Source organism: Anser cygnoides, chromosome 3 (genome assembly GCF_040182565.1).
Source record: "Anser cygnoides isolate HZ-2024a breed goose chromosome 3, Taihu_goose_T2T_genome, whole genome shotgun sequence".
Taxonomy (NCBI): Eukaryota; Metazoa; Chordata; class Aves; order Anseriformes; family Anatidae; genus Anser; species Anser cygnoides.
The window spans coordinates 44,193,586-44,470,632 of NC_089875.1; the positions used below are offsets into that span (position 1 = coordinate 44,193,586).

The following is a 277,047-nucleotide window of genomic DNA, read 5'->3' on the forward strand; positions in this document are numbered from 1 at the left end:
CCTATAAGGAACTGCTTTCTCCTCTGCCCAGCTTGCACATAGAGGGATGTTCCTGCGTGTTCGTCTCAGTCAGGTACAAAAGTGCACCGGCTCAATGTTCTGGTGTGAGCAGGAGGCAGAAATACTGCCACAGGGCTTGTGTGACCACAATTAACACAACTTGCTACTTAATAAAGGGATAACAGACATCCTGCGAAGGAACACAGGTATGTAAAGTCAAGTGGCAGAGAGGAACTGATGCAGGCAGCGCTCAGTTCTGCATCAGGTGGGAGCTCCTTCCAGGCTGTCACTGCAAAGAGCCGAGTGCCTTGGAAGTGAGTGCCTTCAGGATGTGGACATGTGAGCATCCTTCTGCAAGTGGGCTGTCTGGGGGCAGCAGGCCGACCAGTGCATCCAGCTGAAAGTACCTCACCGTGCTGCTGCCACCTGCTTTTTGTCACCTGCCTCCTGTCCCCAGCACGGCACAGCAGTGGGATTTTTTGTCACTGGCCTGAGCACAACTGAGCTCAGGCCCCGAGCAACTTGTGTTATTGCGAGTGCTGGCTGGGTTTATTTATGCCTGTGGCATAAATAGTCCTTCCCTCCACGGGACACGTAACGCCTCTGGAATCCAGCGCGAGGAAGCGCAGGCACAGGCAGCCTCTGGCAGAGCCGCATGCAGGTACACAGGGAAGAATGGGGGTCAGGGATGCACCGTGGTTCCAAAAAAGGTAAATATCCTTTAAGTAGAGGGATGAGAGGAAGGCTGTGTTGCTGCTAGAGCAGCCGGAGCTGGGACAGGGTTTCCTCGCACTCCCCCTGCTCAGCACATCCCATCCTGCTGAGAGCTCAGGGTCTGCTCAGCACCTAACACCACAGGGCCACAGCCCTTCCTTTGGAGAGGTGTCCCAGCACAACTAAGTGCTCACAGGCCTGTCGGTACCTATAGTTAACTGAGGTTGCAAAACCACAGGTGCATTTTTTAAAAAATACAAAGCAATTTTAACTATCAGGACCAAAGTTGCTGAAGGAAAGGCAGCTTTTCGCAGGCAGCTCTCCACCCAGGCCAGCCCATCACCCATGGGGAGGAGGACAAACTGGAGGACCAGCGGGAGGAGAAGCAAGGTGCTGCATGCCGTGCCAGGGTGTCAGTGCCGAGCTGTGCCGTGCCAGGACCCAGTCCTGCTCCCCGGGAAGGCAACGGCTCGGAGTGCTGCCTCCAGCCCATCTCACGCCCGGCGGGAAAGCTGAGCCTTCTTGGCAAGCCACCTTGTTCTCTTAGCTGAAAATAGCACTGTTTTTGCCAAAATATACACTCAGGGCTTGGATTCAACAATGCTGCATCAGCAGCTCGTAATCAAGTCAACACGGGGCTGATTGTTTATTGAAAAGAAAGAGGAGAGGGAAATTGTGATTTGACCGGATTCAATAAAAAGCAAAATAAACCAGGGGAGAGGGGCTGGGCTTCGCACATGACAGGAAATCTTTTTGGGGGACTCGTGACAGCTCAGACCTTGACCTGCCACCTCCTCCCAGTGCAGCTGGGGTGGTGGGGTGGGGTGTGAGCCCGGGGAAGGATGGGCCCGGGGTCCGGGCAGGATGCGAGGGAGGAGCGGGGCGCTTATTTGTGCAGGGCGAGGCGTGTGTGCGAGCTGTCAGCAGAGAAATGGGGAGAGAGAAAATACGGAGGGAGGAGAAGAGGAAAGCTATAAAATGTAATATGTAAACTGCCAATCACGTCCGTGACGGTTTGTGCTTGGGATACGCAGCTTTCATCTTTGCTCTTTGTTTTATATGCATTTCTTCCCTTTTTGGCTCAGGCAAAGCTGATTCCCCAAGGGCAGAATATATTGGCTTTCCAGCCTCCTCTGTTTACTGTCCTGGGTTCCTAGCTGAAGCTGAAGCAATGCCTTTTTATTTGCTTGTTTTCTTTTGGTTTGATTCCCGGGATTTTGGATGGCTGCCTCCTGGAGTGCCTGAGACACTGCTGCCCTTCCGCTGCCGAGCCCAAGCCAGACACCTCCACAGGGCTGCAGAGTCCCTTCCTCACCCGGGGGGGCCACCTGAAGAACCCATGCATGTTGGTTTTTTTTTTCAGCACAGACATTGTGTTTCAGCATTCAGCCCTCCTTGGTCCTCTGAAGATCGCACGGCCTGGGGCATGTGAAGGTGGCGCAGGGAAGGGCTGCGGGGAGAGGTGTCGCGGTACCCTGAGGCATCCAGCAGAGGATGGGACCCCCCCCCAAGCCTGGAAGGGCACCTGTGCTGATGGGCAGCAGAAAGAGGGATCTGGAAACCATCAGGGGAGGGGTGGAAGTGGGCAGTCACGTCCAGAGCATGGCCCAAACCAGGGGCTTCAGGGCAGGAGCAGGGCATTGACACCCTTCCCATGGTTTGGCCTGGAGCTATCACTACCTCTGCGTGGTCCTGGGTTTTTATGTGCTGTTTCTATTGCTGTTTGCTGGCAGCACAAACACCAGATTCCTTCAGGGTAGAGAGACTGCAGCCCCCAGTCCAGGCTCTGACGGAGCCCTTGGGGTGGCTGTAGTTTATCTCACTGTGCCCCCTGAAGCACGAAGCTCCACGACACCGAGCTGAAGGTGGCCGAGGGCTTTCCATTTATCATGGTGAATGCATTCTTCACATTATCAGCTCAGCCACGGGGGCTCCTCTGCTGCTCCGTAATCAGCTTAATCCCACGCTGCTGGCAGAGTGCACCTCCAAGTGCCTCCTGCATGATGTAACCTCACCCTTCATGGGGCCAGATGCAAGCCAGGTTGGACAACACCTCCTGCCAGCATGACAGAGGCAAACCCCATGCACCCCATGAGCCATGCTACCATGCTGGTATAATTAAACCAATGGGTGTTCCTATTCCCAGGATCCATGTGGATCAAAGATTATTCCTCTCACTGTCAGGACAGTTCAATTTAAGGCATATGGGGCTGGCTAAGACAACTGAGAGACCCACTTGACAGAGAGCACCGAGCTGCAGCAACCAGATCACAGTCAGGCGTGCACCAAACTCTTAGTGGCAGTGGATGGCATGGCCCACTCTGCCAACGATGCAAGGAGCCGTGGCTAACTGCCCTCAGCCTGAGCTGCTAAGGGATGTTCCTTACATATAGATATCCAAGACCCTGAGCAGTCACCCCAGGGAGGTGATAAACCATTCCAAAAAGGCAAATTTCAGGCTTGCTGGTCTAAAGTTCACCTTTGTTTTTCTCAGCTTGGTTAAAAAAAAAATCAGGAAAGCTGAAAAAAGAATTCCTTGCAAGCTTTGGGAGTAGCATGGTTCTTGTGCTGAGCTCTTGAAAGACTTCTTTTTTTTTAGTTTGCTTTTAATACAGTCCCTCCTCATAAAAGTGATGGAAAATCTCATTGAAAATGAAACAGCTTCATTTTCACCATGTAATTTTGTGGCAGAAAATAACTTCTTTGTTGCTGATGACACTCAATACAATTTGTTCTACATCGCCACGAAAACACAGCAAAACAAACTTCACCAGTGATACCAGCTGGCACTTGGGGCCTTGGTGTCTTTATCTCAGTTCTGCAATTGGATTCCCCCATGTTTCTGGTCATCTTCTGCCACGCTCTTCCAAATTCCAGCTAAAGCCGACAGACTACGAAGGTGGAGATGAAGCCTCGTGTTAAACCCTCTGGGACCTCTGGGTTGTTTTCTCCAAGTCTGTCTGGCATCGTAGTCACTGCTGGATCTACCGTCGTCTGCCAGCAAGAGCCATGCCTGCCCCAGGTAGGACCAACCCAAGCCCAAGGAAGCAGGCTGGCAGCACAAATAAATCCCATAAAAGAACACTTTGCATCGGTAAAAGAGAGTCAGATGTTTTAAGGTGTGATACCTACCTGAAGAGCCAACTTTTGGAGGAATTAGTCATTCCAAGGCCAAGTTACGCAGGACAAATTAAAGCTGCCCTGGCTGCCTGGGGACAGGGTTTATGAATGACACCGGAGGTGGGGCCTTGCTGAGTCACCAGCTGGTCTTGTTTAACTTGGCCACAGCTATGGATAACCCCTTGTAACTTGGCCCTCTTTGGCAATTTCACACCTTTAAACAACTGCCTTTCTTTTGCTAACTTGTCCTCTCAGCTTCACTTCAGATTGAATGGTTTGGGTCTGCTACATTTACTTTTCCTTCAATTTTAAGCAAACGTATAAAGGGACAAGACTTTAATCACCTGCTTTCCACCTAGTGATGATTAAAGCTAAAAAGGACTCCTGGCACGATGCAAGTAGGAAAAATGTTTGCATTAGAGGCAGACACCTCATCCACTATTGTACTTTTGGTTTATAGCACACATACCAGAACTTGCAGACATCTGGAAATGTGCATTTTCCCAAATCAATTGCCAATAGCCCTGAACACACCACAGGCATGTCTACACTCTCCATTTTTGTCAGCGCTGCTTGTGAGTAAGCGAAATCTCACAGATCCCTTGGCATGACAGAGCACACAACTCTCAGTCCCTTTCACGTCTCCCAGTTAACACAGGGACAGCATGGGCAACAGGGCATCACCACCACAACCCTGGGGCAGGAGGACAGGGCTTAGGACCCCAACTTGGACCCATAAATGCTGTTGTGGCTCCATTATTTGTGCCCAAGCCGGTATAATTTAATTTCCACTGGGAAATCTGTAGTGCCAGATCCCAAGGCAGAATGGCTGTTGGCTGTTCAAGCCTTAGCATTTCAGATGGGCTGCTTCCAGATTTCTTTGTGCAATTGTTTTCTGTGCTTTGCAACATTTACAGGGGAAAAAAAAAAAGCAGCTTTTCATTAGCAATGTGATATCAACCTTAGCCAGCAATTTTCCACTTTGATCATACCGCAGTAATGTACTATGCTGTATTTGGATCTCTTTTGGGTGTTTACATATATTTATGCCATACTACACATAGCAGCTACAGTCAAATCTGAGGGGTTTGGTCCCTAAAGTGTTTCCTTTGGTGGTACTGCACTGAATTTGAAAACGGGCCTAATCAAGATCAGATTTCAGTTAAAAGCATAAGGGGCAGGGTTATGGCCTCAAGTCTTTTCTGGGATACCAGATCCACAACAGCACCCAGAAAGTATGCTCTTTTTGTCTGCCAGTCCTGCCTATATCGTCACACCAGGTTCAGCCAGAGCACCCCTAAGCACAGGTGCCTAGCCAAAATATGTGCTTTAGATAGCTGCTGCACATTGTGCCCACATCCCAGCCCAGCTGTTTGAGGGACTAGACACCCGGAGCACTCTGTAGGATGCTTCTACTACAGGGTTTGGAAGTAGCCCTCTAAAGCCTTTGGATGAAACACGCTTCATGAAAATGAACAGAAATGGCTAAGAATATTTATTTAGTTGATAGCCTTTGAGACACTGTAAGTGAGGACCAAGATCCTGCTGTGCTAGCTGATGCACATGAATAGGGAAGCAGCAATTTGCATTTCACTCTTTCACAGGAATGAGAATTAAGGCAGCCCTTCCACAGTAATTTCCCTGACATGCTTGAAATGCAGATCTACTGACTTCTCTTTGCAGATTAGGAAATACCACTTGTGTCTCTATTTCAGTATGATTTTGTCCATTTATTTATTAGTAAAAATAGAAAGGATATTAAAAAAAACATGGAATCCATTATTCTTTATATCTATCTGTCTGACTGCGTTAAGGTAAAAGGTTGTGCAAATAAAGATATTAAAAAACATTTATGGAAATCCTACAGGAAACCTTTTTTTTTTTTTTTTTTACAAAATTCAACAGAGATTAATAATAATAACAATAAAGTTGTGTTTCTTTTGCATTTTATAAGAAAAGCAACTTAGTATTTATGATATATGTGCCATGAGACCTTAATCTCAATGATCCTTTTTTTCATGTATGAAGTCCTTGTTATTTTTATGTAAGTGGTATGTTGGTTGGTACACTTAGCAGCCAAAAATACCTCCTCAGACATGCTTTGGAGAGAGAAAAGGATGGGATGGACTTTTTGTACAGCTTGATGGATGTCTTTGGCATTTCATACTGAACAGCAAACACTATAAATCATGTCAGCAGTACAGCCAGCATCCAAACCCCAAATGCACCGGAGCCCTAGGCCCAAATATCAGCCACCAGTCAAGAGCTCTTCTCTAAGCATATTTTGCTGGTAAGGGTGGTGGATGTGAAGAAGTAATGGATGGTGGGCTCGGCCTAAACATCACAAGGAGCAAAATACCCTGATACTTACTGGCAAATACTGAGAAACCAAGTTGTTGCATGCAAACTGTTATTGCAATTAATGGCAAATTTCATCATTTTCTGTCTGTCTAGCTGTCTTTAAACTTTGAACACATTGGATCACTTGAGTCCAGCTTGACCTAGGTCTCAGACAGTTAAAGTTCCTGTGGGTTTTGTGGAAACAGGTTAGCTGGATGGAAAGGAGTCCAAGTGCTCCTCAAGATAGAGGGGGAGGTTGCAGCATAAGGTGAACAGCTATTTGCTGTTTGCTATTTGCAGCTGAAAGATTCAAAGGGTCACACCCTACCCTCAGGAAGAGGAATTTGGATAGAGACAGTGGAATCAGTTAAATCACTGAATTTTTTAAAAGTTCATAACATACAGAAGGTGCAGATGGACCATGTGCTTTCTTGCCGCACAACCAGTGGAGACTCTAGTATTAAGATAACCTAATATTCTTGATATAAACTACTCCTGTCAGGTGCAGTAACCCAGCATCCATGTGCTGGGCACTGATTTGCTCAGCAGTGACTACAGTGACTTTGCAGAAGCTGCTGCTATGCTGCATCAAGGACATACACCAAAATATTCCTCAAATGCCTTCTAGTCCCACTCTCAACATGTGCACTTGGTCTTCAGATCACAGGGGCCATCCCTGAAGGTTTTTAGACTCACAATTTGCATTTTCTTTTGCTGAACTCCGGAAACAATATTGAAAAAGCAATGAGTAGCCTAATGAAGCAGAGACCTGAGTTTTCAGGAAGACGCTACAGTTATCACAACCTTGACTATAATTGCACTAATAGCAATTACAGTTTAACATGCCGTATTTCACTAATTGCAAAACTTGTTTCCTCTATGAAAAAATTTTGGAGGATTTTAAGACTTCCTAAAGGGCTGTCAGTACAGCTTAACATCTGTTTTTCTTTCCTTAATTCCAAAAAGGCAAGTTGGCTTTATTCATACCTCAGCTAGGGGAGCAGGGTGTTCATTCTCTGTGCCTTGAGTTACCCTGAATCCCAGGAGAGACAGAAGGTGTTGTGACGTTGTCTTTTCCGTCACTTTCTTCCTTCTTTTTTTGTACTTGCTTAGTCCCTCATGAAGCTACATGGCTCTTACAGCCTGGCTGGGACTCCCGCTGCATGCATTCACAAATATTTTTATATATATGTTTGTGTATATGTGTGTGCACACCTCTTTTTGTGATGGCCCCACCGCCGTGGTAGCTGTGCACCCCACTCCAGGTCACCACAGTCCCCTGCAGTGCTGGAAACTCCCCGTTATCCTGAAGTGACAAAAGTTCACTGTCAGCAATCGAAATTGCACCAGAAATTTTTGCTTGCACATTAAAAACCAGATTTACGCCCGCAGTGTTGTATTCCCCAACCACCCCTCACCCATGATATGTCAATACCACTTCATCCTTTCTATTGCCCCCAAAATCCACCTGCAATTGCATGTAGGAGAGTGGTGGTGAGGTCCTTCTCAGCTTGGGTCATATCAGCCTAGGTACTGCCTCTCTGAGGGTCCCCAGCCACGCATTTCTGAAGCAACTGGTTTTGGTGGAATTATCCTATAATACAGCAAGGCAGATAAGTGGAAAAAAAAAAAAAAAAGGTGGTATGATACAGATCTCCTGTACTGAGGATAGATCCGGTCTCCAGATTCCTTAATGCATTTCAGCATTATTTACTCTGACATGACACAGCCTGCCAAGATAAGGTATTTTCAGTGAGGTGAGATATGTATTACCTCCAGAGGACTTTGCACCTCCCTGGAATTTATGTTCCAAACACCAGTAAAACAGAGCCATGTCTGAGATTTTAAACATTCGGTTAACATTATTTTTCATGTTCTTGGCTTTTTGAGTTCGGGCTGGGGCTAGAAACTCAAGCACTGAAACACATCAAGAAAAGTTGGTCTCATTGTTTATATGAGATTTGCCGTCCAAATTTTCAGACCAAAGGGGTGCAGGCGTTTGTTACCTTACTTTCATAAACAAAATTAAACACCTACAGGGAATCAGAATTAGTTCTGAGAGAAAAAGAGAACAACAAAATATTGAAAAGTAGACAATAAGTCTCGGTGGGAGCTCAGGAGACACTTCTGTGTAAAGGCTTCTGTACCGGCCTCACAAAATGGCGGCTGTCCTGCAGCCAAGCCACTCACCTTGAAAGTTTCTGGGTTCAGTGCATCAGGGTTGAACAGTTACATTCGCTGTCAGCTCTCATCAACAACTGATGGCTTTCAGAAGGCCTCCTACCAAAGGGCCAGAGCCTCATCTGATTAGAATTAAGTTCTGGACAGTGAAACCTAGCCTGTTTATAACATCTGAGGGCCTTGTTCACAGCAGTCATGCCAGTTATTGCATAAATGTGCCTTCAGTAAAGTAGAAGTTTTGTTAAAAGTGTAACTGCAGAGATTAAAGTAGGCAAAATATTTCAAAATGTTTAATATTTTATTAAATATTTCCCAGAAAATATTATTAGATGAAGTCAGGCTGGTTTTGGTAAGGTTTCGGTCTTTGTACAAGACCTTGCTATACTGCACTGGTAACCCTAAAGGTTTCTTTGTAATCAGGGAATCAAAGAGTTTGATTTATAGGGAATTAATTGTTTCACTCAAAGGTATGAGCTGAACGTGGGTCTTGCCAGAGCAATACTGCTCACCAGTTATTCTCAGCTCAGCCTGTACTGGAGAACCAATCCTACTGGCTAAGTTACCTCCTCTCTTTTGTCCAGCTACGGAGGCTAAAGTTTATTTCATAATCACACTGAGTCAGAGCCTCGGAAGAACCCAGCCTCATCTGTGTCACACCACCTCTTCCCCCTTCAGCACAGGGGGTACCAGCTCTCGGGTGCCCACGCAGGCAGCCAGGCTGCCTGTTGGCACCAGGCAGCAGCTCTCTGTCCCCATACAGCCACCCCACTGTGTTGGTTGAGGACACACGTGCAGGCTCTCAGTTTATAGATGTCTGTCCTAGAGGCAGAAAGTGCCGCCTGGTGAGCCTCTCCAACCACCAGAAAGAGATTGATTTTTTTTTTAATTTCTTTTTTTAAAAAGACACGCATTACATTTCTGCTTACTTGCAATCTGATCCCACACTGTGCAGCCTTTGAATTAAGCACCTCTCTGAGAAGCAACCGTCCTATTAGCATAATGTATAACATTAAAACATGGGGCTCTTCCCATGGAATGCTTTATTGTGTGCATTGTTCATCTTTAATATTCATGGCCAGCTCTTTTTAGAACATCCTTTTGACAGAGCAGAGACGCCGAGATAAGCCGTTGGGATGGTGGTTGTCCTGGAAACAGCAAGATCCACTTATTTTTAGCACAGAAGTCATCCAGTTAAACAAACTACATTAAAGGAGCATCATGATTATGGTACAACAATAAAAAGGCGTGTGGCATATTTGGTCGCTGTGAGGGTGTGACGCTTCTTGCCCGGCTGTTGGCCCTCGCTGCCAGCAGCCTTGCCCCCACGCTGGCAGGACAAAGCGTGTGTGCCCTCTTCTTCTGGGTGAGGGTAGAAACCCAGGCGGGGTTGTAGGAGAAGCATAGCGTGTGCTTCCCCTCTGCCAGGCTGCAGCCGCCATCAGAGGAAGGCAGTTGCTCTCGGAGGGTAAGGAGGATCCTCTTCTGTTCAACAGTGCAGCACAAAACAAAGGTGTACTTTTTCAGCAAGGTATGCTACCAGGAATGTATAGATGAGAAGGAGATAGGCCATGAAATATGGGCAACCAGAGCAGAAAGGGGTGTGTAGGGTGGGGGTTGGATGATCCCTTTATCCTCACTTCCTAGTGCTGACGGCCTCCATCCCTGCTGTGAAGGTCCCTGGTGGTCCCAGAGTGCCTGGGAGCTCCACCCAGAGGAGTGCCCCACACCCCAGAGCCGAACCGCAGGCACAAGAACTGCACCACAAAAGTGTCTCAATAGGAAGGTTTCCTCCCCATCTGCGCTGGGGCAGGCCCGAACCACAACAAGCAGCGCCCTGCTGCTGATATTTTGATCCTTATCCTTCAGGATGCACAGCAAAGCCACAGGTGTATGAAACCAGAAAAAAGCAATGAAAGTTAACAGCAGCTTCTCCAAAGCTAATTGGAAAAAATCTTCGGGCCAGAATAAAGCTACAGTAACAGTTTAAAAGTGGTTCTTCCTTTGTCTAAGCCAGTTTGCCTGTTCTCATTCCTTCAAGTGTGTGGCAAGAAGGCCTGATGTGAAAAGAGACCTGCTAGCTTCAGCGAAAGCCGTGCAATCCTTACTACCATAAAGGTCCACCTGTCACAGTTTGCAAAACGTTGCACTCAGTCAGTGATGTTTGGATAGAAAAATGTCGGGTGCACCTTGGGAAGACTTTGGTATGGAGAAAAGGATAACTTTTAACTGAAGGAAGCATATAGGGAAAGGCATAGACAGGGGGAGAAATGGAGCTATGGAGAGAGTCCATATACATGTGTATGGGGGAAATTATAGGTAGAAAGAATGGCTGCAAGAAGGCTTCGGTATATGCAGCAAGCTTGGCTATTAGCTCAGTAGTACGCACAGTCTTCCATCCAGTGCATCTTGTCCATAGCAGGGCTTTTCCTTGTAATGGTATTGAATTTGGGTATGGAGATGTGCAGAGAGAGAAAACCAAAAGCCATTACTCTTGCAGATAACATATCTTAGCTTTTCCTGTGCAGAATAACGAATAAATATGAAGGAAATCTCTGAGAAAGATGGACATAGTCCCTCCCTGTGGGTAGAACAGGAGGGACTCAAGGCTTCGCTATGTTCGTTATATAAAAAAAAAAAAAGTGCATATCTGAAGTGCATCCTAACTTATTCTCAGATATGGAAAAATGACTCATTAGAAGTTCAGTGCCTTCCTGGCACCGGTTAAAGTGACAATTATAAATCCACTGGAGCAGAGTGACTGTTCTGGGATCAGCCATTCTAGCACAAGCCTCTCTCTCTGCTTTCAAGTAACAGCTCGCTCCCAAATAATTCTAAAGAAAAACCTTTGTTGCTTCTTCAGCATACACCTGCCATAGCTCTTCTGGTCTCTCACCTCAGGGAAGCGAGGTGACCTCCTGCAAGCAGAGACAGCCAGACAGGAGGAGGAAGGAGGACCAAGTTGTCTGGCCACTGCACACTACACCCAAGGGGCTCTGACAACACCCTCTTAACACATAGGGTTGTCTTCTCCAGTCCTGGCAATGCCAGGAGAGATTAGATTTCACATTCGTCGTACCATTAATGTTGTAGAAAATAACACTGTAATGCTTTAATTTATTTTGTTCTAGCTCTTGGAGGAGGTTTGAAATACAGTAGTGGACTGGCCATTGCACACTTCTGCTATCAGCAGGATGGCAAGCCGAGGGCTTGGTTGCAGGCTGGGGCAGCTAGACGTAGCCGTAGCTCTCCCCTGCCTGAAGGAGATTATCTGTCATTCCACCCGGAGGAGGTCACCAAATCCTCTCTGTCCTCCGTGTGAATGCAGGCACAGAGCACCACATGTGCTCCCTCCCAGGAGAGGGCTCACAGACCTGCCCCACCACTCACCTGCAAACACCGCCTGAAAATCAAGGCTTGCCTTGCAGCACTGCAAGCAGCATGGCAAGAACAGCACCCCATCAGCTCCCGCAGTCCTGCTGGGCGTATGCCCAAAGCTCCCCGTGCAAATATGAAAGCCCTGAGTGTTGCTGGCTGCCTGTCGATCCAGCGACGCTCCACTCGCCAGCTCTGGCTTCACAAGGTAGGCTCGGATATCTCCGGGCTGGGTGTCCCTCCTTTCCTCCTGCAGGAATGTGCTTCTGGGTGCAAAAGGCGTCAGGCAAAGCCAAACCACCACAGCTCCGCTATCTCGTTTTGTGGCTACAACTATTTGTTAAAAAAGTTTCCTTTTTTCTTTTACTCATAATAAATGGTGTTCATTTGCAAGCAAGAATTTCTAGGTAATTCCCGTCTCTCCAGCTTTTAGGTACTTTCTCCTCTTAAAAAGTCTTGGTTTTGCATTCTTTGTGCTTTCTTTTTTCTCCATGTGTCTTTCTTCTATTTTTCCACTTTGTCAGATGGGGCTGGGGGAAGAAAAAGAGGGAAAAAACAAGCACAAAAGTGAGGGAAAAAAGGAAAGCACCTTCCCCAGTATTTTTATTACTTTGAACTCACCCAGTATATTCACTGATTTTTCTTAATTAAAACCCCAGTAAAGTGCATTATTCTTGTTTTTTAAACAATTCCTTACAGCTTTCTCCCTCCCTCCCTTCATGGCTTTAGCACAAGCAAGCCCCATGCACGGATGTTTGGCTTTGCTGGGCTCTGACCATGGCTCAGCAGCCTGGGGGCAAGCGCCGGCCCCGTGGTCAGCATCACAACCAGCTGCCGCCCTGGCCCCAGGTGCTGCTGTGCCCTTTTTGGCTGCCAGAAGCCGTGTCAGATGGTGGTAGCTGTCAGCCACGAGTAACCACAGCTGGAGTCCAGCCCCTGACCCGTAAGTCACTGGTCAATCCATTAAGCCGCGCTTTCCTCCTGCAATCAACTTTTTAATATCTCAGCTTTTGAGTGAAGATAACCGCGCTAGCACTAACACACACAGCAGGACGTGTGAGGAGCTATATTTGCCCTTTCTCTGCATTTGGGCAAGAGAAGGTGGAGAAACAATGGAACACAGTGGGTCGAAGCCCTCTGCTATCTGGCCCACTAACCTGACCCCGATTGCATAGAAACAAACAAGCAAGCAAAGCATGGAAAGAGGGAAGGATTCTTTCCTATGGTATCTTGCATTTTCGTTCCGTGAGTCAGAGATAAAAGCAGCTGGAAGGGAGCGCACAAGTTCTTTCAAATCTTCCTTTTGAGGAACTGTCTCCAGAAGCCTTGATTTCACTCTGGTATCTCCAACAGGAGTGCAGGGTACTGTCACATCGTGTTTTCTTTGATAATTGGAACGGGGGAGTGAAAGGTAAACCAGGCCTGCGCGTGAACACCTTGCTGGCTGGGATATCCCCACTTCACCTTGGGCGGGCAGACTCCTCACCGGTGTAAAGCAGCCCTGCTTCAAAGGACCTCTGCTGTTTTCCATTATCTGCATCTCCAGCTGATAGCAGCGGCTAACCAGATTAGGGTGGGGAAAAAAAAACAGCACCCACAACAGAGGGGGCACCCACCCCAGGCATGCACGCATTGCAGACACGGGCCACAGGTGTTGTGTGAGACAAGAGGGCGCTACCTTGCATGCTCCGCGCAGCAGCTCCTACGAGGCAGCAGCACCCGGGACGCCCTTCAGATCTGCTGCTCAGGTGGCAACAGGACAGCTACCGGCGACAGCCACACGCTCCAGCCCCCAGGTTGCGGTGCTGTGGTGAGCTGCCTTCAGGAACTGGGCAATTTGCCGCCCCACGAGAAAACAAACCCAAGGAATGCGAGCTGTCACTTTGGGAACCCCGGCACAATGGAGCTGCCCGAACCATATGGGAGAAATTACTTTTTCATGCCAGTAGCAGTCCAAAATGCATGGACCTTTCAGTGGATCATAAAGCAAACTTTTGTCTGATTTTTTCTGTTTTATTTTAATAACAGACTTCAAAAAATGCAAGGCACTTCCCTCCTTGAGAACATATTTCCTTTACATTTAAGTACAACTAAAGACTGCTGACACTAAGTATGTGTAGGAACCAAACCACGTCCTCCCTTTCCGCCCCCCCAAAAAAACCCTCCTACTCATTTTTGTAACCCAAAATCTCTTGTCTGAAAAACTCAGGTTAACTTTCCTTAATCCTCACATTCCAGGGTGTATTTACAATTGGGGTAGTATTGGAGCAAAATGACTGAAAGATCAAGCAAAGAGCCATTATATATACACACATATGTATGTGAGAGTGTGCTTATAGCTATATAATTCTCTGTAAAAGATACCGCTTTTCAGATTACCCAGAAATTGGTTAAATGCCTGGAAAATATTCTTTCCAAGTTTTCAGGCTGGCCTCTGAAACTGCACAAACAAATCTTGTCCCATTGGAGCTAGTGGAATAATTCATGTTTGGCTTGGACTCTGTCTGCGGCATGCATACGAACTCGTACGTGCAGATACTTGTCTGAGACTGTGAGCCAGGTAGATAACTGTGCAAATTTCTTATTTGCATGTGATCTTGTCCAGCTGGCCCACAGCATTTGCGTAGGCTGTACAGGCAGACATAATCGCTGTATGCACTCTTGCTTTTGCTGCCCCGTTTGGACAGAGGTTCACTCCGCAGGCACACAGGGCTGTGGAGCTCTCAGGGACCAGCGCATGCAGTCGTGGCACCTGGGCGCATCACAGAGAGGGCCCTTCAGGCTCTTTTGGTGGTGCTGCCATGACACGAGCATGGGGCCCTGCCAAATGTCCCTCTGATCGTATCCTGACTGCAGCCTGGGGCAAGACCCGGGCATGTGCACTCTCTCTGTATCCCTCTCCCACCTCCTTCCCCAGTGCCCCATAGAAGGGCTTCCTGGCACATCCCCACCGACCAGCAGGGAATTACCACTGGATCACAGAAGGTCTGAGGTTGGCAGGAGCCTCTGGAACCCACCTGGTCCAACCCCTGCTCCAGCAGGGACACCCACAGCAGGTTGTCCATCTCCAGGTAGCTTGTGAAAATCTCCCAGGAGGAGACCCCACAACTTCTCTGGGCAACCTGTGCCAGGGCTCAGCCAGCTGCACAGTAAAGAAGTGCTTCCTGGTGTCCAGAGGGAGCCTCCTGTATTCCAGTTCGTTTCCTCTTCCCCAGGCTGAACAGTTCCATCTCTCTCAGCCCCTCCTAGGGGAAGTGCTCCAATCATCTTTGTGGCCCTAAGCTGGACTCTGCAGTATGCCCACATCTCTCGTGCTGGGGAGCCCAGAACTGGACACGGCACCCCAGGGGTGGCCTCACCAGTGCTGAGTAGAGGGGGAGGATCACCTCCCTTGACCTGCTGGCAACACTTTGCCTCATGCAGCCCAAGATACCATTAGCCTTCTTAGCAGCAAGGGTACGTTGCTGCTTCATCTTCATCTTGGTGTCCACCAGGACCACCTGGTATTTTCTGCAGACTGCTTTCCAGCTGGGTTCCCCCAGCATGTCCTGGTGCCGGACTTTGCACTTCTTGTCAAACTTCGTGAGTTTCACCTGCTTGAACCCAAACTCTGGGCTTACCCCACAGCACCCCAGAGCTAAGCTCAGAATTGTGCCTAGGACTGGTTTCAAGGATGAACGATCAGGGCAATTGCACTGGGCCGTGGGCCTTGGTGGGTTTCATTAGAATAGGATAAGGAACAGGCCAAAAGAGCCAAAATGAGGGCTAATACTGGACTAGCCCTTGACTAAAACCCTGCCCAGGGTCACCTGAGGCACTGCTTGTACCTTGTTACCCCCAGAAACTGCCCTGAAGTCAAATACCCTGAACTGTCAGGCAGTGATGTGGGAAAGAACTTGCTCCACAAGTGGGGCTTGGGCTTTGCTAATCCACTGAAGCCCAGACATGCACTGATGCATCTCAGGAGGCTTGCATCATGATCCAGAGCATCTCTGAGGGCACTGGCATGCTACAGCTAATTCAGGAGCACTGATATCCTGACTTCATGTAAAACAGACTGAAAATGGGAGGTGCAGCAGGGATGAGGGAAAGAATAAAATCTGTGTGCAAGGAAAAGTCCTTTGGGGACTTTTGTCCTGAGAGTCACTGCTGCCAGTGGAGTGAAAAAAGAGGGGGATAGTAGGCAAAGATTATCATATACTAAGCATGAGAGGGCATAAAGCAAGCAAAACGTGTAAAACTGTAACACTCAAAATAGAATTTGTTTGACTTTCATTTTAAGTGACTAGATTTTACCCATTGTCTCCTTCTGGCTTCTCATAAACTCCCATGACATCGATTGATGGAGACACAGAGGATTAACTTTCAGACAATGAGTTGCAAACTTCAGTCACTTTGTAACCACTTAAGCAGATAACTGTTTTTATGTAGGGCAACTGGTGGGGAAAATGTGTCACCGTCTCCTTCCCTGCTTCCTTTGAGTGGTAAGATGAGACACAAGCACACTCCGAACCCTGGGAGCTCAGCCTCCCATCCCCATGCACCAGGGCAGCCTGGGTCACCCCCACAAAAGCCAAAAGCTCTTGGAAGCTGGAGGCACGTCCCAAAGTCGCAAAAACATGCTTTTCTTAAATGATCTAAATCCCCACTCAGCAACCTAGAAAGATTTTTCCAGGCTCACCTTGAGTAATCTCACTTGCTCTTTCATCTCTTGGGGAAAGCGGCAGGTCAGCTCAGCACAGGTTTTGGCTCCTCTCTGGCAGGAGCCTGGCTGTACCACCGTGGCATGGCAGCTAGCAGAGGCTGGTGCTCTGCCTGCCCATGGAGTGGGATGGCAAGTAAATCATGAGACTGTAAATCATGAGAATGGAGCAGTTTCGTACTCTGTGTCCAGCCTGCTGCCCCCAGTTGGCTCACAGTAGAGCGAGTCTGGTGATTCAGTAATCTGTTTGCCATGCATTTTTTGAAGCAGGAACACAACTTAATTCCCTTCAAGGAGATCAAAACCAGGAAACATTTAAGTAGGACTTCCTGCCCAGTGTGAAATACAAATTCTTTTCATCATGGAAAGCTAACTGAGCTTAAACAATAGCATAATGAAAGTGGTTATGCAATGAAGTTGCAGGAGATCAAAGCTGATTTTGGTTTTTAATTAAGATAACAAGGTACCTGGATTAAGGACACTAGTGGTAACCCACTGCCTAACTGCCTAAAGAAACACAAACACTTCCCCATTAATTTGCTGCATGCACAGAAGAGAATTTGCCCATTCTTACAGTCAGGATTTGAAACCGGGAAATGGACTGCTTGAATTCATCTAGATCAGAAGCCTTTTATTCAAGAAGGGAGAGGATATCACAAATCTTGCTGAACATTGCCTCCTCTCCCCTCTGTCTCTTTTGGTCACTTCTGCTGCCAATTCCTTTAAATACGTGCGTGTGTGTGTACCGAGAGGTTGTCTGTCCGCCCAAAAAGTCCTGCGTTTCCTCTTCCACCCACGTGGCTATCTAAAATTCACAGTCTTGTAGGTTGTTCCAGTTAGGAAGAAAAGTCAGTTCAGGACTCAAGTAGCTTTTGGAAGCAACTTCGTCTATTTGCAAAGGAGAGACAAACCCCTGTGTGACACAGCAGGAGTCAGGCCATGGGAGCAGGCTTCTCTCTTCCCGGCTCCCTGCTGTTTTGGCCGAGCCCCCCACCCCAAAGCCCCCACTCTCCGGGCTTTCCCCAGGGCCACACACCATGCTACCTCCAGCGTTTGCCTTCGCTGGTTCTGCTCCTGCTCCCTGCTTCCCCGCCTTCACACCCACGCTCACCTCTTCTCAAAACAGTTCTGCCCCAAAACTCCCCTTCCCAGAGCCCAGGCGCTCCTGGGGAGAACAACGAGCCCGTGGTTTGGGCAGAGGCTTCTGCACAGGGTGGAGGTTTAGAGCAAGTCATTATTGCGCTGTCTGCTTTCCCAAGCTGATCGTAGGGGCTTTTTGAAGGAAAAAAATGAGAATGGGTGTTAATCTGGGGTCTACTTTATTAGAAAAGTTATAAAACCTTTCAGGAAAGCCCTACAGAGCAGGATAGGGCTGAGGCCAGTGGTTTCTGTAGAGGCTCGGAACATTTACAGGACCATGTTAGGAGTGAATATGGTTGTTGGAGATGAAAGAGTTCGGCCAGACTACCACCACACGACTGTCAGAGAGCTTTATCTCTTCTGCAAGGTTGCGTGCACCACCCGTACGTTTCAGCAGTGGGTGTACCGCTCCTAAGAACTTTGGAACGGTTCATTAAGCTCGCAGGAATGTTATCATTTTCCATAAAGTTTGATAGGATTTTCCAGGACCTGTGATGCTTCAGCGTAATGCATTCTTGGCTATCAACAGCCATCTTGGGCCCCAGGAGAGTGCTCTGCAGGAACTACAAAAAGGTTTTAAACATACATTTTGATTTATGGCAATAGTGAGTTCCCCCCACCATGTGATTGGGGTGGGGATCCAGAACATATTTCTGCGCTTCACTCAATTTCCACTTTCCCTTTCCCAATCACTTTTGAAATCATGTTGTTCGCTCAGCCTTAACTTTAGGTTAACCTGTGCTCATACCAGGCTGTTGTCTCCTGCCCTGTCCTGCGAAGAGCTGCTATCTCCGATCTTTTTAGTTTCACCCTGTCTTTTTTTGAGTGAGTATAGCACTTACTTGCAGCCTGATCTGTAGTGTGCTGAAGGTAGTGGGAGCCTCTCAGTGGCCTTGGGATCTGGTGGTTACAGACCCAGCTGTAGCAATCAGTGCCTGAAGTCTCACGTTTAATCACAGACGGTTGGCAAGGGCAGGCTAACCTTCACTACACCTCACTGCTGGTCTGTGAATGCCTTCTTTGATCTTGAGAGGACAGATCAATCTATAAACTTTTGGGGACTTACACCCTCGTGCTTCCACCCTCCAGTGAAACGTGGGTGCAGTGCTGGCAGTAGGGACAATTATTGTCTCGGGTGAGTATGGAGACCTCCTGCAATACCACTCTCAACCCTGGGTATCGCAGGGCACAGACCCTCATCCCCATGTCCTGGAAGCACTCTTTGGGATTTTATTCTGTGCCATAGCTTAGAAACAGTCTGCAGAACAGGTACCTTGATGCCCTTTAACCTAGGACAACATTTTCCCCTCTCCCTTTCTTGAGCCACAGCCTGGCAATTTATCCATTTCCAGCCCTGTACCAACAGACAGGTCTGCTCCAGCTTCTGCTCTGGGTCATAAATCCAACCACCTGCACCTAAAAATGGGATGTGTCCCTTATCTTATAACCTGCAGGGACTAGCTCTGAACCACTGGCCCAAGGGTCTGTATCTTACTATCATTTCTTTGAATCTTCTAGGCATGTTTCTTCTGCCCATTACTAACAAAGTTTTACATTTTATTGCTGCAAAGCATTCACCCTGGAAATAAATAAAGAAATAGAAAGCTGAAAACATCGCGGTCAAGCAAGAGAGATGTTTTTAACCATCCCCAAAGCGACATCTTTGTGTTTGTGAGTAAGGAGGCTTCCAGCAATCCGGGAGTCTTTGTGCAGAGCCCTGTGAATAAGCAAACTGCAGATCAATACCGGCCACAGTGTGCATTACTCATTAGCATGCGGGGAGCTGGGAGAACAGCGATGATATCAAACATCAGCCCCCCCATCCCGTTCCACTGAACAGAGCCTACTGATAGGGCAGTATGTGCTGCCAACAGTGAGTCATTCATCGCTCTGTCCTGCTTTCACAACAGCGTGATTCAGTGTTTGCAAAGGAAAGTCCTGACTGCAAACATTGCCCTCTTTCAGGCACCGCTCGCCCCGTTGCAACATACAGCAGAGCTTGTGCTCCGCATGACATTTGCCAGGATGGTAAACCAGTGGAGGCAGAGCATCCCCCTGTGATCTGGAGGTCTGTGCAAAGCAGGGGCAATCTGGAGGGGGAGCATGCTGTGGAACCAGTGCCCTTCCATGCTGGACCTTCACCCCCTCCCTGCTGCCCCAGCACCAGCCCCAGCAGAGAAGCCCAGCTGAGCATGGAGCCTGCCAAAACCGCGCTGAAGCTCAAGCAAGTTTCAAGCCAGAAGGTGAATTTTCTAGTTGCCAGACCTACAGATCTAGCCTGGGGAGAGGGAAGGAATTAAGCAATGCTGTGTCCTTCCTGCCTCTTCAGTTTCCAGAAGTTGCAGCTCCATGACTGCACACTGACAGTTTTGCTGATAAGGCAGAAAAGAGTGGGACTCACCTTGCTTTTCCCTGACCACAGTGGCTTCCTCTTGCCAGCAAGAGTGAAAACCAGCAGTCAGAGTCTCTCAGGGTGCAGGTATGCTGATCGAAGAGATGCCTCTATAGCAGGGAAGGTCAGCTCCATAGGATCAGCAGAACTGGTGTGTGGCTGTGCTTAAAATGACAAGAGCTGTAGTAAGCCAGAAAGGGCTTGGGAGGTGGATGCTCTGACTGGAACAGGGTTCTTTAGGCTGAGGAAAGATTCAGCTCTTAATCAATTTCCTGATCCTTCTTAAGGCCTTCTATACTCTACTTGCTGTTTCTGTAATTCTTCCATTGGCTTTCCTACAGCCAGCAGTGTCAGGCAGCAATGCAGCTACAGTAAGTGTGGCCTCTTCCCATCCGGGACATGCACAAATCCTAGATTTTATTTGTAAGGTAATTTAAAAGTCAAATAAAATGTTTTCTAATAAGTAAACGACCAGTAAAAATATATTCTATTTTTCTTTTCTTTTCTTTCCTCTTTTTTTTTTCTTTTTTCAAGTGGGAGTAATGAATGCTTTTCCGATTTAGAGATACAGCCAGAGCAGGTATAAATCAGCAGAGTCCCACTGACATCTATGGTGCTTTGTCAATCTGCACAAGTTGCAGATAAAGCCTTTAATGTTTCCACAGGGCAGATTTATCAGGCTCCTTGTGGGCTTGTGTGAGTTAACAAAACGAGCTTTCTAGCAAAGTCATCTATCACTTGGCTATCTACAGTCACCAGCGTGCAGGTAAATCACCAGGGCTCTGCTACCAGATGTTAAAAAGGCAGATGACCTCCTTGTATATTCCACACATGAAAAGAGCTCAGTAAATTATTTGACTTTTAAACAATAATATTCAACAATTTACTACAGAGCCCATTAACTGGATGAGGTGTTAACCTGGACATCCTGACCAAATTCCAGCTGGGTTAATTATATGTTGCCTTAGCGTTCCCCTCTCTTTCAGTTGTGACAGTGTTCAATGTTATTTTTTGCTCTCCCCCCTAAAGATTGTGTTTGAATCCTGCTGTTGCTGTGTTGCACACCAAAGGTGTATTTGCTACATCTGCAGATGGAAGATCTCTGTATATAGAGTTTTAAAGGCACTCAAATGCATTCCTTAGGAGAATGGGAGCTCTAATGCATGAAAATGATTATTTTTATTGGTTTTATTGATGCTATTATTGTTCCTGCTGTTTCAGATACTATTTACTACTACATTTTTTTGTCTTGTCAAGTCCTGAAATACAGATTCGGATTAGCATTAAAATTAGAACCTGAATTTACCCAGAGTGATGTGATGTTCAGATTTTGGGTCCCAAATCAGATCAATTTTAAGGCAAAACCTTGATTGGCAAATCCATATTGAGATTACAGTGTGAATTCCCCAAATTTTGTGGGCACCACCTGCTGCTAGAGTTGTGAGTAAGGCTTACTTCACTTCACTTCACTTACTTCACTTACTTAGACCAGAAAAAAAATCAAAACAAAAACAAAAACAAAAACAAAAAAAGAGAGAGAAAGGGAGAAAGAAACGCTAAGAACTACTGCACTGGAAAATCTTACTGATGTTACTTAGGGCTTGTCATAGAAGGCATAATCAATAAATACTCTGTTTGCAATTGTTCTGTGAAGGCTGTAGACCAGTAATTCTACACGATTCTCTTTAAGTTTTACATAGAGTTTTCCCTGAGTACCTCCCTCATTCCTGTGTGTACCAAATAGTTCATATTCTTGGCTTACAATAAGAAACATCAAAAGACAGAAGCAAGATGAGGAGCAAAGTTCTCTTTGCTAAGGGCACATGCTGTGGCCGTGAGGCTGGGCTGTGGGTGAGACCTGGAAGGGAAGGACTCACCTGAATTATCAAGTAAGTAAACTGTCTTGATAAGAAGAAATGCCTGTGATCTCTCAATCATACTGCTAGGTTGATTCAAGGGCCTAAAACTGCTGAAGACTTTTCACCCAGCTTAAGGTACACTCTGTACAGTTTAATACAAAGACAGTGTATTTGAAAGAAGAAGAACAGCTGAATTTTTTGTCAAAAAAAAATAAAAATCTGTGGCCTATGGTAAATTTACGAGAAGGAGCAGTAAGTAGCAGAGGACAAAATTCTGCCTAGCAGGAGTATGGAGCTCTTGTGAATGTGCTGCATACAGACACCATGCAAACCATTTGCTCATATTCACCAGGAATATCCTGCACATCAGTACAACCTTGGCAAGGTCAATTTCAACTTTAGAGCATCCACCCAACAAATGGATTTCATGTTACTTGGCTAATCATACACAGCTACCCAAATGCAACCTGTCGACTTAATTAGCAAAATGGAGCTAGCTGACTCTGTTCAGTTCTTTCCCCCCTTGCTGAGCCTATGACCGTCAGCAAAGTGCAGTCCAGGTAGGAGAGGAGCCAGCAGGACAGTCTGCACCAGCCTTTTTATCCGAGAGGACACAATGGGCTTTGACTCCTCACAATACATTTAATATGCCACATATTAACTTCTGTCTTGGGCTTTTCTATAATTTAGTGCTAATTCAGAGCAGGAGAGCTGACTGCTAGGTACCCGTCCCTCTCCAAGGGGATGCAGGTCCTCATTTATTCCACAGGGACCAACAGCCAGCCACCACCCTGAAGTATTCTTGAAGGCGTGCAGGATTAAACTGGAACATCTGCTAGCACAGAGCCCATGGTTTCTTTTGCCTGCACAACACCTCGTACCAGAAAGCCCTGTTTCCGTAACCCCCCAAATAATTCTGACCACTGAAGACTCATATTACCAACGTGGCCAGCACCATATAACCATATAACCCACCAAGCGCTATTCTTTCTCCTTTCTTTTTCTCAGTTTCAACAGAGTTCATAAATTCTAATAAAAAGCCAGCTGTTCCAAAGTGTGCATAGCACATACCTGGCAGGCAAAGGTTCACATTCTGCTCCTTGCATGCCCATAGATAGTGCAGGAAAAGAAAGTGCCCCAGCACCATACACAAGCCTGTAGCTGTGAAATTTTCAGCTACTGTTCATCCATGATGTGGTTTTCCTCACCATGACATTGAACGTGTTCTTTGCTACAGTAGAGACAGTTTACTTTCAGATGGTAGTGCTGCTGTACCTTCAGTCTTCTCTAATTATATTCTATAAACTGAGTTATTTGCAAGAAATTTCCATAACCTCCCCTTCTTCCCCCTCTCTTCCTACGTTTACTTCAGCCTCTCAACTGCTATATCATTTGGCCACAAAGGCACCAGTTTGTTAATCTAGTTTCATGGTCTGATAGACCTGGATAGTGATCAGTTTGCTTCCAAGGCCTTTCTGCAAGAGGGAAAAGAGCTTTGATCCTTATTGACAACTCAAGCTAATAGGATTGTTCTTCTTATGCCTCAACCAGATTGTCACAGTATCCTCATGTGATAGTCTGCAGTAAATCCCATTCCCAGAAATTTAAGCTGCTGGCCTCTGGATCCAAAGCCATTAACTTTGTGATGATTAATGGGCTGACAATACAGTCCCCTTCCACATAAAATTCAAAACAAAAACAGGTTGGCAGACATAGCCTCTCTCCAGGGCTAGCGGACCCTTTGTGTAAATACCACGCACCTCTTAGCCTGAGCTATGAGGTAATGGAATATTTGAAAGACCTGCTGCAAAGAGATGAATTTGGGACATCTTATCTAAATGTCAGGAAGAGGATTTAGTGATATCCCTTAATCCACAAGGCATGAGATGAGAGGGTACCAAGAGAACAGTGCGTGGGGGAAGACCATGATTTGGAACCATTCCATTGCAAACTTATGTGCAGACCTCCCCATCTCCTCTCATTTGTGCTTCTTTCACTCCATGCTCTACTCACAAGGAAGGCAGCTGCACACCGAATTGCAAGGTGCTCCAGAGCCCATGTGAAGGACAGAACATCTCATTGCTTGGCATGAAGAACATCTCATTGCTTGGCAGGACTGCGATGCTCAAAGTCACTAAGCTGTCCAAAACAAATACTATTGGATGGGGCTTGATGGAGATGGGCTGGGAGGGAACATACTATGCAAGAGACCATCAATGTTCATTTTATTTTATAATCGGGATATATAAAAAGGCATCTGCCCTTAGCCCTAGACATCTTTGGTACAAATTACACAACACCAACATAAATGTGAAGAAAATGACCCAGCAGCTGTTCTGCACCCCAAAGCCAGAAAATAATAGGCAAGGACAGAGCCAAAACTTCGCCATGCATTTTGGGCATCCCTCAGTGTCTGGCATCCACCTTGCTAAAACTGTTTCTGTACTCAAGAAAGCAGGTCCTGAGTGACCCAGGGATTCTGGGGAGAGCTAGCAGCCTTGCAAGCACCACCTCAAACTAATAGAAAGCAGAAGATGAGCACTGAGACACAGCCCCACTTGTCTATTTGGTAACTGGTGTGCTGCATTGTCTCTGCCTTTGTAAGTCTTCCGGTTTGTTAAAGGCTCAGTCTTGCATAAGGCATGCCATTGTTAACACAGAGGGGATGAAACCCTTCAGGCAGGTAGCAGGGTTGCTACCAGAAAGACATGGTTGCATGTGTCCAATTTTAAAAGGACTGCAAAATTAGTAGCTGACACAAGAGAAGCCTAACTGATCCTGGGTAGGATGTCAGGGTCTTCCAAAAAGCTTGTGGTTTATTAAAGTAGGGTCTACACTGGAACAAAACCACCTTGATCTCAAAACGCCTTCAGGTAAAGCCATGAAACCGGCCTCGCCCTCAGCAGCCTCACCTTTGTACTGAGGCCTGCCACGAGAACAGGCCTGGGGTGACACACAATGACGGAGGGGCTGGGGAGTGCTGTGAGGACATCTCAGCCCCTCAGGAAGAGGTGGCACCCCAAACCCAAACAAGAGCTTTGGCTACAGCACGTCCCTATTCCGCTGTCTTCAAAGGTTGGCCTTCCTGAGCCACACAAAGGAAAATGTATTTTCATGTCAGCCTGTTCTTCTAAACATTCAATTACCCTGTCAAATACCAAACACCTCTTCTTTATGGGAAATTCCTCTGGCAGGCTCCACCTCTTCCTCCTGCCAACTGCTCCTTGCTTTGTCCTTTTAAAGTGGGGCTAGAGGCAACAGTTTATGCCCTTACTTGTTAGCAAAGGCAATTATGACCACCTTCTGTGAGCAATTACCCATTCCTATCTGTTTCCTACAAAAACCTAAATTTTATACAATTACAGGCTATCCAGCAACCCTGACGCTGCTGGGATGCACAGCAGAGCACTCAGCACAGGCCCCATTTCAGGCAGTTAAATGCTGTATATATTACTTCGTGTTGTCTGTCAGACCAGAAGTGCCATTGGCAACAGCCCGGGGGCTGGGAGAGCTGCCCCCTTCCTCTCCTCCCTCCTCACACGATCTCCCAAAAGCCACACCAGGCTCCTGAGCAGACCGTGTGCCTACCTGTGACGAGTGGGCCGTGGCTTCCCACGTACCTACAGAGGACCTGCCTGCCAAGACCTCCAGGCTGGTCAGGCATCTCTCTCGGTTTTTCACATTTCCCTGTGAGTTTAGCGACCCTGAAGCACTTCTGGAAATGCCTAGCTAGGCCTTGCCCAAGACTGAATTTGGGGACCAAGTTCCAGCAGGTGGCTGATCTGAGGTGCGGGAGACGTAACAGGTTTCTTGGTCTTGGTATAACACTGAGCAATGCCTCCCATAAAATGGCAATCGTTATTTATTAGAGATACCAGATCCGATTCTGATCTCAGCCTACTTGACTTATTACTTATATCTGCCTGTAGTGAACACAAAATGCTCCCTCCTCTGAAAATCAATGCCCCCTGCCTGCTCTTGTTTAGGCTGCAACCACCAACCCAAGGACACAGCCCATGGGCTCAGTTGAATTTGTACATGGTTTTTACTGAGGAGAGTTTAAAGCGAAAGGTCTGAACGCTGAGCCCGAGCCCCTGGTGTAACACAGGGATAATTTCACTGAAATCAAGGCATGACATAGATGGGAAGCAAATTTAAAATCATAATTAAACTGTACATCAAAATGGCACTCACCCGTGAAGAAGCAACAGCAAGTCAAATTCCTAGTGAGCTGCAGTGGTGCCCCATTCGTTCTTCACATCTGCCATCTGCATCAGGTCTTTGTGAATAAATAAATCCTGCAAAGGACAAAAATTGTGGCACTCATACAAACGTCCCTTTGGTGTCAAGGGTTGTGTACATGTCAGAAAACAAACTAATGGTTCTGTGGAGGGAACATTTTCTGTGGGCTGACAAAGCAAGCTGCTCTGTGAGCAGCAGCGCTGACAAAATCCAGTCTCCCACAGACTGATGCCTTGTGGCCATACTTTTTCACTGCAGTAACCTCTGGGCCACTCAGCAGGCAGAGCTGAACAGATAACGCCGAAATCATGCTGCAGCTTTGCACCAATTTTGAGCATACCATGTAACTAGTGCCTGCTGAATAACCATCAGTTTCCACGAAATGTGCAGGAATGTAACGCCTTATTGTTATCTACCCCCTACATCAAATTTCGACTACATTAGTTAACCGGCTCAAAGATTTGGGGGGTGAGAGGGGTGAATTCAAGAGATAAATGCACAGAGAGAAATGCAGTCACATAAGCCTTTCTTTGTTAGGAAAAGAGGAGAAAAAACAACAAAACAAGAAAAACAAAGCTGTGTATTTAGCTGTTATAGCCCAAAGTCTGAGGACATACATTGTCAGAGGGTGTGACCCCATAGGATTAGTTGTGTGCATGATGGAAATCTCTGTCAGAACATTAAAAGGATTAGAAATTGGCCCATATTTTCTTTTTGGCTCTGGATATCTAAACTCTCCAAGTTTTGACCAGATATGTAAACACAAAGCTATAAATTTACAGTTATGCATCGCCTCCCATTGCCAGAAGATTCCCTAATACTGTAGAAAAAGACAGCCTCCCAAGTGACCCAGCCAGCCGCTCAGAGCCACTCTGGGGCCGTGATTCCTCCCCATGCCCTGCTGGCCCTCACTTTCGTCTCCAAGCTTTTGTTAGTGACCACCGCATTTGTTGCACTGCTGTCCTTGGAAGAGCATCAAGCTGCAGGAGCCCCCCGCAGCCCCGAATTCCAAGGGTTACAATGACAGCGCGCTGCCCGAGCGCTGCTTCCCTTTCCACGATCTGTGTTTGCCAGCTGTTAATTTCATCAAGATCCTGCATTGTGAGGGAGTCTGAAAAAAAAACAACAGGGCAGATCTGTTTTCTCCATAGCCTCTGCGGGAAGGCTGTCAGGCCAAATCCGACCCTGAAAACACGAGAATTCAGGCAGGGCAGAAAATAATTCAGACATAATTTTGTAAGAGTGCTCCCAGCTCAGGAGCAATTCCCAGCAAGCTCTGCTTCTTCAATATCACCCTGCCTGATACATGCAGGGAACAGAAATCACATCCTCTTTTCTGAAATAACCATGGCTCGGCCTAAATATCAGCTGCCTTGGGAAAGCTGTGTCAGGCACGAGGCTGCGGGGCTGCCGAGATGATCACGGTTGGACATCCCCGCACCCTGCTGGTGGGGTGACTCAGCCCACAGCTGTCCCTCCCACCCTGGCGCACGAGTGATAGCTTTGACCTTTTGCTCATGGAAGAAATGACAAGGAAGAAAGGTTCTCCACAGCTTTGGGACAAAGTGCAGTGTCACTTTACCGGGGGATGGCAGAGCTCTGGAACAATTCGAGAGAGGATGTGAGGAAGGACTTGTGCTGTGACTGGGTTGGCAGGTGGCATTTCAAAAAGGCAGGGTAGGATTAAGCAAGCTGGAAGAGGGACAGGAGGTGAGCATGGTGAGAGCTTTCATGTCCCCAGCACCCTGGCACACTTTCCACGCGGCACATCTGAAAGCTGGAGCATCCTTCCCATGCTCCCTTCCCAGAGCACTGCCTCCCTGGGGAGCAGCCCACCTAGGGAAATCCCCAGCCCTCTGCACCCCACTTATGTTTCTTGGGGCTCTCCTGCCTCGCTGTGCCCTGACGCTGACTGTGCTTTGTTCAGGGGGAGCTGAACAGCTGAACAGCTGCAAATATCCCGTTAGTGGCATTGAGTATCTTGCCTGTCCCACCACGGCAGCCAAAGGGCTTCAGGCTGGAGGCAAGTTCTCAGAAGGTCTGTGCTCTCCTTGGAGGTGCTGGTACAACTCCTGACTACTGTCTGCAAGAGCAGTTAGGGCAAGGCTAGGCACTTATGAAAACCCTTCCCCAAAGCAGTGAAAGGATCATTTGAACAGAGCCATTTAATTAATAAAGCCAGCATCATTTAATTATAGCTAATCCTCTTACTGAGAAGGCAGCCATCACACAACAATTCCTCAAAGCTGCCAGGGTCCCTGAGCTACCACTATTATGCACCTTTCCAGTGCGGGGGATCCACAATTATTAATCCCAGATCTGTGCCCCACCAGCTGTCCAGGATTTGATGTGGATCACATGTGAGCCCACAATAGTCTTTTTGTTAAATTAACCCAAGGACACATCCTGTGCTTGTGTCTAGGTGCACCACAGGGTGGTATCAAGGGTTGATTACACAGCATCCTGCCTCCCACTCCACTTCCCAAGGGTTTCTGTGTGGGATGTCTGTAGGCAGTTCCCCAAGGAGAGCATCCTTTTGTTTTCCAGCATCTGCAACCACTCCAGAAAGAGAATCAGCAAAAGTACTGTGTGCCACCAGGCTGCCATCTGCACCTTGGCAAAGCAAGTATGCATGCCTCTGTTTTGGCATCTCCACTTTCTGGAGGGCTTTTGCCAGGCAATAGTCCTATAAGAGGCAATGGAGATGCCTGCAAAGGGAATGAGCACCATGGTTTCTTGATCATCAGTGGCCACACACAGAGACGAGTCCAAGTGGAATGAGGGGAAGCAGGTATGTCGGGTTATGTGGCTCGCTGCCCTTTTTTCTGGCGTAGGAGTAGAGGTGTAAGGTCCATGGAGCATCCATGTGCCTGTGAGAGCAACAGGGTTGTGGCAGGGGGCCAAGCTCTCATCTCTAAAGTATCTTGTCTCACCCTTTCTCACCGTCTGGTCTAGCAAGGCCCAGTTTTCCACAAATCATGCCTGACCAAAGCTGTGCAAATAAGACAGTATGTCCTTGGTTCTCAGTCCGTGACAGTGGCACTGGTATCTCCAGCTCCAACGGAGATGGCAGGGACCTCCAAGAGGGAGAGGAGACCTGATGCACAGCTCCAGCACCTTCTTTGAAAGGACAGATAGTGAAACTACCTGTTCTCACCAAAGCAGATTTGTGGAGTAAACACAGTGACGCCCAAATACCTTTGGGCTATGTGGGAACAGAACTCATCTCTGCAGAATAAGGCCTCATCCTCTGTATAAGTACATATCTATCCCCAAGGGGCTGGGCTTTTTATTATTTACCTGGACAATAATTATATATCATGGGTTTGGAGCCTGGCTGCTGGTGCAACTGCAACAAGTCAGTGGCTGCCGCTAGCTAAAGGTAAGATTCATGGCTGCTCCGGGAACGACTCCTGATTTTCAGCAGCAGCCCAGCCTGCGGTCACACCTCTCAGTGTCAGTGCTAGGCAGAAACTCAAACAACACAGGAAATGAAAAAGCAGCTCTAAAAATAGCAGGTTGCAGAGACACCTGCTAGGGAGAGTTAAGATCAGAGCTGCGGCCCCCCAGCTCTGGATTCCCATGGGTTTTGTCATTCCCACTTCCTGCCCAAATGCTTCTGCATGCTTCTCCCCTGCTTTTCTGCTGCCCTGGAAGGGCAGGGGTTGGATCCTGGCAGCACAAGCGAGAGGGATGCAGTAAGATCTGTGTGGGATGGGCAGCCTGCACAGCCTCCGCCTCCTCACAGGGAGCAGAAACCGAAGGGCTGAGGAGGAAAGGAAGGCTAGGAGGAAATAGCGAGGCATCAAATAGCACCCACTGGATCTCTGCTTGGTAGGGATTACCCTGCCCCTGCTCCTAAGCCCTCAGTTCCTGGGGAAGGGTAGAAATGAGGGGGCTAGAGGAAGTAGAGCTGAACTGGTGGGAGCAAAATTTACACCACCTACCACAGGCTCCTGTGCCCCACGCAGAAATCTGTGGCTCTGCAGAGCTCCCAGCAGGTGGGAAATCTGGGCCTCAGCACCTGGCCTGACACATTCCCCAAAGACGTGCATGCAGTGGTGGTGTAAATAACCTGCTCAGGATCCCACATGCAACATTCAGGGTGAGCTGGACTGAAAAGCCCTGGCAGTGCCCCCTTGGTGCAGCCCATCCCTCTCCCCCTGACCAGGAGGGCTGGGGTTTCCTGCTCCATCCTCCAGCCAGTGGGAAGGAGGCAGATCTCCATTACCCTGTGCTTCTTCACCTCTTAATGAATAAGGGAAGGAGCAAAAATACGTAGTGCAAGGTTGGTGTTGTGTGTGATCATTGCTAAAGCCGGGAGTAGTTCCTTCTGCTGGAAATTACTGGGTGAGACACCGTGGTTTTGCATCACACCAGGGGTCATGCCAGACAACAAAGCTGGAGTTAGGAGGGGACAGGGACAAGCTCAGTCCTCCACAACCACAGGCAGCAGTTCAGACAAGTCTCCAGAGCATCCACCCTCCCATCCATGGCCACAAAATGCTCCCCAGGGCCCAGTAATGAGCTCAAGACCAATAGCAAAGAACAAAACCCACAGCACTTGTGTGCCACAGGAAGAGATCGGTGGCAATCACAGACATCCCCAGTGTCCTCAGTCCCTGCTGTAAAACTCCCAGATAATCCTTGGAAATTGGCCAGGCCTCACATTACAAAGGGAACAGGAAAAAATCCAGCGTCCAGGGGAACCTCCCCATCTGACATAAAGGGGCAATTGCAGAGGTCAGCATGACCCCGGGAGCATGAACAATATACAGTGAACAGGACAACGCAGAGGCTGACCCACCACTGAGACAGCCTTCTCCTTAGCTTCAGCCGCTTCTCAGAGTTTCTGTTGGTAGGGAAAAGAGATCTGGAAGCCCAAGTGTGCGACAAATTGGGGAGAAAAGTCTTTCCTGTATTTCTCATTGCCTCCTGTTCTGGCCTTAGGATGAATAAGTCTCCAAGGGAGGCCTGTTTGTTTTGCCAGGGAACTGGGGGCTTTGCAACTCCCTTTATTCTTACGAAAAGATAACGACCTTTTGGTGGGAAGATCCAAGCCTTGCCAAGAAATATGTTTTGGCAGCTTTCCAGGGGCAATGACAGTCAGAGGCAAAGAGGCTTCCCTGGAGAATAAAAGGGGCAGTGGAGCTATGTAACCCTGCCTTCAGCTTAGGCTTGGCAAATTCTTTGGATCCACGAGGCTGTGTCGTAAGCAAGGCTGCTCACCACCCGCTTGACCCCAGAGGAGAAATTAGCAGCACGGGCACCGCAGCCCCCAGGCATGCAGTGGGCATGTCCGAATTGCCATGCAAAGGCCTCACTGCGTTTCATACGCACATTCCCAGCTGGACTGAAAGTAGGTGGCTCAGGCACTCCCATCCCTGGCAGCACAGGCTCCAAGCCAGCTGCAAAACCCAAGCAGAAACCCGTCAGTATCACTGAGATCCATATTGGTGGGAATAATGGGTAGTCCGTGCATAACCTCCACGTGTCTGCAGGACCTGTGGTGGCATCTTTGTGCTGTAGCACAGGCAAGCCTCAGCACATCCCACTGACCCCACACATGGCCCCACGGTCATCCTGGCCTGGTGGAGCTCACAGGGAGCTGCTGCTCACCGCCATCTTCAGGAGGTCCTGCTCAGAGCTCTGCTTGGCCAGGGTCTGTCTCTGGATGCGTGTGTTGCTCAGAGGGAGCAACATATATGGGTATCGCAAAGGGACCGTGAACTCATATATAAATGGGGAGAGGCATCTGTTTCCCCATCAGCCCTTGGGTCTGACGGTTTCCGAAGTGCAGCTGAGAGCACAGGTCATTGCAGCGGACAATGCTTCTCTCAAAGACCGTGACCTGGGCCATTTCCTGAAGGAGCACATGGCTCGGCATGCTTTTGCTTCCGGGGATCCCCAGAGATCCCGGAGAGCTGCTGGAAGTGTCAGTCATTCCCCGAAATCCAGCCTCCAGCCTTCGCTGCAGGAAGTGAAGTTACTTTGCTCAGCACTGTAGCTCCTCAAGCATCTTTGCCCAGCAATTTCACACAGAGGGATGGGTCAGTTCCTGCCCTGCTTACCCCCCGTCTTTGGCTGAAGAACAAAGGTCAAGCAAATAATACCGGGTTACTGCCGTGAGTGACACACAGGCAACGGGATAGGTGTAAGGACGATATCCTGAGAGGTCTGGGTAGCCTCTGCTCCTCACCAATCGCCTTCACTCACAGCCTGTTTTGAAAGCTTTACGAGCCCTCAGCAGCCACAGATCAGTTACCTAAACCCTGTTTTCTGAACTTTTCTTGTTATCGTTGGACAGCTGGGTCTGTGAAATTGCCTATCAGCAGTTTGCAGGGAGACTTGGCTAATCTCAGAAGAGCGTGTGTGAATCTAGCAGCCAGATATAATGGCCTGACAGATCAATACAGCACATTCCAGCTCTGTGGAGTCTAGACTGCCCGGGGAGGGATGGCGGGGTTTTTATAGCAAAGTCACCAAAAAGTTATGCACGTGTTTGTGCAGGAAGGAAGGGAGAAAAACAGAGAGGGCGACGTATTCAGCCAGAAAATGTTTTGAAGAACCCAGGGAGGTTTTATTTTTGATCAGAACATCCTTGCCAGCCTGTTCTGAACACTTCTGCTCTCTAATTTCAGTGGAGCTGTACTTCCATGGAGCTTTGAGGCTTTGCACATCCAGGCAGGGTGGGTATATGAGGCTAGATGCGTGTACACATAGGCCAGTGTTGCAAGCACACGTGGCTGTGGGGGGCTTGTTGCACACATAGACAGTAGTATCTGGGCTTGGTGACATCCCTGGGCCAAGTGGCTCTTGCAGGCGCGTGTTTCTGGCAGCAGCACATGCAGCACCAGGCTACCCTGAGGAGACTGGTGGGTGCCTGTACCCCTTCAGGTGGAGAAGAGAGCCCCTACGCCATCTCCCGTCACACCCTCTGTCCCTCCACGGCCTGTCCCCGCAGCGGGGCTCCTGCAGGGCTCAGGCCCATCTCTGCAGACAAGCTGGGCTCAGGGCCCGGGCCCAGCTGTCGTCAGGGCAGGCCGTGCAGCGGTGCTAACGTGCAGCAGCTGAGAATGCGTGCCATGAACACCGCGCTATAAAAAGACGGCTCCTCAGGCTCAGCTGTGCTGAGGCCTCCTAACCAGAGGTGTTCCTCAGCATGCTGCAGGAGATGCTGCTGCGGCCTCTCCGCTGGGTTTGGTCTCCCTGTGCCGTGCCCCTGACCCAGCATGAATCGCGGGCTCTCTCTGCTGCCGCAGAGCCCCGCAGCCTCTTTCTTCCCCCCGCCAGTCACTCAGCACGCACTGAGCAGCGGGGATGAAAGAGGCTTCAGGAAACAGCCTGCTGAGATGTGAGGCCTCACAGGCCTCCAATCAACCCCCCTGAAGGGGAAAAGCCTAGGGCGAAAGACCAAATTCTAATTATAACAACAGATCTGCAGTCGTTCCCGATTACGTCAAGCTCTTCAACAAGGAATTAAACAAGTTATAAAACGGGTGCGCTGTCTTGCTCTCCCCTATAGCAGTAACAGTGTGATGTTGTATAAACATGGCCAAATCTAAACAAGATGTGAAGGGAACTTTAAAGTGGCATGTGAATGACAGAGGAAAACAACATCTGTGTGGTAGATGCAGCCTTTCTTGCTCCGCAGGCATGATTTACTGCTGGATTACATTAGTTTTAGGCTACAGTAACACCTCTGATTGCAGCGGGGACAATTCTTAAATGAAGCCAACAAAAAGCTAACAAAATCTGACTGCTGGAAGCTGGGAAGCTGTGACGATTGCAACATAAAGTAAAAGGAAATTTTCCACTTGAGAACAAGGAAAACTAACCACTGAACACCTCACCAGCAAGCATTGTGGTTCAGCCACTCTGCACCTTTGGGACAAGGCTGAGCAACTCTCCAAGGCACAGAACCTGTGACTGTGCCTCAGACATGACTTCCATACTCTGAATCAAAATTGCTGGGAAAATATTAATATCACAGCTAAATAATAATAAAATCACAGTAGCCCCTTCCAGGCTGAGGATTTATAAATCTTGTTAATAACTGGTAGCATAGAGGTGAGATGGGGCAAGTCATAATGGCATAAGCACAGTCTGAGCCCTGCTGTCTCAATAGCTGCTCCTCCAGAAGCCTTCACTGGCACTTCCACATCTGCGCATCCTGGTGTGCAGCTCTGCTGTGTAACTGCACAGAGGTGATGCTTCCCTCCCTGCAGCCTGATTCCTACCTTCACTGCCTTTTCCATCTCTGCAAAGTGGGTGGCATTTTACACTTACTGTGCCTTCCCCTCAGTCAGGTGGAGATGACTGTAAGAGGTGTAAAACAGAGAGGGACTGGGGGCAAGGATAAGAAAAACAGCCTGTGAGAAAGTTATTTCTCTTCACAAAATCTGCTTCTTGCCTCTAGTGTTGTAGCTGGAGTATGACCGAGAAGATGTCAGAAGAATATTCCTACTTGTACAATAATATGTGTTTGTACAGTGCCTAGCACGGTAGAACGGTAATAAATAATTTTTCTTACATGGTACCCAAGAGGAGCCATGAACGTGATTTGTAAAGTGATTTTACAGAGATTCAGAAAGGCAGAGAACTCAGGCTGAGGAAAATATCTTATGCATGAGCAAACAGCAGAGCACAGGATCCGAATGAAAAAAAATAGCAGTGCTTTAGCTGTGGTAGCAACAGCACGCTGCAAAGCACAGAGCACTTCGCTTTACATACATCAAACCATTTTGCGTTTAAGCTCTCCTATCAAGTGGCAATTGGAAGGATTAGCCACCGCTGCTCTCATACTCGTCTCACATCCTCTTCCCTCACAGGCCATTTTTACAACACAAAGCATTTCACAGGGCCGGGCAACAGACAGCATGTGAGTTCTCACTGAAACTTTTCTCATTTTGGCAGTGCAAATTGTCTGCAAAGGCCTTTAAAGCATTTCTTTTTGTTTTCTTACCTGGGAGCAGTTAAACAGCACACTATCTACTGTAATACCAGTTATCTACTGTTTTAGCTTCTGTAACGTCTACCTGCACATGTGTGTAGATCAGCCTGAGCAAAGGTGACCTCCAGGGAGCCACATTTGCACTTTGTGCATCCACTCAGACCAGCAGGGCTGTTCATACCACAAAATGCCCGAGTTAGAGTCCAGTCCACCGGGGCTGTGCTGTCCTCCGACATTATCTGCCCTCCCTCCACCTGCTGCAGGGTGTGTGGATTCATCCTTCTGCATCTGTCTTTGTACTGCCAAAATAAATGCCCGATGGATCTCCGGAGTTTGCTTCGGGGTCTCTTGAGATGGTGTCGGCTTGATACAGGGGGAGATCCCTACACTGCCGTGCAATATCTAGGTTGCATCTAAAATGTTGCTCATCCAGACAAGATGTTGTAATGGATCCGGATTTACTTGGGGGCTGAGGGGCCTGCTATGACAGCTTAATCACAGAGAAACCTGTCCACAGCTGCCCTGCTTCCCCTGGAGACCCACAGGGATTATGGGGCAGGTTTTGTCAAGGAATTGCTCCCTGGAGGCAGCTTAGGGAAGGGGCTTCTCTGTGCATATGAGCACTGCAGAGTCAGACCTGCAGTGCCTGCAGAGATGGACTCTCCTGCAGGTGTGTTGGGTCACCCTGCAAGGGAGGTGCCACACACTTTCCTGCCCCTGGGTGACCCACCTGGATGAATCACAACACACTGGGCTTCCCTGCAATCATTAATCTTAAGGGAAATAAAAATAGAAAAAAGGAATTAGTGTTTATCTATAACACCAATACAGGACTGGATCTGTCCTTCAGTTTTGCAATGTGTACAATTTAAGGGCAGAATGGACTATCAGACACACTGTTTGGTCTGCCATCTTGCATGTATGTCACAGGTCATTTAATTTTAACTGCTTTTTCCTGCACTGAACCCAAGAGCTTGTATATTCAGAAGGCCATTCAGTCTTGATTTGGGCCATCAAGACATGGAGAACCCATCACATTCATTAAACATCTCCATTAGAAATGGGAGCCTTCTGTCACGTGAGTTGATTTGGCTTTGATTCACCATTGTTTCTCATTCCATCTTGCTTTGCCAGGTTGGGTAACCCTTTGGGGTCCACCATTTTTTGGGGTCCACCATTTTACCCCTGTGAAGTTACACACAAATCTTAATTCAGGTGTCGTTCTGGCTCCCTTCTGCCAAGCTAACCTCTCTGAGTCCCTCCCTGGAAGGCATTTCTTCTGGCCCACGAATCATTTTGTGACTGCTTTCTGCATGCTCCAGTTTTTCAATGTGCGTTTGAAAGCATGGACACTAGAACTATATGCTTGTCCAGTTTGGATTTCTCATATGCTCAGTGGTATGAATTACACTCCTGTCCCTCCCCTGCTCTTATCAGCTGAATCATGTGTCAGCATTTCCAGTATTCCATTCAAGACTGATGTCAGGCTAGCTGGCATGGAGGAAACCAAGTCATCTGCTTGCCTTTTTGGAATACTGGCACAAAAGTAGCCTTTGCCCAGCTTCCTGGAGGACTCCCAGCAGCCAAGAACCACTCAGTGTTGATACCGATGAGCTAATGGTCTCTGCAGCCAGGTTTTTTGGAGTCCTGACCCACCAGTTCTCTGGACATATGGACATAAATATTTCTCTCTCTCAAAGGTTATTCAACAGTCACTCTGCTTACTAATGGAAAGTATGTACTGTCCTCATTGAAAACAAGGATATAAGTTATTTGTTTCCAATTGCGAAGCAGAAATATTTACCCAACACATCCGCCTTTCTCCATCCCTGACAATTTCATCATCTCCCCATAATCACGCTTCCCATCATGAGCTCTTTTCTTTCATTAAAAGCAAACATTTTGGTTCTTAATCTGCTTTTTTTTTTTTCTTTTTCTTTTCTTTTTTTTTTTTCTGATATCTTTAGCTTCCCTTAGCTCTTCCCTGCATTTTGTGCTTCTTGGTTACAACTTCTTGCTGTCTCTCTCCTGTTTTTCCATTTGTCCTACACCAGAAAGAGAAGAATACTTTTCCATATTGCTTTCACTGTGCCTCTGATCCAGCATTTGAGTGCATTTGCATCTCTGGATTTCAAAATGTGAGCATGTTCAGACATAGGGAGTCTAGAATGAGAATAAGAATTATTCTGCTTAGAGAACTGTAGAGGATAAAAACCACATCAGTGACTGACTACTAATATTCAATTATTTTTGTTATTTAGCTACAATATTGTTAACTATTATATAATGGCTTTAACATTGAATAATTTTACACTGCAGCTCTGCATTTTCTTGTTTCACAGTTGAACCTCAGCTTTCCAAAAAAGCTAAGCCTAGCTCAAAGGGCAGATCTGCAAGGTTTTGTCACACCCCCTGCTAATTCCCAATTACCCATGGGCGGGAACAAAGCTGCCACCCTTGACAAAGGGAACAAAACTTGCTTACTCACCAAAATAAGCCAGTTAATGGCACACCTGTGTGACATGGGTTATTTTCCCTCTCAGGGAGTCAGGGCTCTGTGGGGGATCCCCATGGCGCTTATTGCAGGTCCCCATGGGGCTTATTGGAGGTGCCCATGGGGGTCATCACCACCAGCAGCAGGCCTAAGGGCAGCATCCCTGCTGCTCTGCTCCTCCACACCTCTGCTGCAGAAATCGTCCCCAGCCAAGGGCTGCCCTGCCCTTTGGGTGCTGCTGGCTGCCTAATGGCAGGCATCTTAAAATTTCCAGTAGCAGAAATGTAGAGCTGGGCTTGGAGTGCACCATTGATGCTTCCTTGACAACATAGAGACACACACCAGTGTTTTCTAATTCCCACTTGAGCTAGTTAAAATGGTTCTGTAGATCTCCAATAGATGAGCGTGCTTATTTTTAGCTTGGATTACCAAGCCTCAATGGTCAAGATTCCTTAGCCAAGCTTTCAAAAAACTCAGGGAATTTCAAGGTTGAGGATTTTGTTGAGAATCGACTCTGATGCTTGTAGTTTTAAAAGATTTCTGTCTGACAACTATGCGCTATTTCAGTAATAAACCAATTATCATAACATGGGATGGGCAAACCCTGTGGCCAAAGGCATTGTTAGGAAAGCAGAAATGAGGTAGTCAAATCTTAGATTAAATAAATAAATAAATAAATAATATCCATACACAAAACCCCAATTCCACAGCAGTAAAAGCTACATTCATTATTTATAAAAGCAGCATTTCTGAAGACTCAGAGGGATGATTCTGCTGCAGCATAGTTTTTTTTAATCAGGCTTTGAATTAATTAATGTAATTAGTCACTTTGGGGGGGATAAGTTGGACTGATTTTATGGAGTCTTTTGTTGTGCTGGTTCAGGTCTTACAGCTTGATTTAAACGTGTCTGGAGGGGCTTGTTTACAGGAGTGATTAATGCTGCATAAAATTGATTACAACCTAATTTTAGCTGCAAAACAACGCCGCCATTCGCTTTCACCATGAGGAGCTGCGACGGCTTCGGAAGGAGAGCGGCTGGGTCCGTGCCCACAGCTGAGGAGCAGCGATGGACAGACTGACAGCCAGCTGCTGGGAGCACCCTTACAGCAGCAATCGGCTGGAATCACCTCATTTAAAAAGGAGCCTAAGTACGGCCAGGAATTGTGCTAGGAGGATCGAATTCAAAGGTGAGACAAGAAGAATCATAAAGCAAACCACAGTGGGGCTGTTTCCACTTCTGCTGCTGTATGGGGACAGCTCTTTACCTGAAGGTGGAGATAGAAAAATCCAGCAAATCCTCTCCAACAACTGAGAAGTCAACATGGGATTTTTATTTGGCCAAATTCTCTGCCTAAGCATCTGCCTGCTGCTTGCATCCTTTTTTTTCCAGAAGAATAAAGGCATGAAGGTCCTAACCACAGCAACTCCCACTCTTAACTTTCCTTATAAATAATCTCAGAGTCAAAAGAATTTCATATATTGGTGGGCTGCTGAGCTTCCACCTGCATATCAGCATATACAAAATGCACACAGACACACATGCAATAATTAGAAAGAATGGGACAGATCCTGACATGTGAAGCTGTGATGTGTGATATCTGTAGAGGGCCCTAGTGAAGTCCCGGTGGACTTGTTTCAGAAATAAGCTACTATGCAAAGTGTCTGGCACTCAGTGTTGATCTTCTGGATGACATATTTTCCTATTAATGATGGTACCATCAAAATTCAGAAGAAATCTAATTTGAATTGTATGTCCCTGGATGTTGTTAAATAAAGCAGACGTGAAGTTTCTAAACAAGATATCCTCGAGGTTTGGCTTTGAAAAAGAAAGAAGACGTTTCACACAGCCAATGACATCTCATTTTTTCAAAGGCTTAGCTCGACATTTCCAAGAAAAACAGTTCTTTTCTGATGAAAGACTGCACGGAAAGAAATGTCATGTGGAAAGGAGGAGCTTGGACTTGTTAGGGTTTTTTTCCGTAACAAGGAAGAAGTGAAGATTGTGAAAGGAAAGAAAACAAAAAAACCTTACAATTTAACAAAGATGTAGCACGTCTCCATAATGTCTAGCATAAAATTACCACAAAAATGTATTAATTCATGTCCCTTAAATCAGCTCCTGCCGCAAATAAGATTCTCTTCCTTTTCCAATAAATTGCTTGCTTGCCTGCAAATTTTCCAGTCTCATCAATGTGGTTTATTTTTTTTCCTCCTTTTCTTCCTTTTATGCTAGTTCAAGACAATCAGCCTTGCCATGTGGGTGCCATTACCCCATGCAATGTAAGGAGAAAGCAGTGGGGAAGGTGCCTGGGCTGTCTGGGACATCCCACCCCATCACGCACAGCAATGCCGGGGGGAGCTGGGTGTTTATTTGTATGGGGGGAGAGGAAGGAAGAGCAGAAATGATCAGCTCCGAGTTCACCAAGCCGTCCACGAGTGCTATGTGCTGTGTCTGCATTTCTTGTTGGATCGCTTAGAACTAGGCCTGGGTGAATATTATTTGCCAATACATTATTTAGCTAATGTTGATCTTCTCTACTGAATATCCTATTTGACTAATCATCTCTGCAGTACCCTTCCCGTCCTACCACCATTCAAACACTATTAGATGAATAATTTATGAGATGAGCAAAGACAAAATGCATTGAATAATTTATTCAAAGAAAAATTGTTCCCACTATTTGGTTATCTCTAATTAGAACCTCTTTTTAGCTAAATTACACACATACGTGCATGTGCTCAGGCATACGGACACATGGGCACATGCACATGCACGCAGCAAGCCAGGTTCAGGGCTCACAGCAGATAAGCACCGCTTTATTTCAGTGATTTTATGCAAAAGGCACATGGACACAGCCAGGGTCAGAGCAAAGCCTCATGGACAGAGTGAAAGAGACCAAGTCAGAAATTTCAGATCTGGGCCTGACGTCCTCCTGCAAAGTGCAGGGCGATGTGCAGTGGATGAGGAGAAGGGGAGCTGACAATGCCACAGCAGGCATCTTGTGGCAAGAGAACAACAGATGCATGCAATGTGATTTTGGGGCTGCTGGAGCAGATCGCTGTCCCCGGCTGTCAGAGGCCAAGATCATGTCCACACGCTGTAGGACAGCTTTTTCCCCAGCCCTCCTGGTGTTTCCAGTTATCCCCTTTCAACTATGGATCTTCTCATCTTCGGGACAGGCTACACGTGAGCTCCTGGGGCAAGGAGAAGCTTCACTGACCACGGTGAGCTGCTGGACAAAGGCATACTGGCATCTTCCATCAGTTACCTGATTTTTCACAGCTAATTTGGGGGCAGGTATTTCAGGCAGAGTGTCAGCTTTAATCCACAGCCCCTTCAAAGCTGCCTTCATACGGAGCTACATAACCTCACAGGGTCTGGTACCTCCAGGTCAGGGCTGAGGGCAGCAGAAAGATTTTCCTGACAGTGCAGCTGTTTGCACCATACCTAACCACGTGGATAAACAAAGGGCTATTATTTAGCCAAGATAACCTTTGCGATAACCTTACAAATGCTGACATAAACCATGAGCACTGTCCAATCCCAGAAAAGTAAAGACAAACCTTACATAAACTCACAAACTTCACAAAACTTACATGGTGGCATACCCAGGGATATGCACAATAGAGTGGGATCCCAAATTCAGGCCTACACTTTAAACCCCCTGCTGCACAGGGAGTAGAAGGTCAGCTCCAGTAACATAAATGTGTATCAAATGAGAAAAGTACCCAAATTAGGCTAGACGGCATTGTGTACCTGAGAGAAAAAAGGTCTTCCTTGACTGTTTGTGTCTGCATCTTTTATTTAGATAGCTGGCAAGATAAGTGGGACAGATATGCAGAGCAACTCAAAATGTAATGATGAAAATAAAACAGAAACCTCTAATTGCTCATCTTGAAGGACAAAGCTGCATCTTCTGTGGTTAATTTGCTCCCAAGTATTTTTTTGTCTGGTTCTATTTTTGTTAGAGCTCCCAGAGCTGCCCTAATGGTAGAGAAAAAGAGTAATGGAGGTAATTGGTAGCATCCTGAATAACCTAATTCCAGCGTCCCTACGGTATGACTAGACACCTACAGGATGTCTCCAGGACAATGTCAGCCGGCATGAAAGGCTGCAGCAAAGGCAGCAGAGTGAGCTCTGTTTAAAAGCTTCATGACATTTCCAGTTGAAAAAAAAAATCGCTTGGGAAGCATCTTCTTTTATGTCTGACGGGTTTCTCTTCTTGCTCTTTATATATGACGTGTTACTGTGAATGCGGTTTATCCTCTGATTAATCACCCTCTCTGCTGGTGGTGCACAGATAGCGCTTTGTTTCATATGTAGGATTTAAGGACCTAAATTTCAGAGAAAGTTATCACTCGGAGGCAGGACTCGAGAGTGGAAGCTGGAGCGTCTCACATCAGAGAGCATGCACAGCGGTGTGGGCAGCCACAGGGACAGGGGAGGTGAGCTGCAAGCAGCCCATCACTGTCAGCTGCTGTGTGGCCACAACCACGTTGTCCCAGTGCCCCCTTGGAAAATGAACAGGATTTCATTTCTCTGGGTGTTTTCAGGAAGAACACACGGACAACTGTGAAGCGCCTGGACCCACAGCAACAGGGGATGCATCGGTAAATGAGAGTAACTTGAGGAGGCAAATGGTTGGCCCGGGCTGTCCTCAAAACACAGTCCTGGCTGATTCATGAGGGTCCTCAGTTCTGAAAACTGGCACCAGTTAAATACAGGGAATAGGGCTGATTTTAAATTCCCCACCTGGAAAGCAAATGCCAAAGTCACAAGCCGCTGTCATCTTTGGTACCTGCAGGGGCTGGCCATGACAAACACGACTGGCAAATGCAGGGGCAGGGAGGACTTTTTCTCCCAGTATTTACTGCATCTTCTGGCCAGTGTCCTTTTGCAGCACTGAGCAGAAACAATGATGTGTCAGCTCCAGGGGAGACATTGCCATGGTCCAGCATACTGCCTGGACACTAATCAGTGTTTTTAATTCTACATGTGAGCACAGGTATTTTAGTATGTGACTATGTGGAGTGCCAAGATGGGTCAGAGCTTGATGTTTGATTATTTCTCCATAAAGCGAGAGCTCCAAAAAATTCAGGCTTGCATAAATGATTACTGCCTTTTTCCTGAGGATTTTATTTACAAGAGCATTGTAACGAAAGTGACAGCAGTGGCAGAAAGAAAATTACCGCTGCCTAATTGGGCCCAAAGAGAGTTTAGGGCCTGAAACGTCCCTTCATGTAGATTGACAATGAAAAGAAAAGCACACTAGACACATGCACATTGGCTTTACCAGTCCTTAAATTTCTTATTTTTCTGCTAGTCCCTGAAGTGCAAAAAAGTGCTATATTCTTCCCTGCTCCTTATTCTGTATCCAGAGGCTTGTAAGATTTGCAGTTGGTGGCATTTATTCACCACTAGACTCAGAGACAAAGCTGCCAGGCACTGTTTGTTGAGTTTCTTAAGTCCCGTTTCCCTCCCCGGTACAGAAGCAAGGAGCCAGCCCATGAACTCCACTGCTCTGTGTGTCCCAGGCAGTCCTGCTTGGTGCTGGCTGGCTTCAGAGCTGCAAAAATGCCAGGCACTCGCTGCTACGTTCATGAATACGCTTTGTCCCTTGACAGTGAGAGCCCAAAATGTCACAGGGGTGCTTGTGCATCCTTGCAGAACTGTCCCTCAAAAGTGGCCAGCACAGGCACAGCCCTTTGTCACCATGGCATTGGTTACAGAACGAAAATGAGGCACCTTTAATTATTGCACTAGAAACAAAACTATTTACATCTGGGAAATGGGGAGGGGTTCACCAGCAATCTGTTTGGTGTAGGCTTCTAACCAAACAGAAATTTCTGTGGCTTCAAGGTTGTGTGCCATACCAGGTTAGATCACCAGGACTGAATAACTGCCTGAGAATAAACTTTTCCTAAGTTAAGGGTTGGTGCTCTGCGTGTCTCAGAGGATTTGGTTCTAACTTCAGCTCTTTTTTAAAAAGATATAAATGGAGATAATTCCTCAAACTACTGTCAGCCTGGTAGGGCTTTGCATTGCCAGGCTGGCGAAGAACACAAGAGCACTTGTGTGGCTGTCCTCCACCCTTTTTATCCACTTTTACCTCAGAAACTGTGCCTAATTTTCACAACAAAAACTTCATAATATAAGATGTACATTACATATATGGAGATGGAAAAATACAGCCCCAGCTTCTACATGGCATGGGAATATGACTCCAAAAAGCATGAGGCAGTACAATTTAGCCTACAGGGTACAAGACAAAGTAAGAACACGCCAGGCCTTAATGTTTAAAAAAGTCCATGACTGAATTACATGAAAAAGGCTCAAACACAAGAAAAGATAGAGTTAAGTTAACAGAGAAGCTGTCGCTTTTAAAGATGTAGAGAGTTGCTAGATCATATTTGTCATCAAAAGTCAACTTGGTGAAATTTACCTTGCTCACTAGACTAGCAAAAAATGAACATCAAGCACCATTTCAAAAGGAAAGCTTTAAAGAAATGCATAATCCTCATTTTATGGAGTTTTATTACAGAAAGGGGCAATTCTGCACACATTTTATCTATTTCTATGATTAAATGTGTTAAGCTTGAGAAGCTGGAGTCCATTATATGGTCCCATAGTTAGTGTAAGTCCCTATCGCCTATGCAGCTATGAAATGTGTTATTATGCAGTAGAGATATAGCACAATTGCAATGAGTCTTCTCAGAAGGGTTGCAAATCCAACAAGAAAGGCAAATTTTAATCTTTTGTTAACCTCACTTCTGTTATTGATTTCTCCAGCATTTTTAAAAGAAGGGAAGAGAAGAACCAAAAGCAACGTGTGATAGAAAGCTCATTATTTCAAAACAGAATTCAACCCCACAATGCTATTGAACCTGGTAAGTTTAGAGTGCACCTTTAATGTAGGAAGCTTCCTGAACCTGCAAAATCTGACCGCTCAGGCTGTGGGGTGAACAAAGTAGAGCTGACAGAGAAACAAGATAATACACGTACGTACCTGCTGGAACCTCTGATCTGGAATGACAGCCGCGATATTTTGGCTCTTTCTCACCACCAATTTTGCAGGGTACAGGGGCTCCTGGACGTGTTTAAACAGAAATTCATGACCTGTACCTGACCTACCCTCAGATTACCCCCAGTTTGTGCAGAGAGTGAGTGACCTTCTCTGCTGCCTCAGTGCAAATTGTTAAAGATTACTGTTTTCTCTCGGGAAGGTCTTCAGGCGTGCTCTGCTGTTCCTGTCAAAACACTGTGGATTTCCCATTGATCACCAAAGGGCAAAAATGAGAATTTCATCCTGCTGGAAGGAAATGCTCCAGCAAATTTTTTCCTTCTGCTTTTTTGTTTGTTTGTTTTTGTTGTTGTTATATTTGTGTGTCCTTCCATCTAATTTATTGAAATCCTTCAATTTTACTCTGCAGAATGCTTTTATTCAACAAAGTTTTATCCCCTTCCAGTCCGTGTTCTGCTTGCTGCCCTTTGTTTTATTCCTCTGCTGGCTGGCAATGAGGCCTGATCTCTGCCAAATACCCCAGCACATTCGGCAAGGTATTTAGCAGTCCCTCCCTGTGCAGTGAAGCACTCGCACATACACCTCATGGCGAGGTATTGAGTCTCACCAAGGCTTAACGCTGCCTGGGCTTGGCACAGACACACCGTGCCAAGCTGGAGGGCTGGGCCAGGAATCTGAGGGATTTTGCAAGGTTACTGCACCGAAAACAAAGCAGGCATCTCCTAGCTGAACAAAGACCAGAGAATAAAGGCTTCTCAGCAGACTGTGGCAATGGTTTAACTAAATCAGTACAGCTCCCTCATGCAGCCAGGCTGCGCTTATTTCTGCTGTACTCATAGCCAGAAGGACTCCTTCATTTGCTCTGTGCTTCAGCAATGCCATGCTTCAGTCCTCATTGCCTGGAGGGAGAGGTCCTTCCCACAGGGAGACATCACTTGGTGGCTGCAGGAGAAGCCAGCTGCCCTCTCAGAAGCATCTCAAGGGAGAACACCCTGGTTATGCCATACCAGCTCACGTCCCAAAGGCCAGGGAAGCCTTGGGCTATGGGGACAGCACCCTGCGGAGACATGAAGGATACAGGCAACATCTCCCCACTCCAGGCAACAGCCACAGTGGCTGCAGGACTTACTGAGCTGTAGCCACGTCCAGATTATGGTATTCAATAAGCGCAGCCTGGCATTAATCACATTGTCATGCTGCAGTCCGGACGGGTGCTGCACGTGGCCTTTGCATAGTTAATCTCCTTGTGCTGTTGCAGGAAGGGGAACATGTGCTTGACACCAAGGGTGCAACCCTTGTGCACAGTCAAACATCAGGAACTACTCAAACGTATGTATGGTTTCCTTTTTATGCACATCTGTGTGCTGACCTTTGGGGGAGAGACCCTTTCGTGGCCAGTTCACGCTGTCGCACAGCACCACTGCCACAGCTGGGGCAATGGCAAAGCCAGAGCCAGGAGGTTGAATTTGTCCCTGTCCTCGTGGGGCAAGGCAGGCAGGCTTGCTCTGCTGCCCCCCTCATTTTATCTGTTCAGCAGGTAAATAAAGGACTTCAATCTTAGCAGCTGCAGGCTCAGCAGCTTTCTCCACCACATCATTCACTTGCAGATAAAACGATTGTGGAGAGTCCCAGTTCTCCAGCGCAAGCTGTTATTTGATTTATTTATTGGCACGGGGCTGTGAAACCTGGTAGGTGCTTTCCTGCAGATAGGAGGAGACGTGGTTCCCTGGCTTTGAAGGGCTGAGAGCAAAGATCCAGGGTACACAAAAAACACCAATGCAGAAAGAGAGACAGAAATAAGACTCGCAACATGAGGTTAAGTGCTTGCTTATGGCTGCTATACAAGTCTTGTTCGTTTGAACAGATGCACGTATGCACGTATGTATTTATTATGCATGCAAGTGTGTATTAAAGATGTCATACGTACAAACAGCAAAATGGAAGCTTGAATTTATATATACCACCCACCTCTAAGCATGGTTTATAATACGGTGCATTGGTTGCCCTCTTTATAACCCCCAGTGCCTTCCTGCCTCTTGCCCTTGAAGGGGCTGCCATGGTGGATGTGAACCTTTCCTAACACTGGGGCATCTCAGCAAGTGATTTTTCTGGCCTTTACTCCGTCTCGCTGCCTCTTTAAGAACCCAGCTGTGACTTGTGCATGCTCTCTGATTTAAGAAAATGCAAGAAATAATATAATATGCATAGATGCAAAAAACAAACAGGTGCCCTGTTTCACATCCAAGTGGACAGGTGTTGTATCAGAGGTGTTTGAGGGGATTTCTAGAGGGCATAACACAAGTAAGAAACTGCTGTGGGCTATTATTTCAGACTTTGGACCATGTAATTGTTTCATTTGTTCCTGAGATTAAAGATAGAAAAAGCAATACTGTGTCTCCAAACAAGAGTGCTGGACATTCAAACCCTTTTCTGCCACTTGGGCAGAAAAGCCAAGTGTTCACTGACAAGATCCTGCGAGTGGGTGAGAAGAGATGCTGCGCTGCCTTGTCTAAACGCCACAGCCATAGCACAGCCATGACACCCTCTGCCTGCCCCGTGGTCAGCAGTGAGTAGGATGCTGCTGGCCTTTTGCAACAGGTGGACTAAGCACCTGAATGGAATTAACAACTGCAGATACTCCAGTTAAAATTGCAGCTATGCAAATTTGTTTCTTTTTTGCAGTTCGCTCAAGTGAAAGCCTTGGAGAGGGAGTGATCCCCAGCGCCTGACACCAGCCAGCACCTCGTGTCCCAGCCACAGGGAGCAGCTCCAGCACACCCAGAGTGCTGGTTTCAGCAGATGGGTGAGATGTGGAGGCAAGGGGAGAGCCAGGGTCACTCTTCCAGCACCACCCTTTTCTTTCCACACCCTCACTCTGCTCCCTCACCTTTTCAAACAAAGCTCTAATTTCCAGTGACTTCAGGGCGAGCAGTGCCTTGGCCTCAGCCAGCAGTTGGGCTAGGGCTCGCCTGAACTTTCTGCTTGCATCCCTGGAGCTGTAAAGCTGCCACCTCAGGTTTTACCCAAAGGTACAGCTGCTGAGAAACTGAGCTTAGTTCCTCATTGACACCTGGCATCTCCTTGCTGATACCAGCTCACACCTCTGGGTTCCTGAACCTCCTCCTCCTCCTCACACCTGCATCCCCACCTTTCTGCAACCCCCTGACAAGCAGCAGAGCCTGTTTTCCAGACCATTTTAAGGATTTAAGGACTTAACCTTTCCTCTCTGCTCTTGTTCCCAGATTTTTCTCCAGGCATTTCTCACCTCGAGCCTGGATTACGGCTGCGTGCCCGGCCCCACCAGCTGTAGCCTTGCCTCCTCCACATTCCCATGGAAGAGTCCTCCTCCTGGCCCACCGATGGGGCCTGTTGTCATCCTGCCTCACCCCCCTTTTGATCTCACAGTACCATGTCACCAAAGGCCAGTAACTTCCTGGCCGTGTGTTGGTGCTCTGATAACGCAGACCTCAATCTTCATTGTGCCAAAGGGACAAGCTTCCTTGCCAACCAAGCAGCTGCCTTCACTACCACCATTTTATTTCCTCTCTAGCAACTCGTTCAGGGAAGGAGAGATGAAGGTGGAGAAGGAGAGCCCGTGACAAGGTGGCCTTGTCCTGCCGCACAGCTCCCTCCCTGGAGGTCCTCCCTGATGCGTTCGGGAAGGCCTGGGGTGAGCTGCATTTCCCTGCTCATGGTGCAAAGTTCAGCAGTGTCCTGCTCCATCAGCTTAATGGATACAAGCATCTGCGCGATGCTCTCCTTACAGAATGTCCTGGTATGGTTTTGCAGAAATTTTATTTACCCCCCTTTATTTAAGGACAGGGAAAAGTAAAAGGATTGAATGCAGTAGATATAGACTGCAATTCTTTTATAGTTTCTTAGTACAGAATTTTTAATTAAAAAAAAAATATATATATATATATATATGTTTCTCCAAAGAAAATAACCCTTCATTTTGGCACAAAATAAAATTCTGGACAACAATCAAAACTGCACATATAAACTTTCCATTGCACAATGTCTTATGGTACCTTCCTCCCTTCTGTAGAAAATATACACCGAAATACAAGAGAACGTATATACTTTATTTTTGTTCTGAAACAGTTCTTCTCACAGAAGAAAGGAAGCCTCAAGAGTATTTCAGACTGTCTTTTATAGTTCCTGAAGCTACAAGTGAAACGTGTTTTCAACGTACATCAGAGGGACATAACTATTTACATATTTTGTACAGTGCTTCATTGTTTCCCTTAAAGTCTGATAGGATCCAGTAAAAGGTAACACCTCTTTCACATCCAGCTTCAGCAGCTGCCTTGTCGTTTACACACAGGGTCTATGAATGCATCAGGTCCGACAGACGTGCCACTTGGTTTGTGTTTGTTTGAAAGAGCTTTTGGGGAGCAGACAGGCAGCCTGCGCTCACAAGAGATGCCCATGGTCCTGGCGCTGTGTCCGTGCTCAGATACAGAGCTAACGTCCTGGCAGTAAGTCTAGAGACCACTTGCAGCTCTGAGAGACATTCTTAGACAGCACGGATCTTACACGTTGCTTGCAGTTGGAGGATTTTCCATGCAGCTACAAATACAAGGCTGTATGTGTGCATGAAGAGCTGAGAAGATGTTGTATGACTGCCGTGATGAAAGGCGCCGGGCCAGCCTGCTGTGAAGTTTGCTGGGCAAATAAAGACAGGGCTTCTTCTCCCTTTATTTGTGCTCCCCACATACCATGCACTGCATGATTTATTTATTATGAATATTGTGTTTCATTAAACTTAGTGCTGAAAAAGGGGGATGCAATGCATTTACGCTGTAACTTCTGGCTGCTGTCGTCTGCTGGGTCTGCAGCTTGCTGTTAAGACAAGCGCGTATAGCCAGAAAAGCTGTGTGAGCAAAGAGGGATACAATAAACTTCTATTAAAGAAAAAGCATGACTATTGTGTACTGGACGGTGTGTTGAAGTCAATGCTAATAGCTTCCTTGGAAAGAGTGTGCAAGGTAAATGTTTCTGAGAAGTGCCTAGCAGATAGATGCCCTGACTCACAGCAGAAGGCTGTAGTGTACATGACTCCCAGCTATTTGCTGATACCACTCAAATGAGACAAGCAGAGGTTTCTTATTTATTGAGTGCAAGGAAGATGTCAGCCCCAATGTTTTCACTGCTTGTAATGAAATTCTGAACCTTGTGCTATTGTTTTTTCCCCTTAAAGCACTTTTACTTGCAGCCCTGTGAGCTTATCAGAATCGGGGCTTCCATTTTTTTGCTAGGAAGAATTTTACAGTTCTCATGTTTAATGGAGGAAATCTTTAAAATACGGTGCAAAAGCTCAAAAAGGGGGGGGGGGGGGGGGGGGGAAGAAAGCACAACAAATCAACATTACTGTTTTTTATAATTTCATGATTTCCAAATACCTTCACGTGGCAAGGCTGACACTATGTACATGCACATTTTTGAGAAGCAACTGAAAAAGCTCTAGCCCGCAGGTCACAGTCACTCTTGTTCGGAGTAGCAAAACCACTTGCTATATTTTTTGCAAAAAATGACACCAGTGAATTGCTCGGTTAGTGTTAATGAGCCTGAAATAGCCTAAATCTTCAGGATAATAAGGCTGTGCCCATCTTTGGGTGCATAGCACAGCATCCTGCCTTTCCAGCACTAAAATATATTATTATCTTGTGATATCTCAGAGCTGCCCAGTTTATTCTGCAAAGGCGCAGCAGTGTGGCACCAGAAGAAACTCTGTGACTCACCGTTATATAGCACTATTTCCCCTAGTTATGGTGACCGGAGATGTGTCCAGGTTGGTTATCAAATAGATCAGGGACTATTCTGTGGCACTGAGGGCAGGTGGCCCGACACAAACCACACCTACCTCTCTTTGCCAGGAAAAGGGGATGGCTGCCTCCAAACTGCCTGTTGGGAACGAGCTGGGACATCCAGATCCTAACTCGTATCTTGGGTACATCCACTGCTCTAAGCAAACTATTTACATGAGCACTTAGATTATGCCTCTTTTTTATTCTAACAGACCTCTGGGATCCAAATCTCTTTTGGCAATGGTATAAACCCATATTATAAAGTATCATCATGAGAAACAATCAATAAAGCACTGCTTTAATGTAGGATAGGATGTTTTTCCTTTTTAGACATCTAGGGAAAAAGAATCCTCTGTCCATTTTATTTTTCCTTTTTAGACATCTAGGCAAAAAGAATCTTTTGTCCATTTTTTCTTCTCCATTTTTTTTGTTTTTGCAATTAGTGAAATCATTAGTATTATTCAAATGCACTCCAGAGAAAATTGTCAGATGAGTGGCTGATTGGACGTCTGTGCACCCTAACATCTTGGTCGTGCTTTTGCACATGCTAGTGTAAACTGGTGAAATTACTATACAAAATCAGTGCGAAATCGGAATCAAGTGTATGTGCAGTGACCATTATTAAAGGAAAAAACAAAGTGCTTCCTTCCCATTATATCACACGGCATCGTTTGCCAAAGAGCATGCCAAGCCGCCTTCAGGCGTGTGATTAATGCCAACGCAGTTCCAATAAAGCTTGCACAGCGCACGGCCCCGGTCTCCCTGGAGAGTCAGCAACAAGAACGAGCAAAGTCTAAACGACGCTTTTCTTCATCTCCCAGTCACAAGGGACTTCCCGCCTTTTCCTCATTTCTGGGTATTAATCTTCATTTCTTTTCCAGAATGATGACATTTCTCAGCAGTGAATATTTTTATCAGCGGCTACATACGCAAGATACGGGACGCTCATTTCAAGGATCCTACTAAAAGGATTTTGCTTTGTATCGCCACTTCCATTTCCTTTTTTCCAATCTGTTTATTCTCTTATTTACACATTGTTTTCCAATTTACTGTGGTCTGTTTTTGTTTGTTTGCTTGTTTGGTTTATGCTGTAAATAACAACCCCAAGCTCTTTTGCTGAGGCAAAAGGATTTCTTTCAAAGCTAGATAAGCTATTCCACATGTCTTTAAAGCACAGCACTAGGTATCAGTCCCTTTGTGACTTGGGTAGTGACTAGCTAGGGCTAAAACCATCCGGAACATGAGTTTGCAATCAGGGGAGAGAACGGTAAGTGTGGATTTATACTAACACATGGCCAAATCCAAATGCTTTTACCCAGGCAGAACTCCCAAGGACCAAATTCTCATCTACAAAAAAAACAAAACAAAACAAAAAAAAAAAAACACCTCTTTATACCAATCCAGCAGTTGGAAGAGCCCTTGCAGTGTCAGCAGATATCTAAAGGGCACTTCCAGTGAAGGCTGTGAAGGGGCTTTGGTACACATCTTTTCCCTGTAATCCTCCAGGGGTGATTTTTGGTATGCAGAAAAGCATCGCCGGCATCTAGCTGGACCCTGGGATTTCAGAAACCACAGTTTCCCCAGCGGTCAAAAATCACCCTTCTCAGCAGGGGGGGAAGATAGTGGAGGTGCAGGGCTCTTGCTGCTGGCACACAGCACAGCCAGATGGGTAAACTGTATGGGAGTGCTTGTGTGTGCACACATTAATAGCGTGCCTTCTTCGAGTGAAGGAAATATCCTTTCATTAACCACTGACCAAATCAAGCGTGACTATTCTCTCTTTTCCCTACTCTTGAACATGCTTATGAGAAAACCTTTGCTGGAATTGAATTTTGTAAAGGCTACTAATAACTTCTAACTGCAGTTTCCTGGGAAGCCCTGAATATGCACTGGAGAACAGCAGGGACTCAGGCACTTAAACCTTCAGTGACACAGCTCTGGGGGAATAAATAAATCCAATATGGTTTGTACTGTCAACAAGGTCTGACATGACATAAGATACTTAAAGTCTAGTCAAGTCTAATGCATTAGGACATTAATTGGTCATGTGCAGGTGATGAGGCACACAGGTAGCATTGTTTCATTGGAAACACAACTTTTAAGGGAGCGTAAATGAGTGAAGAGGACTGCTGTTTATTTTACAGCACCATCCACTGTCCATTCCTGGAGGCAGAAAATGAGAGGTGATGAGCCAGGAATCTGATCTGGGGTGGCAGATCCATCTTTGCCGTGGGAAAAACAGATACTTCTCTATGAAATTACATCATCTTTAATAGCGTGGGACCTGTCACAGGCTTTTCTGAGCACAGACTGATTTACAAGCCAAGCAGCCTTCTCAGCCAGCAATATTCGTTCAAACTTGTGATCCCAGACCTTTGTAGAAGAGATCTTCAAGTACCCTGACTCTAATGTAAGTTGTCCTTTAGAGTTACATGGCAAAGAATTTCTCCAGACTCAGCTCATCTGACCCTCTCACCTGTTAACTTCTATTTTTACAAGTTACTTGAAAAAGTCTTCCTGATGCTGGGATGTTTAAACCGAAGGACTAGTTTTGCAGCACCATTTCATGTCCTGCCATATGCAGGACTCTAGCATGCCCGTGTAAGACACTGTGACTAATTCTGGACCCTGAGCACAGGCCTGAGTTTCAACATGCCATGGGCTGCCCCCATGCCATGGGCTCCATCCTCACACCTCCGTGGGGCTGGGGCATGGCTCATGCACTCACAGCCCTGCAACACAGTTGGTCTCCCACTGAAGGGCTTCACCTATGGGGCTGTGCTGAGCATCCTCTGTTGTTTGCCAGACCCTCACCTATGGTCACAAAAGAGGAGAGGGACAGAGCTGCTGCCTTGCAATTGCAAGGGCAGGTCACCCCACAAGCTTGCTGGGGGCAACCTGGATCCCTGGTCCTTTGCACTGGAGATATCTGATGCATCCCCCTCCATGACGCCCAGTACGGTGCTATGCCAAGAGCATACATGGCAGTGCTTGAGGCAAATGTGTTATAATTTATCTCTGCAAGTGTGTTTGTGTGCAGCTGTGAGAAAATTGTCACCATAAGACAAGTTACCCGTTGGGTCCATGCTTTATAGAGCTTTCCAGCCATATGATTGTAATAGCATAAGAGAGGCTTTATGTGGTTTAGCTTAAGTTACAAATTTAACGAAAGATAAAACAGCATAGACCTTCTCATATTAAAACAGCTTGTATTACTAGACTGTTATAAACTTATCCCTGAAATTATAGCAAAAATATTCATGTGCCAGTATCTTACTTCCAAACAAGACAGTTGCACTTCAAAGAGAGACTCAAAATCATCTCCTGCAAATTTTAGAGGCTGTTCCTATAAGGGGCTTTAGTAATTAACCCCTAAGGACAAGCAGGCAGCAGGTGACCCTTTATGGGGTTACTGATGAACATACCCTGTTAGGAGTAAGATGGGAGAAAGCTTACGCAGCGCAGAACTGAAGCTGATTTTTCAAACACCTCCACCCTACGTCAGCCAGCAAGAAGGCTCAGCCCACCCCAGCCTCCCAGTGCTCTCTGTGGCAATTCCTCTGGTTTTTGCCTTGCAGCAAGCATATGGCACAGCAGCCTTGCTCCCAGAGGCATTGTTGTCCACATTATTGTTGTTATTTTTTAATTGGAAATCATTAATCATGTACATACTGCTTTGCAAGCACAGAATCAGTGCACACTCTCCCTTTGCAGGTTAAGCATCCAGAAAAAGTGAGCTATAAAGCCAGATACTGGTATTTGCTATTTCACATTGGTATCTACGGTACGTTAGACACATCACATTGCATTGGCGTCTCTTGAGACATCAGAGTCTCATTCCTCCTCCTTTCTGATGCTGCAAAAAGGCTTCAGTGTAAAGCAGGACATTGACAAGCACTGCCAGGGCCTGAGGCTGTGCTCCAAAGGAGATCCTCCCTCTGAGGATATGTTTTCCTCAAGGAAGGGCCATGGTGCAGGGTCCCCTTTCAGGTAGACCCAGCTGTCTGTCTGGGCAGCCACAGACAGACGGATGGAGCCACTCTGCCAGGACAGTGCTGTTCCTGGGAGGCTGGTCAATGGGTATAAGGCTCAAGACTCCTTTTTCACAGCCTGCAGCAGGGCTGGGATTGCCTTATTTTCCACTGCTGAGCAGGACCTGAAGCACCCCAGGCTGCAACAAATTGGCACTGAGGGTCCCCACCTCAGAGAAGAGGGCCAGGGCTGGGCTGAGTGCCCTCTTTGTACATGATCCTGGTTGAAAACAAGAATCCTCTTGCTTTTTGGACACTTAGTCTGCAGTCTGCAGGCAGAATTTCCGAGCCAGCTCACAGAACAATCACTCTCGTGACAGTTCAAGGTGATCAGAGAGGGGAAAGCCGGGCGCAGACAGAAACACTTTCTCCATCATCCGATCTGGGTGGTACAATAAGCTCTCTGTTGTTTCTATTTTGTTTTGGTTTGTTTTCTTGTTTGCTGCCAGTACTGTTTTTCTGTTTTCTTTAGATGAAGTGCAAGCCCCTTCTACTTATTTTGGCATGGCACCCAACAGAGTGAAAGCAAGATATCTAAGTGGTCCCTCTGCACGAGGAGAGCCTGCGGGTGCCAGCTGGGCCTGCCCTGTGGGTGGCGGATGGTGCACTGCCATGCACCACTGTTGGACTGCGAGTGGGCTGGATCAGGAGGGCCTGTGGAAAGGGCTACAGCCCCCCAGCACCCTCTCCTGCCACCCTCTGGATTATTTTGTATCTGCTCAGTTATTCATATGTGCATGTGTCTTATTCGCATGGACAGGGGATGCAAAGTCGGCCCCTATTTAGATGTGGTAAGGTGCTCAGTTCTGCAAATCACGTAGATGTGTTTAACTTTATGCTCTTAACACTAGGAGCAAAGCCAGCTCGTGCTCACTTCAGGAGGCACAACCCCCTCTTCACCCAGAGCACTCACCTGCTCGATCCCCTCATCGAGACAGCCCGGCACCACGCAGGCTGCGCAGCGCGTGCCAGGCCTCGGCATGCTCCTCGCCTCCTGCCAGCTCTTGGCGGGGACAACAAAGGAGGAGAGAAATACTAAGTGAAATAGCGCAAGCGTGGGCAAACACAGCTTGGAGGAGTGGTGAGGTGGCACTGGGGATGGCACAGCACACCGCAGAGCAGGCAGGATGGGGACCGAGCTGAAACAAACCCAGCCCTAGCAGGCCCAGCGAGGCAGCGAGCCCAAATTCAGGGTGTATGTAAACAGGCTTGAAAGTTTTGTCAGCATCTGGAGGTGCAGATTAAATCTGAAGGCAAGGGCGAAGCAGCATCTCTGTGCTGAATAGAGAGGTGATTGAGATCTGCCTTGAGTCATGAAGGTGCCTGCAAGCTTCACAAAGCGGGAGCCAGGGGCAGTCCCAGCTCCCGGCAGGTTGTGCTATCCAGCTGCCACTCATCCCTCAGAGGGTCCTGGTGGTCAAATTTTTTCTCATTTTCCATTCAACAGAGTCCTGCTTGTAAAGGTAGGAAAGGTTGAAGGTGGGAGTCCATCACAGTCCACCCCCAGGCCAGCTTAAGATGTCTAGGAGCCACCTCCTCCTGTAGCAAATGTTTCAGCGCCAAGGACAAGAAATTCTGCCAAGGAAAGCTGAAGAATAATCTGCTCATCTACTCACAGGGAACGTCTTTTCCAAGCCCTAATCTGTTACTACCTTCCTTAGGTCATGTTGCATGGTGATTTATATCCCATTACCCTACAAAATGTATCACTTTTCATTATCTACGAAAATGGTTAATCCTTCTTGACATCAAGCCTGTATTGTGGGACAGATCCTGGCATGTTCCAGCTGCTTTGGGCCATTATGTTAGTCTCCAATAACCAGAAATCTGGATTATCCTGCTAGATGTGGAATTTCCAGGTGGCATAGGTGCAACTGCCCTTCCCTGCATGCTAGCATTGTTTGTGCCCTCTGTACAGCCTTCAGGGATTTCTGCAAGAAATAAACTTGTCTGATGTCGTCATCCTCTGCTGCCTTTTTGACAGTAAGATGTCAGTCACAGAGTAGAACAGAAATGAAGGCTTAACTTCAAGAATGGTGTTTTTCAGATATCCATGCTTGAAATCGTATGGCTTCATATGTACGTGCGGTTAATACCTTTGCCTGAACGGGCAGGCCACCCCCTGCAATGAGACAAGCCTCCCATGCAGGTATCTAAAAAGTTCCTTTTACACAGTGGAAACATCTGGTGCTAAGTGGATTAAATAAGCCAGAAATTGAGCTGGTAGGAGAGGAAGAAGACAAGAATACGATGAAGCAAATCTAGCAGTTAGGTGCAGAGACCTGTTCCCATGGAAGCTGAGTTGGGAGGGGAGTGTGTGTGGAGAAGTGTTTGTTTGGGTTGTCATGAAGAAGAGAAAATAGAAGCCATGGCAAAAGGGGAAGAACAATAAATTTACATTAGTTCAAGTACTCTTTGAATTTACTTAGGAGATTTGAGATTGAAAAAGTTCACTGGTCTGATCAGGCCTTCTCTATCAACTCATCACAGTGCCATCCTATTTTCCGAAGACAGAAGGAGAGTGATGATCCCCCTTTAAGGCAAAATGAGCCCTGGCACCACAGAGGCTCCCCAGCACAAACATGTGCATACACATGCATACACACACACAACATGCACATGTGCACAGAGCAAGAGGAAAATGCTCAGAATTGCATTTAGCATCTCAAGAAACCTAGGGTTTTCAATGGACTGTGAAAATAAGTCTGTTCAGACTGCAGCGGTATTGAAAATCTGTGCCCAGCAGCCACTTGGTAGCCACCTGTCCTTGCCACTGAATACCAAGCAGGAGCACTCCACATATGCTCACCCGATTTGCAATTCTGCTCACCTTGAGTTTGGAAGAAGCGGCAAACACCATCAGAATGACAAGCTGACAGCAACAATACTGCAACAATATGGTCTGGAAGGGGGAAAAAGAGAGAAAGGAAGGACAGTTCCAAATGAGATCAAGGCATGATGCTGATATTATCACACCCCAGGGAGGGGGCTGAAACCATCCAGTTTGTTTCATTTCAAATCTTTGGTTCATTCGGATTTTCATTCCCAAAGGTGAGCAGCCAATTTCCTTTCTCCATGAATAATTTATCCTTGCCGTGTATTTACTATTTCAGATGTCATCTCCACCTTAGCACACAACCGTTCATTTTGTACAATATGTCCTCAATGTTCTGGAAAATATCTTTCCTCTTCCTATTACAAAGCACTCACAAATTTCTTCAGTTTCTAGATCAAAGCTATTGGAGTCAGTCCAGGAAAAGTGGTCAGCTTTTTTTAACCTGTGGCTGCATGTCAATCAGCAGGTCACCAAAGGTTTCAGGATCAAATGTTAACACTGCTTGGAAAGACATACATAAGTTACTGAACATTTCAGCACAGGAAAGAGGGAGCAAAGAGTGACTCAAATCAAATCCAGGATTTCTTGTTTTCAGTAAGACAGAATCAAATCTCTTCACAACTTTGCCAAAAACCGTGATTGAAGGCGCATGGAAACACATGCCATGGCTTAATGTAGCTGTCCCTGAAGTCCATGAAGACATCCCTGTAAGGTTTTTGTGGTCTTTGGCTTGGACACAAAATACACACAAAGTGCTGATCAGGAAGAGGACCGTGCAGAACTCAGTGGAGAAATGAAATGGTATCAGGGCAGACTGAAAGGTTGGTTTTAGAGATCAAGCAAAGCTGGGTGTGAATTTCTCCACAAGGCAAATTGGAGGAAAGTTTCCTATTCCAAGAGAAAAAGGCTCTGAAAATTATGGAGCCAGATCCAAATTAACTCAAAATTTGGGAGATATTTGGGTTTGGGATTTTGTACAACCTATGTATAAAAAAGGGGAGCCGTGATAGAAGGGGCCCTCCCTGTAACCTAGTCATTGGTGCTGAGCGTAAGCTAAAACAAACTGGAAATCTGAACCAGATCCCAAACCTTGTGCTCAAGCTTGAAATTAAATTTCTCCCCCTCTAAGTTCTAGCTCATCTGAGTGTGAAATAAACCACATCAACTGAGCCAAGAAGATAAAAGGCAGACACTGTTCTCATGCCAGGCTGGTGCTGATGGGATGAGAAACTGCTTGCACAGGGCAAGCTTGCTTTATGCTCTGTGCAAATAATAAAATAAAGGCCTAGCTATATTGGCATTTTAGGTGATAATGGAAGTATAATTTGCAAAGCTCTATTCTCAGGGTGTCTCTTTCTCTCTTCTCATACCATTACAATTACAGCCTTATAGAACTGAGCCGAAACTTGTCTGAACCTCCATCTACGGCCTGGACCAAACTGCTTTCCCCCCACACCCAGTTCATAGAAGTTCAGATAAGGATCTGCTATTCCTGTCCATAAGCCTAGGGCTGACTGCCATCAGTCTCGTCAAATGTGCAACATGCTCGAGAGCTTGTCCAAGGCAAAATGTGGCCAGAGGGCAAAATTTGGCCAATAGTATAAAAGCTCTAGATATCCAGGGTGGGGAAAAGCAGGCCTTGCAGTGAGGCATCCCTGAAAACAATAATAAAAAGGTAGTCTTCCTTCCTTCCCATAAAATAAAGCAACAAATGGTATTTGCAGTGCTGACAGAACTTGCTGAGGCTGGGATATACCCACTGACTGCTCATCTGCTGCAGATAAATAAGCAGATATCAGAGTAAAGGTCAATGCAGTATTTGTGCTACCCCTAAATTACGCAAGAGTGTATCAGCATATGTATGGTGGCTCGGTGTAGTGATCCTGCCTTGTGTTTTAGGAGCCCTCAGTCCTGTCACCCCAGAAGCAAGCATTCCTTGTTTTGATGTGTGGCGGGGTAAAGAACAAAGGTCAGGAGGCACCAGGACACCCAGAGGGAGCTCCCAGGCGCTGTCACAGGAAAAGGGCTGTTGGCCAACCAACAACCATGTCAGTACAGCATGCAAATACCCAGAAAGCACATTGTAAGAATCTATGGTTTCATAGTTGGGGAATGTCAGAAAGCAAACACAGAAACCCCCTCCACATAGTTTACCCAAATATGTGGCCCAGCATAGCCTGGGAGGGGAAAGAAGAAGGGAGGGAGGATTTTGACGTGACTGGAAGAGCTTTTTTCAGTGTGAGGCCATACTAAATATGAGAAACATGAATAAGAGCCATGGGAGAATGTGAAGAAATCCCTCTGGAGCAGCAAGAGGTCAGATCCTATTTCCTTGGACACAGATCCAAACGCAGGGTATGCACTAGTGGACCTGAGTGCGGACATGGTCCAGGGGCTCTGCACTGACCAGGATGGACGTGGCTGGACACCAATGCCAGTGCATCACTCGTGCCATTCTGAGAGCGTCCTCCTGGGCTCCTATGACACATGGGTTATTTCTTCCTCACGTCACAGCAAAGTCTTCCTGAGAATCACAGCCTTAAACAGGAGACTGAAACAATGAGTCTTTCTTTTTATTTGATAACTGCCATAGCGCCCTGAGACCCCAGCTGCAGTTGTAGCACCACCACGCAAGGCTTCACACCACATGGAAAAATCACCCTTCCTGGCTTTTGGCAATGCTCCTTCCCCCAGGAACAGTCACCCCCAGGGGATGCTCTGCAGTCCAGCACTCCCCCTGCTCAAGGTGAGAGCCTTCGGGTGGGCTCAGGACTCCAGCAGAAGCTCTGCTCCAGGAGACATGTCTGTGAGCCTATCATATAGCTTTGCCTCATCTCTGTTCAGCCTCTCTGACTTCCCAGGCCAGGAGGTTGGAATGGGTGCATCCCACTGTTGGCCCTGTTGTATCTCAGTAACACCTCTTGCAGGCACACGTGACAGCACGGTATCACTCAGTCCCCAGAGCAGGAGGCAATCCCTCCTTGGGCTCTGCCACAAACAGGTCCCTCATACAGCAGAGAAAAAAACAGTCCCCTAGAAAATCACAGCTTCTGCTTTTACCAATTAACACTTCAGGATTTAGCTGCTCCAAGACAATTGCTGAGTTGTCTGTGGAGTCCTTTTTCCTCCTCCACTGTGGCAGCTGTTACTTCTTTGCTTTTTCCAAGGCTGATTTCTGGCCACTGTCCGGCAGCCAGCTAGCTGGGAGGGGGGCAATGCTGTCGTAGCGTGTTACAGGCATTTTCCCACAGCCTGATTGCCGGGGAGTTACTAACAGTGACTACGTAAAAATGCACTGTGAATTTGACAGACAGGTTGGGTATATGCTTTCACAAAGCAGGCTCGTGTGAGTTTTTCTCTTAATTAGTAAAGTTGCATGAAATAAGAGTTAGGTTTCATTTCAAACTTATTCTTTATTTTGAGCGTGAAGATATTAAAGTTCTCAGAAAACAAGAGGTAGTAAATCTGTGAAGGACATCCTGTTTAAGGCATTTATGTTTAGTAAGAGAGAGATTCAGCAGCATTTTTGTTTTTAATAAATGTAATGTTATTAGAGGTCTTTCAGTTTACTAGGGTATTAGCGAGGGTTTATTTGAATGATGATATATTTACAATTTATATACTTGACAATCAGCTTTGCAAATGAAGTGTTGGTTAGAAGAGATGTATAATTATGTGCTGGGAAATCCGTATGTGTTAAACATGGATGAAGCCAGCCTTCCCTTTAAAAGAGCATCTAGCCCTAGCCAGGCCATAATTAGAACCAAAGTTTGGGAGCATTTTTAGGAGCATTTTGGGAATCTTCCTTTAGGGGTGATGATTCCTGATTCCAACCATAGTGGCCAGATGTCTGTAACTGCTGGAAGCCCGGTTTAAATTACCTGTTTTCTATGAGCCTCATTTTTTGGAAGGATGGATCAAATTAATCATATTATTAAAACAATGGCGGGGAAACCGATGGCTGCAAGCACAGGGCATTGGTCCAGGGAGAATTAGATAATTAATTGCAGTTGCTGTAAACTAACGTGGGCACACCTGCTAAACTGGGGAAGCCAGAGCAATATTTGCTTTGACACATTTTTGTGGGAGAATGCTTGGAAAACAGAGGATATTGTAATGTTACTAGCTGATGTAGCTTTAAGTCTGAATTGTCCACAAATGGATTGAATTTCCCTGAGCTGTTAATACATGAGACTGATGTGTATCCAATTAGGGCTATTAAAAGCAAGAACGTTGCGGGTAATATTTCCAGAGTTAATTAATTGACATAGTATCACTTGGAGAATGCCTCCCCAGAAGCGCTCTCAACTAGCCTCTACCAGCTATGATTTATAACAAGTTGGCCTGCTGATGTGGAAATTTAAAAAAAAATGAACTGCTGCTGTAAGCTTATTCTTTAGCAATGAAATTAGACTATAATTCTACATGATTTGCTAGGAATGAAGTAACGAAATATTTCTCTTTAAATAATGGTGTTGTTTTAGACTCTTGTAAGGATTTTCAAGTCGAAGCCCAAAGGATGTCTGTGATGATTACTCAAATCACAAGCAGTGAGTAGCCTCTCTCAGCTTATTAATTTCAATGGTTACTGGGAAGAAATAAAAAGTCACAAAGACAAAAAAAGGCTCACAAATCTGCAATGTTTTTCAGCATGAAGGGGGTGAGGGTGGGGATCCTGTGCATTGCTAAATACCAAGAACATGTACTAAGAGACCATGTATTGGGAAATACTTGAAAAAGCCTGAAACAGGAACGGTTGCTCATTATAGTACGGTGGGGTGAGGAACAGGTTTCTTTTTAACCCAACAAGAGGCCTGAGGGAAAGCCACCAAGATATCCAGGGGGTGTTCTGACCAGCAAGGAGAACTTTATTCATAGTTACAGCTTTGAGCTCTAAGATTTGCTTTTTTTTTTTTTTTAAGATTTTTATGTAGCAGAACCTGTTGTATGCATTTATGGTTAAGAAGGACCTTTCCTGAATGTGCAGATGAAAACTGTTAGGCAAAATAGCAACCTGGTCTAGTGGGAGGTGTCCCTGCCCATGGCAGGGGGGGTTGGAACTAGATGGTCTTCTATCAATTCTATGATCTTTAAGGTCCCTTCCAACCCAAGCTGCTCCATAATTCTGTGATTCTATGAAAGCTCTATGTGTAAAATATACCAGCCACAAAAGACAGGCTTGTAATGGGTTCTGCATATAATATGTCATCTGAGTAATGAAAGGGGATTAGAATACTTATTCAGACAAATATAAAATGAAGAGGGAAATAAATCATTTACGTAGTTGGTAGTAGCTAAGACAGCATGCTAAAGTTTTACAACTTAAGAACAGAAGATCACGTCCAAATTTATTACTCATTAAAATAATTCTAAAATAATTATAATCACACCGTTCTATTATTTACCATGGTGTTTCAGTACATAATTTAAGTACTCTTTGCATTTTGGCAGCCCTCATGCTTTATCCAAGCATGGTGACCAGCATCTACGAGACTGAGAATTAATTCAAGGCCTAATTCAAGGTGTATAGCAGGAAGATACAGACACAGGGTTACACAGCTTCACTTTGTGCATAGCTGGGCTGGGTTTAGAGCAAAAACTAAGAGCTGAGCAGGGTAAGCCAAGAGAAAAACAATCCTCAGAAAAATGAATTAGAAAAATTCTGGTCAGCTGTGCGTGTTACCTCATAAAACTGGCAAAGAAAAACACAGAATTAAAGGTGTAACTAATATGTAGTTATTTATTGTTTACAATACAACAAAGGCATGAACAGAAAGGTTCAGCGACTACTTTAATCTTTCATTTAAAAATTTAGTAAGCCCTAAGTGTATTCTAGGTGTATAGGTTATGATTTAATTTGCATTATTAACTACTGATTGAGTAGAGATAAATTTAGTAATAGAAATTAATCGTGATGTGACATTAACAAAATCTGACAACTGTTACAGGACCAAAGTTGTCACCAAGAGAATTGAACACTGGAGTTGTGTTAAAATTTCCTTCAAAGAAAGGTTGCTTATCAGTGCATAATATGGCTGCCAGCCCAGTAAGGAGGGTTTCTCCCAACCCTGTTGGTGTGCACTTATTTTGCAGAAATTCAGGTCAAGAATATTTAGAGGTGGGATGTTTGCTTAATATCAGGGAGTTTCATTGTAAGCGGGTACATGTGTTACCCAGAAAGGCTGTAGGAAAACTTCCTGGATAGGAAGGAAAATGGAAATGTGCGGTTTTTGTAAGCTCACTGGAATTACTTTTAGCTAGTCGTGAAGACAAGGTAACATGAAAAGATAGGGATGTTTTAGGTTTTGTGGAAGCCATTTGTAGAGCAACAAGACATTAATTGCTTTGACTAAGAGTTAATTACAAAGGGAGGAGCCAAAATAGAGAAAGCAAGACCTAAACAGCATATTTAGGAGGACAGTTCTTTTAACCCTCCTAAGGGTGACACTTCTAGACTGCCCACCACAGCACTGCTGCCTGGCTGTGTTGGGGTAACCCAGACAAACAACTGCTTTGCTTATAGCAATAAAGAAAATTACCTTCATATTTCACTTTTAGTGACCCTCGTGTTTCTGTAATGATTTTTACATGATGGGTCAAAAACAAAGCTGGCAAAGGCAAGAGGTGTTAATTGGCCCCTGTTTTATCTATGCAGCCATTAAAGAAGATCACAACTGGAAGCCCTGGCCCAAGAGCTTAAATCTGGTTACTAGTCTTCTAACATAATTTTAGTGTTGACAGTCTGTAGGAAAATCTCCAAAAAATCTCATTTTACAACCTCAGAAGGAGGTGCACAGTATGGTACGCCTGCACCCTAGTGACACTTCTGTTACTACTAGCAAAAACGTTCTGAGCCCTTGTGCAGAGGGCGCATACACCAACACGCACAAGGTGCCGAAGCAGGAAGAAGAATACAGTGTAAAGGGTCCTGTGGAGTTTTGTCCCATGAGAAACAAGAGCAGGCTTGCACTATGTACCCTCAGAGCATGATGCAGGCTGTTATTGAACGCCTGCAGCAGAAACCACCTGGAAGATCTTCCAAAGCAACCTTCCAAAGCCCCAAGGAGGGAGTGGAAGCAGTCTTTTTCTGTCTTAGTGTGAATCTCATCGATGTATAAGGTACTTAATTGCAAAAGGTGTGTTAAACATCTAACACAGAGTTAGGTGTGCTGTATCGATCATAGCTTCTGCACAAATAACTCTTGCTACTGCTTCAGGAAGTAAATCCACCGGATTTACACTTTTATAGGATTCCCATTAAGTCCTGTGCTGTTTACATTGGCTTTATGTTTAAGGACCTTATGTAGGCCTAAATCAGATTTCTGGAATTTAGAGAGGGATTGCATGTCTCAGCTGTAGTGAAATTTAACCCTGAGCCAAAACTTTGAGGGCAGTCAGTGATCAGCCGAGCATGGGCTTCACCCCATTAGCTAAGTGGTGTCAGAAAATTGCCCCTGCCCTTCTCCCAGAAGAAGCTGTCTAAGCTGCTTCTGTTGCATTGAATTGCTTTAATTGATTTTGCCCATCTAGACGATGTTGAAATCAACACACAAGCACGGCCTTCATGGCTTAATTGGCAAAAGCCTGTGAATACGTTTGTAGTGTTTTAATGATTATGAGTTGTTCCTGTAGAGAATCAATTGCATCCGATATTTTCAGCTGTGACTAGGATGCTCAGTTCCATTTCTTTTTCACTTTACTTCCCAGCAGAGAAAAACTCTTCTGCTCTTTTGTTTATATAGAAGAGCATCCTACGTTCTCAGTCAATACTTCATCCACTCAGCAAGGGAAGTGCTAAATTTGTGCTTTGAGCTCAGCAGGCTTTTCTACTTTAAAAAAAAAAAAATCATTTTCTTCTTATTTCCACAGGCTGACATTGGCATGACCTTAGATGCAGCAGCCCAAGAGCTTTGCTGGTGTACTCTTCCTGGTACGTAAAACAAGAGATGTGAGAGCATCCCAGCTGCCTGTGCAGGACAAGCCGTGCATCTGGCAAACGCTCCTGAGCCCTCATTCCTCCTTTGCTCAAGCTGAGGTCAACAAGTGTGTTCAAGGTTAAAAAAATAAAAAAGCTGTTTGAGAACATATGTGCCCGCTGCGTGGGGAGGCCACCATGCCGTTAGGAGGTGACTCGCCAGGTTACGGAGGTCAGCTACCAAACACCATGCCTGGCACAGCACCAGCGCCCGGGAGGGGGATCCGACCGGCCTGGGCACGGCGCCACACTAACAGATGGGCGCGTGTGCAAGCATCCAAGCAGCTGAAGGCAGGGTACCTGTTTTGGGATGCAGCTGCAGGAAAGCTATGAGCTGAATTCTGCGCTCTCATTTATGCCTGCTTTGGGGACGCTTGCAATGTCAGAGTTCTCCAAAAATGCACAAACTCTGCACAAACTCTTCCCATGGGAGAGGATCGCAGTACTGGGCGCATCCTCACGGCCATGTTCAACGCTAGCCCCTTGCCGCCCTGCGCCCCGTGGGCGGTGCAGCTGGGCAGCAGGGGATGGGTGGGTTTGTGGTCTGCGCCGTGAGCATCTTGGGTCCCAGAATGGGAGAAGGGCCTGCAAATCTGTGAGAAACCCTGGCCATGGAGCAGGGAAATCGGAACAAGCTCAGTGAGGATCTTGCTTTATGCGTGGGGTCTGATTTAAAAATTTGGTAACATCTGCTGAAAAGCATGTCTGCCTTGTTTGTCTTCAACCTCTACTCCAAACAGCTGACTGGTGTGGGTTTTGTGTGACAGCAACAGCCAGGATACCAGATAAGATCATCAAACATATTTTATATAAGCCATCGATAACAATATTCTGTCACTAATAACCAAAGCCAGATTCAAAGCCATGCCCATTCATTTCAATCAGCGTGTCAGTTTGATGATGTAAAGTTTTCTTCTTTGGCTGTAATTAAAAAATAAAAAAAAAAAGTTAAAAAAAAAAAAAAGGAAGGAAGCTTCTTCATGAACCAGAAGTATTTTCAAACTTTTTCTTTTCCAAAAAATATTATGGAAAAGAATAACTAGAAGGTGAAAAGAGCTCCAAGGTTATCTACAAGTGAAAGCAAAAGAGGCAGGAACGCAGACATTAAAAATGATGTGCGTGGCCAGAGACAGAATTGCATTTTGAGAACTGAGACTCACTTGCTACACAGATAATATCATATTTAGGTTCGGGTTCTTCCTTCAGACACTCTTGAACAGTTTCCTATGAAGTGCAAGAACTATGCTTGTGTTTGTATCTGTGGGTGAAAATAAGAAGATGTGACTTGACCCTTAAGTTTATCACCATAGACATTTTTTACTTTAAACTCATTTTCAAAAATCCGCAAATGCAACTTCGCTGCCTAGCAAAAAGGACGTGATCTTAAATCCACGTATCATCAGGATAGGCTCATGAAAGTGGCTTACCAGCTGGCTGGGTCTGCCCATCAGTTGTGGAGAAAGTCTAGCCTTCTTTGCAGCACAGGGGCATCCATGTGGGGCAGCTCAGTCCCATCCATCCCAGAAAACTTCAAGGTGAATGCATTTTATAGCAAAAATATTGTCTATAAAAGCCACTTTAGACCTCAGATGTTCTGATTTTCAAGAGTGTCTAAAATAAATACAATAAAATCCAAAGTCTGATCCCTTCATAGGTAATCAGTTACTAAGATTTTCTGTCACAAAATGCTTCACAAGACGAAAAATTCTAGCCTTGTGTCTTTTAAGACAGAAATATTCTGTGGCTTCAGGGAAATGTAGCGCATCCTTAGCAGTTAAAGGCCTAACACTGCACTGCAGACTGGTCTTCTCAAACCAGCTTGGCACAGATCACATCTCCAGGCTCATGCAAAGCCAGAGCAAGAATTTATCACTAGAGACAACCCCCGTGCACAGCTGCCTTCTCTTCTCCCAGGCCTCCTCCAGCTGCTGAGATGTCCTTACTGCCACGACAGATGTGCAGCGTGCCCTTCTTTGGCCTCTTTACTTATCCAGCTTCCACGACTGCATGATACTACCACGTTCAGAGGGACAGCAATACTGGGAAACAGTTAAATGCAGTTGCAGCTGCTTGTAGCAACACTGCAGCTGAAAACTGCAGCACCTCATGACCAGAGGACTCTTCTGCTGGTCAGGGAGCCTCCTCACTGAGTACAGCTGACTGCTACCAGCCTGCATCCCTCCAGGTCCCCCCCAACCACATCTGTGCACACAACAGGACAAACATAAGCCAGGAGCTTCACAGCCTTTTTGGATTATCAAATGAAAGCAGCTTTCAGAGCACGGTTGTCATTGCAGAATGTATGTTTAAAGGTGTGTAACAGCTTAGAGAGGAAAAGAGCACTGCAAAATGTGCCTTTAGGTATCCAAAAGTCTGTTTTTCCAAGTGTAAATTGTGCTGCCTCTGTAACAAAATGCAGAGATGATCCTTTCAGTCCTCAGTTGGCTGATGAAGATGCCTGTGCTGAGGCACTCTCTGGAGGCATCTCTCATTGTGCACTGATGATGGATGGTCCCAAATGACTGGTGTGTGCTTAGGCTGCATCTGAAGAGAGGCATGGGAGCACCTCCATGGGCCAGGGTCCAGCTGCATAGCTACTTGCGGCAGGTGAAGGCATCATGGTACATTTTGGACAGGTCCCCGACTGAGCTGGCTGGGAGACAAGGAGTCTGGGAGCATGAGATCATCCATCCATGACTTGGTTATCTGTAACATGGGACATGGCAAATTCTTCCTCAAGCATGCAGCTCACACTGACCTAGACTTGCTAAGCCATCCAGGTGAACCACGCAGGTGGCAGATCACACCCATGTCCAAAATCAGCCTTGATGGCTTCCTGGTGCTTCATTCAAAGCACCTGAGGCTGCAGAATGGAATCAAGACTGTTGTACTGCGTCTTTGAGGACATCCACCTGAGAAACAGGACCCAAATAAGCAACTTTTCCACTTCAAGTGAGTTCTCCCGAGCAGATAGTACACCTTTGGGCTCAAGAGGTGGAATACTCAGGTGGCCTCAAGTCCTCCTGAGCAATCTCTTAACAAACCTTCTGCTTCAAGTACGTGACGTTAAAAATATCAAACCCCTCAGCAAGTTCCTGTTAAAAGCGAAAAAATGTGGCCTATTACATCCAATTGTATGGAATCCCCAACGTGTTTCACCAGCAGAGCAGTTGATCAGTGACACCTTGAGGCTGACTTCATAAAATACAGTTGTTTCGCACAAAACTGTGTTCTAGACACTTTAAACACATAACGCATTTCAAGAAAATGTCCCAAACTTCTGTTATCTTCATTTTCCCATGCCTCTCTTGAACTCTTCAAGTATTTAGGCCCCGTCACTCTAGTACTCTATTTACATGGCTCTTGCAAAATTAAATTGCTAACTGTTTTTGAAATCCATCATCTATATTCTTTTTTTTTTCCCTCTCTACTGTGCATTTCTCTTTTTAATACAGGGCATCTATGTGCCTTTATGCTAGTGAAAGTACATTAGTATGTTTCGCTTAAAAAAACACCTAAAAATGTTTTATAGGTTTCTACCAGATAAAATGATACCCAATCCCCCATTAGGGCATATTTGAACTTCTGCATTATAGCATATATTTATCTGAAAATGAGCTTATCCCAGCTTCTGGGGATTGTTCATGAACCCCGAATCTCCCTAGCCTGCTCCATGTGGCTGCCTTCTCTCTGCCACTGGTGAAAAGAGCATGATTAAAGGAAAAAAGATGGTGACTAACATACAGCATGCTGGACTCCAACTTCACCAGCCGCCAGTTCAGTGGTGTAGCTTGAGGTCTGGGGAAGGTCCAAATGGGACAGTCCGTGGGCCAAGATAAAGGTGTTTGATTACAGCTCCAGCCTACCTTCACAGTCACCTTTTTTTACCACCTCCCACTGCTCCTGGTTAACAGCTGAGGGGTTGACCCATGACTTTAGAAGCACTCAGCCCATAAATTTCCATGACTAACTGCAATTACATTATTAATTGACAAACACGTTCATAGGTTGAGGGCAGCTTCTGTGGAAGCTGAAGATGACAGCATTCAGATGATGTCAGTTGTTTTCACATGAAATCAGCTGGCCAGCAACACTGAGTACAAGGAGGTCACGCAAATCTCAGAGGTTTCTCAATGCATCAATCTTTTTATTTCATTTGCGTTGCTGGAGCCAAATTCATTGCTGCTTCACGTCCAGCTGAAGCCTGCAGCTTCCCCAAGCACTGGGATATTTTCCATATCCAGCACACAAGGAGCAGGAAAGCGAGGCAGAGCACCCTGTTCCCCATTTTACCTGAACCTCTCAGGTGGGACCCTACGCTATGCAGCCCCAAGTGATGGAGAAAACGCACACGCAGCATCACGTTACTGCAGTGCCTTTCTCAGATGGCCCTGTAGTGCCACCTTCAGACTAAACCAAGACACATCCTATCACTCTCCTAACTAATAGTCCGTCCCACCTCTGGCTGCACTCCAGGCCCAACCAGCAGCCCTGAGCCTCCGGTGAAGGGGAATCCAAAACACGGCTCAGCTTCAGATACAGACTGAATTTTGTTTCCCTGGATAGCGCAAAGAAAAGGGGGAGGATCTGGCCAATTGCAATGCTAGGTCATTAAAGCCGTGTCTAAATCCGCAAAGTCCCAGAAAGTCATGTTGTTTTAATTTGGAAGAAGGAGTTTTTGCATCTCCTCCATCCTGAGTCTGCCTCTGAGGAGATTTTGTGGTCCTTCCCCATTCGTAAGGTATCAGACACTAATATTGTAGTAATCTAGTTTGCGAACATCGAGGACATCGAGGTGCTCGAGCGAGTCCAGAGAAGGGCAACGAAGCTGGTGAGGGGTCTGGAGAACAAGTCTTACGAGGAGCGGCTGAGGGAGCTGGGCTTGTTCAGTCTGGAGAAGAGGAGGCTCAGGGGCGACCTTATCGCACTCTACAGGTACCTTAAAGGAGGCTGTAGCGAGGTGGGGGTTGGTCCATTCTCCCACGTGCCTGGTGACAGGACGAGGGGGAATGGGCGAAAGTCGCGCCAATGGAGGTTTAGGTTGGATATTAGGAAGAACTTCTTCACCAAAAGGGTTGTTAGGCATTGGAATGGGCTGCCCAGGGAAGTGGTGGAGTCACCATCCCTGGAGGTCTTTAAAAGACGTTTAGATGTAGAGCTTAGTGATATGGTTTAGTGGAGGACTTGTTAGTGTTAGGTCAGAGGTTGGGCTAGGTGATCTTGGAGGTCTCTTCCAACCTAGACGATTCTGTGATTCTGTGATTCTGTAAAAACTAGTAAAAAATTAGTAAAAAAACGAGTAAAAAAAATAGAGAAACCTCAACATGACTTTCTGGGCAGCAACTTTATGACCACAATCAAGTATATAGGTACAATAACTGTGGTGAAATTAATTTGAGGAACAAATGATAGTATTTAAACATCTGATCTGCAGACACAGTTTGACATGATGTATCTGCTTTTATGTGAGACGGAAGTTTCTAGCAGGTGTAAGCAAAAGAAACCATAAATCAGAAGACAAACATTTGGCTTTTGGTTTTCTTCACCCTTATACTGCAGGTGGATACCAATGAGGTCAGTTCTAGCTACTTACTTTTTGGTTAGTCAAAAATAATGTTTTAATTGAAATACAGTAGCCTATATTTGCAAACTGGAGAGATACCAGCAATGTATTTTCCAGCCTAGTTCACACTTTGTGACTATTTGTGACTTTTTTTCTTTTTTTTCTATCTTTCCTTTCCTGTTTGTCCAGCCCATCTTTCTCTTCAGTATTACTAAAAGCTTTTGTAGGAAGCTTTATATTTTTTGTGTGCTGGCACGTGCACGTTAACTAATTGGGAGTGGCTGGAGGCAGAGGAGCGTGGCATTAGTACGACAACATTTACCAAACATAACTTCCATACAGGCAAGCTCATTTTGATCAGACAAGGCTGACGTCTGTTAGCCTAAAATCCTGTTTGTACCGAGCAAGGTGTCTAGATCTCCCTGTTCTCATAGTGACGTACTGTGACATTTTTAGTAATCTGGCAAAATCTGTCTACTTCAGTGTTAACCATTAGGGGTTTGGGGAAGGAGTGAGACTAAGAAACCCAGAAGGGGGGAGGCTGAGGGGCTGAGGGTTTCGTCACAGAGGCGGTGCCCGCCCGCCATGGCGCGGGGCCGGGCACGCGTGCGCAGCGGGGCCGTTGCGGGCGGAGCCGAGGCGGGGCGGCGGGGCCCGGCCGCGTCCCTCCCGGCCCGGCGGCGGTCCGCGGGCGGCAGCGCCCTGCCCGGGCCCGGCGGGGAGCCGGGGCGCTCCCGGCATGTCGCAGGCCGCCATGTCCGAGACCTACGGTAGGAGCTGGGGGGCGGCGGCGGGGCTGGGGCGGTGCGGGCAGCGCCCCGAGGGGCTGGGGGCCGCCGGGGCAGCCTCCTGCTCTCACAGCCCGAGCCTAGTGGTGGGCGTGCGGCTGCTGTTGGTGGGGCGGGGACACGGTAAGTACCTGATGGCTTGGGTGGGTGCCGTGTGGTGACAGCGGCAGCTCGGCCAGGTGTGAGGGCGGCAGCACTGCCAGCAGGAGTTCTTGTCAGGGGTTCACCGGCCTCGTTGTTTCTGCTGTGTAAGCCTGTTTATTTTCAACGCCCTGGTCATCAGGGGCTAAGGTCTCCTTCCCCGCTGTGGTCAGTGTATGGCAGGTGCACAGAACTGGGGGCAGAATGATCCCAGAGCGTGGGGCAGACATTAGGACATTGAGACCCTGCTTCTTTTTTCCATGCTTGAAACACAAAGCTTGCACAAAACCAGAGTAGCGAGTTGTGCTTCGCTGATTTAGGTAAGAGTTTGAACCAGTTTTTCATGGTCTGAACTCGTGATCGAGAACTGGGATCACTTCTGTACTCTTCTAGTGGCCTCTAAACAAACGGATGGACAGATAACCAGAGAAGACAGAATGCCAGCAGTGCTCCAGCCTGCTTGCTATTACAATCCCATATTTTCATGCCATATCTTAACAAGTACATTTCAACATTTTTTCGTATTGTTCCAGTGATGCAAAATAGCAACTGTAAGCCCACTGTAACTCTTCATGTTTTCTGATTGTTTTGGTGTTCTAGAAAATGTGACCTTAAACTTGAAGGTTTGCAGTTGTTGTAGGTTATTTTGTTTGCTTATTTTTTGGTGTATGTTTCTTCTGAGTTTCAGTGTTTGTTCTGTATGTACATAAATAACCTACAGAAATTCTGAGCTAGAATACATGAGTGTCAAGATTTAGAGTAGATGGAGTAGTAAAAACTAAGTTATGACATAACATAGAATTTAACAATGCCTACGCTATGTCTTGACCGTGATAGTGACTAGTATCTAATTTTGTAGCGTCCTGTTGGTGCTTTGAAAAGAGGATAAGAGCAGGGCAAGTACATGTGATGATTTCCCTGATATTCTCCAGCTATTTTCAACTTAAAATTTCCATGAGCTGAGTATGGTTTCTGTTGAGAAAGCGTTGGTGGCTCTTTCTTCAATGAACTTGTGCAGTTTTTTCTTGAACTCTGGCAAATTTGCATTCACAGCATCCTTTGGCAGGGAGCTCCCTGCATATGCCATCTGTTCTGCAGAAGGTGCTCTCCTTGTTTTCTGAAGAGTTCTGCTTGATAGCCAGTTTTATTTGATGGCCTTTAGCTCTTCTGAGGGGATGGAGTGTAATATTTGTCTCCCCTCTTAATGATTTTACTCGTCATTTCCTAGACCTGAACAAAGGAAAGGTAAAGCAGGTTTGTGTAAAACAACAGTTTAAATTGCCTTCAGTCTTACATTAAAAGGTCTAAAAACTTTTAAAGGCTAGTTGCCGTGTCTCAACTAAGGGTCAGTACTAGTTTTAACAGTTTTGGTTGGGTTGCCATTATTTTGGGGACTGTACGTTGTTTGTTCAGCATCATGAGAGAGTGGGGTCTGTGTGCTAACTACATGTAAATGTTGTATTCCCCCCACACTTTTTTTTTTGTAATGCTCCAGAACAGTTGGAATAGTTTACTGCAGAATAGCTATATATAGCACTTCATCATAATTAGAGGAATCTAAGTAAATGTTTTGGCTTGCTGAGAAAGCCGTGCAGACAGTATTTTTTCCAAAAGTTATTTGCAAGAAATTTGCTTAACCCTCTTCCTTTCCAACATATATTGGGTATCAGAATCGTTTGGCAGACCTCTGAGGTTCCTTGGAATTACTTTGGAAATACTAATTTTAGTGGTTTTTTTTTCCCAAATAAATATTTTTCTGCTTATTAAAACTGCTTTACATAGCCAATTATGTTGTTTTACTCTCAGCTTTGATTTGAAAACTGTAATTGCTTTGCTCAATTCCATTGTTTCTGGAAGATCTTTGCAGGACCTCTGCTTTAATATCAATATTGTAAATTACCTGCAGTTGAAGTGATGGTCCCATGATTAAGGATGCTTCTTCTTTCTTACTGTTGCCAGTTGCCTTTAAGAGACAGCCTTCTCCATATCAATTTCAGTTTTATTTCATAATTCTCTTTCTGAGGCTTTGGACATGATGCTGCCCAGGCTCCTTGGACTATCTTCGTGAATACAAATGATCTTTAAGCATACGCTCCTTCTCCAGTGGGCTGTGGGGGTGGTGGAAACAATCCTTGCGTGGCAGTGGACCTGTTGCCCACGAATTGTCATGTTAGTAGCAGTGGGGAATGAAAAGTTGTAACTGAATTAAATATGAGAGTGAATTTAACATTGTCTGCAACGCTTTGCTAGCTTGATATCGCTACCTGTGGAGCGCTGGAGGCTGGAGACCTGTAGAACTTGAGTGCCGGGTTCTGGAGCAGATTGTGAAATGGACAGATAGGAAAAGTACTGCTTATGTTTTTTTAAATCTTAATGGCTGCTTCACACAACTGTTCTAAATTTATTTGCATCTTTCTTCTACTGGTAGAAAGAAGTCTTTACGGTACTTGTAAGTCAAATGAGGTTTAATCAGACAAACATCCAACTGTGGTTTATTGCAAATATATCACCAGAACAGTGCTGTCTCCCCTCTCTATGGTGTTTTAGCATGGGAATGTGATGGCTCAAAGTTTGCTCTGGGAAGCAGAGTATAATAAAATGAATAATTAATAAGGATCATGTTTGGGATTTTGCTCTTCAGTGTGTGCTGTTCCATCCTCCCCCAGCTTTCAGCTCTGCTTGGAGTGGTAAAAGGAGACTGCCAGGATACTCAGCTGAGGTATATTGGAACAAGTTGGGATTTCCGCTGCTGTAGTATGATCCTACACAATCAATTTCTTTCCCTTACAAAGTGCCAGGAACAAAACCAAAGTAATTGTGAAGAGAAAACTCCATGAATTTTGAGACTAAATTTAGGAAGAACTTTTTACTGCTGCTGTTGGGAGAGGAGGGTCACTGTAAAATGTCATCTGCTGTAACAGTGGAAACAAATCTCTTAAAATAATTTTCCTTTGAATAAGTCATGCTTTCTGAAATACAGTGGCCTCTGCATAGGTAGCTACTATGAATACATGCAGGCTTTCTCCTGCTTCCCAGTGCAAAACGTAAGCATTTTCACATGATGATAAATATGGACTGATTTTACAGTGTCTTACCCTTCACGGGCAAATAAAAGTGACCTTTGGATTTTAAGTGGTAGAAGGCTAGAGGAAAGGTGGTACTACCTTTTGAGAAAACGTGATGCGTTAGATTCCACTCAAATCTCTTCAGTCCCTACTTCCTTCTGTTTTCTCCATTAGTATCTACTGCTGCCAGTCTGGTTTAGTTTATCAATCTCTTACTATCAGAGATATTTCTGTCATCAAAAAAGTGTTTCTTCTTGGTCTAGGCAATTTGATTCATGCTTTTCTCCTTGTCCTCCTCCCTCCCTCCCCTTCCCGCACGCACTTCTCAGATGGTCTTTGCATTTGTCACCTTGGTCTTCAGTTTATTTCAAAGCTTATTTTATTGCTCAGGGCAGGAAGCAAAGCTGCTGTCTTTCCAGCAGTCTCTGTGCCAGCTGGAACAGAGCCATGTTTATCGGTTCTACCTGTTTATCTTGGAAATTGCTACTGCTGGAGAAAGGGGTAAGCAGGGAGAACAGCTCCTCTCTCCTCTCACTTAGAGAGAAAACCATATGCTAGTAGGAACGCTTCAGAGCACTCTTCCCTTATGCAGATTTATGCAAAATCAAAGATGTCTAACTATCAGGAAAATTCTTTTTTTTTAACTGGCATGAATGTGAGTTTCCAAAGGGTCAGCATTAATGAATGTATGCTCTAGTCTTTCCCAGGCAGCTGGAAGAAGCCTGAGCTGTGATTGAAGGTACAATTTGGTCTTTTTTCCCCCTCCTGTATTAAGAAGAGTATAGAAGACAATTCATTTCACATTACATTTTAAAGGCTAGGCTGCAGTAGTTCAGAAGCAGTTCAATTATCCCTTCTGCTGGAGTAAACTTCAGACAGAGAAGGAGGTTGGATGTCCTGGGGTGGTTTCCACATCGGCCGCCTGGTTTTGATCTGCCGTGGTGGTTGAGTCAAAGCCCACCATTGTCTCCCTTCTCCTTCCCCCTCAGCCTCCCTCATTCCCCCGGCGTGCAGCAGTTTGGCTGCCGGCGCTGCTTTGGGGTGGAGCCGCGGTTTTACTGAGTCCTTTTCACCTGTGCTAGGAAGCAAGGATCCGTCCAGCTGCTTTGCTCCCTGGCACTGTGTGCAGTGTGGGATCAGGTGGGGCACATAGCGCACAGAGGGGAGTAAGTTGACCCCTTATACTGCCTTATTTCCTTAAACAGCCATGCCATGCTATCTTTCTTCTCTTCATGCTTTCTCTAGTGAATGTCTTGTTACCCTTTTTCCTTCTGGCACGGAGTTCAGTTTTCTTTCGAAATCCTTTCTACATAATGAAGACATTATTTACAGGCAGAGTGCTTTAACTTTTCTAGATCGTTTTAGTAACCAGCATGATAGCAAGCATTTTTAGCATGGGAATGATGTTTCTTTTCAGCTTCTGCATGAAGGAGGAACAACAGAGCTCATGAGAAAAACTTCTCTCGGGTGACAGCCTTGGCAGCCAACTGGAATGCCAGAGCTCAGAGCTTCTTTGTCAATCACAAAAATGAATAAATAAAAGCAAGCTGTAAACGAAGTGACTTAACTCCTCTGGGAGGGGAGGCCAAAAAGAAAAACTAGAACAATAAGCAATGGTACAAACACTAGGATATGGGTTGTATTCGGTGAAATTGCACAGAATTAATAATATATGGAAGGTTTTTCTGAGTATGAGTTGCAGTGTGGGCACATAGCTTCTTTAGCCTGTCTCATTCAGTTTCTGTTTCTGAGCAATGCTGCATTTTCTGAGACGTCCACACAGTTCAAAGAGAAGATATTTCATGTCCTAAATCAAACAAATTTATAAACATGTTATTGATACGGTTGCCAGTATCATGCAGAATGACGCTCTAAGAAAGAAGTTCCACAACAACAAACCGAAAAAATATTTTCCCTCTTCTTACCTGGTATTACCTTTATTGATAGTCTGGGCTGATAACTTTAAAAAGCTCCCAACTCATTAAATATGGATATTTGTGACTTTTGGTATTGGCAAATGCTTTTTCTTGTCCTTCCTTGCTGGTGATTACATGTGCAAAGTATTCCAGATTTCCTGAAACATGTTATCCGGTGCTTGTGGGTAAGCTATTAACGTTAAGTCTGATTGAGAGCCTTTTGCTCTTGTGAACAATTGACATAAAATAATTTCAAGTGATAGAAGTACCTTTGTGAACATAACTGCAAAACATTACTTTCCTTACTGTATGAGTCTGCATGTTGTGAAAGATTTTCTGGTATAAATTTTTTAATAGAGGGCTTGGCTTTTTCCATTCTGTAGGCGACTAAAACACTTCTCTTCTTTACAATTCACTTGATTACAGTATGAAACTGCACTTTCAAGTTTCACCTTAGTAAACCGGTTTGCTGTTCTGGCATATGGAAGCATTTTTTTTTTCTACCAAGCAAGCAGGTATTGAATCATCATCTATCCAAATGATTTTTCTGTAGGGGGGAAAAAAAAAAAAAAAAAACCTCCTAAAGTTGTCTGGCCTAATAGGATTTTGGTAGGAGTTAGGAATCTATCTGTAAAGTGCTGTTAGCGTACGGTATCCGTTTGAGGAATTTAATACGAAATCTCCAGTATCACTCTGCTTTCAGAGCAAAATCTGAAGCACCTCAGGAAAAATCCAGTGCTGTTCTGAGGCCCTTCCATATCGGTCCCTGCCAGTGACGCCGTTGGCTCTGAATTCCTCGCTGGCCTGAAGCCTGCCTGTGCAGAACAGAGCAGCTCCTCAGTTGTGCCGCTCAGCAGGGTTTTGTGGATGGCAAAATACGGCTTCATCGACCACATCTAACAACCAGGGCTTAAAATGACAGGAAAAACTAGTGTAGGAACAGAGATTTGCTGTCGTTCTTTTCCTCTTTCAGCTTGACAGTAGCTGTTAAACTACTGTCCATGGTATGAGTTGTCCATGGACAAAAGAAAGGTAGGCTTGATTTTTGTAGTTGTTTTTAACACGAAATTCTGACAAGCAGTATTTGCCAGTTATGTAGGAGAACCGGTTTTAACTGGATTTCAAATTTATATTTGGAAAAAACTGCGGAGACAAGAAGCAGATTATTTTCGTTGCAACTGTGTCTCAGAACATCTTGCATTTTGAGGAACTCTTTGGAAGTGGTAAAATCAGTGAGATTACACACACCCACGGTGGTTTAAATATATGGAAAGGTACACAAGGCAGCTAACTAGTGCTGTTTTGTCCATAAAAAGAGACGTTTGGCTTTCTTAACCTAACGCTTTGGGGCCGTTAATGATATACATACATTTCATGCTAACGGTGAAGATTTGTTACAGTCTGGAGAATGAAGTATTCTGAGTTTCAGTGTGTTTTGCAGTTGAGATGACAGGAAGGGTCCTCCTTTACTGGAAGAACCAGTACACATTTCACAGCCTGAACCAAAATCCCTTTTCTTACGGTCTTTTTCATCTACAAAGCATGAGCAGCTGGGTGGGGGCATGAAGAATGAGAGGAGTTTGGAACAGAATGTCTAGAGTGTGTAAATGGTCATACTTGTGAGCAAAAAAAGCAATCTCTTCTTTCTGAGACAAGCAGAACAGAGTCCATAGCAAAGCCTGTTACAGCATTTGGAACAGGAAAATCATGCAGAGGTAGAGTGAAAAACAGCAGAAACCTTTGGTAAAACAATACCTCATTTTAAAGGTAACAAAATTTGGAAAACAACTGAAGACAAAGAATGGTGGACTTTGCCAGGATTCATAGCCACTTGCTTTTTGCTTTTGGCATTGCTAGATGTTTGTGATGCACCATAACAAATAACAATTCCTGCTCGAAACAGAATGAGCAGGTAGACTTCTTTGTGCATGTTAAATTCGACCTGTAAAGCTAAAGGTTCAAACAAGGTTCTGAAAGATTCATGTATTGGTGCTTTGACTTGCTTCGTATTGTCAAAACTAATGCAAAGTTTTTATTTTTCTTGCTATTGCAAGCTTAATTCTTCTCATTGCATGCTTATTTGATGTTTTACTATGTTTATAAGGAACTGGACAATAAAGCAAAGAGGACTATAAAAAGAACGCTGCTGGTGGAAAAATAAATAGTGAATCACGCAAGAACTTTAACAGTTGTCTTGATGGCTCGGTGTTGGGGAAGTAATTGTAAACCTTCTAATCACAGTTCATCAGTGTAAATGTTTGAGAGTGATAAGACAAGGAGGCTTTCTTCAGTCTTTAGCCAACCTGAGAGTAGACCTGGAGAGGTAGTATCAAACTGTGTAGATAACAGTACAAATGACATCTTGAATACTTGCCTTGCTAAATGAACACTGATGTAAAAGGTTCATAAGTAGGCAAAGTGCCAGAAGTAACTGTATCTTCGTTTATCATACAGAGGAAAAGTGAAAGCAGCCATTCCAGAATAAAAAATACTTCTTGCCTCTGAATACATAGGAAAAACATTCTAGTTGTTCCAGATCATACATGTATTAAAAGCGGAAAATAATCTAAATACATTTTTTTAAAAATCTAGACATTTTTGTACTTTTTTTTTTTTTTTTTAGAGTTAATGTCATGATACAGGGCATTTGTACTGACTCTAGTTGATAGCTTATATGCCCTTAAAACAGGTTGCTGGTATACAAGCCAACCATATGCCTTGTAATTCAACCATTTAATCTCCTCTTGTCATTCTTGTATCTCCATAAACAAATAGCATTCTTAGCTCTTACTTTCTAACCTCACTATTGAATAAACAAATAGCATTCTTAGCTCTTACTTTCTAACCTCACTATTGAATACACTGGGGTATTTTTCAGATCTATCATTATTTTGCCCTCTATTCTCTTCTCCATGAAATAACAGCTACTAGACAGTAGATGGTGTGGGTACTTGGTCTTATGACAAAAATGTGAGTTCTTACTAAAAGTTAGCAATTTTTGTTTGTTTCAATCTTCAGATTTCCTGTTTAAGTTCTTGGTCATAGGAAATGCTGGAACTGGAAAATCCTGTTTGCTACACCAATTTATTGAAAAGAAGTGTAAGTATACATGAGCACAATAAGAGTTCTCCAAAGATTTATCTTTCTCAACTGAATTATAATTCTTTTGAGAAACACCTCTAGAATGATAATGTGTAATTACCAAGGAACTGTGCATGACCTATGAACTTGAACCATGACCTCGCTTCTGATATGGGCAGTTACATACTGCTAAGAATCTGTGCTATCAACAGTCTGCATAGAGCAAGTGCCTTAACTTGCTATAAAGTTGAACTTGCTTAAAAAATGTATCTTGCTTATTCATGGGCAAGACTGGCATTTTGTGTTTTGCTTTTTCTTTAATTTTAAATTGTGTCGAAGTATTAGAAAACAGTGGAATAAAATGTAACTGAAGTTGTCTTGCCGTTCATTAATGGGAACCAGGAATGATTTGATTAAGGCAGGTCATTCTAGTAATTTTGAATTCAATAGGATGTTCAAAAAATGTAATAAATGCTTTTTTTCTGCATGATGGCAGTAGGCTTATGAGTTGCACTGATTTTTGTTTGCTCAAAAAGTAGCTGATAATTTGAACACTGAAGAGTTTGGATCAGACATAACCTGGATTTTGTGACAACTACTCATTTACCCTAAATACTCTCCAAATAACAACTCTATTTTTTGTTTTTCAGTCAAAGATGATTCAAATCATACAATAGGAGTGGAATTCGGTTCAAAGATCATAAACGTTGGTGGTAAATATGTAAAATTGCAGATATGGGACACAGCAGGACAAGAGAGATTCAGGTGCCCTTTTCAGCCATTTTATTAAATGTTGTTTCTTCAGTCATTACTTTCGATGATGTCTTTTTTTTTATCCCTGTTTATAAGTAGGGATAATGGACTTTAGGAATCCCCGGATTGCTATGTTCATTGAAAATGCTTTGTCAAAAGCCTAGTTATAAATAGTCTGCTGCTGCATAGCTTACTATGTTTAAAATCATGTTTTATTTAAATAAATAAATGTTTCATAGTGTAGATTGCATTATATTAACCCAGATCTGAAACAACAGAGATTTAACAGTGTGGTGGTTTTGCACCAATGGTCAACTAAACTCCACTGCACTGCTCTCTCACTTGTCAAAGGAGTGAGGGGAGAAAATATTTTGGGAAAAAAAAAAAAAGGCTCTCAGTTTGAGATAAGGATAATTTAATTAAAGAGAAAAGAAAGAGGAGAAAGTACGCAAAGGTCATGTGGAAGCGAAAAGAGAGAAAAACAATCTCCACTTTCCATTGGTGAGCAATGTTCGGCCACATCTTGGGAAACAGGGTCTCACTGCACGCGTATAGTGGTTGTTTGAGAGGACAGGCATTTTTATAGCAAGAGCCCTCTTCTGTGTCCCCTTTTCTACCTTTTATTGCTGAGTGTGACACCATACGGTATGGAACATCCCTTTGGTCGGTTTGGGTCAGCTGCCCTGGTGATGTCCCCTCCCCACCTCCTGCCCGCTGGCTGTAGGGTGGTTTGGAGGGAGTCCTGCTGCTGTGCCAGCACTGCTCAGCAAGAGAGATAACACTGGCGTGATACCAGGGCTGTTCTAGGTACAGGTGCAGAGCACAGCACCGTATGGGCTGCTGCAGGGACAGTTAACTCCATCCCAGCCAGACCTGGTACAAACAGAAATGGATATCTGTAATTCTATTTCAGGTCTGTAACGAGAAGTTACTATAGAGGTGCTGCAGGTGCTTTGCTGGTCTATGATATAACCAGGTAAGAAAACTACTGCATTTTGTTTATTGGCTATCAGATATGGTTAACAAATAATTATATACTGCCCAAGTATCTAATCCTCTAACAGAGAATGGACAGGAAGAAAAGAAAAATATAAAAATATTACTGTTTTAATGTGCGCTCAAGTCTTGGGACTTGCTTACGTGAGATACTATGAATGCCATAAATGTAAGCAGAGTGTAAGGGTTAGAAAAATAGATGGGAATGGGCTCACCAGTAGCTGTTGTAATCACAGTAGACTAAATGCAGCCACTGGCTTAGGAAGCCTGTAACCACCAACTGTTGGAAACTGAATAAATTGGGGAAGGATCACTGTGCATGTCTTGTTCTCTTCTTGAAATATCTTTTACATTCATGATTTTACAAAGCTAAAACAAGCCTCTGGCCTGATCTATGTTGCTTAATTTCATAGCCTTCAAAACAAATAACCAGGCACTGGCAGGGTGCAACAGAAATTTACAGCAGACTTGAGCCACTTTTAATCAAGGCTGTACACCCCTATTTGTGCAAATTGCTTGTTAGTGTTCTGGTATAACAGGTCTTCTTCTGGAGAAGCTAGTTCTACCTATGTGTTCCTTAATTATAGCCCCCCAAAGCCTGTTCATCCGTATTTTTTATTTATTTTTTAATGTTATAGCCAATAGAAGACCATACCATTGCACACTTACACCTTTTTTTTTCTGGCCACCATTGACTGATACTTGTCAGCTAAGTTTCATGTTGGTTATTAATGACTTGGCTAGGTCTGTTGCTCTTTGTCCTGTGAGTGTACTGTTCTCCTCTGAGCAGTCTTTGAAATCGGTGTTTTGTACTTAAGGTCAGCTGGATGCATTTGTCAGTCCTGTTTCTTGAAGGCTTTAGCACTGACCACCACTACAGTGACTAATGGTGTGTGCATAACTGCTTGCAATGTAATTGGTCTTAAAACAAATGTGAAACTTCAGGTCAGCAAGTCTCGTTAAGTGTAGTTAATTATTATAATCCTATCTGAAACTTAAGTATCAGATGAATTCCATGTTAAACAATAACTCATTCTGTTAGCCCTAAATTTCACGTACAGAAGGCTGAAACTAGATTAGCACTTAAAATTTTAGCCTTTCATATTAATGGGGTATTTTGTTATTTATTTTGACTTACTCCGACCTGTGGGGTTTTTTGAGTGAGTAATAGCAAGCAGGCTGCTACCTCTCAGAGACGACAAGTAGTCTGACTCATCATGAACTATGGATTTTTTTTTTTGTTTGCTTTTTTCTTTGTTTCGTCATCTGTGCCCCTTTCATCTGGGGTTGTCGCTCTAAACCATATTAGTGGTATTTTAGAAGAGGTCCAACTTTCAGAGAGCTTTATAGCTGCAACTGGGATATCTGTATGTATTTAGATCATAGAACCTGGTGTCTGAATCAGAATTTATTAATCAGAATGGCTATCTAATGAAAGGAGGTACGGCAGTGGAACAGAATATTCATAAACGCAAGGAGAAGTAAGCTGAGAGGCATTCCTTTCTAAAGGATCCCACAGCACATGTACACAGCTAGCATGTTTCTTGAATATATAAAATACTGCTGAAAAGAAATTGGCTGATTAACTTCACTTTTGCTTTTTAAAAACTTTAAGCTTTTCATAGAATCATAGAATCATAGAATATCCTCTCTTGATACCGCACAGGTCTACCCAAAAGTTCAGACCATGTGACTAAGTGCACAGTCCAATCTCTTCTTAAATTCAGACAGGCTCGGTGCAGTGACCACTTCCCTGGGGAGCCTGTTCCAGTGTGCAACCACCCTCTCTGTGAAGAACCCCCTCCTGATGTCGAGCCTAAATTTCCCCTGCCTCAGCTTAACCCCGTTCCCGCGGGTCCTGTCACTGGTGTTAATGGAGAAAAGGTCTCCTGCCTCTCGACACCCCCTTACGAGGAAGTTGTAGACTGTGATGAGGTCTCCCCTCAGCCTCCTCTTCTCCAGGCTGAACAGGCCAAGTGACCTCAGCCGTTCCTCGTACGTCTTCCCCTCCAGGCCTTTCACCATCTTCGTAGCCCTCCTCTGTACACTCTCCAACAGTTTCATGTCCTTTTTATACTGTGGTGCCCAGAACTGCACACAGTACTCGAGGTGAGGCCGCACCAGCGCAGAGTAGAGCGGGACAACTTTTAAATAGTTTCATGAAAGAACTTGATACACTTCCCAGTTTATTGTAAGTGACTTGCCTGACTAGCAGCAGTTTGTGGCTTGCCACAAATTTGATTTGCCTTCTAAGCTTTAGCTCGGTGATCTATTCACTAGAAATGAGTGTATTCTAATACGGGATGTTATTTTCTTCGCAGCCGAGAAACCTACAATGCACTTACTAATTGGTTGACAGATGCAAGAATGTTAGCAAGTCAAAATATTGTAATAATACTGTGTGGAAACAAAAAGGATCTTGATGCAGATCGTGAAGTTACTTTTTTAGAAGCATCCCGCTTTGCACAAGAAAATGGTAAGTAGTACAAAGTCATCATGTAATGATGAACGATGTCTTATATTTCAAACAATTTAGTTTTTGTGCAGATAGGCAATACTTTGTTGGCCCACTGTAACTTGTCAAGTGTCTGCGGAAGAGATAATCCTGTTAGTAGATGAGGCAGAGGGAAAGGACAGTGTCTGTAGTGAGAACTGCGTGTACTATTTAAGTTCTATTACCAGTGATTCTTCCAGTCATAGGTGCTACTTGAAGTGGGCAATATATTCTGTAGGGAGTGTAATACAGCCTCAGGTGTTACCTTGCCACCAATGGGCTGGAGAGAAACTAGAGTAATATTTCCTAGTTTTCAGCTTCTTGTAGATACTATACATTGTAGATAAGGTTGGATGGTGTTGGCTTCAGATGAAAGCAATACGTTTCACTCATGAGAAACAGTTCAATATATGGCGTAGATCCAGAGGACTATTACCTGGTCTGTAGTATCCAGAATTTTCAGTCTTTCAAGACACGTTTCTGTGGCAGCTGAAGCCAGTCTCATTCTGAGCTTCTATGCTACAATCCTGCTAACAGTAAAATCTGTTTTCAGTTTGCAAATTGATTATGAAGTCTCTTCTACCATGTATTTTACTGTGGTTGCTGGCTGACCCCTTGCATATAGTTTTCTATTAACAGGAAGCTATATGAAGCTCTTCGGTTTCATGTGCTATTTTGCATGCGCAGCCTAGGTTATTGTGTTTGGATTCTGACTTTCTAGGTTTGTGTAAATTTCAGAGGAAGTTTTTGTGGTTTTAGAAGTTTTGCTTTCAAAAACAGATTTTTTTCAGGACCATGCTATTGGGGACAGCTCTCCTGAAGTGTAAGAAAAATTATTGTTAGTATCAATTTTTGTTTGAATTGCTATATCAGATATTTCAGACTTGCTTTGAGATTGTTTTTCTGCTGTCAAATGCAGAGCTGATGTTCTTGGAAACAAGTGCACTAACAGGGGAAAATGTTGAAGAGGCCTTTGTACAGTGTGCAAGAAAAATACTCAATAAAATTGAATCAGGTAAATAGAGATTTTTATTTTTCCCTGAAAAATAAAAGTATATGTGTAAGTTTCAGCATCTAATGTTAACTAGTTGTAGTAAAATAACCAGTTTGATTTATAGCCATATGTTTTAATAGAAATGAACGCCCAAGTCAGATCTGTATACCTAAAAGGAGGAGAGTTTTGATGGATGTTTTGACATGGCATTTGCCTTAATAGTCAGCTCAGAGTATGGGCAATGCATTCTGTGGGTTGCTATGTCCATACAGACGTGAAGCGTGACATTAGATTTAGCAATGCAGAATAAAAACCTAGCATGAGGGCAGGCATACCTTTTATTTCTGCTTCTCTTGTATAGCAGGAAATGTGGTCAAGAGAATTTGAACACTAACACAGAAGATGCCGGGGATGTTTCCTAGCAACTGTATTCCCTGAAGTGACCTCCCTAGCTCTCAGCTGAAATCATTTTTTCTTTTGTAGATCTAGAAATATACCAGAAGCTTCTCTATGCAAGTGAGCAGGTTTCTATCAGAAACAGACTCCCAAGTGTTGTGTCATTAGAGCTAATCTGTTGTTCTGATTTTTGTCTGTCATCAGCTGTCCGATGTCTTCCAAGTTTTAAGAATGGGCTATATTGGAAAGTATCTCAGACTCAGATTACACATTTTGAATGCCAAACAAAATTATGCGAAAAGAATACAGTATTTTCACAGGAGTTTCCTGATCACTGCATCAAATAAATGCCAAATAGCAACCTCCATTTTAAATAAAAAGAAAAAAGCAACAAAAAAGCAGAGCATGGCTAGTTAGTCATGATACTGTATTTCCATGACTGATTTAAAGAGGCATTAATATGACAAAAGTGAGTCCTGCTTTATGTGAGCTGTTTGTCCTTTCCCTTGTGTCATCACACATGCACTGAATCATGAAAAAATTGAGCCTGGAGAGGACCTCTGGACGTCCAGCCTCCTGTTTCAAGTTAGGGTCAGCTTCAAAGTGGGAGCAGGTTGCCCAGGGCACATCAAGGCATATTTTGAGATGCCCCAAGACGTTCAGAAGTTCTCATTGTGCATCCTGTGTCTATTGCCTCTTGTCCTTTTATTGTGCATTTCTGAGTGCGGTCTGGCCCTAGCCTTTAGACCCTTTTAAGATCCTGCAGTCCTGCATTTAGATCTCTCTTAGCCTTCTCTTCTCCAGGCTGAACAAACACAGCTTTCTTAGCCTCTGCCTGAACGTAGTGTGCTTCAGCCTGCAACTGTCTCAGTGGCCTTCTCCTGTACTCTCCCCAGTTTGTTCTTCGCATTTGTGGAATGCAGAACTGGACATAGGGCTCTCAATGTGGCTTTGCAAGTGCCAAGCAGAGTGAAGTAATCACGTCTCTCATCCTGCTGGCTACACTCTTGCTATCACAGCCCTGTGCATTGTTTACCCCCGTTGTCATGAGTGCGTGCTATGTCTCATGGTCAGCTTGTCCATCAGGCCCCCCAGGTCTTTTTTGGCAGGGCTGCTGTGTAACAACTGGTCAGTCCCCAGTCTGTACCGGTGCTTGGGGTTGTTCTGTCACAAATACGGTACTCTGCACGTGTAGGTGCTGAATGTCATGAGGTCCTGCTGGCATGGTTCCTTAGTTTGGTCAAGGTGTTTTCTGAATGGTAGCCCTACCCTCAAGCTATCAACTGCTCTGCTCAACGTGGCATCATCTGCCGACTCACAGGGGGAGCAGATATGTGCAATGAACCTGAATAAGTTATCTGAATTATTCAGAGGGATTTTTTTTTTTTTTTACCTAAACATTTCTAATCTTGGCCAGTTCACCATGGAGTAAGAAATGGAAGAACATTTCTGAAGGCACTGGGTGTGAAGTAAACCAGCCACAGAAATGAATTAGCAGTAGCTGGGAAAGCTGAGGCCATTTCCTCCAGGGGCAGTGCTTTATGGAATGTTACCGTCAAATTGATCCATTTCTGTTTGGCTTAGTATTAACTGTGCTTGCTTGTTAGTCTCTTAGAGCAGGTGTCTTTTAACATGAAACAGTGTTTGCAGAACACATTTTAGGTATTTCCTTTGTTAGAAGTAGCGCAAAAACACTTTTCTGTTGCAGCCTAGCTCGAACTGCTTTGTCATTATGATTAAGGGCACACGGTTGTAATTACAGAAGAAAATAGCACAGTTCTAGAGTTGCCTAAAAATAAACAGAATTGCAATAGATCTCTCCGTAACTAGAGCAGAACATCATTTTATGTTTGTATCTGATGTCGTCGTTTAAATTGGAATGTACTATTTGTAAGTGATCCATCCTCTGTGACCATTTTGTTTCTCCTCAGGAGAGTTAGATCCAGAAAGAATGGGCTCAGGTATTCAGTATGGAGACGCTGCCTTGAGACAGCTGAGATCGCCACGTAGAGCACAAGCACAAAGTGCTCAAGAATGTGGGTGTTAAAGAAGCAAAGCACAAAATTCCAAATACTCACTTTAGATACAGAAGGTAAGTTAGTTACAAAAATCTCAGGGTGTTTGGTAAATTACTGTATTTCATAAATGGGCTACACCAACTGCTCGGCATTTTCAGTTTCACGGCCTGTAAAAGCAGCAGCATGGAATCTAATGAAATAATGCACAGTAGAGGTTTACACAAGACTTTTACTCCCTACTGATGTGTTTGAGGTTTTTACTCTGAGGAATGCTGCGGAAAACATTTAAAAATTCTGTATATCTGAAATGCATTGTTCTTCTGATACTTACCTAATGCACTGTAGAAAAAGTGAATCATTTCCATGGTATTGTGAATAAATATTACTAGGAATGAGAATTTACAAAATGCATGGGGGCAGTATCTTGTCCAAAGCTATTAGATAGTATTTTCTGAAAAAAAAAAAATGAAATTTAAAGACTGACACTTGGAAATGAAAGGTAGTACTGGATTTCAAGCTTCCACTGACTGTTTTTTTCCTACTTTCCCCCTTAGTCACTGAGGGTAATTAAAGAATTGCTGTGTATAAGTTTTTCCAGCCACATTAAGCCTTAATTCTCTAACATGAGGGCAGTGATATCAAATTAAGCTATTACTGGAAGCATAGTTACTACGTCAGTCTTACTGTATTCATTTTTATCAATTTGGGCAGCGCATGGCAGCATTACTCAAACTGCCAGCAGAAGCTTTACAGAACGTTAAATAAGACCACGTTCAATTATGTGTTCTCATATTTTGTTCTATATTCAAGGAGCTTAGTTCCCAATTAAAGCCCAGAATTTTAAATAATGCTTGAGAATCCTTTAACTGCTTTCATCCTTTTTTTTCTCCTATAAAACACCTTCCTTCAACTAAGAGACTGCTAAAAGGGGCATTCATTTAGTCCAATTCTGTGTGGCTCCACAGCAGTGACTATTTATTGATCTTATTTCAGCTCTTGAGATTTTACATTGATTGGTGTGGGTAAGTGATGGAGTTCCTATGTATTTTTCAGCTGTCCATGTAAATGGCATTTGAAGAAACAAAGTTTGAGAGCTATGCAGTTTTTAAACATGCCTTTCCGCTATATACAGACAGAGCAGACGACTGCTGACAGAAAGGTGCGCCGTGTGCTGTGGGTGGAGGATTGTCCGTGTGACACAAAAGCCTGTAAAGCAAACCTGATAATTCAGTGGACAATGTTAAGGTGATACCTGTATGTAAGCATTTTCCGTTGCCTACTTTTGTTCTTTCATCTTTAGTTGAAAGCATTGCTATATACTGTAAATAATGTAACAGTAAATTTACAAAGCATGGTATACTTATATATGATGATAGAATGTTGCACTACAAGCAGTTTAATATTTTATTTTTTTATATAAACTAAAATTTAACTGAGGTAGGCTTTGTCGTGTTTGTCGCACAACAGTTTATATTTATGCCATGTATTACAAAACCACTGGCAGTGTCAGTAAGAGGTGGCTGTTTGTTTTTCCTTCTTAATTTGACACATTCTGACAAGGTGTCTACACAACTGATTTTCAATGTAGGGTTAGACCCATAGTTAACATTTTGTAACACATCAGATTAGAGACTTCATCTTTATTGAAGTTCACATATCATAATTCTTAATTTATCATAATTCTTAAGTATCTCTTAAGATATTTAAGAATTGAGAAGTTCAGAAACATGCTTTTAAATCTCTCAAATGGCTGTCAACTGACATGCATTTTGGAATTTTTCTTGGTCCTGATGTTTTGTTTAGCACTGGTGTCATGATGATAGTATGTATATGTGAACAGAACTGTGCATCTTCTGTGTGTTTTGTAATTCTAGTGCAGGGGCAGGGGCTCATAGAAAACGATCACAGGAAGACGATCACAGGAAGAATTCTATTTAACCTCTTACTTCTGACTAAGAAATCAACTAGGGAAAAATGATATCTGGTGAAGCATACCCGGTAAAGTACAAACTGAACCCCAGTGTTTTTTTCCTAAACTATCCCGAACATTTGAAGTTTAGAATACTAATATCTTGTACCTCTTACAAGGTACAACTAAGAACTTGAATTGTAAAATTAGATTTTAAAATGATGAACTTAAATTCTGCCTTTCTGGAGTTCTACCTTTTAACTTTTTTGTGTGGATACTACATAATGCTATCCACATTGCTTCCAGAAGACTTGCATGAGAAGAAAAAAATACGAATACTACTTATGTAGTTCTTTCTTCCTGTCAAGCTCATCAAGGAAACCTTCAGCCTTGGTGCTAATTTTTGTATGTTAATTAATTCTTCCCGTGCTGTTTTTGTATGGTGGGGAAGAGGTATGGAACAAGAGATTAGGAATCCTGTTGTCATTGCTTAGCTGGAGACAAAAGAGAAGAGACTTGCAGAGGGTTCAAGAGGGAAGAGAGAACCACAAGTATTGCATACCACTTTTACAGTGTCATGACAACTGATCAGGTAAGAGTTGGGGCTTTTATGGAGCTGTGGAAATAAGTGTTTCTGGAGGTAGCCAAACTCAAACTGCTGGCAGGGAGTGACATTGCAGTTGTACTCATACAAGTAGGTAAAAATATCTCTAGTGATTCCCAACTAGAAAGGGGATGTTATCCTGGAAGTGCAAATTAACACAAAATAGCTCATCTGATCAGAACCCAGGGTTGAAATTCCAAGAGTAAAAGTGCTTTATTTTTATATACATGAATCTTCCCTATTTAAGGGACATTGGTCAAACGCACATCTAAAAACTAAATAGGAAAACTAAACCAAGGCTGTAATTCAGAGGGCAGTTAATGCACGAGCAAACCAAAAATCCTACAAAGAGGAGAGGTATACTGTCTTTCATGGAATTAGAATTGCATGTAAAAAATATTGTCCTGACACTTTTAGTTCAAATAGATGCTCATCGCAAAATTATACACCCCTGGCTCATCTTTGAGTTAAAAGTACAAAATAATTAAGTTTGCTGTGTACTAGAAAAGCCTAGGCTTAATTTTAAAAAGGTTGTGGGGTCTAAAGACTTTCATGTTATAGCTCTCTGTATCATGTTTTATTTAAGATTTGGATTTTTATATAACTGATAAGAATTTATTCCAAGGCATTTTATTGTTGATAAACTGTCTCAAAATATACTTTTTAATCCTGCATTTACAATAAGAACAAACTCCAAGTAACCTTACCTGTCTTAGTCATGACATTTATTTTCACTTCCATTACTCCGAGAGCAAGTTCCCTGAAGTAGATGGTGGATGCAGTTACCACCTCCAGCATGTCCAAGTGGCATATTGTTCAACTGAGATGTGTTGCATTTTTACCAGAGTTCTTGGGGGTGGGGGTGAAGATGTCAGTTCTGAAACCCCAAACCAATACTGAAGTACTGGAAAAGTGATAGAGGAATGTGTTCCCTATGATCTAATCAGATTTCTTGGTACACGGACAAAAGTAAAAGCTGTGCACTTACCTGCCATGACATAGCACAGGTAAAGCCAAAGCCTCCCTTCCAACACTGTTAAAATGGTTGAAGTGGGGTTGCCACTTGATAAAAACTTCTCTATTAGTACACTAACAGTTGAAACAGGGGGAGGGTTGTTACTTAATTCTGTTTCTTTCAGCAGTGTACTACTTTAAAGCAAGTGCTCTACAGGGTGTTTTTTATTTTAAAAATATTTTCCAGTCCTTTTCCCTTTGTATACAAGAGTGGCCCTTTGGTTTATACTAGTTCATGTGATCATGTTGGTCATGTGTCAGTGGTTAAGCAGCAGTAAGCACAGTTTTATTCTTCAACAAATTGTCTTATGCTGTCCCCTTCCTGTGAGGAAGGAAAGAATACCTTCTTCATTATAATCAGGATTGCCAGGTTTTTACCATTTCCTTATACTTACACCCTTACTATATTAGTGCATATTAAACCTGGTTAATATACATTTTGTAAAGTGTTGCACCCTTAGGCTGTATCTCACTGACATTTAAAACAGATACTTTCTAAAATGGCAGCTTCTGAGGAGAATACTGTTGGAAGCAGTAGCTTTCCAGTGTAAGCTTTGCTGTTTACTCTTTTTCCTCTGAGTATTTTTATTTCTAAAAATAAACATCAAGCCCTTAAGAGCTCTGGAATCAATTTTAAGCTTTAACTTTATAGTTCACACAGCAAACCAAACATAGCTCACATAACATTAAGTGATGATTGTTACATTATATATGGTTTTTAGTGTAAAGTTCTTACTTTACCAAAGCAAGATGGCTTAGTTTTACACAAAGTACTAGGCACCCATATCCTAGGATTTACTGGATATGGAACTTAAACCGTTCAGAGCTTTAGAAGATTTAAATGTCTTATTAAATCCTGTCTTGCCTTTTAATGAGGCTGCTGGCCTATACTATTTCATTTCATGCTTGTATCTAACACCAAATAAAGAATTTTTGATTTCTAGGTGTTGTACTGCAAATCCTGTTTATTTGCACTTTTGCCTGATAAGGTACATCCACAAGACAAACCTTAGATGGTCTCGAAAACAAAAAACACTTCTGCTAAATTCATGGTGAAGCTGAGCTGGTAGAGTATCAGCTAGGAGAGTATCAGCAGCTAGGAGAACTGGAGCACTGCTCAGTGCATTTCCCAGCAGCAGGGAAGGGGCCACCACTGTGCCCCCTGGCAGCAGCACCCCCAGCATTCCCACTGCACGAGGCAGCCCCCACCCTGGGGCAGTGCTGCTGCCACCCACTGTTAGAAAGGCAGCAGTTGCAAAGGCTGTCTTCCACAGAGAATCTCAGCTCCTGCATGTCAGAGCTGTGAGGCTGCATGTAGTTACTTGGTTCTTAGCTTTGTTGGGTTTGCCTTTTTGCTGTAACAACTGCAATACTGATTAATTTCTAGATTTATTAATTTCTAGGGAAAATACATCTGCCTAGATCTCTTGAAGAACATGGTTTCAGAAGTTAGATGTTTCTGTGCAGCTTGAATCCTGTATATGCTTGTATAACTGCTATAGTCTACTTAGCAACACAGATTATCTCCTTTCTTTGTACTCAGACGTATCTCCAATAGGCACTATGCCTACTGACCCTTCAAAAAAGAACACTGTGAAAGTTATTTGTGTATATGGCTCATTTGCATTCATATTCAATACACTAAAAGAATTAACAAAAGACTTAAGGGAAAAGCACATTGCAATACCAGGGGAAAAACATACCTGGTAGTTTCAGTTGGCTTCCTCATTCACTATATATATTTGTAGAAGCATATAGTAATTCAGTGCAGCCATTCTTAAATAACTTTTCCCATTTGCAACATCATACTTGTTCCTAGTGATGTGGCTTCTTGCATTTCCCCCATATTACCCTTTTTCCAGCTATAAATTAAGATTCACGAGGACTTCAGCCTGCAATTAAGACAGCTTGTTACAGTTTTGGCTCTTTTTTTTTAATTAAGTTCATGCTACATGAAGCCAGTCATCTAAGGAAAGGACATTAAAATCCTGGGAGAGTTATAGGAAGAACCTAAGAAACAAACTCAGCTCTCAGGATGACGGTTCTGTAAAGACTGGTGCTAGCTACCTTTGTCACTCACTCTCCGTAAGACGAGAGGATATGAGGAGCAGAGGCTGTAGTCTGCATGCAGTCTACAAGAGCCCTGTAGCAAAAATCTTGAGACCCAAAGAACACCACAGTATAAGCACTCCAGGGTACTGTGTCACTCATTTTATTCACATGTACAAGTTGACACTACACTATTAAATATAGACAATACAGAAGCATTAAAAACATACTATTAAAAACTTTAAAAAACACATATTGCTTCAAGCTTCGATGGCATTTCCCTAGAATTTTTAAAGTGATTTAAAGTGAATTCAGTGCTAACAATAGCTGAGGCAGCTTCCCATTCACTTCTACCCCTAATTTTATAGGTGCTATTGTCAAGGTGTTGAGTCAGGCTCTACATATGGCTTTGCTGCTGAGTGCACTAACTGAGATAGAAAAACTGGCACATGCAGGTTATTGGACATCAGTCCTCAGATTGCTAGCTTTTGGTCCTATCAGTAAAAAAAAAATCAGAGGCCTTTATAGTTCAGTTGTACTGCATTTATACCATAAAAATTAGAAGGGCAGTATATACTCCCCTAGGTGTTAAAAGTTTGCTTAATATGCATTGGGTACCTTGATAGAATTCATTACCAGAAATTCAGGTCTGTCCCTCAGAGTTAAGTTTGGCTCTAAATTTAGGAATCACCTTGACTATCTCAGCTTCCAGTAAAGACCACCATAGTTCATAGCTGCAGAGATGTGACAGCAGTGACTGAACAGGCATGCTACTGTACTTGACAGGGACATTCATATGCAGTTTTCATTGCAACATTTCACATTGTAAACACTAGTCTTTACAACACTATAGTTAAATTGCAGCATTACACTGTGAAAGTCTCATTTCACTTAGCTGAGTGCTTTCAGAAACTTAAAGGAATAAACAGTTACTTTAATGAAGACTGGACAACTGAGTATTCAGCTGAGTATTAACTGTGTTCTTACAAGGTTTTACTGGTAAAACAGGAGTGAAAAGCATTCATAACTTGGCTCATTTCTAAAGTCCATGGCAAGACAAAAGTCAGAACTTTCTTCATTGATAGGGTAAACATTATCTAGAATGAAAAACAAAGTCAAACTTGATGCAAAGCAACCTGCTCCTTTATCTATGGAATGTAGTTAAAGCTTGACACTTGAAAGTTCAGTTTTCCAAGTCATTTGTCTGTTCAATCAAAATTCATGTTAAAACACTAGAATAGTGTTCCAGACCTCAGCTTGGCACACCAAATATTTTGCACATACAACTTGCAGTTAATCAGGACTATGCTATTTCACAGAGCCTAAGTAGATCTACTAACCTTTTTTTAAAAGTCAAATGCCCAAATATAAGAAAGCTACCTGATCAGCAGAATTTGCCCCTCACTTCAGGCATTACATTACTCAGACTAAAATTGCACCAACATAGCACCCAAGATTTTTAGCTTTAAAAAAAGACAAGTGACTCACATGATCCAATTATTGTTACTGCTATCTTCTAACTTACTTTTGGTGGGGAACAGCTCTTGTCCAGACTAGGATAAGAACTAGAATATTTCCTCAGTACACAGCAGCCCAGATGCTGCTGAAAGTTTCTCATGTTCTACAGAACACCTGAACAATCCTGTTTTGAGACTTTCCAGGTTTGGTACCCAGTGTCCAAGGCAGAAGACATTTAAAACCCCCTAGTCCAACATCTAATGGGAGATTCATCTTATCCAAGAATGGGAACTTAAGGCAGGCACAGTCATCCTGGCTCCTCCATTCTCAGTGGGAAGAGAACTCTGGAAGCTGCCTTGGAAAGCGAGGCAAGTCCATGATCAAGAAAACTGCTTAATGTGACAAAACACACTGAGGGCACGCAGTCCATCTGCTATGGTCACATGAAGTCTACAAAGCCAGAGGTGTACGCAGCAACAGAACAGGCTGTATTTAGTAGGGCTGTTAAACAGTACTGAGTTAGTGCTTTGATACTGTTGTTCAAAACTAGGGTGGATTTCTGAATTGAAAGTGTCAAAGCAACTTGACTAGGAAAAACAGCATGCAAGAACATAATCCCACATGGAATAAAAGCATTCTATTGAATAGTTTGTCTCAGTTTTGGACAGTTTTGAAGTTTTAGAAAGTTCTAAACTGTGGCCTACTAAGAAGTTGGAATATAGTCATTTTGCCATGTATAAACATAGTTAGTCATGCTCTGCTTCCCCAGTTTTAAAAGCTGTAAGATCTCTGGTTGGTAGCCTGAACAAGAGTTGTCAGGACTTGTAAAGCTTTACGCTTGAAAATCAGGTTATTTCATGGGGTCAAAGACACCGTAGTACGACTGAAATTAATGAAACCTTTACTGATGTAACAATTAACACTAGAAGGCAGCAGTGTTTGGTCCCTCCACATGAATACTTTCTTTCAAGAACATCCACAACCAAACTCAACTACGCATCTAACTGTCCCTTGTTGCAGCAGGGATTCTAGTCCTGCTTACTCACTGAGATTGTGCAGTGAAGCGAAGACAGGCACAGGCTTCTGCTGCAGAAGTGCAAGCATGCTTACTGTGAGAAGTTGTCTAGTCTGTAAAAAGCAAGCTTCAAAAATGTTAAAGGTAACCAACGTACATAACTAACACAGCACATCTGAACAAAACCTTAAAGCTCACAACTACAGGAATAGCCTGCCTAAAGTTTAGTTATCAAACTGAAAAAGTCATTCACAGCAGCCTGAGGAGAAAAAACACTAAGAATTTGACAAACAATGACTCTTAATATGTAAACAAGACCTACAAACTGAAAGCGTTCAAGCTCCTTTATATATATTCTTTACTAAAAGGTACCTCTCCTTCCTCCCCTAGCCCTCACCCCACTAGCAAGGAGTTCTGCACCAATTTTGAGACAGAAAGCTTCTCAACTTCATCTACAAGCATCATCAAAAGTGATTTAAGTTTAAAACCCCTAACAGCACACTCATACAACACCACCACATGGAATGCATGTTGCAGTCTAACCCCACTGAACGCAGATACTCATAAGTGTTAAAAATAGACTTCACTAGACAGAAGCCAGCCCACTGATAAACTGGCATTTACATGATTAAATGTAGAATAAGTTGACCACAAGCTTAATACAGTGGTGCCAAGTTGATCCTGGTACAACACGCAACTGCCTGTCAAGCAGCAGCTGTCGGATAATGATTGTCTACATCAGTTATTTGGTACAATAGGCACAGCAACAGCAAAATGATCCTGTAGCTGTTTCTTGCTCTGAAAATTAGTAGTTTATTACAATGACCTTTGTAACAGCAATGAAAATTAAAAAGTATCACCAGATTCACTGATTGAACAAGTTTTTTGAAAGCCTCTATATACAGACAACACTTGGCATTTGTCTGCCTAAAAAGCATCTACGTTTATTAGTGCTGCTTGCCAGACCTACTGGCTTTCCTGTTGCCTGTCTTAATACGCTTATTTTGGTAGAAGTATTGACTCAATAGTACTATAAATACAAAGGCACCTCCATCACACCTTTAAAGTTCCTCCCCCCTAATATCATACCACGTCCTCATGATTTGGAGGACTTAACTTTGAAGTAAGGGACAGCAGATTACTCATAACCAAGATCAAAAAGTGTTTGCCTCGATTGCCAGTATGCCAGGGTTCCCCTCCACTCCCCCCACCCCCAAAACAAGTCAACTGAAACACATTACAAAGATTCCCAAAAGGGGAATTGTTTAAAAATTTGGGTAGCTATATCTAAAAGCCGCTTCAAATGTTATGGCTCCAACTATGCACCCCACTGTGAGGTAGGTAGCCAAGGTAAAAATACTGTAACAAATATTTTAACAGCTGGTAACTCCCTATAAAAACCTTGCATAAGTAGTTTGGTTCCTTGCACCAGTGTCCTGATAGGCAAAACTTTTTGTGACGATACCTAATGGAATCCAATTTCACCGAGCTCTTGCCGAGTAGCATCTCATATACTCCGTCATCCAAGGGTTGTCTGGTGGGGGAGGTTTTATCCGGCAAGCTTTCTCTGTTTCTGCTGATCGTACTCGCCTCTGAGAAAGCTTCCTTTTCTCCACTTGTCTCCTGTTCTTTGCTCGTAGAGCAGATTCATGGATCTGGAAGACCAGAGTTAGTATTACAAGCAGGAAAACAGGCTAGGAACCCCCAGGAAAGCCAAGGGTCACTTGCTATTTATCCCAACCCCCATTCTGAAGAAACAGGGTTTGCTAGGAAGATTACATTTTCTTCTGTAATTTGCACCACTAATAAAAGAGAAGCACAGAACTTTTCCATAAAGAACTGCCTCAAAAAAAACGTCTTTAAAAGACGTTTAGATGTAGCCCTTAGTGATATGGTTTAGTGGAGGACTTGTTAGTGTTAGGGCAGAGGTTGGACTAGGTGATCTTGGAGGTCTCTTCCAACCTAGACGATTCTGTGATTCTGTGAAATTCTGTTCTGCAATATTTCCCCCACTTCATGGTGGGAAAGACTGCAAAAATTTTTAATGTTTCTCTTAATCTTAACTCTGACATTTTAAAAACCTTGTTTCTCCTATTTGTACCATAGAAAATTCTTAATTATCCTTCAGTATGCATCCCTTAAAATCTAGGCATAGTAGTAACATCAGTCCTTAGAGACCGCTCACTAGATACTGGAGAACTTCTTGACCTTTAAATATAAAAACCTGTGTCCTGATGCATGTTCAAATTATCATTTTCACCAAATTTGGTCTTAATAGCCAGCTTCTGTGTTTGCTTGCCTCTATCTCCAGTCTTAAAGATCTCATCTCAAGAGAGTAAGAACTTTGAAACATCCAGGAAAAGTGACCTAGGCAGGCAGTAAGCAATCCCTCCTTACAGAGGCAACCCTAGTGACAGAGCACTGCCATGGCTTACATAATTGAAAGTATTTCAGAGGAATCCTGCCATTCACTACAAACCAGAGACCCTTAAGGGCTCTTTAACTTTGTTTCTAGCACGAGAAATGTTAGAAGTCTTTCAAAGTATGAATCCCTCTGCTCAAGTTAGGCATTAACATCTACTGGGCTTCAACAAGGCACCAGTCAGCCACTTCCACCTCTGATCCAACCTTATCAATCCAGTAACAGCATCCATTATCACGATAGGCAGCTTCTTCCAAAAGCTGCAGGTCATTTCCTTAAGAGTTCAGCTGCCCAGGAAGGAGAAAACAATGCCTCAAACCCCTTCCAAAACAGCCCGCTGGAAGTCAGCTGTACCTCACACACCAAGAGCACATCCACCACATTAATCCTCAGATATCTTAGCTCAGGGATTCAGACTCCGAGATTGAGATCCCAGCTTTGGGATGCCTGGTACTAACTGCCTGCTGCTTTTCTCGTGTTTTCATGAAGTTCAGAATGCAGCAATGCACCTATAAGAGCCAGTTCTGCTGGCAGCACTGTAACAGCCAGAAACAAGATAGCCAGACATCAATCAGAACTTCCAAGTATTGCTCAAAACACGTTAGCAACAGGTTAAAAGCTATTGGAGTCAGACATGCCAAACATCTTTAGGTTTACTGCTGTAACTTTAATATTAATAACAATACTGTACTGACAGTCCTGTCTACAGTTACATACACCTCTCTGAACTGCTTTCCTCCTCTGCTTCTCCCCTCCACACCTAACCCAAGTTCTTGACTACCACACAGAAGTGTTAACTCTAGTGAGGAAAGCATTAGCAAGGACCACAGGTTGCAGCTCTATCCACAAGCACGCCCTACAGAAAATGTAGATACTTGGCTGTGACCAGTATGAAAGTGCACATCCAGCATTCAATATAGAAGTGTCTTCAATCATAACTTGTCACACTCGCATTTATTCATCTGATGCCTGTCATCTTTCCTGTGACACTGGTCATCAGTGTAGGCAGACGGGTTCCTGTCTGATGAGAACTCTGAGTTTCCTGTGGGTAGGAGGGCTCTACGCCTCCCGAAAGGTTTGTGCATTCAGGTCTCCACTGTACGCTTGCCACACTAGAGGCTTGCAGGTACAACTACTGCTGCATTTTGATGGAGAAAGTACCAAAACCACTGTTCCTTCAAAAAGCTATTTTTGGTATCACCAAAGCTGGACTCCGCAGGCTCGACTGGATACTGTGGAAAACCAGCTGTCTTTATGAAACGGGGTTTAGCAACACATGAAAAGGCTCTGCAGCAAGCAGAACTAGGTATCCAAACATTTTTGTTTGACACTTTAAAAGCCTTTTCACAGAAATACCCTACTGCCCAGAAGGACTAACCTGACAAAACTCTGCTCATACGTAACTCCAATCACAGCCAAACCTGGAGGGATGACACCAGCTCTCAAAGCGAAGAAAGCCCCTAACTTCACTCCTGTATAACATAACGTAGCCACAGCAGGATAGTACTTACAAGACAGTACCACCCACAGTAAAACAGAGGCTGTTGAAGCCCCCAGTTCCCCATGCAATCACAAATAAAAGCATCCTTGGTATTTTTACCTAGATATTGTGTGTCTTTTCTAGGCACTAAGTCATCACTTCTCACTTAAATAGAAGCTTTTTACTTACTTCATTCACTGAAGCAGAAGCACAGACATTGTGAGTTTTCTGGCTTCCAGTATCTGTCTGTTTTTCTCCCCACCCATACAGAGCAAATGGATGTTTATTCTCCTTTGGTGCATCTGTCTTTTGAGGACTTTTGGCTGATCTTCGATCGTTACGACTAGACAAGGCACTTCGGCTTGGACGTCGTCCTGTACGGCTGGTTTTATCTGCTTCCTTTGTGGAAGTGTGTTCTACAGTTTTTTCTTGCTCTTCCTTCTGATGCTTTTCTTGATCTTCTTTTTCTTTTTCTGAAAGAAAAAAAAAGTCTGGTTTGAGCTCCCAATGACAACAGTTAGGCCTATCTGCACAGCCTCCTGATATGTCACTGAAGCTGCACTTTTTTTTTTAAGCAATAGAAGACGTCACTAATTCCACAGCAGCAAAGACATACCTTGCTCAAACGCCTTCACTCTTTAGTGACTGATATTTCCAAGCCCATCCCTCTGCACATCAGCTTCCACATATTTAAATGAGGCTACAGAAGCCTCATAGCTCCAGGCAGCAATGTAAATGCACTAACAATGTTTCCAGTGATCTTCCTTCCTCACTGTTTCATCCTTTCATCTTTCAGACAGCAAACAGATGGACTGCTGAATGGCATGTAGATGCTGCCAGCCAGAGAACAAGCCTGATAAAGCTATGTAAAATAAATCCCTCATATTACAGACATCCACTGAAAGAGTGCAGTTCATTTTCAAGCTCCCTGATTATTCATGCCTACATCTTGATTATGGTTTGCTGTTTACATAGGAGAGGAAAGTATGAACCAAAGATTTATAAAGCAATCAACATCACCCTTGCTATCTGTTCAGTGAAGAATGTTTTGTGTTTAAAGCATCACAGCTGCCCTAGTTTCTCCACCTTCCCTAACACCGTGTCACCACCCCCCCAGCTTCTGACACCTGACAACATGGCTGACATAACCAATGCCGTTTTATACAGCAGTTATCTACAAGCATGGTGATCAGCACTGAGAAAAGCACACTTGGCCACCAGCACGATGAAAGCCCCCAGGGCTGGGCTGCCAGGATGCAGTCACCCCATGACAGAAGGAAGTACAAACACGTGAGTGAGATATTGCGCACAGAAATCAGCATCTGCAACTTCCAAGTGGGCCTTGTACCGGAACTGCTGCTGGATGGCAAGGCCTGTGCTCCCCTGTGGCCAGGATACCGCCATGGTCATCATCCTCCACGGACTGATGGACTTGGGTGGTTTTGTGTATTCTGAGTCTTGGTCATGAGTATTGTGTTCCACATAGCTTGCTAAGTTCTTGACCCACACTGCAAAGGACTCAGGTGATTAAAAATCAGGTAATAATAAAGCTATGCTAATTGCTAAAAAATCTATATGAGGATAAAGCTCTAATTACACCCACAGCTTTCTGGCCAGTCCTCTACCCAAGATCCCTAGAGGCCCTGCCTGTTCCCATAGCATCAGGTGACAAAGGTGACAAAGGAGTGCAGCATTCGTCCACCAGACATTAAGGTTCACAGAACCTAACGTGCATCATCTAAATCTGCACATTTAGATGGATACTGAAGGCCAGATCAGCATTGTACAAGACATATATATAATATACAAGATAAGACATACACAAGCAGACATCGTGACCCGGTTTTTCCATGACTTTTAGGCCAGCCATGCCTTTTGATTAAAAGGCAACCAAAGCCTTCTGTTAACCTAACAGCACAGCAGCCCGCTACTAAGAGCTCTCCCTTCAAGGGGCTACCTTTGAGCTCGAGCTGCAGCCTTGCCCTGGACACTCAGCGGTGCCCTCAGGCTGCTCACAGAGCAAGCTGAACACGCGGGACTCCTGCTGCACCAGCTGCAAGCTGCCCATGCTCCAAGTCATGTGCTTCCAGCACCCTCTGGCACGTATGGAAACAATTCCTCCACTGGTGTAGAATGAATTAATCTTGCTTACAGCTTGCTTACATATTGAGAGGGTGACCACAAACAACTAGAACAAACTTTCCAGAAGAACTGTCATTAAGAATAGAAGGACTTGCCCATCCCATAACACAACAGCAACTGCTCATGCTAATTGCTGTGATTTAGCTAACCAAGCTTGTGCGTGCCCAACCTGACACCGCTTTAATTTCATTCCATATCCATCCAGCTCCGCCAGAACGGAAGTTACCTGCCTGGCACAGCGGTGCTTCACTCGTACCCTCGCTCTGCCCCAGCAGGGTACCAGACAACCTGCTGCATGCCCCAGCACTGCCGGAGGTGGGCTGCCTGCTCTGCCCAGCTGCTCGGCTTGTTCGTTTCCTACTTGCTGCCAAACCAGCACAGCACCTGGTGCTGGGCCCTGTTCAGGCCCATCTTTATACATGTGCCCTCCAAGCTGTGCAGGCGCAGCATTCAGAGGCAGATGCCGCTGCAGTATGGCCAAGTAGCTGTTACAAGTAGCCAGCAACATGGCAGCATTCAGAGTTCAACTGAGTGCCCCTACAGAACAGCCAAGGAAAGCAGCCAGTGCCAGAGGAGTGACAGAATGGGAGCAACGAGTGGCCAGAGGAATTTTACATACCTAAATATCAGACACAAGGTTTCAGTCACAGCCAAGGCTGGATAAGAGTGAGCAGCAATGACCTCAGTGCTGTAAAGCACCTACTTTGCGTGGCATCCTGGGCTCTAGGTCACAGCTTCACCGCTGACAAGACAGCGCACGCATCCCAGCTGCAACAGGCAGCACAGAGGCATCCCTTTGCCAAAGTCTGTTACCTACAAGTTTCTCTACAGTGCCGGCTCTTAAAAAAGGACTGGCTCGGTCCCCTTCTGTATACAAGGGGCTGTATCAAAAGGAGGAACTGTTTTGAGCATGTCAGTGACATTTCAGAGAAAAACACAGTGAAGGGGGGACATACTGCTGTCAAATATGAAATGAGTCATTTGGGGCAGGATGGAATGGCTTCCTTCACAGGAAACTGCACCTTCCTTCTCTGCAGGAGAGCACAACACGGGAGTTCACAAGCCACAGAAGATGGCATTTAGAGTCTCCAAAATAAAGGGAAGCGGGGTCTCTGCAATCGCATCGGTAGCCTTACTTCAAAGCAACAGACGAGCCTGTATGCTGCTCACTCAGATACAGTCCCAGCTGGTGCAGAAATGACGAAGCCAGCTTGTCCCGAAATAGCTATAAAAGCATATGAGTAAATGGCACGCAGAATCCTGCTCAGTCTTGCAGTAAACGCTGTATGCCAGAACGTACTATGGCACCTTGTGCGCACCTCCTATTAGAGCAGATATTTTAATGAATTCACTCCTACAGCTCATTTATGTAAACTCAGTTTGTGAAGGTACAAGGCTGATGTCTTCATCAGACATCTAAATCTCATTTGAAACTACAGCACACGTCCCAGCGATTCCTGAGGCACCCCTGTTGCAGGAAGGCAGCAGCTGGCAGCAGGGAAGGAGCAGACCCAGCCACTCGGGCAGCCCAGCCACCAGCAGCAGCCATCTCCCTGCCCTGCAGCACAGCAGCTCCGGCAGGCACTGCTGAACACATGCTGCAAATAGAACAGGGAACTCAGAACCGACTGGCTGCAGCATTACAGGGATTAGCCAGGATAGGGAAAAAGCTAGGAACATTTTCAAACTGCATCGCGGATGCTAAGCAGAGCACACTGGACAGGAGGGGATTAAGTGCTTAGCAGCAAAACAAGGCTGCCAGGCCCACCCAACAGGGCAGTTGAAAGCTCCAGCCCAGAAAGGTCACTTCAGTCCTCCTGCATCGCCCAACTTGCATAACAGCTCCCCTCCGCTGCCCCAATGTGAGCTGGTGGAGCTTGTCTCCCTCTCACAGCACTGCATGCTCTACCAGGCTGACAAGAATCCCATTTCAAAGGTACTTCCAGCAAGTCAGCAGAGCCAACCACCTTCCTATTAGACCCACAAGTCCCCAGGGACCAACGCTACCATCTGTGTGGGATGTCTGCCCCATACGGGGCTACCTCAGGTTCAGACGTGTTTTGTACCACAGCAGGAAACTCTGGGTTCTGCCCCCAAGTCGTCTTCGGAGCTTCCCTGTTCAGAGGCAGCACTGAAGCCCGGGCTTGAGAGGTGCCTGCTCCGGGAAGCCTCCTGCACACCAGCCACTTAAGCACAAACACCCCCAAGCAAGGCAGGTCTCCAGGGCATCTTGAGGGGGGCACGTATTCAGTTGTGGCTATGAATGACTACCACAGCTGGTAGAAAACTGGCTTGACTTGATGGCAAAGCTTGTTTCCAGCCAAAAGACGCTCAAGTGACTGGATCACAGTACTATAACCCCCTAAGCTGACACTGTTACCTTCTTCCCCCACCACCAGCTGCTCCTCCCCATGCACATAAGCCAGCAAATACACCTGCAACATCACGACAGGCAAGATCGGGGAAGGAGTTTGCAATCGGATCTTCTACTGAGCTGCACAAATCCAGATCAGTCAGACTACTGTGTGGCAACTGCTTTGACACCAGCTTGTCACTGCTGTCATTTCAGACCTCTGTACAGGAGTGCTGAAGGCAAAAATCACAATAAGGATGGAAAGGTGGCTTAATCCTGGATGCGTGTGCAGCAGTATCACCTCACAAACATGTTTGCCTGCAGTGCAGCTGCCAAGAGCTCCTGTCTGTCACTTACCAGCCCACAGGGTTCTGCTGACAGGTCCGAGGATGCGTCAACTGAACCAGCTGATTTAGGTCAAGATTTCTTTGGATTATGTTTAACACACACCCATGCCTGGACATGTTCTACAGAGCAGTCCCACCAACAGTGTCGCAAGTGAAGAGCCAGAAGGAATTATGCCAAAATTGCCACTCAGTGCACCTTAGTATCACTCAGCTACCACTTGAGCATGAGATATATTGACAAAATGCACGTGTCCTAGTTGTCCTGTCAGAGTTTCATGCTGGCAGTACTTCAGACCAACACCACTGAACCTTAAAGTCAAGCAGTGCTGGTTTTTGCAGCTTTCAGTGCTCCCTCGTGGGTAGGGGCTGTGTGAGGAACAGGTAATTCTGTTTCTACTAGAGAAAAAACGCTGCATGTGGTAGTATTCAGATATTCAGCAACATTACTGCTGGCCAGACGCACTTTGCCACAACCACTTCAGATATCACTTAGCCAGAAATCCGGTTCCCCCCAGAACAGAGGGAAGCAGCAGTAGCCAGGTAACAACCAGGATGCTGCAGCGCGTGGGTGGATGTCAGGTTCGAGAGACAAAAGATGTCACTGCCATGAGCATACTCAGCTGCCCCCACAGCACTTTAGCATAATTAAGCTCCTCCAGGAAAAAAAAAAAAGCAGTTGAATAATGCAAGATTCACAGGGTGGCAGTTTGTATGTTATCTCCTCTGCACTTTTTAATTAGCCAGTCACTAAAAAGAAAAACACATCTTTAATTGCCCAATATTGAATGAGTCACTTGCTTGCTGATTGTACAGTAAGCTATACACTGATATAAATTTCCACTTAATTCAGCTGCCTAAGCAGAGTTGTTCTCAGACCTTTTACTAAGGCTCTTAAATGCCTGCAAGAAAATATATTTATACTAAGTCACTTTGCAAAGAAGTGAAGATTAGGTACAGATTTTTCTCCCGTTCTAAATGGAAAGAAGCTAAGAGAAGATGAGGTACTTTCTTAGAGCAGCCATGGCCAAGTTCCACCAGCTACAGGCACAGCTGCCCAAAAGCTCAGAGCTGGGCAGGCTGGCATTGCTCTGCAGCTCCTTTGCCACTAAGGTGAGGAGACCGAACAACGTCCCCACACATAGCCTCAAGCCTCACCAGCTGCCAGTCAGTCTGGGTCACAGCAAGCTACCTGCTGTACCCCACTGGTTTGATACACAGAACGAGATCCTGGTCCCTACCACATCCACCCAGGATTGGCATGTGTTCAAACCACATCAGGAAAGGCAGGAACCCCAAGGTCTGAGTGCAACCCCAACTGCTTCTAGCACTCTCCTCGCTAGAAACCAAGCCTATATATAGACCACCCTAACAGAGCACATCTTTTCCCACACTGCCATTCCCTGCTCCTTCAGCAGAGTGAGATTCCTTAGCGCTGCTTCTCAGAGCTGCTACGTACTTGCTTCTTCCACACATACCCTGCAATACCACTTTCCTCAAGGCACTACAAAATACTACTTGAGGAAAGCAAGATCAGACCCACTAATACTGTTATGTTCTGGTTACCTGGGGTGCTTTCATCACTGCATGGCAATGGAGAGGTAGAGAGCTTTACCTGGACAGGCAGCAGCAAAGCACACCTCCACCAACCCAGACAGGCCATGTTCTTAAGAGCATCCATGACCACTCCTGATGCCTTGCCATTTCCCCCCAACATGGAGTAACCATGTTTCAGCTCAACAGCATCTCAGTACACCTGAATGACCAGACAGGGGGGTAGCACACAGACCCATGCCACTGTGAGGTTACAAAACTCTGTACCACTTCCAGGCACTGAAGCACCACTCCTCCTGAAGAGGAAATAGCTAACAGAGCTAAAGCTAACATGGTATTCTTAAGGACAGTGAACGCAGCTGAGCTGTGAACATCAGAGTACCCTGTACTCTGTCAGTCTGGTAAGCTCAGGCCCTGAGGGACATCAAGACAGACGATGTGATCTCCCCAGTCCAAACAAGCACATCTAACCCCAGAGCTAACCCCCCAGCAGCATAAGGCTTAACTCCCCCCTCCCCTGCTGCTGCACAAGAGGCATACAGGTGGCTCTAAATACGCTGCAAAACATCAGTCAGCGGCTGCCGGATAAGGTTCTATTTCATTACAGGTAAGGAAAGGTACTTTATGGGATTACAAATTACTACTTTTGAGAGGCTGATGACAACTTTACCTGTCTGCCCACGCCACAGAGTTGATTTTTGGGGAGTCAGAAGGTGACGTATGCTAGCGAAGAGCACAGCACGGCCGGTTCTGCACCCGCTGCAGACCCGGGACCCCGAAGGCCAGGCCCAGGGCAGCCATCGCACGGCACGCTGCTGCGGCTTATATAAGCGCCGCGATGCGCGGCCCCATGGCAACGCTTTACATAAGCGGCCGTGAGTCAGGGTGCCCGCTCCCGCAGCTCCCCCGGTACCGGCACCCGCACCGCCGCCACCCCCGGCCGTTGGGGCGGCCGTTAACGGCCGGTGCCCCCCCCCCCCCCACCACCACCACCACCACCACCACGCCGCCCCCGCTCCTACCGGTGCCGTCCCGTCCCGCCTCGCCGCCCGCCTCCCCCTCCTCGTGCGCCGGCGGGGGGGGGCTGCCGGCAGCCGGCGGCGGCGGCGAGGGGGAGCCGGCGGTGCTGGCGCCGCTGCCGCCCTGCTGCCAGCCGTCCCACAGCCAGGGCCGGTGCGCCTGCTCCAGCAGGCGGCGGCTGAGGCGGTAGCGCAGCAGCTCCAGGTAGCAGGCGCCGCACGCGTCCCACTGGGGCTCCGTGAAGCGCTTCATGTACTCCGTCTTCACGCGCCGCGCCGGCACCACCATGGCGGGGCCGTCGCCGGGGGGCCGGGGGGCCTGGGGACCGTCAGCCGCCGCCACGCCGCGCCGCCACCGGGCGAGCCCCGCCCCGCCCGCTGCAACGTTTAAACCCAAACGGCCCCGCACCGCCCCGCCCCCGCCCGCCGAGAGCCAACCGCAGCGCGGGGATCCCCCCGCTGGGTGACGGCACGGGGGTGGCAACGGACCCGGCGCCCAGCCCGCCCCTCCCCTGTCCCAGCCCCGGGCCGTGCCCCCGGGTCCCGTCGCCGTCCCCAGAGAGCAGAGCTCAGCGCCTGCCCCTCCGCTCCCCTCGTGAGGGAGCTGCAGGCCGCCGTGAGGCCTCCCCTCGGCCTGCTCTGCAGTCACCACAACCGCTCCTCACGCCTCCCGCCCGGACCCTCGCCGTCCTCACAGCCCCCCCTCGGGCGCTCCGGCCGCCCGATGCCCGCTGCGCCACCCTGAGGCGCCCAGGGCCCCGTGCCGGGCACTGAGGCACGAAGCGCGCCCCGCAGCCCCGCTCGGACGCGGGGGGGCACTGACGGCCTTCCAGAGAGCCGTGTGGGAGGGAGGCTCCGTCTGTCTGTCTGTAGCACGGGGACGAGCGGTGGTTTTTCCCCCTTGCCTTGCTGTGGCGAAGGGCCGGCCTGCCTGAACCAGCACAAAACCAACACAAGTTGGAAAATTGGAGCTAGCACAGGCGCCCACGATTAAAAGTGCTCAATCCTAACCCAGGCGCTGGTGGCTCCAGCACAGCCAGCAAAACCACACCGTTTGCATTTAACCCATGTTGGTTATCCCCCTGAGGGCTCCGGTGGGTGTCCCCATTGCCTCCCCCTGCCCCACTCCACCACCCCGTCACCCAGCCATGCGCTCAGCTCCACCACCCAAATTTCCTGGGAAATAGCAGGGGAGGATTTGTGTACGAGTGACCATCACCAAACACATCCCTAGAGAAGGCTGCCAGAGCTGCCCAACGGGAGAGCAGATGACTTCCTAATAAACCACGACTTCTTACTCTGAAAGTCTGCTCAGTCTGTATGGTCAGACGACATTTATGGATTTCATATATGTGGGCACGGCAGCATTTGTTTCATATCTAGAAACTGTAATTTTGTACAAAATGGCATTCTGAGCCAGTCACAAAGCATTACCTTGTCAGCTGGGGTTATGAAAAGGCTGCTGTCATTCCCAGGGGTCAGTTGAGAGCAACGTTTGTGCACTGCTTTTCCTTCTCAAAAAGACTGTCCCCAGTTTAGGCAGGCACGGCAATATCTGAGGTCCATGGACACTCCAGTCAATGGCTTCCTTTCCCAACAGGGAGGAAAGGATTCACATGCTGCAGAGCCATACTTTTGCTGGGGTGCCCCCAAGCCTGCCTCCTAGCCATTAGCGTGTGCCTCAGCCTTCATACACGAAACACCAGAACCAACACCAGCACCAGCTTGGCATGCAGTCCGCCAGCTCCCATCTTGTGCATTTCCTCCCCAGACTCTGCACTCTTCAGAGCAGGTAACTACTCTTCATATCAGCCCGCAAGATATCAGCACATCATAAACAATGCAGGATTGTTGTTAGCTGCCCCTGCCCCTCCCTCCATTGTACCAGGCTTGTTTTTGGGCCATTTTCCCTTGCTGGCATGAAAACAAGCAACCAGCCACGTGTGCTATGAGGTAAGCCGTGTCCTCATGCTCCTGCCGCGGTTTCAGCACATCCCTTTCATCCCTTGCACACACACCCTGCAGTGACGGGCAGATAGGCTGCAGCCAGACTTGGGGAAATAACCAGGGACAGTGTGTATAAAAAGACCTGTAACAGAAGCTTGTGGAGACACCCAACAACACTGATGCCAAAAGCCACACCTTACTCAAGGCACATTCTGCACGGCTTACCACTATCAATCTTCAGGCCTTAGCAGTGCAGGAGCCACCAGGCAACAGTGCCCAACGTCCCTCCAGGCCAGCCCCCATCCGAAACCAGCCCTGGAGCACATTCAGGGGCTCTGGGGGAAGATGCTGAGCCTGTGTTGGGTGAAGGAGGCGAAGGACAGCTCTTCCTAGAGCTAGAGCCGGACAGCTCCATGTGCACCAGCCAGGGATCACTCCCAGTCCTCAGCACAGCAGCTCTGGATGATCTCAGTGTAGCTATATAAACATTTACTTTTTTAATCCTAACGAGTTTTGGCTTCAGTACCTCAGGGCAGAGACCTCCATGGGCTGAGAGTAGCCAGTCATTAAGTAACTGCAGTTCCACAGATGCCTGAATGAGGAATTACAATATTTACGAGTCTGAGAATTTCCTCCCTTACAAATTTTGCTGGTTTTTTTTTTCCTTCATTAAAAAACTAAGTAAAGACATCATTCAAACCAAAACAGAAATTTGAAACCTGCTTTTAAATCCCTTTTCCCCCGAGGATCTTATTTCTGCCTCTTAATCCTTATTATTGTTCTCCTGCAGGTAGCAAGCCAGGTGGCCAGGTAAGTCAAGAGTTTCACACCAGATCGATGGCAGAGCTGGCACCAAGCCCCAGAGTCCTGATTTCTTCCACCTCTCCGTGGCAGTGGGCACCAGGGGAGGAGAGCAGCCAGTTTGTATGTAGCAGGGCTGGAAAATTGCATGTCAATATAGCTTTCACATCAGCAGGCTGACTCCCAGCCGAAACAGGAGCAGTCGTCATCTGAAATGGGGCTGCTGAGAGATCTCTTGGGTAAAGTCTGAGGGAGAGAAAACACAGGGAAAAGAAAGATGCATTTTCTTATAAATAAATGTACTTTTTAAAGTATTTGAAGTATTAAATTTAACTTTTTAAAGTATTTAACAGCATGAAATCCAAATCAGCAAGTCTTTCCCTGCCAGAGAAAGAAAATAAAACTATGACACAGGCTTCCTAGCTCTGTATCTGGTGAAATTCTGCCAAGTCCTGGGGGTGGCTGTCCCAGCCACCTCACAAAAGAAGCCCCCACGCTGTTCACAGAAGCCTGGTTAATCCAGCAGATGCAGGGGCTTTGGTTTCACGGGCTATTATCCTTTTTAGGTTTGTACCAGCTGCCCACAGAATAAAGCCATCACGGAGAAGGGTCGGAAGCCCCAGCGGCTCCCCTGCAGAGCATCCCCCAGGCTGAGGGGCTCTCCGGAACCAGGTACCATCGAATTAAACACCAAGTCGGAAGCTCTGAGGGTGTAAATCACCACACGTGGAGCGGCAGAGTCCAACGCAGTCAATTGCAATATGTGCAAGGTGTTTTCAAGCTCGTGGTCCCAGGAACACCTGTAGGAGGCCACTTCAAGGAGCCAAGGCAGCAGACAGCCCGTGTGCATTCAGGGAGAGGCAAGTGGTGCAGAAGTCTCTGAGCCCACACACTTTCCCAAGCACCAAACTGATGGGTATTAATACGTGGAAAATAATTTAATGATTGAAAAAAATAATAATAATTTTATTGTCCCCACCCTGGTAACAGTGGGTCTTTGGCACAGAATAAATCTCACCCCAGTGCAAACTCCATTTATGGCCCTCAGTGGCAAGACCACGCACTTGAAGACTGCCCATCCTGGCCTGCCGCAGCCACACACCGTTCTTCTGAAGCACCTCCAGCACCATTACGAGCTCTTCCCCCTGGAGGCACAGGAAGGAGAGCAGCAGCAGAGGACCTGCTCAGGTCCAGCCTCAAATCAAACAGGCGAGGGCTCAGCTGCCGCTTGTAAAATTGCCCACAGGCAGAAGAAAGGAAGGGGGAAACCAAGGACAGGAAGGCGAAGGGAGCTTTGGAAGCGGGAGCAGCACGCTGGGGGCAGGGTGACGGCTCCCCCTTCCCTCCCTGCTGCCTCTTCGCTTGTTGTCACCTCCACCTAATGGGGAAGAGCGTCGGCGGGGAGGATTAGCGGCTGGCCACTAATCCCGAGTGGCCACGATGCCCTGGGCACGCATCTCGCCCGCTGCTCGCTGCGCCCTTCTCTGCTGCCCTGGCTACGTCTTTAAGCCAGCATAGGGGGGACCTCGCGGAGAGCCCTGCTGGGGGGAGCCAGGGGGGCACGCGGCCGGGGTTTGGTGAGCAGTGTCCCTAATAAGGTCTCAGCCGCGCTGACTGGCTGGGGGCTCCCGCGGGAGGAATGCAGCCCCTTATAAAAGCCCCCACGAAGGCAAACCCTCCTGGGTTTTAGCGGGGAGAGAGCGAGGCGGGCTCAATATGGGAATTTTGCCTGCCTCCTGGAGATCGTCCAGGCTCTCTTGGGTTTCACACGGTGCGCAGCGGCTGCCTGGGCTGGGTAAGACCCGACAGCGACCGGGACGTGGTGGGCATCAGCAGGAAAAGCCAGTTTTCATGCAGCGTTGCTTGGGGAGGGGACAGCTGCCCCCAGCCAGCCCCCTGTCCTGAGCTCCCTGCTCCGCTCCAGCCACAGAAGCAGCACGGCCACGCTGGACTCCCAGAGTCTGTGCTCTGTTCTGACTGCTTTTCAGTTAAATCCTTGCTTTATTACGCCTCCCAGCTTTGTTCTGCTCCTAGTTTCTGTCTTCTTCTGCTGGCAAAACTGAAAAGAAAAAAAAAAAAGACAGAGGAAAAGAAGTCCCCCACAAAGTCTCCGTCTCTGCAGAAGTGAGCACTCAGGCGAGGAGCTTTGTCCCCCTCCGTGTGCCCTTCCCCTGTGGTGGGGAGGGGGCTCTCTGAATTTGTCCCTCGTTGCATTTCCCACATCTGTCAGCTTGCCTGCCCCTTCCCTCCTCCTGCCTCTCCCCCTTACACACTGAAGATTCAGCAGCAGCCTCCCCAGAGCGTGCAGGCCACTGCCATGGTGCCAGCCCCTTCCTCCAGCAACCTCAGCTGCCCCCCGCCGTGGCAGGACCCACAGCACCACTGCTTTGCTTCTGTGTCTTCTACATCCACCCAAGTGTTATGTTCATCCCCTTATCCCATCCGCATCCCAAACAGCCCCCCCGGCCCCACAAGCTGTGGGTCCACACCCGGCTGTTCTCTCGGGCACGTGCACAGCTCCTCCTGCACAGGACACGCTCCCTGGGACGTCCCAGGAAGCAAATGGTAAGAAAGGCGGACGCTTGGGGTAATGCACGTGCTGGTACCTGCTGGGATGCCTGCACCAAACGTGGTGCCACCACCCCGCACGGCTGACATTAAGAAGTGGCAGGAGAGATGGTGCTCCTCTGAACAAACCATCCCAGCACTGAGGTAAAAAAAAAAAAAATGAAGAAAAAAAGCAATGGAAAGTGTTTTATCCATTCCAGAGACCAAGTCCCTGTTTCGCTGAGAAATACAAAAAGGATCGCTAGCTGCTGACCGTGCCCCGGGGCAGCCACCGCCCCGGCAGTAGCAGGGAGAGCCATAAACGTGCGAGCAAACATGTTGTAGCGCCCAGTTTAGAACAAGGCACGTAGATGGCGAATGCACTCCTGGTGAAATAATACTTCGGAGGGGAGCTAGCCCAGATAGCAATAGTTAAAAAAAAAAAAAATTACTGCCTTGAACAAAATGTCACCACTGCGAAGGCATTTTCTCAGGTCTCACACAGGGGTATGAGAATGGAAATGCATGAAAAGCATGGCACACCTCTAAATGGACATGAAACGAGCCATCAGCGGGGGGGTGGTTTATTTTTAACCCCTTGGAACCTGCGGATGTGCAAATCCCATCTGTGCAAGTTTCTGCAGCTAGCGAGAGGCACGTAATCGGCCACTTGGCTATCAGGCTGGAAAATGTCAGTGCAGTCAGGGTTAATTTAGCCTCCAGATAGGAGGGAGATTAAAGTCTTAGGGTGTCTCTTCCTTTGGCTTCCTAGCAGTCCCGGCCAGCAGCCTGAATGCACACACATGTGCTAAGCACTGCCGACCGCACACCAGCTTTGCGGTTTGGGCAGAGCCTGGCCCGGCTCTCTCAGACTCTGCTCCAAGCAGGACGAAGCTGGTACAGCTGCTGGCAGCACAGTGCTGCTGTGGGGCTCAGCCCCTCCATCAGCACCGCAGCACTGGGTGCCAGCCCTTGCACATGGGCAGCGGGCAGCATGGACCCACAGCTCTGGGCTTGCTCCATCCCCAAAACTGTCTGCAGCCCCTCACGCCACTCAGCATTTAATTGGAGATTTCCCATCGGGTCTTAAAGGCTTCCTGGAGGATTGCTGCTCAGCGAAGCACAGTGCCTGTTTTAAGTACAGAAAAGCAATCATTACAGTGAGTTTCTCCGGTTTAAATGGTTAGTATATTTGTCTCTGGATGCCTATTTGTCCTCTCCAGTACTCTTTATCCTAAAATCCTCCAGCAAAGTAGCCTTCTTACAAGGGCAGTCACCAAAAAGTCAAGCCGCTGTCAAACAGCAGCTACAGACACAGCAGCATCCTTACAAAAAGGATATTTCAAATCTGCGATCGCCCAGGTCGGTGCTGGGATTCTGATTTTCAGAGGAAGGGGACCAAGCACAGCCGTGCACCTGACAGCAAAAGCCAGCATTTGACGCACCGCATCCCCCTGGAGCACTAGCAATTATCTCCAGAACGGTTTTGACAAATGGGTGTCCTTGAAAAAAAACGCGCACCACTTGTGAGCGCCTCCCTCAGAGAGCGTTGACATCCGCGTGCATTGTTTATAATGGATTACCTACTCAGCGCAAGGGACCTGTTGGCTCTGGAGAGTGCTGTACGAACGACTTTCATCTCCCAAGCTCACTGGTTTCCATCCAGAACCAGCTGCCACCGAACCAAAGCCCACACAGATCATGCCCCGAGTGCATGGCAGCATGGGGCAGGTGGCAGGCAGCTGCCCCCCTTGTCCCCAGTGCCCCGCACAAAGCCAGCATCGGTTCTGCTCTCAGGGAAGCTGGGCACCAGCTATGCGCTCGCTGAGAGGACAGTGAGTGTTTTGCTAGCAGTTGCTGACCAGATGGGTGGCTTTATGCTGGAGAGAGAAAAGAGGGATTTGGGGACTTGGTGTGGTGCTCCCAGTGCTCCCACAGCCGGTTGGCATCCCTGCCTTCCCCACACTGCTGTTCCCACCACCCACTTGAGGGCAGAGCCGCCTCTTCCTCAGGCTGGGAAATGCCGGTTCATTTGCAGTGGCACCATTCAGCCTGGCCAGCCTCACGTGGCTGCTCCTTGCACTCTCCTAACAGGGCTCAGCTCAGCTCTCTGCCTCGAGAAGGAGCTCTGCAGATGATGCTGGACAAACACTATTGCGCCCTGCCTTGCTACGCTGGGCCAGAGAGAAATTGCCTTTCTTTAAAGTCCTTCAGCATCAGACAATGTCCACCAAAGAGCAGTTAGCTCCGTGCGACATGCAGAAGAAGGCAAACAGGAATAAAATCAGTCAGTTCCATCACAAATGTCTTTCAGCTCTGCTTTCCAAGGAAGATTATGAACATGCCAGACTTGCCTACATTGATACTCTTAATTTTACAGCCATGGAAGACGGGCAGGTAGGTCTCCCCGTCATGCCGGTGGACAGGGTCAAGGGCACGCAAACCCCAGATTCTCCCCACCCATGTCCCAGGGGAAAGGTTTGGCCAAGAAATAAAAGCAGGAGACACCATTAATACAGCAAACAGTGAGCACCCTCCTTTCCCGAGACGTGGCAGCTGGGCAAAGGCAGGGCTCCGTGGTCAACAGGCAGAGGGGCGCTGAGCCTGGCTACTTGTGTGTGCCCACACCCAGCCCTGGCCTCTCGTTTGCCCGGTCCACCAGCAGACTAGAAGGCCACCACTTAAAAATGACCAAAAGGGAAAAAAGATGATCGTGCACTCATCCAAACCACTCCTTAAAAACTCTTCGAATGCCTTTGTCCCTCTTTGCCCTTTGCCTGTGGAAAGATGACAGGCAGAAAGGGTCAGGATCCTTTTACTGTATCCCAGTGGGCTGGAAATGGTTTTTTGGTTTCTGGTGGAGAAACTACAATGCCAGGCATCTGACAAATGCCACAGAGAAACAATCCTTCAATTCCTTCAACGTGCTACCAAGCTTTCCTTCGTGAAGAAGTTATTTACTCCTGACTCATCAAGGTTTCCTGTCAAGGAAGGTATAAAACCATTTAAATAAAAATATTTTGGACAGAGCCAAACAGCAGATCATGGCCTGGAAATTCGCTGTAGGAGAACAACCCTAAAACCCTTATATTTGCTTATTTATCTATGAAAGCCGATTTAAAAATAATAATAAATAATAATAACTCAATAGATAAGCCAACTCAAAGCCTTAATTTTTTTTGTCATTTTAATCAAAAAATCTTTCTGGAAAATCCATTTTCCCATCATGTTTTTTTAGATTTTTCATCTCCCCAGTCACCTTTGTCCCTTCACCTCAATTTCTTTAAATTGTTTAAAGTGTCTGGGTGTTAAGATCATGGTGACTTCACCTTACGGCAGCCTGCTTACCCTTCCAGTCCCAATGCCATCTCTCCATGTTCTGTGTAAAAAAAGAGTCGGAGAAATTGGTGGGAAAGTGTCTGACAGGATATGAAGTGGGGCGTTCCCAAAATACCGCTGGGTAATACCAGGGGGCTGGGTTTGAAGCCCCCTGGCTCTGCTGGTCTTTGCCCACCCTGCGCCCAGCAGGCCGAAGCCGGCGGCTCCTGGGCCTCGCCGGGGCCTCCACACGTGCCGAGATGGCTGTGCCCTCCCCGGCTCCCCTTGCTCCTCTAAATTATTCCCTGTGTCCCATAGTACGCCCCCAGAATCCCTTCCACAATTTGGAAGGGTTATTTAGCGAGTCAGATATAGCAAGGCATGAATTTATAAATAGAGAGGGGCATGGCTGGGGACTGTGCAACGTGACTCACAACTCAAACTGACAGCGAAGAACTTATCAGGCATTTGCTTTAAATATTCATTTAGCAACACCGACCCCTGCTCACGGTTACACTTACCATATAAAAACACCGTGCCCATATGCGGCCGTTATATGTAAGGCCATTTCTCCAAAACAGGCCGCTCGCCTCTCGCTGGCCAGAGGCAAACCGGGGTCTCAAAGGGAAATGCCTCCCTCCAGAGCCCTACCTCGGCACGGCCAGGGCAAAGCCGATGCGACTGCTGAGGGTATCAGCCCCTACGGTTGTGTCATGACACCCTTTTCTCCTTAAATGCTTCTTTTCCACACGTGTATCTTATTTGCTAAAGCTGCTGCTTCTGAGGAATACCTGCGCTCCAGACTTAGGCCTCGCTGCTATTTATGTCCTTCTATACCCCTCATCTGTTCCTCAGTTCAGACCGATTCTTCCACACAAAATGGTGAAAAATAGATGTCAATCATGAAATCAGCAATACAAAACCCTACAGAACAGGCAATAGATTAAATACATACACTTTACAATTTTCAGGAAATACATATATATATATTATATATATATATTAATCTTTTACTTCCAACCGATCACCTCATGTCCTCGAGCCATTTTTCTGGACTTACAGAAATAAAATTAATTGTTCTCTCTTTCTTCTTTTTGGATTCCTCATGTTATTGCCTTAATTGTTATGGCTTTGTTTCTTAATCTGGGACCTGATCATGCAAACACTTAAACTTTAACCAAATCCTTTGTTCTCTCGGTGGCTTCAGTGAGGATCACTTGCATAAGTCAATTCCAGCATGTTTCCCAAGAGTTAAACCAAGGGTTTGTCTAACTCAGTGTCTGAGACCTGGTAAATGGGCTGAAATTTTGCTGCAAGGTGTGATCAGCCAAATCTAACCTGCACAGATGGTCGAAATTAAGTGCAATGTCAATACAGGGCCCCTGGGAGCCTGTATTAATTTGTATTAATCTTGGAGCACATCATTAATGCAATCATCTCAGATGACCCCATACGATCACCCCAGCTCCCTTCTCCTTCCATGGCCACCCCTCCACGTCCACTGCTTCCACTGCTTGCTCTGTCCCTGCCTGGAGCCCCCTGCCCCGGCAAGAGCACTCTCCACGCCATGTGCTGACCCTGCAATGTTTTCCGTGTTATTCTTTGCTCTCCCCTCTCAGCAACCTACTCCTTTTATTTTTAAACAATGATGCACGTCCAGCAGGTGTGCTCCATGGGCTGCCTGCACTTCTGTTTCAGCCTTTGCACATGCAAGCTGCAGACTGTAAAGAAACCCACCATTGCCGGTTTGGGCAGAGCTACACTTGGTTTCTGGAGCCTGGTCAGGATTTGACAGGAGTTATCACAGTGGCTGAGGCTGGCAGGGCCCTCTGGAGCCCACCTGGCCCAACCCCTGCTCCAGCAGGGACACCCAGGGCAGGCTGCCCAGGGCCACGTCCAGGCGGCTTTTGGAGATCTCCTAGGAGGAGACCCCACAGCCTCTCTGGGCAGCCTGTGCCAGGGCTCTGTTATCCCCACAGCACAAAAGTGAGGCCTGGTGTTCAGAGCCATGGCACAACGTCACCGTGGTGGTGTTTCAGGTTGTTGGTGCCTCCTGCCCGAAGCAGGAGAGCGGAGGCAGAGCGGCACAGCCGGTGGTGTCAGCACCGCTGGTGGCCACTGCAGCCTTCGGGCTGCGGCCACACTTGGAAGACTTTCAGATTTCAAGACTTTCTCTGGTATTTGTGCCAGGATACTGGACTGCATGACTTTCAGAGCTAAATTTAGGATCCCAAGTATTTCCCATTCCCCAAACACCTTCTATGACAACATCTCAAAACCCTCCAAGAACACTAGCTGTTCCTCATCATCTTCCTCTGAGACAGAAAACAGAAAAGCCACTTTGCTGGTAACAAACAGAGCCATGACTTGTTCATGGGCACGGAAGAAAAGTGTGATGGGCTTGGGGTGGGAAAGGGAAAAGGGGAGAGAAAACCAATGCACCTATGCAACCGCTCCCTTCCTGCATGAAACATGATGTATCACCTGGAGCAGTGCTGCTTGGATTGGGGTGAAACAGTACTACCACTGGTTGGCATCAGGGTGTTCTGGGAGCTTTCTGTTTTTTTTTTTTTGTTGTTGTTGTTTGTTTGTTTGTTTTGTTTTGTTTTTGTTTTGTTTTGTTTTCATATCCTTCAACAAAAAAAATGATATAGGCGGAAAGCTGGTTATTAAAATACAGGCTCAATGTGGGGGTGTCCAGGAAAGCAGCATCCCATTATGCAGCTCTCTGGCCACAGTTAGTAGCAATGTAAAGTAGTCTTACTTTGCACTCAGGTAGACGAGGTGACCTCCGTGTCTGGGCTGAGGGATCAGGAGGTGTCAGATGAAGGGTCACCGTCTCCAGTAGCCCCTTTGCCCCAGGGGGAAGACAGAGCCGCATCCCTTCACACACATCTACCTGAACCCACACTTGGGATGCTTTGGCTTTGGTGAAGCTGGGCAGCCTAAGCAAAAGCTACGAGACCAGAAGAGCCACACAGGCATGTCCATCTCCACAGGTACAGCTCAGGTCCTCATGGAAGAGCCCAGCAGTGCAGAAAGGGCTGTGGCTCCATGAGCAGGGTCGGGCACCCAGGCCAGATGGCGCTGGCTTTAGTCTGCTCACCCCTGAGCATGCGAGAGCCCTTTTGTAAGGCTGTCCTCCCTCTTCTCCCTCCTCTCAGCTCAAAACCTTGCTTTCCCCAGAGCAGGGAGAAGCTGCTGGAAGCTGAGAGCGAGGGAGCAGGAGACAGGGCAGGCAGGCCTGCAGGGTATTACGGGCCGCAGGGATGTGCCAAGGAGGAAAGCTGCTTCCAGGATCTATATATACGCAGCTCTGCGAGGTGGGGTTACAGAAGAGGCTCATTCCCAGGCATTCCCTGACCAGCCCGGGCCAGAGCAGCCTCCAGGCCACCGGCATCAGCTTCAGAGCACGGCCGGGACAAGAGCGCGCCTGGCTGCGGTCCCTGCAAGCACTTCGGGATAAGCTGCGCAGGGTGGCCGGTGCTACAAGGCCCGGCATCGCTGGCCCCAGCTCTGCTTCTGGCTGCGGATTTTTGAGGCTGATGGTGAGCCCTGCGTGGGGAAGGAGGAAATCCCCAGGGACATAAAATGTTCCTCCAAGTGTCTGCTCACACCCATCGCACACAGCGCACAACCCCTGCGTGAGCCTGCAGTACTCCTGGCTTCCCCCGATGCACAGAGATCAGAAGCTGCTTTATTTTTCAGGTGCTGAACAGATGAAAAACGGAGTCTCCTACAGATCTGTAGCTGCTCATTACGAGCAGCCACAGCATGGGAGATGCCTGCAGGTAGACAGGGCTGCACCACTGCTGGCAGAGCAGCACCATGCTTACCTGCTCCTCGTGCCCCTGCCTCAGACAGGGGAGTTTATCCCTGCAGTGAGCACTGGTCAGTAGGTTGTGGTCACCCTGATGTGCTCCTTTTCCAGCCCAAGGAGATGCACCATGGAAATCTATACATCTGAGCAGCTATTTCAACTGTTTGTTTTTTTTAAAAAAAAAGAGCCCATTCCATTTAAAAACAAAGAAAGAAAGAAACCCTAGCAGGCAATGTTCCATTTGTTTATTTATTTCTTTTTTCCTGAGGATTAACTAAATAGAAGCAGCAAATCTTTTTTTCCATAAAATACAATTAAGATGTCTGAAATTTTGAACAACTGTGTTTTGAAGGGATTCATTTTAATGTTTCAATTTCACTTTCAAAAATGAATAGTTCCACAGAACTTGTTGCTTAGGAGCATCCTGGGTGAAAATAAAAGTGATTTGCAAGCGACCTCTATTTTATCCTTTTACTAAATCTTGCCTGCAATCCCATTCTGCCATCACCCTGCCTCCCACACCACACTGGTGTCCTGCATCCTGCCTTCAGCTCTCTTTTACTCCTCCCTGGTCAGATTTAATGCTTTCCCTCTCTCAAGATAGAGGATGCTTGTCCTTGATCCTTTGCCTCCTGCCAACAACAGAGGAGGACAATGAAATTCTTGTTAAATGCACAGTGAGGACCAGACCCAGGCTGGTGTCACTGTGAATTTTCACCCATGTGAAAATGCATCTTATCTGTTTCCAAACAATCTTTGTCTGTGATTTCTGAAAACCCCAAGCCCAAATAAAAGGCTAGTTCCAGGTTAAATAAAGTGTTGTGTTTTGAAACCTGAAAAGGTGAGGTTTTTAGGTTGGGTTGGGCTGGGTTAGGTTGGCGCAGCTCCCCCCCAGCCCCTCTTGTCGGGGGATTAGGACCCTGACTGTGATTACGGACGTGGAGGAGCTGTTCCCTTACCCCACAGCGAGCACTGTCTGATCCGCGAGGCTGCATTTCCAACTTTTGTCTGCGCTTCCAGAGCAGCCTTTTCATCAAGTAAACAGAAGCAGGCCCTAAAATCCATCTCATAACACCACTTAAGCCACGTCTGAACCCTCGAGCGGGGGTCAAGCGGTGAGGATTTGCCGTGCGGTAAGCAGCTCCCCACGTCCCCGCGCAGCGCTGCCTGCGAGGCACGTGCCGCCACACGCCGGCTTGTAAACACGGCACGTGCAAGGTCACCGACTGCCTCCCGCTTGTCTTCTGAGAGGCGGATGCCTTCCTGCTTCCCCTGTCCAGCCCCAGGCGCTCCGCTCGGAGCACCGAGGGCTGCTGGGGGGCCTCGCAGCCCCGGGTGCCAGAAGGATCAGGCCAGCCCCTCCCTCTGGGTTTTCCTTTGGGATGTGGCTGTACAGGAAAGTGGCTTTGCCAGTGGGTCTCGCTTTAATGCAGGCAAAACCAACAAAATGAAAAAAAAGAGCATGTCCTTAATGCAGTCGCAGCAGAGCAAAAACATTCCTGGGTTGAAGTTCAGCTGAAAACCTTCCCTTTTTCCTGCACCGTTGTCCCCGCAGCCATGGGAATGTGCAGAACCCCCCCCAAATCCAGGCACAGCTTTCCTGCCAGGGCCCTCCAGCCTCTCCAAGGGCCACCTGCTCCTACACACACGTGTCCTGGCAGGGAGCTGCGCCAAGCCCTGCACCCAGCCAGGCTTTGGGGTGCTTCCCCGTGGGGGCAGCCACAGCTGAGCAGCTGGTGGGAACAACAGGGGGTCTCCAAGCCCCCCAGCACACCTAGGGAGAAGGCAGACAGGCAGGGGCAGCTCCCCCGGGGCAGGCAAAGGGGAAGCCGAAGCCCCTGGGATCTTCCTCAGGGCTCGCATGGAGCAGGGAAGCCCCCTGGGAGGCATCTGGCCCTGGGAGGGGCTCATGTTGCAGTCAGACCCCTGCACACGAGCAGGGGAAGGGCGAGGGTGTCAGGCAAGGTGAGGAAGTGGCCCTGGGTGCCCTCAGCCCCCCGGGGACGGGGTGAGCGCGGGCGGGTTTCCCATAAGCGGAGTGGAAAGCTCTTTATTTAACCTGCACCCGCCACCTGCCCTCAGCCCCAGCCTTGCCTCTGTCCATCACGGCTTGGGGCTGCGCAGGCATGCCTGGGCTACTTCTGCCGCAGGCTGAGCCAAATAAAATCCTTTGCGAGCCACCGCGGGTGAGGAAAGCTCCAGGTAACCCTTTCCCCCCGGGGCTGGGAGGAGCACGTCGCAGCGCGGTGGGCACCCACCCTGCAGCAGCACGGCGCAGCACGCAGCCACCCCGGGGCCGCTCTCTGCACGACTGAGCTTTTTGTGACCCAAAATGGGGCTGGGGATCCTGCCCCCGCTCGGAGAGCCCCCAGCCCACCACCCCACGCTCTGCTCCCAACCCTGAGGCGCCACGGCCGCGAGCGATGGAAGAACCCAAGCAAATGACGACAAAGAACTGCATTAGGAGTATGACAGAATGACTGATGATTTAATGCTTCTTGAAGTTTTTTGTTTCCTTCCACAGGGCATTGGTTTTAAAAACAAACAAAACGAGGTAAAATAAATTAATTTATGTACACTTTACATACACTGTGTCACATGGAGCTTTGCAGCAACAGTAACCAGAAATTGTTACAAAATAGAAAGTTACATGGCTGGTGCAGGTCCTCAGCAGCCTGGAACCTACAAGGTTGTCATCCTGAGAGTGGTTGGCAAAGTGATCATGTAAACATGTTTAGAAGCATTTACGGTGGACAATGGATGGGCCAGCTTCATCGTATTCCTGCTTTGTGATCCACATCTGCTGGAAGGTGGACAGGGAGGCCAGGATGGAGCCACCGATCCAGACAGAGTACTTGCGCTCAGGGGGGGCGATGATCTAGAAAAAGCCAAGAGAGATGAGATCAGTGCACGTAAATGCTGCAGGTGTCAGGCGCCGCAGGAGGGCAAAAGAAGGCTGTCCCCAGAGACCTGTGCCTGGCTCCGTTACGCTCTGGCCTTACCTTGATCTTCATTGTGCTGGGGGCCAGGGCTGTGATCTCCTTTTGCATGCGGTCAGCAATACCTGGGTACATGGTGGTACCCCCAGACATGACGTTGTTGGCGTACAGGTCCTTCCTGATGTCAATGTCGCACTTCATGATGCTGTTGTAGGTTGTCTCATGGATGCCCGCGGACTCCATGCCTGGGGGCAGGGGAGGGGTGAAGAGCAGGCACAAGTTAAGCGCCAAGCAAGAGCTCTGTGCCAGGACTCAGGAGAGGGAGGGGGGAGCTGCTGGGGAGGGGAGAGGGAAGAGGGGCACGCACCAATGAAGGAAGGCTGGAAGAGGGTTTCTGGGCAACGGAAACGTTCATTGCCGATGGTGATGACCTGCCCATCAGGCAACTCGTAGCTCTTTTCAAGGGAGGAGGAGGAGGCGGCAGTGGCCATCTCGTTCTCAAAGTCCAGCGCCACATAGCACAGCTTCTCCTTGATGTCACGGACAATCTCACGTTCAGCTGTCAGGGGGGAGCAAAGCCATCAGTGATTGCAATGAAGGGGGAAACAGAACACTTGCAACTCATCCACAGGTCTGCTGGGTCTCCAGACCCCTAACCGCACGCAAGCGCCCAACAGGGAGCACTCCCATGGCTTGCAACGGGGCAAGAGGCTACAGCATCCCCAGAGGTGCAAGAGCTGGAAATGAAGGAGGACGTTTTTGGGAAGGAGCAGTGCTTACCCGTGGTGACGAAGGAATAGCCACGCTCAGTCAGGATCTTCATCAGGTAGTCAGTGAGGTCGCGGCCGGCCAGATCCAAGCGCATGATGGCATGGGGCAGGGCATACCCTTCATAGATGGGGACGTTGTGTGTCACACCATCGCCAGAGTCCAGCACAATACCTGGGAACACAAAAAGAAGACACCTGAGACATGGCCCGGGAACAGACTTGTGCCAGGGGCAGAGCTGTTGGCAGCCAGAGGGGACCAGTCCTGGGTGTCCCTGGGGACAAGGGGCCATCGGGGCGCTCGCACTCACCAGTGGTACGGCCGGAGGCATACAAGGACAGCACAGCCTGGATGGCCACGTACATGGCAGGCACGTTGAAGGTCTCAAACATGATCTGGGTCATCTTCTCACGGTTGGCTTTGGGGTTGAGGGGGGCCTCAGTGAGCAGGGTGGGGTGCTCCTCGGGGGCCACACGCAGCTCGTTGTAGAAGGTGTGGTGCCAGATCTTCTCCATGTCGTCCCAGTTTGTGATGATGCCGTGTTCGATGGGGTACTTCAGGGTCAGGATACCTCTCTTGCTCTGGGCTTCGTCTCCTACGTAGGAGTCCTTCTGACCCATACCCACCATGACGCCCTGCGGGGGGAGGAAAAAAGGGGCTCAGCGACCTCTCCACGGGCGGGTCCAAGCGCAGGGACCCGGGGCCAGCCGGAGGCAGCCCCGCGGGAGCCGGCAGCGTACCTGGTGGCGTGGCCGGCCCACGATGGAGGGGAACACGGCCCTGGGGGCGTCATCCCCGGCGAAGCCGGCCTTCACCAGGCCGGAGCCGTTGTCGCACACGAGCGCGGTGGTCTCGTCCTCGTCGCACATGGCGGGGGCGGGCTGCGGGGCAGGGCGGCGCACGGCTCAGCCTGACGGCGGGGCGAGGGGCTCTGCCCTGCCCGGCCCTGCCCTGCCGAGCCGTGCCGGGCCCTGCCGAGCCGTGCCGGGCCCTACCGAGCCGGGCTGCTCTTACCTGTGCTGGCTGCGGGCTGCGCGCGTCGGGCGGCTGGCAGAGAGGCCTCCCGCTCCTGGCCGGCTGGCTCGTGGGCCGCCCGCCGGCCCCGCGGCCCTTTTATCGCGGCGGCGCCGGGCGCTGAGGAATGCGGCCCCGGCCGTCGCCATATTTGGGCCTCGGGCCCGGCGCGGCCCCGGCCCGGCGCTGCCCAAAGAAGGCGCTGCTGGACGCGGCCCAGGTGAGCCGGGCCCGGCCGTAAAAGGAGCGGCCGGCGGGGCCCCCCCTGCCCGGCACGGCCCGGCCCGGGGCCGAAATAATCCCCCCGGGGACGGGGACGGGGCAGGGCAGGGCGGCGGCGCGGAGGTGTGCCCCGGGGGGAGCCGCCTCGGGGCTCTGGGAGCCTGGTGAGGGGGCAGGCAGGAGGAGAGGAAGGTTGGGGGTGGCGGCGCGGCGCGTAGCGTCCTGTGTTTCACCGATGTGGCTTGGGAAATAACAGCACGGGAGGACGCTGCCGGCACCTGAGGAGAGGCCTTGGGGAGCGTGATCCCCGCTGTGCACCCAGCAGGGGCTGCTGGTGCCCTCACCCTGCGCCCAGCCGGCCCTCGTCGCGCAGCTCACCCTTGTAAAAAGGAGCGCGGTCTCACAGGGAAGGCATCTCCGGCTAGGTGAGGGCGCTGTGCGAGCCAGGAGGAACACTTCATCGCCGCGTTAAATCAGTATTTAATCAGAGGCTGCCTGTGAGACACTTGGGAGACTTTATAAAGTGACTCTTCTCTTCGCTGGTGACCAGAATTTAAGGGGAAGGAACACAAGCAGATTTGCAGCCCTGCCAGTGAGTCCGTGCAAATCAAAATGTGCTCTAAAGGCACAACTGGCCGAGGCAAATCCTTCTAAATCCTTTTAAATTTTAAAATCCCTTTACAATCTAACACAGGGAAGGCAGGAGAGGAGGTAGAAAGAGTAAACCACAAGTATTCACGCTGCAAGGAGTTGCCTGAAAGTAAGGCGTTTCTGGAGTTGATTTCCTCCACTGCGATGCAGAACAAGAAGGGTCAATGGAGAAGCGAGCAGCTTTTCCTTTTCTCCATTTCTGCATCCTCTAGCTTGGCAGCATTCTTTACCTCTGGCTGCTCCCTGTTTCATTCTGCTATACATGTTCATTCGCTGTCATGTTACTGTATTAAATTATACTGGGGATAAAAGATGCTGTTCCTTCGTGCTATTTTTCAACTTGCGTTATTATTCTTCAGTTCTGTCATCTACAACTGGCAGTACAAAAACCAGAAGCCTGAAAGCACTTAAGGGAATCACAGCCATCAAATTTATTTGCAGAACTGTGAGACTCCCGGCTTCCAAAATACAGTCAGTCAATTTGATTAGGCTGTGAATCTGAAATCAAGTTGTGTTTGTAACAGAAATCCCGCCTAAAACATTAACACTGCTGAAAGATAAACATTCTCAATGGTCCTTCAATGAAAGCTGACACAAGCCTAAACTTACTCTTTCCCCGTGGTCGCTCTTAATTTTCTCTTTACCCAAATACAGTTCACAGCAAAATGGTGACAGTGTTGGATTCACTAAATCAATCTGATTTAGGCTATAAATCAGAAAATATTTTAGTTTCCAAAAGAGAGCACAAGGAAAACCACTATCCACAACGAACAACTAATGAAACCTACCACAAATGGAAATTGATAAACTTTCCTGCAACTCTTATGACCATAGAGGATAGAAGCATTTTGTACTGCGTGTATTTCCCATCGATGAAAAAGTAACTATTTAAGAGAAAAGATATACCATATACCACCTTATTCTAACGGAGCTGTCCACACTCCTTTAGCTGTTTTAGTCAAAACCTGCTGTTTTATGTTCCAGCTTTCTTAATTGTTTCCAAGTGTGACAAAACCGGAGCTCCTGCATGACCTTTGATATGCAGTGGTAAATGAAGGCATCCTCCCCATACAGTAATCCGAGACAAGAGTTCTGTATAAGAGCGACTTATTACATAATGAAACAGGGCTATTCCTCCTCGCCATTCCCAAATCCCCGTCTTTTCAAGCTCCTTAATACAACAGTGAACCAATTTAACATTCCTAGCACGAGAGAACACTTAACTTCAGTTTAGGCATGGAAGTTATTTTAATGAGGTTTTATTTAAGTAAACTCCTTGCCCGTAGCCTTCTGTTTTGGCAATAGACAGATGAAAGGCATTGTACAAATGCCAAATACCTCCTAACCCTGCAGTAGAATAAAACATTAATTGTGAAGACTACACGGCTGATTGTTTCCTGAGAACTTGCAGAGTACTTTTACACCAACCGGAATAAACACATCTCACGAAGGAAGCCAAGAGCTTTGAAGCAGACTGATAGCTACGGGTGAACAGAAACACGTCCTTCTCGAGGAAGCTTTCCTGGGCTTATCCTGTCAGTCCTAACAGAATACAGGCAGCCGACAGTCTAGGAAGGGATAAGATATCCCCGAAGTATTTTACTGCAGACAGTCAATTAAAGAGATTCCTCTTCAAGCAAAACGTGTCTAGTAAAAGTTCAGGTAGAACATATTTCAGCATGGGATGTCAATCATCTGTTACAGTATTCCCTTTCCTTTAAAACATTACACTTACCAATAACATGAAACCACCTTTAAAGTGATATTTAAACAAAGATGTGGACTTTTTTGAATGCCTTAAATACCCCACTTCTTTGAAACCACAGCTAGGAGTTGCACCCATGATTTGTTATCAACCACATAAGACAGCAGAAGAGCAAAGTTTGTTTCTTAGAACAATCTTAGAAGATGACTGCTAATGCATTTCTTTCCCATATTAGTTAGAACCTCTCTAGATAAAGCTATTCTTCCAAACATGTTCAGACTCTCAGCCCAGCTTACTGTATTAGTACAGGGAGGAGGGGAAGCAACGGAAGGGGAGCTGCGCTTTTAAAACTAGAAACTGGATTCTCTTCAACCGATTTAACTTCTGACCTTCTCAGCTGTTGGATCAAGTTGTTGCAGCAGGCATCTGGCCAGAGAAGTAAAACATAAGGGCATGCAACTTGCTCTGCATTCATTCTCTTCATGTTAAACTACTTGCAAAGGAAAGGTGCAGTGTTACAGATTAAAGTAACATTGATTTAGCTTAAAAATTAAAATCTGCTACCACCCAGAATAACTGAAATGGATTTATTTATTTTGTCTTCCCACATTAGAGATAACTGGGACAACGTGGTGTTATTAAAAAAAGAAAAAAAGGAGACTATCAGTAGCATCAGCTAGTAAAGAACAAGTCGCCGAGTAAGGACGATCATGCTGGACTCTCACTTCCATTAACTGCTCTCTAGGTTTCTTGACAGCCTAGATTCAAGCAGTTACAGTGAATGACTGCCCGGTGAGCTCTTAAATCTCATTTTTAACATGTGCTCTAGACATCCATATAGTTTATAGTTATATATAATTATAGATATAGTTTATATGAAAGCTACAGACAGATAAACTTGCTTTTTCAAAACACTGTAAAAAGTATTATAAAATATAAAATCAGGTATATTAGAAGAATGGTATTCTTACTGGAGCAGGGGAATTCCTACGAGAACCGTGCTTTATGGCTGTCACTGACAAGCTGAGCGACTAACGACAAGTCAGCTTTCCTTACAGTAATGTTTAATGCAAAATTGAAATTACCTAGTTCCTACAGCAGAAAGTGTATATCCGCACACCGCACAATACACGAAGTGTTGAGAATAGAGCTATTCTATATAATTGTTTCTTTAGCAAGCGATACAATCATCCAGCGTTAATGTTTTCAGTATGTTCTCTGAACTGAAATCACAGCCCCTGTGAAGTGACAGCAAGAGTTAACACCTCCTTCAGTGGGTTGCACATTTCACCCCACGTGTCTGTGTATCTGACTGTCGGGTAGGACTCATACTAATGAAGATATAAAATGAAATAGCAAGTTTACAAGATGTATGGAAAATGAAAACTTTATTTTTCTTTTGCCTGAAAATGCACCCCTTGCTCTCCTGACTGAAGTGTCAATGTCTATAAATTTAAGACCAAGTATATTACTCTCCATAGCCTTTATTACAAAGTTTTAGGAAAATAACAGAATGTAAAAAAAAGTAGACATGAATTCAACAGGACTTTAGAAAAAAATATTTTTAAAAGTGTCAATCATCATGCTTGCCCCTGAACGTAGAGTTCATAGTTTGCCTTTAACACAAATGCGAAGTAAGGATTATTTTTCAAGTGGTCAAGTTCATTTGCCTGCAGGAAGTCCTTCACCTCTGGTAAATATTCACTTAGCTGAACTCCTGCAACACAAAACCTTAAATTACCAAACTGATAAAAGTACTTTGCATTGGCATTTAAGATCTTTTTAAGTAAACACCCACTTCTGCCTTTTTTGGGATTGGGAGGATCAAATTCTATTATGCACATAGAGAAATGAAATAACAATTACGTATCTTGTAAAACTGAGTCCAAAAAATACTTCCTGCTCAAACAGAGCTCCCCAATGATTTTATCCCTAAATTCATTATTAAACCTAAAATTCTTAAACATGAAATCTACATCATTACGTATCATGTCACAAAGGAAATAAAAAAAATCAGTCATATAATAAATACTTCCAGTTATCAGTTGCAACACTTCAGCCTAAGCTGTGAAAATCTCACAAGAAGGGTAGAAATTGATAGGATTGAACTGTTCTGAAGAACTTAATTTTTGTATTTCTGATGTTGTGCCTTCTCGAATCTGGAAAGAGGGCATTTGTAGTAGTATTAAAATCTGACTTATTTAATTTTTTTTTTTAACTTTAAATTGCTTATTCCTTGTCCTCCCTGCCATTCCCTCCCCAAAGCTGTAACTTCTATGACCACAGCTTCCTATGGGCATTTTTAGCTTAGTGAGAGTCATGGTGGTATCCATTTTGATTTTGCTTTTTGGAACATAAAAAACATTTGAGCTAAAATATTTCACACTCTTCTGAATGATAGATGATTAAATATTAATCCCTTATCTTACAGAAGATATGCATTTGACTCCAGAAGACATGCTTTACTATGCAATAAAAAAAACATGCAAAATCTGACAGCTGCTCTACTAAGCCAATAATTTGAGGGCACTGACATTGTAACCAATAAATTAGCTCATCTCTTTCACATCCCCAGTGTTTCATAGAGAGAGAATTATAATCATATGGGAATTAGTTATCTAGTGGAATGCACATGGAGGTTTGTATTACTCTAAGAATTCACTTATGCTACTTTTCTTATATATTAGTGTTCATTTTAAGTAGTTTTTGAAACACCAAATTTCAAGAAGTTAAGCTTTTCAAGTTCACATTTAAGTACACTTTACCTTCTTTCAATAGTTTCTGTAATATTTTCACAAATATACTGTCTTTAGATGCTTCAATTGGATCATCTCTACCTTCTGAGTTGGACCATCTGCAAGTCAAAGAATAATTTTTTAAGAGAACTGCATAGGTAAAAAACAAATGCAAATAAGAAAAAATATACAGGAAATCCAGTGAGTTAGCAAAGGTGATTATGTTCACGCAATGTTACGTGCTTGGCTATACCTCAGAGCAAGAGGTCTCTTTATCCTGAGTTAGTTATTTATTCCAAGAGTAAGACTGTAATAACTGCACTACTATAACATAGTCTAGTTAGGAGGACAATGGAAACGCTTACTGCCTTCTGAATCATAAACACAAACATTATTTCTTTGATAAAAAACACAAGTATTACCCATCAAGACAAAAATTAACTATTCTGAGTAATTACTGATTGAGATGAAAGTAGAGATTTATCTTCTGGTAGAATAAACCAAGAGCAGGAATTTGCTAATATGTTTGAAAACGAGAGGAAAAAAATATCTAATACAAGTTGCAGTCCTGTAACAGTGCACAAAAATTCAAGTTGAGTTTCATTTGTGATTAAATGCAAAAAACTTATGAATGCAAGTCTCACCTGTGATAAGAAAGCTCCAAACATTTTTCTAAGAGAAATGTTATTTTAAAGGACACTTTGATTTTTACAGAGCTCTACACATAGCAAGCAGCTTTAAGTCAACACCGACCTAACTTCCTTTGCTGGGGTTCTGACCTTTCAGTTGTTAAAATTCCCTGTTTTGTGTGTTAAACCGCCACACAAGAACATCCATGTCAATTCCTAAACTAACATGGGTTTCCTTTGGCTAATAGGATGTGGTTCAGATCTGGACCTGTCTCCCAGAAACTCTTACTGCCAAATCCTCCGTACTTCACTGAAACCAGTTTTACCCTGGATGTCACTGTAACTCCAAAATTTCTAGATCTTCATCATTAAATCTACTGGGAAGAGCTTGAGGGAAGGAGGCAGTGAAGGGGAAAGGGGTGGTGATGGTTTCCTTCTCCTAGGCACAGAGAAGGAGAGATAATGAGAGCCCTACCAGAATGGCAGGAACATGTTCAGCCAAGGCCCTCTGTTCTACCTGAGAAGCTCACCACCATTTGTAGTTGTTCTGGTAGCAAACAGATGCCACCCTTACAGGTAGGTTCTGTAATATGTCAAATACTTCGTTTCACACAGTGATGAAAATTAAAAGTACCTCTTTTGAAACTGTGACTGACCTCTTTGTAAACCTTTGTGAGCCTTGCTGGACAGGAAACTCAACTGGGAGATCAAGCTTCCCAAACACTAACTAGTACAAAGCGATCTCAAATTGTACCTGTTTAGCTAGAGGAGCAGGCAACATGTTGTCAGCACTGTACGTAATTTGAATGGTTTAAATATTGCATCCGAATCTCTGTTCTTGGTTCAGGGTAGACAGGACACAAACCAATTACTGGCTTGGTGCCATGCAGGGATTCTAGATACCTCTGTCTTGAAATTAACAGGAAGGGAAGAAAACAGAATAGCATGAACCTGTTTCTGCATATATTTGTGTCATGTGTGACAATAACTTAGTCATGCAGCTAGGAGTTTATTTTCTACAGACAATTGTCCCTTGGAATCTATCCTATGTGTATGTGTGAATGTAAATGGTGCTTATATCCATGCCCATCACAAATAGCTTGGTGCATTTGGAATGTATCCTCATCTTTTATTCCTAAGAACAAAGATAGAAGTTAGTAAAGCTGGATAACTTCTGGAAATTAGTAAAGACAGGGAGGGAATACCATTTGAGCTATTTACCCTTAAAAAGAACAGTAGCATTGCTTGATGAGAAGATTTTTCTGACCAGTTGGATTCAGCCTGTATTCAGTGCTGGAGACCCGTAAGAGTGTCTTTTAAGCCACCGGGGTTTGATCTCTTAGAGTTAAGAATGCAGTTTAATATTAAGAAGTCATGAAATTGTCGAAGTGGTTCAGTGGTCAAAAATAAGTGAAATAAAAGTTTGTAGGAGTGATATCTGCACATGTTGCTCTTAAAAAGCTTCATCTTGAGATGCTTCAAAGGGGAAGAAAAGTTTCAGCACTGATCACTGCTTTTACCTTCGCAAAGGGTTCAAGAATGAGAGCTGTATGACTACATCTCTGCTTCTCGGGTGTTGAAAATGCATAGGAGGTTGCCAGTGAGCTAAGCAAAGTACTATACAATTTTTTTAAAATGGAGGTTTCCACACACTTTCTGACCAGTTACTTCATACTTTATAAACTTCACACTATGAAATTCAATCTTTGCAATGAGCTGAAGAACAGTACACCAATGTGTAATTCTGGAAAAGCTATGTCACAAATACTCCTGGTAATTTTTATTCATATTGCACTTACCCATCTCTTCGGAGCGCCATGCAGAGAATTTTAAGTTTCAGATCATTTACATCCACTTCCTCTTCCTTCACATCATGTAAGGAAAAAAGAGAGGTAATTTTAAAATTTGTTTAAAAAGTAATCACTGTGTCACACAGATTACACCAATCAGTTAGATTCTTCAAGTATTGAACTCTTTTTTTTTTTTTTTTTAAACACCTCCTGTTTTAACAGATGAGCTGATGATACCGTTGAACCACTCAAGACAGTTCACTTCCTTTTGAAGACATGGCTCAGGCTTTCTACATCCCCACACTATCACTGAAGACCAACTACCTCAATTTGAAAACAGGATATATTCCAAAGCACAAACAACTACCAGTATGTAAAACAGTTTATTCCAGGCAAGTTTAATTTTAACATTTGTTAAATGGTGACTGAACTCAAGGCTCTTTTCTTGGTGTGGCCAAGCTAGCTGACGTGCATTAACATACACAATTAGGACATTTATTAATGTAGTCATAAAATACATGTCTTCAAAAAATACACACTTGTCTTGGAAAGGTCAGTCCATTCTTTGCAGAGAAACTTTGAGATAATTGGTGTCAGAGACCCTTTTAAGATTTAATGACAGAAGAGACCACGTATTTTTTTCACCTCCCAATGTCCTAAAGCATCACAGCTACTTTAAATTCCCCTCATAAAGCTATGATCTCTTGCCTTTAAAAGCCTGGAAGCAAAAGGATGGGCCTTGTCTTTAAGCTTTTGCTGGAGAAAAGCTAGGAAAACTGGTGAACACATACGCGTTCTTAAAGTGCTGTGAATTGCACTTGTATCCATTACGGACAACCAAACCAAACCCTACATTTAGCTGAACTCATCTCTGCAAAAACTAAGCTAAGCCATCATTTGCTGAATGGTTCTACCTAAGTTAAGAGACTTAAATGTCAGAGCAAAAAAAAAATAATTTTGAGATCTCATGTTCCCTTTTCCTTCTTCAAAGACATAAAAAAAAAACAATATAGTTGTCTCTGTCTCAATGTTGGTGAAACAGGGAGACAAATTCAAGGGGAAAATTAATTTGAAAGACTGAACCAAAATGAGTTTACTCAGACTTATTTTACTGCAAAAAAAATATTATTTTTTATTTATTTAATGCAAAATTCAGATTCTACTTTGTAAAATTGAAGGGAAAAGTCAGAAAATCATACGGCATTTTCTTTTTAAACTAAAAAGCCACTCAATGTAAATGACAAAGCAGTAATACTCCACGGTACAAAATACGGTGTAGTTGTGAACACAAGAAAAATAAACAGATTCATATATAAATAAATAAATACTAGTTAATAAACAGTAAATAAACATTATTCAAAAGAAAATTCCATTTAAAAATAAATTAAAAGCAGCTAAAAAAATCAAAGTTAGAGATGTTTATAGTCATCAAACCAAAATTACCGAAGGCCAACAAAATGGAACAATCGTTTTGTAAATATTAATAAAAGGAGGGTTTTTTTTCTACTTGGATTCCTTCTACCCAGACAAACATGAACTGGGATAATCTGAAAAAAGCTCTCATTTTCAGTTACCAAGGAATACATTCCAACTGATCCATAAGAGAAATCTGAAATAGTTTGCTGAAATAATACAGCCGCTGCTTTTTAGTGAAGGTTGCTTTTAATTCTGGTTTGATGTTTCTCAGAAGTTGATTTATTCATGCTTACTGGAAAGTTTCTCCTGGCAAGTTACCAGATCATACAGTGAGATGCAGCGAGCACTTCGAGCTTAGGATAACAAATCTGTGGTTCAGTGCTATTCATGTGTTAAAAAGTTGGTGTTCTTTATTCCACCTTATCTCATAAACCATCAGAGAAACTGCCACTAGGGATGATGCATGAACTGAACAACTGAAAACAGATAATTTTTGTCCTGTTTGCAGGAAGCCTGTAGGGAAGCAAGGCTCTAAAAAAGAAACTAGACTATAAATGGGAACTGAAGATGAGGAGTGTAATTTTTCTTCAATGATCTAAACCCCACTTGGCATTAAGTCTCCAGTGACTTAAAAACAAACCAAAAAACACATTAGGGACTATTTTTAACTACCGTACACTAAGCCAATATGTTCTTAACTAACTACAGATGCAACATTCTCGCTTAAATGATCAAAAAAAAAGTCTCTGGATTAGAAACTCTTCAAAACCTTTTCCTACCTCATCAATATATTCCAGTAGATCAAGTGCTTTCTTGAAGTCATACTCGTTGGCCCTTCTGTTCTCATCACATATGTACATCTACGACATGAAAGATTAACGTAGAGAATTATTTTTAGCCTACAAACTAATGTAACTGATATCATGAACAACTCATTGTGGGAAGACCACCATGTATTTTCCACTTACATGACCTTCTCTTGAAAATATGCCTTGATTCAATTGCAAGTATTTTTATAGTAAGGAATATACTTAAGGTTTTAGAGCAGCATTCCACATACATGACAATGGTCTGTGGACAAATGACATTGGATATAAGGCTGCTAGGTTTCAAATTTAAGTACCATTTAAGGCTGTAACATTCCTGGACTACTGTAGCTAGAGCTCAGCTCCACAAATAAAATGAGCTCTCAGAATTATTTTGACAATTAAAGCTTGAAGCAGTACATAACCACATGTACTGCCTTTCACCTTTTACAAACAGGTAAGTTTGCTATTCACATTTCATTCACCCCCCTCCCCATAAACAATGTTCTAAATTAGTACTTAAAAGCAAAACTAATATTAATGCACTGTTTGTTTACACTTCCTAAGTTTCATTCTGGCACTGCAAGTAGCAAGTAAGAACATGGGTTTGACAGAGAGAATTCAGAAGGAACCCTGGCACGGTGCCAGCACTTGTCAAACCATGACACTTCTTACTCTTCTGTCATCCCACAGTCAGCTTCACTTAAAGACAGAGGTAACGACTTCAGAATCTACTGACTCTTCACATTGTTCTAAGAAAACGGGGAAAATTCTAACAGGTGCAATACCAGCTCCTAATTTTCCACAAGATTACAGAAAATTAACGTGTTGCTAAATTAACAGACAAGGCATGGTTGGTTTTATACCGTAATGTTGCTATTCAACAAATATTTTTGTATGCATCACTGGATGATAAAATAAGGCCACTGGTTCCCAGCTCCCACCAGAAAGGAGTGTGGAGGAGCAGTCAGCTCTGTTGATGCCAGAATTGGAACAAGTTGCTTTTTTGTTGCTGTTGTTCATTGTTTTTAAAGACAAAGACTGTGGGTGCTCTTTCTCACTTCCAGCCCTTTCCATTTCTAGACTGTAGCATCTTTCTTCATTAAGTTGTTATTATTTGTTCCCTCTGCCTTTCAAGTTTTGCCCTGCTGAGGATGTGACAGAAGGTAAAAATTATCTCATTTCCAAAAACTGGTTTAGACCAGTAAGACAGCTTCTGGCACTGATTTGATCTGCTGCTTCTCCTAGCAGCACTCAAAAACACATATGCAACAAGAAAATTCTGAACTAAAAAAGATATTTTGAAATTTGCTATAGGTAAACAAAATAAACAAAGCAAAGGTAAACAATTTCATATGTCAGATCTTTAAGTGGTTAGCAAGTCAAATAAGACATAAAAACAGCTGTGATCTAGTTTATTTTATAACACTGGAGTAGAAAATATACTGGAACTCTATCTGTGTAACAGAGAAGACAGGAGATACTTACATCAATGAGCTGAGATGCAGACAGCACTGGCATATCACTGAGGTTCAACTGTTTCTCTAACAGTAACTGTTCAGGGAGCGTCTCCTGATGTAACAGGAAGCGTTCCTGTTCCGATATTTCTTGTAGTCATTTAAGAAAATAAATGTTTCATGTTATTAAAATGTAGTAATAAAGTCTATGGCACAGCAACAACTGCCAAGTTACAATATTTTTCAGGTCTACAAATATTTCTTATGAAGCATTTTATTTGGGTACTTCTATGTTGCCTAAGCACAGAAATACTTCTACTGCACTACTGTCATCCCAGTGAACTAGTTGTTATTTTCCAGTCAGGTTCCCAGTGTAAAGCTGACTGACAGCTTCCCCACCCCCCCTCCTCAAAACCAGAAAACAGATACATAGGATTGGAGGGATGCTATGGCACTAGGCAGGAAAGCAAGCTGGCTGTGATTTCTAAGAGTCACATTCTGGCTGAAGATCTGTGCAATGGAGTTGCTGCATCCCATGAATTATTCCTTTCTGAACTGTTTTATTTTCCAGTACAGCCTGAAACCTATTAGGCTGAAACAGAATCAACACAGAGTAACTTCACGCACAGAACGCGAACTCCAACCCCAGTTCCATTGCATGGTGAAAATGTGAAAATAATTCTAAAGGAGTATTTTATCTGTTCAAGTGGATAAGCAGAACATGGCAGAAATAATTACTCTTTCTTTATAAATGCAAAGCCTATACACAAAGAGCATAAATTTAAAAAGCTATGCCCTCTGTCATACAGAAGTGTGTACCAGAATAAAGCCCACACCAAATTTTGATAGTCAGTCTTGAAATAAAGCTTTGCTTTCCCCAGTTTAAGGTTTTCCTATTTAAGGATGAGATTGTTCACATCAGCATTGGCATATATTTTGAAGTTGCATTCATACAGAGATTAGATGCAATGTTTGATAATTTAGAAGTCAAGCAATAAATTATTATTACAATCTAAAAATAAATTTTTAACACCTACTTAGCTATCAATTATTCTAAGCGTTTTTCAACAAGATCTCATTCAAGAATTGTACCTAACATACGTAGATAAACACGCACTTTCATAGAAGCAAACTTGAGAAATAATCTTCAGTAATATTTTAAAGCTTCCCCCTGGTGGCCAGTATTAGTTTAACCATTAGTGTAGGATATTTGCTTTTTCACAAACTCACAGCAGGAAAAGGGTATTTTCAAGCGTGATAGCAAGGGCAGAGCAGTGGAACTGCTGTATTTGGTAATGAAGCAGAACAGGAATTCCCAATTTTTCCATTAATATCTTTTCAGTTAGATCATAATGAAACACTGCCACTAGCCATGCTAGAAAGTACTGAGGAAGCACTTCTTGATCACAAATTTACATATTTGCAGGTACACTATCACAATATAACATATATACACCATTTCCTTAGAGCCTAAGAGTCTCAGGACCTGAGTGGAATTCAACATTGATAACTATTCAATAATTAGGCTTTAAGAAGTTGATTTATTTTTACCTTGCATATGAAATATAAAATGCAGCTTCATAAAAAATGTTGTGAATGGTTTAGAAGTTTCAGCTGCTTCTGAACTGTCTAATGACTTAAAAAAAAAAAACAACTTTGCAGCCTGCTGTTTTATGCTAATAGCATGTTATTAGGAAAAGTGAAAAGGTGAAAGTTCCCAATGTCATAGTCCTAACGCACAGGGGAAGGTGAATACTGCGGTTACTGCCTTACGCTGCTTTCCTCACCATTCCCACCATGAGCAAAGTCATCAGCCCAATGTATCCATACCACATTAAGCTAGAGCCCTCACACTCAGAAAATGAACTATTCACAAAAATGTGACTAATTCAGTAACTTCATTAATCTATTCTTCACCTTACTCTGTTTTTATTTCTTACCTTCTATTTTTTCTTGCAGTATTTCTTCTGAGAAGTCAGATGCCAGTGCAGCTAATTTGCTCAAGCCAAGAAGTGTTTTCTTCTTTGCAAAATACCTGGTCTCCATGTTTGCTAAAGTCTGCAATGTTCTGTGAGCCTGAAATTAATAAACACATTAGAGATCAGTTGTAGAAGTTAACATCAGAAAGTTAACAGGCAAGAAGGATTTAACTTGAACTGCAGTCTTAGCTATTTATGATTTGTAGTACTGTAACGTGTTATTTCTTAGAAGTCTTGAAGAACTTGCAAATTAAAATTCTGTATTATGCTATTTAGGAAGACATATAGGTCTCTCTTTCTGTAATACCCCTCAAAACTATCTTATAATTAAATATAAGCTGCAACTTCACATACTGTTCCTCTGGGATTTTATTGAAGACTTCACTATAAAAACCAGGCAAATGCACCTTGACGGAACAACTTTGCATGCAGATTATTTATTTGTTAATTCAGGAATTTGGCATACATCTAACTATTTTTCAACCACTGTAGTAACCCAACAGATGCGCAAAAATTTACTTCTGTGTCTGACAAAGGAACAATAAATTTCTGAGCACCTACTCAGAAGTGAGCAATCCAGACTGAATTTCTTCTATTCTAGAATCCTGGTCCCCTCCTTCGTAGTACTTTGCTATAAAGAAAACTCAGTCTACACCAACGGAGTAAGTAAGATTCCCAAACACTTCATTTACTTGTATTATAAAGATTCCTTTCTGACCAAATATTTATTGTTTTCCCATTTATTTATTTTTTAAAGGGATATATGATTCTCAACCTATAATTTATAATAGGATGTTACCATCCTTTGCATATTTAATAAATGTGCATATGAATCGGAAGAAGCCATTTTTCTTTAGATTTTTTATTTGTAAAAGTGAGAAGTATTCATAAATCTAGCAGAAGGAAGACTGATCAACAAGACGTAGGAGAAGAACTGGACAGATTACAAGGCTACAAAAAAAACAAGTTCAAAACCAAAACAACATTAATCTACCCACATACACGTTAACTCCTCTAAAAATAAACTGCTTTCAAATTATGAATATACATGAAGCACTTTTTTTTTCTTACTTTTTACTTTTGTGATACCTCAAAATTTCTCTGCTTTCACTAAGTTAGCTTTGAAATACAAATTTTAGTTTCCCCTATGCTGGATCTTCTGAAAATGTTACTGATATTCAATGTAAACTCCCAGAACAGCAGGGTGGTGATCACTCAGCCGAATAAATCTTCCTTGATACAAAATATCAGTCATCTACATGGGCCTAATTTCCATTACATGATGCAGCGGCTTATATGATACACCAGATGGTGCCTGGAGGGAGGTTTTTGGTACTCCATTAATAATCTGTGACATTTCTCCCCTCGTTCACCTAGTTAAGCACCATCCTTTTGTTCATGAATTAGGTAACCTGCATACTTGAACATATACCTGTCACAGTGGTTAGAAGTTTTACCATACGATGTTTCAGTTTGGTTGTATTAAGAAAGCCTACCTTTTGCAAATCCTGACTATTGATTTCATGTAACCAACTCAGATGTTCATGCGCTTGCAAGAAACTGGCCAGCTGTCCATGCTGAGCAACAGGCTGGGATAACAGCTTCCCTCGCTTCCCTTTTTCTAAATACCAGCGAAACAGGAAATCTGAGAAATTCTGAATAGGAAAACAAACAGATTATAAAAGTTACCTTTAAATATTTTGTTTGTCTTAAAAGGCAAAATACTTAACAGAATGTAATTGGTAAGAACATGGGTTAACTTGTTTAAAAAAAACACGACTGAAAAAAATACTGTTGATGTAAAAGGAGTTAAGTCCTGTTAGAAACAAAATCTTTAGAGAATTCATCTGCTATGGATGCTGATACATGCATCCAAGTTTGTCCTTAAATGGAAATGAAGGAAATGCCAAACATAAATTTTTTGGTAACCCACAAGATTGAAAATAGGTATCACCTCACCCACAAGTTCAAACTAATATCTTCACCTGTTCCTTTCCACCACTCAGAACTCCGTGCTAACTACTTTGTTTCATAATTGGAAGTTTATTTTTCTATCACTGTTTTGAAACATTCCCTCCTATCTCAAGCTGAACCTGCAACCTTATTTCCCCTAGTCATTGTTCGAAAAAATAAATCTTGTTTTGTAACCAAAAACATCCCTCAAAACTATTTTATCCTCAAGAACTTCAGTGTGAAATAACTAATCAGGATTTATGTTTATGATTTAATTTAGATTTTTCAGAATAATCTTGGAATAATGCTAAGCTTTAATTGCATTAACAGTTAAAAAAAATAAAGTCTGAAGACTTTATCTACTGATCTATTCTGCTCTATGCTTGTCATGTTAAAAACAACTTTCTGAAAAGAGGTTAAGTAATAAAAAACAAACAAAACATAAAAAAACCCACACCACCACCGGTATTCGAGACAACTAATGAGAACAAATGGAAGATTCTTCAGCAATTTGTGTATTTGATTCTTGCGACTAAAAATATTTACTTTCATTTTTGTCCGCTACTGATACTTTAAATTGTTCTTATTAAACACCCTTTTTGTACTCTCTTCATTACGAAACTTAATAATGAGCACTCTTCATTCCACAGCTGTTATGGAAAACTAAACAAAATTGAGCTCACTGATTCTCAAATTTGGAAACCTTTTTCCCCAACCCCCCTGACCTCAAGTAGTCTCTTTGCCTTTTTCCTTCCATTTGCCAAATTTTCAGTACATGTAAAAATGTTTACACTGAATTTTGACAGATATTGGAAAAATTGCCCAACAAGCATCTGACAAGACGACAAAAAAGAACACAGCGACACTTCTGCTTCCTACTCTTCTCAACTCCTCTATTTATACATTTAACAATCTCCCCTCCTCTTTTGGAAGTTATCCCTAAATTCGTATTACATTAGTTTAATAAAACAACATTATTGACTACAATACTTCAGCAAGCAAGTTACAAAATGCTGAAAGACGTCAAGAGTGAGACAGTGCAAGTGATGCACAAAGGTCCCAAAAAACCCTCTTGTCTATACAACTAACATCCATATTTCTGTCGACTTTATTTATTTATTTTTTTACAAGCTCAAGTTAAATACTCCATTAAGTTCTGCAAGATGAATCTTGGTCCTAATTTTCCACATTTCATTCTGTACGTGTATGTAAATACACACACTAAAAGAAAATTATTATTATTATTATTATTATTTTTTTTTTTTTTGCAAAACTTCAGGCGCAAGCTTATTATCAAACACTACCTAAAGGAAACATGGAAAAAAAAAAAAAAGAGGTACCTGATCTGCAAACTGACTCATATAACGTTGTAATCTGGCCTGGTTGTCTGTCTGCTCACACATTTGCACCAGGATATCAAAGTCACAGTACTTCTCTGCTAAAGCAGCTGTCATCTGATACTGTCCCAGGGAAACTAAGTAACCAAGAAGAAAAAGAAGTTATATCACACATGCTCATCTTCAGCTGTTACAGGATGTCTGCGTAAAATGAAAACAAAATTCAGGTGTTCACATCAAAGAGGTACTTCATACGTACCCTACACATATGCAAGTTTACATACCTACCACCTCTGTCCCACAGTACAAGGGGAGAGAAGCTTAAAATACAAAATGACCCATATACTCCCTGTTTTCTCTGAAAGATAGCATGTATCTGTTATTTGTGCTTCTTTAGGGGTGGAAGTCCACAAGTGACCATTTAATTACATTAAATACATTAATAACCATTTAATTACACAAAGCAAAAAAGGAGCTGGCAAAAGCTTCCGATAACAGATAGAACCAAAAAGAAAGTTCAAACAATATATTTTGAATACAGATCCCATGGTCTTTAGTTGTTCTATTAAATACATTTTAATCTTATTATGTTCAGTCGGAAGTTCGTATTTCCTCTCAAACAAAACTGAGTATTCTGTTAACTTATGTATTTGCAAACTAACATAGCCCATGAATGTCAGTAAAACTGAGACAGTTAAGAGATTTTTCTTGAAGTTTAAATATGTTAAGTGTCAGTGATTATTAGACTGTCTTATTTATAGTGTATCATTCATTATAAGTTAAAAAAAATAAGTTTACTAAAGTACATTTTCTTCGAGTTATTTCCACTCAACAAGGGGGGCTTTGCTGTCAGTTACTCATTAAAGACTTGACCACATCTGACATGTTTAACAGGCTTGACTACATAATCAAGATTCTAAAGTTAACATTTTTTCTGATGAACACTAAACAAAGTTTCAGATGTTTATAATTTTTTTCCAACTATCAACAATATAAACATTCAAAAGCCTATTATATTTTCAGTCATCTAGCACAGAACATAAATCCTGCCAGAAAAATGTAACAAGTCAGCAGAATTAAAAAATTAAAGCAGCGATGCTTTATTAGAGGTATGGGCATGGATGCAATCTTGTATGGAATTCTGCAATCTGTTTTGCAAATACCCCATTAAATCAGAAAAACTAGTCATTAATACTCTGAAGGCAAATGTGAAACAAATTGAATTCATACACAAACACCATTTACTCTATTAGGTTTGCATCATTTCCTCATGAAACGGAACATTTAATCCTTGCATTAAAGGAAAACAAACAGTACTTACGGAGAGGAGACAAGAGTTCTGATCTTTTCTGCACATATTCCATTTCCAAATTGCTGTATCTCTCTTGATCAGTAGGTCGGTCCACAGATTTCAGCTGAGAAACATAGCCATCTAGAAAACAATCCAGCAGTGCCACCAACTGTTCAGCCACAATGCTACGTAAGTTACTGTCCACCTGAGGATACACCACCTTCAGAATGATCCCATGCTGGCGTGTTATTGCTGAACGCAGGCTGCTAGACGCTTGGAAAGAAAACACAGTAAATATTAAAACAACTATCTCACCATCAAAGGAATCCATGCTGAAGTATAAAAAAGTTGCTAGGTACAATTAAAAAAGAAAAATAAAAGCTAATAAGCATCTTAAGGTTAAAATCAGAACAATACTAGAAAAATTCCATAAGCCACATACTCCCATCTTCTTTTTAATATTAAATTTCACCAAAATATAGTAAACAAAAAAGAAACAAAGCCACCCCCAAACTACAGAGATCTATACCGTCAGCCATCAGTATCAGCTGTTCTGAAGAAAAGATTCACTTGCATGACCTCCGGGGCAAAGCAGAGAATGCACATAAAAAACAATTCAACTTCCATTAACCCATGGATACCCAAAATGGTTTACATGTATTGTCCTTTTCAAAAGATTTTGATCTTGGGAGCACTAAAAAAGTATGTTTTATTCGAAGGCCTCAAGAAAGCCTAAGCACCAACCAAGAAGAACATGCAGCCACAAACATTTGTTCTGACAATTTTTCATGTTAACAAACCATCAAAACATTGAAGCACGCGGAGAACCACTAGCCTTTTTAAAACAGTTCTAGATCACGTTTGATGATTCATTTTAAATGTTATATATCCCATAGGCCTGCCAACTAGAACCAGTGCACAGTACATGTATGGATATATATAAATAAAACTGTTGACTCCCAAACTTTGTAGTCAAATTTGGCTTGCAAGTTTTAAAGACTTACCGTCGATACCGGACCAAACATGTACATTTAGTCACTCAGTTTCATTGACCAAACCTCTAGCTTCTCCCATTCTCATTGACAGCTTTTAACAGTAAGTTAACATTCAGACTGGAATTTATGTTTTCCAGAATACACCTATTCTAAACAAAAAATGCTTTTCATGTAGTAATAGAGATTTCTCACCCGTCCAAGGAATATATTCAGGTTCTCTTTCTGGAAGCTCTCCTGTTTTATATAAAGAGGCTCTAGATTGACGATACTGGCAGGCAGCTTGCAGCATATCCTGTTTAAAGGTAAGGAAATAAATATTTGAGTCCATCTGCATACACACGGGCTATAAAATATGCTGTCTTTTATAATCCTGAAGCGTCTTTTAACAGCCCCTTCTTTCTCAGTTATATAGAAAGGTACACACTGTCTGAGCAAGAAACTTCCATTCTGAAGCACAAGCTCTTCACTCTTTGCTACGTACACATGCTTTCACAGCTTCTCAAACTCTCTTCATCAGCGGCTCAGGAGGAAAAGGAATGCCCCTGATTCTGCAAATGACCATCTCTTTCTTCCTAATATATTCAGGCATGCGAAATTTGTATTCACTTTTCTCATGTCAATAACTCAAATGTATTCTTTAACATTTGACCCTCCCTTCCCAAAAACATTTTAGTGAATGCAATTCAGTACCTTAATGATGTTGTTCACATTGACAACTATCTGGGCCCACTCAACTGATTCAATATGCGTATCTTTCAAGATTTGCTCCTCCTCTTCTAGCAAGCATTCAAAGATGGAATCTATCTGGGACACCTTAAAATAGAAAGAAAAATTGCAAAAAAATTTTTAAAGTATACATTAAAGTATTCCAACTTCTACTACATGTTATACTACGCAGTAATTCAGAAATAAAAGGGTTTGTTCTACTCAGTCTGATGTTCTTACCTCTCGAAAGAAAACATCTGCAGGGGTAAGACTTGGTGGAATGTCGCACTCCCTTTTGTTTAAGGCAATCAGAATAGCAGCATTCACTAAATCAGGCAGCCTGGAGTGATGATTCTTGAGAACAATAGCTGCTGCTAGTTTTTCTGCATGCTCACAGAGCAACAATCGAGTTGCCATTGGCATCCCTCTGACTGGAAAACTGCCCAGTCGTTCAAATATGCCAACCTTTTAAAAATCAAAACAAAAAAACAAAACATGCACTTTAAACAATGAACTAGAAAGAACTATTTTTCTCTCAAGAATTCTTGCGTGTGCTGATACCCGAATAATGGTAAAAATTTTACCTGATGAAGAAACTCAATGAAGAAGGAATGAGCTTTTGTCTTATCCTCTAACTGATGAAGAAGAATTAGGGATGTGTTGCTGAAACCAGCTGCTTCTAGAAAGAAAAAAAAAATAAAATAATAGACCACTTTGTATCTTCATTTCTTTGATCACTAACTTTGCCTCTGAGATAAAATATATTTCTGTAAATTTCTATATTGTTACCACACTGGTATTTTTCTTTAAACAAATGCACACACACTTACATATTGCTGCCACATTGTTTTTAATGTGGCCTTTGAACTCTACCATATTTCAAGTAAAGCCTTTGGAAGAAATCAAATATCTTTAGATCAGCACGACTATTCTGTAGTGCTCAATTCATTATGCTGCTAAAAGAGCAGCTTACTCAACTTTTAGTATGATTAAGATTTTTATCATCATGGTGGGCTAGCTGTTGCTAAATTTATTATGCCCTAGACCACAGCTACTACGAAATTAAGTGTGCAGTAAGAGGCACTCAGGCCTAATTCCTAATTGCGCACATTGCCTGAACAATTCCACTGCACAACATCAGTAGCTGCCGAGCACCACTCTACTTTTCTTCCTCCTCAAATGAGCTTGCTTCTGAAAAGCGTTTTACAGAAATATTCTTCTGCCCAAACAATTAGGCCCTCTAAGGAGTCAGTAAGGACGATGGAAGCTTTCCCATGAGCATCCCCACAGGTATCTCACCTCAGTGGAGTTTTCCAGAGGTGAAATTATTTTCTTATTTTAATTTTTTCTTATATTCCACATATGCTTTAAGCCAAAGACTACTAAGATAGAAATCTCAAAAGAACTATCACTATGAGGAAAAATAGCAAGACTACTTTCAAGAAGCAGTGAACTTTCCCTTCTTCCTTTAGACAGGAATAAATGTAGATAAATTGCCAAGTTAAAGATGAAATTAAGATTCAGAAAAAACTAAAGACTTGATGCCTTACAATTTCTGACTAGCTGCCAGGAAGCAGCAACAGCAGGAAGCATCATCCATCTGCATACGCAGATTTCAAATGTTAGTGTTTCCACTTTCAATCTATGTCTCTGCTCAGAAACCAGGAACTGCTGCCTAGAGGTCTTGGGGACAGCTTCAAGTACGTGCTGTTCTAAGGAACAGGGAAGCATGAACAAAGATGTTTCTTTCTGAAAAGGTGCCTGCTTTAATCCTTTATGTACAGCTGAAGTTTCCAAAATAAATTTCTCTTGTGGCAGACATTAATAACAACACAAGACATGAGCTCACTCTACCCAGGATCCAAACCTTCCAGAAGTTGTGCAGCCATGCTGACAAAAGTGTTAAGCATGAGCAAGTAAAACCCTCTCTTAACATGTCTATCTGCAGAAATTAATTTAGATCTATCCAAATAATCCTGGAAACAGTAAAGTGGCACCACTTGCACCCTGCAGAAAGTCCCATCCTCAGAAATGCACATTTCCTTTGCTGTTTCTGTTGTTCTATGAAGTCAAACTAACCACAGTAGACAAAGTTTAGCCGGCAGTCTCGTAAGATGCCTCCTGTAGCCTTTCTGGAAATATACCTACTGATGGAGAAGGATATGAAACAGCAATGCCTTCTTTGCCAATTTAAAATATGATTTTATCTAGAGTACTAAGAACAGTTTTTCACAAACCAACCATTATGCTTACCTTCAGGTACAGATTCAGCCCACCGTGGATCAGAGGCAGGGTAATCATCCATTAAGTCCACGCTGATCTGAGTCACTGCCCTATCCAGTTCAGCATCAGAATCCAAATCTGCACTGCTTGGAAAGAGTTCCACTACCATGCTTTGTGCATTGACTATATCTTTCCTGAAATAAAAGAAACACAGCGTATGTGAAATAAAATCAATTTATAGGATTATAGGAACTAGAGCCACTCAGTCTGTAGCATTTCCTGATACTCTTTCAGGACTACAGCCTGCTTCAGCAGCTGTTGTGTTTACATACAGTGCCAAGTGAATACATGTAGACTTTCTTTCTAAGTCCTGTGCAAGTTTACAGCTTGTCCTGGCATCCTTTATTCAACGCACTTAATCTCCTTCATAATCTTTTATCTAACATGTAGCTCTACGCAAAAAAAAAAAATAATCCTACTTCCTGTTAAATTGTTTTGTTTCAAATCTTAAGACTCTTTAAGGAGATTAGTCTGAAGAGTTTTCTGTTTGTCTGCTAGTAATGAATATATATCGAAAAGAATCCCTTTTAAATGTAACTAATCCAAGTCTGCAGCTCTGTGTATCTTTTCACCTCTCTATCTCCACTTCTTACATCAGTTATCTAACCAAACAGCAAACCTTTCAGAGGCATTCCATGCATCCCAGAAATAAGGTTGCTTTAATCAGGATAATCTGAAAAATAGTGTATTTCCTGCCATTTCCACTCCCCAAAACATACATTTTTTCCACTTTTATATCCATGCTTTCCTAATAAGGAAGTTCGTGTGCCATTAAAGCAACTTTCAGTTAAGTAGCACAATACTATCTTTACCAAGACAGCCTCTTACTCAAGCACCAACGCGCCTTCAAGAACAGCAAACAAAGCCTCAAAGATCAAGTGCAATTTCTACCTGCAGTACTGGAGAAAAGCAGCTTTCAGTAATTTCGTCTTATCTTCTTGAGCTGCGATTTCAAGCCTATTGGTTACATCAAATGCAGGACTCTGAAAACACAAAGTAAAAACTTCAGCTGGAAGACAAATATCAAGCTTCATTATGAAATTTAAACTCTTTCTTCATAACAGTACAGAGTCAAAATACAAATGCCACCTGGAAGCAGTTGTGTTTATTAAGCCAAACATTAGCCAAAAGATATACGTTACAATTAAAGTAGCAGTTTGACCTCAAGCATGCATATATTTATATAATATTCTAGTATATTAGACATTCAAAACCAACATTTTTGATGGAATTTTAAAAGGTATTCATGAGTTCTATCTCCCAGAAAAAAAAAGTGCATACAAATCTAACTATAGATTAATTAAGAAAAATACAGATCCATCTGAGCTATCACCACAAAGGTCTTCCACTAAAATACTAGTTCACAATAATTAACCTAAAAAGGGGATTTAATTGGGATAAAAACTGAAACTATTAGCCCACAGAAATATTCTCTATTTTCTATTTTAACAAGTTTTCTGTTCTTCCCACTTACTCCAGGGACATGTTGGCAACAAATTCTATGCACATTTTAAAGAAAACATGTTTGATGTAATTAAGAGCTTACCAAATACACATTACATAAAATATCAATAAAAATACTTTCACATGTTTTAGTAAGATTGTACGAAAGCAAAAACATGTACCAGAGCACAAACAATACTCAGCCACTGTAAGGGACTTCTTAGACTCAAAGCTTTCCACAGTGCAATAAGAAAACAGTGTTTATTATAAAGGAACAGACAAAAGACTGAAGAGACCACCCTGATAGAAAAGTGACAGCAAAATCTCAGTCTCTGCAGTTCCATCTGAGCTATCTATGAGGCCTAGTGACATGTAGTAATATACCTACATGAGAAATTACATTATTTCATTGAAATTGCTACTTCAGAACAAGGGGTGAGAGGAAGAACCACCTTACACAAAATGACAGATATGGTAAAAATTCCTGGGTTTTGAAAACTGCCTTCACTGAAAGTGTTCAAATCTAAAAAAACTTCCAAAACCTTAAACAAGCTAGGATTTCCACAGAAAAAATACAAAACTGTCAGAAAAAAAAGTAATATTTCTATCCTCAGTTTTCAACTATTACCTCACTTCTTGGTCCAGCAACAGAAGAGGACAGAGAATCTTCAAGGTCTTCAGGAAGCACGGAAATATTTTCTCTGGACAAGATAGTGACGAGTCCACTTTTTTTGGCAAAGAAAATGGGGAGGCTTGTACAGGAACCTGCTCCTAAAATGCTGTCTCCTATGACGAAAAAGCAAAAAGGCATGTAAATGCATCTGTAAGAACAAGGTGCAACACGGTTCCATAGACACTGATTGAATTTTGTGAAGAACCAACAGAAATTCTGACAACTGCACCTGTCTTAACAGAAAGCATGGATACTGTTTGCTACCCATGATGTAAATCTCCAGGTACTGCAAGGTTAGAAAATAAAAAGTACAATTACGATTCATGTGTTTCATGAAAACTCTGCTTAGGGACCAATTTCTTTTTCTTAGCAGGAAACACCTCTGAAAGGTCAAGGACAATATACTTAGAGGCACCTAACACAAGGACCTAGGATGAACATTAGGCTGAGTCTCAAAACAAAGTTAATTTCAAGGAAACAAAATAATCCACAGTGAACACTGGAAGAAATAAAAAAGTGTCAAAATCTAAAGCATCTGCTCAGGCTTTCATATACCAAGAGCACAGATTTACTTCACTTTCATCCAAAACACTCTAGAGTAAGCAATATCAATACCAGAGGTCACTTCAGCATTTTGTCTGCACACCTACAAAAAACATCAGTTTGAAAGACTTACAGAGAAAAAGAAGCGTAAACATGATTCTACGATCTAAGAAATCTAACGATGTAAATACATTCAATTTTTAATTGAACGAAACCTGACTCCCCCCCCCCCCATATATTACCTTGTATGCCAAATACAATTTTCTCCTGTGGCAAAGAAGTTCTTCCAGTTCCGGTGGAACAAGCAAACACTTCGTCATCCTTATAAAGGTAAGCGGCATGGCTAAAGAAATCTGGGACTACCAGACAGCACATCACTTCCTCTTCTGACTGAAAGCATTACATATCAACAATCACACACATAATCAGAACCTTAAACAAGCATATAACATTTTAAAGGCTGATCTAGAGTTGCATAAAGTTTAATTTCTTAATAAGACAGGAATAAAATGACAAAGAAAACTCTACAACCAATAAAACACTTTTCATTTGCCCCAAAATTTAAGATCGCTCTCATCACTTTTTTTTTAAAACTTCCATATACATTAAGTTCTTGCTGATTTCAATGGAGAGATGAAGTAAACAAATAAATTACTCTACCACTTTCACACTCGCTCTCCTTGCATTTTCAAATTCAATTATGAAATGACCCAGTAGAAGGGGTTGGGAGAGTGTGAGAAGTTTACCCACAAAAAGCTAATGCCAAAGCCTATGCTTCCAGAAGAGATATCACAAATGAGAAACTGTAAGGACAACCAATACATTTACACTTTAAATTCTGTAGCATAAACTTCACATAAAGTTACTATTAAACAGTAATAGACATTTTCCTCAGAACATTACAAATACAAATTCTAAGAGCAATCTTAAGACAGAATTTGAGTTTCCTTTAGAGAAAATCTGAGAGCTGATATATGTACAGGAACATTCTGAAACGCTGTGCTTTCTTTGCTCGGAAGTAGTTTTAGAGCCTTCATTTGCATACCTGAAAAGATGGATTATACTGTGTGACTTCCACAACAACATCATCAGACATCTGGTAGCCTTTATCTTCTACCGTTATCAGAGTGTAGTAAACAAGACATGGATGATCTCCGGGATGCCATGCTGCAGCAAGTATCACCAGCCCGTCACTGTTCAAGACAAGAGATCACCTCTTTGTGAGATAATTATTACATATTTCACTTGCTTGACCTCTAGCACTCAGAAAAAAAGATATTCAAGTACGATAACGAATAAATGTTTTCCAATGTTATGTACTTTTTTTTTTAAGCAAAGACTAACCTGTTTTTTCTTTCGTGATGTTTTATTAACATATGCAGTGTGCATATTGCTGTATAAAACTGAACCAATCCAGTTGTTGTGATTTATTGTAATTAAATAAAATACAACAGATACAGAAAGAATTCTCTGCATTTGCTGGTACAAAAGTTACATTTGCTCACCTACTGTCTTTATAATATCAAGAAAACGCAAATACCCAAACCTGATAAAAATGACATCAAAAATGAAAGGAATTATTCTTAGGTAAAGAATTGGTAATACTAAATAGAATGAGACAGGATAACCTATGATTATCTAGTTACCTGACATGCTTATTTTATCAATATTGGCACTTAAGTAAAGTTGAATTTCAGTTTCTTCCAGAAAGCTTATCCAAGAAGGCAAACATACTTCATTAATCTAAGTTTTACCAGAAGCAAGTGTACTTTCTTACCGATTCTGCTGCAAATCCATATACTGTATATTTACTCCTCCTTTAATATCTTCATAGTTACTTTCAGAACCCTAAAAAAAAAAAAAATGCATCTGCTTTATAACTTTATATAGTTACTTATTAAGGGAAAATACAGTAAAAGAAAAAAAACCTTTTCAGGTGAGCATACTCTTACCCAAATTGCATCTGAAACGTGTTCCTTGAGGATTCTGTTGACATCCCAGCTGAGAATGTAACGTTCTGATGTATCCTCAATCTCCCATTTGTTTAGATTTGAACTCGTTAGCATATAAAAACTTGATCTCTCTTTATCCCAAAGAACACTAGAAATCTGCATTTAAAAAAGAAAAATCTCAAAAGGTTAAATCACAGCATTGCTATTAGGATATAAAAATCTATACCACTCTCAGTCCATATAAAAATCACTTCCTCAGGCAATGTGCACAAGCTACATTACAAGATCAGAGTATTATGATAATTTCTAAGAGAAGTTTTATTTTACAGATTTAAGAACATCTATAATAAGGATGTTTCTCACACCTTCTGTGGAATTCGTTGACAAAGGTCAACCTAATCCTCAACCCTGCACAACCCTTTGTCTGAAAAGTATATTTACAGGTTACTGCTAGTTTCTTCAAGTAGTAGTGAGGCTATCACTAGAAGAGTCAAGATTTTGATGCTTTGCGGACTTCCCCAGGAAGTGTTACTGCTTTAAAGCCTGCTTTTATTCAGATCTAAAGAACAAGTCGGTGTTCTTCATTACACAACGTAAGTATTTAGTTAGCTTCTGTCTGCCTTTTTAATTTCCAGAAAATATATGTAACGTAAATCAGTTCTGTATTTGTTTTGTCATCATACATCCTTACACAGACCTTTCTTTTTCCTTTCCAAAAGGCTGAGACTAGAAATCACAGACAGAAATTAAGGTAGATTACTATCTGAACTTTTTCAAGCTTACCACAGCATCATTTCCAGGTGACAATATTCCCAGAAGAGAAGAAACCTTTCGGCCAATTCCAGAAAACATGCCCTGACCCTGTGGCAGGGCATGCTGATGAATCTTGCCAGAACTATCTGGAATCAATCGAACTAGCTGGCCTCTGGAAGATGATAAAATAAAGCTTCCTCCCTAACAAAAAGAAAAAGCAATTATGTTAAAAAATTAAAAGCACATTCCTGAAGCGATCTTATAGTCACATAAAACTCTTTGTTAAAATGATAATGGCCTGGAGGTTGCTGAAAGAACAAACTGTTTACCTCTACAAGAAATGTTCATAGAATAAAAGAACAATCAGCCTGATTTCATAATCATACCATATAAAAGTTATGCTAAAGGTTAGATCTGTCCAACGACAGGTTGATTAATTATGTATAGTTGTCATATATGCAATAATGGAGCTTTTAAATCATTGACTTATTAATAAAATGGTTCTGCTCTGAAAACCATGTTCCTCTAGCTCTAAATTCACATTGGTGTCAACATTAAAACTACAAGTACGAGAAGACTTCGCTTTCCTCAATTTGATACTTGAAAACTGGGCACAATTCAGTTCTAAGAGGGTAGATACCCGTTAGTATTTCTTAACCTCTTGAAACTCTCAACAAATTCACCATTAAGATCACTGGCTTTTGATTAGGTTTACAACTGTTTATGACGTGTTGATGCCCTAAATATAGGATATGAACACTGAACGTTATGCTGCCTTGTTGAGAAGGTCATGAAAAAAATATAATTAGGAATAATTAGTTTTTAAGATATCAAATATTGTAACATTTGCTGGTTTTTTTTGATATACTCTATTTGTAGAATTTCTTCCCCATTTAAATACATCACCAGCAGAAAATGGAATTCATATTACAGTTTTTCTTTCCTTCCCTACTAAAATCTCTCAAATGCAGCCACTAGCGAGCTTTACCACAAGACACTGAGTATGTAGACCACGAGTTCAGATGAAGCAGTCCCCTCTTTTTTTCTGCTAGAGAGGTATCACAGGTTGAGGTACTAAGCCAGGCTTGATAACCCTGTGGTTCAGTCCTGCATGCCTCTGTGACTTTCATGACCTCATGACCTCTCTAACACAGATCTATGACTGCCACTCATCTCATCAACAGTGTTCATCAACAACCTCTGAAACTACTCCTCAGAGCATCTGATGGCTTGGTTTGTGACATTCATTGGAGATTTAGTGCTGAAAACGAGGAACATTTGATTTTTAGGTTAGGAAGTAAAGCAGTAATTTTGCATAAATCATATTGCACTGTACCTTCACTGCTGTTAGGAAACTGCACAGGGAGCCTCCGAAGTCTGTGAATGTCTCCGTATAGGAACCTTCGTGTGCAAGGTTGGGCCAGTAGCGCACAGAACCTTCGCTGGTAGCAACCATGATTGCCAGAGACTTGAAGGGAGAAAATAATTATCAGAACATGCAAAATAAAAAATAATCACACCATAGCTTTAACTAAGTGTTATTTTACATAAAGATAACACGATTGTGAACGACTAACACACAAAAAAGTAATATGTATGTATGCTCATTGACAAGCAGAGAACTGAACAGCAAAATGATTCTGTAGCATAACTTAGCACATGCAGGGAATGTTATACTTGCTTATTTTGCTAACAATACTTTGTATGGGTTCTTGTTCCTGATAATTCAGGGTTTGCTACTGAGGATCAAACAAAATTTACAGTTGCAAGAAAAAAAAACCACACCTGTGGAGTGTTCCAGATGCCAGGAGTTACAAGCTACTACGGAAGACTTAAAATACAGACTACAATTTAACAAAGAAATCGCTCTAGAGTCATTAACAGAAGAATTAAATCACGCAGTTGCTCTTCTCTTCAAAAAGACGTAAGTCCACTGTGTACCTCCATTAGGGCTTCTAACTCCAAAAATCACCCAGATACCAAATTCAAAGCACGATGCAGGAGACTGTGCTCAATTCAAGATTTACACAGAAAGTACTGTACCTAATCAACTGGTTGTTGAAAATCACAGAACAGAAGAACGGTACCTGAGAGCTGTCACTGAGCTCCGTGGAGATTTCTAAATGATTTTTAACTAGATGCAGGTGCACACAAAGGAGAGTGGTTGGCTAATCAACATGAGAACAATAAAAAAATACATAACATGTTGTCCTTGGTGACTCCTGCCTATTACTTAATAATTTACAATTTACTTAAATATTTCCTACCGTATTTCTATGACTGTGAAGTCATAGTATCCATACATAGCTCCAAACTAAAGAAAGATGAAATTAAAAAGAATAAAATAAAATCATTGTTTAGGTGTATCATTTCTCCTGAAACTTCTCTGGGTCTGAAAAAGTCATAGGACACCTCAAGAATTATGAGCTAATCACAAGAAATTAAGATAGCTTTTATCATCTGGAAGTGTAACACAATGACAAGTAAGAAGAAAAGTTCCCAGTACATATTTTTGTGCTGCTTCTTCCTTCCAAGGACAACTGCTTATCCAGTTCTATTACGGCACTGTATGTATCAACTCTAAACTATGCCCAAGCTGAAAATGAAGTTTCTTTTTTTTTCTTTTCTTTTTTTTTTTTCCATGAGTGATTGTAACAAACTCACTTGGCACACTTTCAGAAAATCTAGCTGATCATCAAACCTCATCCTCTAACACTGTGTGGTAAGAAAATGTATTTAGCAAAATCATCAGTCAAAACATAAGCCATCTGCCCTCCCAGTGTCAGCTTCATTATGATTAGATAAAGGGAGGGTGCTGTTTTTTGCTTTTCAGCCACGTGTACCCAGAATTAAAAGAGAGCTGAACAACTTTTCCAGCCAGCATGTACTTAAATCATTCTTGCTTATACAGGATATTTTAAACCCTAGTGTTAGTTAAACACAATACTTCTTAGTTGACTTAGTTTGTTAAGAAAGCATGCTGGGTAATCCACAGGAAAACTCTTAATTCAATCTGATCCTATAACAGGTAGATGGCATAATTTGAAAAGACTAGCAGGATTATATTTCAAGCATATTAACAATCCTGACTTTTGGAATATATATTACAACACCAAGTGCACAATTTGCAAATAAATACTTGATAAAATATATTCAAAGTTAGTCCAAAAGCATTTTTAACCCCAAACTTTTGAAGTTAATCACCTGCAGAGAAGGCGCTTCACCTGAGGAACTGAGACAAGATATAGCTGCTAAACTGGAACTCCACTGGAAGTCACTGGGTGGCAGCTGAAGTTCCTTACACAGAGATAACTGTAAGAAAGAGATGCAGTTATAAAGGTGAGACATCTAAGAACTCATTCAGCAGTGTCAAAAGTTCTAGAGACTTTGTGACACCGGAGTATTAAACTAGCATGGACACTGTATAAAGTGGAAAAAAAGTGTCACGAGATTTTCAGCACATTTGTCACAACGATCAAACAGCTAAAACATACTTATTTAAATATTTTTCAAACATAATTTCTTTCCTTTTGTTATTTCTGTTTCTGAAAACACTACAATTTCGAATTATTTCTCTTTCTGAGGTGCAATTTCTTGGACATTCCTTAAGATAATATACTAACAGCAAAATAAAATTAAACTGAAAGTGGTTGAAAAAGCTCACTAGGTATTCACAGAGACTGGGGGGGAGGTAGAAACATTCCTCTCCCCCAAGAAAACTTAAATCAATCAGAAAAAATGTAATCCCTTCAAAAATCTCTACAAGTACCAGAATGCATATACCTGACACTTCTACACTTCCATACCCTCAGTGCAGAATCTGTATGATCGGTAAGTGTTTCACTAATTGGAAGGTACTGATTTTGTAACTACAGCATTCCTCTGACTTTACTTGCTACATGCACTGATATGTTGTTGTTAGAAAAACATTTATGCAGAAAAACATTTTTTCTTGACGTAAGAAAACTAAATGAAACATGCATTCAGTGCCGCTGAAACTCAGTTGAACGTCACTCACAGAATTATCTAAACCAATCTGTAACATATCAGCTAGTTTCTAACTACTGGAATAAACTTTATTAAGGCTATCTAACATAAAAAAGGGAACCTATTAAGATGCAAAGATTTAACCTTCGTGTTAAGGTGACAATTAAAAAATGATGAGAGAAATATAAAACTGCTAAGCTCCCTCAAACGCTTTAGTTTAGTTACTGTTGTTACCATGACCTCATACGAAATGCTGCTTTTGGTAGAAAACAGGCTAACTGTAAGTTACATGGATACCCTTGATTTAAAAGCAACACAACTGGGTAACTTGTTCAACTAGCATAAAACACAGAAATGCCTCCATCTTGATCTTTCATTTACCTTTGCAACTGGAGACTGACCAATCTTCCAAATTATCAGCTTCTCTCTATGGACCAGCCAGGCCCATCCACTTTCATCCACTTGAACGCTCAGCTGGTCATCAGCTACATAAAAAGGATTAATACTTTAAAACACTGCAGGAATAACCTGAAAACCAACTAGCCTTCTTTCTCATATGCAAAGAAGAAATATCTTTTGTATTGAAATTAAATTCTGCATCACAAGTTCTACATATCTGAAGGACCAAATTACTAAATATAGTTTAAAGTCCATTTGACAAACCCTCAACATTTGAGTGTGAAAAGCAAGACAATCCTAGAGGCTTTTCATTTCCATCAATTTACAGTAGATAATTAATACCTTAAAACTGCTGAACAACTTACAAAGCCATTACAAAGCTGCACGTTTTTGGTTCCTATTATCTCTATTAGAAAAACAAAACAAGTAATTTCTTTAACTCAGGGAACAGTTTGTATTATTGGGGCTTTTAAAACTGAGAATAAAACCACTGTTAAAAAAAAATAAAACCACCACTTCTGTTTCTTCATTTTCCACCTGCCGAAATGACATGAGCTGAAGTTAAATTAAACCCACTATGTATTCATTTAATGGCTTAGAGTACATGGATTAAAAAAATAAAATTAGAGCATCCAGTCCAGGAAACAAAGGAATCCAAACAAGTGAAAACAATGATTGCAGTTACACAGCAAAGCAAGCTGAATTCTAACCAAGACTCAAGCATTTCATTTTATACTGCAAAGTCAACTTTTAAATAGCATCAACACCACGCTAACTTTTCTTTCACCTGTCAACTTTTGCGAGGGAAATAATAGATAAAATCAATTCTTACCATCAGCCTTTTTCAGGGCTTCCATCACCTTAACAGGCAGAGAGGATCCAAAAGCCTTAACATCATAGTTAATAGTCTCGCTTGCTGAGGGATGCTGTATAACTCTGGTGGGAGTTGCTCTTAAAAAAAAAAAGGCAAAACAAAAGCTCTGATTAGTTTTCTATTCTTTCTCCACGAGTTTCAACGTTTACTTTAAATGCACAAACTGAATGTTTTTGTTTTGTTTTACATGCACAGGTTCTTATTCTTCTTATACCACAGACATATCTGAGGAACTCTCTAATTCAAAAGTTAATAAGAGATATTTCAAACATATTGAACTTGCAGCATTTGACTTTAAACTATAAAAGAACCACAAAACTGCTCAGCTATAACATATTTCAGTCAGGATTTGGTACCATGAGAACAGATGATGTCAAATAGCCTACAGAGGACCTGAGAGTACCTGAGAAACTACAGGCCAATAAAGTCTTACTACTTCTATAGTAGAGTAAATGAGTATACACACTAGTAACCAGCATACTTTTTTTTCCTATTGTTTTCATACAGGAAAGTCATGTCTAACAGTTCCATCCACATTTTTTGAGGAAAAAAAAAAAAACGTCAACACAACCGAGACAATACTAAGTACTTAGATTTCTCCAAATCTTTCAAAGACCCTTTATGAAATATTTCTCACAAAATCAAGCTTTGAGAAAGAAGGAAGTCTTACTGTAGACTAAAGTCTGTACCAAAGAAAGAAATAAACAAAAATAATACAGAGGCTAACGTATACACTGTAGGAAAGATCCCATTCTACAGGATCTGTGCTGATGTCCAAGTTCTTCAGTACCATCATAAGAGAAGCCAAGTACCAGAGCGACAGCTGGCTGACAGGGCAGTATGACCTCGGACACGCAAACAGGAAAAAAACAGCCAGAGTTATTAAAAGAGACTAAAAAGTAAAACAGAATACAGCACAACTCTACACAGCACGTCAGCTTCTCGAGTACGAGTGCCCTAGCACACACACCCACCCCAAAAGCATATCATGGAAAAACTACTTAAGAAACAAAAAAAAAAGGTTTAGGGATGCTCAGAGCTGTGGAACATCTCGCAGTAGGTCCCAAGGGACAGCCACCCGCAGAACCGCCGCCTCACCGCGCGGAGATGGAGCCGCTCCTCCGCGCCACCGGGGAGAAGAGCCCGGGGGAGACGGCGGCCGCCGCCACGGTCAGGCCCTTCCTGCCGCCCGCCCGGGACAGGGGGCTGGGCGCGGCGCTGCCGAGGTTCCTGCGGGCCTGCCCGACGGGGGTCCGCGGGGAGGCGGGAGCCGAGGGGAACATGGCTGCGGAGAGAAGGGCCCCAACGGCCCCAGGCAGCCCGGCTCGGCTCGGCTCGGCCCGGCGCCGCCGACTCGCGTCACTGCGGAGCGCGGCCGGGCCCGCCGAGGGGCGGGAGGCAGCCCCTGCGCGGCGGACGGGGCGACCCCGCGGCAACCGCTCGCTGAGGCGGTGCCCTCACGGAGGAGCCGTGGGGTGGGCGGCTGGGCGATAGGACGTGAAGGGTGTTCCTGCTTTTGTCGTGTTGGGGGATAAAGGATGGGTTTGGGAACGGCAGGCGTCGTTGAAAGATCGGTGCAAACCGCTGCTTGGTGCTTTTAGGTGGCTGTGTGTTCCTGTAGAGCCGCCCGTTCTTTAAAATCACCTGTGCTCGCCCAGTTTTCTTATTAAAAAATACCCCAAAGAAAAGAAACTCCATGCGAATTTTGATATGTTTCACATCGTGAGGAAAACCCACAAAAAAAAAATGCACACACAGATGTGAAAAAAATGAGTAAAATTCAAGCTGCCACACACAGTTCCCAACATCCGCGAACAGTAACATTCAGATTGTTTTAAAAACCGATAACTCCCTTCTACATCTTTCTAAAACATATGAGAGGATGCAGCTAGTGCAAGCAGCAGCCCTTGGCTGCCTGAAGCCTTGCGCTGCTTCCTCAGCTCGTTACTCGGGCTCCTTTTGCTGCCCCAGCCCTGTGTTAAGGGCTCCATCTTCAGGAGAGAGCCTGACCTCAGTGAGGATTTGAACTGAGGGAATGGAAATAGACTTCTGTTAGAGCCGCAGCTTCAAAATATATGAGAACATTAACCTTTTTATATTTCTATTTTGACTGATTACTTGAAAAACTGTGTAGAAAATATTGCCGAGGTAGACTAGCTGCAAATAGTTGCCTACCTATTTAGAAAGATACTTCGTTTGAAAGGCTAGCAGCAGCTCAGACCCCGTCATCTGCAAACAACGTTCTCATGAGTTGGTTACAGAAAGCACACAACCCTAAGTAACGTATTCAGTGTATTTAGCAAGGTAGTTTTGAAAGCAACTGGATACAGTATTTGAGCCCTGAAAGTCCTGACTGGGTAGCAAACGTTAAGAAAGGAAATAGTTCTAGCCCCCAAGATGAAGGTGAAAAAGGCATGATTAGCAGTAAGACTTTGAAATGATGCCCATAGTTATCACGTAAAACACAGCAAATAATGATAGATGCTGAAAAGTCTTTATATTACATATCTTTGTGTACATGTAAACAGACGTACATTTATTTTTTTTTAAATATCTGGGAATTGTCTTCTTTCCTATACAGAGAAGATATGTTTAGACCAAGGCAGAACACCAGTGCATGCAGCACAGAAGTGAGGTGGTCTTATGTAACGCCCTGCAATGCTACAAAAACACTTTAAAAACTACCAATTGTGAAATTAATTCAGGAAATGTCAGATGAGCTTAATTTGACTTATTAAATTGTACTCACCTGTGATCAAAGGCATTTCTGAGTACCATCTGGCCTTTGTAATACACTAGTAGCAACACAGCTGTGTTTTGAGCATGTTAATACCATCGTTCATGGAACTGAACCTCTCACTATTAACAGCAGCTTAAACAAAACAAACAGCAGAGAGCAGAGGAGAGGCAAGATTTAGGGCACAAATAGCAACAGCTGGCAACATAAGCTTCAAGGTTGTTGGTGGTTTTTTGTTGTTGTTTTTTATAAAGAGCAGACCTATGCCCTCTTCAAGTCCTTTTCTACAACCCAAAGAAACTCTATCATTTTTCACTGAATATTTTGTCTTTGTACTTGTTAGGATAACCATAAAAAACAATAGCACTAAAATCACTAAAATGGATTGTGTACATTGGAGTGAAGAGTGCTTACAGCACCTTGCCAATTCATATTACAGCCAGGAATTTTTCACTATAACTGCGTCAGCACATTTCAATGTAGCAATTACAGCCCCATTAAGAGAGCTCTTCAAACCAAGTTTACAAGTCAAGGTGTCTGGCAAAATAGTCTCTTATCTGTGCATTGGAGCAGTAAGCAGCTGTTGACATCTAGATAAGTGAAGTTCTTTTTGAAAAGATGAAGAATGATAGCTTAAAATTAGAAAAGCCTCAAGCTAGCTTCATCCGCTGCTTTTATTTTATGTCAAGTGTTTACTAATCACTGAACTTTTTTTTTTTTTCCAAAAGTCTTGCCTCTCAGGATTTGACTTGATGTGGAATTTGAAACTTGGGCAGTTTAGTTCTGTATTACCTGTTTTAGGTGAACCATGACCTAATGTCAAATGTTTACTAGCCAATCAAAGGCATTTCTGTTGTGTAATACTTTATAACAACATATTCTTTCATTTTTTTTTAACAAGACTTCAGAGTGAATAGTGTTTTGTACATAGTGCAGGTTGGGTTTGAAATGTCAAGTTTTGGGTGAGGAATTTATTTTCTGAAAGGTCTTTTTAATCTTTTCAACAATGTAAGTATAGCATGAAGCAGTAAATGTTTTACACATTACCTTTATGATACACAGCATTACTAAAACATGAACAAGGCAATCACAAAAAAAATACAAAGTGTGATAAAGATTGTTTTATAGTGCTTTCTGATGCACTGTCAGATACTCTCATATTAAGTTTTTTCTATGACGTGTGGTATACATTTTTGCCCTATGGAACATGCTGCACAAGGCAGCAGCATGAGATGGTGGTCCTTCACAAAGAACACCCATCAGAGTTAAGAGATGCACCAATGGTTTCCACCTTAGACAGGAAAACAAACTCTTATAACAAAAGCAGAATACAATGCTTTAATTCTTTTCTCTCCCCTTTTTAAATATTGTCTCCGACAAAAGGATCAGATTTTCTGACTAAGCTAACAGGGCTCCTACAGTTCAAAATGCAACCACATCCATCACTGCCTGGCACTGCTGTGGAGGTAGGTATATAGCACACCACGTGCATACAGAGGCAGTGCTACATGCATTGCAGGTGTCTAAACTAAAAATCTGAACTTGTCCAGCAAAGTTTTCTCACCTTAAGATCTTGGTTTGGTCCAAGGAATATTATAAAGTCTGCTATCCAATGCACCTCTTATGACAGACATTCACCTTTCTTTGAACAAGAGCTTTTCTGTAGCTTTTCTCTTTATGGTAGACTGCAAAACCTGCCAGAAAAACTAATGATCAACAGACATAGAAGATTCATTCAGTTCAGCTGCAATTAATTCCCCATAACCTCACAGTTGAAACTCACAAACAAAAAGGCTCATTGCACTTGCATAAGGAGAGATTATGAGTAAAGTTCAAGCTCCTCTAAATACAGTATCAAGACAATTATTGTTAGTCAACACTGAAATTAAACATTTGGTCAGTGGTATTTTTGGCACATTTTTAAAATAATACCTGCTTCTAGTAAGACTATATCAGAAGGTATAATTTTTATCTGGATGTAATTTTATTTTCATTTTATAATGCAGGGATCTCATTAGTGTTTTCACTATGTTCCACAAAGTGCCATTATAATGGCACTTTAGAGAAACATTTTAAGCTTACCCAGCACTAGGCATCTCACCTATTGCCAATAAGGTTTTCCAGCAACAATTAAATTTCTTAGCACAGATGAGCTTTAATGTGACCCTGTAAAGCTTATAGCTTTTTAAAAATTATCTTGTGGGGTTTTACATCTTCAGAAAGTACAGAGAGACACTATTGAAGTTCTTAAATTAGAAACATGAAGCCTACTTTATTGCCAAACATTACTGTCCTGCAGTTATTGAAATTATTGTAATGCTACTATTTTACCAGCTGTCATTGAGAAAGTGACACAAGGTAGTTAGGCATATCCTGGGATTTCTGTGAATGAAATTTTAAGTAACAATAAAACCAAACTTGTATATGCCTTAAAAAAGGACAAAAACTTATATATGTAAGAACATCTTCTTTTGGACGTCATCTCAGAAAGGGAAATGAAACTAAAGAACTAGGAAAATAGAGAAAGGAAGAAAATGTATGCAAATTTTAGATTTCCCTATCATGAACTAAAAACAGTAAAAAATACAATGCCTTTGTCCTTATATGTAAAGTCAGCTAGTTGTTTTTTTTTTAAATAACTTTCCTCCAATGTTTCCATACCCTCTAAAAATGAGTTCTCATTTGTAATTCTCTATATTAACTGTAGATGGTGACCACAATCAACTTAGCATTTGCTCTGAAATAGAGCAGTGAAACATGCACTTTTGAATTCCAGCAATTTAAGATTAGCAACAAACATGGAAACAAAAATTCCTTGAAAAGGGAAGAGACAATGACATGAAAATGATCAGTTTGACATTTAATTCCCCTTAAAATACTGATTTTACTTGAGAATGCAGCACATCATCATACAGTGCATTACAACAAACAAGAGTCTAAATGGTCTCAATTAACGTAACACGCAAAGCAGAAAAATCTACACACTGAAATTGTCTGAATGTGATAGACATTTTAAAAAGTTACAATAATTATTAAAAAGCTCTCAATAAAAAGTTTAAACACATTTGAGTTTCAAAAGGATATTTTGTACATTTTGGAAAAATATAACATTTACTTTACATAACTGAAACATAAGTTATATTCTTTGTAGTTTGTAAGCTTCCATTACTCATACATTCTCTCGTACATTTTCTTTTAATAGATTATTTTCTCCAGATTGTACATCTAATGCAAAAGCATCACTATTCTGAAGAAATGCTTGTTTCTGCATTAGTTTCCTGAAAAGTCCATTTGGATTTGCAAGTAGTTCCTCATGTTTTCCGCACTCAAGGATTTTGCCCTGACCAAGGACTGCAACAGAATCAGCATTCTGAATAGTAGACAGACGATGAGCAATAATTAAGACTGTCCTCCCTTCCATCAGCCGGTCCAGAGCTTCTTGCACTAGATATTCATTTTCAGCATCTAAAGCACTAATAAGAAATAAGAAGCAGAAGGGGGTGGGGAGAAGAGGGTATTTGTTATTTTAAGGACAGGTTAGTTTTGTTTGCATTAGGCGTATTTTGCTAAAACACCAAACACTTGACACGGTTGGTGAAGCTGAACGAATGGAACTGCAGGAAAAGTTACACGAACATGTGTAGTGCACACATCCAAGTTATATGAGTTACTTGTTGTCATATGCAAAAATATGCATGAAGAAATAATACCAAATTAATTCAGTGAAAAAAGTTGTGCTGCACTACAATCATCTCTTTTACACTAACAACTTCATCATTTAAACTAAAGGTACAAAAAGATTTTGAAACATCTGCTTCAAAGCTAAGTTGCACATTACAGAGTTAACTGAAATACTGTAATATGCTGTACCAGCTATCCCTTCCACTCTTCATAAAGAAAGCTCGTATCACAGGTATCTTAATACATTTACCTAGAAAACACCTTTTTTTTTTTTTTTTAGAAAACACCTTTTTTTTGGGGGGGGGGGGGAGGAGGGGGATGGAGGAGGGGTGTGCAGGGAGAAGTCAGATGCTAGATAATTTGCGCAAGGGCGTGCAGATAAAGGAGATGGAACACTACCCAAATCTCAGTTTTACAAATAGATCATTTCTAAGTTTCCATTTTCTTTCTTACCTTGTTGCTTCATCTAACAGAAGAATTTTAGGATTCTAAAGAAGAAAGTAAAATTGGTTACAGTTACACTTCGACATCTGAATATTCATATCAATAGCAACAGTATTCATACAGCTGAAAATTCCAAGTACATATTTCATCAAAAGAATTGGGTGTCACTCAAAGAAAGCATTACTTTAAGAAGACTACATGCTAAGAGGACAAAACGGAAATAACTCATCTTCAAATTTTGCAAGCTAAAGTAACAGAACATATTAACTGATCACTGTTTAAAAGATACAAACTAAACATACTGCAGTGGGAGACAATTTTTAATGTACAGTCAGCAGCACTGCAGTATGACGTTCAATTTCCTATTCACTGCTGTTACACAGATCTTTCACAGGAGTTCAACTACCCTCTGCTTGTAGTCAGTCTACTACATATAACTGTCTAGAATCAAAAAATATCAAAAACCTACCAACAAGCAGTACTTCACCATAGCTTAAATACATAGTATTTAAGAACTCTTCCCAATTAAAAAACAAAAAGACCAGCCGCATTCAAATGCCTAAGAATTCTTTTCCGAACTACAGTATAAAATCCAAACTTCCTTCTCTTTCAGCTAAAGTCTGAAGATTTTACTATCAACTTACTTGATCAAGAGACAGCACTGCACCCCAACACACATGTCTCAACAACTCATTTTTTACAACTTTTTTTTTTTCCAAATAAAGTTTCTACTCCTATGAGTTGTGCTTGATGTGAAATGCAATTGACTTTTCAGCATTTGTGGTAAAAGAGAATGGTACAATGAAAATTTCCCAGTAATCTAGCAGAACTAGGCATGCTAGAGTGCTATAGAGACCTGGGTGATTTAATAGGAATCTAGGTTGGCTTCAACAAGGCTCAAAGTTCCAGCTGAGTATCGGCTCCAGGCACACAGCCTGCCTTAAAGCTAAAACCATGCCAACCCTTGAAGAAAAAAAAAAGGCATGATGTTGTGCCTGAACTAATGTCACTCCAAATTGAGACCAGCTCCCCTCAAAATCAAGACTGGGCATCTATAGCACTGGTAAGCTGCAAGCCAAAAAAACAACCCATAAAAGATCTGAAGAGAGACTGAACAAAGTTATATTATGTAAGTTTACTAACACCATATTCTTAAAGCCTTCCTTCATCCTTGACATGGTCTTATGAAAGAAAGCCATTATACTGTGATTTACTATCACTCTTGGCAAGAACTATCATTAGAAAAACATGACTGAAAGACAGGAAGAAGCGCTTACATAAGTAAATTTTCTGTATTTAAACCAATCAGACCTTTCAAACTCCCTGATACAAAAGATGTAAATTTATATATATGTACATATATTTTTTTAAAAAAAGATTTTTCCAACCCTCCCATCGAAAGGCTTCCTCCTCTTTAATCCTCTCACCTTCCCCACAAAGTAGTTAAGTAGTTGTGCAGTCTTACCTTGAGCAGAGCTCGAGCAATAGCAATTCGCTGCTTCTGTCCACCTGGGGGAAAAAGTCAGTAAATTCATAGATATAAAGTACTTTTAACTGAAGGCCGGAACACAATTAGGCACGTGCAATTTAGGAGGGGAACAGAAATGTAAGAAGTATTTGTTAATATTTATGGTGGACTATGACTTGCAGAAAAGACTAATTAACAAAAAATAATAGAATTTTGGCTTCACTCTGTAGCAGCAAGATTTCTTTAGGATAAAATAAAAATGTACCTGAAAGTAGAATGCCTTTTTCTCCAACTACAGTGTCAAACCCTTTCGGAAAATCTCTGATAAAACTAGCAGCATTAGCTATTTCAGCAACTTTCTGAATCTCCTCTGCAGTCACTGTAGATGGATCCTCTGCACCATATGCAATATTTTCAGCAATAGAACAGGAGAATAGAATTGGTTCCTGAAAAATTCAAAGATGTACATAATATGTCGTATTTGTAATTACATGCACATATTGTCTATATTTCAAATAACATAAATCCCACTTAGAAGACCCAGCATTGTGTGTATGTTAAAGTTCATTGATTTAAAAACAAAACAAACAACAAAAACAAAAACACAACAAAACTCTCCTAACAATAAAATGCGCAGTTGAAAAAAATAAGTATTTTTTTTTTAAACTGACAAAACATGACATAGCCGTCAATTCATAATATTTGAGGAAGAATTCAGAAAGATCTATTCATCCAAACATCAGAAAATCTCCCTTCATGTTTTACTACTTATCATCATGTACATACTGAATCTTCTCTTAACTACCTCTACATAAATTTTATGGCATTTCGTGCGTTTAATTAAAGCTTAAAATAGAATAAAGGATTGTCAGATAGGACAAGTGATGGGAAAATGTCTGAAACAAGGTAAGTCTGCTCTGGTATAACATAAGTAAGAAACATGCTATATAGTATGGAATCTCTGGTAACTCCAGCCTGGATAAAATGAAATACATTCAAAAAGAAAAATGTTAATATGCCCACAGGAACATCATTTTTGCACAAAAGCATTTGGTGGCATTACTACATAAAGCAGATGTTTTGAAATGCAATGTATACCCAGTTAGAGAATTGTGTTTGCAAGGAAATTACACTGAGCACAGGTCATTTTTCATATGGTTGTGTAAAATATGATTGTGTAACTGCCATTAATACAAAACATGACTAAATGTTAAGTTTTGTGTTGCTTTCTTCAACAAATCAGAGCAAACATCAAGGTACTTGAACCCATATAATTTGCGACAGTGTACTTCCCAGTCTCCACATGCACATTTTTCTTTTCAGCAACTAGTTTGTATCTCTCTAATTAAATAGACTACAGAAAAAAAACAGACTACAGAATAATGGGGCTAGCTCTGAATACTTATTTTTAGAATAAGACATGCATAACAACAGTTACGGTGAGAAGGAGGAGCTTTATTGTTTTCTCTGAGATGCAAGATTACATACTGCTAAAAACAAGAAAAGTGAGGCACCACAAGTTGCTTAGACAAAATTATTTCATTCATTTAGAATTTTTTTCTTCCTCACCTGACTTACTGTTCCAATCTTTGTCCTGAACCACAGTGGATTTAACTGACGAATATCAAAGCCATCAACAGTGATAGTACCTTAAATTAAGAAACAGTAAAGTCAAGTGTGTTCTGACATGTACTGGAAAAGAGGCGGAAAGAACAGTTGAGAACAAAGACCCCTGGGGAATCACAACCTGGCATCTTGTCAGGGCAGATCAGAAAGGCAAAGCTATGCAGGCACCACTGCAAGGTAATTGCACACCCCAGAGGGAAGCACGCTACATCAGTGGGATAGTCACAACAGGACCTCAGTGCAGGAACCCTCCTTGTTTATAGGGTGTATCTAAGGCACAAAGCATCATTTGTCAAATGAGAGCAACACTCAAAACATACCTGAGATAGGATCGTACAGCCTCAGGAGAAGGGATACAATAGTCGATTTCCCTGTACCACTTGGGCCAACCAGAGCCATGACAGAGCCAGCCGGAATGGAAAGGCTGAAATCTTTGAAAATGGATGCTTCTGGACGTGTCGGATATGCAAACTCAACGTTCTTGAATTCCAAAGCACCTCTGAATGTGGATTTGCCTAGTGTGATTCCCTCTATATGACAGAATAAAATAGAAACATTTGAACAGAAGTAAAAATCAGCTCAGACCTCCTAGACCTGCTTTACAGATACTCAGTATAAATATCTGTCTCCTCATTAAACCTAGGGATAGCTGCAAGTCACAACACCGGCCCACAGGGATTATATTTCAGCCATGATTGAATCAGCGTGGGGCACTGCTCACGCCTGACTGCAATTTCAGGTTGCTCACCAGCAGTGAAGCCTCAGGCTGCTACAGCAACAGGAATAATTTGCATCTTGCTAATATGTAACGACTATGGTGTTTGCTTCTAGTACAATCTGAATTTTTAAACATATTAGAAGCAATTTACATTTGTCAATTAGGAGCAATGAAATAAAATGACACACTGTTGAAGGCCAAAGTCCTGTTGCCATAGAAGAGATGCAAAAAGATAAACATTGCAAATCCCTTACTGCCCTCTCACTGAGCCACAGTCACCTGAAATGCCCTCCCCTTTGGACAAGCGCGTTCACTTTTCACTACCTGTTAATTGCTTAGCATTTAAGCAAAAACTGTCACTAGAACAAAATTGTTGCTAGGTTTGTGCATAAATGGCTAATTTTACGACTTGGATTTTTATAAATTGGAAAATATATCATAATAAATTCCGGACAAGAGAGCATTCAAAGGCCAGAGGCGTAATTCTTATGCAACAGTTCAGAGAAACTAAGGTTTCAGTTTGTGAAATACCATAACAAACCAGCATGAATGAATGATTGCCGAAGTTAAATAAAAGGAACTTCTTTCTGGAACACAACATTTGACTTAACAATTATCTTAAAGAAGTACCACAGTACTGGAAAAAGCTTAAAAGTAGATAAAACAAAGAAACACAATTTCTTCAAGCCCAGGTATATCCCAACAAGACATGTCCATACAAAGTTAGCTAATTTGACAGTGGTGCAGCATTACCAACTGACAGAGTTTCGCTCTTGAAATTCCTACCAGTTTTGGGAAAACTGGCAGCACCAAAGCAATACCCAAGCAGTGTTCAGCTGAAGCCACATCACCCCTGAGCTTTCATTATTTTCAGATGTAACCCCCAAGCAGCCACAGCAGATGGTATCACATGCCCATTTGGTTAAACAGGTAACTGGGAGAGGAAGATGGAGAGGGAACTCAGACACTGATCACTAGCAGTCAAGATTTTTACTAGCCATTCTGTTCATAGAGCAAGCCATTTCGACCGCTTCTCTTTCTCCCAGATTCCTTCCTCTTCCCCAAGCTTCAGACTTTCAGTTTAATGGTAGCAGCATAGAAATGGCAAAGGCAAGCACGTGCAATTTTAAACTCCTTCCTTGACTTTAAACTATGGACATACACATTGTAACTTGTTTGCTACCTAAAGCATAACAACCCATAAACCCTTTACTGGGAAGAGAAATGTATTTGCTAAATCCCCTGCTAGCAGCCAAATCCTTACTATGTCAAACCAACAAGTAATCACTTATCTTTATTCTCAGTTACAGCTATTGCATAGTCTATTACATGGCCTGCAACACTGAAATCTACTGCAATACAGGAAGTCTGGCACCACAAGTCCTTCCTCTACATATTACTTGTAAAAATATCTAAAAGCTATATGCAGGATTGTGCTTGATTTATGTTTGGATTATAGAGACGGGGGAAAGAAAGACATTATCATCAGTTCTTGAAATATTTGTTGTCACCAGAAAAAATAATATAGCTGGAGTTCAGTCAAAATAAAACCTAAGCAGCCAAGACAGTAGATATATCAACTATAATTGTTCCTTGAGACAAAGGTTTATATCCTTTCTTAGGTATTTAGTTTATAGTGAAAGGAAACCTAAAAGAAATTTTCTCTAAGCCTATGCAACGTAGATGTCTGAAACGTTGTCCAATTTATTTTCACTCTATACAATAAATAACATTTTCTGGATTGGTATAATTAAACAATTCAATACCTTCAGGGGGAAAGCCAACTTCTTCCCCAATACTACTGCTTACTCTGCCCCGATACCACCATAAAGATGAAGACCAATGAAATAATCCATATTTAAAAAAAAATATCACATCCAAATGATGATGAAATCAACAGTTGCACTACGTCTATATAGGGCACAGCATGCTGCAGTGCAACACTGGATAATTCTCTGTCATGGTAGGAAGTTTAAGGTAACTTCCTTAGTAAAGACAGGAACGTCTAGCTATCCCTTCCAGTTGGTGGTTACCTCTTGCGCCAATGGGTTTTATTCTAAGTCTCTACTTCCATCTATTCGAGACAATGGTACTTTTAATTGCCTAAGTAAGGCCTTTATGCACTGAAAAGCATCCTACAGACACAGGCTTGCAGCTGTGAAGAGAAATGAGACAAAGCCCAGACTGTGCCTTGGTGTCAGTCAAATTAAGAACCCCAGTAATTCCAGTACAGGGAAACAGAAGCTGGGAAAAAAAAAAAAAAAACAACCAACTGAAGCTGAGTATTTCAAAAACACCCCTCTGCATCAAACAACTCAAAGATAAAACTCAGTTCCCTAAACCATGGCTCACTCAAAAAATCTGTTAGGTCTGTTGAATGTTTTCTCCTCTTCCTCTTACGCTAGCCCTTACAAAGTTTCCAAATTAGAGAACCAGATAAAGATTAGAGAGTAACTACAGTGCTGACAGCTCACCTAGACTCTACTATATTGCATTTGTTATCAGCATGCAGAGCTGGACAAAACTTGTGTATGATTTCTGCTTAATGCAATGCAGCTGATGAAAGAAAAATTCACACAGAAATTGTCTTCTACAAGCAGCTCAGTGAACTACTTTGAAACAAGCAAAAGCCGTTTATACACTGGAAGGCATCGTGTGGCTTCTAAAAAATAGAGCTGTGAATTAAGTGTTGCTGACAAAAAAAAAATTACACGGGCAAAAAGGCAGATTTATAGATGGTGTTTGCGTATCTTCTTTTGGGAATTTGACAACTACATCAGCAAGTTATTCCTCTATAAAACCTAACACCTCTCAAAGGTGAGCACTTTTTTCTGTAAACCTACTGATAAAAACAGATGTGATTTCAGACATGCAAATCTATCTTTAGGCCTAAAGCAGCCCACAAAAAGTCAGATGTGAATGACTGATTTGTCACAAAAAATGTTTTTCTTCACACTCCCAGCAATGTCAAGGACATCAAGGACATTACCTCCCCTTCAAAACTTCTTTGTTCATGGCTTAGAACACTGTAGTTATATCAAAAAAACACTATGCCCATGGAACCAGGTCCAACACCACACACGCCAGGCAAGGAGACTGCCTGGTATGGCAAGCTGCTCATGCAAAGAGACCCATAACTCCCCTACCCATGGGTGATTTAGGTAAACCATGTGCCAGAATGGCTCTTTCCCCCCTCTAAAGAAGAGGGCAATGTGGGCAGTGCTACTGCGAGGAGAGGGCCGTAAATTATTTCAGAAGTCACAATTGCTGTACCTGTACATCCTATGCTCTCCCAAGAAGGACTTTCCATCTCGGCTCCCTTCCTTCTTTTAATTCCCTAGTCATATCTTAGCCCCCCAACTCCTACAGCAGAAAAGCTAAAAGTTCAGTTTGGCATGCTGCTCAAGGGCATCAAACTGTCTGTGCTTGCAAGTGAGGTTTCAAGTTGACGCTAAGGAACCATTTTCACTGGATTGATATGAATTATTTTCATAAACTTGATATACTCTTAATGAAAAATACCTGTTTTTGAAAGCTTCTTTTTTCAGACTGCTAATTTCTTAGCCATTAGAGATGCGCATGGTAAGCCTTTTAGTGAAAATACGAAATACAGCCATCTCATACAGAGCTCCTCCCTTCTTTTTCTTCCTTCCACTCTTAACTCTAAAGCTGATCCAAGAGAAAGCGGTGCTGACATCAAAGCAAGGAGCTAGAAATGAGCATGTCCTCAGTCACATAACTTTCAAAGTAATATATTTAAAAGCATATCCTGAATTAGTTAAAAAAAGGAAGAAAACAAAACAAAAGAAATTTTGAGCTTAATTAAAGGAAATTTTCATCATCTGTTTCATAGTTAGGAAAAGGCAGAAAAGTTACCATTGTATCTTGTTTCTTTCTGAAAATTTTAAGTTAATACTACCTTTAAGTATTACACACCTCTTTCTGAAGTACAGAGGAAAGTCAACCTATAAACAATAACAAACCAAGGACCCACCATTAAATGGAAGTTGGGGCTTCCTCTCAATAAGTTCCCATAGACGTCCACCAGCACCTAATCCTTTCATTAGTTCGGAATAAAAGGAACTTAGACCTAAACAAAATCAGAAGAGAATTATGAATGGAAGACATTAGGAGACATTAACTTTGTGTTATATCAACATTGAAGCATTGGACACACACAGGGGATCTCTTACTCCAATACATCATCAGACTTGTTGGTTTGAATCCTATCTAGTCTCACTTGAGAGCTACCAACAACCTTTATTCACCATTTTTTGTATCTTTGAAAAAAAATATCATTCTGAAGGAAACAAATTGAAGTTAAAACATCAAAGCTTGTGTCTATTCAAAAGCAAAGCATGCTTTGCGGAGCACTATCTGAAAGGTGGCCACACAAGGCACTGGCCTTGGCGAGAAGCTATCTACTTGGAAGAAAAACCCAAACCTTCTGCAGTCTATAGCACAGCATGGAGGAGAAGGCATGAGTCTCACACAGCCCCTTGAAACTGAGACACCCAGGTTTGCATATTCACAACCACTCATAAAAAATAAGATTGTATAATATGGACAGCAAATACTAAGTAGAAAATGTTTTCAATTTTCGCCACCTGTCTTCAGTGTTTGATAGAAAACACTTACAGTAAACTATTGTAAACAGAAAACGCTTACAGCAAACACAAGAAGGGGCAATGTTCCAGATTATACGACGAACTTCACAGCTCACTGGATGAACTCCTGTATGTACTGATGATGACATATACTAAGCAAACTTAGCGCTCAGCAGATTTCTGTTTGTAGGTGTCAAGGAAGGCAGGCACCTTGTGGCACAACAGCTTTACTTCTGAGTCCCCATGATGTACATAATGGAGGGGCTGGACTGTACAGAGCTCACAGTTGACAATGACACAGTTGAGAGCCTCTGGGTAAGTAGTAAGGGACAAGCAAATGAGGTGGATTTTGCTGTGGGAGTCTATAGGTTACCCAGCCAGGATGATAACACTGATGATTTATTCTTCAAGGAACTGCCACCAAAACTTCAACCTTGAATATGGGGACAGCAGACTTCAGGTTGCTCAGGGAACTAGTTAGCAGGATTCCCTGGGAAACTGCTTTTGAAGGCATTGGGGTCTATCAGTGCTGGTCAATTTTTAAGTACCACCTCTTAAGTACATAGGAATAGGCAATTCCAAAATGCTGGAAGCCAAGCAGGCAGGGCAGAAGGTTGACTTGGCTGAGCAGAGATATTCTTCTATGGCTCAGACAGAAAAAGAAAGCGTACTGCCACTGGAATTGAGGTAGGAGGACTACAGTGTTGCTGTTTGCCAGTGTAGGGAGAAAGTTCAAGCAGCCAAAGCTCAATTTGAGTTGAAACTAGCAAGTACTTGTGGGGGACAATATAAAGGACTTTTTAAAACATGTTAACAGCAAAAGGTGGACCAGAGATAATATTGGTCCGTTACTTGATGAGCATGGTCACCTCACGAAGACGTAGACAAAGCAGAGATGGGAGAACAGCCCCATGGAAATGGGTCTGGGGGTTCTGGTCGATGACTCATGTTCAACTTGCCAACGGTGCACCCTGACAGCCAAAAGGAAAAACCTGGGGTTTATCAGGCACAGCACTGCCAGCTGGTCGAGGAAGTGATAGTCCTGCTCTGCTCTGTGCTGGGGCGGCCTCACATTGAGCACTGTGAGCGATTTTGGGTGTCACAGCACAAGGAGGACATAAAACTATCAGAGAATGTCCAAAGGAGGGCTACAAAAATGAAGGATCTAGAGGGGAAGATGCCTGAGGAGCAGCTGAGGTCCCTTGGTTTGTCCAGCTCAGAGCAGAGCAGACTGAGGGGAGGCCTCATGGCGGCCTGCAGCTCCCTCACGAGGGGAGCGGAGGGGCAGGCGCTGAGCTCTGCTCTCTGGGGACAGCGACAGGACCTGAGGGGACGGCCTGGGGCTGGGACAGGGGAGGGTCAGGCTGAGGGTTAGGGAAAGGTTCTGCACCCAGAGGGGGGTCGGGCACTGGGACAGGCTCCCGAGAGCAGTGTTCACGGCACTGAGCCTGTCAAGTTCAAGCAGCACCTGGACAACGCTCTCAGACATATGGGTTGAGTTTTGGGTGGTCCTGTGCAGAGCCCGGAGTTGGACTTAACAATCCTTGTGGGTCCCTTCCAACTCAGGATATTCTATGACTCTGAGAATGAGCTCTGTGCAGAACTGTATTCCTCAATCACAGAATGTCCTTGGTTGGAAGGGACCTCTGAAGGTCATCTAGTCCAGCCCCTCAGCCAAGCAGGATCACCTAGAGCACATTGTGTAGGATGGCATCCAGGCGGGTTTTGAGTATCTCCAGAGAAGGAGACTCTACAACCTCTCTGGGCAACGAGTTGCAGTGCTCTGTCACCCTCACAGTAAAGAAATGCTGTGATATGTGCATATTCAACTCGTACTTCCTGTGCTTCAGTTTGTGCCCATTGCCTCTTGTCCTGTTGCTGGGCACAACTGAAAAGAGACTGTCTCTATCTTCTTGACACCCTCCCTTCAGATATTTATACACATTGATGAGGTCTCCCCTCAGACTCCTCTTTTCCAGGCAAAACAGGCCCAGTTCTCTCAGCCTGTCCTTTGTACAACAGGTGCTCCAGTCCTCAAAACATCTTCGCAGCCTTCCTCTGGACTCGCTGCAGTAGTTCTATGCCCCTCTTGTACTGGGGAACCCAGAACTGGACACAAATTAATCTTAAGTAGAATTTAAAAATATGTTTTTATTGCAGATATTAGTCAAACATATTTTTTAGTGTGCCTAACATTATTTTTATATCTTTAATATTCATTTTTCCCACATTTTCAAAGTGCCAGGTATCTGTTTGTTGACCAGACTTGAATGATTCAAAAAGAAGATAGGGGTTTTGGTGGTTGGAATGGGTGCCACAGCGACTTTGATATCCACGGAAGCAGGTTTTGTGAATTTTGCCTTCAGGCACATCTTTGTGCTTCCCACGATATCAGGCTTTGCCTTAGAAAATAGGAGTACAGATGAGCTGCACTGCCCTGCCGATCTATCAGAAGCAACACTCATTTTAAAGAAGAGCCCTTCCAATCAGTTATCAAGCTTCAAAGTACCTTATCTTCATTTTTGCCTGCATGCAGTAGTGAAGACTGCTCTCTCAAAGAGATGAACAGTTTGTTTCTGGGCCAGTAGATTACAGAGTCTGAGCTTCAGAAAGGAGTCAGCCAGAAAGGTAAAACAAAAGGTTAGCACCAGAATGTAGTGTTCTGCTGGCATTTTATTTACTTTTTCCAGCTCAAGACGCTTTTTATATTGAGTTACAGGTAAATTCTACATGCCTTTCTAACTAGACTGCGTTTAACACAGGAAACCATTTTAAAACAAACAAACAAATACTATTTCTTTAAAAAACATGCCAAATATCTTAGTTTAGATCCAAAGAAAACAAGAGCAATACTTATCTATTGCATATCCACATTGAAAAAAATAACCTCTGTATTCTTTTGGGAACATATAAAGCTTACATTAAGTTATAAATTACTATTTTCATTAACTCTTCATAAAAAAAAGTATGATTTCTTGGGAAAATCATTTTGAGAAGACGTTTTAAGTAAGCCAGATCTTTTAAGAGCTTCTTCCCTTCCGCCCCCATACTGACGATAATGCTTTGATGTGAACAAGATCTAATTTCTTATTCCATACCTCCAATACTTATTCCAACCCAGAAGGCATACATAAGGAACGAAGAGAGTTCACCAACTGTCATGTAGGCATTGCCCATCAGTAATCCTCCTTTGTACAAGACTGAGAGGACAATTAAGTTTCCAGAAAGACCAGTCTAAGGAAAAACAAAAAAAAGGAAAAGTGAGATTTGTCACACACATCCTAAACTTCATCCTCTAAAATGCTGTTTCAGAATTTTCCTTCTAATAAAACAATTCCCATACTAAGTGTATATATAGTTTTGGAGTACTAAGTTAAATTCAAACAAAACCAACTCTAACCCCAAACGAGCTGACAGCCCAACAGAACAGCCCAGCAGCACTACGGTGTGTTATCCAACAAGTGTTCAAAGAACAACCCCACCGCCCCTTTTAAGAAAAAAAAAAAAAAAGAAAAATCTCATTCCTCGTGATGGAAAGGAATGCCAAACATTGGCATAATTCAAGGAGCAGAGTTGATAGTCTGCAGTTAGGCTGCAGTTTTAACTGTTAAATGTATTCACTGCAAGCGGTACAGAAAAATGCAATCCCATCCCCCCTCCCCTATCCATGCACTCCCCAGTTTCCTTGGCACGGGTGCTCATCTCATCAGGAAGCCAAACCTGTAAAACACCAAAGGTGGGTGAAAGGTTTCCACTGGTTTAGTTCCCTGAATAAAAGTTATGGGCTTAGATAAATAGTGCCAGGGAAGGTGTGGGGCAGAAATTGAGGCTTAAACTTGCTTTATCATACCACTTCATCTTGGGGTGCAGTTTCACAGCAATTTAGACTGATTTAAGTCCAGTATTCCCACACTTCTATGTAGGTTCAATTTACACTCAATTCATTTATTTGCAGATTTGTAAGTATCCTCGTGAATATTAAAATAATTGATGCTTGGAATAGCATGGTTGGTTTCTTTCATCAGGGCATACTTACTGCTCCAAAGAAGCCTGCCCGAGCTAGTGCCTCTTTTTTAGCCAACTGTAGCACATAATCAACTTTATTGGTGTATTTCTGCATTTCAGCCATTTCTTGCCCAAAGGCTCGAACTGTTCGTATGTTTCCAATACGCTCTTCAGCTAACTAGATTAAAGCAAAAAACAAAAATACACGCAGACACAGAATTTTGAAAGTTCATATTATAGACCATTCGAGAGTTAAGCCAGTATCTCCAAATACATTCCTTCGGATACCACTGGAAATTTTCTCGTGCCCTCCTTGCAGTTATTTCCTGAAACAATTCCACTCATTTAAACAAAGCAGCACTGGGAATTAATTTAAACTAGTAATGCCCCATTCCAACTCCGTATTTTAACTTATAAACAGCAAAGTAATAATTCTAAAATGACCTCAACTGTAACCAGTTAGACTAAGTTGTTAATAGACATTGTGATGGTCTGACAAAAAACAAGGCCCCTTTTGGGATTAAAAATATGAGATTAAAATATAATTATTCATCCACACCCCATTCAACCTGAAGATTTGAATAGAACACTAAAATTGCCTGTTCATGTGAACTCCCATGCATGGTTTTCAAAGACGTGAGCTTCCTTTTGATATAGGACAAGGGAGATGAATAGAAGAGAGAACTGTTGTACTGCAGAGTCAATTTACACAAGTCCTATTCAGGACATTCCAAGTTTACAACAGCTGACAACTACGGCTATTTTAACTATGAGTTTGATGGCTTCAAGCTAATAACCATAGTCCGAGAAAAGTGTTTGTCAGACCCAGGTACTAAATTACACAGGGCTTCACAGATTGATTTTTTTGATGCTGTCACACAGTTCTAGCCTAATCTCCTTATCCTTTCCACAATGCACATTTCTTAATTCCCAAGGCACCTTATGATGTATGGATAGTGGGTTTTTTTGTTTGTTTCCCCACCCCACCCCCCAAAGCACTGTTGTTTTTGAGATCTATGGATAAGTGTTAAAGTTTAGCTTTCACACTGTCCAGGTGCAAAACTACAGGCACAGCAGGCCTTAGGGCAACGAACAGTACAATTATCTTCAGAATATCTGTAACTTCAGAGATGCTAACCTAAGTACACTAGAGCAACTTTGAAGTTAGCTAGAAAGTTATCTGCTACAAGATTACCTGTGTTGCTTCTGCAAGAGAATCTTGGGTCATTTTAGTAAGTTTTCTCAAGTATCTTCCATAAATCACAGCCAGGACAGCCAGGGGTGGCACAATGCTCAGAACAAATGCAGCAAGGCTAGGAGACACAAAAAACTAGAAGAAAAAGGTATGTATCAGGGGTTTATGTTCAGATTAAAAATAAGCCACTGGAGTACTGAATTGCAACTTCCCTCACTAGAGTTTTCTGAAATTAGTAAGATTGTAATTTAGTGCTGCCACGCTTTCATTTATCATGTTTTATTTCTTCCAGGCGAAATATCTATTCCTCCATAGCATTTGGGGAATGTATCCCATGGCTAGAACAAAGGATTAAAAGTCAAGTGGTCTGGATTTCATTTCCAGCTTTCTCAGTGGTTCGCTGTGTGGGCTTAGCGAAGTGTCTCAACCTGCCAGTAAACAAGCCTACCAGGAAATCTCCTGGGAATGCTGAAAGACACAAGCTATTACATAGTTTCTGAAGTGCTGTCACAACTTTTAAATAAATGGTGTAATACAGAAAGTTCAAGTAGAGAAACATCATACAGTACTTTGAGGTAACTGAGGAACAGGTAGAGTCACCAGCACTCCTTGGCACTCATGGTCATAACCTGGAATAATGGATTTAATGTTGCAAAACCTTATCACTCGTAACAGCAATCATCATTAAAGCTCCTAAATGGATTCTTTTCATGATTTCTTAACATTAGATCTAATATGTTTTCACTTCATTTTGCTTTCTGTAATCAAACCAGACAAATCTCAAAAAAAAAAATTTCAAAATTGATTTGACAGGCTTTATAATTATTCTATAATAATCCCTCTTTCTAGGTAATCTTTATAGTCCACTTTTTAAGACTGCATCACAGTAGCATTTTTAAGCAAGGTGTTTTATATATGGTTATTCCAGTTAACCTATGGTACCATAAACCTTAGACTCTATTGGCTTAGATAAAGACAGAAAACCATACTTGTTATCAGCAACAAAGCATTAAAGCTTTAAAGCTTCATAATGGAAACTGTTACCTGTTTCTAATAACATCAGTCTTGGAAGTTTTTGTTTGTTTATTTGTATTGAAATTTTTTGCTCTCTGTTTTTATCACTAGGTAGATGGCAGAAGTTACCATACTTTCATTCAAGATAATTGCCACCAGCATATCTTCTCTCAGATAAGCATAACAAAACTCATACCACAGAAACCAACATGGGAAGTCAGACTTTTATGTAAACCAACTGACCACTGCGGAATATTGACTGGTGCACTGCACCAAAGTTTTTGCTAACATGCTTTCTACCTAAATATAGCAGCAAGGGACGTGGTTTAGTGATGGGAGGCTGATGGTTGGTCTTGGTGATCTTGAAGGTGTTTTCTAATTGAGATGATTCTAGGATTCTATTATATGATTCTATGTTCTTTATTAACAGATTAAAGCTGAAAGACTACCACTCATAAAAATCTTCAGTGGTAATTTGAAGTTCAGTGCTGTTTTTGCTCACCTAGGCTTTACCCAGAATCAACAAACTTCAACGACTTTCACATCAGGCCCCTCACACCTTATTCTACCTACAATCATGGGAACATTATCACTTATTTTAATATCTTCAGTAAGAATGGAGTTCAATTATTTGTCTATAATTTCACTTGATAAATTAGGGAAACAAGAGTAGTTAATTTCAAACCTTCGTTCTCCATTTTTTGGCTCCATATTTTGGCTCATGAATAAACATCAAGTGGCTATAAGCACACCATCTCTTGCAATGCAGCGCACAAAGGTTATTGTATGCGTTAATAACGAATGAAATACACTTGGATCCAAGAACACACAACAGTTGCTGGACTGAATGGCATTCACACATTACCAAACAGAAGCGAAACAAAGATGAAACTGCAAGAAGCAACAAGCAAGGAGGAGACCACCCTACCATCATTCCAACCCCCACAGATGCCTGAGCTGCTGCTCTGAGCCCATCGGAAAGGTTTTCGGTCAGCGAACGGCCCAAGAGCGCTGTATCTGAAGATAAGCGGTTTATCAGCTCTCCTGTTCTGGTCTTGTCAAAGAAAGCAGTTTCTTGCTTCAGAATAGAGGAGAACAAGGTTGTTCGCAAACGTTTCACAATTCTTTGTCCTGTCAGAAACAGAAGGCAGTCAAGCATGGCATACAAGACTTTACACACACCAGCCATATAGAAATCGCTGAACTCTACAACACTGAACCAGTCATGTTACAGAGTTTTAACATACCACTGGAGGGGGAGCTTTGAGATATCACGTAACAGTAAACAAAACTGAACAATTATTTCAGCATGCTTATCTTTTCACTATTAATATACCTTTGATCTGGTAAGAAAAGGTACTGATTCCATGACAATTTCTTAGCCAGTGCCAAGAATTCATTTCAGATCACTAGATATGTTGACTCTGTGAAAACAAGGTAACTCACAGGTCCACTTTTTTGTTTTTACCTGCAGTCTGCATGAGGTAGACACGAGTAGCATTAGCAGCAGCACCACATAAAAAGATTCCGCTCAGCAAGGCACACAGGCTGGACAGGCTGTCCGTGAAGTCTTCGCTGGGATTTGTGTAAATAACGTCAATAACTTTCCCCAGAAAGAAAGGGGCTGACATGGTAATGACACTGGAAACTGTCAGAAAGCCAACAGCAGCTGCAAATCAACATGGAAAAGGCAAGGAAAAAGAGTCTGAATTTGCAAGATCGTTAATAATACATATGAAATACTTTTTCTCTTGAAATTTCTATTAAGCTCATGAGAGCCAGCACTAAATAATCAACATTCTTTTAGGCCCCATTCTGAATGGGATATTTTAAGTCACTGTAGAAATTAACTTAGGCAAGGCACGTATTAAAATCCTGAAAGCCTCTCCATATAATCACAGCCCTGGAATTGTTCCTTTTGTCTGACATTTCCCCTTACGCTCGACAAAGTTAACTTTCCACACTTAGACAGCACAACAATCAGTAAGTTTTCCATATCTCACAAACAATCCTTCACTCTAGTTTGGTTTGTATTTCATTATTCATGTTTATTACCATATCATCATATTAAGGCTTCCAGTAGTCTGAGATAACAATGGACTGAAGTAAAGATCCATTTGAGAACCTTCTAAACCATACAATTTTACTTGCAAATAAATGTGTTTTACTCTTGATGGGCAAGAATTTAATACATTTTTGTTTTACTCTTCACTATTGCTGGTCTCAAAGAAAAACAGTGTACGTACAAACAGAAGTCTGTTGGAATTGCAAAATCACCTGTGTAACTGTTTGAAGTTGTGTCACAGCGTATTAAAATTGCACTGGACCAAGACTTAGCCTTACGAACTTTATTCTGCAAAGAACTTTCCTGAGCCAAGAACACAGCTTGATTCTGAGAAGGCAAGCCAAGCCTGAAAGGCTGAGAGCTAGAAAAAAATCCTCTTGATTGGAAACTGAACAAACCTGATATGAAAACCACTGAACCACAACAAACAACGCCATTTATACAGCATAATTTTCAAACAGCCAACCCCACACTTTGAGCAACCATTCAAGGGACTACTATAAAACTACTAGCAGATAATGTCTTTAAAGGCAAAAAGGAACTCTGTTGCAAATCCTGGAGTTGTCCCAGTTTTCCTTCCATTTTAATGAGCTTCTGTTATTGCTTTTATTATGACAAGAGCAGAGAGCCCCCAGCAGTGCACTGCTGTGAGCAGTATGCCTCACATCTGTCACAGAGGCTGTGATGCCCCTTACCACCTCCACACACACACACACGGAAAGCTTTGTTTCAGTTTTTACTTTAAGCGTAAATACAGCTGTGCATTTATGATGAAGAATTCAAGGTATAAAGAACTGCATACCCACCACCACCTGAAGCAAACGCTTTAGCTTGAAGCTACAGAAACTGTACAAAGCCAGAGTAGAAAGCAAAAGACTGCTGCTGCAAACCTATGTAACCCATGACACAGACAAGTCTCATGAACATATTATTCAGTAGCTAAAGCTTCACACAAACAAGTGACCTTATTAGCAGGCTGGCTGCAGGGCTGTATTCAGCTTGTGAAGCAGCAGGGAAAAATCCAACAAGGCTGGGTCATCTCCTGGCAGGAAAAGCTGCTCTATAAGACAGGGGAAGACGGTCAAAAGCATTGCTTTTACAGTCACAGTGCTGTGTAGCAGCTCGGTGTCCATGAGTCCAGCCCTCTTCTCAGTTATGGATGGAACTGGACAGCTACATACATAAATATTCAGCAAAGAAAAAGGAGCGTACAGCTAAAATTCCTCTACGCCTGCCTAGTGGTACGGCATTCCTGACTTGGATTTACCTTCAGCTCTTCTTCATTTCATGAATAGCATGGATTTCACTGTAATTACCTCCAGCAGCTTTAACTGAACCAAAAGTAAATACCAGTACCTAATGCAAACTGAAGACTACTAAACTACTGCAATATCAGTCAAAGTGTCAAAAATATATGGGAACACTGCAGCCCTGAAAATGAAGGCTCACACAATCCAGAGTGTTATTTTTAATTTTCCCCTTAAGCAGTATGCACGTCTATAACAATTTAATCACAAATCACATGCAAAATGAGGTTCCATAATTGAAACTCTCACTTTGATTACACCAGCGGAATAACTAGAAAATTGCACAGATGCCAAGCTGTTGATCTTTTTTTTTTTTTAAACTGTCGACTAATTAAAGAAAAAGTAATCAGCAAACAGTCCTATCTCCCCGCTCAAAGAAGAGCTGTCACTGTGATAAGTGGCCAAAGGGAGGAGTACGAGGTGTTCAGCAAGCAGATACGAAGACACTTCGGTGACACTGGAGGCTGTCATTGACAGAAAAAAAGGTCAGAGTAAACTTTATAGCATTCATTTCACACAGCCTACTCTGTTAGCTAGAAGATTGTGTCAAATGAAATAGTGCATTCTGGAAAAAAAAATATATAAAAACACATATATATTTAGAGAACATCAGTTTTGCAGGCTATGAGATGAAAAAGAAAATGTGAAGCAAATCAATGGGACTTACAAACCCAGAGCTATATCAGGTGGACAACAGAGGCAAAGACAAGGCGACCTGGCTCCAGGAGCAGCTGAGAAGCCCTGCTGGAAATCTTAAGCAAACATTTTGCTCGTCTGCCTGCACAGAAACCTAGATGGCTGTGCAAAGTGATGCCTTTATCACTGCAGAGATCAGCATGCTCTCTATTAAAGCTAAAGTGTGTTTGCTTTTTGACAGCAGATCTGCAACTTCATTTCACTACAGACACACTCTTGGCACAGAGGACTGGCCACCAACTGATAAACTGGGGCATTTACGAGCAATAACAAGCCAGAGCTATCAGAAATCTCTCTTCAGAACAGGGACAGAGTGACTCCGAAGGGTCATAATACCCGTTTTCTACATGCAAGAACACCACCAAGAGTGCTATGAAAATCTCTAATTTTACTGGTCCTTACCAGAGCATCCCTCTCACCCCGTACAGTATGTGGAAGAGTACAAAGCGAAGAAACAGCCCTTCTCCCAGAAAGGCTTGCAAGCAATTTTAAACACAAATACGTAAAGATTTGACCTCAGATGAATCAAGATCATTCAAGTCAATCAAGGGACAAAGAACATTAAAACAACGCAATAATGATGCTTGGCAACACATGTTGACACAGCAAATGAATGCAGTACCTAGCTTTTCCTATTCAGTAAGGTTACAGATGTTACCTCCCGGAATATTTCACGCATTTTCCTGGTTTCATTTGAACATGAGCTGGCAGGACGGAGCTCTGCATTTGTGAGAGATGCTCTTCTAGTAGAAACTGAGAACGCTTGTCCTTTACTAGTTATCCGTGCAGTTTTATTCAAATACATAGGGACTTTTTAAGATTAATACTGAATTTCCACAAATGCATTTGGCGTGGTGAATAAAGTCTACTATCGCACACAAACGGAGATCAGGCCATTCATTGCTATTTTATAGTAGAAAGGCCCACTGATAAATTCCGTGTTTGTTGGGTAGCTGAAGTACATTTCTGTCTGGGGAATCCTGGCCACAAGGAATTAGTTTTGGATTATGCAGGAAGGCTGAATGGCTGTTATCAACACTGTGAAGAGGCAGTTCTGCAAATAATGATTTCAAGATAGAATCTTCTTCCAGAATACACTGTCAGCAATTAAGTATTTTCTAATAGTCCTCTTTAGATTATTAAAGAACAACTCTAATACTGTTCTCAGGAGAAATACAGTGTGTGTCTGACAGCACAGCTGTATAAGACACATCCAGTACATTCTGGAAAGCTGCTAGCCCTTTTAGTGCAGGTGTGTTAATTTACAGGTGTGGTCAATATGCTGAATCTTGCAAGTTACTATTTTCTATGATGATTATGGGGTTTAGAAAAATTTTATTGGAGGATTCTAAAGACAGTTTGATGTGGTTATTGGATCAGTGTTTTTTTTTTTTTTTTTTAAGCACAAAAGAACAGTTCAAGTTCCAAAATGACAAAGACTTTTTTTTCTTTGGTACACCAACAATACCGTTGCACAACTTAAAATATCTTTAAGACAGCTCAGGAAAAGGCTGGCATACTGTGGGTCATCTGACTGACCAGGATTATACAACAACAGTTTGGAGAAACTCTCAGAGAAAATTGCTGTGGAACAGAAATTAAATGAGATGTTATTTCAAAGGTATAGCCTGTCTCTCTTAGGAATAAGATCAGGGTCTGAAGGGCACAGAGAGATAGATGCCAGTGCTGGAGAGAGCCCCAGAGTATCGGCTGGGTGCATCCCTTGTGCTCAGCACATTTACATGATGCAACTTAGGGAAGTCTATCATCTTGAAGAAAGCCTGCTCTTCGAGTCATGACATGTTCGGGATTCACAGAAATCATCGTAAGGAGCTCCTCACCGAGGCTCCCGTGAGCAAGCAGGACTGACCTGCCAGGAGTCCTTTGCTACAGAGCAAACGAAATAACAACAGGCTACAGAGGGTTTGTAGAAGAGCTTTCAGAGAAGATACTTAACGAGAGAGGCAGAATACAGTGGTTTGAGGAAGCCCAAGCAAGGGAGGAGCAAGTAGGACTGCTGCTTTGCACAGGAGAGGAGGAGGAGGAGGCAGCAAGGCCCGCTGCCTCCCTGAAGGCCCTTGCACAGCTGTGCAAAACCTGCGCCTGAGAGCAATGACGGAGGCTTGACTCGAACCGACTGTAAGGAAGCGCCTGCACTTTCTCTCAAGAAGTATGGTATCTCTGTTTTACAATTCGTTGTTATCAACACACACAGTACCTCAAGCTGGTCTTCTAAGACACTCGCAAAGAGCCTGTCACAAACAGGCCTCTTCTTCACCGTATTCTGCCTTTGTGGAAAACCTTTGGAACCCACACACAAAACGTAAAACCACACACACAGAACATAAAAGCAATTACTTTGCTGGAGCTAGGGGAGAGGAAAAGCTTATTGTCCTATCAAAACCCACTACAAAGGGATGGCCCATTTATTTACCCAGGCCAGAATCCCCTGTATGTTTTCAGCACCTTCCCTGGGCTATTATTTCAGGAGAATGGACCTGTCTGTAGTTCAGGTACAGCAGAAGTACAGAGTTCACTCAGAAAAGCCGGAAAGTATTAGAAGTTTCTTAGTATTTACCACTATACGTTAAAATAGCTTAAAAAATAAATTATGGGCTCACAGTGTTTAATCAGAGATATTTAAAAAACAGACTTCCTTCCAATAGCAAAGTATTTAAAATTTCTATTTTGTTTTCTCATGATATTGATTTTCCTCAGCTATAAAAATCAGCCAAGCTTCTAACCACCAAACATTGGAAAGTAAAAAAAGTTATAAAATAACTCCAGGTTTGCAGGAGAAGTACGGCTTTTTTTTTTTTAATTTACTTTTGACATGTTTAAAATGAAAGCACTTAACTTGTTCATATATATCTTGTGTAGAAGACAGTCTTTACGTCAGACCAATCTAGCAATTATTCCTTCTATCTTCACAGTTCACTCAAACAGAGAGTGCAGCAAAGACATTTCCCAGACAAACAAAGTCCTAAGCCCCTAATCGATGACAGAGGCCAGCAGCTACTGTTTCTGCAACGTCCTAGCGAAACAGCTTCACTAACAGTTCCCCACCAACTTAAGATAAGGAACTGTCACCAACCGGCCAAAGAAGTTGATTTTTTTTTTGTGATAAAGCTACAAGGCTGCTCAAATCTTTTTTTTAAGCTCAATAACAAACCCCAACAAAATCAGAAGAAAAGCTGGGGGGAATTCAGAGAGGGAACTGAGAGGGAATTCAGCCTCTTCAATTTCTACAAAAGGCACACGGCACATGAAAAAACAATCAGCACGTTACCCCTGTAAATATCATACATACAGTAATTACAATTTTAAAACCACAAGAATTGCCTTCAGAAAATTCAAGGTAAGGTGCGATTGCTGAGTTGCTTTTAGACAAGCAGACCGCTTTACAGTATCGCAATATAGTACCAGAAAACAGTGGCCACTCACGCGGACTTGAGAAGTGAACCTAAATTTCGGCCAGGAATGTCCCAGCTACTGGGTGGCAGCACGAAACAGCAAGATTTACAAGCGCCGGGTTCAATCCAAGTTCCGAAGAGAAGGGCATGCTGGTGCCTCTAAGCCTTGGCTCCCACCAGCTTCCTTCCTGTTATGCACAGTACAGAATTAATTTGACTCACCATCAAGGTTTTAGTGAGTGTGTGAAAACTGATTTTTTTCAAAGACGTATCTGTCTTTTAGTTAATTTTTAAATGGAGAAGTAAACACATATCTTTAAAACGGAGCGTGGATTGCCTGCTGATGTTCAAAATCATGCTGCAAAACTTGGAAGAACAAAAGTTTCAAAATTAAACCATGCAAGTGTTACTACAAGCTAAATACATATTATTTGCCTGATTTCACTTCCTAAAATAACTAAAAAAAAATAAGTTTTCAAAGATACTCCTACTCAAGTACTTGACATAATGCTTGTACAAGATGACATTTTTTAATAACTAAAATTATGGTCTTCCGGTAGTAATACTCAGAACTGATGCGCTCCATATTTCTACCTGCATTCTGTACAAAAAAAGATAAAATAAATTCAAGCTGTTCACTACTCCAATCAAAGGAACTAGTAAGTTATTAAAATAGTTTCTGAACTACATTACAAAGAAATGTAAAAACTTCAGGTACTCTTGGGTACAATATTTTGATCTTATTTTTTTTAAATCGTCTTTCTTTAAGAATTGTTTTTTATAGCAATTTATTCCTTATTAAAAATTACAAAAGGAAAATCTACAGCAATTCAAGTATTCCTCATTCAAGTATGAGAAAGTGCATCACCTGGCATAACTTCAAAGTACAGAAGAAACAGATTATGAACAAGGCAGCATTCCTCTCATTTCACGGCAACCCTAACTCATAGGGAAAAAGCTACTAAAAAAGATTCCCAAAATTCTAAAATGAAACTTACAAAATAACACTTTGAGCACATCTTTAGAGAAGACCTGAGTACAAACCGAACCTTCTTACTTCGATTCAATCCGTGTTATACAGGAAAAGGGCACACTTTGCTGTTGGATTAAAAATTTCTAAATTTCTTGTGCTTACCCTGCAATTCAATAGAGCTATTGTTTACTTGGCGTGCGGTTTGGATGAAGTGCAACAGACAGATTCTCACAGGGAGAAACAAGGAGGTGGGAAGAAATAAAAAGGATCATTTTGAAAAGGCATTTTTGTGGCCTCGCAAACATAGTGGGATTTAGTAATTTCAGCGATGGCTATATCCTGCTCCCTGGGAACTGAATTTAGCTGAAGACACCAGTTTACCTGACTGCTCGCACAACATTAGATAAAGAATTCTTGAAATGACTCTCCACCTTTGTTAAATCTGGGAGGTATTACAGAATTAAAAAACTCGTAATTTCACTGCACAAAAATGTGGCCACTAATGGAGTAGATTCCCATTGTAGTATTTAATCATCTTTTTACCCCTGTTATTAAGAACTACTAAATTTAACAGACGTGTCCTGTTTAAGCTGTACCCAGCTCTAGGAGTAACTGAGGATGAAAGATAGGGTATATCACGCTGCGATAAGTGTGCGTGTGTATTTTTGGCAGTACAATATTTGGTAATTTTCACTTCTATTTTCCCTTCTAATGGACTCTGGAGGGCCAGTACCTCCTTCTGTGAAGGAACTATTGCAGGGGGTGCTGCATGCCAGTACACAGCAATGTCAGGCCAAAGCACACCACTGCTTCCTGAGCCCGCAGATGGGGAAGAGGCTGTGTGTAAAACAAGATGAAAATACCTCCTCTGGTGCCAGCCAGGGCAAGTCACCTTCCCCTTTGCTTCTGCACCTCCTCAGCTGACACCATGTCCCCCCCCTGCACCCATCCAGGTGAACCTCGTCTTGCACAAGCTGCTCTTCCTCACAAATCATCCTCCCCTGCTCCCTAGCCCTGACATCAGTGCAAGGGCTCCATCCTCTGAGGCTGTGAACTTCAGGGTGGGATGACACGGGGCAGAACAGCCCCTGCCGCCCGGTATTACGGAAGAGGTACACGACTCCACGGGGGCAATGCCATAAGCCTCTGTTACCAGCCACGGGCTGCGTAACCTGCAGGAGGTCTGGAAGAGCTCAACTTTCTTGCAAAACAAAACTGCACCTGTAAGCTTCTTAAGAGATCCCATTGCATTTGCTACATGGGCTTGAAGAGGAAATTAAATGTTTCACCCTAGATTCATTGTCTCACACTGTGAAGCCATTAACCTTTCTCTTTCCTTAGAGAACACAGGTAAAAGATGCTGAGTTTGTAAGGACTAGTTTTGTAGTATAAAGATATTACAGGAACAAGAGAAAATGTATCTTAACATGTGTTAGATACAACGCACATATGTGATTTCCTTACAACCACCTACAAGAGCATTTTTACCCATATTTTTTATTCCCGCTCTCTAAAACGACCCAAGGTACCTTCCTTGTTTGCTTTTCCATCTTCTCACTCTATTACAACTTCACAACAGAAGTTTTGCTTTAATTAATGTGTCAATAAGGAAGAAAAATTTTACATAAACTCACTTTGTTCCCAGAATGAAGACAAACAAAAAAGTAGTTATTACTTCTGCATGTTCTGCACCCCCCCCCCCCCCCCCCCCATTCTCATGAATTGGTATTATCAAGTTAATTAAAAAAAAAATAATTCAGGCCATTTTGTTATCTCAAAAGATAAAACTGCATGTAGCTGATTTTTAGTAACTGCGGCAGTCAATTTACTTAGATAAAAACATCAGGATACTGCACAGGTGATGGATACTTAGCCCTATTTTAGAACACAATTGCACACTATTGTACTCAGTGGTAAATTGAGTTCTCAGCTAGCTCTGAGCCTCTGAACCCTAAAACCCTTCTTTAAAACAACTGGGCTCTTTGTTTTTGCAGATTTTGCATGGAAACAAACAAGAACCTCTCTGGAAGTCAGGAGGCAATCTCTGATCGGTTCTTCACCAAAATCCGAATAGGCTGAACATTAGTTACTGGCAAAGGGATTTTAATTTTTAGTTCATAAGCCAGCAAAGAAAAATAACTGCGAGCAAGACTGAAGCCTTACTGAACACCACTTTTACTCCCTTCATCCATCAATTTTTCCCTGCTTTCACCCCGCACACACAAGACAACTGCATTAGCTGCATGAAGCAGGTGCTCATGACATAGAGAGACCATTTTTTTTTTTAATATTAATTTGGATCCAAGTTACTTTGGCTGTGTAATGCTAATACATAAAGAGGTTCTGTAGCTACCCACTATGAATAAAAACTTGCAAGAGTATTTCACATTCCTCAAAGACACGTCTTCGAAGAAGCCTACCCACCGCACCTCTTCGCTGTTACCAAATAAAGGTAACAGAGAGGAACACCACTTATCCACAGTGGGAAGGAACTGCTCGAGTGCTTTGCAGAGCCCTAACGCTGCCACAAAGCACACACATGCCCCACATAATTAAGGCGTTTTATGTTTTGCAGCCCTACAGGACTAATGCCGCCACATAGCACACGAGCTGCACACCATTAAGGTGTTTAAAAAAGCAATAAAACCCACAACCGTTGGATATCGCCTTTTTACGAGGAGCTATTATGCCATGATCCCTGCGAGAAGGGATACCGCGAGCAGTTTGTTTCTACTCGGTGTAGAGGACGCTGAGCTGTGAGAGGTGCAATACGTGACTGTGGAGCTTGACTTCACCCTAGAGAAACCCAGCAGAAGTAAAGCATTTTAAAAGCATCTTCAAAAGTTTTAGGCGAGCAATTCCCGGCAAACGTAACTCGGACTGCTGTCACACAGGCACCCTGCGGACTCCCACCGCACAGCCCCGCGTTGGCCGCGCGGGACTCGCCGACCTCTCGCCTCCCCCTCGAACCGAGGATCCGGAGGGCGGCTGCGGGCGCCCCCCCGCCCCGCCCCGCGGCGCCCCGCGGCCGGTACCTGTCAGTCTCCAGCGCTCGGGCTGCGCCAGGGCCAGCAGCCTGCCGGCCGGGAGCCGCGGCGGGCCGCCGGCAGCCTCCCCCCGCCTCGGCCCGGGCGGCTCGGCGCCGGCGGCGCTGAGGGGGCGCGGGGCGCCGCCGGCCGGCCGCGGCGGGGCGAGGAGGAGGAGGCGGCGGCGGCCCGGCGGGCACGGAGGCGGCGGCCCGGGGGGCGCCCCGCAGGCGGCGGCGGAGCGCGGCGGGGCGCTGAAGGCGGCGGCCCGAGCCCACGGGGGCGGCGCCGCCCGCCGCAGCAGCGGCAGCAGCCAGGGCAGGCGCGGCGCGTAGCCCGACATGGCGCTGGTGGCGGTGCCCGCCGCGCCGGTGTGCGGCAGGAGGAGGCGCCTCGCAGCAGCAGCAGCCGCCGCCCATGGGCCGGGGGCCGGTACCCCCGCGGCGGCCCGGGCCGGGGCCGGCCCTGCGGCGCGCTGATAAGGCTGCGGTTGGCGGCCTCCTCCCGGCCGCCGGCGGGGCCGCACCTCGGGCCGCTGCCAGCGCCCTCTGCCGCCGCCCGGACGGAGGGAGAGATGGGGGGGGGGGGGCCGGCGCACGGCGAAATGGCGGCAGGGCTGCGCGGCTTACCCGGGGCGGGTGGCTCAGGGTCGAGGCGGTGGCCCGAGCCCTCTGCCCCGCGGGTCTGGTCGGGGTCCAACACGAGAAACCGCCGGCTGCCCCTCGGGGTCACCGTCTGCCCGACCCCGTGCTGTGGTGTCCGCGTGAATTTACCCCATGAATCCTTCCAGGTCTCATCCTGTGCTTGGTCTAGGGGCTACGGGACCCATACAAAGAAGCCTCCATTCTTTGTTACTGCATACTGCTGCCCCTCGGGGTCACCGACTGCCCGACCCCGTGCTTGGAGCAGGAGCTGTGGTGTCCGTATGAATTTATCCCATGAATCCTTATGGGTCTAATCCCATGCTTGGACCTTTGTATGGGATCCATATAAAGAAGCCTCCATTCTCTCACTTTTTTAAATATATACTACTGCAAAGAGTACACACCATTTCCCAATAACACAGCTGCCCTTAACCCTGCGTTAAAGAAACTGGGTCACCAGGGACGTGTTTTCCTATGGTCCCACATTAATGAGCATGCTGACCCCACGTGCCCCATCTTCCCATCCAGTCCAGCCGGCACTTCACCATTTTGAGTCAAACTCTGTCAATTTTTAGCGCTGACTTGCAAGACTCATTTAGCAAAACCAGCGTTTGAACCGCTACAAGCCTGCATGTAGGTGAAGTGACATTGAAGGTTCAGGTGTGAACGCAGCCCTTGGCTACCACGAGTGACACAGCGAACCCCGCTGTACCGGGGGACGTTTCAGGACCAGGACGCCCAGAGATCCACCACCCCTGGGCTAAACCAGCTCTGCGGGACCGGTGCCCTCACACTGCGCCCCTCCGTAACGCCTCCTTTCGGGGCCCCCCGGAGCAGCCCCGCCTTTAAGCGCCCCCCCCACGGGTGCTCTCCGGCCCGAGGTGCCCCATGCAGGGCCCGGCCGGTGTGCGGGGGGGAGGCTCTTTTTCACGCCTCTCCCCCCCGGCGACTGCCCTGGGGACTTTTGTGGCGCTCGAAGCCTGCCCGCGGAGCCGAGGCGAGACCAATCGATCCCGCGGGCGAGGAGCGGGGCGGGGCGGGCCGGGCCGGGGCGGGGCCGGGGCCGGGCCGGGACCCGCCTTGTGGCGGCCCGGCCTGGGCGGGAAGCGGCCGCTGGCTGCCTGGAGCCCTGCTGCCGTGAGGGGGGAAACCTTGAGCCGTATTGAAGCAGTACGAAAGCAAAAATAAAACATTCAGATCCCTCAATACCTACTCTTTTGCAGAGCCAGCTGAAGGCAAACGCAGTAGAGCGTTACATTACAACTTGTTCTAGGCTTTGGTTCTGTGAAGAATAAAAAAAAAGTGTTATAAAACACAACAACCCCCAAACTCGCAGATGGTTACCCAGTCATCCTAAGCGGTCATGAAATATTTGCACTAGTGGAGTTGCTGCCAGGAGGGAAGAGGGTGCCTAAAATTCTGGCTATTCTCTTCCAGTTTGTTTGCCACATGCAGATTGCTCTGCTGTTGCCTTAAGCAAAAATGGCAAAAGCACCAGCAGTGCAGCACATAAGTCTCCAGCTAAGCTGCTCACCAACACAAAAATGAGCAAAAGCTGTGCAAACATGCCTTGGTTCAACTCCAGCCATGGACTGAAGTTGTGATGTATTAAGCTAAAAAAACTACAAAGTCACATGTGCGCTCACAACTCCAAACCTCGGGATGTCAGAGCCAATAGCTTGGGGTTGGCTGTTTGTTTGTTTTTGAACTATGTGCAGCTCAGGAAGGATTTGTGCTAGTCCTAAAGGACAAATTATCAGTAGATGAGCTTTGCTGTGCTCTTCTGGATGCCAGGCCATCCTCAACACGCAGTCAGCACTGACTTTTGTCTGGGGTTGTCTTACAGTTCCCAGCAGTAAGCACACATCAGTTTCTGCACTTACCTTTACCCTCTCCATGACCTGGGAAGTATCATTAGTTATAACAAAGCCAGGTCCTGGGCTGGCCAAAGGCAGACATCAGAGGCTGTGATTATGGACACGGAGAATATGGAACAAACCACCCCTACTCACGCTGTGGAGGGGGTGCAGTGGGAGGAGGAACAACCTTCTTTCTCTGCTTCCTCAGAAGCTGAAGAGACCTGCTTCTCTTCACCTCCAACAATCGATTCGTCTGTGTTTTATCATGAAGGTCTCACAGGAAGGTTGTTTAAAAATAATAAAAGAGGAAATGGAGATTCTCCCTTAAAGATTTTTGCTTTCCAAGGTGGACAGGTACTATCACTACTGCCCAGGGCCCCAGAGTAACTGGTGTAAGTAATAAGAGTAATCTAGCAGCCTTGTTTCCCTTATTGTCTACCTACCCCTCCTCTACTGACCACTTATAGGACCATCCTGAGACTCGTGTGTCTCGTGCTTCAGTGGGAGCACTGTTGTGCCGCTGAGCAGAAGCAGCAATCGCCATGGCCCTGTCTAGGCAGCCTGCTTGCTTAAGTCCGATGTGGCACCTTCCAAATTAAGGGGTGTGGGGACGTGGGATATCCCCCAAATATCCCAAAGAATATCACAAAAATCAAAGGCTTCCTTCAGATGGAAACAGGTATGTTACCACTTAACTGTGCTAAACTATTTTAAGCCACAGTAAAAAAAAAAAATAAAAAAATCCCTCTACCCTTTGGTGAGGGTAGAGGGATTCAGGGTTTCTTCCTTCCACCAGAGAAGCACTGCCCATAGGCCTGGGGCTGTTGTGTCTGGGGAGGAGACCAGCTGGGGTCAGGGGGTCTCATGCTGGGCTCTCCTCCACAACGCGGAGTTTCCCAGGGACAGGTTGGCCCTAAAATTTGAGACCTGAGGGGGAAAAGCACACAGAGAGAAGAGAGTCAGGCTCTCCCTTCCATACATGCCAAATCTTGACAGCGATTCCAAAAAGATCACACAGCACTGTGAAAGAATGAGGAAGAATTGCCCATCAACTAACTGAAAGACAGGGTAAATTCACCCTTTTAAAATTATTTCTATTTTTATTTATTAATCCTGTGGCAAATTGACAATGCAGACTCCTACAACTCACTATGCTGACCCCTATTGCTCTTTGGAACCGGGGTAACCAATATGCTTATACAGTACCGAACACCATAAAGTCCTATTCTTAGCTGATGCCTCAGCTGATGCTAAAAGTAGTTTTGTTATCAGGCCTGTCATCAGAGGATCGTGACTTCACAGAAGATTACAAACCTACACAAAGAGGAGACAACTCTATCCTAAACTGAACTGTGAAGAGCTGAACTAGACAAGAAATCAGGGCTGCTGATAAAGAAAGCAAGTCTTCCTCCTTTTCTAGACCTCAGCTTAATGCAGCTGACCCCTTCTCCTGTTTGAAAACAGGATGCATGTTTTAGTTACAGGGTAACACCTATGATAATCAAGTTATTGAAATAGCTTCTACAGCTGCCTTGTTCAAGAATTTCACAGTCCCGAGAGAACATTTCTGCAGGAAGATAGATGCAGTGGATAACATGGTGTCTTAAACTGGGCACTTAATAGAGAATATACCATCTTCTCTGTGTAGCTGCTGCTGAATACTGCTGCATAATAGCATCCAGGAAACAGAAACCCAAATGCAATCTTAAAATTGTTAAATAAAAAAAAAAAAAAATCAGTCCTGAGACAATTTTGTACTTGAAATGCACTGAGCTTGGTGAGCATTGTTGAGTTATTTCAGTCAGTTCTGGCTCCTATCCAGTACTTAAAAAAAAAAATATATAAATCATAGCTAACGTGCAGCATGATGGGATAGTCTTTGGCTAGGGACATTCAGGCAGTTAATTTAACTGTCACATTGGTGTCTTGTAATGGTACAGTTTTAGACCCTGGCTCAGTGCTGGCAACAAGACACCGCTCACAAGGAAGGCCATTTCAGGATTTAGTTGAAGAACATACCGAGCCTGGAGGACTAGCAGTCAGCAGCAGTTAAAAAACAAGGTTAGCAGAATTGCCCAGAGTCCTCTTGATTTTTCTTGGCAAACCCAAAGGTTCTGTTAATGGAAATATCGCTTCTGTAAAATGTTCTTAGACTTACAGGACATTTGCAGGAGACAGCTTTTTAACAAAAGAACCTGAATGGGGAGAAATATGAACTCCACTGCCAGGGGAGAGAAAACTCAGACTGAATGGTGAGGCAGGATGCTAATCAGGAGAAGCAAGTGTAAGAAGTAGGAAGGGCAACTCTAAGATAGACCCGTGAATAGGCACAGCACTTTGTTTATTAGAGCAAATAGCCTTTTCTTTCATCAGCATTCAGTGACTCAGCATGGACTTCTACCTCAGCTTTGTCTATATTTATTTTGTCCTGGACTACCTGACACCTTTTGAAAGGGTGTTTCGCTGTTCAAGGCCTTTATCAGTTCAAGAGGTTAGGGAACAGAGTATCAGTCAACGGATGTCAAAAACCAGGGAAATAGGTTCCCACCCACAAAAATCAAGGTGTAGAACTTGTTGCTGCAGAGAACTGCGGAAGCTAGGAGAATATAGCCGATTAAAAAATGGGCTGAGACAAAATTAATGAGAGACTAAATAGCAGCAGCTATTGCTGATACGGGGCCTACAGTTTGGGAAGGCCTATTAAAAACAAAAGCATAACTGCAAGAAGGCCGGAGTGTATAAACCATGGATGGATTGTGTCTATACAACCTCTCTCTCTCACCTTTCCTCTCTGAGCACCTGCTTCTAGCCACTGTCTGATACCATGCAGTGCCTCGTGCAGCATCCAGGCTGCAAACGAAGCGAGCAGAGCTACGCCAGTTTAAATGCTTTAATGTGTTTTATCATATATTTAAAATGCAATAAGGAAGAGGTCTGTGCAAATGCAGTTACTTGAAATACACAGCTAACAAATTACTGTCCACATTTTGCCAGACTTAAAGGTATTTCTTCCTCCCACTCAAACTTTCTTCCTAATTCTGCCTTGAAATTCAGGCTGTCAATCATCTGCGGACTTTTTTTTTTTTCAGTTTAGATTGTTTCCTGGCTTCCTGCCTTCAAAATGTTTAGATTTTGTGAGCACCAAAACAAAAACTGTCCACACAGTAAGTAGAAATTGATAGGCTGGAAGCACCTCGTTAGCAATGCCATTTTCCTAACACCTCAGAACATCACTTTTGCTTGTTTTGCCTGTGTGTGTATACAATGATTTGCTTCCTAAGTCTCTTTACTCTCACGTCACTTTTGCATGCAAAATACCTTGGAATAACCCAACCAGTAAAAAGCCCAATTCCATTAGAGAAGTAACAATGTTAAAAGGAAGCTTCATTCACTGCCCACCTCATCTGCTCCCCCCCATTTTGGTTGCTGTTGGATCTACCTTTGGACCAAAAGTCCAACTGTTCTAAAACTCAACACTGCTAAGGATATGGCAACAAACAGCAAATGAGTTCCAAGGAACACTGATGAGCCATGGTCTTCCTAGGTATTCACCCAGCTATCGAACCATGCACTTTGATACTTTGCTAAGATACAAAATTAATCATTTCATAGTGAAATATTTGGGCTAGAAGCAACAGAATCTAGCAAAAACCTCTCAAAACAACCACAGACATTACTGCAGGGTTGAGGATACAACGAATTTAGTCTAGTGAGCAGTCTCAGCTCAGTAAATCTGAATGAGAAGATCTCTCCAGAAGACCTGCACAGCACAATGCATCAGCAATACAACTGTTTCTCGTATTGTTTTTTCAAAAATCCCCGATCCTGGACTGGGATTGTTGAGCTGCTACACGCTTTGATGCCCAACTGTCAGAAGATCAGCAATGCCATTCAACTCCACATGTACAAAGGAGTTTCTGCTACTCTCAGAGCAGAGCTGCAGCACACGCTATTACTCATCTCAGAAAGGCCACACACTTTTCTTATAAAAGGTTTTTGTCGTTTACCAACCTAAGAGGACTTTTATTTTATTTTTAAAAGACAGTTGTGAGGTGTCACGTCATCTCAACTCTTTGGCTGTTTGATGTTCTCAAAAGAATTTGCTCATGAAGGTCGAGAATGTCTGAGGGAAGCCAAATTATTGGCTTCCATACAGACTGCCTAGATGGTATTAGGATCATGCCTTTGCTTGGAAGAGGAGTTTCAGAACATCAAGCCACAAACCAAAAACACAGCCCTATAGAATGAAGCCTTGCGGTGCAGCGTTGACCTCAGGTGGGACTGAGCTCCTATGCATGCATCTTAGCTGACCTACAAAACTGCGTCAGGAGCACCATGACCTGCTGTGTCAGCTCTGAGGAAAGCAAGCAGGGGGATATAAAAACCAAGTCGCCAAGACCACCGGATTCAGCCTCCAAGCACCAAGCAGACTGCCTCAAGCAGTGTAAAAGCATGCTCCTGCCCTTTCCTTCCCATGCAAGTTTCCCAGAAAGGGTCCAAACCATTTTTTTTTTAAACTAAATGCTTTTAATAGAAAACAAAATACAAAATAACTCTTTCCAGAAAGCAGAAATATTTAATCTCTCCAAATGACAAATTAGAACGTGCTTTTTCTGCAGATCCTTGCTTTAAATGCTGATGATTTATTTCACAAAGTGTTCATGAAACTGATATTGCAACATTTTGAGAAAAATCCAACACTGGCAAAGCTGCCTCTGCGTATGCACAATAATTTAGTAATACTATTTTTTCCCATGTCACTTTGTGTGTGCCTCTCTCTCCCCCGTCTCCGTCTTCCTAGATTGCCAACTTCCATTTACGGAAATATTTCTGTGAGGTGCTGTGGTGGATTGACAAGCCCCGTTCCAAACAGGAGTCCAAACTTAGCCCCTTCAGTTCTATCATGCCCTCCTCCAGCCAAGGCAAGTCACTTATTACCCCAAAAGCCACCACTCTACCCCTCACTGTCCTCCCACCCTCAAAACACAGTGCAACCAGATTCAGAAAGATCCCTAATTAATGGAACATAAATACAAGTATCACAGCTAGTACCAGGAACCAAACCCAAATGACAATGCAGAGATGGGCCCCAACTGAGGTCAGATTTCCATCCCCTTATTAAAAAAGAAAGATGGTATTTTCTACTTAGCTTGTCCAAAATATTGCAGAAGTGCTATAGGGAGCTGTAATATTTGGAACCACAATCAGCGTAGAAAATACAGAATGTTCTTTTAAATATAAGGGTCTTAAAATGCTGGTCCTCTGCAATACCAGGAAAACAAAACAAAAACAAAAAACACTGGGCCAGTAGTTCTCCACACGCTCAAGCCTCAGTTAACAGTAGGTAAGGTGTGCCCATCAATCAACGCAGGATATTTAAGTGCAGGTCAGCAGCTTATCTGGCTGGCAGCTTCGCTTGTCTGGACCAGGCTTTTGGTTTCCCCAAGCTACTGGACTTCCTCCCCTTTTCCCCATCCCTACAAATACAGGATTAGAACATATACATATTTTCATCGCTCTGCCTTTCTCCTTACTCCATTCAACAGCACAGGCCTTTTTGTGGGCAAGAAATTGTAAAGCATTAGCATCACTCTGAACATGCCTTCCAAGGGGGCAGAGGAAGAAAGTGTTTCACAGTCAGTAATCTCAGCTTGTAATGGACTCTGGCATTCATCACACCCACCCGCTTCCCTAAGAAAAAAAAAAAATTAATGTTCCTGATTTTCTTGTGCAATTCCAGTCACTAGAAGAAGATTACAGGCCATAAACTGTACGCTCAGTACATTATTCATCTGTCCGGTATATACACCAACCAGTTCACTGGAAGACCCATCCGCAGGGGCGTTGCAGTAAGTGTTCCGGATGTCCCAGACCCGGACGGAATTGTCCATCGAGGCCGAAGCGATTAAACTACTGTCGGGGCTAAAAGTAAGGCTGGTTATGTTGTCCGTGTGGCCCCTCAGTTCTTTGTAGAGAGTTCCCGAAGCCAAGTCCCACAGCTTTAGCCGCTGGTCTTCGCCCGCCGAGGCCAGGTACTTACCGTTGGGGGAAAACGCGAGCGCTAGCACGGGGCCGCGGTGCCCGGTGAACAGACGCACCGAGTTGCCTTGCTGAGTGCTCCACAAGCGCACGGTTTTGTCCGTGGAGCCCGTCGCCAAGTAGTTGGAGTTGGGGTGGAACTTGACGCAGTCCACGTCCGCCAAGTGGCCCGCATATATCCGCAGCGGGTACGTCCGATCGAACGACCAGAGCCTCGCCGTGCGATCGTGGGAACCGCTGGCGAAGTACAGGCTGCAGGGGCTAATGTCCAAATCCCAGACGGGGTAGGCATGTCCTTGGTACAACACAGTGTTTGTAAAGCTTCCGAGGTCCCAGTATCTGATGGACATGTCCTCAGAGCAAGATAAGAGCCCCGAACTGTCCGAAAGGAACCTCGTGCTGTACACAGGCCCGCAGTGTCCTCTCAGGATCTTCATTTCTGTGCCTGCGCTGTCATCCTCTTCCTCCTGGTCGGGGAGGAGGAAAAAAAAAACAAACAAAGAAAAAGCATGTTTATCTGTTCTGCGAATACAGGAACCGCCGTGAGGAAAGCAGGCTGGCGTTAACACAGAACAATTTATTTTAGACATGGCACGTTCTGTGCAACTCTGAGACATACTGCTGGCGCACTCCCTACATCTAAGTCAATGCTGAAAAAGATGTGGAGTTCAGACTTTTATATAAAAGGTTTTACCCTTATTTTGCATAGCTTCATTCCCACTTAAGAAGGCACCTTAACCTGGGACTGTACGCAAATAAGGAAAAAAAAGTAGTAGTATTTTAAGATATTTTTCCAAATGTCTTTTGCTTTAAAACACTTGCTAAAAACATCTGCTTATTCCCTACCCGCTCTCTGTTAAACTTTTGGCTAAGATGTTGAAACAGATCTTGGCATCTGCTCTTTCAGTATGGTCATTATTGGAAGCGAAACTCACATTAGAGAAAAAGAAACCCAGATGTCTTAAACAAAAGGCAGGAGATGGAAGGACAAGGCGTATCTGACAAGATGTCTACCGGGCATTGCTTCTCAAACCCCGCACCTGAGCAGAGATGCAGCAAGGCCGTGGTATCTATTTCTCTGTGCCGGCTCCACCGGAACACTTTTACATCCCCACCTTTCAATAACAGAAAATATATGTGGCTTATTTAGGTCAAATGATCTATTTTGGGGTAGGAGAGGATGAATAATCACAAAAAGGACGGCAGTGGAAACCTTTTTATCCTGTAATTCTCCAATTCAAGTACCAGGGCAGATCATCAACAAGTAAAGGCTTTCAGGTTTAAAGGCTGCTCGGTGAGCTGTGCTAAAGGAATCTGGACATTTGGCTCCTCCTTTCAGAGGGCATCAACCTGAGAGCCTGCTCAAGCAGCACCTCCTGATAATCCAAGGCTACAGACTGCACAGGTTGCAACACATCTCAACCCAAAACTGTCCTCGCCTAGCAAGCTGGGGTCTCACCGACGGCGTGTAAGAAGATAACCATGGCTTGGGATGCATCTGCGCAGTCTCTCGAACCCACCCCTCCCCAGGACTGCCATGCTGGCCCTTTCCAGCAGCACTGACCCTACGGTTTCACGACCTGCAGCTCTGCCAGCTCGCTGCCCTCCTCCCTCCCGGCTGTGCGCTCAGTGGTAGGTGGCGAGCCGCGTTTAGCGGCGCTAATTCTCCGCAGCGATCGCTGCCCATGGGAGCTTCGTGGCGTGGCTCGGGGCCAACTCCATCTCTGCCACAGAGGTGAGGCACCGAGGCGTTACAGGCTCCAGCACGCAGAGCCCCATTCTTATTCAAATTGATATTTTTCTGCCTCAGATAGAGCGCTGCCTGCTGGGATCCACGGCATCTCCAGGCTACGTTACCACATTAAAGGAGAGACACTGGTACCTGCAGCGTTTTGTACTATTTAATTACAACCAAAATATTCCTGACAAGTTACCAGAGGAGGCCCGTTCAAGTTCCCTATACTTTATGATAGTTTTGTTAAGTTTTGCAAGTCCAGGTACTCAATTTTATGATTTCAAATCACAGAAGGCTACTTTGTCCGCAAGCACGTACACTTTTTCCTCTTACAAGCACATGCTCTTTTTCCCTTACATTACAGTAGCAGCTTATTTGAAAATGCCTGCAGAAGCATTCAAAACCACACTCCTATAAGGTCACAGGTAACAAATCTTATCTCTCTCTTCTGTTCAAGAATCGCTTAGCAAAAAAACTGCACACTTGTGTCATAGCTCACTGAAAATGGTACGCCGACAATGCTTCTGAGTCACCGCATTTTTCTGTTTCCTCCCTGTCCAAGTCAGTCTGCTGACCAGATTAACAGAGCAGCTGGAAGTGCAGCCACTAAATTACTGCCTCACAGAACCAATCTTCATTTCTTTGTCAGATCAAGCACGTTCCTCCTTGCATCCTGCAGCTACTACGACGTAGGTGAGCGATTACAGCAGCTACAGAAAGGTTACGACCTGTGTTATAAATCAGCAGGGAGGCAGGGAAACCCTCTTCGTAGTATTTTTTCCAGGATTCCCATTGCACACATTGAGTACGTTTCCTGGGTATAACACACCACTGGGCACTACCAAGACATCCATTAGCTCCTTCTGAAGTGGTTGCTGCTGCTGGTCAGCACGAACAGTTTGCACTTCCTCAGAATCGACAAGAAATTAAGTTATATAGACCTATTTTAATCAATAACCTACGGACACACCTAGAAGCTACTTTTATTATTTGTACTCCCCATTTTAAGAAGACTATCAAAACAGATTTTCAGTAATAGAACTGGAAAACCAACACTATTAAAATGAGCTCAAAAAAATCTACTCTTCAACAGCGAGTAGAAAATCTTCCTAAGCAAGTACAAGACTCCGTAAAATTACATTATTAAGAAACTGAAAAAAAAACCTAAAACATTGCCATGTTTTGTTATATAGGACACCTTCTGGATGAGCTACCTGTGAACAGGTATCCCAACTCCTCAGCTATTACTTAAATCAGTAATGGATGTTACATGGCAGTCATCTGGACTCAGAAAACTTACGTGTTTTACTGCATTTGACTTTGTGAGCAAACATTACCTAGCTGACAAAAATTATCTCGATCCTTCCACCCAGCATAAGACGCAAGGGAATGTGTGAGTCCCAAAACCAAACAAGCAAACAAAAAATACCCACAGAACAGAAAGCCCATCCCTCCCCACCCCCCAAAAAAGCTTTATTTTACTCTAACTAGTAGCAAGTTTCCCTCTGTGCCATCTTCTCTCTCATCCTGCAGTGCTCTTAAGGTGTGAAAAGGAAAGCTCTATTATCTGCCTACAGTAGGGATCTCCTAGCAGGGAAAGGTGGGAGGGCAGACACCCTGGCTTTCTTTGCAGGACATTTTCACTGCTTCTCCCCAAACTCCCTCCCATCTGCCACACGAGCTGTCAGCGTCATCCCAGCTCACCGCCACCTGAAGGACCACTGCCACTCAGTGACCTAAAAGTGAGGCCAGATGGGATCGAGCCTGGCTCCCCAGAATTTAAGGGCTGCCACACCCTTACAGCTTGGAACTGAGAGTACTATTTTCCGTTGTTGATTTATGTACTACCAGCAATGAGCGTGGCAACGTTGCAAAGAGACAAACGATAAGGCCATTTGCACAGCTGCAAAGTTGCATTTTATACCGGACATCAAGTAAGAGAGACTATGAAGTGGAGATGCCACTGTAAAGAAAATGAATTACTTAAAGAATTACGTTATCCCAAACAGTCAGCCTCTCCTATTGCCAAGATCAAGACAACACTGGTGAAGTACACTGGGGCATTACACTGAGCAAAATTCACTAAAAATACATCTAGTAACACCTAGAAGACAACTTTGACTTCACTGACACAAGGGCTTTACGTCAACTAGGAAAAACTGTTGATCTCTAACACTTTTGTCAAACTACAATCTCATTTATATTTATATCTCTCTCTATATATATCTCTCTATATATATGTATATATATATATACACACACAAAGAGCTAATAAAGCCAACAGTGTAATTTTAGTGCCACCCTGAAAGAGATCCACTGAAACTAGCACAGTCCCTGACATCTGTAACTTCTCCATAAACAGAATGACTTATTTGCTTGCAGCAGGTCAGAAACCGAGCTGAAGATTGATCAATTTGGGCTCTACTTGAATGTAACACTGCATCCAAACCTAATTACACAATACAGAAATCAAACAGAATGAAGAAACCCTAAGAAAATCAGCCAAGTGTAACACCCTCACAAGTTGTTCTACAGAACTCACTGAAGTAATGTCAAAGCACATCAGAATTTTTTGTTGTCACAGTTTTCATCAAATTTATCGCTGTGAATTGCTGCTGATCAGATGCAGTGGCAGTCTGAAATACAGCCTCTATTCACATCGGGCTGCATTGCTGATGACTGCACCCCAGCCAGGGTGGTCTTGTTTGGTCTGTCTTGGTACCCGTGGCTTTTGCTCCAGAGGTACCCATGTCGCTAGTGGTCTGCTCCCACCTGTGACCCAACACGTGCCTGGATATATTCACTCTGTGCTCCCTGACACTAGCATTTATTTCCTTTATAGTCCTCAGGCTTTCGTTTGCATTCAGGACATGCAACAATGCATTCAGGCTGGTATTCCCCCTTCACTCTGAACTCCTGGTCAGGTCACTATTTGTTTAACTAGTGGTGAAATTATTCAGAGCAACGACAACTTTGACTTGTGCTGGTCTTTGACCATTTTTTCAGACCTGTGCATAAATACTGCAGGATACACAAGATATTAAATAACCAACGGCAGCCATTTGTACTTAAGCTCCTGCAGCTGTTTCATAACACATGTAAGATATGCAAATACGTGCCAACAAAAAGCTAACGCACGCTCCCGATAACCTGGCGATATCTCACGTTTCTCTAGTCTGCAGCCAAAGAAGGCGACCTGTTGATTTACCAGAGAAATCCTCCTCTGTCACAGGTTATTTACATTTGGTTTCCATGACATGCAATCCACTGTCCTGTGTCCGATGAACTCTTGCAGCTTGTAATGAAAACAAACAGAGCTTCATCTTGGGTTGGCCTGACCCACTTACCTGTTCACTCAGCAGAAAGGGTTAACCTGGGAAGCGGTGAGCACGCTGCTCTGCTATCTCACCTGGATGCCTGCCTCTAGTTCTCAAGCTGACTAACAAAGCAATCCCTAACTATATACCTCGGTACTCCAAGCTCTCTGCATTCTTCCAAAACAAACAGAACCTTGCCACCAGGTATTTTTTTTATGAGTAGAAAATAAAACAGTGGAAAACGAAAGGATGCTTCTCGTGCTAAACGCTCAACATAAGAGCAAATGCATTTTTTCTTTTTTTTGCCTTCAAGAGGGGAGTGATTAAACAAAGCAAGAGTCATAAATTCTGATCTCTAACCAGATATAAGACACTACGTGGGCAGCTGTGACGAGAGGGGCGGAAGGGTGTGACTAGGAGGTAAAAAAAAAAAAAAAAAAAGAGAGAGAGAGAGAGAGAGAACACTAGAAGATGCTATCTAGCCCGGCATGCGAAAGCACAGATATCCCTGTCCTCATCTCCAGCACTCGAGAAACTGAGAATCCTCTGAAGTTTCTACCCTGCTGACTCTTTAACACAATTATTTTGCATATTTTTTCCATACTAACTCTTCACCTCTGTTAGGGTGACTGTAGGGTGAAAAAAAGATACAGTTTTTCACTTAGGTGTACTTTGTCCTGAGCTGTCAGACCATTCTTACTTTATTTTTCTCTTTCCATTTCTCTCTCCTTTTCTCCACCCTTCTGACTGCTTGTTCTGAATTGCTTTTCTTCCAGTTTCCATTCACTACAATGTGTTTTTACTGCCCGCATCTCCTTGTTTCACCTTCCCACCCACAAGAAGGCTCCACGCTCCCTGGGGAAGGGAGCCTTCCCAAATGACCTGTCCTAACGGGCTGCCTGCATACCACGATCTGCTCAAGGTCAAGAGGCAGAGGGAGATCAGCATCTAGGACTAGAACTGTGACCTAGGCACATCTTCACCACACCTCAGTGCAGCGTTTACAACCATGGCAGGGAAGAATAGGGATGAGAGTAGGCTATGAGAACTGTGTCGAGGCAGACAGGCTGTGAACAGCCTCACAGTCCCCTAAGACACCATTAGATACTCAACATGCATGTCAGAAATGCCTCAACAGAAAGGGTATGTGTGTGGGACAGGGAATTGGGGAAGGGGTATCCAGACCTCCTCATCCAGGATGTCACAAGCCAGGCGGATGCGGGACACATCGACGAGGTGGGGCTCAGATTTTAACTTCCTGGAACGCAGGCTCCACAGCTTGACGCACGAATTATCAAACCCAGCAGCGAGCAGCTTGCTGTTCGGTGAAATCTCGGCCGTGTTCAGCAACTGCTCCGTGTTATAGAAGGCATAGAAACAGATGGTGGTTAAGGAAGGGGGCCCGTCCTTGACGCGCTTAATGCTGTCCTGCAGTAGGTCCAGCGCCGCCTCGTTCTGCAGAATGGAAGCCGGCACCTCGCTGGGCTCCAGGCCGTTGCTCTCGTTGCGCGAGGAGCTCCCACCGGCGTAGAGCTGGTAGTCGGTCCTCTTGGCGGGCTGCACATCCAGGTGAATGTGCAAGGTCAGGACTTTGCACAGGGCGTTGTTGTTGTCACTTTGGAGGTAGCGAAGAAGGTAGTTGTAGCTGTCCTCTTGAAGGCGGATGACGTACTTGTTGTCCAGAAAAGCCCGGAGCTTCAAGTTGGACAGGATATCTTGAATAGTCATGGTAGTCTGCAACTGCTCAATGATATCCTTCTGGCTGGCGTTCTGCAAGAACATGCCATGGAAGCGGCTGTAAAAACTGTCCACTGTGCTTTTCAGGCCATTCTGGACCATGTTCAGATGGAGGTAGACGAAGAGGGGATACAGAAGAGGCATCACTTCATGGCTGTGCTGAGAATCTGAATCTATATAAAAAAAAGCAACAAGCTTTGAATGATTTCTCAATCTACCTTTTACTAGGAATAAAGCAGAGCAAGGTCAATTACTGCAAAAAGTCTCGATGGTGGCATAAGAGAGCAAGGCTCTGGAGACTTTTGTTGGTGCATCCATGTGAACCCCTTCAGTCACTTAGAGGGGATACCCAGTATTTGTTGCAGATTTAACTAGACATTTAAAAGTCAGTGAGGTATATTATCAGAATAAAAGGCAGAGATTTCAAAACCCCTTTTAGGTGTGGGTCAGTTATTAAAACAGCACCTCAAGCTACATGACAACTGGATTTCCCCCATGTATTTAAGAAAAAAAACATACATTGTTTGTTGCAATAAACTCTAAAATACACTTATTAAACATATTAAATACTATTTTAAGTAGAAGTCAAAATTATTTATCTAGCTTGTGTGGACCTGAACTTTGGTGGCTTTTTTTTTTCCTCAGCTTCAATAAAACTTGTACGTGGTGCTTTGGATGGAACTGATTTGTCCCCAGGGGAAAGGAAGCTGCAGTTTCCAAAACGTACTGCAGTATGCCGGGCTGGTTTTATTTCTGTGCCTGCTCATGAGCACGCTCCCTCTTTCTCTGCCAAGGCAAATCCCAGCAGTAATTCCTCGTACACAGTGTAACAAACTCCTGATTAGGCTATGCTGTACCTTGCAGAGAGCGATCTGGGCAACAGCTCCACCCCTCCTTCTTGGGGCTGCTTCCCTCCCACCTTCAGCTGCAGGGAGCTGCGAGCAGCAGAGCCCTGCCGCCCAGCGCCGTGGCACCACATAGGGCCACAACAACGATTTACTGGAGGCCCAGATGTGCAAGTACGACATCTGAATTACTGGAACAAAATATGCATTGCTGATCTGCAAATAGCATTACTTATTTTCAACTTGTTCTCCCCTCCTGCCACTCACCACTGCATTTTTCCCCCCTCTTCCATGAGGCCATTTTTCCTCTCCAATGAAGCACTCTTCCAAGACTTGTCCTAGCCCATACTGTGCCTCTCTTTCATTTCTGTATGGGTACATACGCGTGTGTATGTGGTGTGCAGCATATATACACACACTTGCGTAGTTCAGCATCATCCCCATTTTTCTACCACGGAAACTGGGCCAAAGCCAATGAAATCAGTGGTCTATATGTAATAAAAGCACGAAGCAGCTGGCAGCTGCTCTTTCCCTGCTATGTCAGCAGGTGCTCGAGTCCTGAAATGCAACAAGGGAAGGACCTCACTCTGCAACAGGAACAACGGGGAAGATGTAAGAAGCTGGCAGAGATGGGAATGATGAAAATGTTCCAAGAAGATACCAGGAGAGGTTGAGGGACCTGGGTCTGCCTATCCTGGAGAAGATTAAGTAGGTATCTAGCTTCTGCCTTCGGTACCCAGTGGGATGTTATGGAGGAGATGGAGCCAGCCTCTTCTCAGAGGTGCGCAGTGGAAGGATAAAAGGCAAGCTGCAGCATAGGAAATTCTCACCAAATTGCTCAGCCTTGAAACAGGGGCAAGGCTACGACTTTTCTGCCTCTCTCTTCCTGCCTACTTCCCTCCCTAACTTTCTCTTCAACCACTGTCAGGAATATTAATTCTAGTGTTATGCATGCTGGGATCAAGACCCACTGGAGGAATGAATGTGTGCCCAGAAATGGGAAAAGAGGCAACCTCCCTTTTCTATGCACTATTCTCAATAATAGTCTGCTTTCTTATCCCCACCTCTGGCACTCATAGAATAAATAAGGACATTTCCAGGAGCAACTTTTTTTTTTTAAAGTAAAACCAACCAACCAAAAAAAACACAACACACCACACCATGATTGTCCTCTGCACCACACTACAGAATGATAGTATTTTCCCTTTCTGTCATATACCTCTAGTCTCAAAGTCAGTACAGTTAAATTTAAGGGAACAAATTCTCGCTTAAAAGTCCAGATGATCATAAAAAGAAGCCAATTACAACAAACATTCAAAAAAAAAAGAAGTAGGAGACAGCAGAGAACTATATTCATTTCTAAGCTACCCGCCTTTCACATAAAGCACTGATCTTCTTTCTTGTCCTGTACCTGTATTCTGTTATCCTGAAGATCTACACAGATAAAGGCCAAATGACTGAACAAAAAAAGATAAACAGATACCTATCCAGAAAAGCCAAAGCTACTCAGCACTCATGTTAAAAAAAAAATCCATATTTTTTTCTAATTGTAGTAACTGAAATCTCAAAATTAGAAATCAGAAGTGTCAGTTAGAAATAAGCCTTTAAATTTTATTATACTGTCATTTACTCATTAAAATGACAAAAATTCACATACTCTTCCTTGCTTCTTGATATTTACCTGTGAGAAAATTGCGTAATCGTCCAAATTGTACTTCATATTGCTGTGGCTCCGCCAGGCAGGGAGCTGCAGACACAACGTTGGCACAACCAGATTCAGATTGGACTGTGAAATGAAATAAAATAAGATTAGGATTTAAGGAGTTCTGCATGTGTGTCTTGAAACAAAGCTTCTCATAAAATCCAAGGTAATGTAGCCACCAAGATGACATTTTATATTTCACACTATCCAGGGAAGACACAGTCTGAAGCACCTAAGCACAGCATTTATTAAATTTAACCTAAAGTCACACAATCTAGACATATCACGAACGAAAAACTATACTGAAGGTTTTTTTTTTTTATTCAAAAAAAGCTTAGCTACTCTGCTTGCTCCCCCACTGCCCCAAACACATTTCTAAGCTTTCAGACACAACACTGAATTTACAAGAAACAGAGTAATGCTGTCACAGTTCCCTTCAGAGTTTTAAGAGATAACTGCAGCTTTATTGCTTCGCGCTCAAAAGATGAGGAAAGCAAATCACATCATTCTCCAAAACAAAGTCTCTTCTTCAGCTAGACCCAGCACCCATCGAGAACATCAGGTGTGCAGTAACACCACCTCTGAGTATTATGGTCACCTGAGATGGTATTAAACTGATTTTCAGAGTCAGTATCAGCTTTCGTAAATGTCTTTCTGAATTATCTAGAAAGGAAAACGGCTTTTCTTCTTCTGGCACAAAACCTTCGCTCTTCTGTTAAACACTCACAACCTGACAGGGGACTTGGTGCAAGTTTACAACACCCACCAATATAACCTAAGCATACACAAGTACTAATGAATAGAAACAATTTAAAATGTAAATTTTATTTCTAACTGATATATTTAGTTCTTCTACTCTTCTAAAAGCATGACAAATCAAAGAGTTTTATCTTGTTTTCATCTTTCCTATTTTTTTTATTCATAACTATTTTCCCCTCTATAAAATTTGTTTTCATCACTCTCCCTTCCAATTCCCTTGACTTCTTTTGGTCTTCCCTCCCTCCCAATCCTTTTTATCCGCTCTTTTCCCTCCTAACCTTTATCTATCACTTTTTTGTTCCAGCATTTGGCTCACACACAGAGGCAGAGATAGCCCTGGAAGTCTATAAACATCATCATCAAATTTTCACATGCGAGAGAGAGAGGCCAGCCTCCAGCTCATCTTGATGCCTCTAATTAGAGAGAGATCAGCACACGGGGCACACGCAGCCAGTCACTATTCTCCCCTCACTCCATATTCCCAGAGCTTACAGAAGTACAGAAGGTGTACGTACCGACTCTGAATTCAGCTTCAGAAACAGAGCTGGGCTGTGCTTATCATCCCCCCACGGGGAAAGAAATACAGATTCTGGTACCAATACCCCATCTTCTATCAAGTCCATTTCAAAATAAACACAACCCATTCAAAGATACCGATACACTGCGTTTCTGCAGCCTGGCTGCTTCATAAACTCAGTGCTGGTAGCAATCCCAGGCTCAGGGCTTTGCATGAAAACTCAGAGCAGCAATTTATAAAGGAAGCAACTTTTTTCTTTAACATTTCTGTAACGCAGAATACTGGTATTAATTAATTCAAGAATCTTTTCTATTTGGACTGACAATTGAATATATTCTCTCATGATGAATACTGATTAAACTCTGCATTGCACACAAACGCGGCAACTCAAGAACAATTAACAGCAGTTTTTAATGTCACCCATATCACTCGTGGCAAAGGCAAAGGACACCAGAAAACCAGAAAATACGAGGGCTTGACTTTCATGCTGTCACAGGGTTGCATGCAACAGCCAACTCTTCACGGAGTGTTGGTGGCCTCATTTCAGCACGAACATTCATGACTTGCCACCCTGCTTGTGCCACACAAACACGAGCTATGGTTCTTTGGTTTCATGACGTGCTCCCTCCTTGCCACCTCTTTCATTTTCCCTGCATAAATAACGTACTTCCAAAATGAAGATGGACTTCTTGCTTTAAAAAGTGGAAATTCATCTTTGGCTCAGTATCCTGGAGCAGTCTGACTGTGCACTCGTTATGCCCTGCTGTTTTAGTAATGACTAGAGCTTGTTCCCATCAAGCAAATGGCAAATGAACCCTACCTACAAGCCTGTAACAACAAGCTCAACTTGAAATCATTTTCCTTCCCAAAACGCTTGGCCAGCTAAAACTGCTAAAGGGATCAAGAGCTCAACTCATCCCAGAGCAAGAGAGTAAATTTTCAGGGATTTTTTTTTCTCCTGGTGGAAGTAAAACATTGTCCGTATCCTTCTTGCACATTAGCAGACCTACCCTAGTTTCTTTTCCAGTTTCCCCAGTGGCTGCAAGAACACTTACTGGAAACATCTGCTCCTTGACTGCACTTCCTGTAATTGCAACTCGAGAGCAAATTCCAAGGAACTCGTTCCTAGTTCAGGGACACCGACAGTACCCTCCTGGTGTCCCGCTGCGGCTAGGAGCAGCGCTGCTCCAGCTAACGAACACAGTGCTACTGTAAACACTGTTTCACAGCAACTGACTCCGCTTTTATGTGAAGGAGATCAAGTAGAATTTTACATTAATTCCGACAGTCTTACGTGTTGCCAGAATCCTGCGGACAACATCAGAGAAACCTGTTCCTCCGTCGCTTATTCTGTCCCTCAAATACCCTTCCGCTTCTTTAAAGAAATATGGAATTGTCTCGAGGAAGCTCTGAGCTGTGTTTTAGTGCAAAAACCAGAGCTGTACAAATATAGCAAGCATGGAGAAGGGCTGAACTGAAGAGGCTCTGGGGGAAGACAAAAAGAAACGCCAAGGTAAAACGGAAAAACAAAACCATTTAAAACCCAAACCAGTGGACACTTAGCTTTGAAAGAAGAAATCACAGAATTGGAGACAGAAGTAGGCAACTCTCCCATTTATACAGACCGGCTAATTTCAAAGGCAAAAAAAAAAAAAAAAAAAAGAAAAGATATGAACAGAAAAAGCAAGGTGAGTTTTGTTAAGGAACAAACTAAAACATCTTCAGAAAAAAAAATACTTAATTGCTTTCCCTGAAAAAAAGCAATGCAAGCTACAGAATCTGGTCAGCTTTTCTTTAGCTGCCTCTTTTATCAGGATAAGTACACGCTGGGATTTTCTTTTTCGACACAGTCATTCACGGAACTGCAGCATATTCACTGATAGCTTACTACCAGCATGTCTGACATGGAAAAGTAGTCAGCAGCAGAATACACGATAGCAGGCCATTTTCAGTTCTAATGAAAACTGATGACTAAGTTCTGAATCACTAGCCACAAAACCCTTACGCTAGCATGAAGATACAGACTAATTATAAGAAATTTACTAATAACGTTTGTTGGAAGATTAGTTAAAAGACAAAAATCGATCACACACTCATTCACACTTTACTGACGTTCTGTTCCTGCATGATGCCGTATGTGAATGAAAGAATTTGCAATCCAATCCAGCTCTCCTTGAGATATTTTGCATCCTCCTGGTATTGATTGGTCTCAAGTTCTAATCCCATTCCAACACCGATCCTTCTACCCACCTCTCCCCTAAAACCCCTTATCAAAGCCAGTCCAAAACAATTTGTCATTTTATTTTGGTTCTATTTCTCCCCCAACTCGGCCCAGTATTACTTCAGGGAGTTGCAGCAAGTGTCTGATTGTTAACTCCGAAAACAGCAAGGAAATCAAAAGTACTGAGAAGGTGCAAGTCACCTCCAATAAGAAAATATTACTCAATTTCTTTCAGGTCCTCAAAAGAGTCAGCCTATACATTTACCTATACACCACTCATCTTTGGATTGTAATTACAGCAAAATAAACGCAGAAAGAGTCATTTTGACATCTGGTCTTATCCAGCTACCATCACAGAGTTATACAGCAGCTAATGTTGTGTCAGATCAAGTTATATCACAAATAAATAAGGTCCCTACCAGTCTTAGCCTGGGATACAGTCTCAAACTAAGCAGGTTCATTAAAAGAAAACACTTTCTCCTTGTTCTCTCACCCAGAGTTTGGCCTAGTATTTTCTATTACTTTTAAATGTAAATTTAACCTTTATATCCTCCACATTGCTTGCATCCATTCAACATTTGTACCTGCTCAAGTACTAGCATAGTTTTTTATAACAAAGATAATAATTCCTATGAAGATGGTCACAGGCAGAATTTGGACCAGCTGGTCGCGTAGCAGGATCCAGAAGACTTTAAAAAAGAGGAGAAAGGACACACAGGGAAATAAACTGTCTCATCGACTGAAGGTTTTATTTTTTTTTATTTTTTCCAAGTGACACATAGGAGCTTTCACAACTTGAAACTGACGAGGCCAGAAAACGAAACACCCTGCATCACTCCTGTTTTACATGATACAGCCCTTCTTGAGCACAAAGGTACATTTTCCTGCTTCTACGTAATTCCTCATCTAGGCTCTTCTCACCTCTGTCCCAAAGCACCACTACTCACCAGACTTCACGCTTTTTGAGATATAACATGTATTTTCCGCTATCCAAACCTGACATTTCAGCCTGCTGTTTCACTGCCCATGCATCTCATTTTGTTCCATTTCCATCCATATTTTCGTTCTTCAAAGGCTCATACCTCACACCAACTTGATGCTGGGAAATTTCTTTATTTCAAAAGGAAAGCTGTCCATAGGTACAAATTCACCTAGTTACCAATATATATGCTCACGCTTGCCACAACTCTGCCAAGAAGCACGCACAGAAAACATTAGGATTACCTGTGAGATTAGCTGCCATCTCTTCAGCAGACTGACACAGCCTCAGCCCTTGTTTTAGGGGACCTTCTGAGTCCACATACTGACGGCGCTTGAGGTAGCAGGACACCGCCATCTGAATCTGTTCTGTGCGTACGCGTTTCATGACCTAAAAGAAAAGAAAGAGATGACGGGCTGTTACTGTGTAGTTATCTGTTAAGACCGACATACACCAGAGCTGTATGAAAAACAACAGAGAACAAACAGCTCAGCATTTTCATTGCTGAAGTCAAAAAAACTTCTCACTGAAATATGAAATAAAGCCTGCAGGCACCTGCCTCGGTACTAAGGCATAACTAGACACTTTGAACCAGATCCCTGAAGATATTTTGCTGTCTAATTCTACTAATTTCACTGAGGAATCCAAAATACCTTTGAGGATTCTGGACTAAAACTGCAGTGATGAGCTGAAGCGTTTGATTTTGTTAAAAACAATTCTTAAAAAAAGTGAAGGTTTCTCCTCTACAAAATGATACTGAGAGTCAAGGAAATGAGAAAGTAAGATACAAAGAAGAAAATTTCAGAATCATAATGCTTTAAATAGCACACCTATTTGAACTATTTGGGGAGCCAAAGAAGCAATAGGTTATAGCCTGAATTTAAAGGTTAGAGCCGGACTTCTGGTGCTTCAGTCAGGTAAGTTCCCAGAAAGAAAAAAACAAACAGGGAAATTAAAATCAAAAGCAAAACCTTCTTTCTGCCTTTTACACCTGTCCCAATATACATACACTTCCCTCATATAAATTTTTTTTTTTTTTAATCCTTTGAAGTTTCTGCTAAATAAATTTTGAAAGCCATCTTCACAAACACCACTTGGTAGCATCTCAAAACCAAAAGGAGCCTGGTGCTCGCTTTTAGCCTCTGGTTTGTAATGAAAGCCTCAGGAAGATGACTGCAACAGCTCCCCTGCTATTTGAGCAGCTACCTATAGTCAGTGGCCTGGCTGCCACCAATCCTTAGGCAATAGCTATCGATTCTAGAGAACTTCAGATAACTTAAAAGGCTTTAAAACAAAAAGAACTAAGCGACAGTTTTATTCTACTAGGGTAACAGGTACTGGCTGCCTCATAGTTCCACACCTTACAGCACCGCTACAGAAGACCAGCATACATTTCGCACGTGCGCTTGCTGTCTGGTTTGAGGAGCTAAATCCAACGAAACACAGCTTCTAGGAGAGGCAGACAGGGATGCCTTCTCTCCTCCCTTGCAAGAAGCAAGTTTCTAAAAAAATGACAACTTAAAAGCGTGACTGTAACCATGCCTTCTATAGTACCCATGCACACTCTAGTGCTTACCCCAGGTGTTAAAGCAATAAATTCCCTGTGAAGTTCCAGGCAGATGGGATGCAAGGTTTTAGCAAAACTCACTTCAAACAGATACGTGGAATTGCAAACCCGTATGCTCTGGGGAAAACCTTAAAAAGCTTTCCATTTGTTCTCACAGGTGAAGTAACTGTTGAGGGTGGGGAAGGGGCACCAACAGGTGTGGAGTTTGGAAAGCACTTCCAGATAGACCTATTAAAATCATCAGCTTCAACCACAACTTATTCCACTCCAAAAACAAATTTCCTTTTAATCTTCCTTGCAATTAAATAAATTACATCGACTTACCCTGTCTCAAATACAACACTTTTACTGCTACACAAAACAGCGGAAGACAAAACACCAATGAAGTCCACGAGGAAGGGTGGACACAGGGACTGACCAGCACCTGAGCAACCTCCCAAAAAACAGCTCTTATCTGAGCTTCACAATCTATTACACTGCTGGTCTGCATTTCAGCTAGCAGCACAGGCTCACGTACAAATTTCCCATCCAGGTCCACCCTAACGCCTCTGCATACAGTCTGCCACACAGCTCGGGTTAGGGCAGCAACTCAGTTGAATTTGAGACGCTCTCACAGATGTGTATTTCAGGTCTAGAAATGTTTTGGAGGGTTTGTATCTAACATTGCTAGATTTGGGTTATAATCCAAAGAAACTTGCTCCCAAAATAGCAGTGAACAGACTCAAATCCTTGTTTCTGAAGTGGTTTAAGAATCAAAACTGGGTAAATCAGCCTCAGGTCTGTGGCTCAGAAACAAAGAGAATCTAGAAATATCCTTGCCTGTACATTTTTCTGTAGTTACAGGACCGATTTGCGCTAGGCTAGGCTTGGTGAGAAAACCCTTATTCATTAGGGGACACCGTGCATATAGAGGTCATTCCTCATAACTCCTCGTGGAGCAGAGAAATTGAAAACTGATCTGTGAGAAAGGCAGAACTGCAGGGCAGCCTTTGAAATGTCAAACAAGAGGAGCACTGAAATCAGTCTTCTCCAGCTGCTGAGCAGAGGCAGGTGACCAACAGCAGAAATGGATGATTTGAAAACAGAAGGAAAAAAAACCACAACTGATTGACCTGTAGTCTCAAATTCTAACACCAGGATTTAAGTTTTTCAGCAGCAAGAGAGAAGGGCCCGGGAAAGGAGCAGTGACTGGCAGCTGATTCAAGTCCGAGCTTTTTCAGAGCTTTGGGGATAACAGGGAAGTCCCAGTTTCTTCAGCCAGGATTAGCAAGGTGACATTCGCTTTGTGAAATCTGTCCATTTTCTTGCTCCATTCGCAGACTTTGTGCGCTCCTCCTAGCTGCCAGAGTACTGAGTGCTAAAGCGGCATCGCAGGGAGGTCTTCTTCCCTACCCCCAGGTGACAGAGCTGCAACTACCTTCTAGAAAACGAGTCTTCACCAGACCCACACTGCCACCCCTACTTTCATTTCAGGTCTCTTTCACCTTGCCATTATCCCTCACCCTCAGCATTTCATAAAGAAACGTCACAGGAGCTGAGAAATGCGCTCACAGTGAAAGATAAAAAGTGCCAGAAGAGCAAACCCAAAATTCCTACAAATGTCCTGCACCAAGCCCTCAAAACCAGAGTTTATCGTAAAATAAACAGGAGAAAGGCCTACCAAAACGCCTTTAACCGGGTTCAAGCTGAGCCAGTTCACAATGGGTCGATAATGCAGAATTTAAAGGCAAAAAAAGGACAACTCTGCAGTTTTAACCTCCACATCACTTTTAGGACTAGATCTCGTAGCTGAAGATAACCTTCAAAATACACACGTAGCAACCCCTGCCTGTGTTTGCAGGAAGCTTGAAATGATCATGCACGAGTCTGAGCTGCCTCATTCTTCTCAAACACCCAGAGAGAACAATAAATACTAACACTATTAATTATTTCTACCGATAAGCAAAATACATAAGGAAAGAGAGGAGAAATATCGCATCAAGGGTCTGCCCAGCTACAATGCAATGTCTCCTGAAGTGTCACAAGTCAGAGCGCCTAAAAAAGGGTATTAAGTTACTTTTCTTTGAGGAACCAAAAACGCAGAAGAAACTCAGAAGAGAGACTGATCACACAAAACGCATCGCAAGTTCCTCTTTCCTAGAAGATTAGATGAGCACTAAGCATTAGGCCAAGGAAATTCATTTCCTGCCTGTTCTACCTCTTGGATACAGGTTTAGGCAGATTCCCCGGCCCTGAAGTATCACCAGTACAGATGTATGAAAAAAAAAGCTTGAAAACCAGTGTTGGAAATGCTGCTTTTTAAGACTCTGCTTTCCTGTCCTGACTCTCGGACAGCCCGCTCTTGCTTCCAACAGACGAAGGAAAGACCTGTGGGCAGAGAACCATCAGGAACACGCAATCTTAAAACAAACAAACAAAAACCCAACAGCACGAAAGCCCATTTTGAATATTCTCTACTAAAAATAGCGTCTCGGGCCTCAGCCGGGGAGCAGAGGAGTACCGTGTTTTAACCTCTGTCGCTGGGTGGATATTTGGAGCCTACCGCCAACGCTAATTAAGCCCCTTGGCTTTTAATTTCGCGATACTCAACTAATCTCGGATTTGCAAAACTTCGGGAGCAAACAAGATACTGATAGACTTGTGGGAGGATGACCCTGAATCCGGAGCTGAGTGACTGGGGGCGTTCAGCAGCAGGCGAGCTGACACGGTGCGAAGCAGACGGCGCGCTCCCGGCAGCAGCAACCGGGGAGCAGAGCGCTGGCGCTTTTGGGGAGCCCCCGTCCACCCGCCTCGGTTCTCCCTTCGGGCTCCGTGTCGGCGGACTAAGCTCTGCCAGCCCCACCGGGCTGCCTGCCCCGAGGAGCCGCGTGCCCTGGGCGCTAGGGCTGCCTGCCCCGAGGAGCCCTGCGGGCTCTGGGCACCGGGGCACGGCCCTGGGGGAGCCCCCGGAGCCCGGCCCCGGCCCCTTCTCCCCCGCAGCGGGGCCGGGCGAGCGGCGAGCCGCAGGGCTGCCTGCCCCGGCGTGAAAGCGAAAGTCTCCCTGTGAGGGCCATTAAAATAAAAATATAAAGCGGGAGAGAAGCGGGGGGGAGGCGGCGGACGCGCCCGGTGACCCCTCGCTCGGCTCCCGGCGCCCAGCCCCGGCCCTGCCCGCGGCCGCCGCCTCCTCCCCGCCGCCGCCGCCGCCGCCTCCCGGGGCCGGGCCGGGCCGGGCCTGCGGGGCCTCGCCACGAGGCTGCCGCCGGGACCCGCCGCCTCCTCCCGCCGCCGGGCGGCGCCGCTCCCTTCCCGTCCCCATCCCCGTCCCCGCGGGGCTCCCCCCGCACTCACTGAGCATCGCAGGCGGCGGCGGGCGGCGGGCGGCGGGCGGGGGCCGGGCGGCGCTGTCACTGCGCCCGGCGGCACCGAGCGGGGGCGACGCCGCCGCTGCCGCCCGCCCTGGCGGGGGCGGCCGGGGCTGCCCGGGGGCCGGCGGCCGGCGGCGGCCGCTCCATGGCTGCTGCTGGCGCTGGCGGCGGCGGTGGCGGTGCTGCCGCCCGACGGCACGGCGGGGAGGGAGCGGCGGGGAGCGGGGCCGGGGCGGCCCCCGCGCAGGCGCCCTCCGGCCGCCAATGGGCGCCGCCTGCCCCGCGCCGCCTCCCGGGGCTCGGCGCTCGGCTGCCGCCGCCTCGGCGGGGAGGGACGGGGGGAGGCAGCGAGCCGCCGGGCCGGGACCGCGAGGGACGGGGGAGGAGGGACGGAGGGAGGGCGGGGAAGCGGCGAAATGGCGGCCGTGTACTCCGGCGTGCACCTGAAGCTGAAGAGCGCCCGGACGCCGTGGGGGGACAAGGTGAAGCTCGCCCGCTTCGCCTGGGTGTCGCAGCAGTGCTTCCTTCCCAACAAGGAGCAGGTAGGCGCCCCTCTCGCGGGTCCCGGCGGGAAGGAGGGGCCGCCCCGCGGCACGGAGCTGGCCGCCGAAAGGTTTCGGCCCCGGGTGGGAGCGCACACGCGGCCCTGCCGGCGAGCTGAGGGCAGCTCTTGGTCCTGGGGCTGCGCGAAGAAATGTCGCGGCATCGCCTTCCAGGTGGCCTCGGCAGAAAGGCTTGTGCGAGGGCAGGGGGAGATAGTCCCTCTGACAGAGGGCAGCACGTGTGCGGCGCCTCGTGGCTCGGGGGGAAGCTGCTTCCTTCAGAGCGGCCGTGGGCAGGCTTTAGGATGTGCTGCCTGGGACCCTCCCCAGCCTGCTGCTGCTGCTGGGTCGGAGCTAGGTGAGAACGAGAGCTGACCACAGACCGGTGTGCGCCTCCAGCAGCTCCAAACCTCTCCCCTCAAGTCCCTGGTTTTACACCCTGAAGTTCAGCGTTTCCCTGAGCGAGGGGTGTCTTGCGCTGCTCCTCCAGCCTAGGGGTTTTGTGGGGGCTAGGGTTTGCACCGTCTGGTGTCAGTGTTTGGAATTCCTGTCGTTTAAGTTACTTAGAAGAATACATGTAGCCATACACCGTATTTTGAAATCAACAATTTAAATTAGTAGTTTTTAACCTTTTTCAGTTTGCACATCTAAATTCCTAGGCCTGAATTTCCATATGGCAAATTTGAACCTGCTAAAAGGAAGATACGAAAGGTATACCAAGTGTCAGCAAAGATCACCTGGGATTTCTTTAAGGTCCCCTCCAACCTCAGCCATTCAACGATTCTAATCTACAGTTTCAAGTCTTTGATTCAAAAGATTAGCCTTGCTCATTAATAACAACAATCGGACTTACGGCCTCTGCTGAAGAAGCTGATGAAAGGGCATTAGGATGTCGGCTCCTGAAAGCTGTCCTGAGAAGGTTCAGGGGAGCACGGGGCCACCAACGCTGGATTAAGAATTGAAGGTTTTAGGAATTTAAGTCTTGATTGAAACCTTCAAAAATGAAGTTCTCTGCTTGTGCAGAGCCTGTTCTGCTTGGATACAAAGCAGTTCTCAGGGCCCAAGTGCTGTAGTTGTGAAGAGGTACTACTTCTGTCATGTTTTCACTTTTTTTTTTTGTTCCCTTTTGTTAACAGGTATTACTTGATTGGGTAAGCCATACGTTGGTTTCATACTACAATAAGAAGCTTGATCTGGAGGATGAAGTTGTTGAGAAGCTCTGGGCATATCTAGACGATGTTATCCGTAGTAGAAGACTACAGAATCTGTTAAAGAGTGGGAAGACGATCAGTCTCAGTTTTTCAATTGCACAGGTAACTAAAACTATGGGTATTTTGTAACATGTTGGATAGCAGTGCCTGTCTTCTACAGTATGTGACCGTTCCTCACAGTGTAGGGTGTTGCATGAAACAAATAATAATAAACGTGATTGTTTTTAGGACCTCTACTACAAACTTTCCTATTTCTGTTCTGCAATACAGTTTGTGTTTGTGCAGAACAAAGACTGAAAATGGCAGAGCGTTCTAATGGTAACCTCCAAGTTAATCTGCCCCTGTCTTTAACTTCTCCAAATTGTCTGAGAAGGAACTGGTTTAAGTGTTTCAATAGCTAAGTAAAGGCTCATTTACGTATGTTATTGTTGCGTATTACTTACTGTTTATATTATCATTCTGCCTGGGAGTCTTAGGAGAGATTTTTCCCTGAACGTGAGGCTCATCAGCGCGTTTGGCATGAGTACTAATGCAGAGTGATATGCTTTTCAGCAGGCCCTGTCTAGGAACTTGCAGCTTCTTATGATGACTCCGAATGAGCTGCCCTTTTGATTTCCCCTTCTCCTCTGAGCTAAGACCCCGCTCACCCCGGCAGACCGCCTTTCTGCACTGCCACATGCACATCTATGCTTCTCTGGGCTATCTCTGTACGTGAATGGGAGATCAAAAGGGGCTTTAACCCATAGTCATCGATACACGTCTTGCACATGTGTTTCTGACGCAGTTCTCCCCAGTTTCTGTTCATCTGAAGAACCCTGCATGAATCTGGGTAGATGTTATTGTGCTGTACTGGAAATAAGAGTCACGTTCCCAGATGAAAGGCTGGCTGCGAAGCAGGAGACTTTTTTTTCTTTGTCAGCTGAAATCCTGTTTTGTCTCACAGCTTTCCCATTTAAAGTAGTATGTTGCTCACTGAGTTAAACCAATTTTGTAGTGGCACCAGATCATTATTGATCTTAATCATATCAGTATTTTAGTCTCAGATGAAAATGGATGGAGGAGACTTCAGTTACAATTGAACTTTGTTCAAAATTGAACCAGATAGTTTTATTCCGCTGCATGGTTACAGAGATGATAGAATTACTGGATGGCTGTGTTGGCAGTCAAAATGGCTGGAAAAAATGACCTTTTCAGTTGTGCTCTGGTTGGAACTGTCTTTACCTTCAGGAATTGAGTTGCAAACTACAGAAAATTGTTTGGATGAGAGGGGCTGTGCTTCAGAGAAGTTACAGAGAAAGCGTGCAAATTTAAACATGTCTGGCTGATCGGCTACTAGGCTGGAGTACTCTAAAGACAAAACTATTTGGAGATGAGAAAAGGGAGCAGATAAAAGGGGGCTTAAAGGGTAAATGTGTAGGGAAATCAACACAAAGTTTGAGAAAAGAAAGGGACATGAAAGTTCAATTGAACTTCAGTTCTTTAGAACTGTGAATCTCTCAAAGAGAAAGGACACTCGTTCAGTTTTGAGGTATCAGTACAGGAAACTTTGGGTTTTATTAGAAGGTAACAACGATATTTAGTCATAGACATGCTTGCTTATGGTAGACTTCTTGGATCAAAAGTTGGAAGTTTTTTGTTTGTTTTAATTTGTTTGGAACACAATTTGGGGGACCTTGCAAGAAGGGAGGGAATTTTCCCTCTCCTCCCTTTCTGCAGGATTAATTATTAGGATCAAATATGCCCAGTCTATGCTGTTGTTGGTAATGCTCATACAGAATGAGGGGTTCCCCATATATCCTGTGTTGCAGACAAATGAGGGGACACAGTTTTGGCCAGAGCAGTTTCTGGTTTGAGATCTACAATATGAGAGGTCCAGCAGAGGCTGTTAGCAGGTCTCCGTTCCTTCCTTCTTGCAGCCAGAGCTCCCAGAAGATGACATTGATTCATTATGATGAACTTTGTCTTTGTGTACAAAATTAACTCTTTTTTTTTTTTTTTTTTTAACCTTCAGGTCATAAATGAAAGGTTATCAGAGGCCTGTTCGCAAAAAACGCAGCAAAACATTGGCTCAGTGCTGAGTTGCTCCAGTGGCATCCTTTCTACTCCTTCGCTCTCCATCATTTACACAGCAAAGTGTGAGCTCTTGGTTGATCTCCTCAGCAAGCTCGCTGAGCTGGCGTGTCAGCAGCTGGCTTCTGATGACGCTGTGGGCTCCCAGTTGTTCAGCATCCTCCACCTCACTTTTGCTCAGTACCTTCTGATCCAGAGGCAGCAAACCAACCCAAACCGGGTGTTTGGGCAAGTGACAAGTCACTTGCTCCAGCCGTGCCTGCTCCTGAGGCACCTGCTGATGGTGAGGAGCTGGACGCAGGCAGATGACAACCACGTGCGTCAGCACTTAAGCAGGGAAATCCGAAATCAAGTAGAAACGCTGCTGCGGGCTGGGTTATTCCAGCCTGAGCTCTTCTCATCCTACAAAGAGGAGCTGCTGCCGGAACGGGAGCTCCAGGAGAAGAAGAAAGGAGCACTGAAAAGCCTCTTGCTACCAGTAAACACCGTGCAGACCAAGCTGGCCAGTGGCTTTTGTGAACCTGCCATCCATGGAGCGGTTGTGGCTGGTTCGGTGTCCCTGCTGTATAAGCTCTTTCTGGACTCATACTGCAAAGCAGAAAACCACCTCGTGTGTTTCCACATGCTCAGCAGGCTTTATGGCTGCCTCAGGCTCTCCGGCCTACAGCAAGGAGCGAGGGAGGACGCGCTGACCCCTGCAGACTGGAGCACAGAGCTCCTTGCTCTGGAACAGCTTCTGAGCCTGGTGCTGAGCAGCGATATCTATAACGTTGCCAGCGACCGCATCCGGCACAAGGAGGTGCAGTTTGGGTTTTACCGCAAGCTGGCGCAGATGTTGGTGAGTCACTCCCAAGCTTCCATCCCGGCTTGGTTCAGGTGTCTCAAGCTCTTGATATCATTAAACCACCTTATCATAGAGCCGGATCTGGTTGACTTAGTGGCCTCTGCTTGGGTGGATGCGAAGGTCTCTGAGCTACGTACGAAGAAGCCCCAGGAGGCTCTCCTCAGCGCCGTGTTTCAGACATACTCCAAGCTGCGGCAGTTTCCACGGCTCTTTGAAGAGGTGCTGACAGTCATCTGCTGGCCAGCTGTCGATGAACTGAGGCTGCCTGTCTTGTCTGCTGGCTTGACAGTAAAGCTTCGCGAGTGCCTCCTCGAGCTGCCGCCCAACCAGATTCTGGACATTGTGTGTCTCTTAGTGGAGAAGTGCCAGATCCTTGTTCCTGCTGTTGAAGGGTCTGCCGACATGGCCTTGAAGCTGATGTCAGTGAGCTCGGTGCTGCACGCTTTTCTGTTCAACATGGGGAGCCTAGATGATGTCACTCCTGCCCCTGTGGTCCTTCGCACTCAGAGTCTGCTGGCCAAGATGCAGGAGGGAGTAATTCAGCCGCTGATAGAGCTGCTGCAGGCTCCTGGGAGAGAGGAAGAGGAGCCAGACCTTTGGCTAAGAAAGGCCAGCGACTCTGCTCTCCTCCTCATTTACACTTGGATTGAGGTAGACACTTTGTTTGCTATTAGCTGCACTAAATATGTCTCTCCATCAGCTGAAAATGCCGGTGCTGCTGCTACAGCTGCTGCAAAGCTCTGGGACGTTTCGGCTTTCTTCCCTGGTGTGGAAGAGCAGTGTTGGGAGAGAGTCGTGGAACTTGCGAGTAGTTTTGCCTCCACTGGTAAATACTGCTTAGAACAGCTCACGCTTCAGAAAATGAAGATGATTTTAATGCAGACTCAAGGTGATGTACAGGCCTTGCAGCGTGCTGCAGCTTTCATCCTGGAAGCTGGGAGAGCCACCATGAACAGGGGAGAATCTGAACCATGGGATGGAGATATCAGCGCCATAAATGAGCTTGCTTACCCCACAGCACACTGGCACCTTGTCATCTCCAACCTGACTATCCTGTTGCCATATATTTCCCTGAAAGATGTACAGTACATTGCAGATGTGCTTCTGGAGGCGTTAGTATTGACCAGAGCTCAGGAAGCTGCTGCAGACCAGGAGCCTTCCATCAGCATTGGAAAGGTCTGTCTCAGTTTCATGCACAGTCCCTTTCTCCCAGAGATGAAGGTTCTGCATTGTGCTTTTCTGACCAGCCTTATTCATCAATTCACTCGGGTGCTGCCCTCTGCTGCTAGGGATTCAGTAGATCTGCCACTTCAGCAGCTGTCTGCAGGTAGTATCTCTTGGCATGAAGAAATCCTGGCTTCTTCCAACCCGGTTGATGTGGTGGAAGCACCACCGGGAAACAAACAGCCGAAGGATGAGCTCAGCTTCTCGTGGAAAACCCTGGAGAAAGTTGCCCAGTGTATCTTACAGTTAGCAAAAAATGGTTCCCCTGTCATCCTGAAGGAAAGCCAGCTAGAAAGCTGCCTGCGTTTGCTAGAAATTACTTCTCTTCTGAAACTAGACAGTCTTCTTCCCTCTGACTGCGTCCGGTGTTTTCTGGTGCTGCTGTCCCTGGTAGCCAATACCAGGGCCAGCGTCTCCTGCAGCAAGCTGCTATCACTGAAGTTTTTACATACCTGCTTCCACCTCCTGAGGTGCCTGCAAGCTGGCAGGAATGCCAACTCTGTTTTTAAGGTTTTTCATGCCAGCGATGTTCTTGAAGCTGTCATAACCTCCCAGCTTACAGCTAGCAAATTCTTCACTGATGCTTTGACAGATCCTGTTTGGGCAGAGTATCTCCAGGAAGTCCAAGCCTCTTTGGAGCACTTTCTTCAGATGATTGTTGAAAGAAGGCAAAGTATGAAGCTTAACTTGGAAAAATTCATGTCTTTCCTCGTGAGCTGCAAGCCAGGTGCTGGTGGGGCCAAAAGCAAATGCTGTAAAAATTGGAATCCTGCAGCTGAGCAATTACTGCTCGTGTCATTCACCACTCTGTGTCGTGTCCTCACGCTCTACCTTCAGCAGCAGCCAGAAAAGAAGCTGCAGTCTACAGACATACTGTCTGCTTTGCTGGAGCCAGTAGTCCAGCAGCTGGGAAGAACTGTTGAACACGGTCTTCAGAGTAACACCCAAAACCAGCCGTTGCCTGTAGCGTTTATACCATCTGTCGCAACTCTTCTCAAGGCAGATGTGAGCCATGCTGTCAGAAAAGGCTGGCAGAAGAATCCCGAGGAGCCCAGTGGGTTTTTGGAGCCATCCCGTGTTAAACTGTACCAAGAGTTTTACACTCAGATACTGAGAGAGCTGCCCTCTGCAGGAGGTCACTTGCAGTTCCTTCAGTCTGCGTTGCAGTTCCTGACAGTCTTCTGCTCCGTACCGGAGCTGTGCCCTGGGAAAGAAACTGCAGTCACAGTTGTTTTCGCTATAAACAAGCTTCTCGCTGGTATGAAAACTCCCCTTCTTCACTTCCTTTCCTAATTTTGCAGGGTAGAATATACAGCTTTTTAAAAATTCTGTGTCTATTTACTTGTGTTAAAGCAGTAAGCTATCCTTTTTTAAATGCATAACAAGAAAAATTTCAAGGAGGCAATGTTGTGGTACCTGGACCACAGCGGCCATCTAATCTGGTAAGGATCTTCTGGATGTTGTAAGCATCCATGACTTCTGCATCTTTCAGTTCTTTATTGCACGTTGCACTAAAGAGGAGGATAACTTTTGCTTGTTTATTTTAGAAATCTTCAAACAGTACTGGCTTACCAGGAGATATACTGGAATTTTAAGGTTGCTGAACACCAGTAATTCTGATAAAGTCTGTGGGAGTTTGGCAAATCAGACCCTTTATCCCCATCAAATAAAGAGCCAGGGCTAGAAATGGCAGGAAAATCTGTTCTTGCTAGTTGTGAGATCTAACAACTCCTCTTTATTGTCTTGTTCAGAGTGCAAGATGAACTAAATGCTGCCAGTGAGGTACAGTAGTGAGGTACCATTCTCTTTGACTTCTCTGAACAACTGGAATTTGTCTAACGATACTAACATGCTGTAGTACAGTGGTCTCCCAACTTTTTGGTTGTGCACATCTATCAGTAGAAAAAGAAGATAATTTTCAGCATGCACCCACAATATGTATTTAAGTCATATGCATGTGCTACTGTACTTATATATTATGTACATTATAAAACACAAAAATAGTTAAAAAAGCTTGGGAGAAAGATGGAATCAACGCTACTTTTAAATTGTATTAATTATTGGAGCAACCTGTATTTTCGTCTTTGTCTCTTGCCTGTGTTTTGATGGCTCAGTACAGAGCTCTGCCAGGGCAGGGATTTCACACCAGGACTAGGGACCATGAGGAGGTGTCAATTGCTGTAATCCTTCTGCTGACTTCTCTCTTTTTTCTGCTGACTGCTCTCTCTCATCCTGTGCCTAACTTTACTGAAGATTGGTAAAGTGTTCTAGCCTGGAGAGATAATTAATCACTGTAAAAGCTGGAAGAATCTTTAATAAATGTGTAAAGCATTAAGTTGAAATACAGATTCCTGATGAAGAAGACGTTTTCAGCATTGACACAAATCCAGTGGATACTTGTAGAACTAAGAAGCCTTTCCATGCTGCTGAGGGCTTTTTATTGGTATGATGACTGCTCTGTAAACTCCAGGGTAGTAAATTCCTGAAAACAGTAATGCATTGCACTTGTGTGTGTGTGTTTGTGTGTGAAGGGAATTCATGGGCTTCTCTGTGCCTTCAAGGGGTGAAAAGGCACTCACAGAGCTGTTTAAAGGTTTGGTTTGCTCTGTTCTTACCTGTGGAGGTCCCTGTCTTGGGGAATTGTTTGAGCCATGCTTGTGTCTCTTGAATTTGCAGGTCCTGCGATCACAATCCAGGTGATTAAAAGCATAGAGCCAGAGCTGACGGAGGTGCTTGTCCAGCTGCTGGGAAGCTGCTCTGCCGAAGAGTTTTATGCCATAATGAGGCTGGTGCTGCAGGGACTTGAGATGAAGACCATTTGGCAACAGAAGGCTAAAGTAAGGAGTGAGCTCGGTTTATTGTCAAGTTCTTTCTTCAGTTTTCTCTAACTTGAAAAAATGTGTTAGCTGAATGACATCTGCTTAAATATTTTTTCCTCTTTCTGCTTTGTGATTGGGTCAAGTTAATTTACATGGTTAAGGGCTTGGTAAGTGTGTTGTGTAGTGTTCTGGACATAAACTGAGAGAGGTGGAAAGGTCATGAAAATTTCCTGGAAAATCTTTCCATCTAGTTTAAGGACTCAACAGCCTTAATTCCATGTATTGTCAGCAGAAATCGTGTCTGTGATGTTATATGCAATGCTGATTTTTTTTTTAACTTGCTGATCAGAGCTCTTGCACAGCAGAGACTAGCAGTCAGTGAGGTTAACCACTGTTTGTCTATGGCTTTTTAACAGGGCTACAGGCATGCCATTCTTAAATACGTTAGTAGTTTTATATAAAACCAAAACTGTGCCCATGCTTTCAGCATTTGTCTCTGTAATGACTTTTACTCTGTAATAACAAGATACTGCTCAGTAGCTTTTTAAATGCTATGCCTTTCTCCAGAGAAGCTCAAGCAGCAGTGGTAACACATGGAACACTTGAGGCTAAAAAGCCAGCTGCTCCCTTCATAGAAGGCCCAGTGACTTGAGATCAAAACGAATTAAACTCAGGGGTTTATCTGATTTGGTCTTATTTGTCAGAAATAGACATGAATATGCCATGTCGATTCTTGATACCTTTTTTTGAAAGTGTATCTGGAATTCCTGTGTATGCCTATAAGTCCAGCCACCTGAGTTTAGCTACCGTAAGCACTGGAATATGTACGCATGCACTCTGGGGTTGATATACACTGATAAACTGATTAACTTCTTTAATCAGTCTGGCTTAACAGTCAGAATTATTTTTTAAACAAAACCAAACCCACCTTGCTGCTAAATGCAGCATTCTTAGTGTACCACTATCCCTATACGCCCCCCTGCTTCCCTCTCTTATGTAGTGGCAGTTAAAAAAGGCTTTCCTTTCTTAAAAATCACTTCAAACCTTTTTGTACAGGAAGTTGACTTTTAAATAAATGTAGTATTAGTACATCTGGGCCAGCGCTGCCCTCAGCACACCGAATTTCGTTGAGCTGCTGATTACATCACAATTTCTAAAGAGATGTGTTGGTAGGAGGGCTTTCATGTATCAAGGCTCTGCTAATGCTCAAAACTGTCACTGCCCTTGAAAGGGCTCTTTTGTGCTTGAGAGGAGCCAGTGCGTCTTGTACCTGTGACTGACTGTCAATCTGCTTTCTGCAGGAAGTATTGTCAGCTATTATGCTAATCAAATTGGTGCTCAGCTGCCCATTAAGTGGAGACAAAGAGAAAGCTTTCTGGTTTGCCAGCCCGCAGATAATCACAGCTTTAGCTGTAAGTATCTATTTATTGTAACTTCATTACCTATCCCTTTTATTTGTTGGAGTCTGTAGTGATTGCATCTGTAACACGCACAGAGGAATACTGGAGCAAAGCAACTGTGAATGCTAGACAAACCCGTATCAGATTCACCGGCACTGTCTTGTGTAGATCCTTCCTCTCCTTCTTGATCCTTCTTGAAGGGAGTCTCCCCCTGTGGGTGCAATGTGTAGGTCAGACATTTCTTATCAGTAATTTTCTGGGGCTGGACTGTGTAATCTGGAGTTTGGGAGAGGCTTGTTAGGTTGCAGATACGTCTGGGTCTCCTGTCCTCCTCCTTCCTGTCCAAAAGAGAAGGAAACTGTCAGTCATGTGTTACAGCAGAAACTAACGGCAGCAAAACAAAGAAAAAAGTGCTTGTATTAAAAAATCACTGATTTCGGAATAGGAAAGTTAATTGGCAGTAACCAAATCCAGATTTTGTGTCCTTGATTGTGCAGCATACAAACCTAGTGATGTAGGTTATTCTTCTGTCTTGGTGATGGTGTCTCTAGACCAGGATTTTTTAGATGTTGGCTCTGCAGCACCAAGAAATTGAGCTTGTAATTTGTGCCCTTTTTGTTAGAGCTGCATGCTTGGGCAAGAGAGAACTGGACTAGTGCACTCGTGGGGAGGTGCAAAGAGGTCCTGGTTGCTGTAGCCTTTCCACCTTGTCGGGGGACTGGGGAACACTTACAGTTCCACACTCGGAGCAGTGCCTGCTTGAAATGCATCACGTGCATCCTCTGCCCCGAGTGTAGTTATAGCAAAACTGCCAAAATGAAGGAGTCTTCCTGCAGTCCAGCTTGCACCAGTCTTGTCCTATTGACTCAAGTCAGAGCATTATGGTCTCTGGTGTTTGAATGCTTGCAACAGGTGGCTAATGCACTCCTTCTCTGTTTCCTGTCTCTGTGTAGATGCAAACCAAAGAGGCCTGCCAGGACCAGTCACTGACTGCCACCATAGTTGTGCCTATTCTGGAGGCTGCAGCAGCTCTGCTAAGACAAGGAGAAGGGGTTCTCTTGAATCCGCACCACGTTGCATTGGCATTCAACATTCTCCTCACCGTCCCTCTGGATCATCTGAAGGCAGAAGACTATGGCAGTGTCTTTCTGGGAGTCCATGAAGTGCTGTTCTCTGTCGTGCAGTGTCATCCGAAGGTATATCTCCGGGGTGGTAAGAGAAGGGGAAAAAGGTCAAAAGAACCAAGACAGAAGCTGGTGATGAGAAACTTCTAAAGAGTGGTTTTGATATAATTTGCACTTTTAGTATGTAAGTGCTTTGTACAGCTTGTCCTTTAAAAACTTCAGAGTCACATCATATTAGTTGCTCTCCTGCTTTGTTAGTCTTTGGCAGCAGATTGCTTATAAATCTGACACTAGATTAGAATAAAACATCCATACAGTTTGACTTCTGGAAGCAAAAATGGGTCAGGATCTAGCAAACTGGTCTCACAGGAGATCAAGATTCTGCAGGCCTTTGAAAATGGGGCTTAGGCATGTTAGAAGTTGGTGACCTTCAGACTTTGTACCATCTGGGTGTTCTTGTCAGCCTGCTGGCATGGGAAAGTGAAGGCATGCCAGGACTTGCACAGGGTCAGGGTGCTTGTGCAAAGAAGAGGCAGATAGGGGTGGAAGCAAAAAGGAAACGTGACGTTTACATGTTATTTATATTTGAATATGCTCAGGAGTGTAGTCTTCTTCAGGATTCTTGTATTCTAGATTCTGTACAGATGCAGAATGAAAAGATAGTCTTTGCTCCTCACACCCGTATAAGCTTTATAGTTTCCTTCACAGGAATTGATTTCCCCCTGACTATGGGGGGGATAGTATATATGTATATATCTGCCCTCTCCACTGCCTTTACTATATAATCTCAGGTGTTTTTATTTCATGTCTTTGCAGGTAATGTTGAAAGCTGCACCATCTTTTCTGAACAGTTTTCATCGCCTGGTTGCTTCTGTCATGCATGAAGGACGTCAGAGAGGAGACAGAGGTACTGTATCTTCCATTTTCACACTGTATATACACATAATAATTTTGTGTGTTTTGCAAGAGGAGTTGCAGAAGAAGGCAGTCTGACACCAAAAGGAAAGTCCTCAAAACCTAGCTGTGGCATGGAAACCATTAGTCCCGTCTGTCCTGTTCGTAAATTTGATGATGAGCCTTGCAGCATCTTAGATTTAGGAAGATAACTGGGGCTTCTTTGGAGCTGCATCCAGACAACACTGCTTTTGGGGGAGTAAGGTATTCTTCGCTAACTGGCTGGCAGGTGGTCAGGAACCAGTCAGGCTTGCTGTGTCCAATTTCAGCTCTTCCTATCTACTTTTGCTCCCGAAAGTGGTGTAGACATTTATAGCAGGGTGGCTGTGAGCTCTGCTGATACATGCTAGCACACCTGAGTGATAGCCCCAAATTGGTCTTGCTGAATGGAGATTCTGGAGCTTCTTGAGACTGAAACCATTTACTTCAGACCTGAATATTCTCTAGTCTTTGCTAAGCATAAAGCCAAGACATTACATATCTTAAGCATATATTGGGATTAGGTGATATATCTGTGTGGTCAAGGATTTCAATTTATTGGCTTAAGTATCTCAAAAAAAAAAAAAAAAAGGGAAAGAAAGAAAGGACTCTGCTGGAAGTTGTTAAAGAATTTGCATTGGCCTTAGAGCATGAATGTTAAAGTAGCTAAGTGAAGGATGTTCGAAGTGATTTATTTTTGTGCTGGTCTGGACACAAATACCCTGTCATCACCAGTGCTAATGTTTTGAAACAATTTGACTCGATGGCCTGCGACTGATTGTGTCCCAGCTCTTTACTGATGTCCTACAACTTATTCCATGTTCAGTTTTATCTTGGCCGATTTGTGTTGCCCCCAGCTGAGGGCAAATGTAAATGTATATATGTGTCATGGGAGAATATACTAACAATAGCTGAGGGGTAAAAGAGAAAGTATGCTAAATTGGTACCAAACTGAGAATTTGCTATCTTCTGTAGTGTGTTTATGCAAGACAGTGGTCTCAGAAAACATATCAGTACGTGGCATTCTCAAACTTAAAAACACATTGTGTATCTTTGTAGAATTGTTTTATTTGCATAAAAGATAACATGAAAGTGACTTCTGGATTTCCCTTCTTGTTTGTGTTGGTTCTCCTCATTCACTGCTTACTGAAAGAGTGAATTCTCAAGTCCTCTCTCCAGTCCTGCTTTTAATGTCTCCAGTGATGTGGCTTCTACTCTTGTACTGCACGTAGTAAATGTCATTAGAAAGCTATTTTATTATGCTGTTTCTAAGATATGTCTTCTGATTTTCTGTCAGGTAGAGGATATGATTTTCCAGTTTCCTTGGTTTCACCTCCACAGTGCTAGCTGGGACTGAATTATGGCAGGGACCGTAGCTGCTGCTTTCAACTCTTCAGCATATCTAACAAATACTTTTAGCATTGCAGTGTGTGTGAAGTTGGAATTAGTGTGCTCTTACAAACTAGCCATTGTAAGAGATGTGTATGGTGTGTTGTGAGGGTGGGAGGGGGCCTCTCAGCTGTGGCTTGATAAGAAAAGAAGATAAAAAGGATAAGCTGATGTTGGTTTCATGTAGTTAAAGAATCGTGGAAGATTGTCTAATTTTTTTTTAGTAGTATTTTTAGGCCTCAAATACCAGACTGCAACTTGCTTTCTGTTTTAGGCAACACAGATGACTTTGAAGTTATACTGAAGTGTGCACACCTAGTGGAACGGATGTATAGTCACATTGCTGCAAAAACAGAGGAGTTCACTGTGTTTTCTGCTTTCATTGTGGCTCAGTACGTGACTGAATTGCAGAAGGTAATATATATTCTCATCTCTTTTGAAAGCGCCATGGTATTGGCATGTGCCTTATGGGAATACAGTTTTGATCCAAATTCCTGAGAATCTATGTTACCCAGCTCCTAAAAACTTTGTAAAGGGGTGGGCAGTGGGTTGGTTTTTTTTGTGTGTGTGTTAGGTAAAACAATGCAATACCTATTTACTGAACTTCTGCTTTTTCTATCATGTTTTGAGTCTTGTTTTTTTCTTCATGAGGTAGTTCAGGTTCTTCTTCCAGGTAGTGTCAGTTGTCCAGGCCTGATGTCTGTTAGAGCCCCATCTAGGCAAAGTAATGAAGGAAAATCCTTCATGAAACTATCTTTTAGTTGAGTTAAATGAATGAGTGAAAGGAAAAAAGTTATCTAGCTGGGGAATTGTTAGCTCTTCAGTAATTCTCCTTCCATACCAAAGGTATCGTTAGTATCCTTACTGAAAACAGCTATTCCTGCTATTACTGATGCCAGAGCCTGTCAGTAGCTTCTCACATCCAGACTTAAATTCTAGTTGTCGTTCTCTCCAACCTAATGGTTTAAATTTCACAAGGATTTGAATGCTGCCTGCATTGTCAGCACCTGCAAACTGATTATTTGTGGCTCAGGCCTGGACATGGGCCAAAAATACAGAAAGTAATTGTAGTCTTCTTTAGGTCTTCCACAAAAATATCCTAACTGGTTCTATGTTTCTAAAAGATTATGTTAAGCAGTGTAAATAATCATGAAGACTGTTATGAAGCTTAAACTCAGCTGCCTTCTCTGTTGCCTGCCTGGCTTTTTTCAGAGGTTTGGGACTAAAACAATAGGATATGTCAGTTACTTACTGTTCCTGGTGAGGTGGTTATTAGAATGGAGGGGACCTACAAGATAGGGCCCGACTGCCTGACACTTCAGGTCTAACCAAAAGTTAAAGCATATTATTAAAGGCATTACCTGGATGCCTCTTGAAAATTGACAGGCATGGGGCATCAGCCACTCACAAAAAAGCCTTCTCCAGTGTAAAGCCTATTCCTAATATCTAGTCTGAACCTCACCTGAAAGCTGTTTTCTAGTCTGAACCTCACCTACTTCTGAAAGTTGGTTTTGTCATAAAACAAAATATGGTCAAAGGACCTACACAGGAGAACCACTTTTTAGGAATAAAATAGCAAGATGGGTGCCATCAGATCCCAGTGGATGTGATCAGTAAGTAACAGCTGTCTCCACCAACTAACAACAAAGAAACACAAGCTTTCTTAGGTGCTGTGGGTTTTTGGAGAATGCATATTCCAAGTTACAGTCTGATTGTAAGTCTTCTCTGCCAAGTGACCTGGAAGAAGAATGATTTCAAATGGGGCCCTGAACAGCCACAAGCCTATGAGCAAATTAAACCAGGCAATTCATGCACTAGCCCTTGAGCCAGTCTGGACAGGACAAGATGTAAAAAATGTGCTTTGCACCACAGCCAAGGAGCATGGCCCCACCTGGAGCCTCTGGCAGACAGCACCTGGAGAGAACAGAACAGAACATCCCATAATGGAAGGGATTCCCAAGGCTCATCAGGTCTGACCCTTGGTTCCAGCCAGGACTACCTAAAAATTAAACCGTATGTCTGAGAGCATTGTCCAAACGCTTCTTGAACTCCAGCAGGCTCGGTGCCATGACTGCTGTCCCGGGTAGCCTGTTTCAGTGCCACAGTATACGTAGTAACCCAGCAAAACTAGGGATACATTAAGACTACTACTGCTCTATTTAATTTGCGGAACTTCTCTGAAGTCTGTTCATCACTGAATATAGAGCCCTTCCTCAAATGGGGCCTGGCTTGAATTGTCAAATGACCTTTTGAGTTAAGTTGACTTTTTCAAGTCAAAAGGAGACTTATTCAGTGTTAAGACTGAGTACAAAGTCTCACAAGATTTTAGGAAAATTTTGTGTAATGCTTTCGCTGATAAATGGAAAGTGATGGATGATAGTTGAAACCGCAGATAGGTAATGTATGCATGGAGCATTTGAGCGTGGAAAGGTGAATTTGTGTAGTGAGCCATGAGAAGCTGTAACAAAGGGGTGTTTTCTGTCTCTGACAGAATAGATGGATCACAAGGAGGTGGTGATTTATTTCACCATTAGACTGGTGAGAGTTGGTGGGTATCAGAGGAAGGGGAGGACTCAGCATGCCGGTCTTGAGGGGGCACGTATCTTTTACATTGCTCTGCAGATGCAGAATAAAACTCTAGCTATTTATCTCTTCCAAGTCCAGGTCAGTGACTTCCTGCCTACAGTCCAAAGACCTTGTGTGTCTGTGAAAGATCCCTGAGAAAAACATGCTGTTGATAAATTTAAATCTTCATGTAGGCATCTGCACACTTACTGGAACTCTTTTTAAGGGTCTGCAGACTAAAACCAATGAAAGCCATTGGCCTAAACAGTTATTTGCTCCTAATGTAGTTGCATAATAGTTCCCTCAGTGCTTCCTTTTTATACCAGGAAATAAATATACTTGTGAATTGTTTTGTGATAACCTAGAAAGATTTCTTGCTGAAGTGGGTGGCATCTCTGGCTTCTTTCATACTCTTGACAGCGCTCTTCCCTTGTTGTGTATGAGCTGTTGCTTGATTCAGCAATAGTGAAATACCTCTTCACACACTTAATGTCGCACATCAAGAGCTCTGTAATGCTTGACAAATTGGTTGTGCTAACTATATAGACCATAAAACACTTACAAGCATAATTAAGTGCCAGCTAGTAGTGGCAGCTGTTTAAATCTTTGCTTTTGCTTCCCATAGTGTTATTGGAGGGTGTTTATAGGAAACTGCACTGCAAAGCAGGAATGGCCCAAATAAGGCACGGGTGCAGGCTGGTTTGCAATGTGAAGGATGTAATTCCATTAACTGTAGCTCTGAGGTATCTGCTTGTCCCAAGTGGGCCATCTAATCCGTATTGTCAGTAGCTGTGCGTTTCCCTCTCCTTATTCCCTGCAATTCCTTCTCTGCTCTGTGGAGGGAGAAGCAAGCCCAGTGCATTCACTGGGAGCTGTGATGCTCAGCTGTTCTGTTACTTTAGTGCATGGCAGGGAGAAATAACAGGTTTTGCAAACCTTCTAATAGATCAGCTGACAAACTTTTGGACAAGCAAACTCTTCAGGGTCACAGATCAAAAGAAAGGCTTATGTGCTTTAATGCCTGTTGTATGTTCTTCCAAGCTATGTTAGCAGCCCTAATAAAATACATTATCTCTTTTGTGTTTAGGGCAGAAAGAGAGCAGGAGCTTGTCACAGTGATTAGGAGTGCACTTCATTAGTGGAAAGTTTATTAGTTGCCTCAGGAAGAAAGAACTCTGAATTTTAATGGCAGCCTTTTATGTAATTTTCATCAGGCCTGGAGTGCAGAGGCTTAGGTCTGGAGGCATAAAGCTAATTTTGGGATTCAGCGAAGATAAGATGTGGTTCTGCAGCAAAAATAATGTGATTATGCCAGAGGCCAGCGCTGCCTAAGGCAGTGAAGCATTTACCAAGTGATTTGTGTGCACATGACAAATTCCAGTTTACGTGGAGCACCAGAGGACTCCAGGGTTGTCCACCACCTCCAGTGGCCTGGTTAACTAGCCTGGTTAGTGGCTGGTTAGCAGGCTGTGGGGTTGAGCAGGGGTAATGGCAGGAGCAAGGGCACTGAGTCAGGGGTCCTTGCTTGTATTCCCAGTTCTACTGTCAACTTTCTGCGTGACTTCAGGTGAGGTACTCGATTTCCAATGTTAGCTCAAGGAAACGCATGTCTCCTGAGCTTTTAGAAAGCTCCTTTTATTAAACCTTACACGTTCGAATCCTCAGATACAGATTGTTAGATAAATATCAAGTTGTTAAGTGATTGATTACCCAATGTGAACGATAGACTAGCTTAAAGTCAGTGCTTGTTTGAAACTGGGACTTCATAGCATACAGCTAAAGAGATGTACAGAATCTATAGAAATGTGTAATCCAGGTCAAATATTTTAGTTACAGTTTTCCTGCTGAGGACTTTTCAGGTGGTTCCAAAGATGATCAGTGTCTTTGTCTCTGGCAGCAGTGTGTAGTAGCACTCACATGCATTTTATTGCAAGGAGCATGCTTGTTCTGCAAAATATATTTGCAAAAATCAGGAAAATATTACACAAGATGACATGTTAGATTTTATCTAATGGGCTGTTCCAGGTGGTCTGATGCATTGAATAACATATTGTCAGCACTTTTAATGTACACTGGCCACGGAAAGGGTGTTTTCATGCTTTTTTTGTCTTCAAGTTTAATGCAGTTTTGTTCTTCTTGTAGGTGACTTTGCACCCAGCTGTGAAGAAACATCTCACAGAGGGGATATATCACATCCTTGACCTTTGCATTGAACGGGACGTCAAGTTCTTAAGTGCGTCACTACCAGCAGGTGTAAGGGAGGTCTTTAAGGATCTGTACAATGATTACAACCGCTACCACAAAGCAAAAAAACAGGGGGAGGAAAAATATACTGCGTGATGAATTCTGCCTGGTGCTGCGTGGTCAGTTACGAGTTGATCCAGCAGTGCTCAGAAGACCCTCAGTTCTGTTTGCTTTGGGATGACGAGTCAGATCAAATCTGAAGAGGGTCCTAAACACGGGTTGCATTTTTCTCTATACAACCAACCTTCCTAATGGGGAAAAGGGGGCAGGGGAGGGAGGATTGTCCTGCTCTGTGCCACGAATGGCAGAACTGCTGCACCTGTGCAGCCCGCGAGCGAACCTGCTGGGAGCTCGCTGCAGTCTTAGCAGCAGATGTTGGGTTTCAGGCTTTGGCACATCATGGTGCTTTCTGTGGAAGCAATAGCCTAGTGTGAAAGCCTCTGAGGGTTATAACTCACTCACACGGCAAGCAGAATTAAAGCAATTAGATGCATATTTTTATATGGTGTTACTTCGTATTTGTTACTGAGGAACTTTGTGAATATCACACAGCTGTGTGGTAGGCTACTGCTGCGGTACTGTGGAAATACAGTAAAAAATTTTGAAAACTTTTATATTTTTACTTGGTTGTTTTTGCTGCTGAATCCAACCCCGAGCAGCCCGATCTGACCTACTGAGTTTCCTTCTCAACTGACTTATCTTGTGATCCTACTGATAATCAAAAAGACTGATTACTTAAAGCTCTGGTTGATTTACTGTCATTAAGCAATTACACTTAGTTATGTGAGCTCTGGTAGTTCTCACTGTGCATTTTTAGCCTGTGATAAATGCTAGGTACCAAGGCCTATCTGAGACCAATTTGCTTTTTAAGCTGAGCCTTGTTGCTTTCCTTTCACTCTAGGTTAAGAGCAAGCCCTGGACTTACTGCAGCCCAGCTGACAGTAATAAGCTGTGGTGAATTAACCACACTTGAGCCTGTAGGAAGCTTTATCAAATAACTGTCTTTCATTAGCCAAACTACTGAAGCTTATTGTGCTGAAAATAGTAGAGACTAAAGATCCAAACTTTTTCATAAGTGGTGAAACAGTCCTCACATGTGCACACAGTAGCTAGGCCTCATTATTCTCGTGTGATTATCTGCTTTAAAGTATAGGTAGAGGACGGGTAGAGGAAGACTGGAACGTACTGTGTCGGGCTGGGATGGAGTTAACTTTCTTCATAGCAGCTCTTTTGGTGGTGGCCTTTGCATTTGTGGTTAAAAGTTGGTAACATGCCAGTGTTTCAGCTGTTACTGAATGGTCTTTGCACAGCATCAAGGCTTTTTCTCCAAGCTTCTTGTTGGGGACATGAGGAGTGTCATCACCAGTCCAGAGGATGAAGTTTGGCTGCCACAGGAGGCTCCACATGGCAAAGATGGAGAAAGCAAGCAGGGCTGTGGGGCAGCTGGACCTGGGTGCCTAAATTGAAGCCTTGGTGCTCCTCCTGCTCTGCCTGCTGGCTGCAGCCCTGGCTGGGTGCTCCTGGCGCATCACAAACCTCTGCTGGGACCCTGGCTGCAAAGCAGAGGCAGGGCCCTGGTGGGTGGCCCCCTTGGGTGGCTCCAAGCGGTGCCTGGGGCAGCTTCCTGGTGCCTGCCACTGTTGGCTTGTCCTGTGCCACTTCTGTATTTTATTTCCAAGCTGAAACACTGCTGTGGGTCAGAACTGGAAGAGGAGTTCCTGCTGCATCGCGCCCCCGGGGCTGTGGGACAGTGAGGTACGTGGTTGGTTTCAGAAGGGAAATGTGCGTGAGCTGGGTGCAGCTAACTGGGCACAGGGGGAGGAGGGCTCTGTGCCGAAGGCTGCTGATATGCTAGTAAAAGGAGGGTTATGGACAGTGGGAGAAGATCTGGAAAGAGTAGTGAAAAAAGAGCTAGGTTTAAAGCGTGGGAGGAAGGAAGTGAGGTAGCAGCTCTGGCTTGTAAGTGTCAGGGCTCCCCCGATGTAGCCATATGGTTGCAAGCCACACATGCAGCTCAAAAGCTCCCGAGTGTAGACCACAGCGTAAATAACGTCTTACTCATCACTTTACGAGAGGTGAAGTGCTGGTATCAATTTTGTTTCATCAGTATTAACTCCTTAATTTTTCTCAGTTTTAACGCAGCTCGGAAATGAAAACGTGTAAGTGCCTTTTATGGACAGCAGTGGTGGAAGGAACAAACTCTTGCTATAAAAAGGACACAGAGCTTGAATGAATGCGAAATTGAAACTCTGCCACAAGTAAACCTTTATTTCAAGCATGCTATGCAACCCGCTGCTTATCCCTTAGCGCTCTCCCTTCTCCGGACTAACCACCCCAATTCTCGAGCACAAAGCCGCGCTTCAGCGTGGAAGGCACAAAGGGGTTAATAAATAAGGCTGCATTTCACTTGCTAATCCTAGGTCTTTGTCCAAGAGCTGCTCTGGGCTTTTTAGCGAGCATAAATTAAATCCCTGGCAGAGGACCACCTGCTGAGAAAGCGGGCTTTGTTCTGCGCGGCGCGTTCCCGCCGGGCTGCGGCGTTCCGCTCCCGTCGCAGTCGCACGGTGGAGCCGTCCTGCGGAGCTACAGGGGCAGCTCCCGGTTTCGGGGCCCTCTTGCTGCCCGGCTGGGTTGGCAGACAGCTCTGAGCGCCAGGCGGGCAGGGGGCTTGGCAGAAGCCCTGTCTCACCACTAAAGGACGGGATCGCCACCTGCCTCCCAGCTGAGCTTCAGTTGCGTGGTCCTTAGGGGCTTCTGGGACCTCATCTTGGCCAGACCTCCAGCTGGTGACGCACTGCATCCCTTCCGAGGGCTTCTCTCTGTGCTGCCATGCCGGCAGAAATGCCTCGCATAGGTGTTGCTCAGTCTGAGGTTTTTAGGGTCCCGACGGCTGCGCCCCAGGCTCAGCCTGTGACGTGGGGTTGCTGGTTTTATTTAGGTCTGGGCAGCACCTGAGCCTGGCTCCCCTATGCCCAAACCAGCTCAGGTGTGAAGTAAGAGACAGGATGGGTGAGAAAAACACTCATGACTGGCAGTCATCACATTGGTTTTCTTTATCCCTTATTTTTAGGTAGCTGCTGTGAAAATTGGCAGACTTTTCTACTTATTGAGGGTGGGGCTTGATACTTAATTTGTCTTGCTTTATAGGATAGAAATACCCCCAAAAGATGATACTGCAAGATGGTTTATTTTGCACGTTTACGAAGAAGTTATTTTTCTTGTTCTTACCTGTTGGGAGGAGACAATGTACTGAGTACTTTGCTTTGAGTTTGAAATGCATCCAGTAATGTCAGGTTTGTTTTAGTTCTTGCTGTGGGTCTGTGGCTTGGATAACAGACGGCTCCTTCCAAAGCTTCCTTTTTGGGTTAAAACAAAACAGCGTGAGCAAAGGAGGACTTTGAGAGGTTCCCGTATCATTGTTACTGAACCAATAAATGTCTGCTGCGATAATAGCTGTAGTGGGACTGAATAGGCTTTTGTGTTTTACTGACTTGTACGGACGCTTGCCTTGAGGTGCGGTAATTGCTTTTCTACTCGAAGTGGATTTTAGCCATTCAGATGGAGAACTGCATTTGTGTCTTAAGCAGTGTTTGCAAGTGAGGAAAAACGATTTTTTTTTAAAATTATTTTCAGCAAAATGACTTTTTAATAATAAGCATAGAAGTGCCATTGTATCACTTTTTGGCAGCGCTGTTTTGCCAGTGTAGGATGATTAGGGAGGTATTCTGCAAATGGTTAAAGTTCCCAAAAAGGAGGATGCTGGTGTTATTGTAGCTGCACTGTACAATTTGTCAGATGTGAGTGAGAGTATACGAAAGAAGGGGGTTGGTAACTTTAAAGCCTGGAAAATCTGTGAAAGAGAGTGTGTCCTTTTGACCTTCTCACAGCTTTTAGTCTAGGAGAGCCCTCTAGCAAACTTCATCAGTTTTTCATGAGAATTTGGGAAGAATAAATTAAGGTACTCCAGGTGCTGAAGCTGTATTGCCATCCCTTCCTTCCTGTAGAAGAATGCTGACTTCTTGTGTACTTACTTCTAAAGATAGTAAGGAGAGAAAATGGCAAAATTCACTTGGTCTTTTGCAGGCGTCTTCTTATGCAAGGGTGGAGTGGCAAGAGGTACAGGCCTGCAGCAATTTGGCAGCAGCAGCTGCTTGGTTCTTACTAGGTATAGAAGAGCCCAATTCTGCCACAGTCCTGGCATTTTAAAGGTTGATGGAGACCAACTTACGCCCCAAAGCAATTGGCATCGGTTTGATTGCTTCCTGCTGAGGTTAGATTCAGAACTGCTCCCCGGAGGGAAATGTTCCACGGATCTCCTGCCCTCTATTAGATGTCATTTATGGAGGATGCCACAGATTCTGGGCCATCTCTTTCCAGATGTAACATCTTCTCAACTCTTCCCCCACAGCCAGAGGAGAGGAGTCTTTCTGCTGATAGCTGATGGAGAGGAGAGGATTTGGAAAGCAAGCAAAGAGTAAAAGGAGAGGGAAGCCAGGGACATGTCCCCTGTTAATTCATGCAGCAGCTGAGTTTTGGGTTAAGTTCAGGCAGCCCTTGCTTTATTTCTCTAGCCCCTGCTTGAAGGGCTGGTTCTGCAGACGTTCACAGAGAGCTGTGCTGGGGCTTCTCGGGAACAGGCACAAAGCTGAGCATCACTGTCCTAAGGATGAGGGCCATGGGCTGCTTCTGCTGTCAGAAAGGAGAGAAGGAAAAGAGCAGGAAAGGAGGCTCGGGATGCAATCACACTATTAGCAGGGTTCTGTGCTGATGAGCTGACCTTATTAACAATCTGGTTTCGGGTAGGAAATCAGCAGCTTAAAAAAAGAAAGAAGCTTCTGGTAAGCAGAAAGCAGAGCAGCTTTGAAAACCAGACTGTTTCTGGTTCTCAGTGCATCTTAAACATCCGTTGCTTTATTTGTTGTATTGCAAACGCCTAGAAACCTCTTTTGGTCACAGACCTCCATCGTGTGCTGCGGTGTGAACTGTGAGCGGGCACTCGCTGTCCTAGCACGCTACCAGGTGTGAGAGACAGTGGGTGGGAGCAGCAACAACATTGCAGGGAGAAGAGGCTGGTTTATGTTCAGTTTTTCGTGCCAGTTTTAGAGCAGCTTGTGGGAGTTCCCTTCAGTAACCTCAGGGAATAGTATTGCTGGGTTTGTTTTTTTTTTTTTTGTTAATTTCCCGGGAAAAGAAGTGAAAAGTAAATGCCAATGTTACAAAATAATCAAATTTTCATGTTATGACACAAACGGAAAAATCCATAAAAACGAATTTGATCAACTGCTGCCATGGGGTGAATTGCACGGCCTGCGCGAGTGAAGCCTCAGCTTTATCGGACAGTGCATTAACTCACGGAGGGAAAGCTGACTCAGTCGCTGTCAGCCCAAAAGGGAAAGTACCCATCCTTGCTCATCACTTGAGGCAAAGCACTAGAGCAAACAGATGCTGATTCTAGCCTGGTTATAAAAAAAAAAAAAAAAAAAAAAAAAAAAAAATTGTCTGTCCCAACAAAGTGACTGCTGCTTGTTCCTGCCAACGGGGCACAGCGATGCAACTGATTCTCAGCACCCGCTGTTGGGAGGAAAGCTCAGAGCTTTCATTTGGCTTCCCTCCTGGATCTGCTGCAGGTCACTTGTGTTGCCTAGGCTGTGCTTTCTGTGGCCCTTGCACAGACAAGAGTCTTCCCTAGAAAGGACTTGGAAGGTTTGCACAATGTGCCCCATGGGTTCCCAGCTAAAACAAGCTTCTTTTTTGTTTTGTTTTGTGCTAGAGGTGAGCAGTACATCCCTGCATTTATTCACCATATCCCAAGTGATTATCGGAGAATGTGTAGACTGACAGCCTAATTCCTGCTCCTTTTGTCCTCCTGCTAGCCGTGCGTGAAACTTGCTGTTCTCTTAATGTGCGTTTTACTTTCTTTTCTAAGACTTGTTGAGACCGCTCGGTGTTTTCAGGAGATGGCTATGCAAATGTGTGCTGCCAGTACCTGATTTCTTTCGAACTGACATTTTAAAGTATGTTCATTAATGGTTTCATAACCCAAGCCCATAACAGGGAGAGCCTAGAGTGTGTGCCTCCTGGTAGCACATCCAAAAGAAAATGTGTGTCTAAGAAACCTGTTATTAGCAGCTCATATTTTGTTTGTGCAGTGACATCTAAGAGACTTCCTAAGCTACTTATTTTTCCCTTGCTGTAAAGGCAGATTTCTTACTGCAGCAAGGGGCAAATCTGTTCTTCAGATCTCAGCCTGTGCTGTATTGTCTGGGTGAGGAGAAATACTTCTGTTCCTGAACCATGGAAACTTCACCAGCTGGAAATCTCCTTTGACCCACACACTCTCTCCCTGCAGTACCTAAGGATTATCATCTCTCACAGTCTTCCTGCCCTCACTTCTGCCTTAAGCTGCTGTTACTATAGGAGCATCACCAGACCTTTCGCTTCTCACCTATTAGCAAGGGGACTGAGCCCCAGCACCTCTGGTTTGAGGGGAGACTGAGCACGCATGAGTTGGGAAAATCCATTAGTGTGGGTGGTGAGAAATGGTAGCGTTGAACTTCCAGTGTCTTGAAGTTTCCATTTGTTCTTTCTGGGTAAGTATAATGGTATTATAGCTGGGCCATGTGTCTACAGAGTGTGGATAAATTACATTAAATGGTTCCTCCTAGCACTCCTTCGTTCCTGGTTTTGGAGATGAATATATAGCAATGTTGTCTTAACACAGAGGCAGTATCTGGAAAATGGTTCAACCTCTACACGTAGGTCCAGGGTCTTGAGAAGCAGTTGTACATGCATCTTTTTCCCTGCCACACTGCAGTAGTGGTAATGTTTAGAATTAACTTCTGCACACGATTCCCAGGGACTTCTGAGGGCGGAAACATGCCCTTAGAACTCATGGCACTTCTCATCTTCAAAGTGCATTATAATCATTAATACATTAATTAGGTATTCTCCCCTTCCTTCCTGCTAAGAAGGTTTATTAAGTGGAATGTATTTATTTTGGGCAGCTTCTACAAGCAATTGAATGAATAATTTTCCTAATAACGTTAATAGCCAAGACATGAAAGGGAACAGGGATGATGGGAAGAACAAGGGACAAAGGTAAATAAAGCTGCACTGTGAAAAGAGAGGAGCAATTTCATTCTAGGTGTAATTCCACCTACCCCTGCAACTCCCACCTGGCATCTGTGCAGCCTTTGCTGCTTCTGTCTCCCCTAACCTCCGTGTCATTGCACGTCTATCCTACGTTTATGTCAGCACAAACAGTTTCAAAAAAGGAGGTCATGTATGTCGGGGACCTGCAGGAAAGGAAAACGTAGAAATAGCTTGCAATTGCAAGGTGAAGAAAGTCTATTTGAATGTTTGAATTTACGTATGCCTACAATGGCTAAAGTGTTTTTATGAGAACTAGTGTATAATCTAGCACAGTATTTCACAGTGGGTGAGTTGCAGGACTCAGGGGGTGGAGGAAGGTCATGAAAGAAGACCATGGCAGGTCACCTTTCTTTTCAGGTTGAAAATTTTAATCTAAAACAATGAAATCTTGCTTTCCTTCCCCATCTTTACCCCACAAACATTATTATATCCTCAAAGCACATACAAATGCATGGTATATAGATATTACCATACATATGTTGGTTTTGCTCCTACTGTTATAGTACATGTTGGGGGAAGGACATAAAATGTTTGCTCTGAATAAGGGCATAACCCCACAAAAGCGTGGAGACCCTGTGATTTAGAGGTTTGAGTGCTGCGCTGTGAGTTCAGTCATTTGTACACTGGGCAGTGCTCTGCTGTTTGCTAAATGATACCTCCTCTGTCTTCTCCTTGTCCTGTTTATTTAGATTCGGAAGCTTATAAGGAGGAGGGACTACAAACTAGATCGTCTGGCTAGACCTCTTGTGTATCACATTACAGTCCACTGAGCTTGATAGTTACGGCCGTAGTGAGCCCAATAACCTGTGGGTAGCTGCAGCATGTCTTCCACCAAGCCCAGTTTTTGATGTTAAGCTCTTCGGACCAGGAGGTGTGTTCCGAGTGGAGCTTCTCACCAGTGTTATTAAACCAACATCAACACCACGAAAAACAAGGGTGATATCAATCATTTTAATTAGAAAAGCTATTAATATTTTATTGGTTAAGCTTGCAAAGACTTTAAGACTGTGAAGCCAGCTACTATATATCATCTGTAGCCTTCAGAATTATAAACTGAATTGCTGCAAAAAGGAAACTAAGAGATGTTTTCAGTTCTGGTATGCAAATACTTCTGTAGGGCAATAGACCAGGTATTTGAGCGTTCTTTAATACAGTAGAGGAGGATGTAACAACAACAACAAGAAAAATTTCACAAAAAAACATAGCTAGGAGCTGTACTCCAGCAAATGTAAATTTGCAGTTAGGCGCAAATAGTTACCGAGCTCCATAAAGCAATAAGGGAGTAAAATGCTACAGCTGGTGGCATCCAGGATAAATGTTATGAGTCTGATTGTAGATTTTTATTAAACAACATAAACAATCAGCCCTATTCTTATACATCTTAATTCCTAATTTAAAATTCAAGTAGTATGCCTGTGCTGCTTTGATGGAGAGTGGCTTGCCAAATGGAGCGTTTTTTTTTTTTGTAAGAGTTCTTTTGGCTAATGTGCATTTGACACTTTGACAGCTTCACTCAAACTCTGTCAGACCAAGAGGATGTTTGTCATCATCCTCTTTTACTGAAAAAGCTAAACTTGTCTGAAATCTTGAAGGAAAAAAATGCTGACTTAAAATTGTGTCAGGACAGGAATGGAAGGATCCTTTTTAACCACCTGCCTGGTTGTAACAGGAGCTCATCTCCTCCCATCTGCACTTTTGGCTGTGTAGAGTTTGCCGCTGCCTTCCTGCCATCCGCAGAAGGAGTGGGGAAGACAAACAAATATGCTGAGAAGTGACCTGAGTCACTTGGAGGCACTCACAGCACCAGCAGGGAAACGAGATCTCACCTGATGTCCCACAGGTGCAAGAGCTGAAAAGTCAGGCTTCAGTCCTGGCTACGTGATTGCCTTGGCCGTGGGTGCAGCCTTCACTTCAGCCCTTATTGCCCTAGCACCACAGGTGCTGCCAACACAGCTACCTTGGTTAAAGCTGGCCAAAGCATAGCCAGAAGTGCTACAGCCCTATTTCTGGTGGCAGAGCATACTTTGGCTTTAAAACCTGGCCATGGGCATGAGAACAAATTCTCTTTCTTGCAGTGACATGGGAGTGTTCAGACTGTGCAGCAGAGTGAGGGGGGGAAAAAAAGAGTGGAAAAGGAAAAAAAGGAGTGAAATGAAGTTTGTGGTTGTAGGGCTTGTTATGCAGTTTCTTCTCTGTAGCTAGGACTGAGCTTTCAACCTGGTTCGGTGAATGAGAAGAAAATGAGCCACTGAGGCTTCCTTACTTAAAGGTGCAATGATAACACTGTGTTGTTTGGGAACCAGATAGATTGGGAATCCATCCTTTTGAGTCAGTCATAAAATGACACTTGTAGAGATTCAAATGCAAGTATGTTTCTGGGTTTTGTTTCGAAGCCAGTAGGAAATGTTCAAGTCAAAAGCACACAAAGAGAGCAGAAGTAGAAATTCCCAGTGCAGCCCGGTTCAAAGCAAGGCCTGCCCTGCTGTTCCTATTTTTAGTATTTCAAGAATGCTTTTATTTTATTGGTATGAGAGACAGCTGGGATGGGAATTGCAGCGTAGAGTGGGACAGGTTAAAACAAAAAGGCTGTTCAGGGGTAGCCCCTTTTTCCTGTTCTTTTAGAGCCGATGCAGAAGGCAGGTGAGTAACAGAGAGACTAATTTCTTGCAGCTGACAGATGTTAGCTGGAGTTGTGGTTTCCAGAGCTTTGAAAAGCAGGTCTTGAAGGCTGCATGGCATGGGTTACAGTGTGGGTGGTTCCACTCTCTTTGCCCTGGATTCCCGCAGGATGTGCTGCTCTTCCCTGTCAAGATGTTTAGCACTGGACACGAGCCCTACTCAGCTGTGGCCTGTTAGCAACTGCAGCGTGAGCTGGGATACAGTGAGTGTGGGCTCCTTGTGTTGTGGCCTTATACAAGGTAATGTCTTTTGTTGATCTTTGATCCAAGTTTGAGATGGCTTTGTGCTCAGCTTTTGTGGACACCTGGACACATGAGCCTTCATCTTGTCCTGGTTCTGCTCTTGGGTGCTGGGCATGGTCTTCTCTGGCAGGCCACTTATCTCCCCTGCGAAGGGCTGTATCCCAGCATCTGCAGTGTTTCACCCCTTCGTGCACTTCCTCTGTTTGCATACCGATTACAGAAATAATTTTTGCCTGCTGTACAACATTCCTTGGGTTCCAGAAATGCAGGCTATTGTGTTTGTTAAAGAAAAGAAAAGCTGTAGCTTGGTATTTCATGTGAAATACTCCTCAGTAAGATGTGGTAACTGTCTCAATAACTCTCAGGTTTCTGAGATGTTAAACTGAGAAATGAATGTGATGTGTCAGGACACTTGAGGGGAAGGCGGGCTCTATAGCAGACCACTGAGCAGCTTAACCTGCTCTGAATGTCCCACATCTTTTCAACTTCTGTTTTCAATGCACATCTTCTGAAATGCCCTCACCTTCTTTGATTCCAGTGACAACAGTTTCCAGGGGTCTCTTGCAGCAGCATGAAAAACATAAGCCCTTCCGCTTGTCAGTTTGGTGACTGCTTTTCTTGCACATGCCAGCTGCATGAAGCCATGCTACTGTGATGATCATTTTGCTCCTCCTGTTGGGTTGGGTATTTCTGCATCTAAGTGTTGAACAAATGGACTAATCCACATTTTGGAGGCCAAGAGATTTTCAACATCTGCAAGAACCCTGCCCTACCCTAACAGAGGGAGGGTAATGGACCCCAACAGTTTGATGCCATATGGTTTTGGCTGATTTATGGCTTTAATCATTTCCTTTTGGCAAGGGAGTATCCAGCTCTGTGCTTTCCCTGCAGGAACTGACTCATGGAAATGGAGTTTTCCCCCAGTGTGCTGGGAAAGTGAATCTCTGTGTGTGAGGAAGCCAATAAGCTAATGTGCAGATGAAGATTTCTAAATGTGAGGGAAAACCCATATTTGGCTATTTTAAATAAAGCTCATTTTATGCATCAGTCAATTGCAGGTTCATCTATTCTATATCAGATATTACTCTGCCTCATTGCTCACAAATTGCATAACTGGTGACCTGAATGTTGGTGCTGTACAGAGGCACATGCTGGCTGGTAGTGGATAGAGCTGATCAGATACATGATGATAACCCTGATGTAACCATACGAGCTGTGGCCTAGCTGACAGGTCTGTGCAGATCATGTGTCCTGTGTTGATAAAACATCATGGCCTTCAGCATTATCATCATCTAGGCTCGAACCTGCAATTTATGGATCTGAAAGCATAAACCACTGTGAGCTGGAGGCTCAGACAGGCAAGCACATAGTGACCAAATACAAGGCAAAGTGTATTTACTTAAGCCTCAATGAAAATGATTTAAGCAAATACATTTTATCTCACTTTTGTGATAGGCCAAGAGTGTATGTGGCCTGCCAGTGCAACTCAGTGGATATGCAGTGTCTTTGCGAGCTATAGCAACTCATGTATCTGAACTGGGAGCTGAGAGGCCCATCCTTGTTATCACAAGACAGAATTGTCTGCATACTATCTGTGATCCAGCCACAAGAGTGAGAGAGCGCTGCGGTAGGGTGTGCTTCAGGTTGTGTTTGCAGGAGATCTGACTGATCACGGTAGAGCTCTCTGTGGGTGCTGGGATCTGTGTATTCTGGGTCCTCACAGGATGGGTGCCTCTGCAGTGTTAGAAGTGTCTTGGCAAACTAGATAGTGTCTCACCTGTACCATCAGAAAGGTTTTTCTTTGTGTTGTTTTCCTCTGTCCTAGGATTAAGTGCTCCAAATGATGGAGCATACTCAGTATCCTCAGGAAGTTATTTCCCACCGTTGAAGGCTAATGTAACGGAAATTTTTCTTTGATCTTCCGCCTGACTTTCACTGGATCAATTCTATCTTCTTATTCCCGGATACAAGGGACAGTGGCAGGAGATGCAGGATTTCTTGCATCAAGATTTGGAGGCACAGCATCAGCGTTGCCCCAGCTGTAGAGCAGTTGTGGATGGTCAGGCTTTGAAGCAGGGATGCCTCTCCCTCATGAACAGAAAACCTCCTGCGTTTAACCATGTTGCATGCTGGCCCACTGGTTGGTCTTGTTTTTGTTTTTGAAACATGCCTGCTGTACACGATATATACGCAGCTACAGCCCTAAGAGGTTATCTGCATGCTGTTACACACGGCCAGGCTGTGCCCATGGCTGAATTCCACAGCCTAGCAGAGCATTAGCTGACAAGCAGGTGATACGCAGAGAACAAATGGGGAGCACAGAGGGTGTTTGTTAGGCTCCTGGGGCTGAAGAAGTGGGGATCTGTGCTTGGGAACAAAGACAATTTGCATTTAATTTCTCTGGGCTGCAGTACTGGCGACAATGGTAGATGTTCATCTGTAGCATAAAACCGCTGCGCGGCCTGGGCTGAATGGCTGCCTTTGTTTGGGGGCCGGGGCAGCAGGAGCACTGCAAATCGGGACCAAAGCACTGCGTCACACAGCTTTGCCACAGGCACCAGAGGGGGGGGAAAGAGAGAAAATACACGCTGGTAAGTCCTACCCCAGCCTACCCAGTGTCTCCTGTGTCCCAGGGGAGGTGCTCCGTGACTCCGGGAAGCCCTCCTCCCTCCGGAAAGCAAAGGGAAGCCAGCGCCATCCTCAAGCGACTCTGCTGTGGGGCTATGGTCAGGGCCTCCCCATGCTGGGGTCGCCTCAGCTCTGCGCTGAGAAGGGAAGGAGAAACGGGCTGGTGCTTCTCCTAGGGGAATTTTGGAGGGAAGGTCAGGCAGGGGTGAGCCAAGCCATGTGGGAGGTACGTCCTGCTCCTGCAGGTAGCTGGGAGGAGGTACGTCCTGCTCCTGCAGGTAGCTGGGACGCCAGTGAGAGGTTGAGCAGCCCTAAGTGGGAGGTGGCTGGGGCAGGGCCTCCTCCCTAGGTGAGGCCTTCATAGGGTGGTGAGGAGGGCAGGGATGGAGGAGGAGTGTGAAGTGTTGATGCAGGGCCCTGTGCCCAGCAGACACCTGAGTTTCACCAGGCGTTTCCCTCCTGACTTTGCTGAGGTGCGCTTAGCACTGGGCCCGACATTCACCTGAACGCCCTTTGCAGAGGGCCCAGAAAGTCCCTCTCCAGGCGACTCAAGGCTCACACTGGGCTGTGAAAAGCGCGTCCCCTAAGGCTTTAGAGGTGGGAGGCAACAGCCACAGAGCAAGTTACTGCAGACAGCAGCAACATAACTTCCCCACAGTCCCAGGCTGACGTACCCTGTCTCATAGCTGGTCAGCCCCTGGTTGTTCTCCTGCCCCTTTTCCTGGTTAATTGCAGCAGCTGCATTCCTGATACGTGCACGTAAACAGCAGGCAGCAGATGATCAATGGGGTCTTCTACTGGTCTCCTAGCAGGCATGATTTGTAGGCTGCTGTTAACTGCAGCAGGAGGGAGGAAAGTGTGGGGAGCAGGAGCCTATTCTCTCTCCCCATGGAGAAATAATGCTTGGCTTGGGGACTGACTGTGCCAAGCACTGTCACAGAGACCTGGCTTTCTCCCGCTTCACCCACCCCATTGTACTGTGATCAACATGCTAGCTAAATTAGAAGTAGTGTTAATTGCACTGTGTGCTCCTAAGCTTCTTTCCATGGCTTTCTGGAGGCTGATTAAGAGAGAGAAAGTGAAGTGGGGATTATTGGGATCCTGGAGAGTTAGTGGGGTGGAAAAAAAAAAGGAAATTCCATGGAGGGGAAAAAGGAGGGATTTGAACAGCTGATGGCAAGCCTCTGCAAACAAACCGGGAGAGTTAGGCAGCAGATGGACTAACACTCGCTGGGCTTGTGCCAATGCATCAGATTGATTTTAAAGATGAAGCACCCACTGCCTGGGAAAGAAAGCCAGTAGCCCTGTGAGTAGGAGCGCTTCCTGGCAGCTGTTCAAACACTAGCTGCCTTACAGTCCACTTTCAGTGTACCAGGAGTCAGTGAGAAGTGCTGGGGGCTTGGGATATGAAATACGACCACTGGGGACTACAGACCCATAAAGGGATTATTTTTGTATGGAAGGTTGCATGGAAAATAATGTCCATTTGCTCAGGAAAACCAGAAACCCACAGTGCACAATTAAAGTACCAGAACAGAACAAATGGCTGTCGAGTCAAACTCCTTGTCTTCTGAGTGCATTTCAAGTGAAGGTGCAGAATTCTCTGGAGTTCAGTTCCAGAGGGATTTTCTTTCTGGACCTTAGCTGTAGACCTTGCTGTAGACCTGCTTATGTCCCTTCTGATGTTAGCTGTGTTACAGGCATCTACTGCAATGTCTTTGAACTGAACTCACAGGGCTACGTACCTTGGTGATGGGTTTGGATACATCCACTGACAAATGCCTCCTTTTCCCGCACCATCCATTTCCTTCTACAGGAACAATATGGACTGAAGTGGTTTATTATTCCCTCCTGCATTTTTCTCAAAATGAAATGAAAAACCCCCTGTTGGTGAAATAAGACTACTGAATAATAAAACACATGAAGACTGTGTTCAGTAAAATAAGCATTTTCACAGCAGTTCATTCCATCGCACTATGTATACGTATATATGTAATACAACCTGATGGTCTACTTAATTTATGAAGGCTGTTCCATGGTTGTTCATCTTAATTTCCCATTATATATAATTTGGTTCTCTTTAAGCATGCAGTACGCTGTTTTTATGGGATGAGTAGTGTAGAGACACCAACTCAGGCCCTGAACTGGTGCCAGCTCCCACATCTTGAATTGCCCCTTGAACATAAGCTTATGTAAAAGTTAATCAGTTTTGGGGCTGATCGTACAGCATGTGCAGTTGTGATTAGAATCTATATTTAAGACTTGGCTGCCAAAAAGCCTTCAGCAATGACAAGCGTGGAAGTTTTTCAGCGAAAGGCTCACGCAAGCATGGGGTGGGCCAGGAGTGCCACACAGTTCAGGCTCTGCTATGAGGAAATGTCACCCCCATCCTGCCTCCACCCATGCCGGCCTTCCAGCGAAGGGCGCTCGTGTTTGCCACCTGCCTCCTCCTCCTCCTGCGTCCTGCGGATTCTGGTGCAATCGGGACGGGGTGAGAAAACAAATATGCTGCAGCAGGCGTGGTGAAACGCAGCCACGGCAGATGGAAGAAGGCCAGCAGAGGTCTGTTATCAGGAGGGTCAAGGGCAGAGGTGAGAAAAGGTACAGAAGGAGCAGCATTAGCTGCTGGCTGCCATCGGTGGAGGAGTTCCTGTGTTCCCTGTGCTGTGTTTTCAGAGAGGTTTGGAGGAGGCAAACACCCAGCTGTCACTCAGAGCTCAGACGGGGCTCTGTCTCCATGGCTGGAGCAGTGTGTTTTGACTTTTGAGTAGTTGTGGCCTCAGTGAAGTCAGAGAACCTGACTGGAGAGGATTTTCAGTCAGATTGTCAGCTTTCAGTTAACTAAGGCTCTTATCTGCCTGCTTCGCAGTGACAACTGTTGCTCTGGGGCTGGGTGCCTTAGCCTTTCCCTTCTGGCACGTTCGACGTGAGTTGAATGACAGCTTCTGCTGGCTGCCTGGCCGTTCATTGCTTTGTGTAAAATAGATGTGGTGGTCCACAGAAAGCCAGCAGGAGTCTGGCACAAGGACTGCTGGGCCCAGGTGACACTTAAGCATTCTCTGAATGGCAGGGTACCCAGATATATCCAGTCCAATAGACGGTCTCTCTTCTGCTTTCCAAAAATAGCATTCCATTAACTGCAGCCCTCTCTTGGTCTGCTTTGCTAAAAGACTGTAATTAAAACATTAAAGCAAAAGTTCCTTCCTCCTGTCCCCCCAAGAGACTGCATCGCCCTTTGCAAAGCTGAGCGATTCCACCCAAAATACACAATCTGTCCCTTGGGTTCCCCTAATCTTAGTGCTTCTGAATTTGGTGCTCTGCCCTTGTTCTGCAGACAGCTTTAGCCAGATCTGGTCCTGGCCCCAAACACACCACCTCAGCCTCATCCAAGACATGGCTTGGCCCTGACCCCTCCCTGGCTTCCCTCTGAACTCAGTTTCTTCTCCCAGTCAGGAAGATTTGGGGTCTAGAGGCAGAGATTTCTCCCCTCTGACAGCATTAGGCGCCCTTGTACGCCTTGTACCAGGCACCTGGTCCACTGGGTCACCAGGACATGAAGTCTGCACCGTGCCAAGCTTGGCCCTGCACCCAGGCAGCCTTAGGCACCAAAAGGGAGCGGCGCTCGCTGTGACACGTGTGATGCAAGTGTGGTTCCCTGTTGTACCCTACCAGTTTTATACCACTGGCTTCAGCTGGCAACACTGGCATGAAACAGAGCTTGGTGGTGAGTCTGGTTCTGGGTTTGCTTCAGCAAACTCATTTAATGGGTTTCTAGAAGGAGGAAAGTCACGGTAACTGATGGGAAATGCATCAGGTAAGAAATGACAGGTGTCTGACTGATAGCCAGGCATGTTAAAGATATGGGTATTTACTGGCAGGGAGAGTTACTGGAGCAAAATATTTTATGATTCATGGAAAAGAAATGTAAACATATAATTATTTTGTTTTACTTTCTCCTTTCCCGGTCACTGAGGACACTTGATTTAAAACGTTAGCTACCTGCCTGGAGAACAGAAATGTTTTCTGGGCAGATTCTGAGGCTGGTAACACCAAAGTAAACCTGTAGTCATGTTCCAGCATAGTCAGCGGAGTTCCTCTGCATTTACACCAGTGTTGTGGATGAGCTGCTGGCTCATGAGAGCAATCAAAGCTAATCGACGTGGCTGGAATTTGAAATTTCAAATGCTTCCCCTGAACGGTTTGTGAGCAATCTACTGGCTAGGAATTATTTCCGGAAAGTACCCAGCAGTTAATTTCAAATCCCATATACATTTGAGATGTTCATAAGCTACTTGCGGACAATTTGCAAACAGAAAAAGAGGCTAAAATTCATCAAAATAAATGATCTACCATGAATTATTCATTTGGCTCCCATCAATCATGCCAAATGTCTCCCTTGTTGTTAGTCTCTGCGAAGAGATCAGGGATTGAATTTAGCTTAGAGACAGAAGTATGCTTTCACCCCTAGAGGTGCCTCTTCAAAGCAGACTCGCGGCATGTAGGTGATGTGAATAAGAAAGCTTCAGCGGCACAAACCGTTCCTGCTCTGTGGATAAACAGCAGATTTCAGTCAGCAGGGCTGTCAGGCAGACCGCTTCCACAAGGGCCGTGATTACAACAGCCGAAAAACCCCCAAAACCAAAAAAACAAACCCTGAACTTGAAGGGGATGGGAAAAGAGAGTTTGGCGTGTTCCTGGATGTGCTGTTTCTGGGTGTTTGTTCTGAGCGGGAAAGGCGCCTGTCAGCCCGTCCTAACAGCAGGCTGAGGGTGGCTTTGCTGAACGTACAGGTGAAGCGAAGCCGGGGTGGCTGAGAAATCAGAGAAGGGATCACTCCTTCAGAGTATTTCAGGCACCAGCACTGTTTCCTTTCCTTGCCTACGCCATCGGTCTCTGGGCATGCTGCAGCAAGGAGCACCGTGGGCAGCCCGAAGCGGTGTCCGTACAGCCTGGGGAGAGGGGCTGCAGTGGGAAGGCTCCGCAGCTCGGTCAGTATAGCGGAAAGCATATCCAGGCAGAGTGTTCGTGGGAACAAAGGTGGCTAATTGAAGGGAGAGGGCCTAGTTCACTGCTATTTTCCTCAGGTTGACACCAGAGAAATACAGCGGACACCAGCTGCATTTTGATAGATGACAGTGGCATTAGCACAAATAAGAGCGCTAAGAATAAATAAGCTGTCATGTTGAAAGAAAGCTGAATTTGATTCAAAGGCAATACATGCAGCAGCATAAGCCCTCGGCACTTAAAGGGCCCACACAAGAGGATCTCGTAAGCTGGCTTTAGTTGCAGCAGGGATGTATTATCCCTGATTTTTGGATAAAGGCATTGCTATGGCTGCATACGCAGTGACAAGCCAGACCCAACTCTTCAAAGCCTCAGCCCAGTGCCCGAGGTGCTAGGTTACAGCTTTTACCATTCAGAAAATGGATATAAATAGGGCATAATAGAGTTTCGGGAACCGAAATGCCACATAGCTGAAAGACAGGCACTGAATAGCAAAACTGATAAGAATTTGTGTTGAAGTAATCTCTTTGCACTTCTGTTTACATCCTCTGCCTTGCCACAGCCCCTTTGCTGTGCTGTAGACCCCCCCAGCAGCATTTAGTGCAGACAAACGGGCTCTGCGAGAGGGGTCGTGTAGAGGAAATTCTGATTTCTTTTTTAATTTTCTTTTTTCCTTACAGTGGATTAGGAACAGGTTCATCAACAGGTAGACATATCTGAGTTCGTTTCCTCTCTATTTTAAGCTTTTATCTCAGCCAATTTGACCTAAGAATGAATTCTAATTTACCTGTCTATTTATACGCAAAGTAACGTGATTTGTTTTATGGCACATTATACGCGCACTGCCTCACGGCCTCAACAAGCGCCTGTCTCAGGTCTCAGGCAGGAGAAAGAGGGGGCTCAGCAGGTGACACCGGTGTCAGCTCATGCCTGCAAGGGGGCAACTCTGCCCCAGCATTGCGGGGTGCAAGCAGAGCAGCAACCTCGCTTGTCTCCCTTCCTGCAGCCACCTCAATGCCTCGTGCACCTGAGAAATCCCTACCAGAGCCTCGCTGCCTTCCTACAACATCCCCAGCTCAGTGCAGCTGGGGCAGGCAACCCTTTTGCCGTCACCTGCCTCCTCTTGAGGCCTCCTTTTCAACAGGCTTCCAAAAAGGGATACAGCAGCTCTTTCCTAAGCCAAGCTGACTCCTTCCCAGGTCTCCTCCCCAGATTTGCACCTTCCTGTCAAAAATGGTGCTGGGAGGTGGCTGGTGAGCCCAAGTCCCACTCAGAGGCTGGCCCCATCCTGTGAGGAGCCCTTGGGGACTGGCTGAAGCTGCCGAGTTGACACCTTGGGTACGCACATGGGAAGGGGGCCTCCAGGGCTGTGTATTTTTTTTTTTTTTTGAGGGGTGGGTGAGAATGGGGCAGGGTGGCCTTTCCTGGCAAGGATGGAGGAGCAGCCCCACCACCTGAGCTGTGGGGCCACTGCCACAAGTCCCCCAGCTGAGCTGTGGTGGCCGTGCTCTCGTGTTGCAGCTGGTGGGAAGGGAAGGGGACGCTGGAGGCTCAGTGCTGCTAAAGTACTTTGCCATTAGTGACACAGGCTCTGTTACCTCAGTTACCTCATGTTTCATTTTAAATACATTTGCTTGCAGACAGCAGTTTTGCAGTCTTTCTTACATTGCCATAGAAACAATCTTTTGCATTCCTCTATTTGTTGTGCATTTTTGTTAAAGGCTCTTTCTTCTTTACTTATCCACTCCATCTTTTCATTTGCTGCCGTTCTCTTCATTACGTTGTTCCAATTCCCTCGCCTTCTATCTTGACACGCCGCAGCTAAATATTTTCTCCATAAAGATTCTCAGCTCGCAGCCCCTACCTGTATAGCTGTCAAAATCCAATGGTGATATATCACGTAGATAAGGAAATTGGGCTAAGTGTGTGTGTGAGAGAGAGAGTGTACGCGTATATACACCCACAAGTGGCAGGCCGAGGAGAGGAGCGGGAGGTGGGAAGGAGTCTGATAATCTGGTGTCAGACTGCTTACCCTTGGCGGTAATGACACCGATTTTAATTTCGGCTTTGTGACTAGGGAATGAGGCTGCCCATCAGATAAGGGGCGTGGGACTCCAAGGGATTCCTCTCCCGGTTCACTTGGACTGGGAGGGAGCACGGCTTCGAACTCGTGTGCTCCACGTAATTATAAGAAGACAACAGTCTTCTTGGGCACGCTGATTAAACAGAGAGATTTTATGGTGAATCACTCTCCCCCGTGGATTGCATTTGATTGTTTGCTTTAGAAGACGAAAGGAAGAAAAAGGAAAAGGAAGATGTTTATGGCTTTTCTGGTTGCAAAGGGTGACTTTTGCTAACACCCGGATTAGATTTGTTTCCCTTCACCTCTGCTCCAGTTGGCAGAAAGCACCAAAGAAGAAATAAAAGCCATTCATGAGAAAAGAAAAAAAGCAAATACATTCAGTAACCGATCGCATGTAAACAAATATGTCTTTTTTTCCCCCAACTCCTCATGGGAGGCTGCTCTACTCCCAGCAAAAAGACAGGCAGTGGCACGGCCAGGATCCCATTGCACTGCGAGGCGGGCACGGAGCCGGGGACGGGGTGGGCTCTCCGAGGACAGAAACCAGCCCAGGGTGTGCAGGGCTGCTCAGCTTCTCCCGAGCTGCCCAAAATGTCTCCCAGCTCTCAGCCGGCACCGCTGGCTGCGGGACCCGGGAGATGTTTTGTCCAGCATTTCGTGTGCCGTGTGGTGGGTGAGGGAACGAGGGATGTAACCTGCACCTCCCTGCTAACGCTGTCTTTTCCCTTCCTTTTCTTCCTTTCCTTTTTTCCTATTCAAAAGAAGGGTTAACTGCTTTGCATTAACTCTTCAGTGATACCTCTTCTCACTTAAATTCCCCTTTGTCAGGGACGCAGCCATTCTGTATGTCCAGGCAACGAAACCGTGACAAGTGGCCAGAGCGTATAGGAATCCTAAAGTCCTGCTTGCCTTGTGTGACAGGAGGGTAAACAAAACCAGAATGTCTCCCGTAAACAGGGCAGGAGAAGAAGGATTAACAGCCGTAACAAGGTTCGGATTCACACTCAGCACAAATTATGTGCCTTCCTTCCCTCGCATTTAGCAGATCCTTTAGGACTACCAAGTACTGCGATGATGGGGGTGGAGGGAGAGGACGAAAGGGGGAAAATGGGACGAGATTTAGCGTGATTCTTCCCACCCATCACAGTCTTCTCTCAACAGGAGTGTGCTCGGGGGGGGGGGGGGGGGGGGGTGTTGATTCTTGCTTTGTACAGATGCACTGGGCTTCTCTTAGTTGTTTTTATTATTTTTTTTTCTCCTTGAAGAAGCCCGGCACCAAAATCTGCTTATAGTACATAGTTATTAAGATCAAATGTAACAGTAATAGCACATGGCAGTCTTCTCTTTTCTGAATCAATTTGTACTGTGTACGAATCTTAGTCCTGTCAGATGAAGTGAACTGTGACACTGTCTATCCATCCATCAGGACAAATTGAGCTCTTCATACATTTACTCCCAGGACAGCTTGCTGCACTTGTGATTTATTCCTGTGGCAGAGTTTCTCTGTTTTGTAGGGCCAAATGTAAGAACCATAGGGTCACTAGGTCCTTCAAAATTGAGAGGGCTGCATTGGCCACCCTGGTGTCACCTCATCACTTGTGCTTTTCATATTTAGTTTTCCTCCAGCGTTGCTTGCTCTTTCATGTTTTTTTCTTGAATTGTATTTGCAGGGACCTCCTCTCCTATGCCACGCGTAGATGTCATGTGCACAAACTCACAGCTGACCCACAAAGATGATTCAAGCACTATTAGCTAATGGGAGCAATTAGTGCTGCCGGGCTACTTGTGTGGCAGAGCAGGGTTTGTTAGGGTAGAAATGCACACAAATCTTTAGCCTGGTGGTGATGCAGTCAGAGCTCATTAACAGAAGAAATTTACAGTAGTGGAAAACTGAGAGGGGCCCAAGAACTTCAGCTTGGTGGGTCTGAAATGTGTGCTAGTGCTGGAGCAGAGCCCCTTCGCCCTTCCCAGGAGAGCAGGGCCAGCCGTGGCCACGGGCTGCTGCTGTGCGTGGTGAAATTTCAGTATTTCCCCAGCAAAAGCCAGCCGGCTGAACTTCAGGGTATGAATTCCTCCCTTTTACAACTCCCTTTGAAACGGCGGGTACCATAATCCGACCTGTATGTGTTGGCTGTTTTTTTATGTGTGTGTGTAAGAAATATCTGTTTCTCTGTAAGAGAAGCTCACGGTGCTTGTTCCTGCATCCTGAATCCATAAAACTCTTTAGCTTCTCAGCTGCGGCTACTGATACTTCTCTTTTCCCAAGTTATTTTTCTCCCCTATCTGCTCTGGGGTCTTAATTACACAAGCAGCAGCTATGTGATGGATCAATACCTGACGCAGAGCAAGAGATGCTTCCTCGCGGCAGTGCGGTGCCTCTCGGTGCTTCCTGATGCTTGGACCATACGGGAGCATCCCGACCAACTCTGACCTCCGCTTCCATCTGCACTGGCTCCTCTAGAGCACGCTGCCTCTGTCCAGAGGTTTGTCAGTATGGTGGAGCATGGCTCCACCGTAAAACCATTTTGGTTGCAGAGTGAGCAGACGGTCCTTTTCCTCGTCCCTGATGGAGATGCAGCCCTGCTGGAGAGGGAAGGGTTTAGCTTTGGAGCTGAACATTTTTTATTTTATCTTTTTGCAAAAGAGGCCTCATTGCTCAGGCCAAAGAAAGAGCTGCTGCATGACACAGCAATGATGCCTTCACCAACACAGGCGCTCTGCTGCCCTCGAAGGACCCAGCCCTGTGACCAGAGGCTTCTGAGCAAAGCGTTTGCTTCCCTCAGCAGATGTGGTGGGGCTGCCGTGGACCTCCTGGAGATGGTGACTGAGGTCTGGGTTTGGAGCTGGGTAACAAAGCAGGGAAGTCTGCATGACCTGCTAAGTACCGAGATATGCAGAAGGAGACCATGGGATCAGTTTCTTACACTCTTTTAAAACGTTCTGCGCCACCCCAACGAAGCAATGAGCTGTGGTAAATCACCCTTATATACCCTGATGCTTTAGTTAAAATGTTTCATTAAGCAGCTCAAGTTGAATGTCTGGAAAAGTTTACACCTCCCACAAATTCTCCTCTGCTAATGGAAAAGTCATGTAAACAAGTATCGCTTTATTATATCCATTGTTCCAGTAATGCCCCTTTCCAAATGGGAATGGCTTAAATCAAAACAATTTAGTCCTTGTCTCAATGTAATTGCTCTTCTGGCCAATTTTATTGAAGGGGAAAAAAAAAAAAAAAGACCCTGAAAATACACTCATAGTTGCATGTCAGTGGGGAATAATGGCACCAGCCCTCACACTGTGTGCTGCTGGGAAGCCTTCTGCACGACACGTTTAAGGAGCAGTTGCGGAGCACGCGTTGCCCCCTGGGCCCACGCAGCCGCTGAGCTTTCTGCCCCCGTGCCTGCTCAGCTGGAGCACAGTCGGTGTGCTCGCAGCGCCAGCAGCACTGCAGCTTCCAGCGGGGTCCTTCCCGATTTGCGCTGGCTCGCGAGGCATCCCAGGCCAGCTCGGAGGCTTGTGTTCAGTGAGAGCCGCAGTTAAACCCGTGGGGGGGGAAATAAGGGGGTTCATCCTGGCCCCGTGACAGGAGGTAGTTTATAATCGCAAAAAATCGTGTCTGTGACGTTTGTTCTTTCCTGTCGTTTCTGATGGATGCGTGCCGTGACTCTTCTCCGCTCTTACCCATGGGCACGGCGGGGGGGGTCTGTGTGGGGTTGGGACCCCGCTGATGCTCTGCGCTTGCCTTCAGGGCTTTTGGTCACTCGGAGGTCAGATCCTCTCCCACAACTGGCCTGAGCTTTTTGCTGCAGAGCTCTTGGGCCCGAGGTGAGGACAGCCCTCCCGCCCAGATGGTGCGGTTTCTCTGACGCTTTTATTCCCAGCTGCTCTTTGGAGAAGCCTTTGCACCACTCACACCGCTGGTGGGGGATGCTCTAACACGTCTCCCTTGAAGCTGTGCTGGGACGGCGGGGCAGGACTGCGGGCACAGCTCCTTCTGCATGTGTCAGGGCAGGGCAAAAGGCTTCGGCGAGCATCGCTCTCCATTCAGCCGTCTGAACCGTGAAAGCTTGCAGGCAATTTCCCTGTGGGGTCTTGCACTCAGAGCTTTTAAACTCTGTCCCCAGCTCTGCTTTTCAGTTTTCTCGGCGACCTTGCATGAATCGCTCAGCTTCCTGGGCCCTCGAGCAACCTTACTGTAAGAGCGGCACTGACCTGACCCTGCGCAGCAGCTGGGAGCCTGCGGGGTGCCCCGTCCTACACGCACGCGATTATTTCCTACAGATCACTAGGCAAAGCTATTTCAAGAGACGGCGTTAGTGCAAGCACTCTTTCTGCATCTTTGATCACTTGTCTGACATCGAGTAAGGAGAACCAGATGCTGTACCATACGGGGTACTTTGAATTCTCTGCTCTGTTTTGGGGAGAGAAAGGGGAAAATGAGACCGAGACAGTTACTGGAAGGCAAGCCAGATGCAGCCGATAACTGTGCTATGTATAAAATATTTAATTCCACAGTATGAGTCACTCTGACTAGGCTGCTATTGACCTGGGTAACCTTAGTGAATATTGCATAAAAGGCCCTCTCGTTTTGTCACTATAAATAAATTCTGTGATTATTCATGGGGAACGCTGGGTTTCTGTTACCACGAGCAGCATTACAACAGCATTACGCTCGAAGGTTGGGTTGCGTTCGTAGGGCCTGCGGGGCATCTGGGGCTGCCCTCACGGGTCACTGCCTTGAAGGGGGCCGTGCTGCTGCCCTCGAGCACCTCTGCCCCTGCCTGGAGGGAGGAGAGGTCTGCGCCTCTCTGCCAAGAACTGCACTGAAAACATTGAAAATATTGGGCTGCAAAAGCGTGGCACGATGATTGGAAAAGTAACAAGAGGAGCTGAGGAAAAGGATGGGAAAGGAACTATACACAGCAAATAGAATAAAGAAAAGGAAGAGTTAAGGTCTCTCCCTCCATGCTTCCCACCCCCAGGCTAATTTTAATTACTGTCTACTGCTTTATGGCACAGTCACCTCCTGCTCCACGTGCTGTAATTGGGCTGCCACATGCTATACCCACCCTGCAGGACGTGACAACTACCTGTTGGATAACCAGAAATCTGTGGGGGGATCTGTGTTTGCGACAAGCCCTGCCTGTGGCCAGTCCCACACCGAACCCACCTTCGATCCTGAGCAATGCCACACAGCCCCTGTCCCTGGCAAGGGTGTGAAGGAGCTGAGCTGCTCTCGTCCTCTGCTTTAGGAGGGATTTCTGTAAGCCCAACAAGACAACAACGTGGGCTGTCGCCTCTGGCAGTGGCTGTATACACCAGGCAGCCCCAGGCAGGAAGGGAAGCGTGTGCCTGAGGTCCTAAAGTCCTAAAAAAGGACCCTAAAAGAAGGAGAGACACCTTGGACAAGGAGGGGGAGGGAAGGGCAAAGCGACTGGTGTGCAGACCGGACACCAGAGCAGGGAGCTATTCGGGTATGTCAGAGCTGCCCTCGTTATGTTTTATTCCTGTATTTACTGATGATTAAGCACTGGGGAATGAAAAGGCAATTAGATACTTAGCCTGAAGTGTGGCCTCTTGATTTTTTGTCTGAGTCGTGGCACCGAAAGGCAGTCCTTAACTGGCTCTGTGGTTGTGAGGGGAGCAGCACAGATCTGCACAGGAGACATCGCTGCCCTCCAACAAGCATTAGCTGAGAGCAACCATGGGTGGAGAGGTGCCTGGTGGTTGGGTTATGGTGCTTGCATCTAGGATGGATGGTGGTGTCAGCTTTAATAGTGTTCAGATAGGGGATTGACCATCCGTCAACACAAATTTCTGGTCTCCTTCCCCATTGTGTGCCCTGCCCTGGACCTCCTCGGTGTCAAACCTTCTCCCAAGCCCTCATGATGGTGCTGCAGAGGGGGCTCTTCCCACCACTGCATCCCATCTGCCCCATCCTTTCATCCCACAAAGCACAGGCGATGTCCCGTTGACCCACAGTGTTTTTCAACAGCCATCTTGTGCCTGCAGTTGTCTTCATTGGCCATGTAAGCCGGTCTACCAGGTATCTCAGCTGCTCAGCTTGGTCTTCACACCATGTCCTCACACAGACGGTGAGCCCTGTGGCAGGTGAAGGTCTTCTTTGTTAATTACTTAACTCTTCAAGTCCTTTACTTGCAAACATCTCTATCCACAAACCAGGTAACTAGAATATCGTAGGCTTATTTTACGGCTGGGAAAATTAAATCCATGGAGTGATCAGCAGGGTTTAAATGGAAAGAGACATATGTTAAATGACTTTCCAAGAACATTAATGTGTTCGCTGTCCCCAGAGTCCTTGGCTTAGATTCAGTAGCAGAGAACATAATTGTAATAGAGTGGTGGTGGATTGCTTTAAAATTATTTTCATGTTTGAATTAAAAGACCCACCTTACAGAAAGCGCCTGGGTATGTGTGTGTGTGTAGGGGGGGGTCATGATAAATACAAGCACCCAGCTAACAGAGCATCACAGTGTTGATCTGGAAAAAGCTTGTTCATGCTATTTACCAGAGTTTCTGAAGCTGGAACTAAAATATGAGCTAGACCATTTTCAGTTCTTTTTCTCATACCTACAAGTTTTACTGTACACATTGTCACCCACCAAAAGTTACTATTTTCACAGAAAGCTGGAAATAATATTAAGCACTGAGGCATGAGTAGCCAATGGAAATTTGCTGGGGTGATGTGATACCACTAAACAGACAATCTTGCAGCCAGTGCAGATACAGCTGGAGTCTCTCTCTGCTCCTTGCACAGTCCCAGCTAAACTGCTGAATTAACCTCTTCCCCTGGAAAGCACGTGTGATACATTTCTAACTCACCTTTGGCTCTTAAATATTTTTACACCAAACACGCCGCTCTGCTCTGCAAGCATTTACACAGCGCTCACATTATCGATGCAGTGTACACACAGAGGTGTAGGGGGACACATTTTCAGAAAGTGTGCGTTGAGTGTATGTTTAAAGATAGGAGCAGTGGCGTAAAATTAGGAGCAGTTTCAGGCACGAGCAAGGCAGCAAGCCCACTGCAGTGCTTGGAATGGAGGAGAAGGAGGGATTTTGGAGAGCAGGTTACTGATGGCAGCACCGACAGGGCCCTGCTGCTTGTAAAACAGCACTGGCACCTGACTTGCTGACCTAGAAGGCTCTAAGATCTTTCTCGGGAAGTCACAGCTGCCATCTGAAATGCCATATGCAGCTAGAAGGAGTTGTGCAAAACACTGCATGCCTCAGCTGAAAACCCTCCTTGTTGGTGTCAGTGTTGCTACAGAGCTACAGAAGGTTTTGTGCTCTTTGCGATGCTCTCAGTCAGTAGTCCTCAATGCCCAGTAACATACGTGTTTGGGCCAAATTATGTTCATTTTTGCACTAGGCAAGCTGCGCCTAACATTCTGTGCTTCCTTTTCCTTGCAACTTTTGCATCAAAGACAAGCCCTGTTAATGAGCTAAAGCTTCCTCCAAATGAAAATTGAAAGTTTTTTTTTCCTTCCCCTTCTCTCTTTCTCTCTCATGATTATTTTTAAAATATTCAATCTTCATAGAGAGACCAAAAGCAAACTCTGTCCCTGAGCGAACATAAATTCATATTTCAACCACGTGTATATTTGCATGCATATACATACCTAAATATGAAACAAACAAACAAGCAAAACAAAGCAACAGCAACAGCAAACCCAAAACATGGCATTGCTGGGACTTACGTAGACAGTTTGGGCAGTCTATTTTATTTATTGCTCTTCCATTTTGAGAGGAAAATTGGATTTGGGGTGGTGTCTGTCTATGAGAGTGCATTATTTGAGTTTAAATCTACATCAGGCTGTAACAAAGCATATCCCGTATCACAGTTTCTGTTGCGTCTGATACAAATTCTATATTTTAAGAATATTTATGCATATAGGATTATTCAGTTTGGTGGCAGAAGTGTTGCATTCTCTATTTTCTTTTTGAAGGGTATTTCTGGTTGTTACTGATGAAGTTGACTGCAGTATTTGCAAAAATTCAGCCTGTAGAATCGGTGGAAATATGTATCGGCTGGTGAATACCCAGTGACCCCAGTAAACAAGTGTTGATTTTGCATCCTTTTTCCTCTGCTTGGGAAGGGCTGACAGGGATTGAGAGAAGAAGAAATGGAGGCTCCCCCTCCAATTTTTGAGTGGGGATGAGCCCCACCAGGGACAGGGATCCCCAGTGGTTTGCTTGCTGCAGCTGTGGATTTTTCCTGGCTAATTTCTGCTAAGTCTTTTTGCCAATGTTTTAACAGAGAGCTGACTGGGAGGAAAGGGCAATAAAATCCGTTTCTCATAAATTATTACATCTTTATTTATCTGAACAGGACCGGCCAGGTTTCAGCAACGAGTTGTCTAAAACTTCTACATACATCTGTGGTTGCTGTACCCAAATTTTCCCTTTGTCTCGTCTCCCTGTGCCCAGCTTCTGCAGTTACTTAGGCCCATCCTGGGCTTAAAAAACAGGAGCAGCACTACTAAGCTCTCTCATATTCCCTTGATGGCAACATTTTTTCCCTTGTGTCCTAGGCAGTTCTGTCAACTGCTTTACTTCCATGACAGGGAAGCTGCATTTCACCGCAAATGAGATGCTTTCTTGGTGTGTGACTGTAAAATACTTTGAAACCCTGGTGGATGAATGATGTTGCATCATAAATATAAAATGAATATTGTTTTACGGTTCCTGAAATATTAATTTGTGCGTGGAGCCACTTTTGGAATGTTTTTTACTAAATGTAAAGATCCTTTTGAGTCCTGAATGTCCTTGCTTTGGTTTTTATTATTAATATTCCCTGCAGGAGACATTGACTTTTGCTTCCCCTAGACATGCTGACTCCTGCCTGCCAGAGTGATTCAGCAGCTTGCCACTCACTTTTACAGAAGGAAACTTTTCCCCTGGCTTCTTCTGCTGGCCTGGTGTGACCATGGCCAGCTATCAAGTGACATATTCGTGTGGCTGGTTGATTCCTAACACAGAGCCACTGCTGAGTAGCCGCGCAGCCGTGAGCTCCTTGTCTAGCTGGTGGCTCTGTCCTTTTTGCAGAGGGGAGCCCTACAGGGAGAACCAGGGCGGCTTCACAGCTTGCCCTTTTCCAGGCAGGGTAGCAAAAAGTAACCAAAAGTTATTTATAATTGAGGTTGGCTGCTGACTGTCACAGTCATCTGGGTCTATAAGGGGAAGTCTATAGAAAAACACTGCTTGTTTGTTTAACTGTGACAAATACCCATAAAAAATGCAAGGGATGGGGAATGATCAACACTTCCTTTTCTTTCTTTTCCTAGCCAAAAATGGGGACAGGTCATTATTTTTAATTTAAGATGAGGAGAGGAATGTCACATTACAGTGTTTTAATTAAATTTTGATTTTCCTAATAAAGTGTTAAATAGCTGTCAGTGTTTAAAAGAACAAAGCCTAACATAAACCAAATCGGAGACAAAGATGCATATACCTGCCTGCATACCAACCAACTGGTATGTCTTGTTTTATTAAAGCATGCTATATGGAGCTAAATTATGTAGGTTTTATGGATCCCTAAATTACACGTTTTTATCGATCTCTTGTCACTCTTAAAAATATATTATGAAGAAAAAAGAAAGCACTCTTTGATATTGAAAAGGAAATTCAACTGCAGCACATAAAAGATCTGGGAAACTATAATTCAGTGGACAGGGCTGACACAAATGTCAAACACTTAACTGTAGCTAATTAGTTTTAAAAATTCCTGATCATTTGCCTTTAGGGACCATACAGGGATCCAGTGCTGTAAGTCGTTCCCAGGACAACTTTCCCCGTTGCCCTAAGGTCGGCACTTCAAAGCAGATGGCTTTGTACAAAGCTTTCCTACCCCCCAAATCACCTAAGAAGCTTCTCAGCCCCTGACCTGGGAAATGGGGACGTGGAGTCTGCGAGCCAGGGGCGGCAAGAGCCAGTTTTCCACAGCAGGATCATTTTTGAAAACGTGGCCTCTGCCTGGGTCCCAACCTGGGAGGAAAGATCGCGTCAGCCGCCGGCTCCGCGTGTGGCCTGCGGTGCTTGGACGCCGAAAAATTTGGAGGCCCTCGCCGGTGCTGGAGGAAGAGCTCGGCTGAGAGGGGCCGGCAGCGCACGGGAGGCTGCGCAGAGCCCCGTCGCTTTGTCCCCTTGCAGCAATCGCCGCCGACGTGGAAATACGCCTCGGCAGAGCTCACAGCAAGTTGGCAGTGGGTTGGAGGACTACGCAATTCGCCTTGTTTGCAGGGAGGAGGTGGGATGGAGGAGGAGAGTGTCATCGGTGCTGCTCCTCTGGGCTGGATGTGTGGGGTTTGGCTGGCGGCCATGGCACGTCCGTACCCCGCCGCAGATCGTTACCTCGGCCTAGGTGTCAAGTGACTCGGAGCGATCGTTTTTATGTCTTTTCAGAAATTAGTCTGCTTCTCCTGTGGCCTCTTGCTGTTGCCGGGATTGAGCTGCCCGCCCCAGAATGGGCATCTCCGTTGGTATTGCTTGATCTCATAACGCAAAACAAACCAGATGCTCGTGTCTGATAGACCTGAACATAACCTCAGTGCTGTCTTTTCTTGTAATGGAGAAATCCCTTTGTTTAGCCTGTCTCCGAAACTGGATTTTTGTGCTGGAATAAAGACAAATATGAAATATGTACTCATATCCTGGGACTTGTTTGTGGTATTCAGCTACTAAAAATTCAGCTGTGGCTTTCATAAGTTGTTACTAATGTTTGAAGTCGCTTTTTTACCTTATCTGCAAGGAGCACCTGCACCGCTGTATTTACTGAGAGCAAGACTATTTCTTTTGTTTCTGCAGCGAGATTTAAAAGAAGGGACAGGGCCAGTTTGTATGCTAATAGAGGTATGAGCAGAATGTTAATAGCTGAGATAAACAATAATGAACAGAAAAATAAAAGTACTTTGGTGGGCCGTCTTGAAGCTGAGGGCTGGGTTTCTGCTTTTGAGGGCCTTTTCACCCCAGCTTGCCTATATGACAACCGGATTTCATTCTAATACAACTTCCAGTGGAGGAAAGGTCTGAGTCTGGCTTGACAGCAAGTCTGCTTTGAAAGTCCATTGAAAGTCAAAAATCCTATTTTCCAACAGCCTTCCCCCAGCACTTTACAACTTGTGTCTCTGAACGAGCTTGTTCGCAAGAAACTGAAACGTGAGAGCTTAACATTTGAAGACTTAGAAATGTTGTGAGCGTTTTGTGCAGGCCTCGCTGTCGCTTTGACTCCGGTCTCCCTGAGGGCTCTGACCTGCGAGGGGGACGATGTCCTCAGGACATCTGGTTCCCTCTTCCACCTTCTCCTGCAGCCCTCCCCAAGGAGGCTCCCACTCAATTCACATTCTCCACCCATTTCTCCTTCATGCTTTGGTATGCAGGCTATGGCCACCCAGGGTCCACCTCAGGGCCACCTGAGATGTCTGTGCTGGGGGGACAGGGACCTCCCGTAGAGGAGCAGGGCAACCATCTGAGTACAAGGCCCTCTGCACCATCCCGCTGGTGAGTCAGAGCTCCTGGGCTCAGTCCTGCTGTGCGAGGAACCGCTGGGGAGCTTTTGAGCGTGCCACTTTGAACCCACACACCGAGTCACTTGTTCCCGAAGAGAGGATGTGGTGTCACATCACATGCTGGTGGTTATTTGTGAACCTGGGAATGCTAACAAGAACCTGAGCTGTGGCTTGCTGACAGGGTGGAAACGTGCCTGTGAAGGGCCTTGGCACCTGGTGACTCATCCCTGCAGCATTTGATGTGGAACCAGGTAGGACATTGCCTGGCAGGAGGCTTCGTCTGAGGACCCAGCACATCGGCCAGTTGAATCTAGACAGGTTTATCACAGGTGTTTCCTCCCTGGCCCAAAGGAGAAAGCAGGCAGCGCTCTGGGTACCTCTGAACCTGTTCTGTGCAGAGGCTGCTGGTATATTTTTCAAGGAGAGCGAGCGAACTGCTGCGTTTGCAAAGTTTAGCACATTATGGTCCATGATGACAGTCATGCTGCTATGTACATGCAGGTTGCCACTGTGCAGTTACAACGGGGCTGTAAATGAGCCTCTGAGGCACTAATTCAAAAAAAAAAGAAAGTATTTCATGTTTTCTTCTAGGATAAGGAGCATAAGATGTTTCTTCCAGGAGCTTTAAGGAGAGGGTAAGGCCTCTCCACTGTCAAGGAGCTGAAATAACAGTGGTCATTGCTCAAAGTGTAGGGCACGCTCAGGGCACAGTGTGAGGGAATGCATGTGCCTAGGAGAGGAAGGCAGGAAGCCCACGGAAATCAGAACTGGAGGCAGCAGAGAAAGTCTTCAGCAGTGCTTGGAAAGTTGCTGGGAGCCTGGCATTGAAAGAAATGCCAGAGTCAGGGGACTTTCTCAGTCATGGCTGTGGTGGGCAGAGGATGATCTCCTGTTGTTTGAGTCTTGAGTATCCACGGATCAGGACTTTTCCCTGGCTTTGGCAGATAAACAGGGATCTATCAAAGACCTGGTGGTTGGTCACAGCTTCCCCTAAGAACAGAAACACCCTGCAGATCCCCAAGCTTCATCGAGTTGTTCATGCCAGGAGTAACAACAACAGAGAATAAGAAACACCAAATTCTGTTTTCTTCTCACTCCTGCAGTAGCGTGAGAGAGGATATATCTTCCTCCTTCCTTTGGCCAGCAGTTCTTCAGAGATCAGGGCACAAGTGAGGGCTGCCTCACCTACCTGCTGCAGTAACTGGTGCCTCCTCCATAGCCCTTCCCATATTGCTCATGCCAGAGAAGGGCTCCCACCTGTGGGAAGAAGACTGGCTAACGCTGACAGCCTCAAACCTCATGTATATGCAGGAGTGCTGCATTTAAACAGTGAGGGATGACGGGGTGATGAGCAGATGTTTCACATGCACATACACCAGTCCCCCTGTGCTGGCTTCTCCTCTGTTCCCAGAAGCAGAATGCATGGGATGGCACCACAGGCTGACGGTGTGGGACAGGATCATGAGTTCAACCCTACCCCAAAACAACTGATAGAAACAGGCTTCTGCCATGCATCTCTCTCCATCTTTAGGTGGCAATTATAAAACCACTGGGAGTTTTATTCTTTGCTAGAGGTATCTAGCAGCAATCTTCCTGAAGCAAAGCCAAAGTGGCTGTGAGCTGGGCCACGCCACAGACACGCCAGGGTCGGAGCCAGCATCTCCTGCAGCAGCAGCCATAGAGCTCCTGCTGGGGGTGATACCAATGTGGAGGTCTCAGGAGCAGATGCTGAGCCTAGATCCCTCTTCCCTGGGGCAGGACTTCACCCACAGCTGGGGGCAGTGTTGGCGATGTATTCAGGTGGACAATTCACTGGTGCTGACCAAGTCCCAGCATGCCAATCTGAAACATTCTTCTGAAAATGAGGTTGGCTGGGAAAAGCTCAAGTGTTTCTGCTGTCTTCTAGGTGGGTGGAGGTAGGGAGAGTGTTGCAGATGGGATAAAAAGGATATTGAAAGGGAGCTGAAGAAGCAGGGAGCCTTAAGCAGCACTGCTCAGAGCATGCACATACTTACAGAAATGCTCTGGAAGCCAGTTCATTATTATTGTGAATGCCACTGAATGAAACCAGCTACAAGCAAATGCTGTTCATGATGCTACACCAGAATCTTGCATCAGCATAAGCCAGCAGGGGACATTAAAATCAAAGTGGAACTGTATTTATATTCTGGGCATAAACTCAGTCTATACCACTGGAGATAATATACACCCTCCCCATCATCCACCTTCAGGGAGTTCACACCTCCCTCTGTCCGTCTGACTCCCACTTGGGCAGTGGTTACTTAAAATACCATGGCATGAGCTGCAGGTTCCCTTTGAGACACAATCTTTTCCAGTCAAAGGCCTTTGGAGCAGGGCACTATCTCTTTAGTCTGGAGTTACGACATTCATATTAGCAAGTCTTCTAAGGAATTCATGTTCAGAAAACATACGCTCTGCAGAAATGTTTCATGGAAATGAGATTTCAAGGGGCAAAAATAGCACAGTACTCTGAGATTGCAGAAGGTGGAGATCTTTTTTTTCCCCCCATTCTCCCAGTAATTAATTTCTCCTCTGGCATACTTTGAGGAAAATACTTTCTTTCTTTAATATGCTGTCTACCTGTTAAGGAACATTCTTTCAATTCATTTTTTTAAGCATGCACAACTTTGATCAAGTGTTCATCATAGATCTGACAGGAGAATGTAATGCTGTTGAGCATTTTCCTTGTAGAACGCTCATCAGTGTTTTGTGCACTTAATCAAATCCAAGTACGTGATAAGTAGGTTTCATCCCGGTGAAACCATTGGAATCGCTTCCAATTCTACAAGAGCCGTACTTAGCTATCTCTTTGCACAATGTAAGTGGCGGTAACTCAAACTCAGATTGTATCCGACTAAACAGTAATGGTTGTGGAAACAATTCAGTATGCTCTAGCCCTGTTTTATAATAGTCACTTTCCTACCAGACTTTTGTCTCAGGCTAGTGAGTCTTTGCTGATTCAGACCATGAATGTTTCTGCCAACCTTTTACCTCTGGAAGAGCATAGAGAAAGACACCATTTATCTGAATGGTCCAGACATTTCATTCACGTCAAAAGTCAACTGAAGCCTTAATGTCCTGTTAGCTCAGATCAAGAACCTCTGTTTGTGGTTCAGAGCCATCAAAAATGGAATTTATATGTGGACCTTTCTATTCAAAACTCCTCCCTATTCCTGAAGAAAACCCATTGCCTCAGAGCCTGTTCCCTAGTGACAGTCACGCGCAGAAATATCCTTCATTGTTAAAGACCAGTTCAAGGTGTTTGGGCCTTTCCCCTCCTCATATTGACATAATAATAGTTGCTGGCTCACCTCAGCCACAGGGTTGCATGGTAAACTGTATATATCCCACCAGTTTCGTCTTGATGTAAAATGGCAGGTCTGGTTTTGAAGGAAATCACAACATCCTTAACTTTAGGCTGACTTCATCTTCAAAGCTTAGCAATAGTATGATTCTTGGACCAACTCTGACTTTCGCTGTATCCTCCAAATTGTCAAACATATGGAAGACTGAGGCAGCAGGTTGCAGATCTGCTGTACACAACCTTTTCTCCTCATAGAAGTGCATCTGGGGCCACAGGTTTTCCTTCAGCTGGCACTTTCAGGCTCTCAGACTTAGGAAGAGTCGCAGCTTATTGCACAGAAACCTCTCTCTGCTCAGGCACTAGGCAGAGGCAGAGGGAAAGCAGTGGATTTCAGCCACTCAAATGGATTCTTTGGGCATCTACAGCTTTTGTGTGGGTGACGTTCTTTTTTTCTTAATCCGGAAAAATAAATAAAACTACTTGAATCCAAATGGTCCATATGAGTCACGAAGAAACCGTTCTTCCTCCCCCTGAGACAGTTAGTCACCCTTTCACTACCAGAAGGCAGAATTTGGGTAGTTCTGACTGCACAGGAATGCAGATGATGAGAAATTGTTCTTAGATATAGGAAATGATGTTTATCATCCCATGAGATGGACAAAATCCCCTCTCTAAATGCTGAACAGAATCACCCTTTACAAGCAGCAAGTGCTCTGTTGCAAAGGATTTGTCTTGCCAAGTGGCTTTTGTTGTACCTGTATCTCTGAAAACTCTGATTTGTAGGTTATATTTTGGAGAACTGTTGACATGGAGGAGATTGGTGTGCTACAGAAAGGCTACAGAAGATTATGTCACTAATTTTGCTGTGCAGGAAGGCATCTCAGAAAGTTTCTGATAACCTTTAAGGAGTCTTTGTAGCATGTTCATACTTGGGAGTATGGGAATCCTGTCCAAGTCCTGCCTTTTCATCGACTGTTGCACTGAAGAAACTATTCAACACTTGCATCTCAGCTTCCCAACTATGGAATGGGAATTGCAAGGGGAATTACAGCTGTCCTGTGCTACAGTGTTATTCTGCGGCTGAATTAGTCAGTATTAGGAAATCACTTTCAAGCAATAAAGTACTACATTTTTAATAGTAAAGTTGCCCTTTTCCCCAGGAGTCCTATTGAAAACCTCTCAACCTTGACAATAAATGGAAATTGAAATCTTTTGCGTACTCAAATGAATGCATTATTTTAATTTTTTGAAGGGATAAGATTTTGTGCAGAAGGTGATTTTGAATATTTAGCAACATAAATTTAGCTAAACCTTTTTGCTTCTGTAACTATGATTTTTAATGCAATTCTCATAGTATTTTAGATTGAAAATGAGGAAATATCCTTTGGCTCGAGTCCAAAGTTGCCTCTGTTTTTTTGATACCCTTTCAAAAAATAAAGGTCTAATTTTCCTTTCCCTGGTGCACTTTATAGTCATTTACACAAGTAAAATGCTATTATTCTCTCCTGGAAACATGCACCAAAATGCAAATTACTCTACAAGAGGAGCTAGCATCAAACTCAAGGACTCCAGAGGATAAGGGCAAATGAGCAGCCTGCCATGAACAGCCTAGAGAGTCAACTTAAAGCCTGTCACCTACTTTATGGTCATAATCCATGTTCAGAACCTTACCCTACGGCAAAAGAAAGGTACCTTACCTGTGGAGGAAAGTGGAGTAAATACCTCACATTCACCACAGTCTCAAAGCACATAAATGATTGTAAATGCACTGCTGATCTTATCACTTGGCAACTCTTCTGTTGGGTCCGTACCCTCAGACCAATCCACGGCAAATGTCTTCCAAATATAAACTGCAGCTCGCTGTGTACACTCAGTGCGCGCGTTGCCTTGCCTGTGTCACAAATCAAACATCGGCTGGCAGCCTGTTTAGCAGGACCGGTTACAGAGCACACTTCAGCTGCGAGCAGAGCCAAGGGCATGCTAAAAACAGCCCCGTGCTGCTCGTCCTTGATCCCAGTTGCAGACCGTGCCTGGGCCGGCCTGCGGAGCCGTGCGCCAGGCTCAAGGAGCAGCATACTGCTCCCCAACCACAGCCAAAAAAATTGGCTTGGGTTTGGCCCAAGCTTTTACAGCTCCTGACCACAGCTTGCTTCCCCTTGGGTGCTGTTCTGGTTAAAAACCCACACCTGGGGTTGAAGGGCTGCAGGGGTCTGGGAAGTCAGTCAGTCAGGGTGGGCTTTATTTTCCTTTTAAAGCAGGCGATAATCCCCCAGCCCTGTGCCATGCGGGGTTGTTGGCAAACATCAGCCATACGGCCTTGTCTGCTGGCTGGCCCCACGTACTGTGCTTTTGGCCTGGGGGAGGGGATAGACCTGAAGAAGCAATTTTGCTTGAAAATGAGAAACGGTCAAAGCAGCTGGCAAACCTGGCCTCTGAAAAAGAGATACGGAGAGAGAACAGGAAAGCAATTACTTCAGAAAGCCAGGTTACTCCTTACTCCAAATTAGTTGAGCTGCTTGGAAAAAACCAACAGATAAACCTTTTTGTAGCTCAGCTGATGCCTTTGCTCTTTGCTCAGATTGGTGCTCTGCTACCAGTGAAGCAGCAATTTCCTATGGACGTGCTTCACCAGGTCTCAGTGCACAGGCCCAGAATCTGTGGCCCAGTGGCTGTTTTGTCCAAGCATGAGGCAACCCTACCAATTCTTATGAGATCTTGGAAAGCTTTGGTGGGGAAGACACACAGATCTGGAGGAGGCCACATTTCCACTTAGTGAAATCCTCCTTGAAGTGGTACAACCCTCCGCTGATCAGCCATTTGAGAACCTGGTCCGAACAAAGCCTGGCCCTAGAGATACAAAGAGATCAAGGTCTGTAGACGTATCCAGGTGCCTATGCAATTGTCAGACTCCCCAGGTGACATAGCTGTCACTGACCGCCTGTGCTTCTTCCTGAAGGCTGTGAAAGTACTCAACAGCTTTCAGGGTCAGGCTTGTGATCCTCATTTGAGCAGTGGTTGTGGTATCCAGGGAGAATTAATATATGTATCGTAAATGGACTTGGTCTCTTCTTGATGCATGTGCAAAGAAGTATTTTCGTGATGTGGCTCATTGCCAGTGTTCCTTAGAAAGTCACATATGTAATTTTTCATCTATACGTTGATAAAATACTATAATTAGTTTCTGAAATATTTCTAAATCTCCTTTTGCAGTAGTTAACCCCTGTTTGCTAAGAAAAAAGAAAAAAATGACTTTTCCCTTGAAGTCCCAAACAAATAGCTTATTTCACCATCCCAGTGGCTGTGATATGTGATCAGGCACCAAAAGCTACGCGCCTCTTCCTCCTCTCAGGGCACTCATGTGAAAAGTCGTCTGAAGGGACTCTGTCAGCCAATTTTCTGACTTGCTTCATGGTTTTCATTTCTGATTTTAATGCTGTGTTAGAATATTTTTTTTACATTTAATGTTAATGTCTCTAGATGATTTCTGATCACTTGAGATTAATAACAACATCCTGCCCCTTGATATCTGATTTGGGTGTATCAAATTATGTTCAGTCTATTCTTGCAACTGCCCAAATTAGCCAGTAATCCTAATTTGTTGCTAGTCCTGTCCATCTCTCAAAGAACAAATTAAAACAAGACTGTCTCATATGTCAATTAAGGTCTTATATCTTTCCTTCCATCCCTTTCTTTATTGATAGGCTTTATTTTTTCCCCTTTCTTTTTTGTGATCACGAAGGCCTCTAGATTTACAACTCTTGAAGTCAAAGTACTTTATCTACAGATCAAGAACAGCGAAGAGAGCAGCAGTTTTCAGATTATCCTGCCCATCCATCTCAGTCCTGGAGGGGGCCAATTTATGAAATGAGAATTGGACATTCTCAGTGTCTGCTTCATCTTCTGCTGAAACTGCAGACGGGGAACAAATCACTGGCTATTTCAGGGTCTAAGGGTGGCAGAATGAAGACCTGGACTTCGAAAAAGCAGATTTCAGCAATTTCAGAAAGCAGTTAGGCAGAGCCTCTTGGGAAGAAATTCTAAGGGAAGAAGTGCACAGAGCTGGTGGCTATATTACAAGCAAATCAGCCACTTGTCTCAGTGCAGAGGAGCAGTAGAGTTTACAGTGAAACCCGTATAGCTGCATCAGGAGCACTACATTACTTGAAATCCAAAAAAAAGGAGCCTCGCAAAGAGTAAAAACAAGGCAACAAGGCAATATAACCAGTTTTTCTGAATGCATAAGGAGCAGAAGCAAGGCAAAGGGAGATGCAACTCCACTGCTTAATCACGCAGAGAACAAATAAAGCATGACAAATAGATGTTTGAAGTATTCAATGCTTTTTGGGTTGTATCTTCATTAGAAAAGAAATCTCCATGAAGTAGCATTGAAGTGATTGAAAAAAGGCACTGGCTGGTGTGCAATGGTCTCCTGTCAAATTGAGAAGGCATTTCGCTTTGGATTCTACAGGAGAATTTTTTCCCTGGGACTATTTCTGTTCACTGTCTTCATTATCAGGATGGATGATGGAAAAGGCTCCATGTGCAGTAGACACCAAGCTGGGATGGAGCTATAATGAGTTTGGAGGGCATAATCAGAAAAGCAGCGTTCTTGATGAGCTGGAGAATTGATCTGGGCCCAGCGAGATGGAATTATTTTGGGACAAGTTGGAAGTATTACGCATAGAAATCAAATGAGTATATACAGATTGCACAAAAACTGCTGAAACAGCAGTACCAGAGGAAGGGAGCTGGGGTCTGTGCACCACAAACTGAGCGAGCCAGTAACATGCTGCTGTTCTGAAACAGGAGAATCTTCAGGTAGGAGGTGTTAGTAGGCAGGCAGTATGAGACCTGCTTATGCCACTCTACCCAGTGCTGCTGACATCCCACTTGGTCCAGATTTGGGTGATCTGGATGTCATGTCAGAGGCAATCCAGGCAAAGCAACCAAAAAAAAAAAGTAGAACTTCTTTTTTTGTCTAGAAGGAAGATAGTGGAGGGGAATCACAAACCTTTCAATATAAAGAGAGCTGTTTTTTACTTTCCTCCTTGCCTCCTGCAGGTAGGATGAGGAATAATTGGTATAATTTATAGCAGCATATCCTTAGGTTTAACAAAAGCCTGTAGGAGAGCTGTGAGCCCTGGAGGGGGCAAGGAAGGATATTGCAGCATTGTCTTCACTGAAAGCTTTTCAGAGCAGACAAGAGGATGTAGGCAAGCCAAGCACCTCTTAGGATCCCTCTGATCTCCTTTGTGAAACGAGCTGTGGGACTGGGAAGAGATTCTGGGAGACTGTGTGGTCCATTCCTCCTCCCCAGAGCACACCTAACTACAAAGTTTTTGTGTGTTTCAGCAAACAAGACAACAGTGCTTAAAATAACCCCACAAAATAGGAAATAATACTTTTCATTTCTGTGACTGATGTGGGGTTACGTGTGGTATGTTTTACAGCAGTCAGCAGCTCTGTAGGTCACTGATTTGTTCATATTAACCTGCCTGCCAGGAGTTAAATCAAAAGAGACAGCGGAGGAAGAGTCAAGCTGGGATAAAACTGCGTCCAAGGTAAAGCTGTTCGCAGGGACAAGGTGGTGCCTTCCCCCTGCTTCCCTGCCTCACCTCCAACAGGGCTGGAAGCCCAGGCTCCGAAACCAGAAAGAGGTTGGTCTTGGACGAGAAGAGGGTGCAAGCGACCTGCCTGTTGGATGCAGTCAGCACACTGTCCGAGGCTGAACCTCAGTGCCACGAGCAGCACGGACCTTTATTCATCGCAGGAGGCGAGCAAAGGCCTGGGGGTGATTCCGCAGCTCCAAGGGCTGCAGGTCTGACCCCTGGCAAACACCGCGGGAGCTGCCAGGAGGTGATGTACAGTTACAGAGTGGTTTGTCCTGTTTCTCATAGTCTGTGCTTGAAAAGGAAACAGGCTTTGTCCTAACGTACTGGGATGTATGTTGCCCCAGAGTGAAGTACTCAAACAGGACAAGACCTGCAGAGCTACTCTGGAGAAAAGTCCCAGGGAAACTTGAGTATGTATTTTCAGCTCGAAAAAACGAGCTTCTCAATTTATTCCCACCTTGCTGGAGTTGTTCCCATAAAATAATCATCGCTTTTGAAGTCAGTCCTACTCTTCCCCCGTGCTTGAAAGGCTGCTCCCCCAGCTCTGTGTGCGTGCACCGGCTGGCTCTTTTCCAAGTACTACTCGGTGAAGAGACGCCTGCGTGCGTACCTGCTGCAAACTATTTACATTTCACTTTCATTGGCAATAAATTAGCTCTGCAGAGGAGGTCTGAGCAACAGTTGTTCTGAGCAGGGAGGGAGTCTGGGTTCTGTGACAGCGTTTGAACAGCCAGCCCTTATCATCACCAGCGTAAGAGTGCAGGGAGCTTGCTGATGCAAACCAACATCAAGTGAACCGCGGTTGCCAGCAGAGCAGCTTCCCATGTGAAAACCCTGATTCTTCTTGACAAGGCCAAGGCAAGGCAAAGCCAAGGCAAGGACAGAGCTTTTTTTTTTTTTTTTTTTTTTTTTCCTCCCCCCAAACCAAGTGTTATTGGAATAAGTAATTCTGCAGACCTGCCTTTCACATCTCACTCACTTTATGTGCATTCTAATTAATTTTGTCGGGGAAAATAATTGGCTCAGATCTGGTCGATCCGACTGAAGTTCTAAATAACTTTGTTTGAGTGGTATTTATATTTCAGCAACTAGTCTTGGGTGAAACGCTCACATGCTCAGAATGCTAAGCCTGTGCTAACGTGGCATAAAAATAGTGCCATGGTCCATCGAGTGGCATTAAGTCCCATCTATAAAAAGACGTACGGCTGCCTCCGAAATGCAGCTGTCTTGGGGGCTGGAGGGGAGCAGACCAATCTGTGTCAGTGCGGAGTGGTGGGCAGCACAGACACGCTACGTGTTAGCAGCAAGGTGGGGTGAAACGATTCTCAGCTGGGGAGGAGTGATAGGAATTACCCCGTGGAGACAGAGTGGGAACGCAGGAGCTGGTGGGGAAAGATTTTGAGGATGCGGTCATGTTGGGACAGTGCAGGGGCAAGGATCGGGCAGGGGGAGGGAAGGACAAGGACAGCAGTGGGAGATCTGATGTATGGGAGGAGAGAAGAGGCATCACAGGCAATGAAAAAGCTGGGACTGCCCTCACCTGAGGGACAGACCTGGTCAGAGATGGGCCCAGGTGCTGGCGGGGAGATGTCATTCTGACAGCTGGACCGCCGTGGTCAGTAAGTAATCCTCCTACCATGGGACGGGCTGGGGTGCTCCCATTGCTGGTGATACAGGGCACGGGCACCTTGGCTACAGAAAC

At 44.4% G+C, this 277,047-nt stretch overlaps 7 protein-coding genes and 4 long non-coding RNA genes across 18 annotated transcripts; 5 read left to right on the top strand and 6 right to left on the bottom strand.

The window, feature by feature from the left end:
* Positions 1-5,004: 5,004 nt before the first annotated feature.
* LOC136790408 (uncharacterized) lies at positions 5,005-26,492 on the bottom strand. 3 transcript variants are annotated; one of them, XR_010830292.1, is made up of 3 exons: positions 26,015-26,492; positions 16,409-20,120; positions 5,005-12,257 (listed from the first exon to the last, which is right to left on the bottom strand). It is a non-coding gene; the product is annotated as an uncharacterized lncRNA (long non-coding RNA). The 3 variants fall into 3 exon arrangements; XR_010830293.1 differs by having other exon boundaries at positions 16,409-20,125; XR_010830291.1 differs by lacking the exon at positions 26,015-26,492 and having other exon boundaries at positions 16,409-19,286; positions 19,971-21,693.
* A 34,347-nt stretch (positions 26,493-60,839) lies between these two features.
* Positions 60,840-65,598, top strand: LOC106048318 (uncharacterized). Its single transcript, XR_001214125.3, has 3 exons — positions 60,840-61,592; positions 61,694-61,759; positions 65,079-65,598. It is a non-coding gene; the product is annotated as an uncharacterized lncRNA (long non-coding RNA).
* Positions 65,599-71,363: 5,765 nt separating this feature from the next.
* On the top strand, positions 71,364-91,859 carry RAB4A (RAB4A, member RAS oncogene family). 3 transcript variants are annotated; one of them, XM_048047259.2, is made up of 8 exons: positions 71,364-71,517; positions 79,676-79,756; positions 80,389-80,503; positions 81,405-81,467; positions 83,809-83,963; positions 84,901-84,996; positions 87,303-87,463; positions 88,443-91,859. In XM_048047259.2, the coding sequence occupies exons 1-7, from the start codon at positions 71,487-71,489 to the stop codon at positions 87,416-87,418; spliced, it is 657 nt and encodes a 218-aa protein (XP_047903216.1). In that variant the 5' UTR covers positions 71,364-71,486; the 3' UTR covers positions 87,419-87,463; positions 88,443-91,859. The 3 variants fall into 3 exon arrangements, with proteins under 3 accessions (XP_047903216.1, XP_047903214.1, XP_047903215.1); XM_048047257.2 differs by lacking the exon at positions 71,364-71,517 and adding an exon at positions 77,124-77,172; XM_048047258.2 differs by lacking the exon at positions 71,364-71,517 and adding an exon at positions 77,124-77,172 and having other exon boundaries at positions 88,522-91,859.
* Positions 91,860-93,112: 1,253 nt separating this feature from the next.
* Positions 93,113-107,122, bottom strand: CCSAP (centriole, cilia and spindle associated protein). The gene is made up of 3 exons (XM_066994053.1): positions 106,756-107,122; positions 99,530-99,813; positions 93,113-97,093 (listed from the first exon to the last, which is right to left on the bottom strand). The coding sequence occupies exons 1-3, from the start codon at positions 107,039-107,041 to the stop codon at positions 96,920-96,922; spliced, it is 744 nt and encodes a 247-aa protein (XP_066850154.1). The 5' UTR covers positions 107,042-107,122; the 3' UTR covers positions 93,113-96,919.
* Positions 107,123-108,396: 1,274 nt separating this feature from the next.
* Positions 108,397-110,198, top strand: LOC106048820 (uncharacterized). The gene is made up of 3 exons (XR_007157965.2): positions 108,397-108,544; positions 109,490-109,509; positions 110,067-110,198. It is a non-coding gene; the product is annotated as an uncharacterized lncRNA (long non-coding RNA).
* Positions 110,199-121,645: 11,447 nt separating this feature from the next.
* On the bottom strand, positions 121,646-124,064 carry ACTA1 (actin alpha 1, skeletal muscle). Its single transcript, XM_048047270.2, has 7 exons — positions 123,907-124,064; positions 123,633-123,773; positions 123,203-123,527; positions 122,905-123,066; positions 122,492-122,683; positions 122,188-122,369; positions 121,646-122,063 (listed from the first exon to the last, which is right to left on the bottom strand). The coding sequence occupies exons 2-7, from the start codon at positions 123,759-123,761 to the stop codon at positions 121,920-121,922; spliced, it is 1,134 nt and encodes a 377-aa protein (XP_047903227.1). The 5' UTR covers positions 123,762-123,773; positions 123,907-124,064; the 3' UTR covers positions 121,646-121,919.
* A 2,597-nt stretch (positions 124,065-126,661) lies between these two features.
* LOC136790409 (uncharacterized) lies at positions 126,662-131,836 on the top strand. Its single transcript, XR_010830294.1, has 2 exons — positions 126,662-127,276; positions 130,292-131,836. It is a non-coding gene; the product is annotated as an uncharacterized lncRNA (long non-coding RNA).
* Positions 127,856-157,867, bottom strand: NUP133 (nucleoporin 133). The gene is made up of 26 exons (XM_048047268.2): positions 157,583-157,867; positions 156,443-156,561; positions 155,593-155,696; positions 154,429-154,536; positions 152,561-152,692; positions 151,255-151,425; positions 150,472-150,627; positions 150,297-150,367; positions 149,565-149,712; positions 148,762-148,909; positions 147,932-148,089; positions 146,752-146,843; positions 145,831-145,994; positions 144,162-144,256; positions 143,818-144,042; positions 143,563-143,685; positions 143,065-143,164; positions 141,908-142,150; positions 140,590-140,723; positions 138,793-138,951; positions 137,258-137,393; positions 135,349-135,467; positions 133,834-133,914; positions 131,648-131,712; positions 129,250-129,338; positions 127,856-128,201 (listed from the first exon to the last, which is right to left on the bottom strand). The coding sequence occupies exons 1-26, from the start codon at positions 157,765-157,767 to the stop codon at positions 128,065-128,067; spliced, it is 3,462 nt and encodes a 1,153-aa protein (XP_047903225.2). The 5' UTR covers positions 157,768-157,867; the 3' UTR covers positions 127,856-128,064.
* A 4,199-nt stretch (positions 157,868-162,066) lies between these two features.
* Positions 162,067-189,970, bottom strand: ABCB10 (ATP binding cassette subfamily B member 10). 2 transcript variants are annotated; one of them, XM_066994054.1, is made up of 13 exons: positions 189,469-189,970; positions 179,448-179,648; positions 178,908-179,110; positions 176,966-177,100; positions 175,802-175,948; positions 174,864-174,999; positions 171,153-171,248; positions 166,761-166,970; positions 166,384-166,463; positions 165,080-165,260; positions 164,812-164,855; positions 163,356-163,390; positions 162,067-162,694 (listed from the first exon to the last, which is right to left on the bottom strand). In XM_066994054.1, exons 1-13 carry the CDS (start codon positions 189,800-189,802, stop codon positions 162,391-162,393), a joined length of 2,106 nt encoding a protein of 701 aa, XP_066850155.1. In that variant the 5' UTR covers positions 189,803-189,970; the 3' UTR covers positions 162,067-162,390. The 2 variants fall into 2 exon arrangements, with proteins under 2 accessions (XP_066850155.1, XP_066850156.1); XM_066994055.1 differs by lacking the exon at positions 189,469-189,970 and adding an exon at positions 181,009-184,810.
* A 6,487-nt stretch (positions 189,971-196,457) lies between these two features.
* On the bottom strand, positions 196,458-217,187 carry TAF5L (TATA-box binding protein associated factor 5 like). Of its 3 annotated transcripts, none has more exons than XM_066994057.1 (5): positions 217,171-217,187; positions 212,059-212,203; positions 207,317-207,421; positions 204,239-204,963; positions 196,458-198,468 (listed from the first exon to the last, which is right to left on the bottom strand). In XM_066994057.1, the coding sequence occupies exons 2-5, from the start codon at positions 212,198-212,200 to the stop codon at positions 197,671-197,673; spliced, it is 1,770 nt and encodes a 589-aa protein (XP_066850158.1). In that variant the 5' UTR covers positions 212,201-212,203; positions 217,171-217,187; the 3' UTR covers positions 196,458-197,670. The 3 variants fall into 3 exon arrangements, with proteins under 3 accessions (XP_066850158.1, XP_066850157.1, XP_013056381.2); XM_066994056.1 differs by lacking the exon at positions 217,171-217,187 and adding an exon at positions 216,711-216,889; XM_013200927.3 differs by lacking the exon at positions 217,171-217,187 and adding an exon at positions 213,390-215,794.
* URB2 (URB2 ribosome biogenesis homolog) lies at positions 217,040-235,704 on the top strand. The gene is made up of 9 exons (XM_048047265.2): positions 217,040-217,269; positions 218,406-218,582; positions 220,492-223,876; positions 225,295-225,455; positions 226,739-226,849; positions 227,791-228,033; positions 228,778-228,868; positions 230,558-230,697; positions 234,991-235,704. Exons 1-9 carry the CDS (start codon positions 217,144-217,146, stop codon positions 235,186-235,188), a joined length of 4,632 nt encoding a protein of 1,543 aa, XP_047903222.2. The 5' UTR covers positions 217,040-217,143; the 3' UTR covers positions 235,189-235,704.
* The last annotated feature ends 41,343 nt before the right edge of the window (positions 235,705-277,047 follow it).

Bases quoted from the DNA above. Each gene is read 5' to 3' on its own strand.
- RAB4A (XM_048047257.2), top strand. From the start codon at position 77,139: ATGGAAGCATTTTTTTTTTCTACCAAGCAAGCAG. The intron at 77,173-79,675 runs GTATTGAATCAT...TTCAATCTTCAG, and splicing joins TTTTTCTACCAAGCAAGCAG to ATTTCCTGTTTAAGTTCTTG. The intron at 81,468-83,808 runs GTAAGAAAACTA...TTTTCTTCGCAG, and splicing joins CTGGTCTATGATATAACCAG to CCGAGAAACCTACAATGCAC.
- CCSAP (XM_066994053.1), bottom strand. From the start codon at position 107,041: ATGGTGGTGCCGGCGCGGCGCGTGAAGACGGAGTACATGAAGCGCTTC. The intron at 99,814-106,755 runs GTAGGAGCGGGG...TTTTTCTTTCAG, and splicing joins GGCGGGACGGGACGGCACCG to AAAAAGAAAAAGAAGATCAA. The intron at 97,094-99,529 runs GTAAGTAAAAAG...CTGGTCTTCCAG, and splicing joins CTTCTGCTTCAGTGAATGAA to ATCCATGAATCTGCTCTACG.
- NUP133 (XM_048047268.2), bottom strand. From the start codon at position 157,767: ATGTTCCCCTCGGCTCCCGCCTCCCCGCGGACCCCCGTCGGGCAGGCC. The intron at 156,562-157,582 runs GTGAGGCGGCGG...TTTTTTTTTAAG, and splicing joins AGCGGCTCCATCTCCGCGCG to AGCAACTCCCACCAGAGTTA. The intron at 150,628-151,254 runs GTAAGCTTGAAA...TTTTAAATGCAG, and splicing joins CACCTGGAAATGATGCTGTG to ATTTCTAGTGTTCTTTGGGA.
- URB2 (XM_048047265.2), top strand. From the start codon at position 217,144: ATGGCGGCCGTGTACTCCGGCGTGCACCTGAAGCTGAAGAGCGCCCGG. The intron at 218,583-220,491 runs GTAACTAAAACT...TTTAACCTTCAG, and splicing joins TCAGTTTTTCAATTGCACAG to GTCATAAATGAAAGGTTATC. The intron at 228,034-228,777 runs GTATATCTCCGG...ATGTCTTTGCAG, and splicing joins TCGTGCAGTGTCATCCGAAG to GTAATGTTGAAAGCTGCACC.
- ACTA1 (XM_048047270.2), bottom strand. From the start codon at position 123,761: ATGTGCGACGAGGACGAGACCACCGCGCTCGTGTGCGACAACGGCTCC. The intron at 123,067-123,202 runs GTGAGTGCGAGC...TTGTGTTCCCAG, and splicing joins TGCCTCCGGCCGTACCACTG to GTATTGTGCTGGACTCTGGC. The intron at 122,684-122,904 runs GTAAGCACTGCT...CCCCCCTGACAG, and splicing joins CTATTCCTTCGTCACCACGG to CTGAACGTGAGATTGTCCGT.
- TAF5L (XM_066994057.1), bottom strand. From the start codon at position 212,200: ATGAAACGCGTACGCACAGAACAGATTCAGATGGCGGTGTCCTGCTAC. The intron at 207,422-212,058 runs GTAATCCTAATG...TTCATTTCACAG, and splicing joins GATGGCAGCTAATCTCACAG to TCCAATCTGAATCTGGTTGT. The intron at 198,469-204,238 runs GTCTGGATACCC...CTCCCCGACCAG, and splicing joins GTGACATCCTGGATGAGGAG to GAGGAAGAGGATGACAGCGC.
- ABCB10 (XM_066994054.1), bottom strand. From the start codon at position 189,802: ATGTCGGGCTACGCGCCGCGCCTGCCCTGGCTGCTGCCGCTGCTGCGG. The intron at 177,101-178,907 runs GTAGGGTGGTCT...TTTTTCTTCTAG, and splicing joins CTGTGGGGGTTGGAATGATG to TTTTTTGTGTCTCCTAGCCT. The intron at 163,391-164,811 runs GTAAGACTGCAC...TTTCTTCTTTAG, and splicing joins TTGCTCGAGCTCTGCTCAAG to AATCCTAAAATTCTTCTGTT.